Source organism: Phyllobates terribilis, unplaced genomic scaffold (genome assembly GCF_046119375.1).
Source record: "Phyllobates terribilis strain yellow unplaced genomic scaffold, ASM4611937v1 Scaffold_5__5_contigs__length_657084704, whole genome shotgun sequence".
Taxonomy (NCBI): domain Eukaryota; kingdom Metazoa; phylum Chordata; class Amphibia; order Anura; family Dendrobatidae; genus Phyllobates; species Phyllobates terribilis.
In genome coordinates this window covers 249,216,491-249,460,462 of record NW_027362765.1, presented here as the reverse complement: position 1 = coordinate 249,460,462, position 243,972 = coordinate 249,216,491, and the positions used below count along the sequence as shown (strand labels likewise).

Below are 243,972 nucleotides of genomic sequence, written 5' to 3'. Positions count from 1 at the left end.
GCGCTCTACTTAGCTGTTCTCTAGAAATGGATAAGGGTTGTAAGAAGGAACCATCATGGTGAACATGCAGTTCGATTTGTTGGCACCATGCTAAAGCAAGAGAAGTTGAGGAGATTCACGAACTTATAGTAGAAAAGATTCATTTTTTTTTTAATCCTTAAGATATAAGCCTAAAATGGGCAGGAATTAAGTGAATTACTTCTATGTTTGTAAATGTTTAAAGGGAATCTGTCACCACTTTGGAGTTATCAGACCTCTACTATGGGCATATAGGTGATAGAAAAGTGAATGTATACATACCTGTATGGCTCATAGTAGAGGTCTGATGGCAGAGAAAAGTGTTTTTATCCACTCTGTTTTCCACAGGCTTGGCATCTCCCAGATGCCATGAAATCCCCACCTAACTGTTTATTATTCCCCCAAATCCCTGCCTATATGCTTAGTTACCATATTTCCCCTCCTCCCCTGCACGTCACAGGGTCCTGTGATGTGCACTGTGCTCCCTGACATGCGCAAAGCACCGCTCACATAGAGCGTTCTTTGCTTCATCCCGGCCCTGTCTCTGTGTGCTTTGCTCCACAGGGTTCTATTGTGCAGGCGCCGGGAAGTGACAGTGACTCCCCAGCCCCTTCGCAATAGAAACCTGTGGCGCTGAGCACAGGTAGATGGGGCCGGGAGGAAGCAAAGAACACTCTGTGTGAGCTCTGTGTGAGCTCTGTGTGAGCTCTGTGTGAGCTCTGTGTGAGCTCTGTGTGAGCTCTGTGTGAGCTCTGTGTGAGCTCTGTGTGAGCTCTGTGTGAGCTCTGTGTGAGCTCTGTGTGAGCTCTGTGTGAGCTCTACGTGCGCATGTCAGGGAGCACAGTGCACATCACAGGACCCTGTGACGTGTAGGGGAGGGGGGAATATAATAATTAAGCATATAGGCGGGGGTTTGCGGGAATAATAAGCACGTATGCCAGGATTGCTTGGCGTCTCCCGGACGCCAAGCCTGTACAAAATAGAATTGATTAAAGCGCTTTTCTCTGCAATCAAACCTCTACTATGGGCCATACAGGTATGTATAGATTTACTTTTCTATAACCTGTGTGCCCATATTAGAGGTCTGATAAAGCAAAAGTGGTGACAGATTCCCTTTAAAAGAAAAGCTGGTACTTATAGCTAGAACCGCCTACTGGACTCCTAACTCCAGAATGAGCAGAAATTGAAACCATTGAACAAAGTTATACTGAATCTTTTCTGACAACACTATGTAACTGATAACATAACTGTAATTTTTGTTCCTGCTTATTCTGAAGTATGAGTTCCACTGGCTAGTGAAAAATTAGTCATTTTGAAGACCTGCCCACCTGACTCCTGAGCCTAAAATAGACCAAATCAATAAAGTTATCATGAATCTTTTAGTACAAACTTAAGTATACTTAGAACCTCTTGCTCTAAATGAAACTGCCCATATATTGGACTATATGTTTAACATGACAGGTTCCCTTTAAGTTAGAATGCTCTAAAAGGGTTTTTGGAGAAATGGATAAACATCTGTGTAAACTTGACAACCCCTTTAACCAGCCTAATAATAAAAGTCACATATGATTGTTTTTTTTTTACAAAAAAATAACTTCAACTCTAGTATTGTAGCCTCCTTAGTGAGGTTTATATATTAACAAAGGTTACTGGGATGTATATTTGTAGCTGTTTATACTGTGCGCTTTGTACATATAGGTATACAGATAATAACGATGTAGAACCTTGTAGTCCCAGCCGTCATAGGAAATATCTGTTCACACAAAACATTATGTAGAAATTTGGAAACCAAGACCCAAAATGTTTTAATTTTTATTTGTTTTACTTTACCTTTGTTACTAACCACACCGAGATTATAGTAGTATATGGGGGACCGTATGCATGACTGGAAGCAGTAAGAGAGTGCATGGAAGACATTTGCTTGTGTATTTATATATGTTTGAGGAAAAATAAATCCTTCACCCCTTTCATTTTAGTTCAGGGGATTGTCTTTCCCACCATATACCCAAGAGTGATGATCGTTTACTTTAAAGTGTGATGTTCATTACCGCATCCGCCATGTCGGGGATATAGACGGAGATGATTTTCATACAGGAGTGTTGAGCAGTGGACTTTCTTTGGAAATTCGTATATATCCTCTCTAAAAGTTTTGATTTGTCAGAAGTTATTGTAAGTTGCCAACACTGATAATGTTCAGAAGTCTTGTTTTTATTTGTATTCTTCTTTGATACTACAGAACATTCCACATCGGTCCCAACGACCTTTTCTAGCAATGTCCCCAGTTTTGGCCAACATTGATTAACTTAAGGCCTCCCTTTCCCCTAGGATTATTATTATTATTTTATTTTTTTTTGTACGCTGAGATTGCTTGTCTGGCATGATCAGAAAAGGTTTGTATCAAAATCTAAACATGTGAATTTTCCTTTTTTATATATAAATAAAACTATGTGAAAAATCAACTTTTTCTTGATTAGTAAACAATAAAATGAATTTCTTCTGAAATAAGGATTGTGCATTTTTATGGCTTTAGATGATGGTATCAATAAATCTCTTGCAGGGAAAAGGCTTTCCTGGCTCTTTTCTGAACTTTCATACAAGGAGAAAGGTGCACCTACTTCTATACTCAATAGAGATGAGCAGATCACTTTGTGCTGTTCAATCCATGGTCCAGGACAGGAGCTGCTCGAATTTCCTGAGCTTCCAGGTTTCCCAGCGCAACCCTGGCCTGTCGTCAACTGTGAGTGTCATATTTTCTCTCAGGTGACATGTCATCAGTCCGGCTAATCATAAGCCAAGCCTGGGATTCTAGAGGTTAAAGTAATTGACGCAGCTCCTGTCCAATCCAGAGAACGATGACCACGACCCTGGATCGGGGTTGTACGAAGCAATTTGCTCATCCCTACTGTTCACAACTGCTACAGGACAGGAGCAGGGATCCATTTTTGAGGTAATGGGAATTAATGGGAATAACTGTTCAATCATTTTTTTATGTGTGCTTAAAGGCATGATTTAGATTTTTTCCCAGGTTCTGCACCTTGGCAATATTAATATACAAAACTTGTCGTGCTGATCCTAGAATCTCAAGTTATGGAACACTGTATTAATAGTTTATGGACGGGTCTCTTCTTTCATCCTTAAGAGTTGAACCTATAACCAACCATGTAGTTCCAGAGAAAGTAAAAAAAAAAATGAGGCAGATGTTAATTTCCCCATATTGTGGGAAAAATTCCCTTCCGACTCCACATACGACAATCAGACTACGGTAGTTCCCTGAATCAATGTCTCATCACAAAATCTTGCACCCATAAACTGTAATGTTAGATTTTTCAAGAAAGGCATCTCAGCCCTGCTTGAATTTAATGAATCAACCATTACAACATTGTGTGGCAGAAAGTTCTATGGTCTCACTGCTCTTACAGTAAAGAATCTGCATTTACGTCTAGTATAGAAGGTTTAATCATAGAGGATGCAACCTTGTCACCTTTGCAGACTTCTGTCTAAATAGATCATTAGAAAGATCTCTTTACTGTCCATTCACAAATGCGCATGCTGTAATAAGATCGCCCCAAAGCCTTCGTTTACTGAATAACCCCAGGTTTGATAACCTGTCTTCCCTTAACCCCTTCACAACATATGATGTAAGTAATTCATGATTAGAAAGAGGTTTCCGCAAAATGACATATGATTACGTCATGGTGATCATGAGGACACACAAGCTTTTCCCACACGGGAGCTCTGGCTGTTTAGCACTTAAATACCGTGATCAATAGCGTTTAGAATGCTAGGAGAGCGAGGGGGGCTCCCTCTCCCACCTGATAGGCACACTGTGAAATAATTGCAGGCTTCCGATGAAAATCATGGCAACTGGAGGTGAAATGATGACCTCTGGGTCTGCTAGCTACGGTGGCCTGGAGCATGATCTAAAAGGCGTTTTCTCAGTGTAACACTAAAGGGTGTAATGCATTACATTGCTTGATCGGGCTAATAAAAGTTCCAAAGAGGGTTTAAAAAATTGTAAAAATATTTAAAATCACAAAATAAAGAACAATAAAAAATAAATGTGTATTTATGTACAAACAAAAATAAACAAACTACACCCATTTGGTATCGCTGCATCTAGAATTTATAAAACTGCCACACTACATAACCCCTTAAGTGAACACCGTAAAAAAAAAAGTAACAAAAACTGCTTTTTCATCAAAGCAAAAAGTGGAATAAAATGTGACCAAAAAGTCAAATGTAAAAAAAATGGTATCTCTGAAAATGTCATCTTGTCTAGCAAAAAAACAAACCACCATACAGATTTGTCAGCGGAGAAATAAAAAAGTTATAGCTCTCAGAATATAGCGATGAAAAAACAATTATTTATTTCTATAAAATTGTGTTTATTATGTAAAAGCGGCAAAAAAAAAAAAATTATATAAATGTGGTATCACTGTAATCGTACCGAAGAATAAAGCTGCCTTATCAATTTTACCACACGGTGAACAGCAGAAAATAAATAAAAACAATTCCTGAATTGTTGTTTTTTGTTCATTCTGCCTCCCAAAAATCAGAATAGAAAGCGATCAAAAAATGTGAGACTGAAAATGATGCCACTAAAAAAACGTCAACTCGTTCCGCAAGAGCCAAGCCCTCACATGACTCTATCGGCAAAAATTACAGCTCTCAAAATATGGCAATGCAAAAACTTTTTTTTTTTTTTAACAAAAAAAAGCATTTTTAGTGTGTAATAGCAGCCAAATCTAAAGAAAACAACTATATAAATGTGGTATTGCCATAATCACACTGATCCGAAGAATAAAGCAGTCTTATTTATAACGCACTGTGAAGGGCGTAAAAAATAAATAAAACCAATTCTTGACCTGTTGTTGATTTAGTCTGCCTCCCAAATATCGCAGTAAGGCTCGGCTTACATTTATTCTGCGCTGAGCGCTTACACCGGGGTTTCCATGTATTTCTCTGAAATACGTGATTCAGACTTAACCCCCGGCAGAAGATTCCCTATAATGAGGCAGATGGAGGCACTGTGGATGCCCTCTAGCCTATGATCCAGCGGTGTCGTTTTTTTTTAGGCGTGCACAAAAGCGCAGTCAGCCACAGTTTTGTGCACCTCTGAAAAGGACACCGTTGAACAGAGTTCAGACAGAGTCCAGAGTAACTCTGCTGCCTCATTATAGTGAATGGTTCCCTCGGGGTTTCATCTGAATCACGTCCATCGGAGAGTTAGATGGAAACCCCCAATGTAAGTGCTCAGCGTAGAGCACAGGATAAAAGAGATCCAAAATGTTATGTAAAATTTTCCCAATTAAAACTTCAACTCAATCCACAAAAATACAAGTCCCCACTCAGGTCTGTCAATGGAAATATAGGGGCTTTCACGTTACTGGTAGCACAAAGGCTCTGGAAAAGCATTATGGCTCCCCTCCATAAAGAAATCCAGCGAAATCTGCACTCCCAAATCCAAATGTCCCCCTCCCTTCTGAGCCTCATAGTGTGCCTAAATCACATTTAGCAGTTCTGTAACGATGAGAGTCCACTTAATTTACGGGATGCGTGTCTCCAGAAGCATGAGCTGGGCACAATGTATGGGCACTACAATGTACTGGGCATTACAGTATATGAGCACTTCAGTGGCAGATTTGCAATTTTCACTCAGCAATATCCACTGCTGCTTGTTTCTGGAAAGCACTCATGGAGTCAAAATCGTCACTACACCTTAAGGCTGTGTGCCCACGATGCGTTTTTAAGCGTTTCCGCAGTGGCAATTCCGCTGCAGTAACTCTTAAAAAACGCTTGGTAGAAGGTCTGCCATGTTCCCCAATGATAATTCGCATGTGCTGTGCACATGCTGCGGAAATTTCCGCTGCGGATTATCATTGCGGAAAAAAACGCAGCACTACCAATTATTTTGCGGAAGCGCTGCGTTTTCGCCGCCATTGACTTTAATTGGTACGCATGGAATCCTCATCACTGCATCTGTACATGCGGATTCCATGCGTTTCAATGTGTGGATGGTACCCGGGTCTGGAGAAGAGGAGACTCTCTTCCGGACTCGGGTACCATAGTACCTGTAAAAAAAAAAGGAATAAAATAAAAAATAAACAATATACTTACCTGCTGAATGCCCCTGGTGTCTTTGTCTTGGCTTGCCAGCAGCTCGCGGTGGACTCAAGAACCTGCCATGACGTCATTTAGTCATGTGACGGGTCACGCGACCGCTGACTTTGGCAGGTCCTTTAGTCTACCGCGAGCTGCCGGTAAGCCGAGACACATCGGATAAAGACACCGGGGGCCATCAGAAGGTAAGTATATTTATTTTTTATTTTTTACCATTCTTTTGGTCACACAATATAAATCCATGCTGGTTGCATGGATTTATATGGTGTGACCAAGTTGCCAAGCACTTTCCAAGTAATGCTAAAATCGCTTGGAAAGCGCTTGACAACCCACATGCGGAAATGCATGTGAAGAACGCTTCACATCTGCATGTCCCTGGCAGGAAAAACGCATGTACAATCCACATGTACAATCCGCATGCGTTTTTTCTGACGGGAGATGCAGAAACGCTCAGGAAAACATCCGGAGCATTTCCGCAATGTGGGCACATAGCCTTAGATAAATTCCTGGAGGGGTGTAATTTCCAAAATGGCATCACTTGTGAGGTTGGTTTCTGCTGTTTTGGCACTCAGGAGCTGTGTATGTGGAGTTCGCAAACTATTCTACAAAATATGCTCTCCAAGAGTCAAATAGTGGTCTTTCCTTCCCGAGTTTTGCAGTGTGGCTAAGCAGTAATTTACAGCCACATTTGGGGTATTGTCACGTTCAGCAGAAATTGTGTGACAAATTTTGGTGCCATTTTTACCCATTTCACGGTGTGAAAATGTAAAATCTGGGGCTAAAACCAATTTTTTTTTTGTAAAAATTAAATTTTTTTCACCGCCTAATGGTATAAAATTCTGTGACACACCTGTGGTATCAATATGATCACTGCACCCCTAGATGAATTCATTGAGCGGCAGGCAGGAGCATGAGAATTTCGGTGCCTGCCACTGGCCACAAATGAACTATGAAGTCTCGTACTGAGAACATTCTCAAAATGAGACTCCAAAGGATTCGTGGGACATTTCACTATTGGATTACCATCAGATTATTATCTGACCCAACAGGTTACCTTTAATTCCTCGTCACTTCCCTCTTGCTTTAGTTTTTTAAACTGTTTCTTTTTGTCATTTATTGCACAACTTACAGCTCTATTTAGCCATAGTCTATTTCTCACTTGTTTATCCCCATAAGATATATATTGTACGCAGGTCCTATTCAGGATGGTTATAAAAGTGTCCCATTTGCTTTGTGTACTTTTATTTTTAAGGGCATTTCCCAGTTTATGGTACGAAGATCATCTCTCGGCTGTTGGAAACTCTGTGCTACAGCCAAATTGGTTCAGAGACAAAAATAGTTGAATTTATCTAATTTTGTGATGCTAAAAACAAATATGATGCTTACATTTAATGTTTTGCTCTAATTTTCATGATCCAGAGGAGGTTGTAATTGTTTATGAAACCTTTTATGCAAACTTATAGAAAAATTGCTTCTTTATTATTTCATCATCATTCTTCCATTGTTAGTAGCTAGTGTATTATATCATCTAATTTTAATACTGAAGGCTCAATAGCCTATCATCTTAGGGTGACCAATCAAAACATGCCAACTCAACTCCAATGACTTAATCCTAATCACAGTTGCATCACCTACTTTTATAAATGCTCTCTGTGTAAGGTATACATGTTTAGGATTTCTTAGCATATTGACATTTTTCTATGTGTTTTCAGATATGGCTCGTTCTTGCATTAACAAAGCAGATAGTTTTTGCTACATATTCATGGAAAGTGAAACTTTCAGGACAAGAGTTGGGCTCCACACATATGCTGCAGTAGATGTTCATCACATCTTACTCATTGGTTGCATGGAAAAAGGCAATCTATGCCTTTTGCAGTCGTCCCCCCAATCACACTGCCATTGCTATTTCTGCATTGTGCTCCCCATTAGGAATGGAGTTTCAGGGAAGAAGAAGTGGACTTTACAGTATACAAACATTCCATCTGCTATATGCCCAGTACCACATACAGAAGAACTGCCAGTTCCAAAAGCACCAGAAACATTTTCATTCGGAAGTGAGGAAGAAGAGGGTGCTTGGTGTCATGAAGCATCTTCCTCTCATGACCCACTCTTTCTTTCAGAAACCTCAACTGAACCACAACTCATAACACAAAATTAACTGAACGATTTTGGTAGGGATTTAGATCTGCCCAAGAATAAGGCTGAGCTCTTAGGTTCCAGGCTACAGCAGTGGAATCTCTTAGCGGATGATGTTCGGATTTCTTTGTTCCGCAACTGTGATAAAGATTTTGTCCAATACTTCTTCATGGAAGGCGATCTTGTGGCATGCAACAACATCCACAGTTTAATGAAAGCTCTGAAGAGAAGTGATAATCCAGAGGAATGAAGGTTCTTCATCGATTCATCCAAAACAAGCTTAAAAGCCATCTTGCTGCATAATGGCTGTAACATCCCTGGCGGCGTGCTTGCATAGTGCACCACCTCCCACTATGCAAGACCGCAATCTTACCTGTCTGTCCAGTCTGCTATTCCTGCTCCAGTTCATGCTGTGTGCATGTCCCTTGACTGACTGCTTAGGGCGGCGGCCCGGGTAGTTCCTGATTCTTATAGCTGCTGTGGGCGCACCCCTAATGCGTCTCCAGCCTATTGCTGTGAGTAACTGGATATTTAAACCACCTCCACCCAGTAGGAGGTGCCTGAGCAACGCCTTCACTCAGTTTGTCTTTGCAACTGTATTGCCAGGTCCTGTCCTGTTATCTCTGACTTCTAGTCTGTTTCCGCCTCTCTGGGGGCTGCATTCCCAGACCTGTTACCTGTGACTTCTAGCCTGTTTCTGTTAGAACCTTGCTCTTAGGTTTTTTCCTTTGCTGGTCACATGACCTTGTTGGCCTATTTAATCCTGCTCCGCCCTTCTGGCTTTGCTGGACTTCATTGTATATCTACTTTCTAGCTAGCCTGTGCTCTGTATCTAACTCTGTTAGTTTGCTTGGTCTACGGACCTCTATGTTCTATATATTTTGTTTGTTCGTCTGTCTGCTACTATTTCTGTTAGGAGGTGTCCCATTTTCCTCCCAGTCCTTAGTACTTGTAGGGATTCCTTCCCCACATCTATAGGTCTCCGTACAGACTAGCTTAGGACTTTAGCAGGTCTGATCGCAGGATCAGGTTCCCTGTTACATCGTAGGGATTAAGCTGAGTTCTATCGTAGGGACAGATCTCCTCTCTTTCCTTAGCTCTGGTAGCAGAACATAACAGTAAGTCCAGCCTGCAAATTCTCTAAGGAAAGATTTTTCTGTTCCATCATGGTGTCGGTTCTGGATTTGGCTAAACGCCTGCAGGGACTCTCTCTGGAGGTGGCCGAGCTCCGTCAGCACGTGAGTAACTGTCCTGGAGCACATTTCTTGGAGCCTAAGGTATGTTTGCCGGATTTATTTTTTGGTGAACACAGAGAATTTTTTTCATTTAAAAATGCTTGCTTATTGTATTTTCGTTTGAGACCCAAGTCCTCTGGGGATGAATCCCAGCGCATAGGGTTCATAATGTCACTTTTGCGCAAAGAGCCTCAGGAGTGGGCCTTTTCTTTGCAACCTAGTGATACATGCTTCAGATCAGTGGATAGTTTTTTTTTCTGCTTTGGGACTATTATATGATGATCCTGACCGTGTCTCATCAGCTGAGACTGAGTTAAGACGTTTGAAACAGGAATCAGGTAATGTGGAAAAATATTGTACTCATTTCCGTCGTTGGTCTACTCAAACAGGGTGGAACGATTCTGCTCTGAAAAGTCTATTTCTTGCTGGGCTCAATGAAAGGGTTAAAGACCTGCTAATTGCTTATCCTACACCTGAAGATTTGCAACAGGCTATGCAATTAGCTATACGGGTGGATAGGAGACTGCGTGCAAGGGTTAATGAGAGCAAATCCTCTGCTATGTCAGTTTCTGGTTATGAGAATGTGTGTACTAACAGTGGTGAACCGATGGAGATTGGATCGGTGGCACCTCGCTCTCAAGAAAAAGACCGTAGATTTTCTGAAGGCTTGTGTTTCTATTGCGGAAAATCTGGTCATTTGATTAAAGGCTGTGAGCTTCGTATGAAGAAAGAAAAAAAAATGGTCAGTCATGCCCGTATTGCCTGTTTAAATTCCAAGGGTGTATTTTTAGCTGCTTCCACGATTGCTCAGGAAAAATTAATGGAATTTCGGGTGTTTGTTGATTGCGGGTCTACTCTGAATGTAATTGATGGGGGATTCTTGGAAAGACTCCATTTAAAACCCGAACCTTTATCATCCCCCATTGCTGTGGTTTCTGTGGATGGTTCCCCTTTGAAGAATATTACTCTCAAGGTCTGTGAATTTCCTCTCACTATTAATGGTGTTCACCATGAGAAATTGGATTTGGTAGTTTTGAATAACTTGCCTTCTCCAGTAATATTGGGATTGCCCTGGTTAAAATTTCACAATCCTGTACTGGATTGGTCTACCAGTGAAATTAAATCCTGGAGCCATAAATGTTATGACAAGTGTTGTAACGGGCGTATTGCAGCTTTGGATAGGGGAGAATTGCCTGTTCCTATTCAGGATTTTTGGAGAGTTTTTTCTGAGAAGGAATCGCAGGTTTTGCCTCCCCATAGAGACTATGATTGTTCTATTGAATTTGTCCCTGGAGCGACTCTTCCTAAAAGTCGTTTATTTAACCTTACTATTCCTGAGAGGAAGGCTTTGGAGGAATACATACAGACAAGTTTGGCCGCCGGTCACATTAGGCCCTCTAAGTCTCCTGTGGCGGTTGGATTTTTTTTTGTAAAAAAAAAAGGACGGCGGTTTACGTCCTTGTCTGGATTTTCGTGAGATTAACAAAATTACTGTACGCAATCCTTACCCACTGCCATTGATTCCTGATCTGTTTAACCAGTTAATGGGGGCCAAGTGGTTCTCTAAAATTGACCTTAAGGGGGCATACAATCTGTTGCGCATGAAGGAGGGTGACGAATGGAAGACTGCTTTTAACACTCCTGTGGGTCATTTTGAGAACCTGGTTATGCCTTTTGGTCTTACCAATGCTCCAGCATTTTTTCAGAATCTTATTAATGACATCCTTAGACCTTTGATCGGCAAAAATGTGGTTGTGTATTTGGATGACATTTTGATTTATTCGCCGGATCTGGAGTCTCATTGGCGGAGCGTACGTGAGGTATTACAGTTATTAATGGACAATTCGCTTTTTGCTAAGCTGGAGAAATGTGAGTTCGCTGTACAGAGAATTAGTTTTTTGGGCTACATTATCTCCAGCGAAGGTTTTGAGATGGACCCGGTTAAAGTTCAAGCTGTACAGGAATGGCCTAGGCCTATTGGTTTGAAATCGATACAGAGGTTTTTAGGTTTTGCCAATTATTACAGAAAATTCATAAAAAAAATTTCTAGTATTGTCAAACCTCTGACCGATCTCACCAGGAAAGGTGCTGATGCGGTTCAGTGGTCTTCTGAGGCCATTGAAGCTTTTGTGTATCTCAAGGAGAGGTTCACCTCTGCTCCCATCCTTATGCAGCCTGATGTGACTAAGCCGTTTTTGGTTGAGGTTGATGCTTCCTCTGTGGGGGTTGGCGCAGTATTGTCTCAGGATAACGGGGATGGATTACATCCCTGTGCCTTTTTTTCAAAAAAATTTTCGGAGACTGAACTGAATTACGATATTGGTAATCGGGAATTATTGGCTATTAAACTCGCATTTGAACACTGGCGCCACTTCTTGGAAGGTGCGGAATTTCCCGTTCAGGTTCTTACGGATCATAGAAATGTGATATATCTTGATGCTGCCAAGAGCCTGAATGCCCGTCAGGCTAGGTGGGCACTGTTTTTCTCGCGGTTTAATTTCTCCGTTACTTACATCCCTGGTACTAAGAATGTTAAGGCGGATGCCTTGTCTCGCAGTTTTTCTCCCATAGTCGGTGCTGAGAAAGAGGAGAACATTTTACAAGAAGGTGTTGTGATAGCTGCTTTGGACTCCGTTTTGGAAGATGAGATTCTTAAAGCACAGGAGAATGCCCCATCTAACACTCCCCATGGGAGGTTGTTTGTGCCTGGGACCTTTAGGAGAGATTTATTTGTTGAGTGTCACGAATCTCGGTTGGCAGGTCATCCCGGAATCTCTGAGACCAAGAGACTGGTGGGTCGCAGTTTTTGGTGGCCTGGATGGCAGAAGGAAGTCATTAAGTGGGTGCGTCAATGTACTATATGTGCTAGATCTAAGTCCTCACATACTCCTGCTGCGGGGTTGCTTTGTCCTTTGGAGGTTCCCAGTGCTCCTTGGACACATTTGGCTATGGACTTTATAACTGACCTTCCCCCCTCTGAGGGTTTTACTGTCATCTGGGTGGTCGTGGACCGTTTTAGCAAGATGTGTCACTTGGTTCCCTTCGTCAAACTGCCCTGCGCTAAAACTCTCGCTAAGGCCTTTGTCAAGGAAATTGTCAGACTTCATGGCGTTCCTACTGACATTGTTTCTGATAGGGGACCTCAGTTCGTGGCTCGTTTTTGGCGTGCCTTTTGTGACAGGTTGGGAGTTCATTTGTCGTTCTCGTCCGGATATCATCCTGAATCTAATGGCCCGACAGAAAGGAAAAAACAGGATGTTGAGCAGTTCTTGCGTTGTTTTGTGGCAGACAATCAAGAGGGGTGGTCTGAGTTTCTGCCACTTGCTGAATTTGCTCTGAACAATCATACATCTTCTTCTGCTGGTTGTTCGCCTTTTTTTTGTTGTTCTGGGAGACATCCGTCGTTTGGGTCGTTCTCCAAGTTGGGATCTGCCGTGCCTGAGGAGGAGAATTTTTCCGGTGATTTGGAGAGAGTTTGGACGGATGTGCGTGGTAATCTTCAGGAGGCCAACAGAAAATCTAAAGACTACTTTGATAGGAAACGACAGGAGGTTTTGTTCGCTGTTGGTGACATGGTTTGGTTGTCCTCTAGGAATCTGCGGTTGAGGATTCCTTCTAAGAAATTGGGTCCCAAGTTTGTAGGGCCCTTTAAGGTGCTTCAGGTTGTCAACCAATCTGCTGTTAGGTTGGAGGTTCCTACCTCCTGGAGAATTAATCCGGTATTTCATGTCTCTCTGTTGAAAAAAGCTGTTGTATCGGATTGTGACGCCTCTGCCTCTGTTCCCCCGGTGGTGGAGGACGGGGAATATGAAATTTCTCGCATCCTTAACTCTAGACGGTATAGAGGTAGTTTGCAGTATCTTGTGGCCTGGAAGGGTTTCGGACCCGAGGATAACTCTTGGGTGAGGTCGGATGATGTTTCCGCGTCCAGACTTATCAGAGCGTTTCACAGGAGATTTCCTGATAAGCCTGGTGCTAGGGAATCCGGAGGATCCTCTTAGAAGGGGGGGTACTGTTAGAACCTTGCTCTTAGGTTTTTTCCTTTGCTGGTCACATGACCTTGTTGGCCTATTTAATCCTGCTCCGCCCTTCTGGCTTTGCTGGACTTCATTGTATATCTACTTTCTAGCTAGCCTGTGCTCTGTATCTAACTCTGTTAGTTTGCTTGGTCTACGGACCTCTATGTTCTATATATTTTGTTTGTTCGTCTGTCTGCTACTATTTCTGTTAGGAGGTGTCCCATTTTCCTCCCAGTCCTTAGTACTTGTAGGGATTCCTTCCCCACATCTATAGGTCTCCGTACAGACTAGCTTAGGACTTTAGCAGGTCTGATCGCAGGATCAGGTTCCCTGTTACATCGTAGGGATTAAGCTGAGTTCTATCGTAGGGACAGATCTCCTCTCTTTCCTTAGCTCTGGTAGCAGAACATAACAGTTTCCACCTCTCTGGGGGCAGTATACCCAGACTTGCTCCTGTATCTCGTTGCAGTGTCAGTTCCTGTCTGAACACTCTCCTAGCCTGTTTGTCTGCCATTCTGGGGGCCGTATACCCAGACTCGCTCCTGTATCTTGTTGCAGTGTCAGTTCTTGTCTGAACACTCTCCTAGCCTGTTTGTCTCTGTGTCCGTACCTTCCCTTTTTCTGCAGTCTCTGAACCTGCACCTAACGCCTACTCGTTGTCTCTGTACTTCTGTTGTGAGTTTAGAGTCCACTCGCTACTTCATTGCAAGTACCTTGTGTGTATCTGGTTCTGCTTGTCCCTTCCAGTCTGTTTAGTGTGAACAGAGCCCTGTCCTCTCTGCTCTGCCTTGTTCACCACTCCGGCAGTTTTGCTCTGCTCTGCCTTGCTCACCGCTCCGGTATTTCCTTCCTGCTCTGCCTTGCTCACCGCTCCGGCGGTTCCTCTCTGCTCTGCCTTGTTCACTGCTCTGGCGGTTTCGCTCTGCTCTGCCTTGCTCACCGCTCCGGCGGTTCCTTCCTGCTCTGCCTTGTTCACCGCTCCGGCGGTTCCTTCTTGCTCTGCCTTGCTCACCGCTCCGGCGGTTCCTCTCTGCTCTGCCTTGCTCACCGCTCCAGCGGTTCCTCTCTGCTCTGCCTTGCTCACCGCTCCGGCGGTTCCTCTCTGCTCTGCCTTGCTCACCGCTCCGGCGGTTCCTCTCTGCTCTGCCTTGCTCACCGCTCCGGCGGTTCCTCTCTGCTCTGCCTTGTTCACCGCTCCGGCGGTTCCGCTCTGCTCTGCCTTACCCACCGCTCCGGCGGTTTCGCCTTGCTCTGCCTTGCTCACCGCTCCGGCGGTATCTCTCTGCTCTGCCTTGCCCACCGCTCCAGCGGTTCCTGTCTGCTCTGCTTGTCTACTGCATCTGCGGTTCTGTTCCTGAATCCCAGTCTGTACTGGACCTTATCCAGCCTGCGCTCCAACCTGCTAGTACCCCCCTGTCTGCATACCAGCCGTGCTAGCCAGTATCCTCCTGTCTGCACTCCAGCCGTGCCTGCCAATACCCACCTGTCTGTGTGCCAGCCTAACCTGCTTGTTCCTGCATTCCCCGTTGTGGGTCCTGAGCTGTAACCTGGGTCTGACCTGGAGTAGCACCTGGTCCCTCTGCTCCGTTCCTCCTTGGTTCACGGAGTCGTTAGCCGCCGTGCGACCTTGGTCGGATCGGGTAGATACTTAGTTACGCCCCTCCAGACACTCCTCGGTTCATGGTACAGTGGGATCACTAATCACGCTCACGCTAGTCAGTCCGGGCGCGAGCGTAATAGTTTGCTCAGGCCATGGTTCCCGTTGAGCCACGCGGCCTTTCGCTCTCAGAGACATTTTGAATCCTTTTCTGGCGAATACGTGCAACAAGAAAACATTTTTTCTCAAGCTATGGCCCAGGCGATTTATGCACCAGCCCAAATGGATCTATCAGCACTCGTTCCTGCGGATCCACCACGGTATTATGGGGATCCAAAACGAAGCCGTGCATTTGTGGAGCAATGCATGCTGCATTTCAAGTTCTATGCTCACTATTTTCCTACTGATCAGGTTAAAGTAGCATTCATGATGTCCTACCTAGCGGGTGATGCCCTGAAATGGATCACCCCCCTATGGGAAGCATGGGATCCTATCATCTTTGACCTGCAGGCCTTCCTGGTGGCCTTTCTAATGGTCTTCGATGACCCTAATCCTGAAGCCTCTGCTAAAGCTTCCCTTCCCAATATCCTGGAGCAGCCCCGATGGGTAATGTGTGTAGGTAGCCTACCAGTCCTCCAGCCCGAAGAGACTGCTGCCCACCCAGAATCCACACAGAATGACTATGCTCCACAGAATACTTCTCTTCCCAACCTCAAAAGGCAGTCCAGACGTGCAAGGCATAGAGGTAAACCGTCACGCCAGGTTCTGTCCTCCCAAAGACCTCCTGTTCCCCAGCCTGTTGAGGCAGCTTTCTACACAGAATCCATGAAGGATGACTATGTTCGTCAGGCAAAGCAGAAGCCAGAACTCAGTCACAAAATCGGATTGCGGTCCCGCTGCGGTGGTTTGGGACCCCCTGACTTTCTTTGTCCAGCGAAGGTTGGAGAATCCCAAGACATTAGGCCTGTAGGAGAGGCTGCCCTTGGCGTTAGTGTGTCCTCTCCACAGATGACCATGACTGTCTCCGTGGCAAGTGAAGGCCTCGGATTAACCGGAAGTTTCGGGCTTAAAGCCTTGAAGAGTCGGTGTCTGATTCCTGTCCGACAACTCCAGAAGCCGGTTTGGGCATTGTCAGCAGAAGGACGAGCCCTACTCAGAAACAGTCAAAATATGTCTGTACAAATTAAGCTCCAGATTGGAGCATTACATATGAAGAAGTTCACATTCCAGGTGCTGACTGGCTTACCCACAGGTCGTCCAGAGCCAAGAGATCTAGTGCCCGCTCAGGTCTGGAGATCCTGCATGGTGTATCCTGGGGGACTGCTAAGGTACAAGGGGTGTCCAGTCCCCACATCTTCAGGACAGTCAGCAGTTTCTTCTTCACCAGATCTGCTAGTCGCTGACTTGCTGTGCGCTGGGGTCTCCGAAGGAAGAGAAGCGGAGGCGTTGTCCCCACACAGTCTCGACGATTGTACCAATGATCTGGCTTCAGGTGCCGTCCCGCCTTACAGACAAGTCATCTCTGAAACCAGTCTGAAGATGGTCCTAAAGCAAGGACCCTCCGTCTCTAATAAATCTGGTCCTACGTCCATCAAGGCGGTGATTACCCCCGAGTCTCTGCACCCCTCCAACGAGGCGGAGGACCTCCAGTTGTCTCCTGAATTCCCCAGGGTGCTACCTGATAAACGGAGAGAGACTTTCCTATACCCAGTACCTGGTACGCTGCCCACTGCATCCTGTAAGCGTGGCAAAATGTACTCCGAAGCAGTAATTACCCCCGAGTCTCTGCATCCCTCCAACCAGGCGGAGGACCTCCAGTTGTCTCTTGAATTTCCCGGGGTACTACCTGATAACAAATGGAGAGAGACTGTTCTGTGTGCTGTTCCTGGTACTTCACCCACTTCATCTGTTGCTGAGGATGGCTCAATGGGAGGAAGCATCCTAGTCACCAAGATGATGAGACCAGTTTCGTTTCCTCTAAAGGACACAAGAGGTAATCCTCTTGAAGAGAAGGATTGGCCTCCAAATTCTCTACAGATGACCCTTGCAGGCTTGAAGAAGAGGGGGCGTAAAGGGGGGGGGGGTACTGTAACATCCCTGGCGGCATGCTTGCATAGTGCACCACCTCCCACTATGCAAGACCGCAATCTTACCTGTCTGTCCAGTCTGCTATTCCTGCTCCAGTTCATGCTGTGTGCATGTCCCTTGACTGACTGTTTAGGGCGGCGGCCCGGTTACTTCCTGATTCTTATAGCTGCTGTGGGCGCACCCCTAATGCGTCTCCAGCCTATTGCTGTGAGTCACTGGATATTTAAACCCCCTCCACCCAGTAGGAGGTGCCTGAGCAACGCCTTCACTCAGTTTGTCTTTGCAACTGTATTGCCAGGTCCTGTCCTGTTATCTCTGACTTCTACACTGTGTGCAGAATTATTAGGCAAGTTGTATTTTAGAGGATTATTTTTTATTATTGATCAACAACTATGTTCTCAATCAACCCAAAAGACTCATAAATATCCAAGCTTAATATTTTTGGAAGTTGGAGTGGTTTTTTTTTTAGATTTGGCTATCTTAGGAGGATATTTGTTTGTGCAGGTAACTATTACTGTGCCGAATTATTAGGCAACTTAATAAAAACCAAATATAATCCCATCTCACTTGCTTATTTTCACCAGGTAAACCAATATCGGTGCACAAATTTTAGAAATAAACATTTCTGACATGTTAAAAAAAAAAATAAAAAATTAGTGATCACTATAGCCACCTTTCTTTATGATGACACTCAACAGCCTTCCATCCATAGATTCTCTCAGTTGCTTGATCTGTTTTCGATCAACATTGCGTGCAGCAGCCACCACAGCCTCCCAGACACTGTTCCGAGAGGTGTACTGTTTTCCTTTCCTGTAGAACTCACATTTTATGATGGACCACAGGTTCTCTATGGGGTTCAGATCAGGTGAACAAGGGGGCCATGTCATTATTTTTTCTTCTTTTAGACCTTTACTGGCCAGCCACGCTGTGGAGTAGTTGGATGCATGTGATGGAGCATTGTCCTGCATGAAAATCATGTTTTTCTTGAACGATACCGACTTCTTCCTGTACCACTGCTTGAAGAAGTTGTCTTCCAGAAACTGGCAGTAGGTCTGGGAGTTAAGCTTCACTCCATCCTCAACCCGAAAAGGTCCCACAAGTTCATCTTTGATGATACCAGCCCATACCAGAACCCCACCTCCACCTTGCTGGCGTCTGAGTCGGAGTGGAGCTCTCTGCCCTTAACAGATCCAGCCTCTGGGCCATCCATCTGGCCCATCAAGAGTCACTCTCATTTTATCAGTCTATAAAATGTTATGCACACGCCCGGACTGACTGGCGTGTGCGGGAGAAGTGGTTCCACTGGACCATGAACCGGAGAGTGCCTGGAGGGGCGTGACTAAGTATCTGGCCGATCCGACCAAGGTGGCACGACGGCATACGACGCCAGTGCACCAGGGAGAAACCGGGCAGAGGGACCAGGTGCTACTCCAGGTCAAACTCCGGACACGGGGGTTGACCCACACAGAGATTACTGGAACAGGCAGGTTAGGCTGGCTCAGACTGGTGGATATAAGCGAACACGGCAGGTATGCAGACGGGTGGATACAGGCGAGTATGCAGGCAGGGAGGTACTGGCAGAAAGGACGGGCTGGAGCTCAGAGAGGACAAGGCCCAGTACAGACTGGGACACAGAAACAGAACCGCAGATGCGGTAGCCAAACACAGCAGAGAGGGAACGCCCGAAGCGGTGGGCAAGAGCAGAGCAGGACGGGACTGCCGGAGCAGCGAGCACAAGCAGAGCAGGACAGGACTGCCGGAGCAGCGAGCAGATGCAGAGCCGGACGGGGCTGCCGGAGCAGCGAGCAGAAGCAGAGCAGAAACCGCAGGAGCGGCAAGCAAGGCAAGAGCAGAGTGGAAACCGCAAGAGCGGTAAACAAGGCAGGAGCAGAGCGGAAACCGCAGAGCGGCTAAGAAGGCCGCAGCAGAGCGGAAACCGCAGAGCGGCAAACAAGGCAGGAGCAGAGCGGAAACCGCAGGAGCGGCAAGCAAGGCAAGAGCAGAGCAGAAACCGCAAGAGCGGCAAGCTAAGCAGGAGCAGAGAGGAAACCGCAGAGCGGTAAACAAGGCAGGAGCAGAGCGGAAACCGCAGAGCGGCAAACAAGGCAGGAGCAGAGCGGGAACCGCAGAGCGGCAAACAAGGCAGGAGCAGAGCGGGAACCGCAGAGCGGCAAACGAGACAAGGCAAGGAGATAGGACTCTGTTCACAAAGAACAGACAGAGAAGGAAAGGCAGAACCAGAAGCACACAAAGTACTTGCAAAGAAGTAGCGAGCGTACACTAAATTCACAACAGAGGTACAGAGACGACGAGAAGGAATTTAGGAGCAAGTTCAGACTCTGCAGAAAGGCGCAGAAAACAGACATAGAGGGAAAAGGGAGAAAAGGCTAAAGTAGAAACGAGGCACAGACAACTGGGAACAGAGGAACGGGAACAAATACAGCAAGGCTGGGACACAAACAGGACTCTGTTCAGACGGGAACAGATACCGCAAGGCACAGACAACTGGAAACAGAGGAACGGGAACAAATACAGCAAGGCTGGGACACAAACAGGACTCTGTTCAGACGGGAACAGATACCGCAAGGCACAGACAGGCAGATCTAGGAATACAGCCCCTAGAAGGCGAAAGAACAGGCTAGAAGCGTGTTCACAAGAACAGACCACAGTTCAGAAACAGAACTGGAGAACAGGCAGGAAAACAGGATAGGACCTGGCACGTCAGAGACAAAAAGCCAACTGACAGGACACAATGCTCAGGCCCCATCTTGAGGAAGAAGGTGGTATAAATACCCAAAGATGGACAGCAATAGGCTGAAGGTGCAACAGGGGCGTGTCCGCAGCAGGTACAAGAAACAGGAAGTTCAGCGGGCGTCGCCCTATGCAGCCAAAACAGACAAACAGACAGCAAGGAGGGAAGCCAGAGAGACATTCTGGACTGGAGATCAAGTGCGCGCTCTTGCACAGTGGGAGATGGACCACCATGCAAGGACGCCGCCAGGTATGTTACAGTACCCCCCCCCTTACGCCCCCTCTTCTTCAGGCCTGCCAGAATCTTCCGCAGGGAATTCGAGGACCAGTCGTTCACTTCAAGGAGATCACTTCCACTGTCCACAGGAAAAATTGATCTCATCTGGTTAGCTAGGATGCTACCTCCTATCCAGCCATCCTTAGCAACAGACGAAACGGGTGGAGTACCAGGAACAGCACACAAGGGAGTCTCTCTCCACATATTTTCAGGTGGCACCCCAGAGGGTACAGGAGACAACTGGAAGTCCTTCACCGGGTTGGAGGGGGACAGAGACTTGGGGGTAATCTCTGCTTCGAGGTACATCTTGTCAAGCTCACAGGAAGAAATAGACGAGTTATCAGGTACATAATGAGGAAAAGTCACTGTCTCTGTTATCTGGTGGTACCCCGGAGAATTCAGGAAACAACTGGAGGTCCTCCGCCGGGTCAGAAGAGTGCAGAGGCTCAGAGAAAACATCTGCTTCAGAGTACACTAGGTCGGACTCACTGGAGGAAGCAGGCGAGGTATCGGGTACCGAATATAGGAAAGTCTTAGTCCATTCACCACCAGGTGGCACCCCGAAGGGTTCTGGAGACAACTGGAGGTCCTCCGCCTGGTCAGAGGGGTGTAGAGACTCATGGGTAACCTCTGCTTCAGAGTACACAAGGTCGGACTCACTGGACGAAGCAAGCGAGGTATCAGATCCAGGATATAGGAAAGTCTCTGTCCATTCACCACCAGGTGGCACCCCGAAGGGTTCTGGAGACAACTGGAGGTCCTCCGCCTGGTCGGAGGGGTGTAGAGACTCAGGAGTAACCTCTGCTTCGGAGTACACTAGGTTGGACTCACTGGACGAAGCGAGCGAGGTATCAGGTACAGAGTATAGGAGAGTCTCTGTCCTTTCGCTACCAGGTAGCACCCCGTAGGGTTCTGGAAACATCTGGAGGTCCTCCGCCTGGTCGGAGGGGTGTAGAGACTCGGGGGTAACTACCACTTTGGGGTACCCATTGTCAGGCTCACAGGACGAAGCGGACAAAGTATCGAGTACCGAGTGTAGAGAAGTCTCTCTCCATTTGTCATCGAGTGGTATCCCGGAGGATTCAGGAGGCAACAGGGGGTCCTCCGCCAGGTAGTAGAGGTGCACAGACTCAGAGGTAACCACAGCTTTGGAGCATCCTTGGACATACACACCGGTTAAAGTGGGTGAAGCATCTGATGCCGGGTGCAGGAAGTTCTCCTGTGTGGAGTCTGGATGGGCAGAAGTCTCTTCGGGCAGGAGAACCGGAGCACTACCCACGCACATTACCCGTTGGGGCTTCTCCGGGATACAGGGAGATGAAGCTTCAGTAGGGACTTCAAGGTTGGGGTCAGGAGGTCTCAGGGAGGACAGACCCTGGCGTGACGGCTTGCCTCTACGTCTAGCACGTCTGGACTGCCTCTTGAGGTTGGGAGAAGTATTCCGGAAAGCGTAGTCACCCTGTGAGGATTCTGGGTGGGCAGTAGTCTCATTGGGCTGGAGGACTATTGCGCTACCCACACACATTACCCATCGGGGCTGCTCCGGGATATTGGGAGGTGAAGCTTCAGCAGGAGCCTCCGAGTTAGGATCATCGAAGACCATTAGAAAGGCCACCAGGAAGGCCATTAAGTCCAGGAGGATCGGATCCTGTGTTTCATATAGGGGGTTGATCCATTCCAAGGCATCACCCGCCAGGTAAGACATAATGAATGCCACCTTAACCCGATCGGTGGGAAAACATAGAGGGTAGAACTTGAAGTGTAGCATGCATTGCTCCACAAATGCATGACTTTGTCTTGGATCCCCATAGTAACGTGGCGGATCCGCAGGAACGAGAGCAGATAGATCCATCTGGACGGGTGCGTAATCCGCCTGGAACTCAGCTGAGGAAAAAAAAATAAATTTATTTATTTATTTTTAATGCATGTATTCGCTGGAAAACTTCTCAGAGAGCGAAGGCCGTGGGGCTCAACGGGAACCATGGCCTGAGCATGCTGTTATGCACACGCCCGGACTGACTGGCGTGTGCGGGAGAAGTGGTTCCACTGGACCATGAACCGGAGAGTGCCTGGAGGGGCGTGACTAAGTATCTGGCCGATCCGACCAAGGTGGCACGACGGCATACGACGCCAGTGCACCAGGGAGAAACCGGGCAGAGGGACCAGGTGCTACTCCAGGTCAAACTCCGGACACGGGGGTTGACCCACACAGAGATTACTGGAACAGGCAGGTTAGGCTGGCTCAGACTGGTGGATATAAGCGAACACGGCAGGTATGCAGACGGGTGGATACAGGCTAGTATGCAGGCAGGGAGGTACTGGCAGAAAGGACGGGCTGGAGCTCAGAGAGGACAAGGCCCAGTACAGACTGGGACACAGAAACAGAACCGCAGATGCGGTATCCAAACACAGCAGAGAGGGAACGCCCGAAGCGGTGGGCAAGAGCAGAGCAGGACGGGACTGCCGGAGCAGCGAGCACAAGCAGAGCAGGACAGGACTGCCGGAGCAGTGAGCAGATGCAGAGCCGGACGGGGCTGCCGGAGCAGCGAGCAGAAGCAGAGCAGAAACCGCAGGAGCGGCAAGCAAGGCAAGAGCAGAGTGGAAACCGCAAGAGCGGTAAACAAGGCAGGAGCAGAGCGGAAACCGCAGAGCGGCAAACAAGGCAGGAGCAGAGCGGAAACCGCAGAGCGGCAAACAAGGCAGGAGCAGAGCGGAAACCGCAGGAGCGGCAAGCAAGGCAAGAGCAGAGCAGAAACCGCAAGAGCGGCAAGCTAAGCAGGAGCAGAGAGGAAACCGCAGAGCGGTAAACAAGGCAGGAGCAGAGCGGAAACCGCAGAGCGGCAAACAAGGCAGGAGCAGAGCGGGAACCGCAGAGCGGCAAACAAGGCAGGAGCAGAGCGGGAACCGCAGAGCGGCAAACAAGGCAGGAGCAGAGCGGAAACCGCAGAGCGGCAAACGAGACAAGGCAAGGAGATAGGACTCTGTTCACAAAGAACAGACAGAGAAGGAAAGGCAGAACCAGAAGCACAGAAAGTACTTGCAAAGAAGTAGCGAGCGTACACTAAATTCACAACAGAGGTACAGAGACGACGAGAAGGAATTTAGGAGCAAGTTCAGACTCTGCAGAAAGGCGCAGAAAACAGACATAGAGGGAAAAGGGAGAAAAGGCTAAAGTAGAAACGAGGCACAGACAACTGGGAACAGAGGAACGGGAACAAATACAGCAAGGCTGGGACACAAACAGGACTCTGTTCAGACGGGAACAGATACCGCAAGGCACAGACAACTGGAAACAGAGGAACGGGAACAAATACAGCAAGGCTGGGACACAAACAGGACTCTGTTCAGACGGGAACAGATACCGCAAGGCACAGACAGGCAGATCTAGGAATACAGCCCCTAGAAGGCGAAAGAACAGGCTAGAAGCGTGTTCACAAGAACAGACCACAGTTCAGAAACAGAACTGGAGAACAGGCAGGAAAACAGGATAGGACCTGGCACGTCAGAGACAAAAAGCCAACTGACAGGACACAATGCTCAGGCCCCATCTTGAGGAAGAAGGTGGTATAAATACCCAAAGATGGACAGCAATAGGCTGAAGGTGCAACAGGGGCGTGTCCGCAGCAGGTACAAGAAACAGGAAGTTCAGCGGGCGTCGCCCTATGCAGCCAAAACAGACAAACAGACAGCAAGGAGGGAAGCCAGAGAGACATTCTGGACTGGAGATCAAGTGCGCGCTCTTGCACAGTGGGAGATGGACCACCATGCAAGGACGCCGCCAGGTATGTTACATAAAACCTTTGAAAAATCAGTCTTAAGATATTTCTTGGCCCATTCTTGACGTTTTATCTTATGTTTCTTGTTCAAAGGTGGTCCTTTTTCAGCCTTCCTTACTTTGGCCATGTCCCTGAGTATCACACACCTTGTGCTTTTTGATACTCCAGTAACGTTGCAGCTCTGACATATGGCAAAACTGGTGGCGAATGGCATCTTGGCAGCTTCACGCTTGATTTTCCTCAATTCATGGGCAGTTATTTTGCGCCTTTTTTGGCCAACACGCTTCTTGCGACCCTGTTGGCTATTTGCCATGAAATGCTTGATTGTTCGGTGATCACACTTGAAAAGTTTGGAAATTTCAAGACTGCTGCATCCCTCTGCAAGACATCTCACAATTTTGGACTTTTCAGAGCCCGTCAAATCTCTCTTCTGACCCATTTTGCCAAAGGAAAGTAAGCTGCCTAATAATTAAGCACACCTTATATAGGGTGTTGATGTCATTAGTCAACACCCCTCCTCATTACAGAGATGCACATCACCAGATTTACTTAATTGGTAGTTGGCTCTCAAGCCTATGCAGCTTGGAGTAGGACAACATGTATAAAAAGTATCATGTGATCAAAATACTCATTTGCCTAATAATTCGGCACACAGTGTAGTCTGTTTCCGCCTCTCTGGGGGCTGCATTCCCAGACCTGTTACCTGTGACTTCTAGTCTGTTTCCGCCACTCTGGGGGCTGTATTCCCAGACCTGTTATCTGTGTCTTCAAGCCTGTTTCCGCCTCTCTGGGGGCCGTATACCCAGACTTGCTCCTGTATCTCATTGCAGTGTCAGTTCTTGTCTGAACACTCTCCTAGCCTGTTTGTCTCTGTGTCCGTACCTTCCCTTTTCCTGCAGTCTCTGAACCTGCACCTAACTCCTACTCGTTGTCTCTGTACTTCTGTTGTGAGTTTAGAGTCCACTCGCTACTTCATTGCAAGTACCTTGTGTGTATCTGGTTCTGCTTGTCCCTTCCAGTCTGTTCAGTGTGAACAGAGCCTTGTCCTCTCTCCTCTGCCTTGTTCACTGCTCCGGCGGTTCCTTCCTGCTCTGCCTTTCTCACCGCTCCGGTGGTTCCTTCCTGCTCTGCCTTGTTCACCGCTCCGGCGGGTTCACTCTGCTCTGCCTTGCTCACTCTCCGTAAAAGCATTCAAGTATCTCATTGCTAAATTTCCAAGAATGAGTGAAGTGAAGTAAAGCTAAAGGAAAGAGTCTTTATTGGAACTCAGATTTGTAAGCTTCTTCAAGATGAGGGTTTTCTCCGTTTGTTGCAGGGCTAGGAAAAGGCTGCATGGGTAGCATTCACATTAGTTGGGAAACTCAAGAGAAGATAACTATGAAGAGTTGGTGGAAAATCTCCTCAAAACATATAAGGATCTTGGCTGTAACATGTCTTAAAGATTAATTTCTTACATTTGCATCTAGACTTTGTTCCACCAAACTGCGGAACAGTGAGTGATGAGCATGATGAGAGATTTCACCAAGATATTGTGGCTATGGAGAAAAGATATCAAGGAAAATTGAATCCATCAATCCTTGCAAATTACTGTTGGACAATTGTAAGAAATGATCCGATGCAGGAGCACAAGAGACAAGCAAAAAAGAGTTGTCACTGAATGAGAACCAAATTTTGTAGTGCAATTTCTGTGACTGTTTATAATTCGCAATCATGTTTAGACATGTTTTAATATGCAAATTGCCTCTTCAGAGAGAAAGAGGACTTGAACTCTATAGCGCCACCTATTGGAAGCAGCAATCCTACAAGTCACAATCGACTCTTTAACGAGTCTTGCAATATGACTTAGAATAATAGCCAAATCAGAATCTCAATTTGCAGACACGGTGTTTCGGGCTATGTTTTAGTTATTTGAACTGTTGCTAAGTCTCCTCTAAATTAATATCAGAAAATTGGCATAACAAAACAGTCTGCATCTTATATTCGAAACATTATTATTTTTCAGGCTGCGTGCTCACGATGCGTTTTTCATGCATTTCCGCTGCGGAATTTCCGCAGCGGAAACGCATCAAAAACGCTTGATAATCCGCACCCCATGGTCCCCAATGGCATTCCGCAATGTCAATGCACATGCTGCGGATTTTTCCGCAGCTTTTCTGCAGCACTCATAAATCCGCAGCATGTTCATTAATTTTGCGGAAGCGCAGCGGAATGGCCGCCATTGACTTACATTGAGACGCATAATATCCGTGTCTGTACATTTGTACAAGCGGATTATATGCGGTTCAATGTGCGGATGGTACCCAGTTCTGGAGGAGAGAAGACTCTCATCCAGACCTGGGTACCATTGTACCTGTAAAAAAAAGAATAAAATAATAAATAAAGTTTATATTCACCTGTCCGGCGGCCCCTGCAGCGCTTCTCCTTCCAGGACCTGAGATGACGTCGCGGTCATGTGACCGCAGGCTGTCTCGCGATGTGCCGGCAACCCGGAAGAAGCCAGGACGAGCGCGACAGCACACGCGGCAGCATCGGAGGTAAGTATAGCTCTATTTTTTTATTTTTACGGTCACACTATATAAATCCATGCTGTTTGCATGGATTTATACAGTGTGACCTAGTTGTCAAGCACTTTCCAAGTGATGCTATCGCCTGGAAAGTGCTTGTCAGTCCACATGCGGAAACGCATGCGTTAACGCATGTGAATCCGCATGTATTCTGCAGGAAAAACGCATGCACAATCTGCATGCGTTTTTTCTGCCAGGGAGATGCAGAAATTTTCTGCTTCATTTCTGCATCGTGGGCACATAGCCTCAAAGTACTGAAACGTTTATGCATTAATTATATATGGCAGTAAAAGGAAAACTCATTATTATAGGAGTGAGTCAACTAAAAATTTTAATTGTCAGATTTGAATTCAGGAGGTCAAAATCATTAAGAAATGGCTCATTTCATAACTGAACCTGACAACTTTTGAAAATATTTTGAACAGTGAATTTTGCCTTCCTGAAGTTTAGTGTCCTTGTGGCCCCTGTACTCTACATTTTATAAAAGTGATAAGTGAAAGCTTATGTGATAAGCAAAAACATTTCATTTTCACCTAAGTGACTCCTAACCCGAACATTAGATATTATGTCTGACCTATTGGTTAAAATTAGTGCTTCCCTTCTTGATGGACCATGTACCAGTTGTCTTTTATTATTGTCAAAAATCTGTTTCCTTTGCTGGACCTGCAGGTTTCTGCTCCCCAATTTTTATCAGGGTGGTTGAAGTCCCCCATAATAATGACTTCTCCCTTATTTGCTGCCTCATCTACAGTATTTGCTCCATGAGGATATTTTCTGCCGATTCCATTATATTTGGAGACTTACAACAAACACCTATCGATATTTTATTATTCATTCTCCCTCCCCTTATCTCCACCCGCAGGGACTCCACATTTTCATTAGCTTCACATATATTATCACGCAGGATGGGTTTTAGGGACGGTCATTCCTGAACAAACTATAGCCCTGTCATAACAGCCCACTCATAGCTCTTGTCCAGCCATGTCTCACTTATCCCCACCATGTCATTTTCTTCTAACATTATTAATTCTAATTCCCCTTTCTTGCTGGTGAGGCTTCTGGCATTAGTGTACATGATCGTTATGTATTTCTCTGTACCTCTATTCTTGCTTAGTGTATTGACTGTTTTAACACACGTGTATCATGGACCCACTGTGCCACGATCCGGGCTTACCTAGGAAGGGCATAGCTAAGTGTCTATCTGGTGTTCGCTAGCATGCCTGATGGTGGAGTTCGACTTGAGCTGTAGGTAGCCGCCAAGTACCACTCCTAGGTAGTTCTCGGTATTGCAGTAGCTGACCTCAGAGGTCAGAATCGCAGACATGGACATGGACTTGGAGTCACTGGCAGGACAGGATTCGAGCACTGTATAGATAGCACGGGTTCTGGGTCACTGGCAGGATCGGATTTGGACACTGTTCAGACAGCACAGGTTCTGGGTCACCGTGCAGGATGGGATTTGAATACTGGAACAGGCTCCGACTGTACGGATTCGGGAACGTTAACCAGGAAGACACTGCTCCTGGTTCAAGTACCTCCGGAATGGTTACAAGCTCAGATGCCGCTAGAGCTGCTTCGGGTTCAGGAACCGCAGGAGCGGTATTAGGCTCCAGTTCCCCTGGAGCAGTGTCAGAGTTCAGGTACCGCAGGGAGCAGTGTCAGGCTCAGGTACAGCTGGAAATGATGTCAGGATACAGCTACCCCGGGTGCGGTTTCAGGCTCAGGTACTGCAGGGAGTGGTGTCAGACTCAGGATTCAGGTACCGCGGGTGCGGCTTCAGGCTTGGGTGCCACAGAGAGTGGTGTCGGGGTTCAGGTTCTGCAGGGAGTGGTGTCGGGGTTCAAGTACCATGGATGCGGCTTCAGGCATGGGTACCGCCAAAGCGGCTTCAGGGTTCAAGGCTACATAACGCGTGACATAGGAAAATGTTCAGACTAACACAGTACGAGATACAGGGACCTTGCAATACACTAGTTGCACAACACTACTAAATGGAGAAAATTGCTCAGGCACCTCCCTACTGGGGAGCATGCCTTAAATACAATACGTCTCCCAGCTATTACCTGGGGGCATTTCCAAAGTGCACGTTCTGTCCCTTTCAGAACCGGGGAGCATGCGTGCGCACTAGGCACATTGCCAGAAGACCTGTGCGGCATGCACAGACCAAGAGCAGGAAGAATAATAAGGGAATGAGGACGCCGCAGTGGCTGGGGCGGTGAGTATGTCGGCATCCCTGCTGGGAAGAGAGAGGGGGATCACGCAGGGACACCGGCACAGCGTTACACTACCCCACTTACGCCCCCACTTCTTCAAGCCCACAAGGCATATCTGCCGAAGAAATGAGGCATCCATTTTCTCCTTGGCTCACACAAGCTATCTTCAGGGCCAAATACTCTCCAGATCATTAGAACTTCGGGCCTCAAAGGCACAGGAGGAGAAGAGAGAACCTGTTTAATAACAAGATTTGAAGATACCTTCACTGGGTCCATCTTCAATTCGATGTCCGAGATGATACCTCCTTGGGGGGAGGGGACCCTAGTTAAAAGCCAATAGACCCCAATTTGTCTTTGAGGCCAAATTATTTCCAGACTATCAGGAAAGAGCTTTTCCATCGGGCCTCAGGAACACAAGAGTAGGAGAGAAGACCTGTTCTAGGGAAAGAATTGAACATACCTTCTCCTGGTCCATCTTCGAATTTTAGTTCTGGAATGATACATTCTCGAGAGGGTGATGATCCCGGAGGCAGGTCAATGGAACCATCGTACGGTCTGTGCGGAGGCAACGTCTTCACTTTCTTCTCATTGAAGACAATTAACACACGACCAACGAGCATATGGCAGGCAAGGCGGAGTAGATGGCATCACCGGCGGCCGCACTGGATATACAGGGTCTAGACATCTCTCATGACAGGACTGTCCCCAACGAAGCACATCATCGCATCTCCAGTCTAGGATGGGCTCATGAGCACGCAGCAAGGGAAGACCCAGGAGTAGTGGGTGCAACAGACCAGGCTGCACATAAAAAGTGATCTTCTCCATATGCAGCATTCCTTCCTGAATCTTCACCTGCTCCGTTATGGCTTGAGCAACATTGGATAGGGCCTTCCACTTGGGGGGTGATCCCGTGGGTGATCACATGTCACCCACGGGACCAAAAGTTGGCAGAATAATAATAATTTTTATTTTTATAGCGCCAACATATTCCGCAGCACATTACAAATTTTAGGGGGGACTTATACAGACAATACAGAATAAGCATATCTCATATCGAAAGGAGTGAGGGCCCTGCTCGCAAGCTTACAGTCTATGAGGAAATGTGGGAGACACAAAAGGTAGAATGTACATATATTGTATAATGCAGCCTTGATATACTAAATAGGATAAATAATACATGGACTGGTCGCCTGCCAGTATGTGTGCAGTGCTGACTGAGGCTATTATGTGCATGGTTGGTATGAACCTGAAATTGAAGAAGATTTTAATATGGGGGAAAACTGGGACAGACAATTGGGATGGACAGATAGTGTGTGGAGTTGATACGCCAGTCTAAAGAAATGGGTTTTTAGGGTCCGCTTGAAACTGTGGGTATAGGGAATTAATCGAACTGTCCTGGGTAGTGCATTCCAGAGAATTGGCGCAGCACGCGAGAAATCTTGGAGACGGCAGAATGCCTAATAGTTGAGTATCCTAGAATATCGATACTATATGCATTGCCTAAGATACACAAGGACCTTGAAAATCCCCCTGGACGACCTATTGTTGGGCACTGGTTCTTTGTTTAACAAAACAGCAATTTTTTTGGACTGTGTTTTATGGAGGATTGCCACAGGTGCCCGTTCCTTTATTAAGGATACGGGTGATTTTTTGGATAAGATCAAGAATATTGAGGTCACAGAATCTAGCATCTTTTGATGCTGTCTCTCTTTATACCTCTATTGAACATGAGAAGGGTATTCAGGCTGTGGCCGATACGCTATTGTACTCCTACTCGGAGTGTGCCCGGCTTGTCTTGGCGCTGTTGGAGTTCATCCTCAGGAGGAATTATTTCCTTATTAAGGATGGATTTTTCCTGCAGCGTCGCAGCACCGCCATCGGGTCCAATGTGGCACCCACTTACGCTAACATCTACATGGCAGTGTTCGAAGACAGGTATGTGTACAAATCCATACTCTGGCGCCATGTCCTTGCCTGGTGTTGCTACATTGATTACGTCTTCTTGATATGGTAGGGTAATGTTGTTGAACTTCTCTCTTTTCAGAATCCTATCTTCCTGGAACTACAATTTACACTGAATCACTCTTCATTACATGTACAGTTCCTTGATACCTTAGTATACAAAGAAGATGGTAAACTTAGAACAGATTTGTGAAAAGTACAGATAGGAATAGTTTGCTGTATTTTAATATTAATCACCCTACAAAGATGGTGAGTTCTTTGCCATGGAGTCAGCTAATTAGGATGAGACGGGTGGTCTCTAGTGAAGAACGAATAGACGCAAGATTGGAGGATATGTGTGAAAAATTTATGTCCAGGAGTTATCCTGCTAGGGAGGTCCATGCATACATAGATAAGGCAGTATGCCTGAGACTGGATCAGTTGTTGGAAAGGGCTGATACTAGACAGAAAATTAAAAGAATCCCTTTTGTGTCAACTTCTTGTCCGGTGAGCGGACAGGTTTCTAGGATTCTAAATAAGCACTGGGCATTGCTACATAAGGGGCTTTACTTGATACCGGACTTTGTGTCCCGACTGCTCCTATCTTATAGGTGGAGTGGGAATCTAAAGGATCGGTTGGTGAGATCAGACTGTGGTTCATCTACAATATCTTCTCAGATGACATTGAGCACTCCAAGGATGGGGAATTTTCCTTGCCTTGGTTGCGCTTGTTGTGGAAATTTAATCAAGGGTGATACATTTTTCCATCCTCATACTTATAAGAAGTATACACTTAGAGAGAGGTTTACATGTACATCCAGTTTTGTCATCTATATGATTGTTTGCGCCTGTGGATTAGTCTATGTGGGTGAGACCACGATGGAGATTAGGGCCCATATCAGTAGACATAAAAGTACAATCCGTATTGGACTCACTGACTTGCCGGTTCCTAGACATTTTCTAGAGAAAAGGCATTCAGTGAACCAGTTGAGGTTTAGAGTGATTGATAGTGTCCCGGTGCAGAGGAGGGGTGGTGATAAGCACAAGATGTTAAAAAGAAGAGAATTATGTTGGATATTTGAATTAGGTACTTTATAGCCTAAGAGACTTAATATAGACTATAATCTACAAAATAGCCGGCCATAATCACATATCCTCTTCTCTTTTGGTGTCTCACTGGTTTTTAACGTTTTCCTTTTTTCTTTTATTATAGGCAGGGCTTACTTTGGGTGATGAGAGTTACCTCGGTTATATCATCGGGTGTGTGAACATGATGCACAATGATGGACCTATGGACACAATGGCATAGTGGCGACCCTTGGAAACGACTGATGATTGGACTATGTCTATTGGAGTTATTGATACTGTATATGTTGTCAAATTGATGTGTTCCCCATGCCCTTGTTTTCCATAGTCGGTCTGTCTTTTCCCTTTTGATGGTGTATATTAGATATATGGGTGATAAAAGTTGTTAGTTAATATAGAAACGTGGAGATGTGCATTTTTTTACACTATACTACTTTTATTCATCTATATGCCATTATAGCAGTCATGCGACATGGATTAGATGAGAGTGATACACCGATTATATTTCCCTCCTTATCCATATGTAGGCATAGGCTACGATCAGGTGAATATAGTGGTGGCGATGCGATGATGGTTGCCGGATTACAGGCGCCGCTTTTCTGCTCATTCCCGCTTCCGGGTTGCGGTGGTAGTAGTCAGGCTTGGTGACACGTGACTCCCCACGTGATCTGTGACACGGTGATGATGCTGTGGTGGTTGCTTGGAGACAGGCTCGTCCCTGCTTCTGGGTTGTGGCAGCGCGAGTCATGTGGGTGACGTGATCACCCACGGTCTCTCTGATGTATTGAGTTACCGGGATGGACCGGAAATGAAGCAATGATCCGTGGAATCATATGGATTAGGAATTTTACTATGTGGCGGGTAATCTTTGAATATGTATGGTGAGGGAGTGAAGTATTGCTGTTGGGATTACCTTATATGGTGTGTGGACAGGTACTGAGGCTTTAATAAGTGGAATGGACATAGACTCGGAGTCACTGACCGGACCAAATTCGGACGCTGTTCCGACAGTACGGGTTTTGGGTCACCGGGCAGGACGGGATTCGGGTACTGGAACAGACTCTGACTGTACGGATTCAGGAACGCTAATCGGGAAGACACTGGAGCTGGTTCAAATACCACCGAAATGGTCACAAGTACTTCAGATTCAGGAATCAGAGGAGCGGTATCATTCAGACTCAGGTACCACAGGAGCGGTGTCGGTGTCAGGGTTGAGGTACCATGGGTGTGGCTTCAGGCTCAGGTACCGCAAGGAGCAGTGTCAGGGATCAGGTACTTAAGGGAGCGGTGTCAGGCTCAGGTACCGCAGGAAGCGGTGTCAGGGTACAGGTACCACGCTGAGCGGTATCAGGGTTCAGGTACCACGGATCTGGCTTAAGGTATGGGTACCGCTGAAGCGGCTTCAGGATTCAAGCTACACAACACGGGATATAGGAAAAGGTTCAGACTAACACACTAGTTGTACAAAGCTACTAAATGGAGAATGTTGCTCAGGCACTTCCCTACTGAGGAGCGTGTCTTAAATATCTAATGCCTTCCAGCTATTGGCTGGGGGCATTTCCAAAGTTTGCACGCTGCCCCTTTAAGAAGCGGGGAGCATGAGCGTGCACTAGGTGTGCCACCAGGAGACTTGTGCAGCATGCACAGACCCAGAGCAGGAAGGAGCACAGCAAGAAGTAAAGACGCGGTCGGGGAGTTGTGTCTGCGTTCCTGCCGGGAGGAGGGAGAGGCACCACTCAGGGACTCTGGCATAATGTTACAAGTGTTCTAACCCCCCCATGCATCACCTACTTTCATTACTTTGGCTCAGGTCACTATCTACCCCTCTTGTACAGTAGATACCTTACTCCTCTAACCTTCTAGCCATTATGTCCATCTGCACAGCTGCACCCTCCCCATTGAAGTGCAGCCCATCAATAGCAAATGCCCTGTATGTAACAGAGAAGTATTATCCCATATTAACGCCAGGCTGAGTTGATAAGGAAGTTGTGTATGTCCCTTAGGTACTATGTTTTCTCAGCTGTATCTGACTTTCCGGAAGATAATGAAAACAATCTTGGCATAACGCAAAGGCCTGATGAACAATAGTACAATCATTTCCTACTATGCCTGAAGAATTTCTCAACGTTATAACTTGGTCCACTGCCATCAGTCATTGTGGCTTGCATGGCGCTGAGTAGAACGAAAGATCCAACATATTTACAGGCAGCTGTTTTTCACCATCCATATACAGCATTGACCACCGGTCTCCTGACCTGAACTAACTGTATACAGTACAGGCCTACATGAGGCAGTCAGTTCAGGTCAGGGAGACCTACTATTAGGGATTGTGCACGGCAATCGGAGCATGAGGTGAATATCATCGCAGTGTGAACCCGGCCTACCCTGTGACTCTCCGACTGTTGTAGCTATCAATAATCCCTTCATTACAACAGGCATGCAAAACGCCAGACTTAATAAATCTGAGCCTTAGATTTTGGATTGTGAATGGGTTTTCTATAAGTATGCGTTGCACCCCTGCGGGTTCAGTCGCCACAGAGGTACTGCATCTCACCCAGAGGTGTGGTATCCCACTCTCAGGTAAGGATGGAGTACTTCCCGGGACCCAAACACCTGCATCCAACACTACACCACTCCAGACCAGTAGGCAGGGCAAGACACACCTTGCTCACTGCTGAGCCCTGCCCCTGGCTGGAATGGGGGGAACCAAGAGAGGGGGAACCATGTAGTGGGTGTGGGTGAAGGAAGTAGTTTAGGGGAGCACTTCAGGAGTAGTATAAAAAGGGAAGCCATCTTGGGAGTTCAGTTCAGTTCAGTGCAGTGCAGTTCAGAACAGAGAGTGTGGACAGTGAAAAGAGCAGGAGCTCTGCTCAGGAGGAGCGGGCCTGAGTGAGAGAGGGCCAGGAGGTGAGACTGACTGAAGAGATGAGACGAGCAGGAAGGAAGGCTCCAGAAGGAAATAAGGGATCCTAGGGGTACGGGAACTGCTGGAGGCCACCCGTACGCCCAAATCTACCAGGACGTGGAGGGATCAAGCCGCAGAGGGGACTGGCCCCTAACTGGTGAGAATTGCAATATACAGCTAGAAACCGGAGGCTTCTACATTTCCAGGGTGTAGTTGCCACAGCCGCAATTAATCGCCAAAAAGGTAGCCACACAGGATCCAGGGAACTCCAGGTTGCCCACCAAGATCTGAGGTTACCGGCTTGGGACACTGTTTGCGAGGCGCAGGGCAGGAGGGTGAGAGCCAGTGTGACACCCCAGGGGTCTGGTTGCCACAGTGATAGAGATATTACGTCTGAGAGCAGGTGGGAGGTCTCTTGGTCAGGAATCCTATGCATGCCACACCTCCTGCCCAGTCCTGGGAGGGGAAGAACTTCCCCTATATAAACCTAGGGCTGAGGCAGGGTTAGTGAGTAGAGAAGAAGTAGAGACAGAGAAGCAGATATAGGAAAAGAACATCAGGAGCTCTGTGGGAGCAGTGCTACAAGGAGTCAGGGGCTGGCAGCTGCAGAGCTCGCCCTGACTGAGAAGTTATCACCGGACCCGGAGTCCGAGGCTGTGGGGACTAACTCCTATCCAGCAGCAGAAACCGACCGGCAGGGGATTGCAGGTCCTCTGGCCCAGAAACCCGAAGGCACGGTCACACGCGTGGGACCAGCACCGCCGTCGTGGAGCGGAAGCTACTAGAAGGCCCCGACTCACCGGCCATACGGGTGAGCACCACACGGTACACTCAGGGACGTGGGCTACTTATACCCGCCGCTAGCAAGGTAGCCGGAAGAGTATCGTTAGTTTGGGAGGCCTACAACTCCGCCTGGCCAGGGGAGATCCCATCTGCTCAAGGACTGACCAGGCCCCAATCGCTAGCCAGTACTCCGGGAGGGTCTATCTTTGTCACCAGTAAAGACCCTGAACTACACCGTACCGTCTCCGAGTGGTTCCTGCTACCCCCATCATCCACGTCGGCTGCCCTGAGGCCATACCCCTCCCGTTGGGGGTTATACTATCACGCTGCACAATCCTACCACCGGCCTCAGCGGTCTGCCCTGCAGCAGCAGCTCCTTAGCTGTACTCAACGGGTGGCGTAGTCGTCCAACATCTACCGCTAATACAGAGCCACTTAGTCTGACTCCCTGGGCACGGACCGGATCACCGCCACGAGACTACAACCCTCAAGAGATCCGGCTCCGGGTAAGCTCCCGCGTGCGCAACGCAGCGCGACACAGGCCCAGGGGCGCGTCAACTTTTGGCGTAGTCGGCAGGATTTCGTGCCCGCAACCACCGGGTACTGCGTGCCTGAAAAAGACTGTTCAAACTTACCTGTGGTGAAGATTCCCGCCATCTTCCGCTTCCTTCCCGCCATCGGTGGAGTTTTCCCGCCATCCGGCGCCATCTTCGGCCTTCTTCCCGCCATACGTGGAGTTTTCCCGCCATTGGACGCCATCTTGAGGACGCCGCGCGGGAAGAAGAGGGGCGTGGACTCCGAAAGCGCGCGAGAACTGAAGCCCCGCCTCACGTCCGGACGTTGCGTAAGGTCCTGGAAGGAGCCCAGCAGACGCCGACGTCACAGGAGCGCGACGGAAGGTCCTCAACCCTGACGATCCACTGCGGAGCCGCGGCCTACGGAAGAGGATCATCGCAAGGTAGGCCACGGTCCACTAGGGGGGAGAAGGATGTCGGATACGGAGGAGAGCTTCACCGCTTCAACCCCCGCCAGCGCCACCGCTGTTGCGGTCATGCCTTTCACCATGCCCTATATCCCGGGGGCAGCCTGGCTACCCCAGTACTCAGGGGAGTCACATACCCTGCATGACTTTAGAGAAAAGCTGGATAGCCTCTTCCAGGTGTACCCCCTCACAGAGGAGCAAAAAGTGAGCATCCTGGTGGCCCAATTAACCGGGGCAGCCCAAAGGGAGGTAAAGTCCTGGCCACCTGGGGGGAGGACTGTCGCAGGGATACTAACCCGGCTGAGGGACACCTTTGATACCCGCACCTCAGCCGAGATCAAGCTTAGATTCTACGGGTGCAAACAGCGGGCACATGAGAGTATAAGGGACTATGCCCTGAACCTACAAGAGGCCCTGAGAGCCATTAAGCAGACCGACCCTGACGGCGTGGGAGACGAGGACAGGCTGTTGACTGAACAATTTATAGAGGGTTTATATTGCAATGCCCACCGAACCCAGTTGCGGGCAATGGCCTTACAGGACCCTCATCTGGGATTTGCACAGTTCAAGGACAGAGCCATCCGGGTGCTTCGAGAACCGGCACCAGGTGGCGTTGTGACCCCCAGACGCCCCACTACCACTTACCACCAGGAGGCGGCGCCCTTGTCGGCAGGGCCTGTGGGAGCTGGTGCGCAGGCTTTGAACAATGACCCGGCTCCAGACCTGCACCATCAGGTCCAAGAGCTAGCTAAAAGCGTTGCTGCGCTAACCCGAACTGTGCATTCTTTACAGGTTTCCACTCCAGGGAAGATCCAGCTGGCATCCGGACCGGAGGACATCCCGTGGCGTCGACCAAGGAGGACCCCACCGGCCAGAGGAAGACCCAGCGACCGATACAACGAGGACGGACGACCCATCTGCCGCCGCTGCAATCAACCCGGACATATGGCAAGGTACTGTCCTTTAAACTGGCACAACCTGGGGTAGAGGGCCAACCCCCAGGAAAAAGATCACCAGGCCCATCGAACTGGCGCGACAAATATGTGGGAGGACGTCCAGTCTTACCCGTGGTACTGGATGGCATTCCTATGAGTGCCCTACTGGACACCGGGTCACAGGTCACCACCATCCCGTACGTGCTCTTCAAGCAGTACTGGAATGACTCGGATATCACCCGCTACCCTGACGACGACTTGAGTATCATCGCCAGCAATGGTCAGCCCGTGCCACAGATTGGATTTAAAGAGGTGACCATTAAAATCGGTAGAGTCGAACTGGCAGCACAGGGATTGATCATTGTAGACATTGACAAACACGAGAGTCACCCAAAGATAACTCTAGGAACTAATGTAATTGAAAATTGTCTTGCAGAGGTGATTTTCCTTTTACAGCAGGTTGCCAAGAACGCCAGCTCTGGCCAGCAGCGAGTGCTCCAGAAAGAGATCCGGGCACTGATGCGACGGCAACAGCTAGAACTCTCCGGTGGTGAGATTGGTAGCGTGCGAATGTGTGACCCTTTCCCTATTGCCATGCCCCCAAAAAGTGAAATGATGATTTGGTGCCGGGCAGCTATTGGTCTGAGAGGTAGAGATTACCAGGCAATGGTAGAACCAGTTTACTCAGACGGTAGGCCCACCATTTTGACAGCACGGGGGGTGGTCAATGTACGCCATTGGAGGGTGCCCGTTCGCATAATAAATATCGGGAAGAGGGAAGTGTACCTGCCCCGGTATGCCACGCTAGCCAAATTGTATACCATCAATCAAGATTCCATACAGTCCGTAGAACCCTTGCCTCCATCTTCCCCGGAGGAAGGTAACGGCTCTCAGAAAACAATGGAGGACTGGTGTCAGCAACTACATTTGGGTACTGACTCCACTCCCTCACACCAGAAACAGAGAGTCTATCGGGTGGTTCAAGAGTACGAGAGAGTGTTTAGTAAACACCCGTTAGACTTCGGGCGAGTCAAGGGGGTAGAACACCACATCCCCACGGGAGACCATCCTCCCATAAAAGAGAGGTATCGACCCGTACCCCCTGCACACTACCAACACGCCAAGGGGATGCTTAGAGACATGAAGGAGGCTGGGGTGATCAGGGATAGCTGTAGCCCCTGGGCAGCTCCACTAGTCTTAGTCAAAAAGAAAGACAACACCATGAGGATGTGTGTAGATTACCGGAAAATCAACCGTATCACACACAAGGATGCGTACCCCTTACCAAGGATAGAGGAGTCTTTGGCTGCTTTAAGATCTGCTAACTTCTTCTCTACCTTGGATCTCACTAGTGGGTACTGGCAGGTTCCTGTAGCAGAGGTGGACCGGGAGAAGACCGCATTCACCACCCCGATGGGACTTAGCGAGTTTACCTGCATGCCGTTCGGACTCTGCAACGCACCAGGAACCTTCCAACGATTAATGGAGTGCTGTCTGGGCCACAGAAACTTCGAGACGGTCCTGCTGTACCTGGACGATGTCATCGTATATTCCAAGACGTATGAGGACCACCTGAAACACCTGGCGGAAGTGTTCGAAGCTCTGGCAAGCTACGGCCTAAAGGTGAAACCCTCCAAGTGTCACCTCCTGAAACCAAAGGTGCAGTACCTGGGACACGTGGTGAGCGCTGATGGAGTGGCTCCCGACCCTGATAAGATCACCGCAATTAAGGAATGGCCAAGTCCCTCCAGTGTAAAGGAAGTGCGGCAGTTCCTCGGGTTGGTAGGCTATTACCGCAGATTCATCCCCGGTTTCACCAAAAAGGCAGCTCCTATGCAGGACCTCCTGATAGGCCAGTCCCGGAAGGCCAAGAACCAGAAGCCACCCTTCAGATGGGAGAAGTTAGAAGAAGAGTCCTTCCGCCAGCTGAAGATGGCCCTCACGGAGGATGAAATCCTGGCGTACCCTGATTACAGCCAGCCCTTTATCCTCTACACCGACGCAAGTAACATCGGGCTAGGAGCCGTGCTGTCCCAGATCCAGCAGGGGAAAGAACGAGTAATCGCTTACGCCAGCCGAAAACTGCGACCCACCGAGAGAAACCCTGAGAATTGCAGCTCATTTAAGCTAGAGTTCCTGGCAGTGGTGTGGGCAGTCACCGAACGCTTTAAGCACTACCTCGCTTCCTCCCGGTTCACCGTGTACACGGATAACAACCCGTTGACACACCTGGACACAGCAAGACTCGGTGCCCTAGAGCAGAGATGGATGGCCCGTCTGTCCAACTACGAGTTCACAATCAAATACCGGGCAGGACGCTCCAATACCAACGCGGACGCCCTGTCCAGGATGCCAAACCTACCGGACGTAGGAGAAGATCCAGAGGGACTGGAAGAAGTCGAACTCCCCGCGTTCCACCGTCATGGGACTATCCAGTATTCCCACCGGGTAAGGAGTAAGCAAGCTGCTACGTTTAATCCCTTGCCTCACTACAACTGGGCGGAAACGCAAGACAGTGACCCTGCCGTCCGACTGGTGAAGGAGATGCTGACTCGGCCAGAGGCTCGCCTTGACCCAGACGCTCCGGAGGAAGCCAAGCAACTGTGGGCTGAGAAGAGTCGACTGTTCCTTTATAAGGGGAAGTTGTGCCGCCGAATGGTTAATTCCCGGACGCATGAACTAATCTGGCAAGTAGTGGTGCCACGAAGAGACGCAGCCGTGGTGATGGAGGCATACCACGACGGGGCTGGACACTTCGGATGGAAGAAGCTGGAGTTCCTGCTGCGCGGGCGGTTCCACTGGGTAGGCATGAGGGGAACCATCGAGAGGTGGTGCAGAGACTGTGGCCCGTGCAACCTAAGAAGGAAGGACCGTGCCAGCCAGAAGACTCCCCTGCAGTCCATCGTCACCCAGCAGCCGTTGGAACTGGTAGCCTTGGATCATGTAAAACTGACCCCAAGCAGAAGTGGCTACGTCTACGCACTAACCATCGTGGATCACTACTCCCAGTTCTTGGTTGTCGTCCCCGTCAAGGACTTAACAGCTCGAACAGCAGCTAGAGCCTTCCAGCAGCATTTCTGCCGTCCACACGGGTACCCGGACCAAGTGTTGACAGACCAGGGACCTGCCTTTGAAGCGGAGGTCTTCCAAGAATTCTGCACTCTGTATGGCTGCCGGAAGATAAGGACGACACCCTATCATCCGCAAACTAATGGACTTTGTGAGAAAATGAACCAGGTGGTGATAGATCTTCTGAAAACATTGCCCCTGGAAGAACGCAGTCTGTGGCCTGAGAGGCTGCCCGACCTAGTGGACCTATACAACCACATCCCGGTAGGTTCCACCAACTGTACCCCGGCTTACCTGATGAGGGCAAGACCTGGTAAGCTACCTGTTGACCTGGAGATGGGAGTCCTGACACCCGAGGACACTTCACCAGAAGCAGACTGGGACACAGAGAGGCAGCAACAGTACCGGAAAGTACAGGAGAGCATGGAGCGAAGTCTCTGTCAAGCTAGGGAAAGACAAGAGAAAACTTACAACCAGTATGCTCCCGCTGTTCCCCTGGTACCCGGAGAGCAGGTCTTGAAGAGGAAAAGGCGGCTCCACAAGTTGGACGACCAGTGGGAGAAGGACCCGTACATCGTACTGCCCTCAAGCCACGACAACCCAAAGGTCTGTACCATCAGTAAAGACGGAGGGGAAACCACAACCATTGTATCCCGGGATCACCTGAAGAAGTGTCCCGAACAGCTACGGAACCCTGAAGAGGAACAAGAAGACCCTCGACCCGTAGAAGAAAGGGAAGATATGGTTAGTACTGTGCTCGGAGACTTCCCTCGGTCTTGGACTCAAGTCAATGGCGCAGTTGTGGTACCCGTACTCACCTTCCTCCAACCAGCATCCCAAGCACCTACGGAGCAACAGGTAGAGCTGGAAGAACAGCCGGTCCAGGAGGCAGAAGACCCCACACCAGCAGACCAGGAGGATCAACCCTCTGCTTATAGTGAACCTGCCATGCCTCTAGTGAGCCAAAGGGCCTGTGGACAGCTGCCCAGTTTACCCTTGACAGTTCCTACACCCTGTAGTTCAGGGCCAGACAGTCAGCTCCATAGGTCCACTAGGGCCACTAGAGGCCAGTTACCCGCACGTTGGAGGATTTGAAGTGTTTAAATTGTTTTATTTGTGGTCACCTGTCTGTTGCTTGTAAATAATTATGTGTTTCTAGTTATTTTTAGGAGTCCTTGGTGGATTTACCGGGAATCCTTGTACAATTGGTTGGAGCGTAACCTAGGAATGGACTAAAGACTGTTAAGGACTCGGGGCAGGACAGACCCCTACCTGGTTACGTCTCCCTGTTTTGGTGAAATGGCCACCTTGCTTTTCTTCAAAACTGCACCCGGTTGCGGACACGCCGTAACCATCTTTATGTGTTTTTCTTATTGTATTATTATTGTTTATACCTTGTTATGTTTTTCTAAAAATATGTTTAGTCCCGGAGTACTAAATTTCACTAGGGGGGAATGTGACACCCCAGGGGTCTGGTTGCCACAGTGATAGAGATATTACGTCTGAGAGCAGGTGGGAGGTCTCTTGGTCAGGAATCCTATGCATGCCACACCTCCTGCCCAGTCCTGGGAGGGGAAGAACTTCCCCTATATAAACCTAGGGCTGAGGCAGGGTTAGTGAGTAGAGAAGAAGTAGAGACAGAGAAGCAGATATAGGAAAAGAACATCAGGAGCTCTGTGGGAGCAGTGCTACAAGGAGTCAGGGGCTGGCAGCTGCAGAGCTCGCCCTGACTGAGAAGTTATCACCGGACCCGGAGTCCGAGGCTGTGGGGACTAACTCCTATCCAGCAGCAGAAACTGACCGGCAGGGGATTGCAGGTCCTCTGGCCCAGAAACCCGAAGGCACGGTCACACGCGTGGTACCAGCACCGCCGTCGTGGAGCGGAAGCTACTAGAAGGCCCCGAGTCACCGGCCATACGGGTGAGCACCACACGGTACACTCAGGGACGTGGGCTACTTATACCCGCCTCTAGCAAGGTAGCCGGAAGAGTATCGTTAGTTTGGGAGGCCTACAACTCCGCCTGGCCAGGGGAGATCCCATCTGCTCAAGGACTGACCAGGCCCCAATCGCTAGCCAGTACTCCGGGAGGGTCTATCTTTGTCACCAGTAAAGACCCTGAACTACACCGTACCGTCTCCAAGTGGTTCCTGCTACCCCCATCATCCACGTCGGCTGCCCTGAGGCCATACCCCTCCCGTTGGGGGTTATACTATCACGCTGCACAATCCTACCACCGGCCTCAGCGGTCTGCCCTGCAGCAGCAGCTCCTTAGCTGTACTCAACGGGTGGCGTAGTCGTCCAACATCTACCGCTAATACAGCGCCACTTAGTCTGACTCCCTGGGCACGGACCGGATCACCGCCACGAGACTACAACCCTCAAGAGATCCGGCTCCGGGTAAGCTCCCGCGTGCGCAACGCAGCGCGACACAGGCCCAGGGGCGCGTCACCAGCGCAGTAAGACGACCTGGAGAGGCACACGGACAGGGGTCCAGCTAAGTGCTCTTGAATTACTTGAGGGTTTGCTGAACACCTCCCTGAGTAAACACCGGACGACGTGGGTGGTTATGAACTGCAGTTGTAACCAGGAACAACGTGATAATCGTGAGTAAACCCTGAAGACTGCACCCCACTGTCTCTGTGAATTATTGCTGCGCCATCATCCCCTCCACCACACTGCACAACAACATCTATCTCATCTATAATCACCACAATGCCCTTAGCTTAGCTCTACCTGTGGAGAGCTGAACCAACTCTGCTGCATTACCAGCAGCTCCAGAGGACCTGCTCCGCAGCGGCGGCTCTATATAGCCGCATACCACAGGTGGCATCACGAACATTAAACATAAAAACTATAATCCTTTTCTTTAAAACCCCTTTTATTGACCGCCCTGGGTCACGGACTGGGTCACCGCCACTGTGACATCTCCCCTAGCAACGGCCGGCACGGCTACCGAGTACCCCACGGCCCAGGGGGCGCGTCATCTTTGGCGTCACGAACCGGATATGAACCCACCCGTTATCACCGGGTATTGTGCGCCTAGAGACTGTGTTCTAAACTGAATGTGGCGCCCGCCCCAGAAGAAAGGGCACCATTATGTGCGTTATCAAGGAGTGGCCGGGTCCCAGAATGGCGCCAAAAGCGCAACCCACCCCATGCGCCTGTGGCCATATACCTGGATCTGTCCATCAGTCTGGGGAAGCTGCCTCCGGGTGTGGCCGACAGCAAGCAGCCATGGGACCGCCCCAGAAAGGGGAGAGGAGAGAAGAAACCTTGGAGACAGGGTGGAGTCTCCAGCAGTCTAGACAGACCGCACCCAGCAGGCAAGATGAAGAGAGGTCAGCCTGAAGCTCCGTCTTGTGACCTGCAAGGGAGCGCATCAGCCCTCACCCTGGAGGGGATCCTGATGAAACTGCCCCTGGAGGATACTGGATTCCTCCGAGATGAGGTGCAGGAGCTGGGCAAGAGAATGGAGGAGAAAACAACAAGCTGCAATTGCTACCTGGAGAGCGGAGCTCGTGGAGAAGCTGATGACCTGGCTGGGCCAGCCTACAGCAAACAGGTGTCTCCCAGGAGGGAGCACCACTACTAAGTAATTTATGTGGAACTGTACTGTATATAGTTACCTGGAAGGGTAAAAAGCAGGAATGTTGTGTGTTAAAGGGAACTGCAAAAGTTTGGCGTGTGTTCATTTAGTTACCCGGTAAGGGTATAAGAACTGACAGGCTGAGGACTGTGAGCAGCCAAAAACTTTTAAACTGTATATAGTTTGCACTTATTAAAGTGCCTCTTATTGGTTTTATATTAAAAAAGACCACTGAACAAAAACCCGTTTGGCGTGGCCAAAGACGTGGTCCAACAGCTGGATCACCTATGCCCTGCAGCCACGCCCAGGGCCTACGTTGAAGGTTTTCGGACGGGTCCCTCATGTTCATCAGATTGCACCTTGTTCAGTGAAATGGACACCCGGCTATAGATTTCACTCTAGCCTATTGAAAATGTTTTATATGGAAAATGTTTTATTGGAAGAAGGTTTTATAATGTTTGTAAGCTAATAAGGAACCTGTAACATTCAAGAAAATGTGCCTCCCATGAAGGGAAGACACAGTTGTGTGAAAGTTCTTCTATGTGAATGCATTCTAAAAATGTGCTTGTCTTTAAAATACTTTGTATTTTACTTTGTTCCAGCCCGCGGGTTCAGTCGCCACAGAGGTACTGCATCTCACCCAGAGGTGTGGTATCCCACTCTCAGGTAAGGATGGAGTACTGCCCGGGAACCAAACACCTGCATCCAACACTACACCACTCCAGACCAGCAGGCAGGGCAAGACACACCTTGCTCACTGCTGAGCCCTGCCCCTGGCTGGAATGGGGGGAACCAAGAGAGGGGGAACCATGTAGTGGGTGTGGGTGGAGGAAGTAGTTTAGGGGAGCACTTCAGAAGTAGTATAAAAAGGGAAGCCATCTTGGGAGTTCAGTTCAGTTCAGTTCAGTGCAGTGCAGTTCAGAACAGAGAGTGTGGACAGTGAAAGGAGCAGGAGCTCTGCTCAGGAGGAGCGGGCCTGAGTGAGAGAGGCCCACGAGGTGAGACTGACTGAAGAGAGGAGAGGAGCAGGAAGGAAGGCTCCAGTAGGAAATAGGGGATCCTAGGGGTACGGAAAGTGCTGGAGGCCACCCGTACGCCCGAATCTACCAGGACGTGGAGGGATCAAACCGCAGAGGGGACTGGCCCCTAACTAGTGAGAATTGCAATATTCAGCTAGAAACCGGAGGCTTCTACATCTCCAGGGTGTAGTTGCCACAGCCACAATTAATCGCCAAAAAGGTAGCCACACAGGATCCAGGGAACTCCAGGTTGCCCACCAAGATCTGAGGTTACCGGCTTGTGACACTGTTTGCGAGGCTCAGGGCAGGAGGGTGAGAGCCAGTGCACTACGACGACCAGGAGAGGCACACGGAAAGGGGTCTCGCTAAGTGCTCTTGAATTACTTGAGGGTTTGCTGAACACCTCCCTGAGTAAACAACGGACGGCGTGGGTGGTTATGAACTGCAGTTGTAACCAGGAGCAACATGATAATCGTGAGTAAACCCTGAAGACTGCACCCCACTGTCTCTGTGAATTATTGCTACGCCATCATCCCCTCCACCACACTGCACAACAACATCTACCTCATCTATAATCACCACAGCAACGCACTGGAGCTTAACTCTACCTGTGGAGAGCTGAACCAACTCTGCTGCATTACCTACAGCTCCAGAGGACCTGCTCCGCTGCGGCGTCCCTATATAGCCGCATACCACAGGTGGCGTCACGAACATTAAACATAAAAAATATAATCCTTTTCTTTAAAACCCCTTTTATTGACCGCCCTGGGTCACGGACCGGGTCATCGCCACTGTAACATTTCCCCTAGCAACGACCGGCCCGGCTACTGAGTACCCAACGGCCCAGGGGGCGCGTCATATGCTCCACACATTAGCAGATAAGACTGGGGTCCAATGCAGCCATTAACATGTTATGGAATCACACAACAGCATAATAAAGCTTGAGTTTCGGAAACCTATCCCACCAGGCACCTAGCTTTGGGGAGAATTAATATAGATTTCCAGATATAAAAATGTAGCTTCATAAACTCCATTTTGGCTTATTTAAAAGGGTAGAGATGGGCCCTATGTTGTATGGTGCCCAATGCGATACATTCTCCCCATGTAGTGTTAGTTCATAAGTATAAAAATCACCATTCCATACAATATCTAATTATAAAGCGTGATAGAGGATAGGAGCCAACATACATTTATGCTCTGTCACCAAGACAATCGCCCGACTATTGTTGTTCATGGCTGATAAATTTCCTTTAAAGGGAACCTGTTATATTATAGGGGTTGGCTACTTTATCTTTATTTTAACAAGTGTGTTGGGGACATGATTTTGTGACACATATATGAATATTACAAGTTCTCCTGTTCTTGATAGGACAGCCTTCCTCATAGACTGCACAGCTATGCTTTTCTCAAAATGGCTGCCGGTAGAGACTAGATCTGTCCATCAGTCTCCTCCCAATTGAAAAGCCCTGCACATGGGAACGTTGTTTTTCAATTGGAGGAGGCTGATGGGCAAGTCTGGTCGTAAGCTCCTACACCAGCAGCCATTTTGTGGAACGGAGCTCTGTACAATCCGTGATTAAGGATGTGCTTACAAGAGCAGGAGCAGAACTTCTCATACTTATACACTGCTCAAAAAAATAAAGGAAACACTCAAATAAGACATCCTAGATCTGAATGAATGAAATATTCTCATTGAATACTTTGTTCTGTACAAAGTGGAATGTGCTGACAACAAAATCACACAAAAATCATCAATGGAAATCAAATTTATTAACCAATGGAGGCCTGGATTTGGAGTCACCCCCAAAATTAGAGTGGAAAAACACACTACAGGCTGATCCAACTTTGATGTAATGTCCTTAAAACAAGTCAAAATGAGACTCAGTATTGTGTGTGGCCTCCACGTGCCTGTATGACCTCCCTACAACACCTGGGTATGCTCCTGATGAGGTTGCGGATGGTCTCCTGTAGGATCTCCTCCCAGACCTGGACTAAAGCAGCAGCCAACTCCTGGACAGTCTGTGGTGCAACGTGACATTGGTGGATGGAGAGAGACATGATGTCCCAAATGTGATCAATCGGATTCAGGTCTGGGGAACGGGCAGGCCAGTCCATAGCTTCAATGCCTTCATCTTGCAGGAACTGCTGACACACTCCAGCCACATGAGGTCTGCCATTGTCCTGCATTAGGAGGAACCCAGGGCCAACCGCACTAGCCATAGGCGGATTATAATGAAGGCAATCCGGGCGACCGCCCGGGGCCCCGAGCCGGCAGGGGGCCCGCGGCTCCAAGCGGGGTGTCTAATGCCGGATTGCCCTCATTATATGTGCGGGCCGCCGCGGCACATAGCGGTAGCAGTGGCGGGAGGGGGGGGGCCCGGACCGCTCCCCCAGCAGCGGCAGCCGCTACTTCTTCATCGGCCGGGCCAGCACTGCAGCAGTTAACTTCCCTGTGCTGGCCCGGCCGCGTCACTGCTAGGAGACACAGCCCTGTGCGCGGCTGTGTCTCCTAGCTGTGACATCACGCAGTGCGCCCCGGCCTGCAGTGCTGCACCGGAAAAGAGACAGAGCAGGCAGGAGGAATGGAGCCGGGGGATGGTGAGTGTGTGTGTGTGTGGGCGGGCAGATGTGTGTGTGGGCAGGTGTGTGTGTTTGTGGGCAGGTGTCTGTGTGGGCAGGTGTGTGTGTGTGTGTGTGTGTGTGTGGGCAGGTGTGTGTGTGTATATGTGTGTGTGTGTGGGCAGGTGTGTGTGTGGGCAGGTGTGTGTGTGTTTGTGGGCAGGTGTCTGTGTGGGCAGGTGTGTGTGTGTGTATATGTGTGTGTGTGTGGGCAGGTGTGTGTGTGGGCAGGTGTGTGTGTTTTTGTGGGCAGGTGTGTGTGTGGGCAGGTGTGTGTGTGTATAGGTGTGTGTGTGTATATGTGTGTGTGTATATGTGTGTGTGTGTTTGTGGGCAGGTGTGTGTGTATATGTGTGTGTGTGGGCAGGTGTGTGTGTGTGTGTGTATATGTGTGTGTGTGGGCAGGTGTGTGTGTGTGTGTATATGTGTGTGTGGGCAGGTGTGTGTGTGTGTGGGCAGGTGTGTGTGTGTGTGGGCAGGTGTGTGTGTGTGTGTGTGGGCAGGTGTGTGTGTGTGGGCAGGTGTGTGTGTGTGTGGGCAGGTGTGTGTGTGTGTGGGCAGGTGTGTGTGTGTGAGCAGGTGTGTGTGTGTGTGGGCAGGTGTGTGTGTGTATGTGTGTGGGCAGGTGTGTGTGTGTGTGGGCAGGTGTGTGTGTGGGCAGGTGTGTGTGTGTGTGTGTGTGTGGGCAGGTGTGTGTGTGTGTGGGCAGGTGTGTGTGTGTGTGGGCAGGTGTGTGTGTGTCTGTGTGGGCAGGTGTGTGTATATGTGTGTGTGTTTGTGTGTGGGGGCAGGTTAGAAAGTCTTGCCCTGTTGAACACTACACCTGACTTGAGGCCACCACCTCTTGGTTGTCCAATGTTCTTGCTTCTCTAGGGCTCTTCTCAGATATTCATTATACCAGCTCCCCAGAATACCAAAGCTAGGGTGGGTGACCGCGAGCCCTGGTGGTGGTCATAACTGCGGCCACCCAGGGGCAATACTCCATAACAACAATCCCCTGAGGTGGTGTAGGATGTAAGGACCTATTCACACTACATTCAGCGCTGCATTCAGGTCTTTACACAAGACTTACAACTGAATCCCTGAAATTCAGGATTGTGCTGTCTGAAATGAGACATCTGAAAGCAGAGCAAATGGAGCCTAAAGATTCAGACTTTAGCCTCGGTTTGCCTTTGTTCAAATCAATGGCTATGTCAAGGCCCATCTGAATGCCATTTTTCAGGGATTTAGATAGAAGCCTGGAAAGAGGAGATGAATGCATTGCAAAATTCAGTGTGAATAGGCCCTTATATCTGGAGTCTTGATATTGATGCCACATGCATTTTACTTGTTTTTAACTTAAAAAAAAATACACACACACAAATTATACACACACACACACACACTATACATATACACACACTATGCATACACACACATTATACACACTATACATACACACACATTATACACACACACACTATACATACACACACACTATACATACACACACATTATACACACACACTATACATACACACACAGATGTGTGTGTGGGCAGGTGTGTGTATGGGCAGGTGTGTGTGTGATGTCTGTCTGTTTGTGTGTGTGTGTGTGTGGGCAGATGTCATTGTGTGATGTCTGTTTGTATGTATTTTTGTGTTTCAAATGTGTTTATGCGTGTCTGTATATGTTTGTGTGTGTGTATGACTGCATGCGGCCTCCTGCTGAGTATAGTTGGCGCAGTGCGGCCTCCTGATGTCTCTGGGGGGGGCGCCGTGCGGCCTCCCGCTGTGTATAGATGGCTACGTGCGGCCCCCCGCTGTGTATAGATGGCTACGTGCGGCCCCCCGCTGTGTATAGATGGCGCCATGCGGCCCCCCGCTGTGTATAGATGGCTACGTGCGCCCCCCGCTGTGTATAGATGACTACGTGCGGCCCCCCGCTGAGTATAGATGTCGCCGTGTGGCCTCCTGCTGTGTATAGATGGCTACGTGCGGTCTCCCGCTGAGTATAGATGGCGCTGTGCGGCCTCCTGCTGTCTCTGGGGGGAGCGCCGTGCGGCATCTATACTCAGCAGGAGGCCGCACGTAGCCATCTATACACGTATACTCAGCAGGAGACCGCACGTAGCCATCTATACGGTGCCATCTATACACAGCGGGAGGCCGCACGGCGCCATCTATACACAGCGGGAGGCCGCACGGCGCCATCTATACACAGCGGGAGGCCGCATGGCGCCATCTATACACTGCGGGAGTCTCAGTGCTTTGTAACAGCAGTCAATAAATTCTGCTTGACTAATTCTGAGCACCATAAAGTCTGGTTCGCTTCTAACCTGCCGTCTTCATTTTCAGCTTGCTGAATTCTAACTCATTTACTGTCATTCGAGACGATGCCTTTGCTGGTCTCTTTCACCTTGAATACCTGTAAGTGCTCCACTTAAAGTCATATTTTTGATTCTGTTCTTCTTCATCTTTTGGCATGTGCAATTGTATGAGCAAGTATTCATATGAATTTATGACCTACTTAAACCTTGGAGGACCTTTAAATTTTATTCAATCAAATTTTTTTCCAGTTTAAAACTATGGGACATATATGTGCCTTCGTCCTCAAAGGGTTTTTAAAGGGGCTGCAAACATAAATCCGAAAAAAATAATTCAATTAGTGCTTTTTGTGTTCATTTAATTTTTATTTGAAGTCCATTTTTTTATATACCTTGAAATTAAGCCCTACACCATGGAATGAAGCCCTACCTACATGACATCTGAGAGCTACATGGATCCCGCTTGTGAGGTGCCTGTCCGTCACTACTATTCAGTTTTAGGGTCCACTCACTAAGCCATATATTCTCTCATGCAAGAGAATAGGGGCAATTATGCTAATGACACTTGGCTCAAACTCTGTCAGAGCTTCAACTGAGTGTGATACGATTCTCTCGCAGCACAGATATGGAGAAGATGGAGAACTTAATTTCTCCATCTTCTCCATAGTCTCTGTGAGTGTTCATCGGACTGCACTTGGATGACATCCGAGTGCAGTCCAATGTTTTACGTGCACCCGTAGACTTGTATGGGTGCACATGGTCGGAATATCGAATGAGATTATTTTCTCATGCCAATAATCGCAGATCTGCACTGTCCCATAGTATAACATAGGGCCGAGTCCTATCCGATAAAACATCACATAGCGTTCGGCCGTGTTATACGACAGTGTGAGCGAGCCTTTAGAGTCAAGGAATATTTACATGCAGATGATGATATTACTCTCCAAGTGTATATTTTTTTAGGCGAGTTCATAGTAAATGCTTTGCCTTTTTGACATGTGATCAACTAAAGAACAAGAAAGATTTAGGACCTCCCCTATACAGAAACGGAAAATAGTTTGGAGGACTTGCATGTCCTTTTTTATTTATTATGAGAAAATCATAAAAGATCCCGTTTTTTAACCATGCTGTGACTTTCTGCTGAGGGAGAGGGAGAGAGCTGCCCTATTCAGAGTCTGTAATAAGACCTGCTGACAAAAGTGTTGAAGATACAGTCTAATGTGAATTAACAATGAAAAAAAGTTAATTTCACAAATGGCTTGTATTTTTTTTAATACAAACTTTTTTGTCTTTACAGCTCCTTTAAAGGGAATCTGACATCAGGTTTTTGCCACCTAATCTGAGAGCAGCATAATGTAGGGTTAGAGGCACTGATTCCAGTAATGTGTCACTTACTGGGCTGCTTAGTGTTGTTTTGATAAAATCATTGATTTGTCAGAAGGTAATTATCACTTGATGACTAGTAAGTTCTGTAGGACCCCACCCCCATCACTGATCAGTAGATTTCTATGTACACTGAGCATGGGCAGAAAGCTGCCAATCAGTGGTGTGGGCGGGGCTATACAGAGCGCAGCATTCAGAGAGCTGCTAGATCTACAGCAGATAAAACGGTGATTTTCTCAAAATGACAACAAGCAGCTGAAAAAGTGACACATCGCTGGAATCAGGGTATCTGCCCCTATATTGTGCTGCTCTCAGATGGGGCAGCACAATTAATATTGTGCCAAATTAATTTCCCGTGAAGTATCACATGATCTATCACAGGGGATCATGTGACATGTCACGTGATAAATCAGGTGGGGGGGGGGGCGCGCCTTCTAAACTGCCCAGGGCCCTTGCTACTCTTAATCCACCCCTGGCACCAGCATATGATCTCACAAGGGGTCTGAGGATCTCATCTCGGTACCTAATGGCAATCAGGCTACCTCTGGCCAGCATATGGAGGGTTGTGCGGCCCTCCAAAGAAATGCCACCCCACACCATTACTGACCCACTGCCAAACCGGTCATGCTGAAGGATGTTGCCGGCAGCGGATCGCTCTCCACGGCGTCTCCAGACTCTGTCACGTCTGTCACATGTGCTCAGTGTGAACCTGCTTTCATCTGTGAAGAGCACAGGGCGCCAGTGGTGACTTTGCCAATCCTGGTGTTCTGTGGCAAATGCCAAGGGTCCTGAACGGTGTTGGGCTGTGAGCATAACCCCCATCTGTGGATGTCGGGCCCTCATACCACCCTCATGGAGTCGGTTTCTAACCGTTTGTGCAGACACATGCACATTTGTGGCTTGCTGGAGGTCATTTTGCAGGGCTCTGGCAGTGCTCCTCCTGTTCCTCCTTGCACAAAGGCAGAGGTAGCGGTCCTGCTGCTGGGTTGTTGCCCTCCTATGGCCCCCTCCTTGTCTCCTGGTGTACTGGCCTGTCTCCTGGTAGCGCCTCCAGCCTCTGGACACTACGCTGACAGACACAGCAAACCTTCTTGCCACAGCTCGCATTGATGTGCCATCCTGGATGAGCTGCACTACCTGAGCAACTTCTGTGGGTTGTAGAGTCCATCTCATGTTACTACGAGTGTGAAAGCACAACCAACATTCAAAAGTGACCAAAACATCAGCCAGAAAGCATTGGTACTGAGATGTGGTCTGTGGTCCCCACCTGCAGAACCACTACTTTATTGAGGGTGTCTTGATAATTGCCAATAATTTCCATCTATTGTCTATTCCATTTGCACAACAGCATGTGAAATTGATTGTCAATCAGTGTTGCTTCCTAAGTGGACAGTTTGATTTCACAGAAGTTTGATTTACTTGGAGTTATATTCTGTTGTTTAAGTGTTCCCTTTATTTTTTTGAGCAGTGTATATTAGTAAGAGACACAAAATCATGTCCTCAACCCATTTGTTAAAATAAAAATAAAAGCACTATGAAAAATGGCGGTCTTCATGAGGAAACATACTGAAGTCAGACACTCATTATTCATGAGAAGGCTTGTGCCTCGCTACACACCTTACTCCAGTCTGGGAGTGGAGTAAGATACATCACGGCTCGTCATAAATTTAATGAGATGTGGTTGCCACGCTCCCGTCCTACCACAGCACCGCCTACTATATCAAAGCTGGGAAAAAATGGCATCAGATCACCAAAAGTCACAAAATTCTAATGCAGCCTCGTACTGCATTAAAATTTTGTGACATCTCAAAGGTTTTCATTCCATAATTTTGATAAAAAATGCTTTCATTACATTGGGGCCAAAGTTTCCACCTCTTTAAACATAATGCCTTATCTCTTATCTCCAGGAGGAAAACAGTTAAAGAGAAGGAGGTGCTTAATAAATCAATATATACTTGTCGTTTTGCAGAGGAGATTACAATATAACTCAGATAATAATTCCTTGATCTTTCAAGGTTTAGGCGGCAACAGGTTGGTTCTTTTCAGTAATTGACAGACTTCCTTGTGTGACAGCTTTCAATAATTAAGTAGGACCGCCCACTGGACTCCTAAGCATCAAAAAGTAGGGAATTAAACAAATTGAGGGTCGTTCAAAAATCATTCCTATTCTCGCTTTAGAATTTATTTTATTCAACTTTCTCAAAAAGACAACAATATAATTTTTCTACATAATCTCCCTGCTTTTCAATACTCTATGTTCATCTGCCATTAAGCTTTTGTATTCCCTTATTAAAAAATATTATAGGTGGAGTTGCGTGCCATGAATGCACGGCAGTCTTCACCTCCTCATTAGACATGAATCTTTGTCCTCTTAGGGTTTCTTTCATTGGACCAAATATTGTCGTCCAACAAAATGAGTCCATGTGCAAGCTCAAGGTTGTCATCAGACGTTGACGTGGCTTCTTCTTCATGGCTTTCTTGAAAGTCTCTATCCTTTCATGTAAGCTCCTTCGCAAAAAAACCCTTCTTCCATTCTGTGCACTAAGTCTTTGATAAATATGTGCACCAGACACACTGGTGGACAAAGACAGAATAGGATCCTTTGCAGCCCAAGAACTCCTAAAAATGCAAAATTGCACCTGCTTTGGAGTTAAAAATTTGCCCCCTTACTTCTTGGGCCCCTGTGCGGCCGCACAGGTTGCACCAATGATATATCTGCTCCTTACCAGACACACATTCAGATCACAGAAAATGCATCACTACTCTTCTTTTGTGTAAATCACAAGTTCGGTAGCCATTGTTTCTCACACTGTGATCACAAGTGAACTGATGTAACACAGTCAAACCTGCAGAGCAGTGACTGGGGAAACAGAGACCATGTATGGAAAGCGCTGATGAGACAGTTCGGCCAACAGAAGTTTTAATATAATCGGAGTGTGTAAAATTTTTGACTCATGCTTGTACAAAGTATTATGAAACTTTTCCATCAAACTACAGTAGATATTAATCTGTTTAGCGCCTTCTGCTCTAAAACATGCCAGGAAAAAATAGATCTGCATGTACAAGACAGATGCTCTCTATTAGGCTGTGTGCTCACTATGCGTTTTTCAAGTGTTTTTGATGCGGAATTTCCGCAGCGTAAACGCTTGCAAAACGCTTGCCCCATGATCCCCAATGAAAATCTGCATATTCTGTGCACATGCTGCGGAATTTTCCGCAGTGGATTTTCCTTGCGGAAAAATCCGCAGCATGTCCATTATTTGTGCATTTCTGCATGCGGATTTGAGGTCACAATGCATTTGAAAAACGCAAGTCAAATCCGCATGTGAAAATGCTGCAAAAATGCGTGTAAAATCCGCAAGCGTTTTTACTGCCAAGAGCATGCAGGAACGCTGCAGAAATTTTCTGCATCGTGGGCACATAGCCTTAGGTTATTCTGTCACGGAATTCCCCATAGGTTTGTGGATTTTTTCCGTTGCTATATATGTATATGCAGCACCATGCTTCTGTAGTTATATTTTACAGATGTATCCACATTAGTCTAACGACTACCATAACAGAATAGTGATTCATCCTGACTCTCAGCATATGGCTCCATATATAGAACAGGAGATGTTGTAGGTAGTGTAAACACCGAAAAATGGGAAGATGATAGTGGTGTGAAAAATATTTTATTTTATTGCCAGTGAATAAAACTTTACTCATATTCCAGCAAACTCAGGATAATCTAGAGAAACGACTAACTGAAGGGTTACTTGTATGGTCTATACATGGTAACACAGATGTCTCTGGCCATATCTCTATAACTGTTTGCTGTATAGGAGGAGGAGTAAAGAAAAAAAGCTATATCCTCCCATTGTCCCAGAACTTCCGACCCTCTCCAGTGTTGTGTCCTCACATAGTGTAACATGGCCACTGTTGCCTTTCTCTGCTCTGAATATTTATATTGCCCTGTCTGCCTGGACCTGTTTCGAGAACCAGTCACTATTCCTTGTGGGCACACCTTCTGCTTGACATGCATTACACAGTGTTGGTCACTGCAAGGAATGCCCAGCTCCTGTCCACAGTGTCGGTCCTCGTTTCGACCAGACTCCTCGCCAAGACTTTGCAAGAACAGTATTCTTGCCCAAATGGTGGATGATTTCTCCAGCCTTCAAGGGTCTAATGATTTCAATGCCTTCAGCAGTCATGCCAGGAGCATTGGCATACCACTGAGAAATCAGTGCCAAGAAGAAATGCCAGATGCTGTTCTTGAAACTGAAAGCAGCAACAACTTTGAATTACCCATTGTAAGTGAGGGTGATGAAGCCCCCAGCGCTCAGGTATGTACTTCCAATGGTCACCTCAGTAATGGGTATGATACAGTATTGTGATGGAGCTGCCATAAAGGTGAAGGTCCACCTTATGCTTCTGATTTCATACAAAGTCATGTAAGTTTTTATACTGTCAGATTCAGCACCAATCAAGCAAAAAAAAAAAAAAAGAAGTAGAATATTTTTCCCATTGCTTCTCGGAGGAAGATCTCCACAGAAGCTGCGTGGCTCCATACTAGGGAACCATAGTCCAGGGACCACCCTTGGCTATTTGCTAGTCATATCTGTAATAACAGGTGCTCATATTGGAGAAGATGTTAGTGCATACACTTGAGCCTTACAGATAAAAGTAATTTTATTTTATTTTTTTAAAGTTTCAAACAGTTTTATCAAGTTTTTAGGCATTAACACTTAATTGCCAAGAAGGAAACCCACTCTGGGGAAATGTTAAACAATACTGAGGCTGTTCACATATGAAGAGTGAAAGACATCGGCGATGTAGCCACCGCAAGGCAAAGCCACTTAGGAAAATGTCCCCGGTGTTTTCCTTAAGCGGCATTACCTGGGAAAACTTGGCGACAGTGCTGGTGTCTAAAACACGCTGTGTGCACACAACCTGAAATAGTGTCGTTTTCAACAGGAGGAAACCATTTAACACGCTAAGGGTATGTTCACACTTTGCATACATGTATTTTTGTTGAATTTTTACTTGCTTTTTTGTATCAGTTTTACTTGCATTTTTCACCCATTCATTTAAAGATGCTGCAGATACGCTGAAAGAATTAATATGCTTCACCTTGGCAAAAATGCAGCAAAGCTTAAAATTCGCACAGAAAAAAGATGCAGCTTGTGTATGAGATTCCAGAAGTCTGGTTATGTGGGTACTGTAAAATGCTATGTATTTTAAACACCAAATATGCTGCATAAAATACTCAGCAAAAATGGCACATGTAAACATACCGCTATACAGAGACGTATCGGGGGGGGGGGCGCAGTCGGGCCGCCTAATGCGGCGGTCCGAGGTATCTCCCCCAGTGGCTGCATTCTGCCGCCCTCTCCAGCCCAGGATTCGACCGTTCTCTGGGCATGCTGTCAATTTGACAGCCGACTCACAGAAGGTGCTCCGCCGGCTCCCAGCGTTCAATTGTACTTGCGTCTTTCAGATGGAAGTAGAATTGAAGCTCTGACAGTCGGCTTAGAGCGATCAGTAGCATGATCAGATCCTGTGATCGCGCAGCTGACGTCACTCGCCGGCGCCCAGAAGAGAGAAGACCATCAGTGGTAAGTGCTCCTGTGGCTATGGAGCTGAAGATACCAAAGATTCAGCATGGGGGGGCTATTTATTCAGGGTGCAGGGGGGCTTTTTATTCAGTGTGCAAGGGGGGCTATTTATTCAGGGTGCAGGGGGCTTTTTATTTAGTGTGCAAGGGGGGCTATTTAGTTAGTGTGCAAGGGAGGCTCTTTATTCAGTGTGGAGGGGGTTATTTAGTGTGCAGGCGGGATATTTATTTAGTGTGCAGGTGGTCTATTTATTCAGTGTGGAGGGGGGAATTATTCAGGGCGCAGGGGGGCTTTTTATTCAGTGTGGAGGGGGCTATTTATTCAGTATGGTGGAGGGATTTATTCAGTGTGGAGGGGAAGTTTATTCAGTATGGTGGGGGGGGTTATTCAGTGTGGAGGGGGAGATTTAATCTTTGGGGAGCAAGTGGGAGGGTGGGTGCAGACACATTACGGGAAGCGAGGGGAAAAATGTGTGCAGACACAGTATGAGGAGCGAGGGTGATGGGATGTGTGCGGACTCAGTATGGGGAGCAAGGGTGATGGGATGTGTGCGGACTCAGTATGGGGAGCAAGGGTGATGGGATGTGTGTGGACTCAGTATGGGGAGCGAGGGTGATGGGATGTGTGCGGACTCAGTATGGGGAGCAAGGGTGATGGGATGTGTGTGGACTCAGTATGGGGAGCGAGGGTGATGGGATGTGTGCGGACTCAGTATGGGGAGCAAGGGTGATGGGATGTGTGTGGACTCAGTATGGGGAGCGAGGGTGATGGGATGTGTGCAGACTCAGTATGGGGAGCAAGGGTGATGGGATGTGTGTGGACTCAGTATGGGGAGCGAGGGTGATGGAATGTGTGCGGACACAGTATGGGGAGTTGGGGAGATGTGTGAGGAGGAAATATGAGGAGGTAGGGGAAAATGTGTAAGGAGACTATTGAGGGGAATAGTGTGAGGAGACAGTATGAGGGAAGAAAAGTGTGAGTGGGCACAGAATAGAGACTGTGTCTGTGTGGGTTTCTGGTAGCATAGGGGACAGTGTAAGGTCACAGCCAGGAGGGGACAGTATGCTAAGGAGGGTGAGTGGGATGAGGGGGCACAGTATAGAGACTGGGCCCTATAGGGGGACACAGTGTGAGTGGATAATATGAAGAGGGGGCCCAGTATGGAAAGGAACGGGCAGTGTGGATGGCATGTATCATAAGAGGCACAGTGTGGGAGTCAAATTTTGTGCAGGTAATATAGTGAGGGGCAATTATATATTCAGGGGCTCAGCGTAGGTCAGATATTTTTATTCAGGAGCATTATAATGACACTGCTATCTTTAAGGGGATTGTGTGGGAATGTGCTGCAGAAGACCAGAGAAGATGGAAGTCTGCTGAAACAGGCTGTGGATGTGAAAACTCATCATGGAGTCTGGACAAGATGAAGAAGAAAAGAAAGAGAACGACTCCAGAGACGACGTCATCTATAAGGTACCTGGATATAAATGTTTTTTGTGATGCTGATATTTTTATATTTTTATTTATGTTAGGAGCATTAAAGATGTCCACGTTTGTGATGAGTCTGCAGTCATTCTATGTGACTGCAAACGGCTGAATTCTAACAGTGCACACTGCACGCTGTCAGCATTCTCTGGTGCCAGCAATTTACATACATGCGTTCACATGCCGACTAGACATGCGTGGCCTCACTCAATGAAAATGAATTGAGCGAGGTCGGACACGTCTAGTCGGAATGTGGCTAGAAGTATACAAATCTAATACTTGTGCTCACATAACCGTCCACTCTTGCCACGGCAAGGGAGATTCCTAAAAGTGTGCAGTGCATGTGCTGTGAGAATTCAGAAGCCTGCGGTCACCTAGTGCTTCTCGCTAAATTACAATATCATCAAAAAGCTAATTTATTTCAGTTCTTCATACAAAAAGTGAAACTCATATTATATAGAGTCATTACAAACATAGTGATCTATTTCAAGTGTTTATTTCTGTTAATGTTGATGATTATAACTTACAGCCGATGAGAACACAAAATTCATTATCTCAGTAAATTAGAATAATTAACAAAAAACACCTGCAAAGGCTTCCGATGCGTTTAAAAAGGTCCCTTAGTCTGTTTCAGTAGGCTCCACAATCATGGGGAAGACTGCTGACTTGACAGATGTCCAGAAGGCAGTCATTGACACACTCCACAAGCAGGGTGAGCCACAAAAGGTCATTGCTAAAGCAGCTCACAGTGTGCTGTATCCAAGCATATTAATGGAAAGTTGAGTGGAAGGAAAAAGTGTGGTAGGAAAAGGTGCACAAGTAACCGGGATAACCACAGCCTTGAAAGGATTGTTAAGAAAAGGCCATTCAAAAATTTGGGGGAGATTCACAAGGCGTGGACTGCTGCTGGAGTCATTGCTTCAAGAGCCACCACACACAGACGTATCCAGGACATGGGCTACAAGTGTCACATTCCTTGTGTCAAGCCACTCATGACCAATAGACAACCCCAGAAGCATCTTACCAGGGCCAAGGAGAAAAAGACCTGGACTGTTGCTCAGTGGTCCAAGGTGTTGTTTTCAGATGAAAGTAAATTTTGCATTTCATTTTAAAATCAAGGTCCCAGAGTCTGGAGGAAGAGTGGAGAGGCCACAATCCAAGCTGCTTGAGGTCTAGTGTGAGGTTTCCACAATCAGTGATGGTTTGGGGAGCCATGTCATCTGCTGGCGTAGGTCCACTGTGTTTTATCAAGACCAAAGTCAGCGCCGCCGTCTAGCAGGACATTTTAGAGCACTTCATGCTTCCCTCTGCAGATAAGCTTTTTGGAGATGGAAATTTCATTCTCCAGCAAGGACTTGGCACCTGTCTACACTGCCAAAAGTACCAATACCTGGTTTAAAAACAACAGTATCACTGTGCTTGATTGGCCAGCAAACTCGCCTGACCTTAACCCCATAGAGAATCTATCCGGTATAGTCAAGAGGAAGAGGAGAGACACCAGACCCAACAATGCAGACGATCTGAAGGCTGCTATCAAAGCAACCTGGGCTTCCATAACACCTCAGCAGTGCCACAGACTGATCGCCTCAATGCCACGCTGCATTGATGCAGTAATTGATGCAAAAGGAGCCCCGGCCAAGTATTGAGTGCATTTACTGAACATACATTTCAGTAGGCCAACATTTCGGACTGTAAAAACATTTTTCAAGCTGTTGGTATAAAGTATTCTAATTTACTGAGATAATGACTTTTGTGTTTTCATTGGCTGTAAGCCATAATCATCAACATTAACAGAAATAAACACTTGAAATAGATCACTCTGTTTGTAATGACTCTATATAATATATGAGTTTCACTTTTTGTATTGAAGAACTGAAATAAATTAACTTTTTGAGGATATTCTAATTTAGTGAAAAGCACTTGTAGATACACCTCTGAGGTTATATCCTTGATAATCTAAGACAGTGCTGGCGAACTTATGGCATGCGATCCAGAGGGGACACGCAGAGCCCTCCCGGTGGGCACGCGTGCTATCGCTGCAGCACTAGCGCTCGTGGACCTAGACAGGACCCGGTGGGTGAGTACTCGGAGTCCACCGACGCCAGCCCTTACTTCAGCTAGATGTGTGTTTTCGGACACACATCTAGCTGAAGTGTATTGCAGCGCACAAACTTGCCAGGCCTGTGCATTGCAATACACGCTGCTGGCCAATCAGAGGCCAGCAGCTGACGTCAGCGTACACACGACTGGGCGCATGGCATGTGCCCCCGGTCGCTAGGACGCTGGAGTCAGCTGCCAGTACAGGAGAGGACGCCACATGGGAGAGGAAGGAAGGTGAGTAGGAGTGTTGGATTGGGGGGGAGCATATATACATGGACTGGGGGAAGGCAGCATATATACATGGGTTGGGGGAAGTCAGCATATATACATGGATTGAGGGAAGGCAGCCATATATACATGGATTGGGGGAAGGCAGCATATATACATGGATTGGGGGAAGGCAGCATATATCCATGGATTGGGGGAAGGCAGCATATATACATGGACTGGTGGAAGGCAGCATATATACATGGATTGGGGGAAGGCAGCATATATACACGGATTGGGGGAAGGCAGCATATATACATGGATTGGGGGAAGGCAGCATATATACATGGATTGGGGGAAGGCAGCATATATACATGGATTGAGGGAAGGCAGCCATATATACATGGATTGGGGGAAGGCAGCATATATACATGGATTGGGGGAAGGCAGCATATATACATGGATTGGGGGAAGGCAGCATATATACATGGATTGGGGGAAGGCAGCATATATACATGGACTGGTGGAAGGCAGCATATATACATGGATTGGGGGAAGGCAGCATATATACACGGATTGGGGGAAGGCAGCCATATATACATGGATTGGGGGAAGGCAGCATATATACATGGATTGGGGGAAGGCAGCGTATATACAAGGATTGGGGGAAGGCAGCATATATACATGGACTGGGGGAAGGCAGCATATATACAAGGCTGGGAGCATATACCCAGATGGGGGTGAGCACATTCTTTATTTCTGCAGTCTCATACCCCTGCTCCTTCCTGTGGCTGCTCTATGCTCTCCTTGCCTGCTCTCTGTATCAGTTGTTTTTTCTAAACCAAAACCTCAGTATTTGGGTTAATTTGCCGTGTTGGCACTTGGCGATAAATAAGTGGGTTTTGGATTGCAGTTTGGGCACTTGGTCTCTAAAAGGTTCGCCATCACTGATCTAAGATATAAAGATAGGGGGGGAGGGATGTTGTCGGATCAATATGGTATAGCTCTGTATTCAATCTTTTTGTGCTTCCTGCTGATAAGCGGTCAAATCTTTCCCTTTATACTTTTACCAACTGACAAACTACTCAGATTCACTACTCAGTAACACAAACTAGCTTCATTTATTTGCCTGGCCGCCAGAAAAAATATTGCTGCAGAAAGGCTATCAAAAAGTCTCTCTTTGTAAGCAATATGAGTTTTTTAGAATGTTGCTATCCAACAACAGAATTGTACTTTAAAATTTGGATCCCATGCTCTGAACACCTTCAGTTTTCAGGTATTTGGCAACTACTTTCCACGCATAACTTGGAATACAGCGTGACTACAAACTTGTCATTCTGGAACGGACAACCTCTTTAATGTCGTTATGGGTGGTGTCCCTGCCTTTGATGCGGGCTCTGGTGCATCTTATCCGGCACATGACAGCTGATTTGATCAGCTGTCTTGTTCCTTCTAACAGCCGTGGGTGGAATCGCGATCCACCCACAGCTTTTGACATGTTAAATGCCGCTGTCAATCTTTGGCAGCAGCATTTAACTAGAACAAACCGGATGCACGTCACAAGACACGCTCAAAGGATCGACAATCTTAAATCGGACATGCTGGATCCTTAACACCCATTACAATTATCTGTTCAGAGCCTTTGGCCAGTTCTGCTGAATGTAGTCTAATGTCTATGGGGGGTGGCTTAAGATTTGAAGCAGTTACAGCCATAATTGTATAAGAAGGTCAATGCGCTCATTGGCGCCCATCACATGAACGCGGGGGCCGATGGGTTGTCCTGACAGCCGGGAGTCTGCAGAAGACCCCTGTGCTTGTCATTGCAGATCTCCTATGAATGCCAGCCCGTGGCCGGGGTTCATAGAAGATGATGATTTCTGCTACACACATGTGTAGCACAAGCGATCGGAAGATCGCAGCTCCAACTCTCCTTAGGGGACTATTGAAGCAAGTAAAAAATAGAACAAAAAATTTAAAAAAAATTAACAAAAAAATATAAAAAGTTCAAATCACCCCCCTTTTACCCGTTTCAAAATAAAACAATAAAAAAAAAATACGCATATTTGGTAATGCTGCCTTCAGAAATGTCCGATCTATCAAAATATAAAAACAATTAATCCGATCGGTAAATGGCGTAAAGAGAAAAAAAATCAAAACGCTAGAATTACGTTCTTTGGTTGCCGCAACATTGCAATAAAATGCAATAACAGGCGATAAAAACATTGTATCTACCCCAAAATGGTATCAATAAAAACATCAGCTCAGTGCACAAAAAATAAGCCATCACCCAGCCCTAGATCCCGAAAAATGGAGATGCTACGGGTCTCGGAAAATGGTGCCATTTTTTTATCTTACAAACTTTGAATTTTCCTAATGGCAGGTCAGTTTTAGCATTTTGTGAACATGGTAAATAAAAAACCCTAAAAATAATTGTGGAATTACACTTTTTTTGAAAACGCAAAAGTAGAAAAATCGCAAGGTTGTGAAGGGGTTAAGGGGATTCTCCAGTCTACAATGACAAGTCTGCTGTCACTCTGTGTGACTGCAGACTTGTGAATCCTGTAAGTGAGCTGTAAGTGCAATGTCCGCCCATTGCACATGGAAATTAGCAGACAATTTCTACTATGGATTTCTCTAAAACAGCAAAACTGATTTCTCGAAGAAATGTAAAGATTTACTCAGCATTAAAGCTCCTTTATATACTGTACATGCCATTAGTTTGGGGTATAAAATTCAGATGATAGGTTCTCGTTGATCCATTCCAGTGACATGATGAAGTTTACAAACCAGAGTCCTACGTTAGTACAGTATTTGCAGTTTGTACCATGTGAGTTTTCCCAGGGTTATATAAATAAGTCAAGGTCTTTGAACCACTTCCTCAGGATGAGCAGAAATAGAAGAGAAAAATATTTACCTGGAAGAAATGGCAATTCCACTCTAAGGTACAAGATCTTCTTCCAGTAATAGGTGTACACAATGAATTGAGTTTAGATCCAGGATATTGGGGGATGTAATTGTTTACTTGCACGTTAATATGTCATCACATCATTTTTATGATAGCCCCGATTCATTGTGTCTTTTTTAAGTCGTAGTTTTCTTTCGTCTGTCGTCTTGCGCTGGTGGATTTTGCACCAAATTAATCAAAATGTTGTACAATGTTTCATGCGCTGGGCGCAAATTAAAAGATTTGTTGCTTCTTTGCACCAATTTTGAGTAAAATGTCAAACAAACCTTTTCATTAAGCTTTCACATGTCTTTAACTACACTATATACATATATACATATATGTATGTATGTGTGTGTATGTGTATATATATTTATATATAATATATATTTATTATATATTTATAGATTTTGCGCTCTATTAGGGTATTGGAGAAAAATTGAGCAAACATTTGGTGACATTTTGAAAAGTCTTAAATAATTAATTGGCCAAAAACATCTGGTTAATGAGAACCACCACAGCCACATTGTCGAGCAAACAGAAAAGTAACGAGTACTGAAAAACCTAGAGTAAAAATAAAGAATAAAGAATTTGTTAGAAACATAAAAATGCCTTTAAATCAAGCTTTCAATTCAAAAATAATGGTGCCTAAGTATTGGCTTATGATTTTAGCTTCTTGTAAAAATTTAAAAACCTTCATATACTGACACAAAGTGACTATTGTAAGCGTAAGAACGATCAAATGTGAACTAAATATTAAGCCCTGCGCATGGAACTCAAAGGGTTATTCCCCCCAAAAACCCAACCAAACTATCCCATATCCTAACTTGCTCATCACTGGGAGTCTGATCATTAGGACCCCCAGCGATCACAAATTCATGGCTTTGGAGCCCTGCGAGCAGAGCGCTACAGCCAGAGCAGGTGCAGATGGTCACAGATTTTCTCATCCAAGAGAATCGGGTCGATTAGACAAATGACACTCTCATCAAACTCTGATCAGAGTGTGAACATAGCATGCTCCGATTCTCTTGGATGAGGAGAAATTGGAGAATAAAATTTCTCCATCTTCTCCATTCTATGAGGCCACAGAAATGGGACTGCACTTAGATGTCATCTGAGTGTAGTGTGATGTTTTTCATGCACTCATTGACTTGCATGGTCAAATGTGATCCGACTATTGGATCAAACTCAGGCAGACAGCGATTTTTTCCCTTGAACAGACACTGTCCAAGGAAAAAATCAAGCATGTGCACGGCCCAAAAGCACAACATTGGCTTGGGTGCGATCTGATGTTTTGTAGGATCGCACTCCGACCGAAAATACGCTCATCTACACCTGCCCTTAAATGGAGCTGAGATGTGCATGTTCAACCACCACTGTGCTACTTAAAGTTTGCTGTCCACTACTGGAAAACCGCACCTTAACGAGAACCAGTCAGGTCCAATAACACTATTAAACTGAAGATACGTGGTTAATCTGCAGGTTAATAGCATTCTGTGTGCCCACGATTCGGATTTAATATGTTTTTCGAGGTGGTATTTCCGCCACGGAAACGCATTAAAATCACTTGTTAAGATGTCTGCCATGTTCCCCAATGATAATCCGCATGTGCTGTGCACATGCTGCGGAAATTTCCGCTGTGGATTATCTTTGCGGAAAAATCCGCAGCACAACCATTTATTGTGCGATTTTGCTGCGAAATCACCGCCATTGACTTGCATTGAACCGCATAACATTGCATAACATCTGCATGTATACATGCGTGTAAGGGTGGTGAGGATGGCATCTCACTCCTCTGATATTTCTGTTGGTTGAATGTATTTTACATGCATGTTACTGCTATGTATTTAATGGTTATTTCCCTATGGGCTGCAGTGTTGACCGGAGGCCACAAGATGTCACTCTCTTTCTTTTCACTCTGGTATAGAGTGTAGGTGAAATCTGCCCAGATACAGACATCAGGCACAAAGACAGTTTGAGGGTTACTTAGAAGTACAGCCCATAGTGGGAGGGAGTTTTATGGATTCTGAGAGAAGGGATCCATTTTTAGTCAGTCTAGAAAAGTAAGAGAAAGAGGAAAGACAGATTGTTCCTGGTGTGGAACTACAAGGCTCATGAGGACAAGGATCTAGAGGCAGGAGGACGACACAGGCAAGTGGGGAAACCTGCAGGAGCAAAGCTTAGAAGTCCAGGAAACGTACTGTCCAGCGAGAAAGGGGACCTTGGGATGAGATAGCGTCCTGCTGTGGGTACTGAGCGTACTGTCCACAGAGAAAAGGGACCTTGGGATGAGTTAGCGTCCTGCTGTGGGTACTGAAGCGTACTGTCCAGCGAGAAAGGGACCTTGGGACAAGGCATCGCCCAGCTGTGGGTACTGAAACAGGGAGCACGTCTCTATGAGCGACCCCTGGGACTGACATAAGCAAGGACATGGGATCAGGGCATAGCGACACACGTGGACCCGTATGACTCTACCCCTAAGAAAATGCAGGCATTAAGACCTCTCCTCACTACTGTGCCGCACCTGTTGCAGACTAACTCTGAGAATGGAGCCTGAGGCAAGTGATGAAGAATGCATAACCTGTTACTCTAAGTTCACCTGTATGACTGTGCATAAAAAGAACACTGTTTATAACAGCTGGTTTGGCTTCTTGACTGAGAGGGTTAAACGGGACAGTTCTGCACCCAGCGCATTAACAGGGATTGTGGAGATCTCAGATCTCAAAGCATCGTTGCACATGCAGCCACACAGTACACTTATTTCCTGTAGCGGGCCGGGTTGTCAAAGAAGCGATACTCGCCCATGACTGCCACCCTGAGCTCCGTTACATTTGGCGTAGTCGGCGGGATGCGAGTTCCTCGTATGAAGAGAGTGGGGTAGAGAAGACCCGTGACGCAGATGAGAGGGCGCCTGAAGACATGCGGCCCAAGATGGCGGCCAGAAGCATGGACTTCAAGATGGCAACGGCAGCGGTGAAGAGAAGAAGAAAGATCGCCTATCATGGGCGTGGATGGCGCCTGACAGCGCGAAAATGTGTCCAGCCCCCAAGGGTGTCGGCCAGAAGAAGGATGTGCCCTGCAGCTAGGATCCAGCCCAGAGTAGGAGGTGAATACCTAAGGAGGGCACGGCGCAGTGCAAGGCGCTGCCCATCGGGTGGAAGATGGCAAATGCAGAAGGCGTGGCCGAAAGCAGAGTTGCAGGGAGTGAAGTGTGATGCAGCAGACGTGTCTGAAGTCCGGTCCAGGAAAAGGCATGCCAAGGTCCACCGGAAACGTACGGTGAGTGAGAGGCCGGCGCCATTTGCCCTGCAGCTTCTGGAGAGAGAGGAGCTGGGGAAAACAGTAGTCGTGATGGCACACAATGACCGCGAGGCAAGAGCACAGTCTGCATGGCGAATGAGCATTGGTGGTGATGATGAGGAGGTAGAGTCCATGAACAGTGAGAGCCAATATGAGGACCCGTATGCAGTGGACGAGTACTGGCGGGGGTTTGGAGTCTTTTGCCTGCCCTGGGGCCCTGATTACCATGATCAAGAAGTTCCGGAGATGCCACCATCACCAATTATTGTGGTTCAGCCTGAAGGAAGACAGTTAATGTACATCGCTCGGGGGACCAGAGAGTGTGTGATCCCTCCAGAGTACCAAGAAGAAACGGAGCCCGCTACAGAAGTTATGCAAGCCTCAGCTCCATCCCGTCCAGTAAGGCCGGACGCAAGCCAGCAACTATTGCATTGTGCTCAGTTGTCAACCCAAAGGAGCTGTGGTGAATTCCTCAGAAGAATTGAACAGTGGTATGCCGAGGGGATGAGGTTGATTGAGGAGCTCCGGGAAGGATTTTTGGCTTTGACTTCACTACGGGAACCTGCTGCAGATATGCAGGTCGTTCCAGTGATGACTTCGTCTGGAAGTGGTTTGACTTTGCCTGAGAGAAGCCTGGAAGAAGATAGAGAAATTCCACCAGACACCTGAGCAGTGACCAAGGTGACCTCTGGGGAGTTGCAGTTACTCGATTTGTCCAGCAGGCTATTTTGAGGGGTCGAGTTCCGAGGAACCCCTATTTAACCCCTTAAGCCCCGAGGGTGGTTTGCACGTTAATGACCAGGCCAATTTTTACAATTCTGACCACTGTCACTTTATGAGGTAATTACTCTGGAACGCTTCAACGGATCCCCCTGATTCTGATATTGTTTTTTCGTGACATATTGTACTTCATGATTGTGGAAAAATTTCTTCGATATCACTTGCGTTTATTTGTGAAAAAAACGGAAATTTGGCGAAAATTTTGAAAATTTTGCAATTTTCAAAATTTGAATTTTTAAGCCCTGAAATCAGAGAGATATGTCACACAAAAGAGTTAATAAATAACATTTCCCACATGTCTACTTTACATCAGCACAATTTTGGAACCAAAATTTTTTTTTGTTAGGGAGCTATAAGGGTTACAAGTTGACCAGCGATTTCTCATTTTTCCAACAAAATTTACAAAACCATTTTTTTAGGGACCACATCACATTTGAAGTCACTTTGAGAGGTCTTTTTGACAGAAAATACCCAAAAGTGACACCATTCTAAAAACTGCACCCCTCAAGGTGCTCAAAACCACATTCAAGAACTTTATAAACCCTTCAGGTGCTTCACAGGAATTTTTTGAATGTGGAAGAAAAAAATGAACATTTAACTTTTTTCACAAAAATGTTACTTTAGACCCAATTTTTTTTATTTTCACAGGGGTATCAAGAAAAAATGGACCCCAAAATTTGTTGTGCAATTTCCCCTGGGCACGCAGATACCCAATATTTGGGGAAAAAACACTGTTAGGGCGCACGGCAGGGCACGGAAGGGAAGGAGCGCCATTTGACTTTTTGATTGTAAAATTTGCTTGAATAATTAGCGGACGCCATGTTGTGTTTGGAGAGCCCCTGTGTGCCCAAACTTTGGAGCTCCCCCACAAGTGACCCCATTTTGGAAACTAGACCCCCCAAGGCACCTTTCTAGATGCATAGTGAGCACTTGGAACCCCCAGGTGCTTCACAAATTGATTCGTAAAAATTAAAAAGTGAAAAAAAAAACACTTTTTCATTTTTACGAATCAATTTGTGAAGCACCTGTGGGTTCCAAGTGCTCACTATGCATCTAGATAGGTGCCTTGGGGGGTCTAGTTTCCAAAATGGGGTCACTTGTGGGGGAGCTCCAATGTTTGGGCACACAGGGACTCTCCAAATGCAACATGGTATCCGCTAACAAATTGAATGGAAAATCGGCTCAAATTGTTAGCGGACACCACGTTGCGTTTGGAGAGCCCCTCTGTGCCCAAACTTTGAAGCTCCCCCACAAGTGACCCCATTTTGGAAACTAGACCCCCGAAGGCACCTTTCTAGATGCATAGTGAGCACTTGGAACCCCCAGGTGCTTCACAAATTGATTTGTAAAAATGAAAAAGTGAAAAAAAAAAACACTTTTTCATTTTTATGAATCAATTTGTGAAGCACCTGGGGTTCCAAGTGCTCACTATGAATCTGGATAGGTGCCTTGGGGGGTCTAGTTTCCAAAATGGGGTCACTTTGTGGGGGAGCTCCAATGTTTGGGCACACAGGGACTCTCCAAATGCAACATGATATCCGCTAGCAAAATGTCGGCTCAAATTGTTAGCGGACACCATGTTGCGTTTGGAGAGCCCCTGTGTGCCCAAACTTTAGAGCTCCCCCACAAGTGACCCCATTTTGGAAACTAGACCCCCCAAGGCACCTATCTAGATGCATAGTGAGCACTTGGAACCCCCAGGTGCTTCACAAATTGATTCGTAAAAATGAAAAAGTGAAAAAAAAACAACACTTTTTCATTTTTATGAATCAATTTGTGAAGCACCTGGGGTTCCAAGTGCTCACTATGAATCTAGATAGGTGCCTTGGGGGGTCTAGTTTCCAAAATGGGGTCACTTGTGGGGGAGCTCCAAAGTTTGGGCACACAGGGGCTCTCCAAACGCAACATGGTGTCCGCTAACAATTTGAGCCGACAATTTGTTAGCGGATATCATGTTGCATTTGGAGAGTCCCTGTGTGCCCAAACATTGGAGCTCCCCCACAAGTGACCCCATTTTGGAAACTAGACCCCCCAAGGCACCTATCTAGATTCATAGTGAGCACTTGGAACCCCAGATGCTTCACAAATTGATTCATAAAAATGAAAAAGTGTTTTTTTTTTCACTTTTTCATTTTTACGAATCAATTTGTGAAGCACCTGGGGGTTCCAAGTGCTCACTATGCATCTAGATAGGTGCCTTCGGGGGTCTAGTTTCCAAAATGGGGTCACTTGTGGGGGAGCTCCAATGTTTGGGCACACAGGGGCTCTCCAAACGCAACATGGCGTCCGCTAACAATTTGAGCCGATTTTCCATTCAATTCGTTAGCGGACACCATGTCGCGTTTGGAGAGCCCGTGATGTGCCTAAACAGTGGAGCTCCCCCACAAGTGTCCCCATTTTGGAAACTGTACCCCTCAAGGATTTTATTAAGGTGTATAGTGAACATTTTGAACCCAGAGGTACGGCACAGAATTTGTTTACATTAGGTCATCATATTGAATAAGTTGTCATTATTCTTGAGCGCAAGTGCTCGCTACTTGAGTTTGCATCGGGTACTCAGGTATGCACCATGTACAGCGTGTGCTCGAGTGACATGCTCGAGTCCCTGCTCCGCATGTTTCACGGTTATTAGACACCCAAAAAAAACCATGCGGGGATCGCTCGTGCATGGCAGGCAATCCCCGTAAAGTTTTTTTGGCCGCGAAGCATATGGGGCAGAGACTCGAGCATGTCACTCAAATACCCATGATACTCAATGCATACCAGAGCACCCGATGCAAACTCAAGTAGCGAGCACTTGCGCTCAACACTAGTCGCCATATCGTCATCTTTTTTTCTTACTTTTGAAAAAAATCCCAACCCCAGCCCTAACCATAGCACAACCCTAACCATAGCACAACCCTAGCCCCAGCACAACCCTAGCCCCAAACCCAGCCCTAACCCTAGCCCAATACTAACCCAAGAGTTTATTTTTGACGCCGTTCCTTGTGCGGTATAAGTGATTAGACAACTTTATTCTTCAGGTCGGTGTGATTACAGCAATGCCAGAATCATATGGGGTTTTTATGACTGACAGCTGTCACACACTAAAAGACGCATTTTTTGTAAAATCTAGTTTTTGCATCGCCATATTTTGAGAGCTATAATTTTTCCAGATTTTGGCAGACAGTCATGTGATGGCTCGTTTTTTGCGGGATGACTTGACGTTGTTATTGGTACCATTTTCAGGCACGTGACATTTTTTGATCGCTTTCTATTCCGATTTTTGGGAAGCAGAATAAACAAAAACCAACAATTCAGGAATTGTTTTTTTTTAATTCTGTTCCGCGTGTGGTAAAATTGATAAGGTAGCTTTATTCTTCGGGTCAGTACGTTTACAGCGGTACCACATTTGTATCATTTTTCTATGTTTTGGCGCTTATACACAATAAAAGCTATTTTATAGAAAAAAATATTTTTTAGCATCGCTTTATTCTGAGAGCTATAACTTTTTTATTTTTCGGCTGATGGAGTTGTATGGCGGCTTGTTTTTTGCGGGACGAGATGACGTTTTCAGCGGTACCATTTTTATTTATATGCGTCTTTTTGATCGCTTATTATTCCACTTTTTGTTTGGCGGTATGGTGATAAAGCATTGTTTTTTGCTTCGTTTTTTTTTTTTTTTTTTTTTTTACCATGTTCACTGAAGGGGTTAACTAGTGGGACAGTTTTATAGGTCAGGTTGTTCCGGACGCGGCGATACCAAATATGTGTACTTTTATTGTTTTTTTTTTGTTTTTTTTTATAATAATATTTATTGATGGGTACATTATATTTTTATTTTTGGTGGATTATTTTTTTTATTTTTTTTTTAATATTTTTGCAATTTTTTTTTTTTTTTTTTTTTTCCACTTTCAGACAGTTTATACACTTTATTACTTTGTCCCACTCTGGGACTTTCACTTTTTTTTCTCTGATCGCCTGCATGGCACAGGAATGCAGCACCATCCCTATGCCATGCAGGCTATCAGCGGTGCACAGTGTGAAGATTGTTTGGAGATGCACTGCGCATGTCCAAACAATCTTCCTGCTGTCTGGTGACCCGGATGTTGTCATGACGACATCGGGTCGTCATGGCAACACCCGGGAAGCCTTTGCAGACTGCGCTGGAAGCCGGAAGAGGAGGTGAGTATCGGCGATCACCTCCCCTTGCCCCCGCAATGCCGCGATCGACTTCGATTGCAGCATCGGAGGGGTTAATGTGCTGGGAGCGGTGCAGGACCGCTCCCTGCACATAGTACCGGGTGTCAGCTGTGACAATCAGCTGACACCCGGTGGCGATCGCGCCCGCACAGCCTGTGTGCGCGCGCGATCGCGATGACGTACTAATACGGGTCTGGCTCTTAAGTCCCAGGGCACAGACGCGTATTAGTACGTCAGATGTTATTAAGGGGTTAAAGGCTGAAGATCAGTCGAGTCTCAGGAAACTAAGTTTAAGGCTCCTCCCTTTGTTATCCTTGGAAGGACTGTTGATGCCTTCATGGCTAGAAGGCCTGTGTGTGTTTTTTTTCCTAAAAAAGAATAAGAGGGACTGTTCGAGATACCCTCGAGGCTGGTTGGGCCTGTAGTAGCCACGGATGGCTCAAGTTGTTTGTTTTGCCCCCTTACGGGATTGGAGGACATTGCAGCGGCAAGAGGGTTGTACACCCTTTGTTGAGGACTGTACCCAATCCCATAAAAGGACATTGTCCCCCCAAGGGACTGTGTGTTTGTCACATAGGAAGTTATGTATGGTGAAAGGACTGAGACCCTGGTCCTAAGAACTGTTGTTGGGGGGAGGTGTGACGGACACCTTGATGACAGGTCAGGAACTTTCAGGACTGTGCCCTTGGATAGGAAGGGCTGCTACTGGGTGGGCCCATGGGCCTCTGTATGGACATGGACACTTTGTTCCGGGGTCCTTACCAAGAAGGACCAGTGCTGATGAAGTAATGGTCTGTGTCGGTTGTTCCAGGGCCCTTAACCGAGAAGGGCCGGATGTCCAGTGAGGAGAAGACATCTGAGGAAGACTTCAGTCTGAATGTGTTAAAATGTTTGATTTTGTATTAACCCTTGCTTTTAGGTCCCGTATGGTCAAGGACGACCATAATTAAAGTATGGGGGGATGTAAGGGTGGTGAGGATGGCATCTCACTCCTCTGATATTTCTGTTGGTTGAATGTATTGTACATGCATGTTACTGCTATGTATTTAATGCTTATTTCCCTATGGGGTGCAGTGTTGACCGGAGGTCACAAGATGTCACTCTCTTTCATTTCACTTTGGTATAGAGTGTAGGTGAAATCTGCCCAGATACAGACATCAGTCACAAAGACAGATTGAGGGTTAATTAGAAGTACAGCCCATAGTGGGAGGGAGTTTTGTGGATTCTGAGAAAAGGGATCAATTTTTAGTCAGTCTAGAAAAAGTAAGAGAAAGAGGAAAGACAGATTGTTCCTGGTGTGGAACTACAAGGCTCATGAGGACAAGGATCTAGTTACAGAGGCAGCAGGACGACACAGGCAAGTGGGGAAACCTGCAGAAAAGCTTAGAAGTCCAGGAAACGTACTGTCCAACGAGAAAGGGGACCTTGGGATGAGATAGCGTCCTACTCTGGGTACTGAAGCGTACTGTCCAGTGAAAAAGGGACCTGGGACAAGGCATCGCCCTGCTGTGGGTACTGAAACAGGGAGCACGTCTCTATGAGTGGCCGCTGGGACTGATATAAGCAAGGACACGGGATCAGGGCATAGCGACACGTGGACCCGTATGACTCTACCCCTAAGAAAATGCAGGCATTTAAGACCTCTTCTCACTACTGTACCTTACCTGTTGCCAGAATCAAAGTGCAGACTGTAACTCTGAGGATGGAGCCTGAGTACTGTGTGGCAAGTGATGAAGAATGCATAACCTGTTACTCTAAGTTCACCTGTTTGACTGTTCATAAAAAGAACACTGTTTATAACAGCTGGTTTGGCTTCTTGACTGAGAGGGTTAAACGGGACAGTTCTGCACCCAGCGCATTAACAGGGATTGTGGAGATCTCAGATCTCAAAGCATCGTTGCACATGCAGCCACACAGTACACTTATTTCCTGTAGTGGCCCGGGGTGTCAAAGAAGCGATGCTCGCCCATGACTGGCACCCTGAGCTCCGTTACATGCACATGTTATGCGGTTCAATGCGCGGATGGTACCCGGGTCTGGAGAAAAGGAGACTCTCATCCTACCCAGGTACCATGGTACCTGCAAGTTAAAAAAGAATTTAAAGTAAAAAATAAAAAAAATATTCATACACACCTCTCCGGCAGCCCCCGGTCTGCTCCATGCGGCATCTGCGGTGTTCTGCCAGGACCTGAGGTGACGTCATTTAGTCAGATAATGGTCACGCGATCGCTGACGTCAGCGGTCAGGTGATGGTCACGTGACCATCAGCTAACTAAATGATATCACCGCAGGTCCGGGCAGAACACCGCGGGCTGCCGAGGAGAGAGGACGCCGCCTGGAACAGACCGGGGGCCGCTGGAGAGGTACGTATGAATATATTTTTTTATTTTTTACTTTATAATTTTTTTTTTTTTTACTATAGGTGCAGTATTTTAAGCAGAAATCTTGGTCACACAATATAAATCCATGCCAGTTGCATGGATTTATATTGTGTGACCAACTTGTCAAGCCCTTTTCCAAGTGATGCTCAAAATCGCTTGGAAAAGCGCTTGAAAAAACGCATGCATAAACGCTTGTAAAAACGCTTAAAAAAACACTTCTCCATGCATGCGTTTTTTCTGCCAGGGAGAGGAAAAAACGCTCCGGAAATTTCTGCTTAAAATCTGCATCGTGGGCACATAGCCTAAAGGTGGCCCGCTGCAGTACTAAAAGTGCAGCACTTGGGAAAAAATAAAGGAACTGCAAGGAACGAGGATGGGCGTGGATCTGGGTGGTTCATTACCATATGAAGGACTAAGAGGCACACACTACATAATGAATGGGCTTGCTGCATTCACAGAGTTACAGCTACCATAATTCTCCTCTTTTCCTTTTTATTCTGCATCACTCCATTACAAAAAATATTCACATTTGTTTCTTCAGGAGCGCAGTATGTGAAATCTCTGCTTGTAGTGCAACTAAGTGTTTCTCTGGGGCCATGTATTTTTACCCCTCACTCCCTGCAGAAGTCCTAATTGCCCCCATTCCAAAATGAAAAAAATAGTTGGCGGGGTCACAGAAGAGCATATCCCACAACTTTGCAGCCCTTAAAAAGTAATAAACAGTATAGTGGCCCTCACACAACTCTCCACATTGTAAATAGCCTACAAACATTATAATGGCCCCAACTAGCGCTCCAAACAGTATAATGGTCCCCACACAACACTCCACACAGTATAAAGGTACCTGCACAACCCTCCATACAATATAATGGACCTCACACATCCCTCCAAACAGTATAATTGGCCCCCACACAGCCCTCTAAACAGTATTGACCCCCTCAAATAGTATGATGCCCCCCACATGTCTATCCAAATAGTATGATGACCCCCCAAGTAGCATGATGGGAGACACAGAGCACCCCAAAGAGTATAATGGCCCCCACAAAGTACTCATTGGATAAAAAAAACCTCTTCCGGTTCTTCCACTGCTTCGGTCTCTGCAGCATGTGGTCTGCACTGCACGGCCCAGTGGTAGCGATGTAATGATGTCATCACACCCGCTGTGCTGAAACGTCAGACGCACAGGGAAAATGATGGAGGAGGGATCGTCAGCTGACGGGTCAATCTTCCATCATTGCTTTCAACTATATCTGCATCCAGGATAAAATTGAAAGTTTGGGGACGGGGGGGAGGGGTACTCGGCGCTGGCACAGGGCCCCCCAGACTCACGGGCCCCATAGTGGCCATGTGGTCTGCGGATATTAATGGTACAGCATTGACTGAAAAGCAGAGATTCAACATATCATGATCCAGAAGAAACAAAACCTAAAATATCTTCAGCATCAGCGGAACTCAGAGATTTTTACAAGGTTTTTAACTTATTTTTTATTTTTAGCAAGTGACAGTACCTCTTTAAAGGGAAAGTATCACAATGTTTTTTTTACGTTTGGACTTTATATTAAAAAGTTTATTCATTACTGTATAATATGAAATGGTGTAATATTTTTTTTCTTTATAACTTCTTAACTGAGCCGCTGGGGGCTGCCATTTTTATTTGCTGGTGTGTCAGAGCTGTGTTTCTAAGGCTGTGTGCCCACGTAGCATTTTTCAAGCGTATATGCTGCGGAATTTCCGCAGCGTAAACGCTTGAAAAACGCATGTATATCCGCACCCCATGGTCCCCAATGGGATTCCGCAAGTTCTATGCACATGTTGCGGATTTTTCCGCAGCGTTTATGCCGCGTTCAAAAATCCGCAGCATGTCATTTAATTTTGCGTTTCCGCAAGCGGAATTGCCTTAGTCCAATGCATAAAAAACGCAAGGCAATTCCGCATGTGGAAAACGCGTGATAAACGCGCGAAAAATGCGCGATAAACGCGTGCGGAATTCCGCATGCGTTTTTCCGGGAGAGGACTTGCATTTATGCAGCAGAAATTTTCTGCTTCATAAATGCAACGTGGGCACATAGCCTATTCCAGTCATGTGTGATACAGACTGCTGAGCCATTTATCTAATCCAGTCATGTGTGATACAGTGCACTGAGCTGTGTATCTAATCCGGTCATTTGTTATTCAGTCTGCTGAGTCCTGTATTTAATCCTTTTATGTGTGATACAGTTGGCTAATCCGTGTGTAACTAATCCTATCATGTTTCCCTCTTTTTTTCTGTTTTCTCTCTTTTTTTCTATAAATGTGTATGCCTTCCCACTATCAGTATTCGGTCAGTATTCGGTCAGTATTGTTTCTCAGGAGTGGGAGCCAAAACCAGGTGAGGAACAATCAGAGAAAAGGTGTAATAGAAACAAGTCACCAATTCTGCATTTGGTGCACTTTTTGTTTGGTTTTGGCTCCCACTCCTGAGAAAAAATACTGACCGAAAACCGATAGTGGGATCGTGGCCTTAAACAGTATATTTAATCTCATCATGTCTGAAACTGACTGCTTAACTGTGTATTTAATCCTACAATTTGTGATACTGGCTGCTGAGCTGTGTAATTACTGTGATCTAATCACTGTAAATGCAATGATATGACTGCTCGGTTCTGATCTCTGTAAAAACAGCAAATTGTGCAGCAACAACTAAAAGAATCGGCACTGCCTGCTGGCCTCAATGGTGACACTGTCCACAATGTCAGTATCATTTTGCAGTCACCGACAAAATGTCTCTGCATTGTTATCCTAAACTTCATCCTTTCTTATCCTTTTGAAAACGCCCAGAAAGAGAGAGGAGGAGTGGAGCGACATCACACACATGGTAGCAGATCCAGCCCACATTTACTGCAGTCATAATGCGAGCTAGCACTACACTAGGTTTTCCTATCAAATATCAGAAGCTGCTCCCCCTACTGTTTACAAGCTGAAAATATCAAAACTTTATAAATCCTTTTTTATATTTTATACCTTTAAAAATATATATTTTTTTAATTAAAACATTAAAAAAAATTTATGATACATTCCCTTTAAGGTACAAATCTAAGACAGAGCTATAGGGCAACATTTGTGGCAGGCAATTTTGTGGGGAATCAGTGGGAGGCAATGTGTGTGCTATTCCTGTTGTAGGTACTGTGGAGGGCAGCAGTGTAGTGGGCGCTCTGAAGACATTTGAGGACAGACTTTTTTGGACATCATAGGCACCTTGATAACGCAACCTCATTTGCTTAACTTTGAGACTATTTAGGCTAAAAATATGACTTAGGAGCCAATAGCATCTTTATTTTTACAGTTGGTACCTAAAACTAAGATTTGCCAAAATAAATGGCTGATCTACACTCACATATAGAAAAATGATGAGTTACTCAGTGTCTCCTTGTTCATAACCATGTTCAATTATCACAGGTTTCCATTACCAGACATCGCAGAGTAGTCAGTCAAGGCTTCTCTGACATGGTAAGGATATTACAGGCCTCAGGATTTCGGTTACTGCAGATGATGGAACAAGCAGAGAATCAGATGGTGAAGAATACAAACAGCCAAGACCTAGAAGAAGGGCTTACGATGCATTCTGCCCAGGTCGTTCCAGATCAGCAGCAGGATCAGCTTGTGAGTATGGTACATGTCCGCCATTCAATATGATTGCGGTAATACTATATTTATTATTGGTATAAAATGTATGAAAACTGTAACATTATATTATACATCCAATTATTCATTTATGCACCAGGAGGAACAATCCACATTTCAGGAACTACATTGGACAGGACTGTACGCTGCTGTCTCCAAGTTTAAACAGAGTTTACAAGAATTGTGCGCTGACCACATGGGGAGACTTGTGCAACAAGGTGAATGGAAGAAATGAGCATTTATGAAAATGGATTTTGCGGTGGGTTAGGATAATGAATCTATGTCATGTGTATCATGGTAGGTAATGTAAGACAGATGGTAGAACAGAATGTAGTATAGTAGGTGCTCAACAACAGATAAATTAAGGATTATTCTTAAAGGGAATCTGTCAGAAGGATTTCACACCCCAAACTATGTATACATGTATGTAGCTCTGTCAAAGCTAAGTCCAGCAATACCTTTATATGGCCAGTCTGCTCCTCAATTATGGAGAAATCAGCATTTGAATTGATATGCCAAAGAGGCTGTCGATCTGACGCCTCTGTCACTCCAGCTCTATTCCCCGCCCTGCTTCACCTTCTCTTGCTTGACTGACAGCCTCTATGTTGCGTGATTTCAAGCAAAAGAACTGTCATTCACACAGGAGGTGGTGCCGCAGGGCAGGGAATACATCTGGAGTGACAGAAGCTTCACATCTACCATAGACATTTGTATATCAATTCAAACACTGATTTTTCAATAACGGAGGAACAGATTGACTATGTAAAGGTATTGCTGGACTTGTCTTTAAAAAAGGACAGGCACATATAAATACTTTGGTGTGTAAAATCTAGCTGATAGATTACTTTTAAGCAAAAGGTTTATGCTGATGGCAAATCTGAGTGTATGTACAGCAGTATACAAGCTTTTTTTTCCCACCAAATTGATTTATCACCTATCCACAGGTGGTTGTGACTAGAGATGAGCATTGTTCGACTCGAACTGTTCGCCAATCTCAAATTCGAGCTGTTTTGGGCGGTGTTCGAGCCGTTCGGCGAACACGAACGATTTGAGAAAAATTCGGCTGTTCGAGGTTATGTTCGATAACTGTTCGTGCACCAAAATCATAACTGGATTTTTTCTCAGTAATGATGAAAATTAATGTTAATACGCAGTTTGAGTGTACAGCGGGGTGGGGGGAGGGGCAGGGGATGGATCTCTGCAGGAATAATGAAGATCTCCATTTTTTTTTCTCTTTCCCGCATTTACAGTGGGGAGGTGCAATCTGTCAGCCTATCAGCAGCGCACACACGGAGCGAAGTGCTTTTTTTCACACAAGCAAGGGCATGTGTCATTGGCAGTGTATGTCACATGTCCTTGCCCTATAAGACCAAGCCATTTTCCCCGTCGCCACCATTTTCTCACTGCTGCAGCTGCGTGTTAGACGGCACCGCTGTTGCTGTGTGCGCTATACCTTGTTAATTTCAAGCCAATTTTCGCACAAATGTACAGATAGCTTGGGAGTAGGGAATAGTTGTGATTGCAGTCCTTTTAAGGACTAGGTTACAGCATTTCCTGCGACTTTTATCAGGCAGGTCTGTGCTCTTAAATAGATAGGTTGTGGGAGTAAAGACTAATTGTAATTGGAGTCCTTTTCAGGACTAGGTTACATCAGTTCCTATCAGTTTTTGCCAGGCAGGTCTGTGCCAGTGCTGTGCAAGTTTTTTTCACAGCATTTGGCTGAATCTAGCAAAGCTAATCCTTTTTGGCCTATTGCAGAGTGTGTTAGTCAGTGGAGTAGCCTATCTGTGTTGCAAGATATACCACCTGTGTATAGAATACCAATTTTTTTACTGCACCTAGTGAAGTAAAATCTTTTGGGCATAGCATCATTCTATTAGTCCATCTATACTGACCTCCATCAGGTTGCAAATTGAATATCATTTTTTTCTGCATCTAGCTCTGAAAAAATATTTGGGCTTCTAGCAGTGTGTGGGACTTGGTCTATTAGTCCATCTATACTGACCTCCATCAGGTTGCAAACTGAATATAATTTTTTTCTGAACCAAGCTCTGAAAAAATATTTGGCCTTCTAGCAGTGTGTGGGACTTGGTCTATTAGTCCATCGATACTGACCTCCATCACGTTGCAAATTCAAAATAATTTTTTGTCTGCATCTACCTCTGAAAAAATATTTGGCCTTCTAGCTGTGTGTGGGACTTGTTCTATTAGTCCATCTATACTGACCTCCATCAGGTTGCAAACTGAATATAATTTTTTTCTGAACCAAGCTCTGAAAAAATATTTGGCCTTCTAGCAGTGTGTGGGACTTTCTCTATTAGTCCATCTATACTGACCTCCATCAGGTTGCAAATTAAAAATAATTTTTATCTGCATCTAGCTCTGAAAAAATATTTGGCCTTCTAGCAGTGTGTGGGACTTTCTCTATTAGTCCATCTATACTGACCTCCATCAGGTTGCAAATTAAAAATAATTTTTTGTCTGCATCTAGCTCTGAAAAAATATTTGGCCTTCTAGCAGTGTGTGGGACTTTCTCTATTAGTCCATCTATACTGACCTCCATCAGGTTGCAAACTGAATATATTTTTTTCTGCATCTAGCTCTGAAAAAATATTTTGGCTTCTAGCAGTGTGTGGGACTTGTTCTATTAGTCCATCTATACTGACCTCCATCAGGTTGCAAATTGAATATAATTTTTTTCTGCATCTAGCTCTGAAAAAATATTTGGGCTTCAAGCAGTGTGTGGGACTTGTTCTATTAGTCCATCTATACTGACCTCCATCAGGTTGCAAACTGAATATAATTTTTTTATGCATCTAGCTCTGAAAAAATATTTGGCCTTCTAGCAGTGTGTGGGACTTGTTCTATTAGTCCATCTATACTGACCTCCATCAGGTTGCAAATTAAAAATAATTTTTTGTCTGCATCTAGCTCTGAAAAAATATTTGGCCTTCTAGCAGTGTGTGGGACTTTCTCTATTAGTCCATCTATACTGACCTCCATCAGGTTGCAAATTAAAAATAATTTTATCTGCATCTACCTCTGAAAAAATATTTGGGCTTCTAGCTGTGTGTGGGACTTGTTCTATTAGTCCATCTATACTGACCTCCATCAGGTTGCAAACTGAATATCATTTTTTTCTGCATCTAGCTCTGAAAAAATATTTGGGCTTCTAGTAGTGTGTGGGACTTGTTCTATTAGTCCATCTATACTGACCTCCATCAGGTTGCAAACTGAATATAATTTTTTTCTGAACCAAGCTCTGAAAAAATATTTGGCCTTCTAGCAGTGTGTGGGACTTGGTCTATTAGTCCATCTAGATACTGACCTCCATCACGTTGCAAATTCAAAATAATTTTTTGTCTGCATCTACCTCTGAAAAAATATTTGGCCTTCTAGCTGTGTGTGGGACTTGTTCTATTAGTCCATCTATACTGACCTCCATCAGGTTGCAAACTGAATATAATTTTTTTCTGAACCAAGCTCTGAAAAAATATTTGGCCTTCTAGCAGTGTGTGGGACTTTCTCTATTAGTCCATCTATACTGACCTCCATCAGGTTGCAAATTAAAAATAATTTTTATCTGCATCTAGCTCTGAAAAAATATTTGGCCTTCTAGCAGTGTGTGGGACTTTCTCTATTAGTCCATCTATACTGACCTCCATCAGGTTGCAAATTAAAAATAATTTTTATCTGCATCTAGCTCTGAAAAAATATTTGGCCTTCTAGCAGTGTGTGGGACTTTCTCTATTAGTCCATCTATACTGACCTCCATCAGGTTGCAAATTAAAAATAATTTTTTGTCTGCATCTAGCTCTGAAAAAATATTTGGCCTTCTAGCAGTGTGTGGGACTTTCTCTATTAGTCCATCTATACTGACCTCCATCAGGTTGCAAACTGAATATATTTTTTTCTGCATCTAGCTCTGAAAAAATATATGGGCTTCTAGCAGTGTGTGGGACTTGTTCTATTAGTCCATCTATACTGACCTCCATCAGGTTGCAAATTGAATATAATTTTTTCCTGCATCTAGCTCTGAAAAAATATTTGGGCTTCAAGCAGTGTGTGGGACTTGTTCTATTAGTCCATCTATACTGACCTCCATCAGGTTGCAAACTGAATATAATTTTTTTATGCATCTAGCTCTGAAAAAATATTTGGCCTTCTAGCAGTGTGTGGGACTTGTTCTATTAGTCCATCTATACTGACCTCCATCACGTTGCAAATTCAAAATAATTTTTTGTCTGCATCTACCTCTGAAAAAATATTTGGGCTTCTAGCTGTGTGTGGGACTTGTTCTATTAGTCCATCTATACTGACCTCCATCAGGTTGCAAATTAAAAATAATTTTTATCTGCATCTACCTCTGAAAAAATATTTGGGCTTCTAGCTGTGTGTGGGACTTGTTCTATTAGTCCATCTATACTGACCTCCATCAGGTTGCAAACTGAATATAATTTCTTTCTGCATCTAGCTCTGAAAAAATATTTGGGCTTCTAGCAGTGTGTGGGACTTTCTCTATTAGTCCATCTATACTGACCTCCATCAGGTTGCAAATTAAAAATAATTTTTTGTCTGCATCTAGCTCTGAAAAAATATTTGGCTTTCTAGCAGTGTGTGGGACTTGTTCTATTAGTCCATCTATACTGACCTCCATCAGGTTGCAAATTGAATATAATTTTTTTCTGTATCTAGCTCTGAAAAAATATTTGGCCTTCTAGCAGTGTGTGGGACTTGTTCTATTAGTCCATCTATACTAACCTCCACCAGGTTGCAAACTGAATATAATTTTTATCTGCATCTACCTATGAAAAAATATTTGGGCTTCTAGCTGTGTGTGGGACTTGTTCTATTAGTCCATCTATACTGACCTCCATCAGGTTGCAAACTGAATATAATTTTTTTCTGAACCAAGCTCTGAAAAAATATTTGGCCTTCTAGCAGTGTGTGGGACTTTCTCTATTAGTCCATCTATACTGACCTCCATCAGGTTGCAAATTAAAAATAATTTTTATCTGCATCTAGCTCTGAAAAAATATTTGGCCTTCTAGCAGTGTGTGGGACTTTCTCTATTAGTCCATCTATACTGACCTCCATCAGGTTGCAAATTAAAAATAATTTTTATCTGCATCTAGCTCTGAAAAAATATTTGGCCTTCTAGCAGTGTGTGGGACTTTCTCTATTAGTCCATCTATACTGACCTCCATCAGGTTGCAAATTAAAAATAATTTTTTGTCTGCATCTAGCTCTGAAAAAATATTTGGCCTTCTAGCAGTGTGTGGGACTTTCTCTATTAGCCCATCTATACTGACCTCCATCAGGTTGCAAACTGAATATATTTTTTTCTGCATCTAGCTCTGAAAAAATATTTGAGCTTCTAGCAGTGTGTGGGACTTGTTCTATTAGTCCATCTATACTGACCTCCATCAGGTTGCAAATTGAATATAATTTTTTTCTGCATCTAGCTCTGAAAAAATATTTGGGCTTCAAGCAGTGTGTGGGACTTGTTCTATTAGTCCATCTATACTGACCTCCATCAGGTTGCAAACTGAATATCATTTTTTTCTGCATCTAGCTCTGAAAAAATATTTGGCCTTCTAGCAGTGTGTGGGACTTGTTCTATTAGTCCATCTATACTGACCTCCATCACGTTGCAAATTCAAAATAATTTTTTGTCTGCATCTAGCTCTGAAAAAATATTTGGCCTTCTAGCAGTGTGTGGGACTTTCTCTATTAGTCCATCTATACTGACCTCCATCAGGTTGCAAACTGAATATAATTTCTTTCTGCATCTAGCTCTGAAAAAATATTTGGGCTTCTAGCAGTGTGTGGGACTTTCTCTATTAGTCCATCTATACTGACCTCCATCAGGTTGCAAATTAAAAATATTTTTTTGTCTGCATCTAGCTCTGAAAAAATATTTGGCTTTCTAGCAGTGTGTGGGACTTGTTCTATTAGTCCATCTATACTGACCTCCATCAGGTTGCAAATTGAATATAATTTTTTTCTGCATCTAGCTCTGAAAAAATATTTGGGCTTCTAGCAGTGTGTGGGACTTGTTCTATTAGTCCATCTATACTGACCTCCATCAGGTTGCAAACTGAATATCATTTTTTTCTGCATCTAGCTCTGAAAAAATATTTGGCCTTCTAGCAGTGTGTGGGACTTGTTCTATTACTCCATCTATACTAACCTCCACCAGGTTGCAAACTGAATATAATTTTTATCTGCATCTACCTCTGAAAAAATATTTGGGCTTCTAGCTGTGTGTGGGACTTGTTCTATTAGTCCATCTATACTGACCTCCATCAGGTTGCAAACTGAATATAATTTTTTTCTGAACCAAGCTCTGAAAAAATATTTGGCCTTCTAGCAGTGTGTGGGACTTTCTCTATTAGTCCATCTATACTAACCTCCATCAGGTTGCAAATTAAAAATAATTTTTATCTGCATGTAGCTCTGAAAAAATATTTGGCCTTCTAGCAGTGTGTGGGACTTTCTCTATTAGTCCATCTATACTGACCTCCATCAGGTTGCAAATTAAAAATAATTTTTATCTGCATTTAGCTCTGAAAAAATATTTGGCCTTCTAGCAGTGTGTGGGACTTTCTCTATTAGTCCATCTATACTGACCTCCATCAGGTTGCAAATTAAAAATAATTTTTTGTCTGCATCTAGCTCTGAAAAAATATTTGGCCTTCTAGCAGTGTGTGGGACTTTCTCTATTAGTCCATCTATACTGACCTCCATCAGGTTGCAAACTGAATATATTTTTTTCTGCATCTAGCTCTGAAAAAATATTTGGGCTTCTAGCAGTGTGTGGGACTTGTTCTATTAGTCCATCTATACTGACCTCCATCAGGTTGCAAATTGAATATAATTTTTTTCTGCATCTAGCTCTGAAAAAATATTTGGGCTTCAAGCAGTGTGTGGGACTTGTTCTTTTAGTCCATCTATACTGACCTCCATCAGGTTGCAAACTGAATATAATTTTTTTCTGCATCTAGCTCTGAAAAAATATTTGGCCTTCTAGCAGTGTGTGGGACTTGTTCTATTAGTCCATCTATACTGACCTCCATCACGTTGCAAATTCAAAATAATTTTTTGTCTGCATCTAGCTCTGAAAAAATATTTGGCCTTCTAGCAGTGTGTGGGACTTGTTCTATTAGTCCATCTATACTGACTTCCATCAGGTTGCAAATTAAAAATAATTTTTATCTGCATCTACCTCTGAAAAAATATTTGGGCTTCTAGCTGTGTGTGGGACTTGTTCTATTAGTCCATCTATACTGACCTCCATCAGGTTGCAAACTGAATATAATTTTTTTCTGCATCTAGCTCTGAAAAAATATTTGGGCTTCTAGCAGTGTGTGGGACTTTCTCTATTAGTCCATCTATACTGACCTCCATCAGGTTGCAAATTAAAAATAATTTTTATCTGCATCTAGCTCTGAAAAAATATTTGGGCTTCTAGCAGTGTGTGGGACTTGTTCTATTAGTCCATCTATACTGACCTCCATCAGGTTGCAAACTGAATATATTTTTTTTCTGCATCTACCTCTGAAAAAATATTTGGGCTTCTAGCTGTGTGTGGGACTTGTTCTATTAGTCCATCTATACTGACCTCCATCAGGTTGCAAACTGAATACAATTTTTTTCTGCATCTACCTCTGAAAAAATATTTGGCCTTCTAGCAGTGTGTGGGACTTTCTCTATTAGTCCATCTATACTGACCTCCATCAGGTTGCAAGCTGAATATATTTTTTTTCTGCATCTACCTCTGAAAAAATATTTGGGCTTCTAGCTGTGTGTGGGACTTGTTCTATTAGTCCATCTATACTGACCTCCATCAGGTTGCAAACTGAATATAATTTTTTTCTGCATCTAGCTCTGAAAAAATATTTGGCCTTCTAGCAGTGTGTGGGACTTGTTCTATTAGTCCATTTATACTGACCTCCATCAGGTTGCAAACTGAATATAATTTTTTTCTGCATCTAGCTCTGAAAAAATATTTGGCCTTCTAGCAGTGTGTGGGACTTGTTCTATTAGTCCATCTATACTGACCTCCATCAGGTTGCTAACTGAATATAATTTTTTCTGCATCTACCTCTGAAAAAATATTTGGGCTTCTAGCTGTGTGTGGGACTTGTTCTATTAGTCCATCTATACTGACCTCCATCAGGTTGCAAACTGAATACAATTTTTTTCTGCATCTACCTCTGAAAAAATATTTGGGCTTCTAGCTGTGTGTGGGACTTGTTCTATTAGTCCATCTATACTGACCTCCATCAGGTTGCAAATTGAATATAATTTTTTTCTGCATCTAACCCAGCCAATAGTTTTGGCCTAATACCACAGTTTGGCCACTCAGCTCTGCTCGGTTCCCATCCATTGTTTTTTTGTGCAAACAACTCCAGAGTTGTGAATTAGTTAACCACCAAAATGAGTGGAAAAAGGCCTGCTGCTTGTGGAAAGGGGAATAGGCGTGTTGGGAAGGGGAAAAAAGGTTGTGTCCGTGGGGTAGGTGTTAAAGCAACAGTAACATCTGCAGAAGAAAGACCATCTTCCAGCCAAACTAAAATGTCTACTTCTTTTAGCGGACAATGTGATAAGATCCCTTTCTTACGGCCACGCCAATCGCTACAAATTCCAGATGAGGCACAAAAACAGCAGGTGCTTCAACGGATATCAAGTGTTCCTTTAAGTGGGCTCTCCTCCACATCAACTTCAACATCACAAATACTCCAGTCCTCAAAGGTGTCACCCCAATCGCACTTGCTTCCTCACAGCTCCCAAATCTCCAGCTGCCCGTCTGAGTATGAGGTAGAACAGATGGTTGAGTCTGCAGAGCTGTTTACTCATACTATAGCCTGGGAATCAGAGGTCGACTCCAGCGCTTCTGTGAATCCAGATGAGGAAATGATCTGCACTGATGCCCAGAATCTTTATGAGTCGGATCCAGGACCAGACGCAGAAGGTTCTGACCATAATTTAGACCCTCATTCCCAAACTGTAACTCCTGTTGGTGGAGACAATGAGGAAGACGATGATGAGACTCAAATACCTGATTGGAGCGACAACTTTAGTTTTTTGTCAGGGCAGGAACAGGTTGGCTCTGAGGACGACGGGTGTGATAACGCACAGGGTGATGATGATGAGGTTGGAGATCCCACTTACTGTCAACCCACAGTCAGCCAAGAGATGAGGTCAGCAGAGGAGGTGGAGGAGGATGCTAGTGACGACGAGGTCAGGTTGCGCCTTCCTGGACAGAGACGTAGTACTGGAAGCACGTCAACAACTGCATCCTCAAACACAACTCTGCCTCTCACCACAAGTCGTGGTGGCTCTTCAGGTCGCATGGGTGCTAAGCCTTGCATAGCCTGGGCATTTTTTCAGATCGATAAAGATGACCCAACTCGTGTTATCTGTAACATTTGTCAGCAAAAGCTAAGTAGAGGCCAAAAAATACATAGTTTGAGTACTTCATGCATGAACCGGCACATGGACATGAAGCATAAGTTGCAGTGGGAAGCTCACTGTGCTACAATGCGGCCTAGCCGGCCGGGCCAACCACCGTCTGCCATATCTTGTGCATCCGCGGCCTCTTCATCCTCTGTGACTGGGGGGACAGCAGTCACACCTGTTTTGGGGCGCAGACCTGCCACCTCTTTACCCGCAACAGCCAGCGTGATTGGCAGGTCATCATTTTCTTTGGAGGTGGTAACACCAGCTGGTGTTGAGCGCTGTCCGACATCAATAGCACCACCTTTGGATCAAGGCAACCTAACATGTCCGCCTGCATCTTCCTCACAGACCGGCAGTTTGCCGGGGACACCCTTATCAACCCCGTCTAAGCACAATAGCCAGCCCTCGGTCCCTCAGATGTGGACAAGTAAAAGACCATTTCCTCCTAGCCATGAGAAAGCTAAGAGGTTGAATTTCACCATCTGCAAGCTCTTGGCTACAGAAATGCTGCCTTTCCGCCTGGTGGACACAGAGGATTTTCGAGACCTTATGTCCGTCGCAGTGCCCCAGTACCAGATGCCCAGTCGGCACTACTTCTCAAAGAAAGGTGTGCCTTTTCTCCACCAGCATGTTGCACACAACATCACCGCTTCTTTGAGAAACTCTGTGTGTGACAGGGTGCATTTCACCACAGACACTTGGACGAGTAGGCATGGACAGGGGCGTTACATGTCGCTGACTGGGCACTGGGTAACTATGGTGACAGCAGGACAAGGGGCTGCTGTCCAAGTCTTGCCGTCCCCACGAGTTGTGCGTCAATCCTCTTTATCTCAAAGTTCCTCCACTGCTTCTGCCTCCTCAACCTCCTCTCGGTCCTCCACCTGCACCCAAAGCCTGTCTGGTCATGCCACAAGCTTTCTAACTGCGCAGAAGGGATCCTGCACACCTCCTTACTATGCTGGCAGTAGGGCTCAACGTCATCAGGCGGTTTTTACTTTGAAATGTCTGGGAAATGTGAGTCACACAGCTGAGGAGTTGTGGTCAGCTCTGGAGAACCAATGTTTAGTGCTGACGATGCCATTATCAGCATGACTATTCCGGTGATTTACATGCTGGAGCACATGTTAAACAGAATTCGGAGTTAGGTGGTGGCACAAGAGGAGGTGGAGGAAGTAGAGGAGGAGGAGTTGTATGCGGAAGGGCTAACATCTGCAAGGTCCAGATGGTCGGCAGCACCAAGGGGGCAGGCATGTGAGGGTGGGGGAGATGGTTTTACCAGGGCGCATGGTAGCAGCCAAACTAGTGAGGAAGGTGCAGGAGCCCAGGAAGAAGTGGAGGATGAACTGATGGAAGACTCATCAGATGAGGGAGACCTTGATCACATTTCTGTTGTGCGAGGTTGGGGGGAGAGGACAGAGGAAGGAAGCATGATTGTTACCTCGCCACCAACACAACAGGGACTTGGTGCTCCTGGATGCGCAACACACATGAGTGCCTTCTTGCTGCACTACCTGCAACATGACCCTCGAATTGTGAGAATTAGAAATAATCCTGACTACTGGGTTGCCACACTGTTAGATCCCCGGTACAAAAGTAAATTTGCAGAAATTATTCCTGCCATAGAAAGGGATGCACGCATGCAGGAGTATCAGCAGAGACTGTTGCAGAATCTTACATGTGCTTTTCCACAAAACACCAGCGGTGCACGTAGTGAATCTCACAGTTCCAACTTGCCAACCGTGGGACCGTCGAGTGTTCAGCACTCAAACCGTAACAGAACCACAGTATCTGCTGGTAACATCAATTTTGCGGAATCATTTCACCACTTTTTTAGCCCATCCTTTGCAAGGCCACAGGAGACAAGAAGTCTGACACATAGTCAACGCCTAGAGACGATGGTACAGGAGTATCTCCAAGTAAACATTGAAGCCATGACTGTGTCACTGGACCCTTGCTCTTTTTGGGCTTCCAATCTGGATAAATGTCTGGAGCTAGCCACTTACGCCTTGGAGATCTTGTCATGCCCCGCAGCCAGCGTTCTGTCTGAACGTGTGTTCAGCGCTGCTGGTGGTGTGCTGACAGATAAGCGCACGCGGCTCTCCATTGATAATGTAGACAGACTCACGTTCATAAAGATGAACAAATCATGGATCCGAAACGACTTTTCTACCCCTGTGTCATCCTGGGGAGAGTAAAAGCTTGATGATTGGTTAAAATCACCTCACCAACCGTTTTAAGCTTTCAAATTACTAATCATGTTTATCTGTATCTTGGCTGGAAAATAATTTGGGATTTGTAGCAGTGTGCAGCACTGATTCTATTAGGCCATCTATAATAAGCTCCACCAGAATTAAAATTACTAATAATGTTTATCTGTATCTTGGCTGGAAAATAATTTGGGCTTTGTAGCAGTGTGCAGTACTGATTCTATTAGGCCATCTATACTAAGCTCCACCAGATTTAAAATTACTAATCATGTTTATCTGTACCTTGGCTGGAAAATAATTTGGGATTTGTAGCAGTGTGCAGCACTGATTCTATTAGGCCATCTATACTAAGCTCCACCAGATTTAAAATTAATAATAATTTTTGGCTGCATCTAGCCCGGAAAATAATTTTGGGGCTCTGAGATGCGCAAGACACATAAGTGCCTTCTTGCTGCACTACCTGCAACATGACCCTCCGATTGTCAGAATTCGAAGTAATCCTGACTACTGGGTTGCCACACTCTTAGATCCCCCAAACTTTTCGATCAACCTTTTCATTTTAATAAAGACCAAAAAAATGGTCATTTTTGAAATTATAAGCATTAGCAGGTTATTAGAAACTGAAATCAAACAGTTTTCAACTCAAAACTTTATTCTAGGTGATGTTACATTTTCACATAGGACCCCTTGTTCGAAAGGAGCTTCTGAACTCTCTCGTCCATTGAATTTGTCAGGTTTTGGATGGTTTCTGCTTCAATTGTTTTGCATGAGGACAGAATACCCTCCCAGAGCTGTTGCTTAGATGTGAACTGCCTCCCGCCATCATAGACACTCCTTTTGATGATGCTCCAGAGGTTCTGAATGGGGTAGAGGTCAGGGGAGCATGGGGGTCACACCATAAGTTTGTCCCCTTTTATGCCCATATCAGCCAGAGATGCAGATGTTTTATGTGCAGCATGAGATGGTGCATTATCATGCATAAAAATGATCTTGCTGTGGAATACACGGTTCTTCTTCTTGAACCATGGCAGGAAGTGCTGTTTGAGAAACTCCACATACATTATGGAGTTCATCTTTACCCCTTCAAGGATCCTAAAGGGGCCGACAATCTCTCTCCCCATGATTCCAGCCCAAAACATTACTCCACCTCCTCTTTGTTGGCGCTGTAGCCATGTTTGCGTGGGGTGTCCATCAACCAGCCATCCTCCACTCCATCCATCTGGACCATCGAGCGTTGCACGGCACTCATCCGTGAACAAAACAGTTTTGAAATCAGTCTTCATGTAATGTTTGGCCCACTGGAGCCGTTTCTGCTTGTGTGAAGTGGATAGAGGAGGTCGACAGGATGGCGTATGCACAGCTGCAAACCTCTGAAGGACCCTGCATCTTGTTGTTCGGGGGACGTTGGAGGCACCAGCAGCTTCAAAAACTTGTCTGCTGCTATGACAAGGCTTTTTTGCCGCTGCTCTTTTAACCTGACGTAATAGCCTGTAGGAAAGAGTCCTCAATTTGCCCTTATCAGCACGCACACGTGTGTACTGTGAATCAGCTACATACTTCTTGATTGCCAAGACACTTCATCCTGATCATCGCACAATGTTGATTGTAGTCATGCCTTGACCTAAACACTCCACAATTTGTTGCTTCTCAGCAGCCGACACATCCTTTTTATTTCCCATTTTGGCAGAAAATGTAGGCTGCTTAATAATGTGGGACAGCCTTCTTAAGTAGTCTTGCCTTTCATTGGACACACCTGCCAAACTAATTAGCACAGGTGTCTGCAATTGCTTACAGTGATATAAAGAGCCCTGACACACATCACCATCAATGAGTTTAACTGACAAACAAACAAATTCTTCCCTTATCACTCGTAAACACTTTTTGCATAATAATTTTGAACACAGTGTACATGTGCTTTTCCACAAAACACCAGTGGTTCACGTAGTGAATCTTACAGTTCTAACTTGCCAACCGTGGTCTGTATGGAGTTGTTCAATAAAGGGCCCAAAATTAAGATAACATAGATGGGAGAGGTCTCTATGAATAGGAATTCCTAAGTATTTGATACCCTGTGAGGGCTAGGCAAAGGGAAAGTTGGACTGGATGGAATCCTGTATGGATTTGGGGAGGGAGACATCGAGGGCCTCAGTCTTCGCTGCATTGATTTTAAAATTTGACCATGTAACAAAGTGATCTATTTCAGCCATAACAGCATGGATGGATATATGTGATTGAGTGATATATACTAGGACATCATCAGCAAATAGAGAGCACTTGTACTCGGTGCCTCCCACCTCAATCCACCTAATATTGGGGTTATGGCGAATTGATGAGAGCAGGTGCTCCGTCACTAGGATGTATAAGAGAGGGGACAGAGGACATCCCTGCCTTGTCCCATTGGTGATTGTGAAAGGTAATGAAAATGTTCTGATGCACCCCCTGGGCCTTGGGACACCCGGAGCCGGACCCTTTTTGGTGGATGCTGGTGGTTGTAGTCTCCGTGGCGGCGACCCGGTTCCGTGGCTCAGGGCGGTCAAACCAGTGGCGGAACTATTTATGTGGTTTTAATGTTTAAATGTCCGACTACGCCACCCGTGGATTGCGGTCAGAGTGAACCGCCGCTGCAGGGCAGACCGCTGAGGCTGGTGTTGTGGGTGCAGCAGAGCGTAGCATAACTCCCCACGGGAGGAGTATAGCCTCAGGGCAGTGTATGCGGAGGATGGGGGTGATGGTGCAGGGCAGCAGCAGTAACGACACGGAGTCAGTGATGCAGTCCAGGGCCTTTACTCACAGTTCTTATTATCCAGACCACGTCTGCAGGTAACGGCTGCCCACGTCGTACTGTGCTCACCAGGTGAGGGGCTCAGACAACTCCCAGATAACTTTGGAGCGCTTCACAGGACCCCCTTTGTGTGTCCTTTGTCTGGCCTTTCTTACCAACCCTTCTGTCCGGCTGCCTCGGGCCTCCTCTTGGTAAACTTGGCGCCAGTTTCCCTGACCCTATGTGGTGCCTTCCTAGCGGGTGTAGCGAGGGGCTGCACCACATAAAATGTCACAGCCTCCGGTTTCTAGCTGAGGGTCGTTTCCTGCCTCCACTAGTTTCGGGGACCGGTCTCCCCCTTTGGCCTGACCCCTCCACGCAGGTGGATTCAGGCGTGCGGTGGCGACTCGCCCGTCCGCACCCCTGGGATCCCTTCGTTCCTCGTTCCTGGAGCCTTCTCCGCTCCTCTTCCTTCCTTCTCCCTCATCCAGGCCTGGGCCTCTGTTACTAGGCCCGCCTCCGGAGCAGAGCTCATGCAGAGCCCCTGCTCCCTGTCACTTCTGCTCAGACTTCTCTGCACTGAACTAAGATGGTGCCCACCTTTTATACTCCCTTCTCAATGCACCCAGGAACTGCTTCCTCCCTGCTCCTGCACTACAGGGTTCCCCTTCCTCAGTGTTCCCTCCCCCCACTCCAGCCAGGGACAGGGACTGTTGTGCCCATCTCAGGGGCATATTGGTCGCCCTGCCCCATGGCAATGTAGTGTAATGCATGCAGGTGTCGGGTCCTGATCCACACTCCATCCTTACCTGAGAGTGAGATATCACACCTCTGGGTGAGGTGCAATACCTCTGTATTAACCGAGCCCTCAGGGTGCTACAGTTCCATTTATCTTCAGCCTAGGTGACGTATTGCGATACAGGGCCGTGATTTTGGCTATAAAAGGGTCCCCTAGACCCCTACCCCAAGCTTTTTAAGAGAATCATATATGGCGTGCCAGGAGACTCTATGGAATGCTTTCTCAGCATCCAACGAGAGTATCTAATTACAAATTTTTAACTGCATCTAGCCCAGGAAATACTTTGTGCCTAGTAGCAGTGTCTGCTAGTCAGCGGATTATCCCGGCTGTTAAGCAAGCTACACCATCTGTAGTTTGGACACTTAATTTTTTCAAAGAAAATGCTTCGGGACCACTCGATACTCAGTGAAGAGCATCAGGAGGCACCCCAAGGCATAGGGGCTGGGACTGGCAGTAGGATGCCTTGCGGTGGACAGCCGAGCTCGATCCTTATAAAAGCTTTTTAACTGCAGCAGCTTTAGTGGACGCTACTGGAGCTGGAATTACGCGGCTGCTGGCATGAGACTTGCCCTCCAATAGATCCTTGTAAAAGGATTTAAAGTGTATTCATTCAAATTAGAGAGACAATTTAAATTAAAAAGCTTAGAGCTGCCTCCACCACAGGGGGGCTCGCTCGACCCACCAGCGGACAGGCACCAGTATTGGGAGAGGAGGGCTGGCCGTCAGGGTTCACCGCAGCTCTGGCACAAACCCGGCGACACGGAGGTGGCACGGGCAGGAGCGGACTGGCCGTGTCGGCTTCTCACTTTTTGGATTTTAGAAGGGCATGACATGCCTATATCTGTGTTTCCCCCTCCTTTTACTCCTCCACCTCTTTTCTTTTCGCATGACTATATGTACTTGTCACTTTTCCATGTGTTAGTTGTGTCTTCTGAGCAGTTTGTCAGCTTTTGGACACCTTTGAAGGTGTTTTCTATGTGTTTCTATGTGTTTTTGTTTGCCTGCCATTGGTTTTAACGGTGTTCGAAGGTGTTCGACGAACAGTTCGGCGAACACACGGGTGTTCGACGAACCGAACCGAACTCGAACACTACGGGGGTGGCTCAACACTAGTTGTGACCACTGGGACCACCACCAGTATTCATGAAGACAGGGGCCCCAATGTGCCTTGTCTAAATGGAATAGTATTGTGCATACAAAACCACTGCTCTTTTTACTTTTAGCAGACAGATGGATATAGCCATTCTGTTAGTCCAGTTCTGAAAGACAGGTCTCTCCATATATGTTTATATACTGTAGAGAGAGACCTGTTAATCAAGGGATGCGGGGCAGGAAGAAGCTGGCATTTTGGACTAGTTGCCTAAGTCAACTACTGTAGTAAGGGCAAATCTATAGCTAAACTAATTGAAGTCATGAGATTGTACAGCAAAATGAAGGAAACATAAATCTATAGAACATAAAATGGTTAGTTTTCCATTTTATATTTTGCGCCATGTTCTTTATGTATGGTCTTTTTTATGTAACAGTGTGGACCACACGCACCAGCTATCCAATATTGCCACCTAAGCTCTGGGGAAGTCCGTTACTCCCATTGATGCCACGGGTGCGGACAGAGTTTCTCCACTGTAAGACATTTACTATTTCTGTTTTATTTCTATCCATGAATACCTCAAACATGGAACTAACTAAATAAGTTTCACTTACTCTATCATTTACAGATTCGCGGGATATCAGCCTGGACCCTGATACTGCCCATAATAACTTGTGTCTTATGCAAGCCAACCGCCGAGTCTTGTGTAAACTGCAGCCTCAAGCTTATCCAGAAAATACAGAACGGTTTGATCATTATACACAAGTACTGGCCAGAGAGTCAATGGCTCAAGGCCGCCACTATTGGGAGGTTCATCTCTCTGGAAATCGTGTAAGCTTGGGTGTTACGTATCATGGCATCTCTCGTAAGGGTCACCAAAGTGTCTGTCTGGTGGGGAGGAACTCACACTCTTGGTGCCTGGAGTGGAGCAGTACACGTTGCTATGCTTGGCATGATGGTCAGAGAATTTTGGTAGCCACTGGTCAGCAGGAGAAACTGGGTGTCTTTTTGGACTGGGATGAAGGAACACTATCCTTCCATGAGGCATCAGATGACATGCCACTTCTTTACCGCTTTCATGCTTCATTTATCCAGCCTTTGTACCCCATCTTTTTCATCAGCTGGAATTCTATTGTGTCCATTGGAGCAGGAACAGCAGTACAGCGTAGTGTGCACAGCAAGCGCTTTCAAAGGCAGTTTTCAGCAGAATTCTAATGGAAACCTTTGATTAGTTTTCACTGACATAACTAAAGCGGCTGCAGTTTTTGTAACTTTACCTGGATCTGGTGATTATCCAAGTGTCCCTTGCCACTAGAAACGGCAGACTTTCCATAGGTGCACTGTGTCTTCCATGGCTCATTACCTCTTTAACCTCTTTCAGCACCATGTTTTAAGTCTTGACACTTGTATAATTTCTATAGCTTTATAACATTCCAGAACTGGTCATAGATCTCAGTTTTAAAGTGAAGTTTAAAACAAGTAAAGGCTCTCGGTGCACCCTTGGTGTAACCAAACATTTAACTGCATTTTCCCACCTACTTCTTTATCCTCTATCTCCACCCCCTCTCTTCTTTGACAGCTATGGCTTTATAGAGTCAGAGAAGGGTAGGGATAGAAAAAAAACAAGTAGGTGAGAAAGTGCACTTAAATGTTTGGCCACGCCAAGTGTGCACCGAGCTCCTGTACTTGGTTTCACTAGTTATTCTGTGATGACAGACTGCCCTTAAGGACCCCATGCACATTTAAGTCACCAAAACTCATCTACTACTGACCATAATTTATATGGGGGCCTGTCCACTCTCCCCCTGACAGATGATATCAAGGGAGAAAATAATGGGAAAAGTTGAATTTCATTGCACTCTTAGGATATAGGCAGTCAATAAAGATGTCTGGCTACTGCTAAATCCATTCTGCTTATTGAAAGCACATCCACACTTGACCTAGCCAAATAAGCTGGTTCATTGGGAGGATGACTGTCATCTTAGATGTATGGGAACTTTTACACTCCATGCTATCCAGTGTCCGCAACATTTATTTTAAAGTCAGATGTTAAACATTCTTGTATAGGATTATTGAACCTGCGTCCAGAAATGAGGTGTCTGCAATCTGTGCATTCAGTACAGTTCAGTGATAACCAGTGGCAAAGCACCGGTTGTAAAATGCATGACGTCCTGCACCAATGTCACCGCTCACTCTCCTTAGACTGGCGAGCTCTTTGCTTACGGAGCTTGATGAACATCGCAGCTTCTTTTTCAGAACGGCGACAGTCAAGAAGTTGCAAGATGCGATCCCCTGAGAAGGAGACGACACATTGTTTAGTACTTATCAACAATAGCTTGAAAACAGGAAGAAATCAGTGATGTCACAGTGATGTTGTCCGGCTTTCTGATGGGTTATCGGACCACATTCCTGAGCATTAGGGGAAGCTTTTAGTTTAGTTTGGCTCACTGTCTGCACTGTGTCTACAACTAATGTTCCCAGTCTATTTATAAGATGATGTTTGTTGCGGTGAGGGTGTCCTGCTGCTTACACCACCAAGGATCAGCTGTAATCCACAGGAGGTTCAAGCGCTTACTTTCCCTGCAGCGCCACCACAGTGAAAATGTAGCGTTACATGGTGTTCATTAAAATCATTGCGCTGTCATTGTGATGCACAGACATGCCTGATCCTAAAATACAGGAGATCTTTGTAGCTGCTCTGAGATTTGGCTGATTGATGAAGGTCCTAAATAAGGGACCCCGTCTATTAACTCTGAATGCCCCAATGGAGCATTTCAGAGTGCGTTTTCTAAACCAGACCACCCCTTTAAGGGTTTACTCTGATTGGTCTATTGTCATTTTACTATCTCCCAAAAAATATTCTTCTGTCATTGGAAATAAGGACTCTTAAAACAATATGTATAATCTATTATATAAGATTCACATTCATTTGTAAAAGTAAGAAATATAATAAACTAAGTTATATGATATTGAAACAATGGGGTTAATTTACAAAAGATTCCTTTACCAAAAATTTCCAAAAGGTCATGTCCCCATAATTCACTATGGTTCTGTACACTCTCCAATCATACTTTTATTATGTGGATGAAGGGTTGATATTGGCCAGCATGCTGACAGATCCATGTGTTTTGTGCATAGTAGATGATGAAATAGACTCTTTGCGTCCATAGAATCCTATTAGTTTACAAATGCATGCCATTTGGCTGTGCATCCCATATGGTCTGCCGAGCTGTATATGAGAGGATAAGGCCGTGTTCAGACAACGGTTCGGGAAAACGGGCTCCATAGATTGTGGACGTGACCTCTCCATCTGCTCGTACACATTGCGGATGGGTACAGGAGCTGCTTTTACATTGCCTGCATTTTTTAGGTCCACATAACAATCGAAAGCAGTGCATGCAAATTACTAGAAAACTGACCATGTGTACTGGCTTAATGGCTATAATCGGGGTGTGTGCTCTGTGTGCGGTCTGTGGCACTCACAGACAGAACTTAGATCGGTTACAAGCCCTAAGATATTGTGCACAGAAAACAGTGATAATATGCATCACATAGGAGGTGTTTCGGATGTTATATTGTCCAACAAATATAGGTGTAAACTTGCAGCAATGTAAGAAATCCACTGACCATTAATTTTTGGATGAGTTAGGGCTACTCGCATTTGAGGGATATTAGCTACAGGATCATTTATCTCCTCCTTTAATCCAGGAACATCTGCAAGAGGTAAAAACGCCTCTCCCTCTAACTCATTAGAAAGAAAAGCATCATAGTCAAATACAGTCAGCAAGAGACATGATCCTGGAACTTCACACTGCTCTGGGGTCACCAGGCTGGGGGAAGAGAAAAGAGAATATTACAATCAGAAGTTTCTAATGTCAGGGTAGCCTATGGCTATGTTCACGAATACTGAAAATGAGATAAAAAATGCCACTTTTGTTTCACATTTTGCATGAGAATTTGGCTGCGTATTTGCTGCAGATTGTAAGCTATGCATTGCAGTCAAAATTCCAAGAATTGACATTTAGCAGATTTGAGAACTGCACTGCATGTCAATTTTTGTGATATTTTTCGGCAGGATATGAATAGGATTTGTTAAAATCGAAGACACTTAACAGATAGACTGCAGTTTTCCACCCACAAATCTGGAGGAAAAATTTGCACCATATCCGTAATTTGTGAACATTTTGCAAGACCCTGCTCTAATAGCATTGTTGGTAATCTGTGGCTGTCACACCAGAGCTTTGAGACCCTTCTCCTGCCTCTCGGACTTCCCATGGCCCATCGCGCTGCAATGGTAATGTCATGCCAGTGTTACCAATCAGCAGAGGCTGCAGATAGAAGGAGGTTCACGGGGAGCCACAGACTATTGGCGTGGCCACTGGGCACGTGTCCTGCAAATTTTTTTGCTCAACTCTATTAGGCCTCATTCAGACACATCATTTTTCTCATACACAAAAACATGGACAGTTGTTCATCGTTGTTTTAGATCCAAGTTTCATCAGTGTTTGGTCCGTGTGTCAGGTTTTATCATCAGTGTTTCATCAGAGAGATTCAATGTTAATCACGGACAGCACATAGATTGCACATTGATGCCATCGGTGTGTTGTCCATGATTTTCATGGACCCATAGGCTTGAATTGGTAAATTTAATTAGTGATTCAGATAAAAAACCAACAGGTCTCTGTGATTTTTTTGGACCATGGGTAATGGGTTCGCATTCTATGCGTGAAAACCATGTATAGAACACGTACGTGACTCAAACAGACATTTATGAGTAAAGATTGGGCACACTTACAAGTCAAAGGTCTCATCATAAAGAGGATTTAATTCATTCTTCTTGACTTCTGTAGATCGTGGCTCCACTGCTGGAAATATGTGTTTAGGCTCCAATGTCAGCTGAATAAATGGATCGCTGCTGCCTGAGCACAGGAATAATGAAAAGGATATTTAATTGATTTTTCCTTAAGTGATCATTGGTTGTTAAGATTAAACTACATATGAATATTAATAAACATAACTAATACATGACACTTTGTTCACTTCACGCCCCAATGTATTTCCAGCCTCATTTGCACATACCTTCAAATGTGATATCTGAGTGCTGTGGGTCATAAAGATATCATATGTTTTATATTTTAGCTAAAATGTGAGGGAGATGAGCGTATTTGTGTGCTTTGCTTACCATTGGAGTCCAGAGGGAGGAGATTCACTGCATTAAGGATCTCAACGTGCAATTTCTGCTCTGATTGCTGGTAGCTCACTTTTACTGTAACAGCTCCATACTTCTCTGCAGTGGAACCCTGCTGTAAGTAGTTAAAATAGATGATATATATACATAAGTGTACACATATCTATCTATCTATCTACAGTGGATATAAAGAGTCTACACACACCTTTGTTAAAATGCCAGATTTTTGTAAAAAAAATCATATTAAGAATAATCTTTTCAGATCTTCCCCCCCCCCTTTATTGTCACTCATAATCTGTAAAAAACTATTGAAACAAACTGAAATCTTTTTGAGAGGGAAAATAAAAATAACAAAATAAAATATGATTGCATAAGTGTGCACACCCTCTTATAATTAGAATGTGGTTGTGAGCAGAATTAGAATCACATTAAAGCTCATGTTGAATAGTAGTTAGTACACATCTGACATCTTTCATTGTGATTCTGATTAACCCCATCAAAACCTCAGCTGTTCTAGTAGGATTTTCCTGACATTTCTTTAGTTGTACTATACCGCAAAAGTCATAGTCCATAAACAGCTTACAAAACAGCAAAGGGATCTCACTGTTGAAAATTATCAGTCAGGAGAAGGGTACAAAAAAATACCAAGGTATTAGATATACCATGTAACACTGTGAAGACAGTCATCAAGAATTGGCTTAAATTTGGCACAACCTAGAACTGGACATCCCTCAAAAATTGATGAAAAGACGAGAAGAAAATTGATCCTGGAGGCTGCCAAGTGGCCAATACAACATTAAAGAAGATGGAGGAATTTCTAGCAAGTACTAGTTGTATACTGCATGTGACAACAATCTCCTATGTTCTTCATATGTCTGACCTGTGGGGTAGGTTGGCAAGATGAAAGCCTTTTCTTACAAAGAAAACTGTCCAACCCCAGCTATGTTTTGTCAAAACCTACATCAAGTCTGCCAAAAGCCTGTGGGAAAACGTGTTATTGTCTGATGAGAACAAGGTTGTACTTTTTGGTCATAATTCCAAAAGGTATGTTTGGAGTAAAGTCAACACTATACATCACCAAAATAACACCATACTCATAGTGAATCATGGAAGAGACAGCATAATGCCTTGGAACTGTTTTTTTGGCAGCTGGAACTGAGACTTTAGACAAGGTGAGGGGAATTATGAAAAGTTCCAAGTATCAGTCAATTTTGCAACAAAACCTTCAGGCATCTGCTAAAAAATCTGAAGATGAATTTCAGCTTTTGGCACGACAACAACCCTAAGCATGCCTCCAAACCAACAAAAGAATGGCTTTGCAGTGCATCAGTGTAGAGCTGGCTGTCAGTCAAAGTGCTGGGGCTTGCTTAGAGCCACCGCTCACAGTATAGTGAAGTTGCGCCAGCATGCCTATATGACTGAAAGAAGGTCGCTCATGGGTGAAATAAAGTTAATTTTCTCCTGGGTGCTGAACTTTTATTACAGCAGCCAGGCACCTTTATAACGCTATTAACCTGCATTTTAATGGGTGTGTAAACTTTTTATATCGCTTTATATATTTAAATGTAACTATAACTACACACATATAGCGGGTGAAATAAGTATTCAACACGTCACCAATTTTCTAAGTAACTATATTTCTAAAAGTGCTATTGACATGAAATTCTCACCAGTTGTTGGTAACAATCCATCCAATCCACACAGGCAAAGAAATTAAACCATAGATGTCAATAAATCAAGTTATGTGTAATAATGAGAAATTGCAAAAAAAGCTGATGAGAAAAAATATCAGAAATTGTATCGAAATATGCTGACCTGATCCAGTGTTGAAAGGCTGTTGCGGATCCATGGGTGATTTCACCAGAAGAGCAAATAAGACATGAAAAGTCTGTGGTCCATATCCGCCCTGCCAGCTTGGGAAGAAGTGTTGGATGCCAGAAGTATTATAAAATAACTGTTTATTTTATTTTTCTACGTGTTTCAAAGTACAACCCACTTCTTCTTCATCAATGTTTTTTTATTTCCTGAAGAAGTGGGTTACATTTTGAAACGCGTAGAAAAATAAAATAAGCCATTACTTTATAATACTTCTGGCGTCCGACGATTCTTCACAAGCTGGCAATGCGAATATGGACCACAAACTTTCCATGTTTTATTTAATAATGAGAGATGACAGAGGAAAAAAGTATTGAATGCGCTTAGTGAAATTTAATTAAGACTTTGAACAAAAGCCTTTGTTGGTGATGACGACTTCAAGACTCCTCCTGTATGGAGAAACTAGTCGCATGCATTGCTCAGGTCTCATTTTGGATCATTCTTCCAAACAAACACTTTTCAAATCCTGAAGGTTCTGTGGGCTCCTCCTATGAACTCTGAGCTTCAGTTCCTTCCATACATTTTCTCTTGGATTTAGATCAGGTGATTGGCTGGGCCATTCTGGCAGCTTTACTTTCTTTCTCTGAAACCAAGTGAGAGTTTCCTTGGCTGTGTGTTTTGGATCATTGTCTTGCTGAAATTCCCACCCTTGTTTCATCTTCATCATCCTAGTGGATGGCAGCAGATTTTTATCAAGAATGTCTTGGTACATTTGTCTATTCATCCTTCCTTCAATTATATGAAGTCTGACAGTGCCATATGTTGAAAAACAGCCCCACACCAAGGTGTTCCCACCTCCGAACTTCATTGTTGGTATAGTGCTTTTGGAGTGATATGCTGTGCTTTTTGACCTCCAAAAACGGTGTGTATTATGGGATCCAAAGAGTTAAATTTTGGTCTCATCTGACCAGACTATATTCCCCCAGTATTTCACAGACTTGTCTAAATGATGTTGAGCAAACTTTAAACGCGATTGAACATGTTTTTTGTTAAGCAATGGAGTCTTGTGTGGTGACCGTACATACAGGCCATGGAGGTTGAATGCATTACTTATAGTTTTCTTTGAAACAATTGTACCTGCTGATTCAAGGTCTTTCTGTAGCTCTCCAAAGATGGTCCTTGGCTCTTGGACAACTCTTCTGATAATTAGTTTCACTCCTCTGTCTGAAATCTTGCAGGAAGTACCTGGTCGTGGCTGGTTTATGGTGATATTATATTCTTTCCACTTCAGGATTATGGCTCCAACAGTGCTCACTGGCACCTTCAGTAGTTTAGAAATTCTTCTGTAACCAATGCCAGCAGTATATTTTGCAACAATGAGATTGAGAAGCTCTTGAGACAGCTCACTGGTTTTACCTTTAATGAGATGTTTCTTGTGTGACACCTTGGTAATGAGACATCTTTTTATAGGCCATTAGTTGAACCAGCTGATATTTTTCACTAAATTGCAGGATTATTTTCCAATTACTGATCGATTACAGCTGGTGTCATGACTTTCCATGGCTTTTTGCACCTGTCTTTCTTCATGTGTTCAATACTTTTTCCCTTTGTCATTTCTCATTGTTACACATAACTTAAGTTTTGGACATCTATGGTTTGATTTTTCTGCCTGTGGAAGAACATATAATTTTATCGGCTGACATGTTGCTGTACTGATCAGCTACCTTAGATCCAGGATTATGTAGAGTCTACAAATTTAGCTGTGAAACTAAGTACTTCTGCATGTAACTTTGCAGCACAATGAGAATATGAGCATCTTGTGTTTGGTCCTTTTACCTGCTGCTGAATCTTCTGCTGATAGTAACGCTCTATTAGTTTCCGAGTACTGGAGGAACAAAGGTCAAGATCCTGTTCTAGGGTCTGTAGGAAGAGGAAACACGGGAATACGGTAAAACAAAGGATTTTGTACAAGTAGATTGAGGAGGTTCACCATTTGACACTAGCTACATTATATTATGTATAGTTAATTAAAAAAAAGGAGGTTTGGTATCCACAACAACTAGAGGCAGTGAGGGTGAAGGCACTTTTAAATGTCTGTACAAAGGATGTATAGCTTTATATAAGAAAAATTGAGCTCTGGCAACTATAGAACCATATATTAATAAATTAAAGGGTTATTCTCATCATCTTTCTTCAGGAGAGCACTGCTCCCCAGACTCCTAGCTTCCTGCTTGCACTCCTGAACATTGATGGTTTGAGCTTGACTTGAACTGTGCTTTCTTCTCTGATGCAAGTAGGCCAGCTTTGCCTCTACATCAACAATGGACCACATGGACACTGAAGCTGGCCGGATCTAGTAATTCGATCAATTTCATCACAGCTCTTGCAAGCTCTATTGCAAAGAGCTTGTAAGCGTGCTCTCCTTCCTTAGAAAACCAGCAACCTCTGATTACTACAGAAGTGGCTGATAAACTAGGTAACGAGCAGTACGCAATAAAATGAAAAAATGTTTTCTTGAAAAAAGGAGAGGACTTTTAATAAGAGGTACATTACAAAGTTGCTTGTTTTTACATTAGCACAGGATTCTGGACGTAAAGAGACATGATGGAAAGCCGCCCTTCTGTAAACCAGTCTTGTATCTTGCATTGCAGCTACATATCCTCTCTGTTTCATATTATTTTGTACACCATGTTTTTTATATATAACATTCATTAAAATAACATCTTTACTTACAATGAATGTCGCAGTGTGGAGGCTTTCTAATGACAGCCCACAGCCCCCTGCATGGAAACATGACTCCAAGTTCTAGAGGAACAGAAAATTCTGGCAATCAAATATATAAAGTCATAAAGAAGGTTTGAAATGCCCTATATTGATAAATTTATTGGCATGTACAGTATGTGAATGGGTCTACACAAAGGGGGAGAGTAAACTGGGATTCCAGTTTGGTTCACCAGTTTGCAAGTTGACATCCTGACGTACTCCCTCTCTGACCGCTATCATTATCACATTTGTGGCTAAGGGTCAGCATTGAATATTTGTTTGCTGCGCATCTAGAACCACATAAGAAGGAGTACTACCTACTCTTGCTAAGAGCTTGCAGTTTTATGAGGGTGTTCTGCTAATGGCACAGTGTGACTGGCACTGTTATGGAGGAGGGCACTATTGCAAGTCCTATGTGGGGGTACTTCTATGACATTTCCTAATGTGATGCAGATATACACATGTTGGTCTTTCACATTATATAGTGAATTATTGTGTTTACTACCCTGATCAGCTTAGTGAAACTGATCACAGTCAGTGTGTATACCGACATATATGTTCCAAAAGTGAAGAATTACCTTAAGCGCTGAAACGAGCCTCTGGTAGTATCGGACAGAAGGGGTGATGTGGCTGGACAGGTTGGAGATGACTGTAAGGATGTGGGACCAAAGCAGAGACAAGAGGCTGTAAAAGGAATAAAACAAAAATGGACAAAAGTTGACATCTGGAAACTATGGTGCATCACTATGAATTTGTGATTGTAGAGGTCTTAAAAGGAAAGTTAGTTTTAAGTCTTTTTATCCTATAAATTGTTTTGTGTAGGTGATCAGAGGACTCACATGTATGGCCGGTACATTAATGATTGTCATGTGCAGTTTTTTGGCCTTTCTGCCTTGTTCTCCTGCACAGATGATTGCCAACAGGAAAGACTCCAATTTCCCCTACAGGGTATATGAGGCAGTCTCCTAGTATTGTCTATGAAATTTGCGATCTCCCTGACAGATTCTCTTTAAAGGGTCCCTTAGAAGTAAGCTGATCACAAAGTGTCCTGCATCTGGGTCCTCCGCAATCAGCTGTATGAAGGGGAACATGGCAGCAAGGGTTTACTGTCCTGCAGCCACACTATGGGTGAAATACAGCTTGGGATGGTGCACAATTAAATCAATTTGCAATCTGTATCATGCATGCACAGGCCGGGTTATTCAAAGAGTCATTCTTTGTGGCCGCTTTCAACTATGATTAAATGATGAGGGTCTAAAATGAAGGACTCTCTTCTTAATACGATATTTGAAATGTTATTTCTAAACCAAGCATCTAAACCGGGCAAGTTCCCACATAGCGAAAATACAGAGGATCTATTCACTTGCATAAAATCCACTGTGTTTTACAAGTTCAGCATTGTAAATGACAGTTTAAGAAATCTCATGCATACATTGTAAAAAATATCCATTGTGAATTTCACTACAGGACCGGCACTGCAGCTGTTCTGCAGTACAACTAACTTAAAAACTTACCATCTATACAGTTCTTGTTTATGGACCATTCTTGGATCAGGAACCTCAACCACCAGGTCTCCTGATCTGTACTAACTGCCTCATATACGGTCATGAAGCACTTAGCTCAAGTCAGGAGGCCTAGCGATCTGGCCGTTATTTCCAATCTGAGCATATACCAGGTTTTATCTACGATTTATGGTATTTTAAGTAATATGGGTCACTTACCAATTAAAGTTTTCCTGCACTAGGTTCTGGTTCATATATTGTAACTCTGATTCCAAAAACTTCATCATTGGTACAATGCTCTGCATAATTCAAGGCACAAATTAACATTAAATAAAGGCTAAAATTATACATATTTAGCATTAGGACACATAGATACATCACAAAGAAGAGTTAGCTACGAATGAGACTCACATCATTGGGATCCCGGGAATCACTAGCATTGGCTATGGAGTGGAGATGTTTGGCAATGCCAGAGTCAAGCTGTGATAAAATAAAGAAGAAAAAAAACACAGATAAAATATAGAAGAAAAAAAGGGTCAATACATAAAATAACCAAACTTACTTTTTGAGCAAGAGCCTGCACCACACCTCGAATCTCTCGATCCAGGCACGCCACAGCGCTCTTCAGCTGGTCATAGAGAGTGTGCTGAAACTGCGCCTCACTTATGAGCGCCCGTGTTTGCTCCTCTAGTGATGCCCAATTTAGTTTCTCAGGCAGAGAGCGCACCACCAGCCGCAGCTGCTCAATATTGTTCACCACTAGACAAAGCTGAGAAAAGTGCGGTCATAGGTAAGAGAGTAGTAAGGTTCAGAGGGAATGTCACAGTGGAAGGAAATTAGGAGGTTTCATTCAGGGGGTTATATAATTACATTTCTTAATAAACTATCCATCCATTTAGGAATCTACATTGTAAAGCTGGAAAAATACATATCGGAGCCTTGGAATAAACCTTTTTTTTCTCTGGATAGGCAAAGTGCCTTCTTGTGTTTCAAAGGGACTTTACATGGATTTGGTTTTTACCATTTTATTTGCATGGATCATTTATATATTCAAACAAACTAATCGTGTCCTTTGTCTCTTGTATTTCTCCTTATTGATTGGCCCCATACACATTAGAAAAGGGATGTCAAACTCAAACACACAGAGAGCCAAAATGAAAAACTTGGACAAAGTCGCGGGCTAACCAGTATACAGTATAATGAGCCCCACAAAGTCCTCCATATAGAATAATGGGCCCCACATAATCCTCCATACAGTATAATGGCCCCGCATAGCTTTCCATACAGAATAATGGCCCCACATAGTCCTCCATACAGTATAATGTGCTCCACATAGTCCTCCATACAGTATAATGGGCCCCACATAGTCCTCCATACAGTATAATGGGCCCCACATAGTCCTCCATACAGTATAATGGCCCTGCATAGCTTTCCATACAGAATTATGGAGGACTATGTGGGGCCCATTTTTCTGTATGGAAAGCTATGCGGGGCCATTATACTGTATGGAGGACTTTGTGGGGCCCATTATTCTATATGGAGAATTATGTGGGGCCCATTATACTGAATGGGCCCCACATAATCCTCCATATAGAATAATGGGCCCCACAAAGTCCTCCATACAGTATAATGGCTCCACATAGCTTTCCATACAATATAATGGCCCCCACATAGTTCTCCATACAGTATAATGGGCCCCCACATAGTCCTCCATACAGAATAATGGGCCCCCACATAGTCCTCCATACAATATAATGGCCCCCACATAGTCTTCCATACAGAATAATGGCCCCACATAGTCCTCCATACAGTATAATGGCCTCACATAGGGGTGATGGTTCTGGTCTTGAGAGCCAAATATAATTACCCTGCGGGTCAGATTTGGCCCACGGGCCAGAGTTTGACACGTATGCCTTAGAATAAAGACACACAAATCCGATATCTCTGGGACCATCTAATGTGTAAGGGGGCACCCGACTCTCTTAAATCAGACAATGTCAGGGTAAAACACGGTTTGGGGAGTGTGAATTTAACCCCTTGAATTTAAAACACTGGGTGTGGGTACATAGAGCTGGTCAGGAGCTGTTCCGATCGCTAAAGTTCAACCACTAAGATGCTACTGTCAGTGTCAGACTGTGGCATTTGAGCGGTTTGATCCTGCGAGGGGTCCATTACAGTGCTCATTTCTCCCACTACAACCATAACACATTCAAAGGGTACTGATGAGTTACCATTGATATCGAGGGACTACTCAAGTTCCCCATTACTGTGATCTGGGTACTCCTATGAAGCCCAGCCTGAGGCCTCATAAGAGGTTGTTATTTAATCGTTTACCTCAATACTAAAGTAAACTGTGCAAGAAATCAAGCAATCGCAGGTTTAAAGAGTAATCGTCATTTCATTTTTATTTCATAAATCAATAGTACAGATGAAAATAAGCAACTTTGTAATATATCATATCAGAGAGATTTCCTTCTTTCTCTGCCAGAATTGATCAGTCATTATCAAAATTCTCAATTCTGAGGTAAAATCTGTATCCAGTGAAGACACTTTCCCATTACAGAGATAGAATCTTATCAGTAGTAGGTCTCTTCTCCTATCTAGATAGAAGGGGGAGGAGCTCTGCTTCTAGCTCCTCCCTCCTCCCGTTCATTTTAAAAATTGGCTTTGTCTAACTGTGTACGGAACATACCACATCTCCTGGGCAGGGGAGGAAGCAAAAGACAATACAGACATTACAGCAGGGGATCACAGAGGACTCATTTTGTGAGGAAAAATTTTGTTTAAAAACAGACAGTGAAATATTTTACCTCACAAAATGAATCCTCAGTGATCCCCTGCTGTAATATCTGTATACTCTCTTCCTTCCTCCCCTGTCCAGGAGCTGTGGTATGTTCCGTACACGGTCACACAGACAATTTTTAAAATGAACTTTTGTTTGTGGGAAAACCCCTTTAAATGAAAAAGAACCTATACAAGTTTGGTATCTGCATACTCATACTGACCTGGGGAATCATATTATCAGGTCAGTTTTACCATATAGTGAACATGGTAAATAAAAAAAACAAAAAACAATTGTGGAATTGCACTTTTTTTGCAATTTCACTGCACTTTGAATTTTTTTATGTTTTCCAGTACACTATATGGTAAAATTAATGGTGTCATTCAAAAGTACAACTCATCCTACAAAAAACAAGTCCTATATTGACAGACAAATAAAAAAATTATAGCTGTTGGAAGAAGGAGAGTAAAAAAACGAAACACGTAAAACTGCCCGGGAGTGAAGGGGTTTATTCAGCTAAATTTTCCATTCTGGAAAAATAAAATAAAATAGGAATATTTGGCACATTCATAAAAGTCCAATCTATCAAAATCGAAAATTATTAAACCCACCGGGTAAACAGAGTAAAGAAAAAAAAGAAAAATTTTACATTTTTTGGTCACAGCACCTCCGCCAAAAACGGCAATAAAAACTGCTGATGAAAAAAAAACACAAGTCCTCATACAGCTTCATTGGCAGAAAAATAAAAAAGATGGGTGTCTCAGAAAACAGTGACACAAACTAAATTTTTTATAAACTGTTGGCGGAGCTGTATTACTCTACTTCCCCCAAGCAAAACCCATGTACGCTGGACCGTAAGTTGTCAGAAGATACCACTGTGTGGAGCGTATGGCCAGCTTAGTGCTTTGTAACGGAGTAAAATACTGAAAGGAGTTGTCCACTACTTTCACAGGATAGGGCATCAATGTATGATCAGCCGGCGTCCCGCAGTCGGCACCCCCACCGATCAGCTGTTATCAGCGACGGCGGCCGCTGGCCGGAAATGCTTACCTACGGTGCTTGGCCGTCCATCTGTAGTGGCCACAGCAGGGTACTACACATCCGCCTCCCATTAAATTGAATAGGAGGCGGATGTTCAGTAACAAGTGCCGGCCACTACAGCTTGACGGTGAAGCACTGCAGGTAAGGACTTCCGACCGCCACCGCCGGCACCGATAACAGCTGATCGGCGGGGGTGCCGCACGCGGGACCTCGGCCGATCATACATTGATGCCCTATGCTGCGGATGTGAAAGTAGTTGACAACTCCTTAAATGTTCATGTGCATGACATTGTAAGCATGGTGGCCCTTTATATAGAAAATAATATATTCACAACTTGTGCCAAGTTTTCATCAAGAAAAAATTATGTTTTTGCTATGATCATACTCGGAATTGAATATAATAGAACATGTATAGTTGGAAAATTGTCCATGTAAAAATATAGCATATAGAGAACAAATGAACAAATGAACATTCCTCAGTATGGAAATAAAAACATATGATGGTACATTATTTTCCCATTGATTATAAAGAAATAATGTTATCCGCATTTACCTTGTTTGCCGCCTGCCCAGCATCTCTGATATCGGACACATCCTCGGCTCTGTGCTTAATCATTGTGCAGTACATAACAGCGATACGGCACATATCCTGTGGAAGAAATGAAGATGTTTGACTAAGTTGAAATGAACAATGGTAGTATTCAGGATGGCATAACTCTGTGGCATATAGCATGTATTGCCAATGCCTGGGGCAAGGCTAATATTTTGCACCACTTTCACCTGTGAACTGTTACTGTACATTCCACCCTTATCCCCAAAGTACATGTATTGTAATTTAAGGAAAATACTGATGTAATTTGTGTTTATGTAATGACATCTCACTTTTTTGTTTTTTGGTGAAATTTTGTAAGTAAGAAGTTAAACATACAAGTTTTTTTCATATGTAACAATTTTATTTCTCTAGCCCTATCCCTAATCCTAGCCCTAAATCTTACCCTAACCCTAACCAAATCTCTAGGCCAAAGACTAGACCAAGCCCTGGACCTCAGCCAAACCCTAACTCAAGAAGCACAGAGTGTTTGATGAAACAGGGAGTTGACTGCTCCCTGGTCCACCATTGTTTTCAACTGATACCATTGAAGGTGTGACGCCAGGGCAGGGTCCCCTATAGCGACTGTGTGGTTTGCTGCTATTAGGGGTATGAGACAGCACCAAAGCCTAGCCCTAGCATTAAGTCTAACACTTATCTTAAAGCAATCCCTAGCCCTAACCACAGTTAGCATTAGAAAAAGTGTAAAAGTGTTTTTCATTACGTGCTAACCTTCTGTCATCTCCATCACTGCCTATGCAGAGCGCATCAGTGTCATCGACTGCTGCACTCTGCATAGGCAGTGACTGAGATGACAAATCTCACTTCATTATACTGAGCTTTGTAAATTCAGTTGCTTTTTATGCAGAATTCATCAGACAAACTCATCGCGGATGTTGTGCTCTTCATAAGCAGCTCCAGGAGAGCACCAATTGTGCTTGCAGTTATCAGCACCCTGCATTGTGGCCGGAAAGATGATGGGGGGAAGGTGGGGAAAAATGTATGGCTTTGGGGGCGGTCACCCCCCACACTATACCACTGCCATTCCTTTAGTTTTCCATAAAGTATTGTCATTGAATATGAAAGTGTGTTTTGGAGAATACACTTTAGTTTTCAAAGTGAAATATAGACCCTGGTCCTCTTTACTCTTTTCCAGTGGTGATCCCATCCATATTGTGTGACAGTTCTAGCCAATCAATGTTGCCTTATGTACTATATAGGGTCTTTCAAATGTCTTTCAAAACACATTCAGATCTCTGCAGTATACCAATCATTGGGAAATCTGTAGAATAAACCACTATTCTTGGATCACAATAATTATGGGGATTGCACTTATTACAACATAATATAGTTTTTGATCTTTATCCCTGTACCCCAGGTCTCTTATTTTTTCAGTACAACCACAATTCTTACCTCCGTAAACTTCACCATGATCATAAATGCCTCCTCTGGGTCAGGCCATGCCAGCTGCTGCCATGTGCGTCCAATCTGAGTGTAGCATGTGGACAGATCCACTGTGGAAGCACTGTGTTTCTGTAATTCTGATAATGGAACCAGCTGAAGGAAGAACCAGAGTTACCATACTAATCACATACCGGGACCTCTATGGTAGGTGAATGGTGCACAGCAAATCTTTGGGTATGACCAACTTTTATCTGATTTGTATGTCAAAATGAATTACACCCATACAGATTTGATAGCTGTTGGCTGAATGATGCTTCATCTGACAACTATCTCTCTCAAAAGTCAGGAAACCCCCATACACATTAACCTGTCGAGTGATCCCGCTAATATCAGCGGGTTCAGACGATTTTAATCTGATGTGTATGACAGTATTAAGATCTCTTATAACCCGCTTCTTAAAGAGAATCTGTCAGCAGCTTTTTATATGTTATCTGAGAGCAGTATGACATAGAGGCAGATTCCAGTGATGTATCATTTTCAAGACTGCTTGATGTAGTTTTGATAGAATCCCAGTTTTATCTTCTGCAGATGTAGCAGTGCTATGAATGCTGAGCTATGTATAATCCTGCCACACCTCTTATTGGCAGCTTCTGGTGTACACTGTACAATGCCAAGAAATTGCCAATCAATGGTGGAGGCGGGGGTCACACAAATTAGCTGGTCTTCCTTTCCCATAAGACCTAGTCCTGCAATGATAAACTACTGCTGATAAAATACTGATTGTATTGAAAACTGCTCAAACAGTAGTACTTCTCTTGTTCCCATATCACGGTATTACTAGATTTCCTAAAAAAAACTGAGAGAAAGCAAAGGGAAAATCTATACAAGGGTTTTAATGATCGTCACAAAGGAATTCATCAATTTTTCCCCAAAACAGATATCTCAATAATGGCTGAATATAATTTTGACCAGATTTACATAAGAGTAAAAAAGGATAGGTTTAACAATATACACTGCTCAAAAAAATAAAGGGAACACTTAAACAACGGAATATAACTCCAAGTAATTCAAACTTGTGTGAAATCAAACTGTCCACTTAGGAAGCAACACTGATTGACAATCAATTTCACATGCTGTTGTGCAAATGGAATAGGCAATAGATGGAAATTATTGGCAATTATCAAGACACACTCAATAAAGGAGTGGTTCTGCAGGTGGGAACCACAGACCACATCTCAGTACCAATGCTTTCTGGCTGATGTTTTGATCACTTTTGAATGTTGGTTGTGCTTTCACACTCGTGGTAGCACGAGATGGACTCTACAACCCACAGAAGTTGCTCAGGTAGTGCAGTTCATCCAGGATGGCACATCAGTGCGAGCTGTGGCAAGAAGGTTTGCTGTGTCTGTCAGCGTAGTGTCCAGAGGCTGGAGGCGCTACCAGGAGACAGGCCAGTACACCAGGAGACGTGGAGGGGGCCGTAGGAGGGCAACAACCCAGCAGCAGGACCGCTACCTCTGCCTTTGTGCAAGGAGGAACAGGAGGAGCACTGCCAGAGCTCTGCAAAATGACCTCCAGCAGGCCACAAATGAGCATGTGTCTGCACAAACGGTTAGAAACCGACTCCATGAGGGTGGTATGAGGGCCCGACGTCCACAGATGGGGGTTGTGCTCACAGCCCAACACCATGCAGGACGCTTTGCATTTGCCACAGAACACCAGGGTTGGCAAAGTCGCCACTGGAGCCATGTGCTCTTCACAGATAAAAGCAGGTTAACACTGAGCACATGTGACAGAGTCTGGAGACGTTGTGGAGAGCGATCTGCTGCCTGCAACATCCTTCAGCATGACCGGTTTGGCAGTGGGTCAGTACTGGTGTGGGGTGGCTTTTCTTTGGAGGGCCACACAGCCCTCCATGTGCTCGCCAGAGGTAGCCTGACTGCCATTAGGTACTGAGATGAGATACTCAGACCCCTTGTGAGACCATATGCTGGTGCGGTTGGCCCTGGGTTCCTCCTAATTCAGGACAATGCCAGACCTCATGTGGCTGGAGTGTGTCAGCAGTTCCTGCAAAATGAAGGCATTGAAGCTATGGAGTGGCCCGCCCGTTCCCCAGACCTGAATCCAATTGCGCACATCTGGTACATCATGTCTCGCTCCATCCACCAACGTCACGTTGCACCACAGACTGTCCAGGAGTTGGCGGATGCTTTAATTGAGGTCTGGGAGGAGATCTCACAGGAGACCATCCGCAACCTCATCAGGAGCATGCCCAGGCATTGTAGGGAGATCATACAGGCACGTGGAGGCCACACATAATACTGAGCCTCATTTTGACTTGTTTTAAGGACATTACATCAAAGTTGGATCAATCTGTAGTGTGTTTTTCCACTTTAATTTTGGGGGTGACTCCAAATCCAGGCCTCCATTGGGTCATAAATTTGATTTCCATTGGTGATTTTTGTGTGATTTTGTTGTCAGCACATTCAACTTTGTACATAACAAAGTTTTCAATGAGAATATTTCATTCATTCAGATCTAGGATGTGTTATTTGAGTGTTCCCTTTATTTTTTTGAGCAGTGTATATATTACTAAACAGATCTTGTAGACCTGATGAGGTTGGTGTGCTTACTCTGAATATTCATGTCAATTTATATTTTTAATGAACTAAACGTAGTCTCTGTCCCTTATTCTGAATGACAAGCACCTCTGTATCCCTTTTCCCTCCTGCTGCTGAAATCTCACACTGGTTAGTACAAGCTGCAACTTATCAGTCAGGGTAGGTGGGACTACATTGAGTAGATTGAGTTTATCTTTTAGTATACTTACACTTGAGTTCCCTTGTTGGACTCAAACTTCTAAAAAAGAACCAAACAGCCTTTATGACATAGATTTTCAAAGTAAGTACACCATCAGGTCTAAGAAGTCTATTTATTAATGTATGCAGTTTGTATAAAATCTGGTGACCAATGTTCTTTAACATTGTTTAGACTGACATGTACAGATTTTAGGGCAAAGAATAAAAGTATATAATCATGTTTGCAGCTAGGGGATAAGGTTTGAAATATAATAGATTTAGTATTATCTACTCCTGCAGCACCTCACCAGATCTATTTGCACAGCTCTTTGGACCCTCTCGAGAGCGGTTGAATATGCCTTCTGCAGCCAACTAGGTAAACAGTCAGAAAACTTGCGATGAAAATCAAACAGCGGGGAAGAGCCATCCCTAAGAAAAGAAGAATCTAATTTAAGATATGGAAACTTGGTACATTGATTGGAAACATTACAAAATTGTGCAGTGAAATTCTATAGAGCTGTTGAGTCTAGCTGTTCTACTCTGACCCAATGATATTGACAAGAGGCAAAGCTATAGGGGCGCCAAGACTGCTGTTGAACCCATACCTTGGTTCCTCATTAGGCCCAAAAAAGCTTAGGTCATGTTAGAGAACGTGATGGATTGATGGCTCTGGTACACAATTTACATGAAGGCCCAGGAAACTCAATCTACACCAGAGCCCTGGAGCATGAGGGGTCCTAAAATAATCCTTTGGCCCATATGAAGAAACTAATGCTATAATTGATATATAATACCTGGAGAGCCATGTTGCAGATTTTACCATGAGATGAAGGAACTTTAAAGGGGTTGTCCAGGATTAGACCCCTAACCAAGAATTTTGTCTGCTGTTGCAAGTCAACTCTAAAAGTTAAATCTCTGGGTAATATGACTTTGCATGATAGCAGAGAGCCATATTGGGTGGTCACCTTGTTGGAAGTTGATCTTGGAGTTTGTGAAGCTCACGTAGAGTAAGGTAAAGTTGGTACAAGAGTTCAGAGAGCTGATGGCGAGAGTTGTGGTTAGCAGGTGGAAGCTGACAGATCAATTGCTCGGAGACCTGACAAAAAAATAATATATATTCTGGTTACACAAGAGAAACAAACATATTGGAAGAAGATCCAAGTTATAACAACGTGTGGAGTCTGAGAAGTGACTATCCGGAGATACATACCAGCTCCTCCAGCTCCTGGAAGGTCAGGCTGAAAACGTCCACCTTAATAGTGCTGCGACAGAGTCAGATGTAATGTTTAAGAAAAATGAAGAAATGTAGACGATACTAATATCAATGGAGGTTTCAGGCAATGTATTGTATACAATAATTTTATTACTATTATGTTTCTTTTCTAATCTTCTTAAAGTTGGCAAAAATAACAAACCAAAAATCCAAAACATGAGAAAATAGTGAATCTGAGCTTCTACAATGGATCAGCTTTCTGTAAGGATTAGGGTAATGATGACACCTCCCAAAATGTTAATCAACAGTAAGCCCTATGCAGGCATTAAAGCGAAGCTATCATAAGAAAATGACCTAGTGTTTAAAGGTAATCATCGCCTATCAGGTAAGCATCGCCCATTGGGCTGTGGCTAGACCTCAGACCTTATTTTGACATAGAATAAAGAATCCACCCAGCATGAAATGTAAAGTACAATCTGTACTTTCTTACTTTCCTTTCCTTACTTGAAAAAACACTTGTTCAATGTCTTGTGACAATTCTTCAGATCAGCTGTGACATCGGCCACCAGTACTATCAAAGACTTCATGTTTTCTTCGTAGCCCTAATGGAATTAATTATAAATACTATAAGATTTGTGAAAGAAGAGGGAAGAGCAGACTAGAAAAAATATAAAGTCATGTGCAAGGCAAGAAGAGACTATTAGAATATATTTAGGTAATTCCTAAAATAGCAATTCCCCCTAATTATATTATCACAACTGCTTCTATTTGCGTGTGATGTTCCTGATCATACTTCAGACAATTGCGTGAATCCATTGTAACGTGGCACGGGGCGGTAGTCGTGGGTGAGATACTCGTCTCTTATGCCCCAGCATGTTACATGAAGATGGGGGTCCTGGCTGGGTGTGTGAACTTGTGCTGTGGGGGCGCTTTGTCCTAGCAGGCAGCATGATGCCAGAGACTTCGGCTGGCCAGGACCACCAGGGAGACCACCAACCTACAATAAACAGTCTTTTTCTAAACCGCAACTTGGTGGGAACTATGTACAGTAGATAGCGGGTGCACTAGTTCACGAATGTTTCCTTTAACGCATAGAGCATGTTCAACATCTTCACATACATTTTTCCTGTCCTTCTCAGAATGACTCTGTTCTTCCTCGCTCAGTCCTATATCTTCACCACTACCCAGCACAGTACTACAGTCCAGTAAGTAAGAGTCCTTTTCTCAACCTACGGTTCCTTTCCTCTTCGATCTTAAGGGAACTAGTTTGCAAATATGGCCAGTACTTAGCTTCTCTGTTTCGGACGCCTTGGAACTCCCACCAGGGTGCCTTCTCGTCTTACTTTCTCTGTTCCATCCTGGGCCATTGTCTCTAAATTATATACTCAGACCCGTAATGCTAGGCATCCTGTCCCAGGACCCGTCTCCAGTGCATCCCTCTGTCCTTCGGTCACTTCTCTCTTTTCCTGTCTCTTTGTTCAGGATCATGCTATCCATTGCCTTGGTCTCCACGCACGTCAGGGACACCCACGTCACGCGGCTCAGCTCACTAGTAAGACCACAGATCCGATTTTACTGCACGCTGGGCCCTATCTGCCTCCCTGACAGGAAACTGTCACTATCCCTTCCCCTTAACCCCCTCCCACTCTGGGCTAGTCCCAAATATTAACCCTAACTCTCCCTACTGTCGGGCAGAACACAATACTAACACTATTAACGCATATCACAGTTCACGTTATACAATACAGTAATACGCGTGTTCTTCAAGGGGGAACATGAGCAGTATGTCCATCTCCTTACACCATTGCTGGGAAAACATCTGGATATAAAACATTTTAGTTGTCATAAACATGTGTAAAAAGTGTATTGGAGCCTTAGTTTTTAAAGGGTACAGACAACCAGATTCTACATTTTTACAGACGAAAGAGTTCTCTTTAAAAGCACATAAAATATAAATTGTCAACCAAAAGAGTACTTTTGCAAAAAGCCAAAATGTGGAAGATGGAGAAGTAAATGGAGAATACTGACATTATATACTGTACCTACATATACAGTATTTCCTTTTTGTGCTTATCTTTTCAGTACCTGTATCATTGGTTGTAGATGTTGTCTCTTCAGATCAAACCACTCTCGAGTTCCAGTCTGTATCAAAGAATTAAAAAAAAAAAAGATCAAGTGAAAGGTTTTCCCCACCATTATCCCAGGCAATCCGGCCAATTTGTTATTGGCTGCCCAATTCCCCTGCAGTGCCCTCTCTAGGTAAAATGATGTATTACATGTGTCTATTCAAATTAATGGCTGTCTGTGTAATGTAGGGGCGGACAGAGTAGCAATCCATAGGATATCCTATAATTGTCTGATCAAAGGGTGTATGTTATGTCTTAGCAAACATTGTGACACATGCTACATGGCCAGGAAAACAGATAAAAGCTGTCAAAAGCACAAAGGGTCCAATGAAACAAAATTAAAACAGTAGGTTATTTTTTGGTTCCTGTTACAAATAGGTTTTACCTTGATGGCCTCGATCACTCTGTCCTGTAAGTTGGGAGTAGAGGAGCACAGCTCTCTGAATGCCTTGGTCTTACACATTTGTATCAGAACTCTATATTTAGAAGAATTAATGTTCAGATGAGAATACAAATAATACAATACAGTATATACAAATTTTCAGTTGGAATAATTTAAAAAAAATTAGGCTCCTACTTCTTTTTTGCATATGTAATCGCTTAATTGACCCCATATCTTGTTCCACTTTCTTTCTCAATATAAATTTCCTTACCCTTCTTGTTTCCACACTGCATCTTATTGTCCATTCTTGTACCCAGTTGCCTTTTAATACATGCTTATAGGACGCCATTGGCGTTCCCCTAGTACCACACATACTTCACATACAGGATGCATTACAGTCTCGATGTTCTGTAGTATAGCAAGACATGTCACGGCAGCTCCACCTACCCCTTAGTTACATGTCGCGCGTAATGTTAACAGCAACGCACCACGGTGACGCGTTTTACGTCACTGTTTTCTGGCCAAGTCACACGCCGTGCATCACATGATATCCCTAATAACATCCCTTGCCTAGTACAGACAATTACATATTGACAATGATTGCTCCTTCTATTGCTACAGCCATATTAAAACTGGAAGTTTGAGTGTTTAATAAGATACTTTGTACCTTGCATATATAATTAACCCCTCCTCTTCCTATCCTTGTGAGCTGTTTAAAGCCCCTGGTCTCACCAAGCTGACACACCACATTGAGCTGACATACCTTGTGAGCAGATCCTGCCTGAATTCCTAATACTAGCAGCCTTTAGTGTTCTCTCCTGGGGATCTTTTTTCCACTTGTCACTGATGAGTAGTACCTTTTTACAAATTTTGACCAGGCTTTTGGTTATACTTACCTGAACTCTCAAATTTATTCTCTTCTCCGTATTTAGTAAACTCTGAACGTTATCATGTACTGTATGTGCCCTATACCTAGATTTACAAAATATGTTCTATCTATATATATATATACTGTACTTATGGAGAATAATCTCCTTATATTTCATATATGATAAATTCATGTGCTCTATAACTGTTATTTTCTGTTTATCAATTTATACTGATTTTAATCTATTTTCATTGTAGTGACTATATGTGAACAGGGCTTGGGATGAGCCGTTATATTGAAAGAGTCACAGTTATTCCTGTAAAATTCATGTTTTACTTGGATGAATTATTTTTCGATATTCACATTTGAAAATTGCAAAACACTTGGAAATAATAAAAAGCATCATACTGTATAGCATACATGTCAAACTCGGGCCTGTGGGCCAAATCTGGCCTACAGGGTAGTTTTGTTTGGCCCACAACATCAGAATCACCACCCCTATGTGGGGTCATTATTATGTATGGAGGACTATGTGGTGTCCATAATACTGTATGGAGGACTATGTGGGGCCATTATTATGTATGGAGGACTATGTGGTGCCCATAATACTGTATGGAGGACTATGTGGGGCCATTATTCTATATGGAGGACTATGTGGGGCAATTATACTGTATGAAGCACTATGTGGGGCCCATTATTCTGTAAGGAGGACTATGTGGTGCCCATAATACTGTATGGAGGACTATGTGGGGCCATTATACTGTATGAAGCACTATGTGGGGCCCATTATTCTGTATGGAGGAATATGTGGGGCCCATTATTCTGTATGGAGGACTATGTGGGGCCATAATACTGTATGGAGGACTATGTGGGGCCCTTATTCTATATGGAGGACTATGTGGTGCCCATTATTCTGTATGGAGGACTATGTGGGGCCATTATTCTATATGGAGGACTATGTGGGGCCCTTATTCTATATGGAGGACTATGTGGGGCCATTATACTGTATGGAGGACTATGTGGGGGCCATTATTCTGTATGGAGGACTATATAGGGCCATTATTCTGTATGGAGGACTATGTGGGTCCATTATTCTGTATGGAAGACTATGTGGGACCCATTATACTGTATGGAGGACTATGTGGGACCATTACTCTGTATGGAGGACTATGTGGGACCCATTATTCTGTATGGAGGACTATGTCGGGCCATTATTCTGTATGGAGGACTATGTGGGGCCATTGTTCTGTATGGAGGACTATGTGGTGCCCATTATTCTGTATTGAGGACTATGTGGGGCCCAATATTTTGTATGGAGGACTATGCGGGACCATTATTCCGTATGGAGGACTTTGTGGGGCCCATTATATTGTATATTTGTTGACCTGTGACTTTGTCCAAGTTTTAAATTTTGGCCCTCGGTGTGTTTGAGTTTGACATCCCTGCTGCATGGGAAAGTACAGTCTGTGGCACTTTCCTACACAGTGGAAAAAAAATTTGCTACCTCATACCTCCCGAATGGAGGCCAAATAGACCCTAGGGTGACCTATAATTTTATTCAGAGGTTGTGCTTAAAGGTTTCCTGGCACATACAGCAGATGTGTAGTAAACATCTAAATCTGAACAGACTCTTATTGTGACATAGGTCTTAAAGTCAATTTAGATGGGCCAATAAACTGGAAACAGTAATCACCCGATGAATGAGCGAAACGCTTGGTCATCGGGTGCAATGATTTTTAAGCATCCCTAAAAATCATTCTTATTAGCAGGCAGCTCATCATCTTGTATTAGCAGGTATTGTGCTGCCGAGAGGTCCTATGCACACAGAACTATCGTAATAACAATCTTTCTGTGTTCATAGAAGGTTCGTCGGTCATTAAATGACAGCTGATTGACTTGCATGTACCCAATTGGTGGTCACTTAATGGCCATCATTGTGCCATGTAAACCAGGCCTTATAGATGGCAAAAGCAAGCAATATTAATATATATTATACAGTGTATCCCTAATACATTTAATTTTACTGCTGGTATATTTATCGAATATTGTGTAAAATGGAAACCTAAACTTTAGATTTAATCACTAACCTGAGCAGACCCTGCAGACGTTCTGTAGACCGAGATTCTGACAGTGGAAAGACAATGCGATACCTTTGTAAAAGAGACACTCCATATTGCAATAAAGAGTCAAATGATTCTGCCAACTCATTTTTCTGCAAGTTAGGAACAAAGCAAAGAAAAGTTTGAATTATTCCGCATGAAAGCACGATAGCAGCTACAAGTAAGTATGGACCGCCTTGCCCGGACCTGAACTTAACAGTCACAAAGCATACTGTATATTAGGTCAGTAGACCCGCAACTGGTCCGGGCTTTGGGGTCCATACACAGGCCATGAAAGTTGGATGTGTGAAGCTGGCCTAGTTCCATATACTATGTACCGCTGTTTGATAAAATCACAGTTTTTCTGCTGCAGATCTACCAGTTCTCTGACTGCTGAGCTCTGTATAACCCCACCCACACCACTTAATGGCAGCTTTCTGTGAGCACTGTGCATAGGCAGAAAGCTGCTAATCAGTGGTAGGGGTGTGGGTCACACAAAGCAGGAGGACTACATGGCAGGAGACAAGTAGTCCTCTAGTGATAATCTCTTGTTGATAAAACAGTGATTTTATTGAAACTGCAGCAAGCAGCCCAGTAAGTGACACATTGCTGGAACAACCCTCCCAAGATTACCTGTTCATTCTGCAGCCGTCCTTGAACCCAGAGGTATTCAATACTTGTAATATGATGCAGCAAGCAGCTACTGCTGAACTCCAGACTCTGGTATAGTTTACTGTATGCCAGCCACTGCCTGAAATGACATAGATTTACTAAGGACAATTACTATATAATGAATACATGAGAGGAAAGGTAAAAAAATGATAAACAGGGGAGTACATGAAGCATATAGGATGTGAGATATAATCAATTTGAAAGAAGCAGAAACTCCTGAATGATGGGACCATAATGTTTCCTTAATGTGGACCTGTCATCGAATCAAAAGTGGCCAGTTTCTACTCTCATTTTATTCCTGCTGCTCCCCTAAATTTTCAGTTTTTATGTTTTTCTAAATCCATACATACAGTTACAGAGATACTCAGAGGAACAGCAGGACATAAATAATATTAAAAAATTGGTCACTTTTGATGTGATGACAGGTTCTATTTAAGCATTGGTTTCATGAGAGTTCCAAAGTAGCTTAGGGTTATACTATGGTTCCTAAAGGTTTCTGTGCAGCCCTATTGTACTTTTGAATGCCTCGTTATATCAGATAGTATATTAATGAGGTACCCTTCCCAAAAAACATTGCTTTTAGGGCAGAATATCTCCGACATATAGTCAGGGTTGCCAACCTGATTTTTCCTCTGGATAGTGCATTTAGAAATCATGGACAGTCTTCTTTTTTTTACAAACACACTGGAAAAACAAAAGTAATCATAAAGATAAGTAATATATTTCCACAGTCTGAAATACTGATATCGTCACATGGGCTGTAGTCATTGTGAACTGTAAAATAATGATAATTACTATCACAATGAACCCCAAAGACCCATGAAATCAGTAAAGATTTTTCATGGAAACTTGCCTCTTTTTATACTTCTAGAATTTACGGAAAGTTGACAACCTTACATATGATGCCTCTTGTGGCAGCATACAGCAGCTGTCCAGCAGGCCGTCCCTGCATATGGCATGAGACCTAAGGCTGTGTTCACACATAGTGGTCATTTTATGTCTTTTAACCTCAGCAGCCCTGTGCCGCTGCTATCTTTACATTCTTTCCCTTCACAATCAATTAGTCTTGCAGGGAAAAAGCGGTTTCACACCATGATTAGTGAAAAGACCACAGCGGCACAGGGCTGATGTGCTTTAAAGCTGCAGCATGACCGTTGCGTGTGAACATAGCCATAGAATGAATAACCTCCTGTTCACTACAAATCATTGACCTATTATATATAGAACAAATGTAAAGCTACAATAAGCAAGGAAAGGAAAAAGTGAAAAAGAGAAAGTACATAAAGAAACTTTCTAAAGAAAAGTAAAAGGAGCATTTTCATCACCTACCTGGTTTAGCTTTATGCAGGTTAAGATAGGAACAATCAGCTATGCTCATTATCTGTCCTCCTAGCATCATGGTCTATGTCAATGGTGGTCAAACTGTGGGGGCCTCATATGAATTTCTTGACTCCTTCAGTCCTTGATCCCTTCAAATGGCCTCATATACAGTAACTTATAGTCATGGCTGGGTTAAGACACTTTTACATGACTTTTTTTACATAGCTGTATGTGTGGCACCCTATGTCCTGTATGGTATTGATGTATGCTCCTCCCGCATTTGCCTAAGGGCCTCTAACTGATATTCTCTAGCTAAATATATATATATTTTCTCCATTACTAGCTGTTACTTTGGCAGCGGGTACTTAGTTAACAGCAATGAGGAGAAGGTGTAAACTTTCTATTTGGGCAGTATCATACATAAGGGGCCGAATTCATTATTGCATTTGTGCCTGTTTTATGTGAAGTTTTTGGTGGTTTTTTTGCCAATTTTTCATTACACTAACCTGCATGATGTTACTCTAACTATCTATACAGTATCGTGCAAACATTAATTTGTAACTTACGCCAGGCCTTGATGGAATTCAGACAAGTCTTTTTGGGAAGCATGTAGGTGTAGAATGGTCATTCCATGCGGGCTGATCTCCCCATCCCATGTAGTTCCAGTGGCCTGGAGTAAGAATGGTAATGTTATGCTGTATACAGACATTAGATTACAAACCCACGTATATATTTGAAGTAGTGAAATATGCTATCCTAAACTGTGTTGTCATCTATCTGTCATATGTTTACTATGCAACACAACATACTAGTACTAGTTTATCAGTCATTCCACATGTGTTAATTCAGTTTTGATGTCTTCATTGTGAATGTACAGTTTTCATAGACATGAAAATACAGAAAACTCTTTAAATGAGAAGGTGTGTCCAAACTTTTGGTCTGTACTGTATATCTTATTTTATATATAAATAAAATCTGGCACTTTCCAGCATACAAATCCAATTTAATGTGAAAGGTCACAGGACTAAATTAAAGGTATTCTGACACCAGAATTTTGTTACCCATCTGAGAACAACAAGACGGAGGAGCAGAGACGGTGATTCCAGAGATGTATCACATGCTGCAGTTTTTATAAAATCACAGTGTTCTCTGCTGCAGATCTAGCAGTTCTCTGAATGCTGAGCTCTGTATAACCCCGCCAAACCACTGATTGGCAACTTTCTGTACACTTTTCAAAGGCAGAAAGCTGCCAATCAGTGGTGTGGCAGGGTTATACAGAGCACATAAATTTGGAGGACTACATGGCAGCAGGTTTACTAGTCCTCTAGTGATTATCTCCTGCTGATAAAACTGTTTGAATATATCATTTTTAATGGATGTTGAATAAAAGTGTTTTTATATTTGCATATATTTCTATCCTGCACATTTGACTTATTGGTTTGTGGGTCACTTCCATAGGCATTTTTAATATTGTATATTGTCAATTTATTGTCTGGACTGCACAATTAAAAATAAATCTATAAAAATAAATATATATACATACAGATGGATAGATACAGTATCTCTCTAATATACAGTACAGACCAAAAGTTTGGACACACCTTCTCATTTAAAGATTTTTCTGTATTTTCATGACTATGAAAATTGTACATTCACACTGAAGGCATCAAAACTATGAATTAACACATGTGAAATTGTATACTTAACAAAAAAGTGTGAAACAACTGAAAATATGTCTTATATTCTAGGTTCTTCAAAGTAGCCACCTTTTGCTTCGATGACTGCTTAGCACACTCTTGGCATTCTCTTGATGAGCTTCAAGAGGTAGTCACCGGAAATGGTTTTCACTTCACAGGTGTGCCCTGTCAGGTTTAATAAGTGGGATTTCTTGCCTTATAAATGGGGTTGGGACCATCAGTTGTGTTGTGCAGAAGTCTGGTGGATACACAGCTAATAGTCCTACTGAATAGACTGTTAGAATTTGTATTATGGCAAGAAAAAAACAGCTAAGTAAAGAAAAACGAGTGGCCATCATTACTTTAAGAAATGAAGGTCAGTCAGTCCGAAAAATTGGGAAAACTTTGAAAATGTCCCCAAGTGCAGTTGCAAAAACCATCAAGCGCTACAAAGAAACTGGCTCACATGAGGACCGCCCCAGGAAAGGAAGACCAAGAGTCACCTCTGCTTCTGAGGATAGTTTATCCGAGTCACCAGCCTCAGAAATCGCAGGTTAACAGCAGCTCAGATTAGAGACCAGGTCAATGCCACACAGAGTTCTAGCAGCAGACACATCTCTACAACAACTGTTAAGAGGAGACTTTGTGCAGCAGGCCTTCATGGTAAAATAGCTGCTAAGAAACCACTGCTAAGGACAGGCAACAAGCAGAAGAGACTTGTTTGGGCTAAAGAACACAAGGAATGGACATTAGACCAGGGGAAATCTGTGCTTTGGTCTGATGAGTCCAAATTTGAGATCTTTGGTTCCAACTGCCGTGTCTTTGTGAGACGCAGAAAAGGTGAACGGATGGACTCTACATGCCTGGTTCCCACCATGAAGCATGGAGGAGGAGGTGTGATGGTGTGGGGGTGCTTTGCTGGTGACTCTGTTGGGGATTTATTCAAAATTGAAGGCATACTGAACCAGCATGGCTACCACAGCATCTTTCAGCGGCATGCTATTCCATCTGGTTTGCGTTTAGTTGGACAATCTTTTATTTTTCAACAGGACAATGACCTCAAACACACCTCCAGGCTGTGTAAGGAGGAGAAGGAGAGTGATGGGGTGCTACGCCAGATGACCTGGCCTCCACAGTCACCAGACCTGAACCATATCGAGATGGTTTGGGGTGAGCTGGGCCGCAGAGTGAAGGCAAAAGGGCCAACAAGTGCTAAGCATCTCTGGGAACTCCTTCAAGATTGTTGGAAGACCATTTCCGGTGACTACCTCTCGAAGCTCATCAAGAGAATGCCAAGAGTGTGCAAAGCAGTCACCAAAGCAAAAGGTGGCTACTTTGAAGAACCTAGAATATAAGACATATTTTCAGTTGTTTCACACTTTTTTGTTAAGTATATAATTCCCATGTGTTAATTCATAGTTTTGATGTCTTCAGTGTGAATGTACAATTTTCATAGTCATGAAAATACAGGAAACTCTTTAAATGAGAAGGTGTGTCCAAACTTTTGGTCTGTACTGTATATCTTATTTTATATATAAATAAAATCTGGCACTTTCCAGCATACAAATCCAATTTAATGTGAAAGGTCACAGGACTAAATTAAAGGTATTCTGACACCAGAATTTTGTTACCCATCTGAGAACAACAAGACGGAGGAGCAGAGACGGTGATTCCAGAGATGTATCACATGCTGCAGTTTTTATAAAATCACAGTGTTCTCTGCTGCAGATCTAGCAGTTCTCTGAATGCTGAGCTCTGTATAACCCCATCCACACCACTGATTGGCAACTTTCTGTACACTTTTCAAAGGCAGAAAGCTGCCAATCAGTGGTGTGGCAGGGTTATACAGAGCACATAAATTTGGAGGACTACATGGCAGCAGGTTTACTAGTCCTCTAGTGATTATCTCCTGCTGATAAAACTGTTTGAATATATCATTTTTAATGGATGTTGAATAAAAGTGTTTTTATATTTGCATATATTTCTATCCTGCACGTTTGACTTATTGGTTTGTGGGTCACTTCCATAGGCATCTTTAATATTGTATATTGTCAATTTACCAATCCCCTTTTAGGCTAGGGACTCACTGAGCGGTTCGCCATGACGTGGCAGTGGGCTTCATACAGTCTGATCAGAATGTTAAACTAAGAACCTCATGTTCAGTTTTGTAAATTTTTGCCGAGAGGCATTAGATCAGATGTATGATTTTGTGATGTGTGGTCCGTGTCTCTTTTTTTCTACGGTTCTGGCATTTAAATTACTGTCCCCTCTTTCTTTTGTTTTACTTGGACCAGCACTCCTCCCAGGTGTTTTTAAATTAGCAGGAGACTGCAAGAGGGTTTCTGCCTAGTTTTGCTCTCAGACTGAGGGCTTCTGGAAGGTGAGTTTTTTACATCTATTCATCTGGATTTGGTGCTGTGTGGCAGCCATTGTTGCTGTGGTGCCTGTGGGGCGGTGTGGCCTGAGTCATGGTGGCTCAGCCTCGCAGCATGGGTGCTGTGAGGCACAAGGTTGCCCGCCTCGCTGGTGAATGGTCGTTGTGATGGTGGTTTGTGCACGGCAATGCACCTTTCAGGCTAGGGACTCACTAAGAGGTTTGCCGTGACGTGGCAGTGGGCTTCATACAGTCTGATCAGAAAGTTAAACTATGAACCGCATGTTCGGTTTTGTAATTTTTTTCCTAGCTGCATTAGACAAACGTACAATTTTTTAATATGTGGTAAATATCTCTTCTTTTGTATAGTTCTGCCAATCTCATATACAACCCAGCCATAGGAGTGTTATACAGGGGCCTTCAGTAGGCCGCTGGTTGCCATGACAACAGTATGGGCACTCTGCGATTGAGTCTCATGGGGGAGGGGTTCGACCAGACCTAACCACTTAAATACCACTATCAGCAATTGACTGCAGCATCTAAGTAGTTAAACATTTCTGATATTAGAGGCAGGTGCTGGTGGGAACTCACTGAGTATGGCGAACATAGTTATTAAATATGCAGGACAACTGAAAAGACTGGAGTACAATATGTAAAAAGATATACTGTAAATAAAACATAATCATGGCAAAACTTTTTTGTTTCTTTGTGTTTTTTCATAAAAAAATATAGTAAGAATTTAATACAAATTAAGATGAAAAGAGTGGATATGGATTGGTTCTCCTAATATTATATGGACTATACCTGGTGACAGGTGATCTCATGTCGTACAAACTGCTGTAGTAGCTGCCGGTGGACAATGTAGCTGGGGTTTTTGCTAAGCATAGTTGCTCTCTGGAATTGCACATGTATGGGAAAAAAGTTAAAATGTCATTACACTGAAGGTTAAGGGCTCTTTCAAATGTCTGTGATAATCGGTCTATATGTCCGATCGCAATGCATGGACTGTCTGCACCCGAGCGTGACAGCATCATAGAAATATATGAAGCTATCACACCCGGGTCAGGAGATGTGCAGCCAGTCTGTCATTGCGATCTGACATATAGACCGATTATCACGAACATCTGAAAGAGCTCTAACATTTAAGAAGTCAAGGACTAGTAACAGGTAGATGTACAATATCGTAATGTTGAAGTAAAATTAAAATAAAAATTATTCTGCTGTTGCTAATAGACTATATTTTTGTACCAATCTGAAAGTACAGACCGCGCTGGGAAAAAAATGTAAAGTACAGTGCCTACAAGTAGTATTCAACCCCCTGCATATTTAGCTGGTTTGATAAGATGCAAATAAGTTAGAGCCTTCAAACTGCATTCGAGAGTAGGTTTTATGAACAGAAGCATAAATCTTACAAACCAAAAAGTTATGTTGCTCAGTTGAATTTTATTAAATTTTAAACATAAAAGTGTGGGTCAATTATTACTCAACCCCTATGTTTAATATTTTGTGGAATAACCCTTGTTTGCAATTACAGCTAATAATCGTCTTTTCTAAGACCTGATCAGGCCTGCACAGGTCTGTGGAGTTATCTTGGCCCACTCCTCCATGCAGATCTTCTCCAAGTTATCTAGGTTCTTTGGGTGTCTCATGTGGACTTTATTCTTGAGCTCCTTCCACAAGTTTTCAATTGGGTTAAGGTCAGGAGACTGACTAGGCCACTCCAACACCTTGACTTTTTCCCTCTTGAACCAGGCCTTGGTTTTCTTGGCTGTGTGCTTTGGGTCGTTGTCTTGTTGGAAGATGAAATTACGACCCATCTTAAGATCCTTGATGGAGGAGCGGAGGTTCTTGGCCAAAATCTCCAGGTAGGCCGTGCTATCCATCTTCCCATGGATGCGGACCAGATGGCCAGGCCCCTTGGCTGAGAAACAGCCCCACAGCATGATGCTGCCACCACCATGCTTGACTGTAGGGATGGTATTCTTGGGGTCGTATGCAGTGCTATCCAGTCTCCAAACGTCACGTGTGTGGTTGGCACCAAAGATCTCGATCTTGGTCTCATCAGACCATAGAACCTTGAACCAGTCTGTCTCAGAGTCCTCCAAGTGATCATGAGCAAACTGTAGACGAGCCTTGACATGACGCTTTGAAAGTAAAGGTACCATACAGGCTCGTCTGGAACGGAGACCATTGCGGTGGAGTACGTTACTTATGGTATTGACTGAAACCAATGTCCCCACTGCCATGAGATCTTCCCGGAGCTTCTTCCTTGTTGTCCTTGGGTTAGCCTTGACTCTTCGGACAAGCCTGGCCTCGGCATGGGAGGACACTTTCAAAGGCTGTCCAGGCCGTGGAAGGCTAACAGTAGTTCCATAAGCCTTCCACTTACGGATGATGCTCCCAACAGTGGAGACAGGTAGGCCCAACTCCTTGGAAAGGGTTTTGTACCCCTTGCCAGCCTTGTGACCCTCCACAATCTTGTCTCTGATGGACTTGGAATGCTCCTTCGTCTTTCCCATGTTGACCATGTCTGAGTGCTGTTCACAAGTTTGGGGAGGGTCTTAAATAGTCAGAAAAGGCTGGCAAAAGAGATCTTTAATCCACACATGTGAAGCTCATTATTCTTGGTGCCTGAACTACTTCTTAATACTTTAGGGGGACCAAACAGAATTCTTGTGGTTTGAGGGGTTGAATAATAAATGACACTCTGAATTAACTTTTAACGTTTTTTAAAAAAATAAATAAAAAAAAAACAAAAACAAAATTTGCTGCAGTGCATTTCCCACTTCCAGGCTGATCTACAGTACAAATGTCACAATGCCAAGTTAATTCCGCATGTGTCAACCAGCTAAATCTGCAGGGGGTTGAATACTACTTGTAGGCACTGTACATTTACACTCCAATTGTGTCACTGGACTCTATGGCTATGTCGGAGGTTCTGTCCGAATACCATTTTTTTCAGTGATTGAGACGGAAACTCGGACAGAATGGGACTTTACTACTCCTGTAAGGTCGGGTCATTAAAGGTAATGTCATTAATGTATTACCAATATGAGGAAAAATTGGCAACAATTGCTATGGCACTTTGCTTTTACTTTCATTAAATACTTGAATATGAGAGTCTGGGCTTGATGAGCAATTAGACGTTGAAAGCAAGGCAAATAAACAATACAGGCAAATTTATCATTTACCCAAGGCCAAAGGAGATAGAAGGTTTTTAAATTGGATGCCTAGGAGTCCAGTGAAAAAAATACACATACTTTCTTTTACCATGAGCCCTATGGTTAACAGATTGTTTTTGGAAGTTTTTTTCTGATGTATACAACAAACAGAGGCCATAGATGTAACATGAACATAGATTAAAGCAAATATAAAATAGATACTAGTAACATATAAGAAAAGCAATGAAAGAACAAGCAATAATGTTGAGGAGCAACAGCATCTTAAAAAAGTGCACTCCCTCTACCAACCACCCTATACCTAACCCAATGGCTATGCCTACAAATTTAGATTACTGCTAGATAAAAATAGTGCTTTTATGAGACTTCGGCCCCAATTCATCAAAGCAATTCGTCAAAGTGAGAAAATTGCCGGTCTTAAGAAATCAGGACTTTGGTAACGTGATACATTTTCCCCTGAATTGGAAGATTTCTGGATTAAGGAACAACACAGCTAGTCATTAATTAGATGATTTGCGGTATCAGGCCCTCACTGTGCCCACGTCCAGCCCCAGAAACACCGATTTTGGAGGAGCTGAGAGAAAATGGCATGAAAAAGCCAAAAGTTGCAAAATTTTTGCACAACTCCGAGTTGTACCAAAGTGTTGTGACTATTCCAAACAATTTATGCCAGAAATTGCTTTGATGAATCGGGCTATGGCTTGAAAATAAAGGTGCCAATTCATCAAACCCGTAAAAGCTTTTAAAAGTTTAAAATATTTTGCGCAACGGTGAGTTTGTTACTTTTGGTGTTTTCAAGCTAGTTAAAATTAGCTCGGCCAATGGGAGGAGATGGAGATAAGACAGGGTGGGATGTGGGCGTGGACATTCCCCCCCATCAAATTAATAAAAAATGGTGGCATTTTATATGTCAGAAATGGAACTGGAGTAGCATTTCTGGCGCGGAGCATGGAAGCGCACGCCATAGAGGAGATGCGTCTAAATTCATTAAGTGGTGTGCACCTGTTAATGAATTCAGTGCCATGTAATCCAGCAAGAGCGGTGCAGCATGATGAGCGTACACTACGCCAGTCTTGATGAATTGGTCCCAAAGTGTTCTTACCTTTTTGTGTGTCAGAAGGAACTGGAGGTGGCACTGTCCTCTGTCTGGGTACGTGTCTGTCCGAGGTTCCAAATGGTACCAGCGATCCTCCCTACACTTCAGATCCTAAACACAATCAAATCTTTTTTTAAAATACATTTTCATGTTTAATCCATTGACCACAGCAGTAAAAATATATTTAGTAATCTCCGGAGCCCACAAGGTCTTACCCGCAAACGAAGAACAACGTTGCCTAGAAAGTCATCTTGACCTTTGTCCTTACGAGCATCTTTAAATATCCTTAAAACAGGAAAGTATGCATGTATTAGATGAAGAACCACAAGAAAGCCAAGAATGTCTACTATTGGCCTTTTCTTTTTTGACAAAGAGGGAGGGAGTAAGTCTTATTAGAAATACTTAGAAAGGTTTTCCAGTCCTATGGAAATAAAGCTCGAACAATATGTAACATAAAATTTTCTGCAACTTTATAATATACTTTGTGATTCATAGCTACCATTTCAAGATCTCAGTTTTGAGGCTTAATACAAAACTCTCTGTTGAGCACTAAGTTGAGGTTTCTGTCAGGATCCGTAAAAAAATGTATTATGACAGGAACCCAGACAGAGCCAGACGGAACCACTGAATGATGCCAATAGAATCACTGTGGACACTATCTGGCCACTGTTCTTGCAGTATTGTTTTTTTTTCAGACATACAGGTGTCGAGGAGCTACATTTCATTGATGGTATCATGAATTCACAGATGTACTTCTCTATATTGAAAGAGATGCTAGCATCACTCTGTGCCCTTAGTAGACGCGCACCTTTCCAACATGATAATAAAGGAGTGGGCTGGAGTCGGGCGTAGCTAGAGGGAAGCCCCCCATGACTAGGATTGGCCGGGAGGATTTGAGTTTGGAAGATGCGGGGGTTTAGGATTGGGTATGGAAGTATGGGGGAGGGCACTATAAGGATTGAGGGGTGGCTATGGGGAATAGTGTGGGAAGGGCATTGTTCTGTAGACTCGGACAGAGAAGATCCCATATGCCCCAAATCCCTACCTCTATGGAGTCCGTGGAAGCATTGGTGGCCCAGCTGCGGGACTCGGCCCGTTATAGAGATCCAGGCTGGCTGGTGTCCCAGCTGTCATCCTTGCTGGGGGCAGCACGTACGGAGGAAGAGGCACCGGGATCCAGCCGGAGATCCAGAAGATCGCGGCCTCCGGAGCAGCTGTCGCCCGATATATTTGCGGGCAGCAGGCGGAGACCCTCACTCGACCCTGCGGGTGGCGAGCAGCACAGTGCGGTGCCACGCCGCCGTGCTCGCACCGGCAGGAATCCGCACAGCCGGCCTGCGGGCCCTGGACGGTGGGGAGCGGGGACCGGCGCTGAAGCACAGGCTGCACAGGAAGTGCGGGCTGCACAGGAAGTGCGGGCCGCACAGAAAGTGCGGCCGGCATCTGCAGCGCTGCCTGGACCGGAAGTCAGGGCAGCGCCTAGCAGGGACATCCCTGCATCAGGTGGATCTGTCTGCACACGGCGGAACATTGGCGATCTGAGGCGCGCCGGCGGGACTGACATCCGGAACGGCAGATATCCCTGGCGATGCTCCTGTCGGGGTACCTGCCAGACGGAGCGGGAGACTCAACATACGGCGGCGATCGGATGGCAGGCAGCAGCAGGGAGAAGCAGCACTGACAGACCCAGCTCTTCAGTCCGCGGCAGGCGGCAGAGTGGAGCTGCCTGGCAGGCACATCCCATCCAGCACCTGCCGTGCCGGTTGGTCCGGGTATGGGGGCGATCGGCGTCACAGGCCTACGAAGTGGAGCAGAGCGAGGCCAAGCGGGACGCGAACTCCAGGCGTGGGAGCACCAGCGGCTGGCGCTCGGGTCCCTCCCCGGTGACGAGGAGGCCGGGGGCGCGGGCCTGGAACATGGCCGCCAATCGGAAGGATCGAATTTCGAACAAGGACCGACAACTCACGGGATCAACAGGACTCAGGATTGTCGGCTGGCGGGGACACAGCACCTGCGCAGCTACGTGAGTATGATTATATGTCTGGTTTGCTGCCCGCAGGGGCTGTATCGCAAGGGGTAGCGAGTAGTCAATTAGTGAGGAACGATGCGAGGAATGTGGGTGGGTCGAGTGGGGCACAGGTACCGGGGCTTAGTGATATTTTACGCACTATGTCGCAAGTCTTGTTGAGGTTAGAAGGTGGGACAGCAAGCGAGGTGGGCGTCTCGCCCGTGAGAGCTTGGTTACCTGGGCAGGCGGTGGCGCAGCGGGCTGGGCCTGAAGGGGTCAGGTCAATGGTTGCTAGCGAGGAGGTGTCATCGGGGTTTCGGTATCGGTGCAGACCGAAAAAGAAAAAGGCGATACGGTAAAGCTTGATGATAGGGCAAGGGGTGAGGTGTACGTGTGTTTTGAGGGGCCTTTGGGGACACATTTAAAAAAAGAGGTAAGGTAAAAAATTTTGGCGGGATGAATATGTCGAAATCTTCTCCCTCCTCCCCTTGGAAAAGTTCAATTTAGATAAGGGAAAGAAAGACGATAGCAAGAAGGCGGAGGAAGAAAAGCGGAGGTGGTGATTGATTCCCGAGACGTTTGTAAATTAGTTGCAAGCGTTTGCAATATTGGCTAGCGTTATCGGGGAAAAGTTTCTGGAAAATTGCTCCGGTTTATTTTATGTGGATTCTATATGGGAGGCCCACCGTACGAGACCCACCGTACATATGGGGGGCAGACATGGTTACGTGTGGTGAGGCCAGAAATTAAGTGGGATCAGAAGGACATAGGGTTGTGGCTTAAGGTAATTGCTCCGGCCAGGTACGGGCAGTCCTTTCATGGGAGCAGAGGCAGCAGTAGTCAATCATCTGGACATGGGGGGGGGGTAATGCGGGGGCGCAGGTGGAAAGGAAAAAGCGGGAACGTGTTGGCAGTTTAATTATGGTCAATGCAAGTACGGGAACAGTTGTAAGTTCAAATACGTATGTTCCCATTGTAACGGGAGTTCCCACGGGGCCTCTAAATGTTTTAAGAATGGAAAAGGGAAGCCTTCAGTGGGTCCCGGTCAAGGGGGAGACTCCAGTGAAACTTCCCGGGATGGCCCCCTTTTTAAGTAGATATCCAGATCGGGAAAAAGCGGATGTTATTAGTTACGGTTTTTTAGAAGGTTTTAGGATTCCTCCACCAGCACATAAAGTTCCTTTTTCACTTAAAAATTTTAGGTCGGCCCAGTTGCATCCGGACGTGGTCAGTGCAAAGTTGTCTAAAGAGGTGGAGTTGGGCCGTATGACTGGTCCTTTTCGGTGTTTGCCAGGTGAGGGTGTGATTATTTCTCCTTTGGCTAAGACCGACATTGAGTAGGCGTTCAGATTGCTTCCGGTGCACCCGGATAGCATTCCTTTGTTAGGGTGTTTTTGGTGCGAGGAGTACTACCTAGATAGATGTTTGTCCATGGGTTGTGCAATTTCTTGTTCGCTGTTTGAAACTTTTAGCACTTTCTTGGAATGGGCGGTATGGGACGTTGCAGGTGTACAGTCGGTCATTCATTATTTGGATGATTTTTTGTTTATAGGTTCTCCATAATCGTTAGTTTGTGAGAACTTGTTAGCATCTACGTTTTGGGTGGCTAAGCGTTTTGGCGTTCCGCTGGCTGAACAGAAAACAGAAGGGCCTTGTACTGTGTTGAGTTTCTTAGGTATTCTGATTGATTCAGAAAAGATGGAATGTCGTTTACCGGAGGATAAATTGCTCATGCTGAGGCAGAAGGTGGATAGGGTGGGGAGCTTGCGTAATTTAATGTTAAAGGAGTTGCAATCTCTGTTGGGTAGGTTGAATTTCGCTTGCAGAATTATGCCTATGGGCAGGATTTTTTGTCGCAGGTTGTCCAGGGCGACTGCAGGTGTGAGGGCACCGCATCATTTCATTCGGTTGAATAGGGACCACAGAGATGACTTGGAAGTGTGGAAACGTTTTTTTGAGAATTACAATGGGAGGTCGTTAATTCAGCAGGATTTCGTTGACAGTTTTGATTGCGAAATTTATACGGATGCAGCCGGCGGTGCAGGTTTCGGAGCTTACTGTAAGGGGAGGTGGAGTGTTGGAGCGTGGCCAACATCGTTGAAACAGTTGGGTTACACAAAAAACTTGGCCTTGTTGGAGTTGTTCCCAATAGTGGTGGCAGTTTCTATTTCGGGGGAATTTTTCTTGAATAGGAGAATACGTTTTCTTTGTGAGAATATGGCAGTGGTTTGTCGGCCTCATTCCCTCCAGTCATTAAGCTGCTCAGGGAACTCGTGCTCAGATGTCTTGAATTGAATGCTTGGATTTCGGCTGTACATGTTCTGGGTGTTCAGAATTCTATAGCGGATGCATTGTCTCGTTTTCAGTGGGACCGTCTCCGGGCTCTGGCGCCAGAGGCGGAGGACGTGGGAGACGAAAAATTCTCACCAGATGTCGGTAACAAACCATCCAATGCACACAGGAAAATAAATCAATAAATTGATGTCCGTAAATTAAGTTATGTGTTATAATGAGAAATGACACAAGGAAAAAGTATTGAAAACGCTTACTGAAAATTTAATCAATGCTTCATACAAATGCCTTTGTTGGTGATGACAGCTCCAAGACGCCTCCTGTATGGAGAAACTAGTCGCATGCATTGCTCAGTTGTGATTTTGGCCCACTCTTCCAGACAAACATTCTTCAAATCTTGAAGGTTCTGTGAGCACCTTCTATGAACTCTGAGCTTTAATTCCTTCCATAAATTTTCTATTGGATTCAGGTCAGGTGATTGGTTGGGTCATTCTAGCAGCTTTATTTTCTTCCTCTGAAACCAATCGAGTTTCCTTGGCTGTATGTTTCATTGTCTTGCTGAAATGTCCACTCTCTTTTTATCTTCATCATCCTGGTAGATGGCAACAGATTATTTTCAAGAATGTCCCAGTATATTTGTCCATTCATCCTACCTTCAATTTATATGAAGTTTGCCAGTGATGTATGCTGAAAAACAGTCCCACACAATGATGTTCCCACCTCCAAACATCACTGTTGTTATGGTGTTTTCAGGATGGTGTGTATTGTGGCATCCAAACAAATTTTGGTCTCATCCCACCAGGCTATATTATCCCAGTGTTTCACAGGCTTGTCTAAATTTTGTTGAGCAAACTTTAAACAAGCTTGAACATGCTTTTTGATCATCAATGGAGTCTTGCATGGTCAGCGTGCATAAAAGCCATGGAGCTTGAGTGCATTACTTATTGTTTCCTTAGAAACAATTGTACCTGTTGATACTAGGTCTTTCTGTAGCTCTCCACTGGTGGTTCTTGGCTCTTGGACAACTCTTCTGATAATCATTTTCACTCTTCTGTTTGAAGCCTTGCGAGGAGCAACTGATCATGGCCGGTTTAATGTGAAATCATGTTCTTTTCACTTCTGGATTTTGGCCCCAACAGTGCTCAATGGAACCTTCAGTAGTTTAGAAATTCATCTCTAAGCAATGCCATCAGTATGTTTTGCAACAATAAGGTTGCGAAGGTCTTGAGACAGCTCACTGGTTTTACCCATCATGAGATGTTTCTTCTGTGACACCTTTTTATAGGCCATCAGTTGAACCAACTGATATTATTTTTCACTAAGTAGCAGGATTGCTTTCTAATTACTAATAGATTTCAGCTGGTGCCATGACTTTCCATGGCTTTTTGCATCTCTCTTTCTTAATGTGTTTGATACTTTTTCCCTGTGTCATTTATAATTATTACACATAACTTAATTTATGGACATCTACGGACAGTAAAACAAAAGTAGGTGCTTTCTTCTGTCATTCATAGTGTCCACGAGGAAAAAAGCAATATCCATGATTTGTTTTTTTCTTTTTATCCAAAGTACATGTGCTGAGCAGAGCAAACACTCTAAGAACAGGGCATTCTAGTATTTATCAAACAGGAGGATTCTCTAATTCACGACAAATGAGGGTGAGAAGAGCTGTTATTTTTACGGTATGGTGCTTAGATGCTTACAAATAAGCCTAATTAGGAAAACGAGATAGAGGGTTTCAAAATCTAAAGGCCACCATACACATGAGATGGTTGTCAGTCAAACCAGCCATTTCAGCCAACTCTTCCATACTCATGAGAACTTGTTCGGCCGAGCGCTGTTGTCTTCTCTATGAGAAAGCTGCCAGCTGACATGTTGACCATCGGCTTATGTCCAGGAGAAGAATGCAATTGGCAATCTGAAATCAGACATGCCAATTGACATCTTCACTGATAATCAGTGGGCAACCCCATACACATTACACTGCTGGTGGGTTCGACCAACATTAGTCTAATGTGTATTGGGCCTTCAAGATTCTTATGTTATAATTCTAAAACTGACTTTCTGATATGTGACTGCTTTATAGGAAGGAGGGGGGGATATGATATTGCATCGCTGAAATTAACAGCTGGTACACTAATATATGATAATATATAATAATAGGGACCTATAGGGAGGATAGAGAGGACTCAGACATTATATTGAAGGTGTGAGATGAAGGCGTGATTTTTAAAAGGGACGTGGTTTATGTCTATGAAATTTTCGGGCCATTAATGAATTTTGGGTCAGGTGTTCAGAAAAAAATTGAAGAGTAGGTTGGTAACCCTAGTTAGGCGCCCTACTAAGAGTTAGTCTCTTACCTCTTTAATCCATGCAGGTCTGTCAACTCCCCAAGCTTGCTCCTGACAGATTCCACATCATCAGAGTCCCTTTAAGAGATGTCAATTAATATATAAAAACTGATACTATGATTTACTTGTAGGTAGAGAAGATGCAGCCTTTAAGCTGCATATGAAAAAGTAAAATGTATTGCTACTGAGTGACCCCCAGCCATTGGTAACTAATAAAACATTAATGGCGAGTTAAGTACCAGTCTATGTGACAACACATTGCCCAATGAAAATCAAAAAAATAGCAGCCCTTTTCATTAGCAGGTAGCTCCTTTACCCATCCGTGATGGGTACGAGCACACAGAGCTGCAAACCAAACTCAATTTCACTTACAACAAAAGTCTGCAAAAGTTTTTAATATATAACAGTTTTTTCTAGAGCCCAAAACTATACAGTATTCCACACATCGCCTGACTATTCCCAATGCATTGTGATCACAGTTTTAAAGGGTTTTCCCAGAATCAACACTGACCACCTATTCACAGGTTAGGTCATAGGTGTCTGATTGCTGGGAGGTGTGTGGGGAATCCTTTACTAGTAAGAACAAATCACATATTCCCAATCCATACATGAGCTTTATGGTGGTTTAAGACATTTTACAACCAGTTTCTTGGCCCACATCCCCTTGACCGGCCACACCACACTTCTTCCACAGTTCTAATAAGCTGAACTAAGATCCCCATGAACTAACATATCAGACCTGACACCCATTCAATATTTCAGTATTTTCAGTTACTAACAATTCCAGTCTGAATAGATTTAAAACTTTTTTTTAACTTAAAAGTAAATATTTTCTTTCATCCACAAGGAGTGATCCTAATGTGGCAACTTCGCCTGAGAACATGAATCAGCACTCACCACATATCCATCTGAAAGCGTGCATATTGTATGTCTTCTACTTCCCTAAAATACAGATAGTAAATAGTGTTATGTCCATATAAAAGGTCTGAAACTGAGTTCTGCCTTTCATCCTTTTAAAGATTAATTAAAAGATCTAAAAGGTTTGTAATATGTTGTTTATTTGCCGTGGATTGTCCTGCAGGGATTTGCATATGGCGTTTTACTGTACCCGCTATGCAGCAGTGATTTTGGCAAATCTCATCTACACATTGCAGAAAATTTTATGAGCAGAAAATCCACAGCATGTCAGTCTCTTGGTTGACATGGATGGACAATATGTCTTTTTTTTATAACTAATAAATTATATGTGTGGAATTCCTTTTGGATTTCAACCATTCGATGGCAAATCTGATACAAAATCAGCAGCAAATCAACCCATAACACACAGAATTTGCTGCAGATGTGATGCAGAAAAAATTTGCAGCAATTTTTTGTTATGTAAACATACCCACATATAATCTTTGTGTGGGGCAACGGGACTGTGAGAGCATAATATTGTGAGGGAGGACTGGAGGCATGGGACTGTGTGTTTGTTGGGGAGGAACTGTGGGGCATCATCAGTGTCAGACTGGGGCGCCAAGGGCCCACCAGTAACCAACTCCAGGGCCCCACTTTTCAGCTACATGCAAATGTGACATTATCCTCAATCGCAAATTTATATAACAATGAACTGGGTGGATTGTTAAATGAATAAGATGCTGTCTTTGTCTGTACATAGTGATTCAAGTATATTGTGCCAAGTACTGTCATTGGCCCACCGGAGGATTCTCCTGTTCTCCTGTGGGTCAGTCCAAGCCTTGGTGTCATAGTGGGTGCATGAGGGAGGGGTATCCGAAGTTCATACTGTGTGACTGTCAAACAGTTTTATGCAAAACTTCTGATGAAAACTGTTGATTAATTGAGGCCTATGTGTGTAAAAGGACCTATCAGTACAGCCAGCAGTATATAGCAGGGAGAAGTCTTTGCAGCCAGCCTCAGTGACTGGCCATCTCAGGCGGCTGTTAGACACATTGGTAATAGCATAGCTAATGTGTTCCTCAGTTGAAAGCAGTGAGGACGGGCATTTAATGTACCCCACTGATAGCTAGCGCTTCCGTATTCTCCGAGGGGGAGATCAGATGATCCACTTCCTCCGCACCACACTCCCTCCTTCCTCTGTAGCCCAAAGAGTTCAACTGACACCTCTGCAGGACCAGGAGAGATGTCAGTCCAACTTCAATACCTAGCACTAGCAGAGCAGGAGTAGAAATGAGTGCGCACTGTGGATGCCAATCAGCTGATCAATGCATAGCTGTGCTGGGACAGGCAAGGACAGAGTCCTTCCATCACACACTGCTCTGTGCCATAGGAGGATTTAACGGCACTCTGATGGGACAATTCAGGCCTGGATCACAAACCTCTAAATGTTATATGGCTCTACAGTACTGATGTTCTTTCAATGGAAAATTATTGGACATCTCTAGACAACAGGGCCTAGAGCGTATATACATATGTGGGGCAATATCACATAAACATATGCTGCATGTGAGTTTAGCTCTAAAATATTCTATTATATGTGCTCAGTAAGACAATCTTGGTATTGCATCTCACTTATATTTAGATCATACATGATGAAGGGAGTCTGTCACCCCCCCCCCCCCCCAAAACTCAAATTAAACCATCTATTCATTTATATAGGGGACTTAGCTCTAATCAAACTAACTAAAAAACCCAAACTATTTTAAGTAAATGAGGATCCTCGGGGCACACTTGGAGTGTCAATGTATGCACGCTTTGATCCCTCTCTCTTATCTGCAGCCCCTGCTCTCTATAGTGTGATAGTGTGTGCAGCGAGCGGCCGCTGCAGACAGGAGAGAGGGATCAGAGTGTGCATACACTGACAATGTGTGTATGCTGGGCTGTATCATCGCATGCAGGGCTGTCAATCAAAGCGAGCACTGTCAATCAACATAAGGGAACATGTGGTGCATTGTAATTCATGGGGTGGAGCAGTGCACCAAGGACCCCTCATTTATAAATGTAACAAAATATTTTTTTTAATATAAAACAAGATTAGCAAAATCTATACTACAAGTATGACTTTTACAGGGGCTAAGTCCTCTATATGAATGCATAAGTGGTTTGATTTGAGTTTTGGGGCTGACAGACTCTCTTTAATAACGATAGAGGGCTCAAATATTTAGAAGACTCCAAAGTGGCAACTGGAAAGACAAAAAGGCAGTAAGACAATATAAATGTAATTATCAAACTGTAGCCGAGGCCAGACTCTTCAATTCTTAAAATGAAAAAAGGTACATACATAATGAAGGTTTCGTCCCATACAGGATTTAAGGTCTGGACCTTGACTTGTGTCTTGTGTGTCTGATCTTCAGGCAACGTATTCCTGACCACCGCTTTCTGCTTCTGTTTCTTGTCAGGATTGGGGCTACTGTCTCGGGAGTGAGAGTCAGCTCGGCTCTCAATTCCCAGCATGCAGTAAGGATCACTAAAACCTAGATATAGGCAAAAAAAACCCAAGATATTCAAATAAAGTTTGTCAGACTGACTGAGACTAATGGTATGGAAGCATCAAAATATAAGAGTCAGACTATGTCATCATATGTTCCCTTACCGCTAACATCCTTCCCAAGAATTCCTTTAGCTTGTTTCACCGTAACTTTCACACAGAAAATTGGGGGCTGCAACAAAAGGTAAATTGTTTATTTTCAAGTGTTGCTCATCTTCCTTCATATGAAGAAGGCCTGTTCTTTGTGAGGACTCAACCTTGTTTCTAAGTCTGGGTTGATGCAGCCTTCTTGCTTGCTCAAGTTGCAAAAAAAGTCCTCCAGAGATTCCCAAACCTCAAAAGAATTATCACGTGCACACATGGCGCCAGAAAAACAATCTTTAGATTTACCTCAAGACTTTTTATACTTTCAAGGATGGCATTGTGCTCTGCAGGATCCATGTTGAAGGCCTGAAAGAGATATAGAAGAAACGTTTGTCATCAGAAAATTACCTACTGTTTAAATCAAGTTTTTATATTAAAATGCAGTTTTAAAAAATTGTGTTCATTTTTTTCATGAGACGTATTAAAGGGAACCTGGCAGCTGATTCATGCTGCCCGACTTCAAGCCGCATGGGAGACTAGTTGGACAGGCGAGTACCCGGCCGCTTCTCCCCGCCCGCTACCCTGGAGTGACAGGTCTCTCTGTGTGAGCTTTTATTGGGAGAAACCTGTCACTCCAGGGCAGTAAATGGGCAGAAGCTGCTGGAGACGCGCATGTGCGACTAGTCTTTTGTGCAGCTCAGTCCCCTATTAAACTCTGTTTTTCTCTGACACGACGCAGCATTTCAGAGTTAAACATAAATGGCTGAAATCATGCAGCTAGCATCTGATACATACTGTCTGTGGATCGGGCAGCATTAATCAGCTGTCAAGTTCCCTTTAAAGCCCCACGTTAGCAGGGTTTTTCTAAAACTCTTTGTAAGGCTGTGTGCCCACGATGCATTTTTTAAGCGTTTCCGCAGTGGCAAATACGCTGCAGAAACGCTTAAAAAACGCTTGGTAGAAGGTCTGCAATGTCCCCCAATGATAATCCGCATGGCTGTACACATGCTGCGGAAATTTCCGCTGCGGATTTTCATTGCGGAAGTGCTGCGTTTTCACCGCCATTAACTTGCATTGGAACGCATGGATTACGCATCACTGTATATGTAGATGCGCATTCAATGCGTTCTAATTTGCGGATGGTACCCAGGTGTGGAGGAGAGGAGACTCTCCTCCGGACCCGGGTATCATAGAAAACTGTGAAAAAAAAAGAATAAAATAAAAAATAAATATTATACTTACCTTCTGATGGCCCGCGGTGCACTCGTCCTCCCTTGCCGGCAGATCGTGGTGGACTGGAGACCCTGCACTGATGTCATAGTCATGTGATGGGTCACACGACGCTGACGTCGGCAGGTCCTTCAGTGTACCGCGATCTTCCGGCAGCCAGGACGGAGTGAAGCAAGACTCCAGGGGCCATCGGAAGGTAAGTATAGATTTATTTTTTATTTTTTGACATTCTCTTGGTCACACTATATAAATCCATGCCGGTTGCATGGATTTATATAGTGTGACCAAGTTGACAAGCATGCTAAAATCACTTGGAAAGCGCTTGTCAACCCGCATGCGGAAATGCATGTGAAGAACGCTTCACATCCGCATGTCCCTGGAAGGAAAACGCATGTACAATCCGCATGCGTTTTTTTTCTGCCAGGGGAGATGCAGAAACGCTCAGGAAAAATCGGTAGCATTCCTGCATCGTGGGCCCATAGCCTTAGGGATCACATGTGTGCGTGTAATGCATGTAACACATAAGATAAGATAAGCAGGGCAGCAGGCTGGCTCAGTGGTTAGCACTGCTGCCTTGCCGTGCTGGGGTCCTGGGTTCAAATCCCACCAAGGACAACATCTGCAAGGAGTTTGTATGTTCTCCCCATGTTTGTGTGGGTTTCCCCAGGGTTCTCCGGTTTCCACCCACACTCCAAAGACATACTGATAGGAATATTCAATTGAGGGACAATGAGTGATAGTCCAAAATTCTAGATCAGAATCATAAAGTTTTATTAAAACAATAAATATAGACAAACAAAATAGGCAAAATATAAATTTAAAACAAAAAGAGAGAACACACAGGTATTTATGCACTGGGTCCACAGACCACATTCAGGTATGGGGAGAGCTACAGAAAAAAAATGCCACAGGAGTACAAACATATGCAGATGCCCAACTAGATAATCATCCTGCTGCCCTATTGTGCGTGGGTCCACACAGGTGACTCATGGGTAAGCTGCCTTTTCTCTTGATTTAATTTACTACTGGGCCTCTGCTACAAAGCATATTCTTTATATACTGTTGTCATCACGGGTTTGTGCACAGTGTTATCCATGTGGAATAATGTTCACAGTATGTGCAGGATTCATTAAACCATCTCAGACAGATGTCTGCCCAACCTCTGAAGACTTCTATTGAAGGAGAACTCACCACCTCTCGTGGCAGCCTGTTCCACTTGTTAATCACCCTCACTGTCAAAAAGTTTTTCTAATATCTAATCTGTATCTTCTCCCATTCAGTTTCATCCCATTGCTTCTAGTCTTTCTTTGTGGAAATGAGAATAAAGCGGATTCCTCTACAGTGTGACTGCCCTTGAGATATTTGTAGACAGCTGTCTGATGATCTGAGGTTGATGGTTTGGGTTTATGCACATTTTTTTCAGTAGCAATATAATAATTCCCTTTTTTAGCCCATGTAACCCCCAAACAACACATTTGCCTCTTACCATTTGAAGATATTCATATAGCTTGTCATTATCCGATATATGGTCTGGCTCTGAAATCCCAATTCTGTGTATGATTGTATACAGAGCTTCTCCATACAATAGATTTCGCTATGTGAACGTTCAATAATATGTTATAACAGGGAAAAAATTCTGGAGATTTAATTAATCAACATAAAATTTAGCAATTTTGCATTTACACATCATGTATCACACCTTAGAACTGCATTGACAATCCTACACGATTCAGAGCTGAAATCCTTCAACAATCTTAGATGCTTGAACACAGGGTGTTCTTGTGGTTTGAAATATTTAGACGTAACCAGACATTTGATTCATGCTGCCCAAATGCATTGGTGTTTAAGTGAAAATATACTTTAACGATCTTGGTCAGGGACCATGAATGGAGATGAGACTAGTCCGGTTCCGCCATAGTCGCTTTCTCCCAGCACTGCTGTAAGTGTTTGATTGGTCTCTCATTATGGGAGAGACCTGTCAATCACCTTCAGCAGCGCTGGGGAGAGTCTGCCGGGTACATCGCCAGACTAGTTTTGTCTACGGCTATGTTTTATGGCCGAATCTTTAAAAGTATATTTTCTCTGAATGCCAGAGTGTTACAGAATAAAATATACCTGGCTTAAATTGTACAGTTTGGGCAACATGTATCAGTTGACAGGTTCCCTTTAAAGTGTAGTTCTTATAGCAGACACATCTGCAGGAATTAAGTAACGTCAGGGTTTGTACCACAGGACTGGCGTATAGCAAATGTGGTGCCAATATTCAAAAAGGGGACAAACACCGAACTTGGAAATTATAGGCCAGTAAGCTTAACCTCTACTGTGGGTAAAATCTTGGAGGGTTTCCTAAGAGATGCTATACTAGAGTATCTGAAGAAGAATAACCTCATGACCCAATATCAACATGGGTTTACGAGGGACCGTTCCTGTCAAACTAATCTGATCAGCTTTTATGAGGAGGCAAGTTCTGGACTGGACCAAGGAAATGCAGTGGATGTTGTGTATATGGACTTTTCAAAAGCTTTTGATACGGTTCCACACAAAAGGTTGATACATAAAATGAGAACAATGGAGATAGCGGAAAATATATGTATGTGGGTTAAGAACTGGCTCAGTGATAGGAAACAAAGGGTGGTTATTAATGGAACACACTCAGACTGGGTCTTACTCTGCAGGGTAATCAGAGGAGGACAATTTTATATTACACGAGGATCTACAGTATGTAAACTAGAAGCTTGGGCTGATAAATGGCAAATGAGCTTTAATGGGGATAAATGTAAGGTAATGCACTTGGGCAGAGGAAATAAAATGTATAATTATGTGCTTAATTGTAAAACACTGGGCAAAACTGTTACTGAAAAAGACCTGGGTGTATTGGTGGACGACAAGCTCACGTTTAGTGGCCAGTGTCAGGCAGCTGCTGCAAAGGCAAATAAAATAATGGGATGTATTAAAAGAGGCATAGATGCTCATGAGGAGAACATAATTTTACCTCTATACAAGTCATTAGTGCGACCACACTTAGAATGCTGTGTACAGTTCTGGTCTCCGGTGTATAGGAAAGACATAGCTGAACTAGAGAGGGTGCAGAGAAGAGCGACCAAGGTTATTAGAGGACTGGGGGGACTGCAATACCAAGACAGGTTATTACACTTGGGGTTATTTACTGTGGAAAAAAGAAGGCTTGGGGTGATCTTATTACTATGTACAAGTATATGAGGGGACAGTACAAAAACCTGTCTACTGATCTTTTTACTCTGAGGCCTGAGACAGGGACAAGGGGTCATCTTCTACGTCTGGAGGAAAGAAGGTTTAATCATAATCACAGACGCGGATTCTTTACTGTAAGAGCAGTGAGACTATGGAACTCTCTGCCGCATGATGTTGTAATGAGTGATTCACTACTAAAATTTAAGAAGGGCATGGATGCCTTTCTTGAAAAGTATAATATTACAGGTTATAAATACTAGATTCCTTGATAGGGCGTTGATCCAGGGAACTAGTCTGATTGTCGTATGGAGTCGGGAAGGAATTTTTTCCCCCAATGTGGAGCTTAGTATTTGCCACATGTTTTTTTTTTGCCTTCCTCTGGATCAACATGTTAGGCTATGGGTTGAACTAGATGGACTTAGTCTTCCGTCAACCTTAAAAACTATGTTACATCTGATGTTGGGAAAACTATCAACTGCTTACAATGACAAAGAGCAGAACTTGGAATGCTGCTCTGGACTATAAGGGTACAGATACACACTATTCTCAGGCTGTAAATCAGGATTATTGGAGCTTGGGGAGGTATTATTCTCCTCAAAGTAATCAGCTGACTATGGAGTCTTACAGGTAATGCTCTATTGGAGAAAAGAATGTAAATTAGATCTCTTGAAATAAACTATTTCACAAGTATCACCTCGTTAGAATAGGCACCTTTTCCAAGGCTCTTTAAAGGGTCAGACATTGACTTTTAGGGCTCACTCACACCAGCGTATAAATTGGATGAGTGCTATACGATTTTGTATTGGATAGCATTTGGACCAATGTTATTCAATATGGCAGTGCTGATGCAAAAAAATTGCAGCATGCTGCAATTTCACTTTGAAATCGGATGCCACTCACCCATTGAAGTCTATGAGTGAGTAGAAAACATCTGACTGCACTCAGATGATATCTCAGTGCAGTCCGATCTCCCCGGACTCACAGAATGGAAAAGATGGAGAAATTAAAGGGATTGTCCACTACTTTTTATTATCCCCCTAATGTATTCCCCTGGGGCCCATAAGGGTTTTTGTTAATACCTTCTGTTGCAGTTACTGCCTGTGAGCGGCATTCACTGCACGCTTTCTCTCTCCTCATTCATTGGAAAAGCATGCGGTGGACGATGGGTGTGACGGGCGGGGAACCCCGCCCACAACCCAGCATCCACCACGGGGACCGCGTCACTGATGTCACGCCTCACTTGACGTGACATCAGTGGCGGGTCATGTGACGCCTGTGAGCGGTTAGCAATAGCGCCTCTCACAGGCAATAACTACAACAGAAGGTAATTACAAAGACACTTATGGGCCCCAGGAGGATCTTCTTTAAGTTATCCATCTTTTCCTCACCTGTGCTACAGTTCTCTAATCTGAGAGAATTACATCACACTATGCTGACACACTCAGATCAAACTGTTTGCTCAGAGTTTGATTAGAGTGTCATTTGCATAATCGTCCAGATTCTCTCAGATGAGAGAATCTAAGGCAGTCTGACCACAGCCTTAGGCTAAGTGCCCACGATGCAGAAATGCTGCAGATTTTTTCCGCATCTCCCTGGCAGGAAAAATGCATGCGGATTTTACATGCGTTTTTCCTGCCAGGTAGAACCGTTTGTCAAGCGTTTTTTCATGCATTTCTGCATGCGGGTTATCAAGCACTTTTCCAAGCGATTTTAGCATCACTTGGAAAAGTGCTTGACAACTTGGTCACACTATATAAATGTTAGAACCTTGCTCTTAGGTTTTTTCCTTTGCTGGTCACATGACCTTGTTGGCCTATTTAATCCTGCTCCGCCCTTCTGGCTTTGCTGGACTTTATTGTATAACTACTTTCTAGCTAGCCTGTGCTCTGTATCTAACTCTGTTAGTTTGCTTGGTCTACGGACCTCTGTGTTCTTTATATTTTGTTTGTTCGTCTGTCTGCTACTATTTCTGTTAGGAGGTGTCCCATTTTCCTCCCAGTCCTTAGTACTTGTAGGGATTCCTTCCCCACATCTATAGGTCTCCGTACAGACTAGCTTAGGACTTTAGCAGGTCTGATCGCAGGATCAGGTCCCCTGTTACATCGTAGGGATTAAGCTGAGTTCTATCGTAGGGACAGATCTCCTCTCTTTCCTTAGCTCTGGTAGCAGAACATAACAGTAAGCCCAGCCTGCAAATTCTCTAAGGAAAGATTTTTCTGTTCCATCATGGTGTCGGTTCAGTATTTGGCTCATCGCCTGCAGGGACTCTCTCTGGAGGTGGCCGAGCTCCGTCAGCACGTGAGTAACTGTCCTGGAGCACATTTCTTGGAGCCTAAGGTATGTTTGCCGGATTTATTTTTTGGTGAACACCGAGAATTTTTTTCATTTAAAAATGCTTGCTTATTGTATTTTCGTTTGAGACCCAAGTCCTCTGGGGATGAATCCCAGTGCGTAGGGTTCATAATGTCACTTTTGCGCAAAGAGCCTCAGGAGTGGGCCTTTTCTTTGCAACCTAGTGATACATGCTTCAGATCAGTGGATAGTTTTTTTTCTGCTTTGGGGCTATTATATGATGATCCTGACCGTGTCTCATCAGCTGAGACTGAGTTAAGACGTTTGAGACAGGGATCAGGTAATGTGGAAAAATATTGTACTCATTTCCGTCGTTGGTCTACTCAAACAGGGTGGAACGATTCTGCTCTGAAAAGTCTATTTCTTGCTGGGCTCAATGAAAGGGTTAAAGACCTGCTAATTGCTTATCCTACACCTGAAGATTTGCAACAGGCTATGCAATTAGCTATACGGGTGGATAGGAGACTGCGTGCAAGGGTTAATGAGAGCAAATCCTCTGCTATGTCAGTTTCTGGTTATGAGAATGTGTGTACTAACAGTGGTGAACCGATGGAGATTGGATCGGTGGCACCTCGCTCTCAAGAAAAAGACCGTAGATTTTCTGAAGGCTTGTGTTTCTATTGCGGAAAATCTGGTCATTTGATTAAAGGCTGTGAGCTTCGTATGAAGAAAGAAAAAAAAATGGTCAGTCATGCCCGTATTGCCTGTTTAAATTCCAAGGGTGTATTTTTAGCTGCTTCCACGATTGCTCAGGAAAAATTAATGGAATTTCGGGTGTTTGTTGATTGTGGGTCTACTCTGAATGTAATTGATGGGGGATTCTTGGAAAGACTCAATTTAAAACCCGAACCTTTATCATCCCCCATTGCTGTGGTTTCTGTGGATGGTTCCCCTTTGAAGAATATTACTCTCAAGGTCTGTGAATTTCCTCTCACTATTAATGGTGTTCACCATGAGAAATTGGATTTGGTAGTTTTGAATAACTTGCCTTCTCCAGTAATATTGGGATTGCCCTGGTTAAAATTTCACAATCCTGTACTGGATTGGTCTACCAGTGAAATTAAATCCTGGAGCCATAAATGTTATGACAAGTGTTGTAACGGGCGTATTGCAGCTTTGGATAGGGGAGAATTGCCTGTTCCTATTCAGGATTTTTGGAGAGTTTTTTCTGAGAAGGAATCGCAGGTTTTGCCTCCTCATAGAGACTATGATTGTTCTATTGAATTTGTCCCTGGAGCGACTCTTCCTAAAAGTCGTTTATTTAACCTTACTATTCCTGAGAGGAAGGCTTTGGAGGAATACATACAGACAAGTTTGGCCGCCGGTCACATTAGGCCCTCTAAGTCTCCTGTGGCGGTTGGATTTTTTTTTGTAAAAAAAAAGGACGGCGGTTTACGTCCTTGTCTGGATTTTCGTGAGATTAACAAAATTACTGTACGCAATCCTTACCCACTGCCATTGATTCCTGATCTGTTTAACCAGTTAATGGGGGCCAAGTGGTTCTCTAAAATTGACCTTAAGGGGGCATACAATCTGTTGCGCATGAAGGAGGGTGACGAATGGAAGACTGCTTTTAACACTCCTGTGGGTCATTTTGAGAATCTGGTTATGCCTTTTGGTCTTACTAATGCTCCTGCATTTTTTCAGAATCTTATTAATGACATCCTTAGACCTTTGATCGGCAAAAATGTGGTTGTGTATTTGGATGACATTTTGATTTATTCGCCGGATCTGGAGTCTCATTGGCGGAGCGTACGTGAGGTATTACAGTTATTAATGGACAATTCGCTTTTTGCTAAGCTGGAGAAATGTGAGTTCGCTGTACAGAGAATTAGTTTTTTGGGTTACATTATCTCCAGCGAAGGTTTTGAGATGGACCCGGTTAAAGTTCAAGCTGTACAGGAATGGCCTAGGCCTATTGGTTTGAAATCGATACAGAGGTTTTTAGGTTTCGCCAATTATTACAGAAAATTCATAAAAAAATTTTCTAGTATTGTCAAACCTCTGACCGATCTCACCAGGAAAGGTGCTGATGCGGTTCAGTGGTCTTCTGAGGCCATTGAAGCTTTTGTGTATCTCAAGGAGAGGTTCACCTCTGCTCCCATCCTTATGCAGCCTGATGTGACTAAGCCGTTTTTGGTTGAGGTTGATGCTTCCTCTGTGGGGGTTGGTGCAGTATTGTCTCAGGATAACGGGGATGGATTACATCCCTGTGCCTTTTTTTCAAAAAAATTTTTGGAGACTGAACTGAATTACGATATTGGTAATCGGGAATTATTAGCTATTAAACTCGCATTTGAACACTGGCGCCACTTCTTGGAAGGTGCGGAATTTCCCGTTCAGGTTCTTACGGATCATAAAAATCTGATATATCTTGATGCTGCCAAGCGCCTGAATGCCCGTCAGGCTAGGTGGGCACTGTTTTTCTCGCGGTTTAATTTCTCCGTTACTTACATCCCTGGTACTAAGAATGTTAAGGCGGATGCCTTGTCTCGCAGTTTTTCTCCCATAGTCGGTGCTGAGAAAGAGGAGAACATTTTACAAGAAGGTGTTGTGATAGCTGCTTTGGACTCCGTTTTGGAAGATGAGATTCTTAAAGCACAGGAGAATGCCCCATCTAACACTCCTCATGGGAGGTTGTTTGTGCCTGGGACCTTTAGGAGAGATTTATTTGTTGAGTGTCACGAATCTCGGTTGGCAGGTCATCCCGGAATCTCTGAGACCAAGAGACTGGTGGGTCGCAGTTTTTGGTGGCCTGGATGGCAGAAGGAAGTCATTAAGTGGGTGCGTCAATGTACTATATGTGCTAGATCTAAGTCCTCACATACTCCTGCTGCGGGGTTGCTTTGTCCTTTGGAGGTTCCCAGTGCTCCTTGGACACATTTGGCTATGGACTTTATAACTGACCTTCCCCCCTCTGAGGGTTTTACTGTCATCTGGGTGGTCGTGGACCGTTTTAGCAAGATGTGTCACTTGGTTCCCTTCATCAAACTGCCCTGCGCTAAAACTCTCGCTAAGGCCTTTGTCAAGGAAATTGTCAGACTTCATGGCGTTCCTACTGACATTGTTTCTGATAGGGGTCCTCAGTTCGTGGCTCGTTTTTGGCGTGCCTTTTGTGACAGGTTGGGAGTTCATTTGTCGTTCTCGTCCGGATATCATCCTGAATCTAATGGCCAGACAGAAAGGAAAAACCAGGATGTTGAGCAGTTCTTGCGTTGTTTTGTGGCAGACAATCAAGAGGGGTGGTCTGAGTTTCTGCCACTTGCTGAATTTGCTCTGAACAATCATACATCTTCTTCTGCTGGTTGTTCGCCTTTTTTTTGTTGTTCTGGGAGACATCCGTCGTTTGGGTCGTTCTCCAAGTTGGGATCTGCCGTGCCTGAGGAGGAGAATTTTTCCGGTGATTTGGAGAGAGTTTGGACGGATGTGCGTGGTAATCTTCAGGAGGCCAACAGAAAATCTAAAGACTACTTTGATAGGAAACGACAGGAGGTTTTGTTCGCTGTTGGTGACATGGTTTGGTTGTCCTCTAGGAATCTGCGGTTGAGGATTCCTTCTAAGAAATTGGGTCCCAAGTTTGTAGGGCCCTTTAAGGTGCTTCAGGTTGTCAACCAATCTGCTGTTAGGTTGGAGGTTCCTACCTCCTGGAGAATTAATCCGGTATTTCATGTCTCTCTGTTGAAAAAAGCTGTTGTATCGGATTGTGACGCCTCTGCCTCTGTTCCTCCGGTGGTGGAGGACGGGGAATATGAAATTTCTCGCATCCTTAACTCTAGACGGTATAGAGGTAGTTTGCAGTATCTTGTGGCCTGGAAAGGTTTCGGACCCGAGGATAACTCTTGGGTGAAGTCGGATGATGTTTCCGCGTCCAGACTTATCAGAGCGTTTCACAGGAGATTTCCTGATAAGCCTGGTGCTAGGGGATCCGGAGGATCCTCTTAGAAGGGGGGGTACTGTTAGAACCTTGCTCTTAGGTTTTTTCCTTTGCTGGTCACATGACCTTGTTGGCCTATTTAATCCTGCTCCGCCCTTCTGGCTTTGCTGGACTTCATTGTATAACTACTTTCTAGCTAGCCTGTGCTCTGTATCTAACTCTGTTAGTTTGCTTGGTCTACGGACCTCTGTGTTCTTTATATTTTGTTTGTTCGTCTGTCTGCTACTATTTCTGTTAGGAGGTGTCCCATTTTCCTCCCAGTCCTTAGTACTTGTAGGGATTCCTTCCCCACATCTATAGGTCTCCGTACAGACTAGCTTAGGACTTTAGCAGGTCTGATCGCAGGATCAGGTCCCCTGTTACATCGTAGGGATTAAGCTGAGTTCTATCGTAGGGACAGATCTCCTCTCTTTCCTTAGCTCTGGTAGCAGAACATAACAATAAATCCATGCAACCGGCATGGATTTATATAGTGTGACCAAGTAAATAGTTAAAAAAAAAAGAATAAGAATGATAAAAAATAAAAAATAAAGATTATATTTACCTTCCGATGGCCCCCGGTCTTTTCTGCCCTGCGTCTGGTCTGTTGTATGGGTCGCGGTGGTGTGAAAGGACCTTTCATGACATCATTTAGTCATGTGACAGGTCACGTGACCGCCGACGTCAGCGGTCGCATGACCTGTCACATGACTCAATGACGTCATGAAAGGTCCTTTCACACCACCGCGACCCATACAACAGACCGGAAGCAGCGGAGAAAACACCGGGGGCCATTGGAAGGTGAGTATAATCTTTATTTTTTATTTTAAATTCTTTTTTTAACAGGTTCTATGGTACCCGGGTCTGGATGAGAGTCTCCTCTTCTCCAAACCTGGGTACCATCCGCACATAGAATCGCATAATATCCGCTTGTGCACATGTGCTCATACGGATATTATGCGATTCAATGCAAGTCAATGGCGGCAATTACACTGTGTGTCCCCAAAATTAATGGATATGCTGCGTATTTTTCCGCAATGATAATCCGCAGTGGATTATCATTGGGGACCATGGGGCACGTATTACCAAGCATTTTTGCTGCGGAAATTCCACGACAAAAACGCTTGAAAAACGCATAGTGGGCACGTAGCCTAAAGGTACCTTTCTCTCCTCGTTGTTACTTGTGACATATTTTCTTTCGTTCTTCAAAACCCAATCAGAATTAGTGTTAGATACAAACATAGTATAAGAGGTCAGAGAACTATGGATAGTTCCCACAGAATGTAGACTCTCAAAAAGATTCACAATATCTAACCATGCATTGTTAAAAACAATTCTAACCTCTACAGATGGAGAAACTGGTTTGCTTTCGCCATTGGTCTCCGGTGTTGATTTTTTTTGTGGCGGATGTATTGAGGCCTTTTTTCCATACCTGGCCTATGCCAAGAAATTCAACAGTTAGAAGTTAGTGGCTAAAAAGAAATTCTGAAATGGTAAAAATCATTGCAAGTAGCCTATGTCCTCCATAGCGAAGCATCGAGTTTGCACAGTTGTCGAAGTAAAGATTGTGTATCTGCTGCTGTAAATTCAATCAAAAGTTGCTATGCAGTCTTAGCCGTAGAAGATAAAGCATTGTTTTTTCTTACCCCACTTCGTGTAAATCGGTGAGGACCAAGAGAAGACTCCATCTGTAACAGAAAAAGTGGACATAAGAAAACATATCCACTGATAATAATAAAAATATAAAAACAGTCAAATTCCAATCACAGTCCACAATTCTTCATTGGTATAATATGTGTTCTTAGTCTGCACTACACTGTTTATACTGATCATTATTGATGTGTGTATATACAGTATATATCTTTATTAGTATATGTATGGGTAGATATGGGTAGATACATATATATATATATATATATATATATATATATATATATATATATATATATATATATATATATATATATATATAAAATTAACTGTGGTTTATCACATCTTTTGGAAACTGAGTTCAATTTCCCTAGTCACACATAGGTCTGATTACTGCCACATCTGTTCTCAAACAAGAAATCAAGCAATCACTTAAATAGGACCTGCCTGACAAAGTGAAGTAGACCAAAAGATCCTCAAAAGCTAGACATCATGCTGCGATCCAAAGAAATTCAGGAACAATTGAGAAACAAAGTAATTGAGATCTATCAGTCTGGAAAAGGTTATAAAGCCATTTATAAAGCTTTGGGACTCCAGCGAATCACAGTCAGAGTCATTATCCACAAATGGCGAAAACATGGCACAGTGGTAAACCTTCCTAGAAGTGGCCAGCCGACCAAAATTACTCCAAGAGCACAGTGATGACTCATCTGAGAGGTCACAAAATACCAAACAACAACATCCAAAGAACTGCAGGCCTCACTTGCCTCAGTTAAGGTCAGTATTCATGACCCCACCATAAGAAAGATACTGGGCAAAAATGGCATGCATGGTAGAGTTCCAAGACGAAAACCACTGCTGAGCAAAGTAACACAGCATTTCAGAAAAGGCACATCATATCAACAGCAAAATATGGTGGTGGTAGTGTGATGGTCTGGGGTTGTTTTGATGCTTCAAAACCTGTAAGACTTGCTGTAGTAAATGGAACCATGAATTCTGCTGTCTGCCAAAAAATTCAGAATGAGAATGTCCGGCCATCTGTTTGCGACTTCAACCTGAAGTGCAATTGGGTTATGCAGCAGGACAATGATCTAAATCACACCAGCAAGTCCACCTCTGAATGGCTTAAGAAAAGCAAAATAAAGACTTTGGAGTGGCTTATTCAAAGTCCTGACCTTAATCCGATTGAGATGCTGTGGCATGACCTTATAAAAGCGGTTCATGCTTGGAAACCCTCCAATGTGGCTGAATTACAACAATTTTTTGCAAAGATGAGTGGGTCAAAATTCCTCCAGAGCGTTGTAAAAGACTCATTGCCAGTTATCGCAAAAGCTAGATTGCAATGTTGCTGCTAAGGGTGGCCCAACCAGTTATTAGGTTTAGAGGCAATTACTTTTTCACACAGGGCCCTGTAGGTTTGGATTTCTTTTTCCCTTAATAATAAAGACCTTCATTTAAAAACTGCATTTTGTGTTTACTTGTGTTATCTTTGTCTAATATTTAAATTTGTTTTGTGATCTGAAAGATTTAAGTGTGACAAACATACAAAAGAATAAGAAATCAGGAAGGGGTCAAACACTTTTTCACACCACTATATATATACATTATTATTATTATTTATTATTATAGCGCCATTTATTCCATGGCGCTTTACATGTGAAAAAGGGGTATACATAGCAAAAACAATTACAATAATCTTGAACAAAACGTGACGGCGACTGGTACAGGAGGAGAGAAGACCCTGCCTGCGAGGGCTCACAGTCTACAAAGGATGGGTGAGGATACAGTATATATATATATATATATATATATATTATATATATGTATATATATATATATAGTAGAGTTTTACTCACTCAGCTGCTTTTGAGATAGGCACAGGGAGCGGTTTCTTTAAAAATGTCCAAGGCAGTTTTATTGGTACTTCATAAACTGAACTTTATTTGTAAACAAAACACAGTCTTGTCTGGCACAAAGTAACAAAATGGTAAAATAAACAGTCCATATAGTACTGCGGGTTCGCCCGCTCACGGTCAGTGTCCTTCAGCACAAACACGCTGGAGGTCTCCACACCTCCAGCCCCAGACACTGAATGATACACTTGGTCCCCATTTTATGTACAAAACCACGCCCCCGGGGGGGTAGGGATATGTGAGCAGCCATTCCCTCCCATCTCTTATGACTGCTTGTAAAACCTGGCCCTGGTATGCCCTATTAACCCTCTCAGCACTACGTGTGCTGGAGCATTCTTTCCCGGGTTTACATCACCGAAGCTACCAACCTCGGTGATACATATTTCCCCTTAAGGATCTGTCCGGCGGCCATCTTACATAGCCCCCCTCTGCCCAACACGGGGGGGCTTGGCACCTTCCGCTATCAAACATTTGACCCTTGACATCATCAAATTGAAAAACCTAAAGCTTGCTGTGACACTGGTATTGGGACCCTTTACATTAATTTAGTATGGAAACAAATTTTGACTTGCCTGTGGTAAATCACAAAAGAGATTCTCCTGTGATTAATTGTTGGTTCCCATGTGACATGAATTAGCTAATGAATGATGACTTCACTGTTTTAAAAAGCCACATGGTAGATCCTGTTCCTTTGTCACAATGATGAAGACAATGGAGCTGTCTGAGGACATCAAAACTGCTATTATTAGCAAACATAAAACTTCCAAAGGGCACAAGACCATCTCCAAAGACCTTGGTATCTCAGTTTCAACAATGTGCAATGTTATTAAGAAGTTTGCCAAGCATGGAACCATCAAGAACCTCTCTGGACGTGGGGGAAAGAGGAAAATTTACAAGAGATGCCTTCGAAGGTTGGTGTGAATGGTGGAAAAAAACACCACATCACACATCCAAAGACCTGAAGGCCAACCTGGAACAGTCTGGGATCATGGTTTCAACAAGTACCATATGTCACACACTAAACCAAGCAGAGCTTTATGGGCAAAGACCAAGGAAGAAGCCATTGCTGAAGAAAAGACATAATAAGGAACGACTGATCTTTGCCAAAGATTACCTTGACAAATTACAATCCTTTCGAAAAAATGTTCTGTGGACAGATGAAACTAAAATGGAGCTTTTTGGCAATGCAAAGCATCAGTTTGTCAGTGCAATGAAGCTTATAAGGAAAAAAACACCTTACCAACAGTTAAGCATGGTGGAGGATCCATAACACTCTGGAGTTGCTTTGCTGCGTCTGGTACTGGAGGCCTTGACCGTATCACAGGAATCAGGTAATCAGGAAATCAAAGAATTATCAAGAGATTGTAGAGCAAAATGTCCTACCCAGTGTAAGAACACTTGTTTTGAGTAGAAGATCATGGGTCCACCAGCAACACAATGACCCAAAGCACACATCCAAAAGTAAACAGTAATGGTTGAAAAGGAAAAAAATGGACTGTTTTAAAATGGCCAGTAATAAGTCCTGACCTCAATCCCATTGAAAATCATTGGCGTGAGCTGAAATATGCCATTGGGAAAAAGAACCCTACAAAACATTCAAGAGCTTGAACAAACTGCAAAGGAAGAGTGGGAGAAAATTCCAGCTGAGAAGTGCAAGAAGCTTATAGATGGTGTGACAAAGTCACTGGAAAAGTGCTGGACGGGAGATATGTAGCACTGAGATTGTTTGCACCAGTAATATAAACATAGGAAAAATGTTCCAGTGATTTGGGGACACACTCTACGGGTGTGTGGCCCTCTTAAGTGTCTGCTGCCAAATTAGATATGGATGTAAATGTACACGCAGAGAAATAGTACGAGTGACTACCAATCTGGAGTCAAAGTAAAAAATCTGTTTATTAAGCTGGTTACACAAGGTTATATAACCTTGACGTGATAAGAGGCGTTAATCAGCCACCATTTTTAATGCTAGGGTGATTAAACACCTGTAGAGAGGGAGGAGTTCAGGGGATAAATTCCCAATCTCCTAGAGCATTCGGAGTGGGGTGGGTCTGGAGGCACAAGTTCTGGAGCTGTATTGTCATGTGAAGGCCAGGAAGGCCGTGTTTGTTTTGCTAACATTGCCGTGGTTTATGCAGTACTCTTAATAAACCATCAGAAGATTTAAAGAGACAGTGCTCCTGTGTCTAACTTTATGTGCAGCCGAGTGAACCAATCTACCACAGTTGGTGTTAGAAGTGCGGGCAAGATCCTCAGGAAGCAAGTGTGATGGCTGTGGGCGGACTGCATGTCCTAGGTGAAGGCGGCTGTAAGGATGAAACAGCGATCAGTGAAAATGGAGGAGCTGATCAAGCACCTGGTCCAAAGCCAGCACCAGCAGCACCTGCAACAGCTGCAGCAGCACCCTGAGCGGCAATAGATGCAGCAGCACTACGAGCAGCAGCAGCTCCAGCATTAACAGCTGGCACAACAGGAGACAAGTAAGCTGCTGATGCAACAGCTACCGCAATAGAGCCGACAATAGCAGCAGCAGATTGAGTTACTTACAGAGGTGATTCGTGGCATAGCGGCAGCTCCGACCCCAGTGTCAGCTGATGATTTTTCTGTCTGGAAGGCGGTGAGGAGAGCCTTGCAGAAGATGACCCTGGGTGACGACATGGAGGCCTTTTTAACCGTTTTTGAAAGGGTCGCCGATAGGGAGAGACTCCCGCCAAAACAGTGGATGGAAGTCCTGGTGCCAAACTTAAAGGGGGAGCCACAAAAGGCCTACTATGATTTAGCCTTATATTACGCCAAACAATATGAAAAATTGAAAACAGAAATTTTGGTGCGCTTCGGGGTGACAAAGTCTATGAGGGCACAACGGTTTTACCGCTGGGCATATCACCGTGACAAACCCCCTCACTCCCAAATGTTTCATCTGCTGCACCATGTCTGAAAGTGGTTTCAGCCGGAGTCCTCTACACCAGCGCAGATGGTGGAGTGAATTGTAATGGACTATTTTGTGCACGCCCTTCCGATCCTGATGCAAACTTGGGTTGCCCAGTGAGATCCCCAGAATGCCGATGACTTGGTCTAACTGGTCGAAAGGTATCAGGGGGTCGACAGGTCCGGGGGAGGCAACCCATTCCATACTGGAGGGCGGATGTTATCAAGGGGGTGGGGCATCCAAAGTCCAAGGGGGCGGCAGAGATTATGCCAAGGCCCTCATTGGGGAATGTAATTTGCTGGAGATATCTCAGCCCTGGTCATATTGCTGTCCATTGTCCCCTGACCACCAAGCAAATGGACTGTAGCATGGGACGCCGGTGTTCATTCTACACATATCCAGCTTGCAGTGAGGGCTATCCACCCGGCAAGGGGCCCCAAGCTTGTCCTGTAAAAGTGAATGGCTTGCAAATGACTGGACTACTAGACCCAAGGAGTTTGGTGACCCTTGTGAGGGCCTCACTCCTTCTCCAATTGATTCCTGGGAAGAAGGTTGGCATCCGCTCCATTCACAATGATGCTAAAGACTATCTGGTGGCCAGAGTGGTCATTGAGATGGCCCGAGGTACTGAGTCCCATGAGGTCGGCATGGTCCAGGATTATTTACACCCAATTATCATAGGTCGAGACTTCATGTTGTTTTGGGACTTGTGGGGGAGGGGCGGAGACCTCGATTGCTTGGGTATAAAACTGGTTAGTCCTAAAAAAGTCTCACCAACCCCAGAATCTGACGAGTTTCTCTTCTGTGTACTGGCTGAAGAGGAGAAGATAGTATCCTCACATGATGCAGATGTAGCGCCCCGAGGGTTCGGCCGCTACAGAGGCATTGCATCTCATCCACTTCCATGTAAGGATGGAGTGTGAATCAGGACCCCGACACCAGCATGCATTACACCACATTTCTGGAGGGCAGGGCGACCGATATGCTCCAAGTAGAGCACAACAGTCCTTGTCCCTGGCTGGAGTAGGGGGAGGGAACACCGAGGAAGGGGGGACCCTGTAGTGCATAAGAGGGAGAGGGCAGTTCCTGGGTGCAGCTAGAGGGAGGTATAAAAGGGGGGCACCATCTTAGAGACAGAGTAGAGAAGTTGAGTACAGACAGAGAGAAGAGGGAGCAGGAGGTGGGAGCAGAGGCTCTGCATGGGCTCTGCTCCGAAGGCAGGCCTAAGAGAGAGGCCTGGAGGAAGCAGAAGGAAGGAGAAGGAAGGAAAAGGAGCGGAGGAGGCTCCAGGAAAAAGGAACGAAGGGACCCCAGGGGTGTGGACCGACGAGTTGCCACCGCACACCCGAATCTACCTGCGTAGAAGGGTCAGGCCAAAGGGGGAGACCGGTCCCCGAAACTAGTGGAGGCGGGGAACTACCCTCAGCTAGAAACCGGAGGCTGTGACATTTCACGTGGCGCAGCCCCTCACTACACCCGCTAGGAAGGCACCATATAGAGTCAGGGAAACTGGCGCCAAGGTTTACCAAGAGAAGGCCCGAGGCAGCCAGACAGAAGCGAGGTCCAGAGAAAGGACACACAAAGGGGGTCCTGTGAAACGCTCCAAAGTTATCTGGGAGTAGGCCGAGCCCCTCACCTGGTGAACACAGTGCGACGTGGGACGTTATGACCAGCTGTAGTAAAGTGGATAAAGAACTGTGAGTAAACACCCTGGACGGCATTACAGGACTCTGTGTCGTTACTGCTGCTCCCGCGCACCATCACCCCCAACATCCACACTTGTTGCCCTGAGGCTATACTCTTCCCGTTGGGAGTTATACTATCCTCTGCTGCACCCACAACACCAGCCTCAGTGGTCTGCCCTGCAGCGGCGGTTCACTCTGACCGCAATCCATGGGTGGCGTAGTCGGACATTCAGCTTATAGACTGCCATTTGGTTTGACCGCCCTGGGCACAGACCGGGTCGCCACCACGGAGACTACAACCCCCAGCGTCCACAACAGGCCCGGTTCCGGGTATCCCCACACACACATGGTCCAGGGGGCGCGTCACAGACATTCCTGAGATAGGGGTGACCAGAGCAAATATTGGGTTCACCCAACATAGAGACCTATCTCTAAAAGAAGTGTTAAATAAGGTAACCATCATAAACGGCATAGCACAGGAGGGAGGGGCTGACACCAGGTTTCCCTATTTCATGTTGAGTGGGGACTTGTTGTACCGGGTTACTAAGGTGAGGGAGGAGATAGTGGAGCAATTGTTGGTACCTGGACCCTATAGACAAAGGGTGTTGGATAGGGCCCATTCACATGTTTTGGGTGGCCATCTGGGGGTGGACAAAACTCAAGAATGTGTCATGTGGAGTTACTATTGGCCCAGATGTCACTGTGAAATCCTAAGATATTGCAAGTCCTGTCCCACCTGCCAGTTAACCGCTACCACCTCTCCCTTCCAAAATCCTCTTGTGCCGCTATCCATCAAGGCAGGGCCACAGAGAAACCACATTGAAACTCCATGTTGGCTGGGAAGACCAGAGGGAGACACTAAGGGTGTCACCGTGGCAGAGACACAGTCACTGGCCAGGAAACAAAAGTGCCGATAAGTGCTTCAGCGGAACCGGGACCTGTTTTCAGAGTTATCACGACGTACACAGGTTGGTGAAAATGGAATCTTGACGGAACCACATATGTAGGTGAACCAAATGCCGTATAGAATCCCTGAAGCCCACCACAAGGTGATTTGAAGGAAAGAGCTAAATTTGACTAGTATCCGATACCCCGTGACGATGAACTCATATCGAAACTAGGGTCAGCCAGATACATCACCTCCCTGGACCTAACGAAAGGTTACTGTCAAATCCTCCTCTCTCAAAGTACCAAGAAGAAGACAGTCTCTTTTACATCTGATGGTTGCTTCCAGTATACCAGAAGCCCATTCGGGCTGCAGAGACCCATCTATCTTCCAGAGGGACATAGACCGGCTTTTAGTCCCTCACAAAAAGTTTGCCGCAGCTTACCTCGACGATATTGTGACATTCAGCCTGGATTGGGAAAGGCATCTGCAGAAGGTCCAGGCCGTGCTGAATGTGCTAAGGAAAGGTGGGTTTATCATAAACCCAAAGAAGTGTGCCATCGGGAAAAAGAAGGGAAAATACCTGGGCTACATTGTCGGAAGAAGTAAAGCCGCAAGTGAATAAGGTGGAGGCAGTCCAAAATGGTCTAAAACCGGTCTCCAAGGAACAGGTTCGTGCATTTCTGAAAATGGTGGGATGCTATCAGCAGTGTATCCTGAATTTCGCCATGATAGCAGCTCCCCTGACCAACCTTCTGAAGGGCACGAAAACGTCAATGGCCAAATGGCCTCTTGAAGCAGAGATGGCTTTCTAAGAGTTGAAACTCAGGGCTACAGGTCTTCAACTTTCATGTGGAACACATGCCTGGAAAGCTGCATGGTAAGGAAGATGCCCTCTTTAGACTTCCCTGTTTGGTGACTGAAGGTGTCAAAACCTACAGCTATATTCCCTGACACTCTAAACATACACATATCAGGGTTGCCAACTTTTTTTTTTACTTTTTTTCTGGATATTTATGAGCAGGCAAAATTTTTAAGGAAAAATTGGAAAACTATAATAAATCATGAGGATTTTAATATATAAATAATTAATGTCGGACTGGGGCCCACAAGTGGAATTGATTCCATGGGGCTCACCCTAATTCTACTTTACATGGGAATTTTACTTGTTCATACACATGCCTCATAAACATGTATACAGTACAGAGTGTAAAACAGTGTGTGTAAAACTGTGTAAACCAGAGGTGACACCACTCTTGCAGAGCTGACACTCCCTCCTACAGAGGTGCAAGTATTAGTGACACCTCTCCTGCAGAGTTGTCAATCGCCTCACCTCTTTCACAGAGGTGTCAGTCTGACCCCAATACCTAGCATCAGTACAGCAGGCGAAGAAGGGAGTGTGCTGCTGTGAATGTGGTTTAGCTGGCCAGTGCATGGCAGTGTTAGGGCAGGAGGAGGAAAGGACTTACATTGTTCATCTGTGGGGGCTGTGCGGCGGGCCTACCAGGGGATTCACTCACTCTCCAGTGGACCAGTCCAATCATAATAATCTGTACAAATTCCTCCAGAATTAAAAAAAATCACGGACACATTAAATATTTTTTTACCGGCAGGGGAATAAGGTATGCTGTCTAAGAATTTTTGGATGGTTGGCAACCCTGACTCATATCAGCTTATCATGCATAAATGCATATTGATGTCAATAGGGGAAGGAAATGATCCCTTGGCCTAGTATGAACAATACAATTCTCATATTACTGATTTCACTTCCCTCCACCCAAGCTCTGTTGCCAGAAGAGACCCTTTGTGAATTTGGCCAACTTTCATCTACAAGTAATATGCATTGTCAGCTTTAGAAAGATAAGAAAAACTTGATCTGGAGGCAATCCTCTCCAGGAAGCAATGAAATCAACATCAACAGAGCTGATTCTGTCACATACACTCTATTAATGCAAAGTGCAAAAAAAATATGTTAAAATTGTAAGGGCAGACGTGAAAATAAGCAATAATGTACAAAATCATATAAGTGTTTAGAACTTACCTCCGAGTTATTTTCAGGTGGTGAATCATCACTAGAGATGTCTGGGGAATCCATATGTAATAAAAAAAATATCGTACAGAGTCTACTACTTCATTGGGCACCTTCCTGTCCAGAAAATCAGGAGCTTATAACTGTGTAGCTGTTACTGAAAAGTACCGTCACTACTCTAATATGTCCCTAACTGCATTCAAAGTAAAAAGACTTCAGCTACTGGACTTCTCAGAACAAATGCACACCACCACCCTTCATGATGGCCTCATACTTGGCCCTCAAAACTCTCTTATTTCTGGCAGTTCTGGTCCTCATCTAGTGTTTCTCATAATTCTACAGTTTCAAAGAGGAAACCACAAGTTTATCTGTTGTGAGGAAGTGAAGCAGTAAGTGTATGATATATCGGACTGACATAGACTTGATGGGGAGGAGGAAAGCCCCTAAATCTATTGCCTTAACCCCTCATTGGTCAAACTATTTGAATTAATTATTTTTTTCCTTAATATCTAGTTAGGGTTACGTGCAACTAAGTTAAATGTACATGAAAACACTAGATGCAGTTTCATGGGGTACTTTTGCAACATATATTCAAACGTTCATATAAACAGCTCCCTTTTTTTTGTTGCAAAAAAATGCACAACAAAAACACAAAAGATAAGAAAAAATAAATGAGTAGCTAAAATGACACACAAGAAACATTATAATGCTTAGATCACATGACCTTCCTACATGGGACCTAGTCTTAGGCACATGTCCTAGGATATCAGGAATAAAGCAAACACAACAGTTGATAATAATCTGGTAAAAATAAATATAACTGAAGGTGATGAATGTTTCTCAAGGTTTTCACGCTTTATATCCACTTGTCCATGTGGATAATATGAAAAATAGGTAATGCTAAAGTGACAAAAGACGATCTCCAGCCAAAAACTGAAAATTCAATTTTACTTTAGTAGCAGAGTATCACCCCCCCCCGTGACCTACCTCAAAGGCTATTTACCTAGCGAATTAGTACCAAGCTCTTTACTAATCACGACAAGCAAGAACAATAGACGTCTGAAATTATTACCAAAAGATATTGGTATGACACAGCATTTAATCGTAATTATCCAGACGTCTATTTTCAGTAAGCCAAGAGACATAGGCTATTGTCTGAATTTTAACTATTGAATTTATGTGTTTGTTTCTTTGATGGACCAAGAGACATAGGCCATTGTTATATGAGCCTAAACGTTAACTCTGGAGTTGATGTTTGTTGTAACTTATTGTCGGTTATCTTTCGAGGACAGGGATGCAGGGTTTTTGAACAATCGATGTTTGATAATATGTTGATTATCCATTGTATAAGTCCATGTAGCTTGTTGACCTGTAAAAAAGTGGAGGACAAACTAGGCAGATTGATTAAATACTCAAACAATGCAAGTTAATCTCATCCCACCTTCCCTCTGACCTATCGATGATGACCTGAACTCAGATGTGGGTATAAAAAGGGATTTTCTATCCCTCTGCTACAAGCAAGTGACTTGACAGAACACAACCAGGACACCATGGCTCCATCAAGAGGTCAACAGATTTGACATTCTACAAGATTGCAGCCTTAAGGACCACGGATATAGCTGGAAGAATACAGATCTGCTCAATTGACCATCACTGAACCCATGGAGATGTTTAGGGATGCCAGGTTGGGACCCTCAGGTCACCTGAGCCCATGGATACATTTGGAGAAGCCAGGATGGGATCCTCCGGTCACCTGATCGATCACGTACCTCAATGGACTGTCAGCTTCCTAAGCTTGTCGTTACCTCTCTGTGGGTGCCTGCCAAAACTGGGGTGCCACTGGTGGGGGTAGTCAGCCCTGGAAGCCCCGAAGTTACAGCAGCTCTAATCCCGATGAGTCAGTGGAAGGGTGAGACTCCGTAATTTGCACCATCTTGGGTATTTCCAGGGACTGTTCTATATGTTTCATTGTCTGTAGGTGGTTCAATAAAGTATTTCCACACTGTTTTAACCCTCACCCTGTGTCTGAATAGTATTATGTCCATGTGAAAGGAGAGCTGGGATGGGCCCTGGTCCGTGTGGTCTTGGGCCAGTGGATGAGAGCACCCACAGTCCCCCCTGTGTTTCCACATTTAGTGGCAGCAGTGGGATACTACTCAGCCCGGCGGATCTGGGGGAGTTGCAGGGGGACTGGGGTTCGCAGACACCATCCAATGGCTCCACAACCAGGGAGGCATAGAGATAGACCAAGCAGACCATAGGTGAGGCATGCACAGCAGGTTTCGGACGTCACTATGTCCAAACCCACCAGCTCGGCATTTGGAAGGGAACCAGAGTGGATGTATAACCGCAACATTGTTATATGAGCCTAAACGTTAACTCTGAAGTTGATGTTTGTTGTAACTTATTGTCTGTTATCTTTGGAGGACAGGAATGCAGGGTCTTGAACAATTGATTAAATACTCAAACAATGTAAGCTAATTTCATCCCACCACCCCCCTGACCTGTGGATGATGACCTGAATCACAGATGTGGGTGTAAAAAGGGATTTTCTATCCTTCTGCTACAAGAGAGTGACTTGACAGAACACAGCCAGGACATCATGGCTCCATCAAGAGGGACAAAGATTTGACATTCTACAGGATGCTAGCCTTAAGCACAACGGCCCTAGCTGGAAGAATACAGATCTGCTCCATTGACCATCACTGAACCCATGGAGATGTTTGGGGAAGCCAGGTTGGGACCCTCCGGTCACCTGGCCCCATGGATACATTTTGAGAAGCCAGGTTGGGACTCTCCTGTCACCTGGTCACGTACCTCAATGGACTGTCAGCTTGCTAAGCTTGTTGTTCCCGCCTCTCTGTAGATGCTCGCCAAAAGTGGGGTGCCACTGGTGGGGGTAGTCGGACCTGGAAGCTCGAAGTCACAGCTGCTCTAATCCCTGCGAGTCAGCGGAAGGGTGAGACTCTGTAATTTGCACCATCTTGGGTATTTGCTGGGATTGTCCAATATGTTTTATTGTCTGTTGGTGGTTCAATAAAGTATTGCCACACTGTTTTTACCCTCACCTTGTGTTGTCTGAGTAGTATTATGCCCAAGGGGGAGGAGAGCGGGAGTTCAGTGGGATAAGCCCTGGTCCATGCGGTCTCTGGCCAGCGGAAGAGAGCACCCAGTGACCCCCGTATCTCCACAGATATGTACATAGATAGAAAGCGAACATCTGAGGGGCAAGACCAGGAAAGCATACCAAAAGATCAAAGAGATACGACGAAAGTTTCAACCAAGAGTGTGCATGATGAAAGATGCCAAAGGGACCAAACTAACTGAGCCAGAACAGATCAAGGAAAGATGGAAACAGTACATGGAGCATCTCTACAAGAATGATTCAGTAATACGGGAAGAAATTGAGACCAGAAATGATATAGAACCAAACATCATGAAAGACGAAACCGTTGCTGCGATACAGCTTCTATCAAACATCAAAGCGCCTCGATGTGACAATATTTCAACAGAGATAATAAAGACCTCTGAAGCAGAAGCTCATGTCATCACACACCTGTGTCATTAGATATTTACAACTGGTAAATGGCCCAATGACTGAACAAGATTGGCGTTTATTCCTATTCTCAAGAAGAGAGATAGTTTCCACAGTCTGTAGTATCGGACTATTAAGCTCATACCTCATGCCAACAAAATACTATTGAAGATCCTACAAAGATGGTTACAGCCTTCCTTTGACCAAGAGCTGCCAGAGGAACAAACAGGATTCAGAAAAGACAGAGGAACAATAGATGTAATTTCTAACATTAGATAGATAATGGAAAAGGCTGAAGAATACGACAAGGAGATCTATTTTTGCTTCATCAACTACAGCAAAACCTTCAACTATGTTGACCACCAAAAACTTTGAAATACCATAAAGGATGTAGGTGTGCCGGACCATCTGACCAGTCTCATTAGGAACCTTTACATTGACCAAGAAGCAACAGTCTGAACGAAACATGGTGACACGGCATGGTTCAAAGTAGAGCAAGGTGTCAGACAAGGCAGCATTCTGTCACCATTTCTCTTCAATTTATATGCAGAAGCTATTTTCAGGAAGGCTGAACTCGCCGAAAAAGAAGAAGAAATTAAAATTGCTGGACAAATAATCAACAATTCTAAATACGCAGACGATACAACCTTGATAGCAACAAGTATAGATAGAATGAAGGACTAATTACAGGATGTAAAGATGGAAAGCTCAAACACGGGACTGCTACAAACATGGGACTGCTACTCAATATAAAGAAGACAAAGATATATCCTACTGCCACGTATGACCAGGACACATTTGATATGGACAGCAATGAACTGGAAGCTATAAAGGACTTCAACCTACTCAGATCAATGATCACTCATGATGTAGTGACGACACTGGAAGTCAACAGGAAAATAGTTATGGGCAAATCAACAGTCACTGGACAAGGTCTTCAAATCAAGGAGAATTTCACTGGCAACGAAGACACAGATTGTACATAGTCTAGTTTTTCTGTAGTAATATATTGATGTGAAAACTGAACGATAAAAAAAGAAGACAGAAGAAGAATCAAAGCCTTTGAAATGTAGTGCTGGAGAATGATGTTATCAATACCATGGATGGCAAGAAACAAATTAATTTTGGAACAAATCAAGCCAGACATGTCGAAGCAAGGATCACCAAGCTACGACTTGCCTACTTTGGACACATCATACGAAGAGAGCAATCACTGGAGAAGGACATCATAGAAAAATAGAAGAAACAAGGTGAAAAGGAAGATCAGCAACTCAATGGCTTGATACAATCAAAATAACGGTGATGAAGACCCTGGTGGACCTATCTAGTATTGCACAAAATCGATCTTACTACAGATTGTTCATCCATCAAGTCAGCATGGTGCGAGATCAACACGAAAACCATTAAATAAAATAATTAATATTAATTTAATTCTAAAGGTGCGAGGGCTTTTTTTTTATTTCTGTAGTTTGCATTGGGGAGTGTGACTCTCCTCCCTCCCCTCAGGGCTGTGCTCCTTTATCCACCCATCTTTCCAAAAAAGGTTTCATTATGAGCTAAATCTGGTTCCTATCCCTTCTCCATTTCAGTTAAGGCCTGTCTGGACCATGTAACACCTTGGCATGGTTGGGTGACTTTTACACTTTTTCATGAAAAAATGTTAACTAAATTCCTCACGTTTTTACGAGTATAGCTATGTTGGAATTCATTTACATCGCGTTCCAAATTATTATGCAAATTAGGTTTAAGTGTAATAAAGGTATAATTTTTTATTTTTCAAGCTAACTCATGGTTGATATTGTGTCTCAGGGCTCTTTGGATCACTGTAATCAATCTCAAACACCTATGATAATTAGTTTGCCAGCTGAGCCCATTTAAAGGAAAACTTCTTAAGAAAGTCGTTCCACATTATTAATCAGGTCACAGGTTTCAAGCAATATTGGAAAGAAAAAAGGATCTCTCTGCTGGCGAAAAGCATCTAATTGTGCAATTCCTTCGACAAGGTATAAAAATATTAGCTATTTCACAAAAACTTAAGCGTGATCATCGTACCGTGAAGAGATTTGTGGCTGATACAGAGCACAGACCAATTTGTGCAGATAAAGCATAATGAGGAAGGTTTCCACCAGACAAATTCATCCGATTAAGACAGCAGTTGCTAAAATACCATTACAAAGCAGCAAACAGGTATTTGAAGGTCTGGTGCCTCTAGAATCCAGTGCATGTCAAGGTGAAGGAGTCTCTGGAAGCTTGCAGTTGTACATAAACCTACTATTCATCCACCCCTATACAGTGCTCTTAAGCACAAACAGTTGCAGTGGGTCTTGTTTGCTGATGAGTGCCATGCAATTCTTTATGGTCCAGATGGAAGGAGTAGTGGATGGTTGATGGATAGCCGCCATGTCCCAACAAGGCTGCAATGTCAGCAAAGAGGTGGCGCAGTCATGTTTTGGGCTGAAATCATGAGATGAGAGCTGGTAGGCTCCTTTAGGGTCCTCTAAGATGTGAAAATGACCTCAGCAAAGTACATAGAGTTCCTGTCCGACCACTTTCTTCTTTGGTACAAAGTAGCAAAATAATCTTCATGCATGACATTGCACCATCTCATGCTGCAAGGAATATCCAGTCATTGAGTGCTATGGGCATAAAAGGAGAGAAACTCATGGTGTGGCCACCATTCTCCCCTGACTTCAATCCTATTGAGAACCTTTGGAGAATCCTCAAGCAAAAGATTTATGAAGGAGGGAGGCAGTTCACATCAAAACAGCCGCTCTGGGAGGCTATTCTGACATCCTGCAAAGAAATTTAAGCAAAAATTATCCAAAAACTCATAAATTCAGTGGATGTAAAAATTGTGAAGAAGGGGTCGTATGGTAACATGTAACTTGGCCTGTTAATATGTTTTTGAATGAAAAAGGTTTTGATTTCAGTAAATGTAACTTCTTAATGCAGCAAATTCAACAAATGAGCATTTATAGTTCTTTACAGCCTATAGGATGTTTAGAAACTCTGTTATGCAGAATATTTTGGAACAAGGCATTCTGAGTTTTTTTTAGTTTTGAAAGAGTACTATTATCATTGGGAGATTTGTCCAATAAAATTTGATTTATACTCTAACGGTTGATGATCTGAACATTATACTGACTCATTTGCATTGACCATTTAGGAAAATCAGAGAAAAATAGCGTTTGCATAATAATTTGGAATGCGGTGTATTTATTAATCGCAGTGTGCTGACATACAGTGTATGTATATGCAATTAGAAAACATGCAAGATACGAAGAACCCTAAAGATCTCTACAAAGAAGATTTTTGGGGCTTGGAGTTCAGATTTTGCTGTTGCAGAGTTGCAGTTTTTGCTTAGTGTTTCAATTGAATCTGTTTCTTAAGATTTCAGAGGGCCACAAAATATTCGTTTGCAGAGGGATTTCATTATTTTTATAACAATAAATAATGTACTTCAGTCATCTGCACTCCATGTGCTGCTAGATTATTCCTCCATACAAGCAATGAATGAGGAGACTACCTTCATATTAGAACATTTAACTACACAGTTTTATTCTGAGTCACATGGAATCAAAGAGAAACCTTTGTGTGCCTTAGGTAAAAATGGGCATTCAACATGGTGGTCATTGAGCAGCATATTACAGCTCAGTAAACCTCGGGGGTTGTATGGACCAATAATATTGCAGAGCACTTGAGCCCTTATGTTGTATATTTCTTGTACGCATGCACACTTTGTATTCTGATCACAAACCTAATATACGATTATAATTTGATCAAATATGTATTGATAGAAGTGACAAATATCAATAGGGAAGTTTCAGAAGATAGAGAGTAAGAAATAATTGTGATCTTGAAGCTTGATGTTTCCCTACATAGCTATAACCTTCTGATAGCACAAGAGGACGTGGCATTGTCTTCAAGAAGTTTCTCCAGACATGTTGCAATTAGTGGTTTAAATGGTGATAACATAATATATGCAAGTAAAAACAGTATGAGCCAAAACCTCTCCACCCAAGACTAAATTCATACAGGACACAAGAACATTGATCCTTAAAAACGGGCTATGAGGTAGCAACACGGTGTTTTAACTGGCTCACTCCTACTCTGTTCACACCTGTGATAGGTAATGCTGTTTCTCTGTTATGTTCTAGGAACAGAGAAATTAAATTGATGCAGAGGTCAGATCATGATATGACAGATGCCATGGCCAGCCGAAGGACTCTATTGACTATAATATGGTGTATATGTCATTTCTTGGGTCTCCTGACACATGCCTATAATTAAAGCAGCTAGCTCTGGTCAGCAGAATCGACAGTCTAGCTGAGTATTCAATTCCAAGCACAGACCGGGTTTTACAGAAATGAACATCAATCAATTAGACAGTATCATCAATTAGACATCACAATCACGCACTCTTCAGATCTATTGCATACTCTCATACCTTCAATCCCAGATTGACCATCCTTCAAGGGGTCTGTATATTAAAGGGGATGTCCGGTCAAAAGTTATAAGTCTGCAGTCACTCTGCGTGTGCAGACTTATGAATCCCCCCCGTGCAGATTCACATACACATACATAACCTCTGTTACCGGGTCTCATACTGGTGAATCCCTGCAGCGCACAGTGCCTGCATTGGGGGGATTCATAAGTCTGTAGTCACACAGAGTGACTTCAGACTTATTACTTTTGACCGGACAACCCCTTTAACCAGAGTAAGAAAATACTACTTGGTCAATCTGTGTAACAAAATATGCAATAGTCTGATCCAAATCCAGCCATGTAGACTATATTTTCTTAAATGTTTGCTGACATTTCCTTTTCATATACACAATAATGGAACGTAGGTACTAATTAAGCATAACCAGTGGGATAATTCCAGGGATCCTGAGGATCTCCTGGCTGTTATGTTTACTTTATGGATGCAAGAGAACAGAAATCCAAAAAATCATCTGTCATAAGTTCCTTACATTATACTATTAAGAAGTCTAGACCACTTTTCAATTTTGGTCACCACAAAGATGTATCTGTTGGTTGCTAATTACTGTCCATATATAGCATCTAGTAGGAATAAGCTCTTCTAGTTTATGTGGTCCATTTCTTTGTTTTTGCTTTAATTCCTTGTACTTTGAACATACAGGGGCATGGTCCACCTTTTTGGGTTGTGCATTCTGTCGACACAGCTTTCCGCAGGCAGGTGTTGAAACAGTTAGGTCTGGGCTCTGCTCTGTCCCAATCTATTGAGGCTGCTGGCACATAGAGAGGTGGAATACTAGAGATAGGACTATCCTGTTTGGGGTACACCTTGTCGTGGTGGGATGGCTCTTATGCTTTTTTGATCAAAATAGTGTTAACTAAGTATCTTATGTTTTTTACATGTACTATTACTATTTATTTGCTAATGCAGGGTATTTGCTCCTTAGGTTTGATACTAGGTTATGTCTGTTAAATGGCCACAGTGTGAATGTGCATCTACACATTGCACTTATACCAACGTGTTTGCCGGTCCATTTCTTCGGTTTTAGTTTAAGTGGATGACTAGCTTAGTCTAGAACACATTATATCTGAATCCTGGCTATAGAACATTCATTATTGAGTATTAAAGTCCTTTTAGGCTAACGGTTATCTTTATATTAATGTGCTATACTATACAAGACATATGCTGTATACTGTGCAAACATGCAAGTATTCAATCAAGTGCAAAATTTCAGTTCCAGTATGACAATTTCATGTTCCATAGCTCATAGTCAAATTAATTCATCAAAACGTATCCCACGCATTGCGAGCAATGAAGAAACAAGCATGTCAACAGGAAACCCAAGAAAAAAACAGAGCTATTGAAAGCAATAAGCTGGCAACTAGCCTGTACCGATATGGCACCAAGTAGAGAAACCATTTATCTGTCGCTTACGGTTTCCCAACTACTGGCTTAGGAGACATACAGTCCCTAGTAATTTCTGTCTGCTGGACCCATTTTTGGTCTGTGTCATTTTTTGCAATTTTTGTTGCATCCATTTCTATCCTGTACTTCTGAAAAAAAATTGTAGCCTCTCGTACCCATTAAAAAGTAAAATATGGATAACATTTGTGTTCAAGCTGTATTTTTCATTATCATTGGGCTTTCGACTTGCATTGATGAGTTTTACCATAAGATGGATCAAAGTAATATATACAGTATATATACAGTAATTTGTTAGGATGGCCACTTCCGGCGATGGTGATCATGTTAATCTCGTGAGTCTGCTGTTGAATAGACTATTTAACATAATGATAACTAGGGATCCTAAGACCTGTATGTTTGGACATGCAGAGGATTTAACAGTAGATGCTTTTGGTAAAATTGCTGTTAGTTGCATATTATAATTAGCTTGTAAAATAATTACATTACACTGGATTCAATTTTTTCCTCCTGTGAAAAGGGAATTTATTAATAAGGTCAATTCGACCTCGATTTGTGAATGTATTATACTGTATATAAAAAAGGAGACTATAGTAAATATGAATGCTATGGTCGTTTTGGTTGGATTCTCCGGGTTTAGCAGTCGGATAATAGGATAGTATGATATTTATAATTGTAGCATATTAAAAGTATACACCATAAGTATCAAATCGGTAGAAATGTTACTTATAGGACTCTTACCTCCAAAAATCAGCACTCTAATGGCACATTCTCAGAGTTTTTTGACGAGGATTTAGAAATAGATTCTGCTCCTAAATCTACATTAAAAAAAAACTCGTAAAATACTCTTTGAATAAGTTTCCTACTGATTTTAAAGGAAAAAGCCCCTATAGTGCACAAAGTGCTATTTTTTTCATGTTATTTTGAACATTTTGCAGCAAAACTAATAGGAGCTTATTCAAAGAGTATTTGAAACATTTATAACGTGGATTTGTTGTACAAACCGCTTCTATATTTTTGTAATAACTGTGAATATTCCCTAAAGAGGAAGAGGTGATACATGCACATGGCGCTCTACTATAGATCATGGGTTTTGTACTTACTGCCTAATGATTCAGGATGCCCGTAAACTACAATGGAGCGAGCCCTAGACATAGAAGGCCAACTGCATAATTCACATACTACTTTTGGGAGTGCCTGACGGATTAAGAGACTACATTTTCCTGATGTATGAGGCATCCAGAGATGTCTACATCGTGCACTATTAGTACTTGCCAGTCCCTGCTCCTCAGCTGCTGCCACTACTCGTCTGTGTGTGACTGCCCACATATAGCTAACCTGTCAGTCATGCATTTTACTGTTCATATGGTTGAGAGAATGGCATGTTGGGCCACATGTGGCCCATAAGCTGCAAGAGAAATGCATCTGGGTTCGAACCCTTGAGCCTGTACTTTGTGGTCAGCTTTTCTGTCCATCGAGCCATAGCAGAAACACCTTTTGTCTGGGTGTTTAGTTTCTGTTATCCTTGCTTCAGTCTTTTTAGGGTAATAGGTGCTTTCATTTACTCATTTGTCTGCCCTATCACATTTTGGATGCGGATTTCTATACTTTCCCCCTGCTGGTATTTCCTGCTAGTGATAGTCTCATTTTGTTGTCTAGTCATACTGCTGTAGTTTAAGCCAGTTAGTGAAAGACCAGCTAGGGTTTATCTCTTTGCTGTTCATGTTCTTTACCCTGCATCTATCTTCTGTTTCTATTTAGGAAGTAGGCAACATATTTTCTAACAGCACGTACTTAACCCTTTATTTTGTATTTTGTGGCTTGTTTTACTCACTCTGGGATCTTTTTCTATTTCAACACACTTTCCCTTCTGTAGGTAATTTATACTGTGCTCTGCCCTCCTGTTCTTTAGGAGGAATGAGTTGAGCTTGATGGTCTTTCAGGCAGCATAACTCCGAGTTGTCATAGTCTAGTCTGTGGTTAGGGCTTTCTCAGCTCATGAAGAAACCACTAGGGACTGTGGGGTCAGGATCTCTAGTATGTAAAGGATCCGGCAGGGTCATTTACAGTTTTTATTGTGTTACCTATTTTCTCAAGTGAGTTACTACACTATCATAACAGCAGATTGTGCACCTTGGTGTAGGTTTTGGGAAATTTTATGTACGAGTAGTTGTTACACGCATGCCGCTAGGTTCAGATAGGGGCGAGACAGGTTACATGAATTCTTTGGAATCCTGGGGGAACCGTTACTCAGGGCGACCATAGACCAGGTGCTGCAGCTTCTCTCAGGCACACAGGGGTATTGACCCTCAAGTACAGACATGTAGGTTGTTTCACTTGCTGACCAGACATACTTGACAAGAGTCCTCATAAACAGAAGAACAGTAGCATTTAATAAGAAGCCGCACAGCCAGTGCAAGTTAAGTCTTATGAGCAACAGGCTCCAGTGACAAACAGTACAGCAGTTCACAGTCTTTACAGTAGTACAGGACAGCACAGTTCTAATGCAAAGGCACATTAATGAACAGAGCATTCTTTACAGCACAGTGAGATGGAGGAGGGGGGGTTTGCTGAGGGAGATGATCCCGGTGACACAGTTTCTTCCAGTCCTTATCTTTCTGCCTGACAATACTCTGCACTGCTAGTTCAGGAACTCTACCTGACCCGTGTTTAGCTTCACTCCTGACTTCAATCCTTTTCACTTGCAGGGGTGCTTCTGTGAGATACAGAACACACACACCACCTTTCTCTTCGGCTCCAGACAACAGTAAACAACATCCCCACAATCCCCCTGGGGCTCTGCTAAAACACTCCCCTTCTCCTCTGACTGTGTTAACCCCTCTAGTTGCTGGATGCTCCTGGAGCACAACACTTCCTGTCTCCTGTGCTTGTGTTACTTATAGTAGTTGCTGATTGTTTTTAAAGCAACAGCACTACTTCTGCATGTCACACTCTGCAACAGCACTACTTTTGCATGTCATATAGTCTCATTTTTGTATCTGTTTATATGCAAAAATCAATAAAAAAATAGTGCAACAAAAAAATGAACTGATCTCAGCAAAAGAAAATGGTTTTCTTTCAGAACATATTTAGTCTTGTTTCTGTTATTTTTCTGAAACATATGGAAAGAATGACAGAATTTAGTTTAAGTATGGTTTTCCTATTTAATCCTAGGACTAAGATTGCCTTGTGTCACCTTTCATGTGATTTAATTCAAAAAAGCATATTAAAGGGGTTGTTTGATCCTATTATATTGATGGCCTATCCTAAGAATATCCAGCATTTCTGTCACTAGACCAGATTTCTGTCACTTTGATCGCATGCTTCCCAGCTACTTATGACTTGAATGGTGGGGGATGAGATTGATACACTGGCATGTGGCACAGGTAATGGCTCTATATATTGTTGTTTTATATACAGAATTTATACTGTATTCCGTGTTTTGTCATCTTTATCACAATAAAGCATTACAAAAGACAGACTAAAGGTGCATTTAAATTGAAAGATTATCAAAAATGGGCATTCCTAAAATGTCTTATTTCACTATAATCTTTAAATGTGAACAATCTGTGGATCACCTGATGAACGAGAAAAAATGTTTATTTATTTGGTGAAATGATCTTTTGTGCTACACAAAAGATCATCTTTCTCGGCAGCACATCGCTTGTGTAAACAGGATTCAAGCTGGCGAGAACAATAGCAGCCCATGCGCACTAAACAGATTATTACTATTACAGATCGCTCAGTGCACATCGTTAAGCGCAGTCTGCTTGTGTAAACAGCCTATTAAATGACTACAGAACGGTAAATATCCCCCATTCCATCCCATATGGATTGCTTATCACACCCCCTGGATTGGTAGTTATAATAATACTGTCTTTGTCCTCTCTATATTTGAATACTTTTGGCTTTTCTCTCCCCTTTGTACACAGTCTCTATCTTTTTACATTCACTAGACATTGCATTATTTACTTTGCTTTATTTTTTTTGTTATAGAATGATTATATTTGTACACATTTGAATGCGTTTGCACTTTATGCTTCATTTAAGCTTATTCATTACACCTTCTTCATTTTCCACTCTTGGAAGAGTTGTACTTTCTATATTATGTGGGTCCATGTGGGGGTGTTTCCGATTCCATTGGGGTCAGTCACATGTATTTTGTTCACACTTGCATCTATATTTTAAAGTGAATCTGTCATCAGGTTCTTGCCACCTAATCTGAGAGTGGGCTCGCAATTTATGATTCGAGTAAGGAACAAAATTACCCTTAAAAAATACCTTTTGTTATCCTTAATTAAAAACACCCTTTCCACAGGTGCAGAACCTATACACACATAACATGTAAAAAGAGATAGATATCCACTATCACATAACTAGACTGTTAATCCATCCACATTAAACATGCATTACGTCTGCTAGCCCCTATATATCCCTTGGTAAATCCCTGCCTTACCATGGAGGTTGGCACCCTAGGATTAACTAGCGCCCCCGATAACCGAGGACTATCCCTCTGTGTTCCTGATTGACCCTCACTCCAAATAATATTGTTTAGTCATGGGGAGTCATATATCCATATATTAGATAGCTGGATGCCAATATGGGGCAATATATACAGCTATCATAGGGCAAAAAACACAGTTCAACAAGTAGGTTCTCCACAGATACTAAGGTAAAGAATGTCATCAGTGCAACAATGTACTCATCTGAATCTCATGCGATGCTTCTACACGTTTCTCCTCCATCATTTGGTTCATTAGCAGGCTCTTAGACTGGTTGGCATCAATTCATGACGTCCTCAATGGAGATAGCTACATCATTGTGGATGTGCTGTTTGCTTTAATCCTTGCTGCTTTAAGCAGCAGAATGCAGACAGAGACCCTGATTCCAGCAATGTGTTTATTACTGGGCTTCTTGGGATAGTTTTGACAAAAATCACTGCTTTATTAGCAGAAGATTAGTACTAGAGAACTAGTAAACTTGCTGCCACCACTCATTGGCATCTTTCTGCCTATGCACAGTGTACACAGAAAGATGCCAATCAGTGGTGTGGGCGGGGTTATACACAGCTCAGCATTCAGAGAACTGCTAGATCTGCAGCAGATAAAACAGCGATTTTATCAAAACTGCAGCAACCAGTAAGTCATACATCATTGGAATCAATGTCTCTGCCCCTACATTATGCTGCTGTCAGATGGGATAGCAAAAACCTGGTGACAGATTCCATTTGGTTTTATATATGTCTAGTTTATTTATATTGGAGTAGAAATATGGTTCTCACTAAGTGCTACATATATAGAGAAGTTAACCAAGGCACTCAATATGTGATTTCAGAAATTATATTTATTAGAAGATAAGTTTATGTAGCCATACATACAGTAGTGGCCAACATTTCAGTCCATCCAGGACCTTGATCACGGCCTCAGAAATAATATTGATAACACGTTGTTTGTCCTTATATACAATGTATATGTGGCGCCCCTGAGGGTTCGGCCGCCACAGGAATGCTGCACTTCTTTAATGGAGTGTGGTGTTCCTCCTCTGAGGTAAGGCCAGTGTGATGGTAGTGTTCCAGCCTTTTGCATCCAACACCACATTTCCACCAGAGGGAGCTAGTATGCACTAGGTGCTGCTCCCCTGGTTACAGGGAGACTGGGGAACACAAAGTAGTAGGAACCAGTTAGTGGGTGTGGGTGGAGGAACAGTTAGTTAGTGACACTTCTAATTTCATATTTAATAGTATGCCATCTTTGATCTTGGTCTTTCGGTCTCTTGCTGGTCCTTTTGGTTCTGTGTGGACCTGTCCTGTCAAGTGGTCGAACTGTGCTGTCAAAATACTGTGTGTAAAGTGACTTCCCTCCGGGAGCGCAGATCCTGTGTGGGCCGGCACCGGCATGGGACACAGCCCTCGTACCCCGATCTATGGGACGAGAGGTAGGTTGCAGACGAGGAATGTCTCAACCCGGCCAAGGACCAGGATCAAGAAGGCCCGGGAGCTTTAGAGTGTGGCTCCCTAGCAAATGGGTCCCGGGGAGGATGCAGACGGAGCGGAGTGCGCCACCTGTCCTCGCCTACCTGATCTATTCAGAGGGATTCCGGCTGCAAAAGGGGTACCGGCCCCCGACACCCGACCTCGTACTCTATGTCCAGGACGGGAAAGCCCGGTTAGGCCCTGAGGATCCCGGCGGGCTTCGGATGGAGAGGAATTGCCACCCGAGCCCTACACCTGAGAGGAGCTCAGAGGGAGACCCGGCCTATCTACACACGCACAGACGGGAAAGGGTAAAGTCTGTAGTGCAGGAACACTCTGGTGTAGGGATGCTACCTCACACTGGACTTCCTCGGAGGTAGTCGGACCCCCGTCCCTGTGGCCGCAGGACTCCGTGAGGAGCAGGGAGAAGCCTTGCGCTGCTTATGAGAACTGTGAGTAAAGCCTTGGAAATTCATCCCTATGGCCTCCGGACTGTTCATTACGTGCCATACCACGCGACGCGGTGCCCGCACTCCCCGCGCTACTACTACTACCCCCTTCATCCTGCCTTGCCTGCCCTGAGGCCGCGCTCCACCTGTGGGGAGCAGCGAGAACTTTAGCCGCCATGACATCGGGCCTCAGCGGACTGTAGCGGCGCTGGTGGCGCATCACCAGACACCACAGGTGGCGTAGTCGACAATTACCACTCAACCTGGAAAGCCCTAACATCATTTTTAATGTGACGGCCCTGGGCACGGAACGGGTCCAGGCCACGGCTGCATTCCTCGTTCTCAACATCTGACCCGGCTCCGAGTACCCCATCTTTTCCCAGGGCAGGGCTTGCGAGCGTCACATCACTGGCGTAGTCGGCAGGATATCGTGCCCGCAGCAATGGAGAAAAGTGCCCATTGCTATCGGGTACTGTGTGCCTTACACCTTGGACTGTTGTTTTGCACTTAAAAATGGCGCCCACCCAAGAAGAACAGGCGCCATAATGCTGTGAAAAGACTGTCTTTGTACACCTCCCATCGTGGGCTGGGCTCCCGCTTGGCGCCAAAAATGTGGACTGCCCCTTCCATCAGAGACTGTCCGCGGGGTAATGCCCGTCAAACAGGATGGGCTGAACGAAGGCGGGCCTGTCAGCATGCCGCCCAGGAACCGCCCGAAAGAGGAGGAAGAAGAAGGAAAGCAACAAGGTGCGGCCATGTCAGTCGGAGCTTAGCAGTCAACGGAGGCAGTCATGGATGCCTCTGGGGAGCGAGACCATGTGACCACTGAACACGGTCCAGGCCCTTCACCCGGCAGAGAGCGAAATGGTGGCGTATTAACACCGGGAGATATTGAGTTTCTCCACTCGGAAGCTCCGGGACTTGCAAGGAGGCAGAAGGAGGCCCAGGAGGCGGCGACGGCTGCGTGGAAAGCGGAGATGCTGCAGCGGATCCGAGACCGCCGTCGAGGAGAGGAGGTTCCAGGACCAGTCGGCCCGGAGGTCGAAGTTGAGAGTGACCTAGAGGCAGGTGAGAGTGCAACCCCTGCCCTGGCTGCGGAGCCATCAGAGACGATCCTGGACCTCATGGCGGAGTACATAGTCCCCTACACAGGCACCTGGGAGCAAGCACTAGCTCCTGAGCTGCAACCGGCAGCTATTGGTGGGGACTTACGCTGTCACGAGAGCTCGGTAACGGAGGTGCCTGGAGCTGCGGAGGAGGCTACCGGCTCCAACCCGGACTGGTCCGCATTATTAGAGGACTCGCAGCAACCCGTCCTGACCCCGCTACCTGCACCGGCGGTAACCTGGCCCGAGGCCGAGGAGTGGGCCTGGAAAAACCAGGGGGTGACCTTATGGGCTTCCCGCGGGAGACCAGATCTGAAGCGCAGAGGAGGAGCCAATGGTGTAGCGATCAGGTCCTCCAGCTGGCACGGGAGCAACGTCGGCGGGAGCAACGCTGCGAGCGCCTCGAGGTCAGGACCAAGGCTACAAAGACTCGGGCGCGACTGGAGGAGGCCACCCGTCCCAGTCCCCGATATGAAGGCAAGATTGTGCGTTTCCACCATGAGGCGGGGTGGGGATTTATCCGGAGTTCCGTATTTAAAGATGATGTGTTTGTTAGCCGGCGGGACGTCGAGCCGCGCCTTAAGAAGGGACACCCCGGTGGGAACCTCTCCCCGGGCGACACTGTGACATTCGCTCGCCACCAGGGGGAGCGTGGGTGGTACGCCCTGGACGTTCACAAAGTGTCTGGGAGTGACGCCACCACGCCCTCAACCTCAGGTGACCGGCTAGCCTCTGTCGGGAGGAATGAGCCCTTCCCTCCTCTCAAGCCCCAAGTCTGAAGCAGCCCCGGCCGCTGTAGTTATTGTTTGAAGTTTGACTATTGCTGCTATTTTTGTGTGTTCCTTCATTTATAGAGACTTTGGTCCCTGCGGACTATGGCAGGAGGCGGACTGCATTGTAAATAGTTATGCACCTATTTAGGTGCTCCCTATTGGTTTTATACAAAACCGTGCCTACTTTCTACCTCAGACCTCAGAAGCAAAACCTGTCTGGAGTGGCTTGTGTGGGGGTCCAGCTCCGGATCTTCATGCCCTGCAGCCACCCCAGGGCCCACGTAGAGGGTTTAGGGCAGGTCCCTCTTGCTACTGACCTGACCGTCGTCACCTTTAAGCAGTCCGCTGTCTTGATCAAAAAGTCTCCTGTCTTAATTTATAATTTTGCACTTTTGTATCTCTGTGTTTTTATAATTTTATACTTTGCACTTTTGTACTTTTATAACTGTTATGCAACGTTACAAGAAATGTGCCTCCCATAAAGGGATGATAGTTTTTGCTTGTTGTATAAAAATAAATTTTCCTGGGTGCTATTCCTTTGCAGCCCGCGGACGTGCTGTGTTTTACCAGGGGGGAATGTGGCGCCCCTGAGGGTTCGGCCGCCACAGGTATCCTGCACTTCTTTAATGGAGTGTGGTGTTCCTCCTCTGAGGTAAGCCTGGTGTGATGGTAGTGTTCCAGCCTTTTGCATCCAACACCACATTTCCACCAGAGGGAGCTAGTATGCACTAGGTGCTGCTCCCTTGGTTACAGGGAGACTGGGGAACACAAAGTAGTAGGAACCAGTTAGTGGGTGTGGGTGGAGGAACAGTTAGTTAGTGACACTTCTAATTTCATATTTAATAGTATGGCATCTTTGATCTTGGTCTTTCGGTCTCTTGCTGGTCCTTTTGGTTCTGTGTGGACCTGTCCTGTCAAGTGGTCATACTGTGCTGTCAAAATACTGTGTGTAAAGTGACTTCCCTCCGGGAGCGCAGATCCTGTGTGGGTCTGCACCGGCATGGGACACAGCCCTCGTACCCCGATCTATGGGACGAGAGGTAGGTTGCAGACGAGGAATGTCTCAACCCGGCCAAGGACCAGGATCAAGAAGGCCCGGGAGCTTTAGAGTGTGGCTCCCTAGCAAATGGGTCCCGGGGAGGATGCAGACGGAGCGGAGTACGCCACCTGTCCTTGCCTACCTGATCTATTCAGAGGGATTCCGGCTGCAAAAGGGGTACCGGCCCCCGACACCATACTATATGTCCAGGACGGGAAAGCCCGGTTAGGCCCTGAGGATCCCGGCGGGCTTCGGATGGAGAGGAATTGCCACCCGAGCCCTACACCTGAGAGGAGCTCAGAGGGAGACCCGGCCTATCTACACACGCACAGACGGGAAGGGGTAAAGTCTGTAGTGCAGGAACACTCTGGTGTAGGGATGCTACCTCACACTGGACTTCCTCGGAGGTAGTCGGATCCCCGTCCCTGGTGGCCGCAGGACTCCGCGAGGAGCAGGGAGAAGCCTTGCGCTGCTTATGAGAACTGTGAGTAAAGCCTTGGAAATTCATCCCTATGGCCTCCGGACTGTTCATTACGCGCCATACCATGCAACGCGGTGCCCGCACTCCCCGCGCTACTACTACTACCCCCTTCATCCTGCCTTGCCTGCCCTGAGGCCGCGCTCCGCCTGTGGGGAGCAGCGAGAACTTTAGCCGCCATGACATCGGGCATCAGCGGACTGTAGCGGCGCTGGTGGCGCATCACCAGACACCACAGGTGGCGTAGTCGACAATTACCACTCAACCCGGAAAGCCCTAACATCATTTTTAATGTGACGGCCCCGTTCTCAACATCTGACCCGGCTCCGAGTACCCCATCTTTTCCCAGGACAGGGCTTGCGAGCGTCACATATAGTATACATCATATATTTGCAATAGGATGTACTGTATAATCTCATATAGACATGGAACTTTACATCAATTATTCATCTCATTAGTAGTGATATAAATACAAGGCTAAACCTCCTGGTTTTAAATATAAAATCTCTTGGTTGTTTATATATTTAAACAATGCTCAGCATAAATGAGTACACCCCCCTTGAAAAGTACGATTTTAATCAATATCTCACTGAATACAATAACAATTTCAAATATGCTCCTTTGTGGTCAGCCTATTTTTGAGGTCTCTACCAAAGATTGTCACATTTTTCTTCTTCACCAAAACCTTTCCATCTTTGGCACACCGTTGTAAGGTAACTTATAAACTAAAATTCACCAATGTGCCAAAAATGTTAAAGATTGGGTGAAGATTACTCCCACTTATTTTTACTTGTGACTTACCAAATACTTATTTGTGTCATGTACTGTTATTGTGCTGTTGTTTCATGTTACTTTCTCCATTCACATACATAGATGCAACTGACATTGCAGTGAGTCAGGGTCCATCATTTTGATATCAAGCATTTAACAGAATTTTGCACTATTCTTTCCATAAAATCAAACAGAATTTCTTAATGTCGACAAATAGCGTCAAATTTGCCTAAAGCTAAACTCACATCTGTGTTGTGGACCAATGGCGCCTGATGGACTTCATTGAGTAATGGAGTTTATCATGCTGATGACAAGAACAGTTCTGCTACTGTGCTAACATGTCTTTGGCTTCTCCCCCACAGTACATTGAATCAGTATTTGTAAGGTAAAACCAAGACTGAGTGCAAAATATGGAAGAGAAGCAAATCTTTTGTATGGGCTAGGCATTAGTGATGAGTGAGCATGCTCGTTACTCGAGATTTACGAGCATGCTCGTGTGTTTTCCGAGTATCTCCAGTGTGCTCGGGTGCTATTTCGTAGGCATTCCTCACATGTATTAAAGCTATCAAACAGTCGCAAATCATGAGCACGGCATGACTAAAACATGACACCCGAGCACGCTGAAGATACTCGGTGAAAACTCGAGCATGCTCGCCGAAAGGGTTAACAGAACATACTCGCTCATCACTATTAGGCATACAAATAGTAATGCGAAAAATCTGACCAAAATATGTAAATGTGAAAGCCTACCTATTGTCACCTTGAAATTGTAAATTTATCGGAGCATAATAAAAAAGCAAGCTATTTATTTGGAGAGGAACATCAAGGGCATTGAGAACTAATGCCAAATGTAAAGTCACATCCAACGTCTATTCTAACAGAGGGTACCTAACTAGAAGAACCGCCTGGGACATTAAAGCTGGTGGTCCGTGAGGGTTTAGTTTTTTTAATGACACCATTCAGACTTGGATGGTGTTGAACGGCCCTAACTTAGTTTTTTTTAAAGTTTTGACTATTATCACAATCCATTGCTCTATATATACTGCATCAAAATTATGCATTTAGCTTTAGATACAAACATTGAGGAAAATATAAAATGACATAAGTACAATGTAGGTAAAACCAAAACAAATATGGTTATATTACAAAAAATATAAATAAGGTATTATGAATTGTTTTTATTTTAAGATGTGGTATTTGTCTTTCAATTGGTCTTGCCTATATCTCAAAAAATAACTCCTAGTACCACCCAAATAAAAGATCTTATCTTACCTCAACACACCACTATGGGTGGCGCATCCAATTATCCTCCAAGAACAATGTTAGAGTTCAATATGTACAGATGTTCTCATCTTGACAGACTGATGGTCGGATGCCTTCAACATTTTTTTACATTTAACCAAAAACACAAAAATGTCTTCATCTTCTGAGGTTTTTGCAAATACAAATGTCCAAAAAAACAGTGGCTAAAATAAAGAAGGATACATCATGGAACAAATGTAAAAGTGTCATTCAAGTGTCAAGATAATTGATGCCTAAAGGATAAGAGATGTTCCACACCATGGGCTAATGGAGAAGTGAAAGTGGCTCTAAATCTCAAAGGATATTGCATGTTGTTGAAGTAAATTACACAAGAGACCTAACATTTCTGTAGGTGGTTGTGACATGTGGAGACTGATTGGTGGGATGGTGGTGACATTACATCCCAAAGCTTCACTGTTTTAACTCTATCCATCCCATATCTATCTATTTATCTATCTAGATATCTATTAGTGTTGGTGCAAATTGATTTGCAGGACCCGTTCCATCAGCCAGTTCAGTCGTTTCTGGTCGTCAGACATGAGCTGTGAGAGTCGATTTTCACCTGACGGCATTTGTGGCTTTTCATTTCTTTATCCGGACTGACGAGACATCATTGTTTTGGCGTAAAGCTTATGTTATGGCTAATCAAAAGTTGCAAATTCTTACACGTTAAAGGCAGCATTCACTGCTCTCATTCAACGGCCACAGATTGCTGTACTGGCCGTTGGGCCGGGTCCTGCAAATCAATTCACACCATCCATCCATTCTATACAAAACTTGCATTGCAAAAGGGAGCATCAGGACACCAACCCAGTATCCTTCATATACATACGGCAAAAATGGCAGCATCCCAGACAAGAGATAGTGAAAAAAAAAATGGTCTTTATTCACCGATGTAAATGCTGAAACTTGGGTGAATGAAGAACACATTTTTTTTTCACTATCTCACGTCTGGAGTGCTGCCATTTTTACTATCATCTATCTATCTATCTATCTATCTATCTATCTATCTATCTATCTATCTATCTATTAGATATACAGTACATTATAAAAAGCACATAATTGTAATAGTAAGTTACAGAACTTACTAATATTTTTCAGTTATCCAGTGTGCCCCGATCCTCAAATATTTCCTGCAATTCTGTCAGCTCCTCTTCGGGCTTGTGCTCAACAGGTCATCAGTGCTGTGTAAAGGGCTGTTAGCTGGCTGATTTCAATAAATAGACAAGCTGGTCCTTTCTCACCCAATGCATCAACCGTGACAGGGAATAGTCTTAGCTAGGGTGCTTTCACATTGCATTTAGCTACCCGCTCGGTGGCCCCATCGGGACATATGTCCAAATCCCACCGCAAAACGGGATGCTGATGTATGCGTCAATGGGGCCAGAAACTATAATGGTGCTGTCAGATCGAACGTGCGCTACCATGCATAATTTTTGGGCGTATATGCCTACTGGAGGCGGACACCCAAACATTCGCTCTGCCGGCACCATTATATTATACTAGCTATTGAACCCGTTCTACGCCAGGGTGGCGAGCATTTTTATTGATATATGGTCTCCCATGCTGGTATGTGCTGCCCCCATCCTGTCCCCACCATCCAATCCCGGTATGCGTGGCTCCCCTCATCCCCGATCCCGGTATGCGTGGCTCCCCTCATCCCCGATCCCGGTATGCGTGGCTCCCCTCATCCCCGATCCCGGTATGCGTGGCTCCCCTCATCCCCGATCCCGGTATGAGTGGCTCCCCTCATCCCCGATCCCGGTATGCGTGGCTCCCCTCATCCCCGATCGCGGTATGCGTGGCTCCCCTCATCCCCATTTCCGGTATGCGTGGCTCCCCTCATCCCCATTTCCGGTATGCGTGGCTCCCCTCATCCCCATTTCCGGTATGCGTGGCTCCCCTCATCCCCATTTCCGGTATGCGTGGCTCCCCTCATCCCCATTTCCGGTATGCGTGGCTCCCCTCATCCCCATTTCCGGTATGCGTGGCTCCCCTCATCCCCATTTCCGGTATGCGTGGCTCCCCTCATCCCCATTTCCGGTATGCGTGGCTCCCCTCATCCCCATTTCCGGTATGCGTGGCTCCCCTCATCCCCATTTCCGGTATGCTTGGCTCCCCTCATCCCCAATCCTGGTATACGTGGCACCCCTCATCTCTATCCTGGTGTGTATGGTATCCCTCATCCTGGTATGCATGGCACCCTATCCCTCACTCCCAATTCCGGTATGCGTGGCACCCCTCACCCCCAATCCCGGTATGCGTGGCACCCCTCACCCCCCAAATCCTGGTATGCGTGGTACCCCTCACCCCCCAATCCTGGTATGTGTGGCCTCCTCAACCCCCCAATCCTGGTATGTGTGGCCTCCTCAATCCCCCTTTCCTGGTATGTGTGGCCTCCTCAATCCAAGTATCCTGGTATGTGTTGCCTCCTCAATCCCCTAATCCCTGGTATGTGTGGCCTCCACAATCCCCCATCCCTGGTATGTGTGGCCTCCTCAATCCCCAATCCCTGGTATGTGTGGCTTCCTCATCCCCCATTCCTGGTATGTGTGGCCTCTTCAATCCCCCATTCCTGGTATATGTTGCCTCCTCAATCCCCCATTCCTGGTATGTGTGGCCTCCTCAATCCCCCATTCCTGGTATGTGTGGCCGCCTCAATCCCCCATCCCTGGTATGTGTGGCCTCCTCAATCCCCCATTCCTGGTATGTGTTGCCTCCTCAATCCCACAATCCCTGGTATGTGTGGCCTCCACAATCCCCCATTCCTGGCATGTGTGGCCTCCTCAATCCAAGTATCTTGGTATGTGTGGCCTCCTCAATCCCCTAATCCCTGGTATGTGTGGCCTCCTCAATCCCCCATCCCTGGAATGTGTGGCCTCCTCAATCCCTCATCCCTGGTATGTGTGGCCTCCTCAATCCCCTAATCCCTGGTATGTGTTGCCTCCTCAATCCCCCATCCCTGGTATGTGTGGCCCCCTAAATCTCCTAATCCCTGGTATGTGTGGCTTCCTCATCCCCCATTCCTGGTATGTGTGGCCTCCTCAATCCCCCATTCCTGGTATGTGTGGCCTCCTCAATCCCCCATCCCTGGTATGTGTGGCCTCCTCAATCCCCCATTTCTGGTATGTGTGGCCGCCTCAATCCCCCATTCCTGGTATGTGTGGCCGCCTCAATCCCCCATCCCTGATATGTGTTGCCTCCTCAATCCCCCATTCCTGGTATGTGTGGCCTCCTCAATCCCCCATTCCTGGTATGTGTGGCCGCCTCAATCCCCCATCCCTGGTATGTGTGGCCTCCTCAATCCCCCATTCCTGGTATGTGTGACCCCCTCAATCCCACAATCCCTGGTATGTGTGGCCCCCTCAATCCCCTAATCCCTGGTATGTGTGGCCTCCTCAATTCCCCATCCCTGGTATGTGTGGCCTCCTCCATCCCCCATTCCTGGTATGTGTGGCCCCCTCAATCCCCCATTCCTGGTATGTGTGGCTTCCTCATCCCCCCAATCACTGCACACATAAAACAATAAACACTAATACTCACCTTCCTTCCTCACCTCTGCTCCAGCGCTGTGTCCTGTCTGCAGCAGCTCATGTCGGCATCTGAGCTGCGCGCTCTCAGAAGCCGAGGTGAGCTGCTGCCGGCACATTCATGCTTCTCCATGCGGGGAATATGGGCGTGGAGAAGCGGAATATGCTTTCTCTTTAGCGGCGGCCACTGACAGCAGGAGCCGGGGCTCAGCGCTCCTCCGTGGCCGCTACTAAAGAGAATGAATATTCCGTCTTCTCCATGCCCATGGGAGTGGCCTCAGAGGGAATATTCATGTCTCCTTAGCAGCGGGCATACGTGGTAGTGTGCTCCGCTCCTCCACTGCCGCAACCCGCTCCTCTGCTGCCGTCACCTCCTACTCACCTATCCTCCTCGTTTCCACGCTGCTTGGGGCCCTCACGGGCCCCCTCCGGCCACGGGCTCGGGCTCCATAGCAGTGGCTGTCTTACCTGTAACGGCTGGATGCGGGTCTTCTGTCTGGAGCCAGACTGCGCGTCACGCATACGCAGTCTATCGAGGCTTTGGACAGAGACACGCATCTGCCGTTATATTATAGATGGCTCCGTTGGCGCATATATCCGCGTACAGTTTTCTTGGGGGGCTTTAGATGTATGCCCTAACAGGGACACTGAGAGTGTAACTAAAAGCAATGTGAAAGCGCACTTATTGAAATTAGTCAGACAGCCCCCTTCACATACAGCACTGATAACGTACTGACACAGGGAACACTCTCCACAGCCTGCTGTTACAGTTAAAATCTGTGGTGGAGCAGGGAAACATGATCTCCCTGCACTACCGCTCTCCGTTCTGTAGACCTTAGGTTGATTTAGGCCTGCAGCCTACAGAAAGGCAGGAAGACATTTGGAAGAGTCGGGAGGGTGCTGCGCTGTGTGATGACATCATCACGCCGGGACTCTGTGTGACCCGGAGCGATGACATCATCGCGTTGGTCTGCCTACGCCTTGATCCTGTCTGTCGGCAGACTCCTCATGATCCTTGGTTACGTGAATATAAGATTTTTTTTGAATTTTATTCTATTTTAATAGTGTACATGGGGTTAATACTGGGGCCACCATACAGTGTGTTTGTGTGGGGAGATACTGGAAGGTACTGTATGAATATAGGCATACAATTATATTATATACTGGGTATACAAATGTAATGGGATAAAATAGAAAACAGAAACTTTTAGTGCACACCATAAAAACATACAGGAAACCGACGCATTGGGAAAACAGAGTGACACAATAGATATATTTGACAGAAGAAGAGGGTGACTTCCTCTGAACAATATGAAGAAGTCATGTATGGGACTTTTCTATAGCACTTCTAACAAAAAATCTCCAAAATTTGCCTGTGACGAGCTTCTGTTTTTGGCTTTTATATCATCTTTTCTGGATTCTATGTGTAACCTGTTTACATAGACCATTCTTTGGAACCACTTTTCTAGGGGCTGTTATATATATCTTGTCTGTAGGTACAGACCTGAGTCACCGAGCGGTGGTGTAACTATTTCCTCCTCTGTCTCTTTAGTGCTGTGCAGTAAAGGGAACCTGACAGGAGATTCTTGCTGCCTGAACTAAATGTAGTCCAGCTCCATTATTGCAGCTGTTTAAGTTTTACTTTGCGTTAAGGCATTTCAGAGAAAACATACTTTGAAAACTTAGCTAGTATGAGGCAGGTCCAAGGCAGCTTCTCCCTGCTTCACTCTCCTAGATTGATAGGTCTCTCTCTATGTATGTGTTTATAGGGAGAAACCAGTTAGTTTAGGGAAGTATTGAATCTAAAGGAAAAAGACAAAAAAAGTGGAGCTCCATAGTATAGAGGCTTTGGGTAAATAAATTGACTCAGAGATTTAGCCGAGCTGCTCACCTTGGTGAAATATGATTATAACAGGCACAACTCTGTTCGAAAACTTGTAAAGAGTGAACCAGCTGCTCCTCTTTGTGCCAGTCTCTACAATGGCAACAGCAATAAGTGTAGTAGAGAGGGGAGGAAAAACAAGGAACCACTAAGCGCTGCTGTAAAAGAAAATGGCTCACCATAGACATACGGTCACGTTATTGAGCTTCAACACAGCGACCGTACTTCTACCTATGAGCTGTCATCTTTTCCAGCAGCGTTCAGTGGTTCCTTGTTTTTCTTCTAGACGCCCATGCAGTATTGGTCAGGCCTGCACAACATATGGCCATTATGCGGCCCTCAAAAGGGTTTGTTGCAGCTCGCAAAGAACTGGGAAACACATCTTCCTATACTCAAATTAATCCACATCTTATTATTGTTAAGGATATACTAGGAGTTGTAGATTCATGCAATACAATTGTATATGAGGCATTGCAATCGATCACTTTACTAAGTTTGGTACTGTATTCATGTACTTATGGTGGTTTTCGTGATGTATTCATGTATTGATGGTGGTTCTGATGCTGCATTGATGTACTGACGATGGTTTTGGCACTGCATTCATGTACTGATGGTAGTTTTGGCGCTACATTCATGCACTGACAGTGTTTCTGATGCTGTATTCATGTACTGATGGTAGTTCTGGTGTTGCATTCATTTACTGATAGTGGTTCTGGTGCAGCTTTCATGTTCTCATGGTGGTTCTGGCGCTGCATTCATGTAGTGAGGGTAGTTCTGGTGCTACTTTCATGTATGGACAGTGTTTCTGGCATTGAATTCATGTACTGACGGTGGTTCTGGAACTGCATTTATGTACTGATGATGTTTCTGATGCAGCATTCATGTACTGATTATAGTTCTGTCTCTGCATTCATGTATTGGTTCTGGTGATTACGATCTTGTACACATGTAGCAATATATAGCATGCTTCATGGCCATGTTAAAACTTAAAAATACTCAAAAATTTGAATCATGAGATTATGAGAAGGATTTGATGAGTTTCTGCTCAGTTTCTGCTCCAAAAACTCAGTGTAAATTTGTGTGTTCACATTGATTTTTTCGAATCAGAAACTGAGTAGAAACTCTCCAAATCCTCCTCAAATACTCAAAACTTGGTTCTGGTGATGTATTAATGTACTGATAGTGGTTCTGGTAGTGTATTAATTTAAGTACCCCTTTAATTTTTTTGCTTCCCTTGGAATTGGTTCAGTATGGCAATGTGGCCCTTGGACCAAATACTGTTGTGCATTCCTGGGCTAGGAGATCGGGACAGGGAAAAGCTGCAGGGACTTCACATAGTTGCCACCTAGTATCTGAAACTGAAATGCCACAGCGTTTCATACTAAGGCTAAGTTCATACACATACATTGCTGTCCCATTGAGCACAGCTTCATGGTGTCTATAATAATCCCGCCATAACAAGGACAGAAACCGGAGTCACTTTGGATACTGTTTGGGGTCTGTCCTGGTAGTGTTCACCTTTTTCAGACATGCACAAAAATGTGGTCTGCCTCATTTTGTACATGTCTGAAGAAGACAAATACTGTCAGGGAAGAGGCCAGTGTCAAAAGTGACCCTGATGCAATAATAATAATGAGTGGCTCTATCTGGGCTCTATTGGATTTCCAGGGGAATCCTGATTTCATGGATTACGATGGAAATCACGACACAGTGCTCAGTGGATAGCATGCTGTGTGTGAAGCTAGCCTAAAACATACACAGCTGTAATAATGCAGCAGGACTTTGATTCATGCTGCCATTGGTTACGGTTGCATGAATCTCCTGTCAGGTTCCATGGAAAAAGTTGGTTCAATTTAAAAAAGTTATCCCTACCCAGCGATCCTGAGAACAGGGCTCTAAAGAGTCCCATCTGAATGGATCGGATGTGGAGCATGCACAGTGACACCACCAGAGCTCCTGATGATTGACAGTTCAGACTAGTGGATGTGCCGCTGACCCGAACTGTGTGCTATCTGTTGGTGGGAGCACTTTAATTGACCTCGGACTTCCTGACCACATATCTGTGTATTCCCTTTGTGCTTCCTGTCTTGGTCTCTGACCCTTCAGTCAGGTGCTGCAGGTCCGGACACTGCTCTGGAATTGTACCTAGTGGCTACCCTAACAGCCAATCTTATCCTTACCATCAGAGGCTCTAGTGAAGACCAAGTAGCTACTTGATTACGGCCCTCCAGGGTAAGTCCAACGAGAGGCGCAGTGTGTCCATGCCCACTGTGGTCACAGTAAGCTCAGGCGACAGTGGGCTTGGGAAGGGCTCTGCCAAAGTCCCCCTTCCATGTACTGGGAGCTGGGTGAAGAGTATTTCCGGCCCTCAAGGCCTCGCCTGGCTGGGGAGCATGTGCCAAGAGCGTCTGTGGCTGTGCCTTTGCTGGTTTGGTGCCAGTCTTGCTGGGTCCCTCTGTGAAGCGCATAACAGTATCACCCTGCCCGTCACATTGGAGATTGGAGTCCTGCCACCCCATAGATCTTACGATCCCATCGATCTTAAGTCTGGCACCTCTCCACCCCAGGATCAGGTGTATCCCCTATCTGCACCAGAGACTAGAACTAAGTCACAGTACATCCAAGATAACTTATCCAAGGGATTCATCTGTATCTCCTCTTCTCCTACCGGTCCCGGCTTCTTCATCATGACAAAGAAGGATTGTTCCCTACCTCCCTGTATTGACTATCGGGGTCTAAACAAAATCATCATAAAGAACAAGTATCCCCTGCCTTTGATTTCTGAACTATTTGACAGAATCCATGGGGGCAAAGATTTTAACCAAATTGGATATACGTGGGGCTTATAACTTGATTCGGATCTGCAAGGGCGACTTTGGACTTTGGAACGTAGCTTTTAACTGTGATGGTCACTAGGAATATCTGGTCATGCCCTTTCATCTGTGTAATGCGCTGTGTTTCAGGAATTCGTTAATGATATTTTCCAGGACCTCCTCTATGCTTCTGTGGTTGTGTATTTAGACATCATCCTGATTTTCTCTCCTGATCTGCAGGATCTATGAGAGAACAATTTGTTTGCCTAGTTATCCAAATGTGTGTTCGAAAAACCCTTCTTGCCTTTCCTCGGCTACATTTTTTCCAGCCAGGGTCTCGAAATGGATCCTGTTGGTTTGCTTTTCTCTCCTGGCCTCTTCCCCAAGGCTTGCGTGCCATCCAGCAGTTCATGGGTTTTGCCAACTTCTACAGACAATTTATTCCGCACTTCTCATTCCTCATGGCACCCATGTCCGCCTTAACCAGGAAGGGAGCTAATACCAGAATCTGGCCTTAATTGGCCTTGTCGGCCTTCCAGCACTTGAAAGAGACCTTCTCAGTTCTGCAAATAACTTCTTTGGGGAAGTTTGTCTCTTGTGTTTTTTTTTATCTAAACTGTTTTCTCCGGCCGAGCAAAACTATACTATTGGTGATCATGAACTACTGCCCATTAAGATGGTGCATGAAGAATAGCAAAATCTACTGGAAGGAGCCAGCTCTCCGGTAATAATATACATGGACCATAAGAATTTGACTTTTCTGCACGCCACCTAATGGTTAAATCCTCGTTAAGTCAGGTGGGCACTCTCTTTGCCTCTTTTGACTTTCAGTTGCACTTCCATTGTGCGGAAAAGAATGTTAAAGTGCATGCCTTGTCTCTATCCTTTGACGTGTCTGATTCTGAAGAGGAAGCACAGCACATCATTAACCGGGGTAGGATTCTTGAAGCAGTTCCTGTTCAGTTAAAAGACATCTTTCCAGGAAAGACTTTTGTTCCTACATATTGAAGGAGGAGAATTCTGTCCTGGGGACATGAATCCAAGCTGGACAACCATATGGGCATACATAAGCCCACAAGGATGTTCGGGACTTTGTAATTGGCTGCCCACTGTGCGCCAGAAACAAGTCTCCCAGGAACAAGCCTGCTGTTCTCCTTCAGCCTTTGCCAGTTCCTTCCGCCCACTGGCAACACATAGCCATGGATTTCATCATGGACCTGCCCTTCTCTGATGGTAGCCACACTATCTAGGTTGTGATGGACCAGTTCTTAAAGATGGCTTATTTCAGTCCTCTGGTCGACCTTCCCTCTTCACCCAAGTTGACCACGCAGTTCTTTCAGCATGTGTTTCGTCTCCATTGTCTTCCTCTCCACATTGTCTCTGATTGATGAGTCCAATTCACATCAAAATTTTGGAGAGCTCTTTGCAAGCTGCTGAATGTCCAGTTGGATTTCTCGTCCACTTACCATCCTCAGACCAATAGACAAGTGGAATGGGTCCATCAGGTTCTCGAAAACTACCTATGCCACTTTATATCTGCCCATCAGGATGATAGGGTGCAGTTACTTCCCTGGGAAAAGTTTTCCTACAACAACCACATTGGGAGTCTTCTGGAATATCTCCACTTTTTATTGTTTACTCTATTTGGTCAACTGGAAGGGTTTTGGTCCTGTGGAGAGATCTTGGGAGTCTTCTGTGAACATCTGCGCTCCTATCATTCTTGAGAAGTTTCTCCGTTGGTCTGACGTAAAGGGGGGGCATAAAGGGGGTTACTCTCATGCCGGTGAATAACATGGCTCGTAAGCGCTTCCTTACTGATGACGTGCACCGCTCTGCTCCTCCCAGGGTCTGACCTTCTTACTGGGCTGCCTCTTGCAGACACTTCCAGCACTACTACTGCTCCCTCCTGTTGCTGAGAGTTTCCAATCGGCTATAGGGAGATGCGGCTAGACTCTGCAGGAATTTAGAGTTCTGTTTACCTGGCCTATCCACTGCCAGAAGGTGGTATATTAGGCAACTCCTCCCTCCACACCTTGCCTGACCTTAGCATCTAGTTGCCGTTTGCTATAGTGCTCTGTCAAGGTGTTGTATTGTTCTGACCTTCATGTTACCGACCCGGCTTGTTCTTTCATTTTGTCTGACTTCTCCGCTCTTGACTCCAGCTATGTCTTCAGAACCTGTGCTGTCTGCCCCGACCTCAGACCTCCTGACCACGTCTTTGAGCTTCGCATCTGTGTCTCTGACACTTTGGTCAGCTGCTGCAGGTTAAGGCACTGCCCTGGAGTTGCACCTGGTGGTTAGTCTAATGGTCGCCTATCCTCACCATCAGAGGCTCTAGTAAACACCAGGTAGACACTTAGTTACACCCCTCCAGGGTAAGCCCGGCCAGTGGTGCAGTGGGTTGACACCCATCGTCGTGACACAAGCTTGCTTAGTCTTTGTCTTTTCCATTGATCTGCTTAATTAACAGTAGTGTACTAAAAAAGTTTTCAACCAAACTGTTTCTTTATAATTCTTGATGTGCTCTGAAGTCAAGGAGGAGTATTCTGTTGTTCACTGCACATTCGCTGTGAGGCACAGAAGGCCATTGTTTTTTTTTTTATTTCAGCACTGGAGTGGTGCCATTAATTTATGTTCCCTGACATAATACTGTATTATACTCACCAGTCACTGACTTCTGCTCTTCCCAGCACCTCTCTGATGCTGATCCGCCATCTTGTGACCACAACTTCTGACTGACCGGAAGTCAGAGGTAAGGGTCACTCACAAACTCTCAAAGCAAGTGTATGGGAGCCTTTTTCTGGCCTCGTTCCGGCTCTCATACACTTATATTGAGTTGTGACTTTCGGCTCAAACACTGGAGTGATCTGGCAGGTCACAACCTGCAGAAGACGACTGGATGAAAGATGAAGACGGTGGCTGGTAAGTATAATACTAGGGGCCGTGAACTTAGGTTAGAGCACCATTCCAGCGCTGCAATAAAAAAAATGATGGAATGGTGCTTTAAATCTCAAGTCATTGTGCTTCTCTCTCGATGTGAGAGTGTAAGTATCTCTGTATCTGAGTTCAGATGCGAGATAAGACACGACTCAGCCGATAAAGATTTCCCGTCATTTGATGCCTGTGTACCATGCCCATATCGTAATATCTTATACATTTCAACTGTAATCCCAATAATACTATACATATTCCATATACCGATGTAGCAGAGCTGACTTTGTTATTAGGCAACACTTAATTAATCTAAACACACAAAATAATCAAGATGCAACCATGCTTCAGCTCTGCTACATCTGTTCTAAAGGCCACAGTTCTAAGTGACTAGTCACTTCTTACGTAATATTAGTAATATTGAGAAGGAAATCTAAGTACACTTCACTTCCTGGAAAAGAAACATTACTCGATACTGTAAAAAAAAAGAGAAGAAAATGAACTTACAGTACCTGCTATTTGGCTTTCCTGCAGTTTATGGACTGACGTGGACTTTGGCCTTTAGTACAGACATCTCACGCACACATTTACTAGGCTGTAGTGAGCATACAGCTATTAGACACCTGCGTCATGAGATATATCGCCTGCACAGGCTGTGTCATACAGAACCACAATAGGTAATACTCTATATTACTGATCCCTGCGATCAGAACTGCTGGAGAACACCTTAGTGTGACTGCGACATTGATCTGAATGGAGAAAAGAAGGGGTTTTGGCAGGGAATGGTAATATTGCGTAAACCACAGTAATGTGGGAAATACCATACATACAAGCTTCCCAACCGAAATAACTGCACGGCATCCAACAATCACACAAGGTGCTATAAAACCGTTCTGCTAAGCAATTAAATAAGATTATAAAATTAATATAAAAACATTCCCGGCCAAAGAGTTTCCTAGAACTTTTTTCCATTGTCTTGATTGTCAGTGGCTTCTTTCTTCAAGTAGGTCAATCAATACCACAAAACTAGTCATCAAGCAATGCATAAGAAATGTTATAAAGTGGACAGTATTTGCTCTTATTTTATTCCCGCTGGTCCCGAGTAATCCATTTTTTGCTTTATTTTGCTAAATCTCCCATATGGTTCCAGAGATATGGTCCTTTTTATTTGATGCAATTTTTTAAGTTCTTTACAGTTATAATGCAGCCTAAAGACATGCCCATACAGAATCCTGAGAGCCATGCCCGCCTGGTAAAGTCCACAGAACTAGCTCTAAATTAAATACACATATCTCTGGAACTGGATTGAGGATTTATTTTTTTTAGAAAAAAGCTGATTACTCAGGGGAGCAGCGAGAATAAAATAAGATAAAAAGCTGGCCATTTCTGTCCTGGTAACAAGTCCTCCTTAACAGAGGTTTATTAAGGGGGATCATTATGACCCCCATGCACTTCCAGGTTATTGTGCACATGCCTTCAAAGCTTGATTTCTTAATGCTGGCACATTGGATTACTTCAAGGTAGGTATAATTTTTATTGTTGTTCTACGACCTATACAGCCATGTCACTAGTTGAATTAATAAAATCGCCATAACAGTTTCCCTTTAAGCCATATTTGCCAGGTTTCTGTCAATAAAAAAGCAGCAAATTCTCCTAGATGCCTGTTTAGCACAAAAAGATGCAACTTTTTTTTTTTTAAACTGCATTTTTGCAAAGTGGCCAGAACTTAATGGGAAGGAATGAGGCCAAACATGGCGGAACAGATTTACTATAACTGATGGCAGAAATTGGTCTATCTTATGTGAGGTGATGGGGAATATGTTGCTGACTGTCACCCACCATTAGCCATGTGCATGACACTAACATTCGATTTACAGCTGCTGTTCTGTTTCAATAACAATGTATATGCATGGACATTGAGAACACTAGTTGCCCGCAATACTAGCCACCGACCACAGGGGGGGCGCTATTTCCCCTGTTACTCCTCTATAGACTCTTGTTGGAACTTGCGTACAGGATACTTTATATATATATACACAGTATCAGGGTCGGACTGGCCAGAAGGGCCATTTCCTGTAATGGGCCGCTCGATCTATTGTACCCTCCACTCTCTTTTCAACAGCATGCACGCCAGGCAGCATTAGCTCGCCTTGCGCACACGATCCCGCTGCACAGCTGAAACCAATGGGACCAGGGGGCGAAGCGCTGTGCTGTCCTGTGCCACCCCTTGGTCCTGCTGATTTTAGTTGTGCAGCGCAATCGTGTGCGCAAGGCGAGCTAATGCTGCCTGGCGTGCATGCTGCTGAAGAAATAGTGGAGAGGACGAGCCTCTATATTAGGCCCGCGTAGACGTCACTCTATGCTATAATCAAATGTTTTTGCGTCTTTCAGACGCGAATACATTTGATCCGTGTGGTGCAGGGATTGAGGCAGAGGAGAGCTAGTCAGCCCCAGCCACAATGTGCAGCAGCGTAATGAGGTCAGCACGCTGCTGGCACCACAGTGACACGTTGGGCACCAGTAAGCGCTCCATCAAGGAGCCGAAGATTTAATGTTTTATCAATGTGGCTGAGTAGGGGAGGGGGTTAGGCACATGGGGGAACAATTGCGTTCATGTATTGACGGTGGTTCTGGCACTGCATTCATGTATTGACGGTGATTCCGGCGCTGCATTCATGTGCTGATGGTGGGTCTGGTGTTGCATTTAAGATCTGACTGTGGTTCTGGTGCTGCCTTCATGTACTGATGGTGGTTTTGATTTTGTACATAATTAGCAATCCAAAAGGTACTTCATGGCTATGTTAAAACTTAAAAATCCTCAAAAACTTTGAGATTATGAGGATAATTTGATGAGATTCTGCTCAGTTTCTGCTCAAAAAATTCAGTGTAAATTAGCGTATATTCTCACTTATTTTTGGGGCTGAAACTGAACAGAATCTTTTCAAATCCTCCTCAAATCCTAAAAACTTTGTTCTAGTGATATATTAATGTACTGATGGTGGTTGTGATGATGTATTAATGTAAGTACCCCTTACATCCTCACGTCCTCTTGATGTCTGCTCACATCCTCTTGATGTCTGATATGTCCTTTTTGTTATAAAAAAAAAATACAAACAGCTGTTGCGCCTGGTGTCTATAATTGTCTATATCTCTGACATCACGTCAACAGTGCTGTAGCCAATCATTTAGCTACTGAGATCCTAGATTGGTTTCAGCGCTGCCATTGTCACGTGACATCAGCACTGCAGACAATAGCAGACCTGGGGAGAGTGAGTAAGGCACAAACAATCTAGGGAATGGGTTTCCGAAACCGTAAAAACCCTTTATGGGTATGTTCACACAAGGCATTTTAAACTTAAGGAAAACTGCCATGCTTTTCAAGCAGAAGATGATTAAAACCATGGTGTTTTTTTCCTGAACCATCTTATGTGTAGTTTTACAGTTGTTTCCTGGGCATTTTTCCTATGGTTTTAGTGTTTTCCCATTGTTTTTGTCACGTCTTTTTTACTGTCATTTTCCACATATTTTTGTTTTCTTGATTGAATAATGAGGAAACCTTACCTTTCTTGCAAGCTGCATTAAAGCACCACTCTGGTGTTTCTTTTACTTCAGCACTGGAGTGGTGCTACTAATCTAAGTTCCCTGCTCCTAGTATTACACTTACCAGCCGCCATCTTCAGCTCCCGTGGCGTCATCTTGTGATCATAAACTACTGACTGACCGGAAGTCAGAGGTAACAGTCACAAGCTCTCAGTGTAAGTCTATGAGAGACTTGTTCTGGCCTTGTTCTGGCTCTCATAGACTTACATTGAGTAGTGACCTCCGGATCACTCAGCAAACACTGCAGCGATCCGGCAGGCCACAAACTGCTGCAGACCGACCGGAGCGGCGCTAAGAACAGATGGAGATGGCGGCTGGTGAGTATAAGACTGGGGTCCGGAATCATAGATTACTGCGACCGCCCTAATGGTAAACTAAATAAGATAAAAAACACTGGAGTGGTGCTTTAATTTTCATTGCACTAAACATTTTTTTTATAACTGTTCTTTGAACAGTTCTGCTTTTTATGTTAACGTATTACTTTGTAAAGCAATAACAAGATTTTATTGTTTTCTGGTGGTTAGATGCATTCAATTATTTTTTTATTAAATTACTCTGGCCTTTAAAGTGATGATCAAGGACTTGAAACTGATTGTCTGTCTGTAGACTAGGTCATCGATATTAGTTCAGTGGGTATCTGACTCTTTGCATCCCTGTCCATTAGCTATATGAGGAGGCCGCAGCACTATGGAGAGCGCAGCATCCTCTTCATCATCTACCAGACTAAGCTCTGTGGCTCTGTGGTGCCCCCTAGCCCCCATCAGGTAACTTGCTACTTACTGTCTATGTTTGGGTTATGTATCAGGATGATATCTGTATAATATGTTCCATAGCAGTAGGTGGCTTGATAGGTTATAAGATAGTAACATCTATGAGAACATACAAAGTTCTCCTCTTTAGTATAATAGATACTCCAAATTGGAAACTAGTGCGCACTTTTTTGTAGACTTTGATAAGCTGATGGAGTGGGTTGTGGTGCCACCTGGTGGTTCCCATTTTTAATGTATTGTGTTTTTAACTGTGTAAATTCATTATAACGATTAGTTTTTATATATATATATATATATATATATATATATATATATATATATATATATACATACAGTACAGACCAAAAGTTTGGACACACCTTCTCATTTTAAGATTTTTCTGTATTTTCATGACTATGAAAATTGTACATTCACCATTCACACTGAAGGTATCAAAACTATGAATTAACACATGTGGAATTATATACTTAACAAAAAAGTGTGAAACAACTGAAAATATGTCTTATATTCTAGGTTCTTCAAAGTAGCCACCTTTTGCTTTGATGACTGCTTTGCACACTCTTGGCATTCTCTTGATGACCTTCAAGAGGTAGTCACCGGAAATGGTCTTCCAACAATCTTGAAGGAGTTCCCAGAGATGCTTAGCACTTGTTGGCCCTTTTGCCTTCACTCTGCGGACCAGCTCACCCCAAACCATCTCGATTGGGTTTAGGTCTGGTGACTGTGGAGGCCATGTCATCTGGTGTAACACCCAATCACTCTCCTCCTTGGTCAAATAGCCCTTACACAGCCTGGAGGTGTGTTTGGGGTCATTGTCCTGTTGAAAAATAAATGATGGTCCAACTAAACGCAAACTGGATGGAATAGCATGCCGCTGGAAGATGCTGTGGTAGCCATGCTGGTTCAGTATGCCTTCAATTTTAAATAAATCCCCAACAGTGTCACCAGCAAAGCACCCCCACACCATCACAACTCCTCCATGCTTCACGGTGGGAATCAGGCATGTAGAGTTTTTTCGGACTGACTGACCTTCATTTCTTAAAGTAATGATGGCCACTCGTTTTTCTTTACTTAGAATTTGTATTATGCAGGAAAAAAGCTGCTAACAGTCTATTCAGTAGGACTATCAGCTGTGTATCCACCTGACTTCTGCACAACACAACTCCATTTATAAGGCAAGAAATCCCACTTATTAAACCTGACAGGGCACACCTGTGAAGTGAAAACAATTTCCGGTGACTACCACTTGAAGCTCATCAAGAGAATGCCAAGAGTGTGCTAAGCAGTCATCAAAGCAAAAGGTGGCTACTTTGAAGACTACTAGAATATAAGACATATTTTCAGTTGTTTCACACTTTTTTGTTAAGTATATAATTCCACATGTTTTAATTCATAGTTGTTGCCCTCCTACGGTCCCCTCCACATCTCCTGGTGTACTGGCTTGTCTCCTGGTAGTGCCTCCAGCCTCTGGGCAGTACGCTGACAGACACAGCAAACCTTCTTGCCACAGCTCGCATTGATGTGCCATCCTGGATGAGCTGCACTACCTGAGCAACTTCTGTGGGTTGTAGAGTCCATATCATGCTACCACGAGTGTGAAAGCACAACCAACATTCAAAAGTGACCAAAATATCAGCCAGAAAGCATTGGTACTGAGATGTGGTCTGTGGTCCCCACCTGCAGAACCACTCCTTTATTGAGTGTGTCTTGATAATTGCCAATAATTTCCATCTATTGTCTATTCCATTTGCACAACAGCATGTGAAATTGATTTAAAAAATATAAAAAATATACCACAGAAACGCCCGCATAATAATGTCAGTCACAAAATGCTAAAATGCAGACATAGGGATATAATTATATGAGTACAAGGGGCATCGCAAAGAAACATGAAAAATGAGGAAAAAAAGAAAAGCGACAACAGAGCCCCAAATAAGCATAGAAAAAGTATAAATTTATTGAATACACATGTCAAAAAATGATACATTTAAAGAGCTTAAAGGCACAGAGTGCCACATATGTAGTTAAAAAACCAAGGACACCAAAAAGCCCCCACAACAATAGCCCAATGTAAACAACAATATGGGGTGTATATTAATACCACCATAAGTATATGTATCTGTAACAGCTCCAGAAAGGGACATTTCCCAAATATCTGAAAATATGCAAAAGGAGGGTAAGTAAAGCCTATAAGGAATGAAAGGCAAAAGGATATATAAACAGCCAATAGTTACCCAAATTGCAAGTACCAATAGTGAGTTCAAATAGAGGGAAAAGAGGGGGGGCCTTATAGTGTCACCTCTACGCGCGTTTCGGCAGGCCTTCGTCAGGGAGCATGGAGGTAAAGACCACTAAGGCCTCTTAAATAGCCAAACCAATGATTAATAGATGGTGCACAGCTGCTGGGAACGTGTGTATGTGTGCCCAAGGACCTTAATGACGCTTCTCGCGTCATAGTGGGCGGGGCGAGCCGCGGCGTCCGCATCACGTGACGCCCACGTGACAGTCAGCTGACTGGCACACAGGTCCTCACATGGAGATGCAGAGAGCCGCGGCGCGCGCCGCCAGCATGACACGGAAGCGTTCACGGTCGCTAGGCAACCCAGTAAGGAATAAATATGTGTGTGCGATGGCAAGGCCTGCACATGATAAGCAGCATGTGAAACCAAGCCAGCAGACACGCACATGGTGTAAGGAACAAAGCAGTAAGCCAAGAGAAAAGGGAACAAAAATGTGCATAATAGCAGGTTCATACCCACCAAATGAGCATGGCAAAAAAAACTTTCTTAATATTTTACAATCAGATATATAGATATAGTAGCAGTAGAATATAATTATTGTATCAAAGACCAATGTAAATAGCATTATCCGGACAGAATTGTCATAATTAGGGCAAAGTGGCCCACAAAATTATCAAAAATAAATTTGTATAACAGCCATACATTGAATAGAATGATAAAATCAACATATCCGTAATGTACAAAATCACAAAGAAAGGTTATGTAGCAGCTGACATAGTTGACAAGAAAATGAATCCGCCTAGGAAGCATGAATTGAGAAGCAGCGGGTGTGGAGTTTTGCACCAAATAAGGAGGCTGGAATGGAGACCACAGTGTGTTGACCACGTAAATAGATGGGATAAAAGTATCTAAAAAATGGATAAAAATGTGGAACAAATTAGTAACACATAGCACATAGATTGCGACACAGGTGAGGTTATGAGAGGATGGCCACAACCAGGAGACAATCACAAAAAGGGAACAAAGCTAAGGGACTCGTTCAAGCCCTTGGGATGTACAGTATCTAATTGCCATATCCAGCGGGCCTCCAATTGGGCCAGCCGTTGGCTCATTTTGCCACTACGAATGGTAGAAGGAAGAAGGTCTATACCCCGAACTCTCAACCCAGAACTATCACAATTGTGATGAAGTTTGAAGTGACGAGGAATGGTCCGGTGCGTGGAAGCATCCGCGTGCCCTGCCGCAGACTGGATGCCCAGAACATGCTCGCGAACTCGAATTTTAAGTTGGCGGGAGGTGAGTCCCACATAAATAAGGCCACAAGGACAGGTGGCAAAGTAGATCACGTATCTTGACATACAATTGATCGACTTACGTATGTCATATGTCCTTGTATGGGATGAATTAAAGAATTGGGTAGCATGTTCAATATTAGGGCAAGCAATGCAGCGACCACACGGCTAGTAGGCCATATAACAACATTACCGCCTTTATCGGCTGGCTTGAGTACCACATCGGGGAGCCCACGAAGCAACCTCAACCTCTCCCTTTCAAGATAAGACAAATTATCATGTTCAACAAAGTGGGGAATCTTAGTAAATTCTTTAGACACCACCTGGACGAACATATCAACACTGGCACAGGTGGAAAGTGGAGGGAATTTCTCAGATTACGTCGAATTTGTTCCGACGATCGGGAATTTATTAAGCAAGCTCATGATCTCAAAATACGGTTTCTCGAGAGAGGCTACAGTAGGCGCTCTGTTAAAAAGGCGTTCAACCGGGCACTATGGTCTAAACGACATGATTTACTTTACAAAAATACAGCTAAGGTTAATCAGAAGAATCATGTGAGATTTATCACACAATATCACTCCCAATTTGCCCGTATGCGTTCCTGCCTTACCAAGGCTTGGCCCATCTTACAAACTGATCCTATTATTTCTAAATTTATACCCCCTTCTCCCAACATTACCATTAAGAGGTCTAGAAATTTTCGAGACCTTTTGATCCGTAGCCACTATCAACCCACTCGGGAAAGGGCTTTTATTGACGGGTCTGGTCCTGCGCCTGGATGCAGGCCGTGTGGCCGCTGCATTGCTTGCCCTAATATTGAACATGCTACCCAATTCTTTAATTCATCCCATACAAGGACATATGACATACGTAAGTCGATCAATTGTATGTCAAGATACGTGATCTACTTTGCCACCTGTCCTTGTGGCCTTATTTATGTGGGACTCACCTCCCGCCAACTTAAAATTCGAGTTCGCGAGCATGTTCTGGGCATCCAGTCTGCGGCAGGGCACGCGGATGCTTCCACGCTCAGGACCATTCCTCGTCACTTCAAACTTCATCACAATTGTGATAGTTCTGGGTTGAGAGTTCGGGGTATAGACCTTCTTCCTTCCACCATTCGTAGTGGCAAAATGAGCCAACGGCTGGCCCAATTGGAGGCCCGCTGGATATGGCAATTAGATACTGTACATCCCAAGGGCTTGAACGAGTCCCTTAGCTTTGTTCCCTTTTTGTGATTGTCTCCTGGTTGTGGCCATCCTCTCATAACCTCACCTGTGTCGCAATCTATGTGCTATGTGTTACTAATTTGTTCCACATTTTTATCCATTTTTTAGATACTTTTATCCCATCTATTTACGTGGTCAACACACTGTGGTCTCCATTGCAGCCTCCTTATTTGGTGCAAAACTCCACACCCGCTGCTTCTCAATTCATGCTTCCTAGGCGGATTCATTTTCTTGTCAACTATGTCAGCTGCTACATAACCTTTCTTTGTGTTTTTGTACATTACGGATATGTTGATTTTATCATTCTATTCAATGTATGGCTGTTATACAAATTTATTTTTGATAATTTTGTGGGCCACTTTGCCCTAATTATGACAATTCTGTCCGGATAATGCTATTTACATTGGTCTTTCATACAATAATTATATGCTACTGCTACTATATCTATATATCTGATTGTAAAATATTAAGAAAGGTTTTTTTGCCATGCTCATTTGGTGGGTATGAACCTGCTATTATGCACATTTTTGTTCCCTTTTCTCTTGGCTTACTGCCTTGTTCCTTACACCATGTGCGTGTCTGCTGGCTTAGTTTCACATGCTGCTTATCATGTGCAGGCCTTGCCATCGCACACACATATTTATTCCTTACTGGGTTGCCTAGCGACCGTGAACGCTTCCGTGTCATGCTGGCGGCGCGCGCCGCGGCTCTCTGCATCTCCATGTGAGGACCTGTGTGCCAGTCAGCTGACTGTCACGTGGGCGTCACGTGATGCGGACGCCGCGGCTCGCCCCGCCCACTATGACGCGAGAAGCGTCATTAAGGTCCTTGGGCACACATACACACGTTCCCAGCAGCTGTGCACCATCTATTAATCATTGGTTTGGCTATTTAAGAGGCCTTAGTGGTCTTTACCTCCATGCCCCCTGACGAAGGCCTGCCGAAACGCGCGTAGGGGTGACACCATAAGGCCCCCCCTCTTTTCCCTCTATTTGAACTCACTATTGGTACTTGCAATTTGGGTAACTATTGGCTGTTTATATATCCTTTTGCCTTTTATTCCTTATAGGCTTTACTTACCCTCCTTTTGCATATTTTCAGATATTTGGGAAATGTCCCTTTCTGGAGCTGTTACAGATACATATACTTATGGTGGTATTAATATACACCCCATATTGTTGTTTACATTGGGTTATTGTTGTGGGGGCTTTTTGGTGTCCTTGGTTTTTTAACTACATATGTGGCACTCTGTGCCTTTAAGCTCTTTAAATGTATCATTTTTTGACATGTGTATTCAATAAATTTATACTTTTTCTATGCTTATTTGGGGCTCTGTTGTCGCTTTTCTTTTTTTCTCATTTTTCATGTGAAATTGATTGTCAATCAGTGTTGCTTCCTAAGTGGACAGTTTGATTTCACAGAAGTTTGATTATATTCTGTTGTTTAAGTGTTCCCTTTATTTTTTTGAGCAGTGTATATATATATATATATATAATATCTATCTATATAAGATATATCTATCTTTGCTTTCCTTTTATAATTTTCTGTTTTGCTTTGTTCTATTGTACACCATCCTCCTGTATGATATGAGTAATTTTGTGTACAGAACTATATAGGATATCCATGTAGAAATCTAGGCATAATATGTGACTATATGCGTAGATATAATAATGCCATGTATGTGGAAATTTTTAACTCTGTAAAATAGTGGCTTTGCCAGGTCCTGTGACTAAGGCTGGGGTCACACCAGCATATGGCATCCGATGCGAGAGCATTGATGCAAGATGCTAATGACATTCGGCTCCTGCTCTGCTTTGAGCGTGAGCCGAGTGTCAGTGCTTTGTGCTCCAGTCCTCTCACATGAGAGAATCACAGCACAGCTGGGGAGGGGATGGAGAAATTAATTTCTCCACCTCCTCTGTTGCTGGTGTCAACGGGAATGACACTGCAGTCGGGTGATATCCGAGTGCAGCCGATGTTTCACACACACCCATAGACTTGTATCGGTGCATGCAATCCGAATCCAGCATGCAATCAAAGCATGCTGCGTTTTTTTTTTCAGTCTGATCAGAGCTGAGAAAAAAAAACGCATATGAGCATGCACTTATATATTACCATTGGACCAAATGCAATCTGTTTTTTTTATTAAAAAAATAGAGCGAGCCCTAAGCAATAAATAGTACTGAGCTGTAACACTGGATGCAGCTGTAACTATATGTTATATAGTCGTGTTACACTCACCTCACTTCTTGTAACCTACAGGTGCACAAAGATATTCCACATTCACCCCACGACAAGTGGCCTGTATACCTTCAAATGCCAGGGCTGATTTTTAGTCCCAGTCCGGCCCTGTCTCTGAGAGTCAGAATTCTTGCTGGTTGGTAGGTGATCAAATACTTATTTCATGCACTAAAATGCAAATTAATTACGGAAAAATCATACAATGTGATTTTCTGGATTTATTTTAGATTCTGTCTCTCACAGGAGAAGTGTACCTCTGATAAAAATTACAGACCTCTCCATTCTTTGTAGGTGGGAAACTTGCAAAATCGTCAGTGTATCAAATACTTATTTTCCCCACTGTACGTGATAGCTGTCAAACTTGGGAACTTGTTTTGATAATCATTAGAAAGGCAGAAATCTATTTAATAAGATGCAAGCAAGTATTGTGGAGAAATTGACTAAAAAAAAGACAGAATAAATACGTCTTTGTGCCGGAGCCATGTATTTAAGGCTGGAGATGGGATGTCAGTGTAACCAAAGGCAGATTTACTTCAATTCCTCTGACAATATATGTAACAATGTTGTCGCCTTCTTTCCATAAGGGATACCTGACAATGTGGTGGTAGAATATTCAGAAAGTTTTTCTTTCCCCTTTAGATTAGCAGAAGGAACTCTCTTGTTATCTTTTGGCTTAGTTGTTTGCAAATGGTTGTCCTTCCTACCACGATAGAAGCGCCCATCTTGGCCTAAAATGAATACTTCATTCTGGGATAAAAAGGTGGAATAGAAAAAAAATATAAGGATATGAACACAATGCGTGAATTTCCTGCTACCTGAGCGATATTGCAATTTTCACAATACCCCTCTTTAAGTCTTCAATATATCCAAAAATGTAATATATCAATTAAATTATGTGTATATATATATATAACATTAATAATATAGTGGAAAAAAATACCTAAGCTGCATCTGAGCTGAAAAAAATCAGACAAAAGTCACACCATGTACAGTAATAAACAGGTCGCACCATATAATATTCAGATCACACCATGTAATATACAGATCGCACCATGTAATATACCAGGGGTCCTCAAACTACGGCCCGCGGGCTATGGGCGGAGGAGAGGGGAGCGGTGTCAGCGCCCGCCCTTCTCCCCCCGCTTGCTCAGAGCCCCGGCAGGCGGATACTTACCTCTCCCCGTGCCTCCGCAGATCCGCTGTCTTCCTGCTGTGCGTTCCCTGTGACGTCTCAGGTCAGAGGGTGCGGTGACGTCTTTACACCGCGCCCTCCCGAGTGCTGTCACAGGCAGCGCAGAGCGGGACGCCGCCGCCGCGACGCTGGAGTCCAGACCAGAGTAGAGCAGCGACAGCAAGTGAGGAGGAGTGAGGTGAGTATTGGATTTTTTTTTTTTTTAATGTATGGAGGCATAGGTCATTATATGGGGGGGTGACATCCTGCAAGGGGTATAATATGGGGGGGGGTGACATCCTGCATGGGGCATGATATGGGGGGTGACATGCTGCATGGGGCATTATATGGGGGGGTGACATGCTGCATGTGGCATTATATGGGGGGGGTGACATGCTGCATGGGGCATTATATGGGGGGTGACATGCTGCATGGGGCATTATATGGGGGGTGACATGCTGCATGGGGCATTATATGGGGGGGTGACATGCTGCATGGGGCATTATAAAGACAGGGGAGTGATATCCTGCATGGGGCATTATATGGGGGGTGACATGCTGCATGGGGCATTATATGGGGGGTGACATGTTGCATGGGGCATTATATGGGGGGGTGACATGCTGCATGGGGCATTATAAAGACAGGGGAGTGATATCCTGCATGGGGCATTATATGGGGGGTGACATCCTGCATGGGGCATTATATAGGGGGTGACATCCTGCATGGGGCATTATATGGGAGGTGACATCCTGCATGGGGCATTATATGGGGGGTGACATCCTGCATGGGGCATTATATGGGGGGGAGGGACATCCTGCATGGGGCATTATATGGGGGGAAAGGGACATCCTGCATGGGGCATAATATGGGGGGGTGACATGCTGCATGGGGCATAATATGGGGGGGTGACATGCTGCATGGGGCATAATATGGGGGGGGTGACATGCTGCATGGGGCATAATATGGGGGGGTGACATGCTGCATGGGGCATAATATGGGGGGGTGACATGCTGCATGGGGCATTATATGGGGGGGTGACATGCTGCATGGGGCATTATATGGGGGGTGACATGCTGCATGGGGCATTATATGGGGGTGGCATCCAGCATGGGGCATTATAAGGGGGGAACAGCCTGCATGGGACATTATAAGGGGTGGATCAGCCTGCATATGGCATTATAAGGGGGAAACAGCCTGCCTATTGGGAACATTTACCTGCCCATTGAGGACCTATGCTGCCTATTGGGGATATTTACCTGCCTATTGGGGACATTTACCTGCCTATTGGGGACCTATGCTGCCTATTGGGTACATTTACCTGCCTATTGGGGACCTATGCTGCCTATTGGGAACATTTACCTGCCCATTGAGGACCTATGCTGCCTATTGGGGATATTTACCTGCCTATTGGGGACATTTACCTGCCTATTGGGGACCTATGCTGCCTATTGGGTACATTTACCTGCCTATTGGGGACCTATGCTGCCTATTGGGGACATTTACCTGCCTATTGGGGACATTTACCTGCCTATTGGGGATATTTACCTGCCTATTGAGGACCTATGCTGCCTATTGGGTACATTTACCTGCCTATTGGGGACCTATGCTGCCTATTGGGGACATTTACCTGCCTATTGGGGACATTTACCTGCCTATTGGGGACATTTACCTGCCTATTGGGGATATTTACCTGCCTATTGAGGACCTATGCTGCCTATTGGGTACATTTACCTGCCTATTGGGGACCTATGCTGCCTATTGGGGACATTTACCTGCCTATTGGGGACATTTACCTGCCTATTGGGGACATTTACCTGCCTATTGGGTACATTTACCTGCCTATTGGGGACCTATGCTGCCTATTGGGGACATTTACCTGCCTATTGGGGACCTATGCTGCCTATTGAGGACCTATGCTGCCTATTGGGGATATTTACCTGCCTATTGAGGACATATGCTGCCTATTGGGTACATTTACCTGCCTATTGGGGACCTATGCTGCCTATTGGGTACAGTTACCTACCTATTGAAATACCGGTTGATTTAGCTTTACTTGTTCTTCATTTTAAATATTGTATTTGTTCCTGTATTGTTTTTTTTTACTACAAAATAAGATATGTGCAGTGTGCATAGTAATTTGTTCATAGTTTTTTTTAAAAACTATATTCCGGCCCTCCAATGATCTGAGGGACCGTGAACTGGCCCCCTGTTTAAAGAGTTTGAGGACCCCTGTAATATACAGATCGCACAATGTAATATACAGAGCGCACAATGTAATATGATCGCACCATGTAATATACAGATCACTCCATGTAATATACAGATCACACTATGTAATGTACAGATCACACCAAGCAATATACAGATCCCACCATGTAATATACAGATCACATCATGTAATATACAGATCACACCATGTAATATACAGATCACATCATGTAATATACAGATCACACCAAGCAAATTACCGATCGCACCATATAATATACAGATCACACCATGTAATATACAGATCGCACCATGTAATATACAGACCGTGCCATGTAATATACAGATTGCACCATGCAATATACAGATCACACCAAGCAATATACAGATTGTACCATGTAATATACAGATTGTACCATGTAATATACAGATTGCACCATGTAATACACAGACCGCGCCATGTAATATACAGATCACACCATGTAATATATAGACCGCGCAATGTAATACACAGACCGCGCCATGTAATATACAGATCACACCATGTAATATGCAGATAACACCATGTAATATACAGATCGCACCATGTAATATACAGATCGCACCATGTAATTTACATATCACACCAAGCAATATACAGATCACACCAAGCAATATACAGATCACACCAAGCAATATACAGATTGCACCATGTAATATACAGATTGCACCATGCAATATACAGATCACATCATGTAATATACAGATCGCACCATGTAATATACAGACCGCACCATGTAATATACACCATGTGATAAACAGATCACACCAAGCAATATACAGATCACACCAAGCAATATACAGATTGTACCATGTAATATACAGATTGCACCATGCAATATACAGATCACACCAAGCAATATACAGATTGTACCATGTAATATACAGATTGTACCATGTAATATACAGATTGCACCATGTAATATACAGATTGCACCATGCAATATACAGATTGCACCATGCAATACACAGATCGCACCATGTAATATACACCATGTGATAAACAGATCACACGTCATTGACTTTTATTGGAAAGACTGATCCGTGGCTCAGATCAAAATTGGTCAGATAGATTACATGAACATGTGAACTACCCCATAGACTATAATATGTATGAGTTCTATTCATGAAAAAAACTGACAGAAGTCGGACATGAAAAACAGACGTCTGTATAAGCCCTCAAAAGTTTTCTGATATTCCAGTTATTCTTTAAATGAATGTCAAGAATGAAAGTTACAGGTATCACCATTATTTCCATTGTCACTTCTGCCTCTCCCAGTGCCTCATCTGCCACACGTATCACTCCTCCTCTTACCTTTAAGCGAACCCCAGTGGTATCTTCCTTCTGCACTGAACTCGGGGAGTTTGATGATAACCTTGTATGGCGTTTGCGAGAAAATGTTAGAGTGTGACTTCCTCCACAGCTGCGAGAGCTGGGCATATATCCCAAACTACCAAGCTCAGGTAAGTGATCACTAGTGAGAAGGAAAAGGAACATAGGATTAGCCGGGTGACAATCACTTCATACAACTGTGGCACCCCAGGGGTCTGGTTTCCACAGTAACAGCAATGTTATGTTTGAGAGCAGGTGGGAGATCTCTTGGTCAGGGATCCTATGCATGCCACACCTCCTGCCCAGTCCTGGGAGGGGAAGAACTTCCCCTATATAAACCTAGGGCTGAGGCAGGGTTAGTGAGTAGAGAAGAAGTAGAGACAGAGAAGAGAAGCAGATCTAGGAAAAGAACATCAGGAGCTCTGTGGGAGCAGTGCTATAAGGAGTCAGGGGCTGGCAGCTGCAGAGCTCGCCCTGACTGAGAAGCTATCACCGGACCCGGAGTCCGAGGCTGTGGGGACTAATCTTTACCCAGCAGCAGAAACCGCCCGGCAGGGGATTTCAGGTCCTCTGGCCAAGAAACCCGAAGGCACGGTCACACGCGTGGGACCAGCACCGCCGTCGTGGAGCGGACGCCACTAGAAGGCCCCGAGTCACCGGCCATACGGGTGAGCACCACACGGTACACTCAGGGACGTGGGCTACTTATACCCACCTCTAGCAAGGTAGCCAGAAGAGTACAGTCAGTTTGGGAGGCCTACAACTCCGCCTGGCCAGGGGAGATCCCATCTGCTCAAGGACTGACCAGGCTCCGATCGCTAGCCAGTACTCCGGGAGGGTCTATCTTTATCACCAGTAAAGACCCTGAATTACACCGCATCGTCTCTGAGTGATTCCTGCTACCCCCATCATCCACGTCGGCTGCCCTGAGGCCATACCCCTCCCGTTGGGGGTGATACTATCACGCTGCACAATCCTACCACCGGCCTCAGCGGTCTGCCCTGCAGCGGCAGCTCCTTCGCTGCATTCAACGGGTGGCGTAGTCGTCCAACATCTACCGCTAAAGCATCGCCGCTCAGTTTGACTCCCTGGGCACGGACCGGGTCACCGCCACGAGACTACAACCCTCAACAGATCCGGCTCCGGGTAAGCTCCCGTGCGCGCGATGCCGCGCGACGAAGGCCCAGGGGTGCGTCAACTTTTGGCGTAGTCGGCAGGATTTCGTGCCCGCAACCACCGGGTACTGCGTGCCTGAAAAAGACTGTTCAAACTTACCAGTGGTGAAGATTTCCGCCATCCGGCGCCATCTTCTGCCTTCTTCCCGCCATCCGCGAAGTTTTCCCGCCATCCAGCGCCATCTTCTGCCTTCTTCCCGCCATCCGTGGAGTTTTCCTGCTGTTGGACGCCATCTTGAAGACGCCGCGCGGGAAGAAGAGGGGCGTGGACTCCGAAAGCGCGCGAGAACTGAAGCCCCGCCTCACGTCCGGACGTTGCGTAAGGTCCTGGAAGGAGCCCAGCAGACGCCGACGTCACAGGAGCGCGACGGAAGGTCCTCAACCCTGACGATCCACTGCGGAGCCGCGGCCTACGGAAGAGGATCATCGCAAGGTAGGCCACGGTCCACTAGGGGGGAGGAAGATGTCGGATACGGAGGAGAGCTTCACTGCCTCAACCCCCGCCAGCGCCACCGCTGCTGCAGTCATGCCTTTCACCATGCCCTATATCCCGGGAGCGGCCTGGCTACCCCAGTACTCAGGGGAGTCACATACCCTGCATGACTTTAGAGAAAAGCTGGATAGCCTCTTCCAGGTGTATCCCCTCACAGAAGAGCAAAAAGTGAGCATCCTGGTGGCCCAATTAACCGGGGCAGCCCGAAGGGAGGTAAAGTCCTGGCCACCTGGGGGAAGGACTGTTGCAGGGATACTAACCCGGCTGAGGGACACCTTTGATACCCGCACCTCAGCCGAGATCAAGCTTAGATTCTACGGGTGCAAGCAGCGAGCACACGAGAGTATAAGGGACTATGCCCTGAACCTACAAGAGGCCCTGAGAGCCATTAAGCAGACCGACCCTGACGGCGTGGGAGACGAGGACAGGCTGTTGACTGAACAATTTATAGAGGGTTTATATTGCAATGCCCACCGAACCCAGTTGCGGGCAATGGCCTTACAGGACCCTCATCTGGGATTTGCACAGTTCAAGGACAGAGCCATCCGGGTGCTCCGAGAACCGGCACCAGGTGGCGTTGTGACCCACAGACGCCCCACTACCACTTACCACCAGGAGGCGGCACCCTTGTCGGCAGGGCCTGTGGGAGCTGATGCGCAGGCTTTGAACGATGACACGGCTCCAGACCTGCACCATCAGGTCCAAGAGCTAGCTAAAAGCGTTGCCGCGCTAACCCGAACTGTGCAGTCTTTACAGGTTTCCACTCCAGGGAAGATCCAGCTGGCATCCGGACCGGAGGACATCCCGTGGCGTCGACCAAGGAGGACCCCACCAGCCAGAGGAAGACCCAGCGACCGATACAACGAGGACGGACAACCCATCTGCCGCCGCTGCAATCAACCCGGACATATGGCAAGGTACTGTCCTTTAAACTGGCACAACCTGGGGTAGAGGGCCAAACCCCAGGAAAAAGATCATCAGGCCCATCGAACTGGCGCGACAAATATGTGGGAGGACGTCCAGTCTTGCCTGTGGTACTGGATGGCATCCCCATGAGTGCCCTACTGGACACCGGGTCACAGGTTACCACTATCCCGTACGTGCTCTTCAAGCAGTACTGGAATGACTCGGATATCACCCGCTACCCTGACGACGACTTGAGTATCATCGCCAGCAATGGTCAGCCCGTGCCACAGATTGGATTTAAAGAGGTGACCATTAAAATCGGTAGAGTCGAATTGGCGGCACAGGGACTGATCATTGTAGACATTGACAAGCACGAGAGTCACCCAAAGATAACTCTAGGAACTAATGTAATTGAAAATTGTCTTGCAGAGGTGATTTTCCTTCTACAGCAGGTTGCCAAGAACGCCAGCTCCGGCCAGCAGCGAGTGCTCCAGAAAGAGATCCGGGCACTGATGCGACGGCAACAGATGGAACTCTCCGGTGGTGAGATTGGTAGCGTAAGAATGTGTGACCCTTTTCCTATTGCCATGCCCCCAAAAAGTGAAATGATGATTTGGTGCCGGGCAGCTACTGGTCTGAGAGGTAGAGATTACCAGGCAATGGTAGAACCAGTTTACTCAGACAGTAGGCCCACCATTTTGACAGCACGGGGGGTGGTCAATGTACGCCATGGGAGGGTGCCCGTTCGCATAATAAATATCGGGAAGAGGGAAGTGTACCTGCCCCGGTATGCCACGCTAGCCAAATTGTATACCATCAATCAAAATTCCATACAGTCCGTAGAACCCTTGCCTCCATCTTCCCCGGACGAAAGTAACGGCTCTAAGGAAACAATGGAGGACTGGTGTCAGCAACTACATTTGGGTACTGACTCCACTCCCTCACACCAGAGACAGGGAGTCTATCGGGTGGTTCAAGAGTACGAGAGAGTGTTTAGTAAACACCCGTTAGACTTCGGGCGAGTCAAGGGGGTAGAACACCACATCCCCACGGGAGACCATCTTCCCATAAAAGAGAGGTATCGACCCGTACCCCCTGCACACTACCAACACGCCAAGGGGATGCTTAGGGACATGAAGGAGGCTGGGGTGATCAGGGATAGCTGTAGCCCCTGGGCAGCTCCACTAGTCTTAGTCAAAAAGAAAGACAACACCATGAGGATGTGTGTAGATTACCGGAAAATCAACCGTATCACACACAAGGATGCGTACCCCTTACCAAGGATAGAGGAGTCTTTGGCTGCTTTAAGATCTGCTAACTTCTTCTCTACCTTGGATCTCACTAGCGGGTACTGGCAGGTTCCTGTAGCAGAGGCGGACCGGGAGAAGACCGCATTCACCACCCCGATGGGACTTAGCGAGTTTACCTGCATGCCGTTCGGACTGTGTAACGCACCGGGAACCTTTCAACGATTAATGGAGTGCTGTCTGGGCCACAGAAACTTCGAGACGGTCCTGTTGTACCTGGACGATGTCATCGTATATTCCAAGACTTATGAGGACCACCTGAAACACCTGGCGGAAGTGTTCGAAGCTCTGGCAAACTACGGCCTAGAGGTAAAACCCTCCAAGTGTCACCTCCTAAAACCAAAGGTGCAGTACCTGGGACACGTGGTGAGCGCTGACGGAGTGGCTCCCGACCCTGATAAGATCACCGCAATTAAGGAATGGCCAAGTCCCTCCAGTGTAAAGGAAGTGCGGCAGTTCCTCGGGTTGGTAGGCTATTACCGCAGATTCATCCCCGGTTTCACCAAAAAGGCAGCTCCTATGCAGGACCTCCTGATAGGCCAGTCCCGGAAGGCCAAGAACCAGAAGCCGCCCTTCAAATGGGAGAAGTTAGAAGAAGAGTCCTTCCGCCAGCTGAAGATGGCCCTCACGGGGGATGAAATCCTGGCGTACCCTGATTACAGCCAGCCCTTTATCCTCTACACCGACGCAAGTAACATCGGGCTAGGAGCCGTACTGTCCCAGATCCAGCAGGGGAAAGAACGAGTAATCGCTTACGCCAGTCGAAAACTGCGACCCACCGAAAGAAACCCTGAGAATTACAGCTCATTTAAGCTAGAGTTCCTGGCAGTGGTGTGGGCAGTCACCGAACGCTTTAAGCACTACCTCGCTTCTTCCCGGTTCACCGTGTACACGGATAACAACCCGTTGACACACCTGGACACGGCAAGACTCGGTGCCCTAGAGCAGAGATGGATGGCCCGTCTGTCCAACTACGAGTTCACAATCAAATACCGGGCAGGACGCTCCAATACCAACGCGGACGCCCTGTCCAGGATGCCAAACTTACCGGACGTAGGAGAAGATCCAGAGGGATTGGAAGAAGTCGAACTCCCCGCGTTCCACCGTCATGGGACTATCCAGTATTCCCATCGGGTAAGGAGTAAGCAAGCCGCTACGTTTAACCCCTTGCCTCACTACAACTGGGAGGAAACGCAAGACAGTGACCCTGCCGTCCGACTGGTGAAGGAGATGCTGACTCAGCCAGAGGCTCGCCTTGACCCAGACGCTCCGGAGGAAGCCAAACAACTGTGGGCTGAGAAGAGTCGACTGTTCCTTTACAAGGGGAAGTTGTGCCGCAGAATGGTTAACTCCCGGACGCATGAACTAATCTGGCAAGTAGTGGTGCCACGAAGAGACGCAGCCATGGTGATGGAGGCATACCACGACGGGGCTGGACACTTCGGATGGAAGAAGCTGGAGTTCCTGCTGCGCGGGCGGTTCCACTGGGTAGGCATGAGGGGAACCATCGAGAGGTGGTGCAGAGACTGTGGCCCGTGCAACCTAAGAAGGAAGGACCGTGCCAGCCAGAAGACCCCACTTCAGTCCATCGTCACCAAGCAGCCGTTGGAACTGGTAGCCTTGGATCATGTAAAACTGACCCCAAGCAGAAGTGGCTACGTCTACGCGTTAACCATTGTGGATCATTACTCCCGGTTCTTGGTTGTCGTCCCCGTTAAGGACTTAACAGCTCAAACAGCAGCTAGAGCCTTCCAGCAGCACTTCTGCCGTCCACACGGGTACCCGGACCAAGTGCTGACGGACCAGGGACCTGCCTTTGAAGCGGAGGTCTTCCAGGAATTCTGCAATCTGTATGGCTGCCGGAAGATAAGGACGACACCCTATCATCCGCAAACTAATGGACTTTGTGAGAAAATGAACCAGGTGGTAATGGATCTTCTGAAAACGTTGCCCCTGGAAGAACGCAGTCTGTGGCCTGAGAAGCTGCCGACCTGGTGGACCTATATAACTACATCCCTGTAGGTTCCACCAACTGTACCCCGGCTTACCTAATGAGGGCAAGGCCTGGTAAGCTACCTGTTGACCTGGAGATGGGAGTCCTGACACCCGAGGACACTTCACTGGAAGCAGACTGGGACACAGAGAGGCAGCAGCAGTACCGGAAAGTACAGGAGAGCGTGGAGCGAAGTCTCTGTCTCGCTAGGGAAAGACAAGAGAAAAATTACAACCAGTATGCTCCCGCTGTTCCCCTGGTACCCGGAGAGCAGGTCTTGAAGAGGAAGAGACGGCTCCACAAGTTGGACGACCAGTGGGAGAAGGACCCGTACACCGTACTGCCCTCAAGCCACGACAACCCAAAGGTTTGTACCATCAGTAAAGACGGAGGGGAAACCACAGCCATTGTATCCCGGGATCACCTGAAGAAGTGTCCCGAACAGCTACGGAACCCAGAAGGAGAGCAAGAAGACCCTCGACCCGTAGAGGAAAGGGAAGATATGGTTAGTACTGTGCTCGGAGACTTCCCTCGATCCTGGACTCAAGTCAATGGTGCAGTTGTGGTACCCGTCCTCACGTTCCTCCAACCAGCATCCCAAGTGCCTACGGAGCAACAGGTAGAGCTGGAAGAGCAGCCGGTCCAGGAGGCAGCAGACTCCACACAAGCAGAACAGGAGGATCAACCCTCTGCTCATAGTGAGCCTGCCGTACCCCTAGTGAGTAAAAAGAGCCCGTAGACAGCTGCCCAGTTTACCCTTGACAGCTCCTACACCCTGTAGTTCAGGGCCAGACAGTCAACTCCGTAGGTCCACTAGAGGCCAGTTACCCGCACGTTGGAGGATTTGAAGTGTTTAAATTGTTTTATTTGTGGTCACCTGTCTGTTACTTGTAAATAATTATGTGTTTCTAGTTATTTTTAGGAGTCCTTGGTGGATTTACCGGGAATCCTTGTACAATTGGTTGGAGCGTAACCCAGGAATGGACTAAAGACTGTTAAGGACTCGGGGCAGGACAGAAATGGACACCTTTGTTTTCTTCAAAACTGCACCCGGTTGCGGACACGCCGTAACCATCTTATTGTGTTTTTCTTATTGTATTATTATTGTTTATACCTTGTTATGTTTAGTCCCGGAGTACTAAATTTCACTAGGGGGGAATGTGGCACCCCAGGGGTCTGGTTTCCACAGTAACAGCAATGTTATGTTTGAGAGCAGGTGGGAGGTCTTTTGGTCAGGGATCCTATGCATGCCACACCTCCTGCCCAGTCCTGGGAGGGGAAGAACTTCCCCTATATAAACCTAGGGCTGAGGCAGGGTTAGTGAGTAGAGAAGAAGTAGAGACAGAGAAGAGAAGCAGATCTAGGAAAAGAACATCAGGAGCTCTGTGGGAGCAGTGCTATAAGGAGTCAGGGGCTGGCAGCTGCAGAGCTCGCCCTGACTGAGAAGCTATCACCGGACCCGGAGTCCGAGGCTGTGGGGACTAATCTTTACCCAGCAGCAGAAACCGCCCGGCAGGGGATTTCAGGTCCTCTGGCCAAGAAACCCGAAGGCACGGTCACACGCGTGGGACCAGCACCGCCGTCGTGGAGCGGACGCCACTAGAAGGCCCCGAGTCACCGGCCATACGGGTGAGCACCACACGGTACACTCAGGGACGTGGGCTACTTATACCCGCCTCTAGGAAGGTAGCCAGAAGAGTACAGTCAGTTTGGGAGGCCTACAACTCCGCCTGGCCAGGGGAGATCCCATCTGCTCAAGGACTGACCAGGCTCCGATCGCTAGCCAGTACTCCGGGAGGGTCTATCTTTATCACCAGTAAAGACCCTGAATTACACCGCATCGTCTCTGAGTGATTCCTGCTACCCCCATCATCCACGTCGGCTGCCCTGAGGCCATACCCCTCCCGTTGGGGGTGATACTATCACGCTGCACAATCCTACCACCGGCCTCAGCGGTCTGCCCTGCAGCGGCAGCTCCTTCGCTGCATTCAACGGGTGGCGTAGTCGTCCAACATCTACCGCTAAAGCATCGCCGCTCAGTTTGACTCCCTGGGCACGGACCGGGTCACCGCCACGAGACTACAACCCTCAACAGATCCGGCTCCGGGTAAGCTCCCGTGCGCGCGATGCCGCGCGACGAAGGCCCAGGGGTGCGTCACAACCTCATAATACAAGCATTTATGGGTGACAGTCTCTTAATCTTTTATAACACAGGTGGTCACTTCACCATATTCATGCAGGAGACCTGGCAGCTTTTGGCCTCATTCACCTTCAATGTTGGAAGCTGAAGCTTTGCTCCATGACCAATAAAATTGCTGCACATTATTTTCCACGCTATCCCCCCCCCCGTCCCTCTGACTCTGACCCCCAAATACTTATACTTACGGGTTGTAATTGGGCGAGGATTTTTTGAAGAACTTTCCCATGGTAGCACAATGTGTCTGTAACCGATGGCTGATTGTCTTATTAGGAGTTTTATCTGAGCCTTCGAAATGCAGTTGGACTCTTGCAATCTCTTTACACATATGAGCATGGATCCCGCGCAACTGGTTGATGCTCATTTCCAGCTTCGAGGCCTCGTTTCTCACCTGGTAAATTCTTGACTGTAATCTATCAACGTAATAATAGTAGGGTGGGATAACATCTTAATACACCTGTTCTGTATGCAGAAGACATGGTGATGTGGAAGACATGAACGATGATGATGTGACAGTTCTTTTGTTTTCTGCAGGTCAGTTTCAGTGCCAACTGGAAAACTTTTTGGGTAAAATGAGTACAAGCATTCTATCAAAATGGGCACTATATTTTAAAAACAATTAAAACGGCAAAAAAACCCTAGAAAAATACAACTTTTTTAAATATATCCTGACTAATTAATTATTAAGGGGATGACTGGTTTAGAAGATTTATTTTCAAGTATTCTATTGCAGTGTTCTCAAACCTATGGCTTTGGAAGGATTGCCAAATTACAATTCCCAGCATGTCCTGATAACCACCATGCTGGGAGTTGTAGTCTCACAATAGTTAGAAGCCACTGCCCTCTTCAGTCATTCTTGGTCAAAAATCCCCCTTGCTCGGGGACCCAACACATTGGTTTACAAAGGGCATCATGATATAGTTAATTTTCCCTTTGGTGGTACAGCTTCTCTGCAGATTACAGCTGATTGCTGGGGGTCATAAATACTAATTAGACTTTCAGGGTAAAAGGAATACCGAAAAGTAGACAATCCCTTGAATTACAGGCAAAGTTTGAGATTAAAACCACAAACTATTGTACAGCTTACATCACCCACCTGTTGCTCTGCTGATGGACTTGGTTGAGTTCAAACACAGTATGTGGCCTGCTGGAATAATGTGCTGGTAGCCCTGGTATCCTTGGGATGGTTACCATTAAGCTAACAAAATGAGATTAAATAAAATATAACATCATCTTCTGATATTATCTTTGCGAATCATGAAAATAAAATCTATAAAACGATGAAAACTTACGGGCCGGGCACCATCATATCCACAGTGCGGTCACAAGAGATGCAGTGAAATCTTTGGATCAGCTGCCTGAATGTAAAGGATAATTATGGAGAATTATTGTTCTTTCACATAATCCTTCGACATCAGAGCGTTCGGTCAGCGTGTCAGTCTTTATTATCAGGATTTCGTCCGTTTTTCTCGTATGAAAAAAAAAACTGATGGAGATTTTTTTAAGCTTCTCATATCAAAGAGTCCACGAAAAACAGACATCAAACGGGTGACATCCAAACACTGTCCAATCTTTTTCTTTAACGGACCGATAGACTTGCATTGGCGTTTTTTTCTTACTCAATTATCCCCCTTTTCTTCAGCTTTCTATCTACAGCAGTCACTTACTTGCGGATACCAGCAGCCTCATCAGCCTCATACTGTGGTGGATGTTCCTTCAGTTGTCTGGAAAGCTCTTTCCAACGCTCTTCCAAGATGTTCTTCAATGGTTCAATTTCTATGCGGTCCAGCTGTAAAGTAAAATCATGAAGTCCTGTTAGAAGCTTTAGCACTTCTCATCTCAGTCCTTGTGTTTTTATGTTGTCACAAAAGCCATTGAGTATAAGGAACATATTTCAGAATACTGGACTAATCCAAGAAACAAATATGTCATAGCTAAAAGCAAAAAATAAAATTTACAAAGGAGATATAACTGTAATAAAGAAACCAGTGAAAAAAATTGAGTGTTTTCGGCACTGTCTCATAAATAATGAGGTCTTCTTATTTCTTATAGTTTTTAAAAGCTTATTTATTTGTCAGAAATAAAACCAGTGGAAAATGTATACGAGTCTATATGAACTGTACCAAGATGTTCTTCAGGTCCCAGGGCATCTAGAACCTGATGAATATCCTGGCAAAGAATAATTGACAAATAAATGAGTTTTTAAAAACTATTGGAAATAAGACGGTCTCATTATATACGCGACCAAAAATACTAAAAAATGTTCTAATGATTTCCATATGCACTATAGACTGGTTTCTATATGCACCATAGACTTCTATGGTGATCCGGCAAGGACATTGGGATAGTGTTGGACATAAACCTACTCACTTTATTCTGCATTTCCACATTGATTTTCTCCAATAGTCGCTGCCAGTCTTGCTCCTGGGCGCTCACTTTACCAAGCAGCTCCTGCATCATTCTGCTCAGATGTTCTGTGCTGGCATCAAAATGTGTGCGGCTCACTTTACTTTCTAATGTATGCTTGTCTGCTTTCTAGACACAAGTAGAAAAATAACATTCTATAATGTGGAGTGCCTTTAGGATTCCAGGCACGGGAGAAGCAGGAACAGATTTATTGATGTCACTGTGACACCAGTCACTACTCACGGACAGACAGAGAAGTCAGACATTCCGGTGTCAGTACCAAGAGAGCACTTAGAAAACCAAGGGGAAAGATATGCGTAAGTCAGGTCACGATCCGGTGTCAAAATACTAGGAGATAGTGTGGCGCCCCTGCGAGTTTAGTCGCCACAGAGGTACTGCATCTCACCCAGAGGTGTGGTGCCCCACTCTCAGGTAAGGATGGGGTAGTGCCCGGGACAAACCCACCTGCATCCAACACTACACCATTCCAGACCAGCAGGCGGGGCAAGATGCATGCGTACAGTGCTGAGCCCTGTCCCTAGTTGGAAGGGGGGGAACCGAAAGAGGGGGAACCATGTAGTGGGTGTGGGTGGAGGAAGTAAATCAGGGGAGCACCTTCAGTAGGAGTATAGGAAGGGAACCATCTTGAAGGAGTCAGGTCAGTCTGAGGAGAGAGTCAGAAGAGAGAGAGAGAGAGAGTTGGGAGCAGGAGCTCCTATCTGCTCAGGAGGAGAGGAGAAAGGAGCAGGGCCTAGCCTGAGAGGTCCAGGAGGAAAGACTGAGAGAAGAGGACGGGAGCAGAGGGAAGGCTCCAGGAGGAACAGAGGGGATCCTAGGGGCACGGCGAGTGCGGAAGCCACCTGTGCGCAAAAATCTACACGGACGTGGAGGGATTAGGCCGCAGAGGGGACCGGCCTCTAACTAGTGGAGAACAACAAGGCTCAGCTAGATAACCGGAGGCTACTGTACTTTCAAGGTGCAGCTTCCCACTACCACAATTATATCGCCGAAAAGGTGGCCGCATAGGGTCCAGGGGACTGAACGTCGCCCAACAAGATCCGAGGCTATCGGCTTGGGACACTGATTGTGAGGCGCAGGGCAGGAGGGTGAGAGCCAGCGCAAGAAGACGACCGAGGAAGGCACATAGAACGGGGTCCCGTTTAAGTACTCCTGAAATACCTGAGAGCTGCTGAACCCCTTCAGGGCGACGTGTGTGGTTATAAGCTGGCAGTTGTAACCAGGAGCAAGTGATAACTGTGAGTAAAATCTGAAGACTGCACCCCACTGTGTCCTTGAATAATTGCTGCACCATCAGCAGCCCTGCACTACACAGCACCAGCAACATCTACATCATAACATCACTATTTCCTGCCCTGGGGCTTAGCTCTGCCTGTGGAGAGCTGTACCAACTCTGCTGCGTCACCATCAGCTCCAGAGGATCTGCACCGCAGCGGCGGCCCCATATAGCCGCATACCACAGGTGGCGTCACGAACATTATCTATAAAAACTTCATTCCCCTATTACTTTATTCCCCATTTATTGACCGCCCTGGGTCACGGACTGGGTCACTGCCACCGTGACATCCCCAGCACCGACCGGCCCGGCTACCGAGTACCCCATGGCCCAGGGGGCGCTTCAATAGCGGATCAAAGCAAAAGGACAAGACGAAAGGATAGTCAGAACATGGTCCAAATGGTCAGACAGCAGAAGATCAGAATTCATCACAACAGAATTAGGCACTCACCAGGAAGCACAAACTACATCTGGCAGGGATCAGAGGCAGACAGCTCAGTTCTCAGTTAAGTAGCTGGGCAATCTCCAGAACAGAGAACACTTGGAGAAAATTCCAGCACCTCCCAGTCACAAATTGGATGGCAGAGCTGTCAATCAAAGTACCGACAGCTCAGCACGCCTATCACAAGATTGGATAGCCGAGCTGTCAATCAAAACACCGACAACTCAGCATGACCCAGATTCCATAGGGCAGCAAAACAGTCACTCACAGAGCAGAGGAATTGTGGCAGTCATGTTGTGTAGGCTTTGGTCGTTTTTCAAATCTTTTCTTCCATCTACCATAAACTTAAAATTCTGAATTCAACAGACAACTAATTACATCCTAATACTCATGTTTACTAGCACCCTAAAATCACCCATTGCCTTTTCCAGTTGACTCTACTCTCAGCTATTGTATTGGAAAGGATTATCATCACTGAAAACTCAAAGACTATGTCGGGAGATTATTGGATTACACATTGGAGGAAATAACCGGGGTAACTACAAGTTCGGACTCACCACATCTATCTCCAGTCCAATCAATTCTTTGTCTGCTTTCTTGTTCTCCAGTTTGCCAACTTCTTGGTAAAGGATCTGTAAGAAGAACCATAATAGCATGGCAAGAAAAAAAATGACAGATGGCTTTACACATTAAGAAAGAAAGGAAAGTGAGGAAAAGAGAGAATAAATCAGATTGTGAGAGGAGGAGATGGTTACAAGTTACACACGTGGTCAAAATTGTTGGTACCCCTCGTTTAATGAAAGAAAAACCCACAATGGTCACAGAAATAACTTGAATCTGACAAATGTAATAATAAATTAAAAATCTATGAAAATGAACAAGTGAAAGTCAGACATTGCTTTTCAACCCTGCTTCCACAGAATAAAAAAAAAATAAACTCATGAAATAGGCCTGGACAGAAATGATGGTACCCCTGAAAATAATGTGACAAAAGGGACATGTTAAATCAAGTTGTGTCCACTAATTAGCATCACGGGTGTCTACAATCTTGTAATCAGTCAGTGGGCCTCTATATAGGGCTACAGATACTCACTGTGCTGTTTGGTGACATGGTGCGTACCACACTCAACATGGACCAGAAGAAGCAAAGGAAAGAGTTGTCTCCGGAGATTAGAAAGAAAATTATAGACAAGCATGTTAAAGGTAAAGGTTATAAGACCATCTCCAAGCAGCTTGATGTTTCTGTGACTACAGTTGCACATATTATTCAGAAATGTAAAATCCATGGGACTGTAGCCAACCTCCCTGGACGTGGCCGCAGGAGGAAAATTGATGACAAATCAAAGAGACGGATAATACGAATGGTAACAAAAGAGCCCAGGACAACTTCTAAAGAGATTAAAGGTGAACTTCAAGCTCAAGGAACATCAGTGTCAGATCGCACCATCCGTCGTTGTTTGATCCAAAGTGGACTTCATGGGAGACGACCAAGGAGAACATCATTGTTGAAAAAAAAATCATAAAAAAGCCAGGCTGGAATTTTCCAAACTACATGCTGACAAGCCAAAAAGATTCTGGGAAAATGTCCTATGGACAGATGAAACAAAAAATGGGCGTTTTTGGCAAGGCACATCAGCTCTATGTCCACAGATGGAAAAATGAAGCATATCAAGAAAAGAACACTGTCCCTACTGTGAAACATGGAGGAGGCTCTGTTATGTTCTCGGGCTGCTTTGCTGCATCTGGCACAGGGTGTCTTGAATCTGTGCAGGGTACAATGAAATCTCAAGACTATTAAGGGATTCTAGAGAGAAATGTGCTGCCCAGTGTCAGAAAGCTTGGTCTCAGTCGCAGGTCATGGGTCTTGCAACAGGATAATGACCCAAAACACACAGCTAAAAACACCCAAGAATGGCTAAGAGGAAAACATTGGACTATTCTAAAGTGGCCTTCTATGAGCCCTGACCTAAATCCTATGGAGCATCTTTGGAAAGAGCTGAAACATGCCGTCTGGAAAAGGCAACCTTCAAACACAAGACAACTGGAGCAGTTTGATCATGAGGAGTGGGCCAAAATACTTGTCGAGAGGTGTAGAAGTCTCATTGACAGTTACAGGAATGGTTTGATTGCAGTGATTGCCTCAAAAGGTTGTTCAACAAAATATTAAGTTAAGAGAACCATCATTTCTGTCCAGGCCTATTTCATGAGTTTAATTTTTTTTTAAATTCTGTGGAAGCAGGGTTGAAAAGCAATGTCTGACTTTCATTTGTTCATTTTCATAGATTTTTAATTTATTATTACTTTTGTCAGATTCAAGTTATTTCTGTGACAATTGTGGGTTTTTCTTTCATTAAACGAGGGGTACCAACAATTTTGACCACGTGTGTATAAGTGTAAGAATATCTAAAGAATAGTTTGGACTTTCAGTCTCATACATCAATGTGTTGCTGCTTTTGTTTGTGGTCGTGAATTAGAGATTTGGTGGTTCGGTTCAGGTGCTCACATTCCTCTTGAAGCTTTGCAATGGTGTTCTTGATGAAACCAATTACTTCTGTGTCCTATAATTGGAAAAAAAAACTGTTATAGGGATGGTAGAAAAGCAACAGTATAAAGTATTAAGTGTGATGTCCTGATTTGAAATCCAGGGCAGCACGTTGGAGAATGTATATTCATGATGGATTTATAGGGAATCTAACGCCAGAAGCCCTAATTCCAGCAATGTATCACTTTATGGGCTGCTTGCTGCAGTTTTGATAAAAATCACTATTTTCTCTGTTGCCAATCTACCAGTTCTCTAAATGCTGAGCTCTGTATAACCCCACCCACACCACTGATTGGCAGCTTTCCTTGTCCACTGTGCATAGGCAGAAAACTGCCAATCAGTGGTGGAAGTGGGGTTATACAGAGCTCAAGAATATGAAGACTACATAACAGCAGGTTTACTCCTGCTGATAAAACAATGATTTTATCAAAACTACAGTAAGCAGCTCAATAAGTGATACATTGCTGGAGTCAGCATCTCTGTCTCTACATTATGCTGTTCTCAGATTAGGAGGCAAAAACCTGGTGACAGATTTCAATTAAAGATATTCTCACATTTAAAGACCCACTTTTCATATGTCCTTTAAGGGATTATTGGATAATAGAGGAGGGTCCTCTATTTTGAATCCTCAGCCAGTGCGGAGAGTAGTTAGGAAAAGCGACTCTAGCTCTAGAAGATAGATACATCTCATTGACTTGAATAAGCGCTGTGTAACACTTTCTTTCCCCTGTGTTGATGTTGCAGGGATATTGGACAGGGATTGTCTTCTGGGGACTCCCTTTACCACTTATTTACCTGATCAGATGCCTTCCCGCCTTGCTGTAGATCTTTACTGGCTACCTCTCCAGATATATAATCGGTCACCAGTTTCTGTAGATGTTCATACTGGTTGACAAGATTGCTGACTTTATTCCCTATATCAATGGTGCAGGCTGGACATGTAAGATGCTCCTTAGATGTTGAGGTGGTAACAGGAGGCTGTGTGTGCATAGTACCCTGTGCTGCCATTTCACTCTCCGCAGTGACAGTCGATGCTTGTGTGCAGCTGTCAGTTTTTTGAGGAATACTCATGGCTAGCAGGGTGGATGAGGAAGATGCCATACTTGTTAATACCCCACAAAGCGTGTCTAACTGTAAGAGAAAGAAACGGAAAAATAGACAGTTTACAACTATGACAAAATGTTACCTTTTTAGTAATAACTGGACTCTTTTTTCAACAGTTGACATTAAGATCCCCATTTTAATCATCTTTTCATAAGTTTGCTGAAATGTTTTGTGACGAGTCTAAAAAAAATATGCTCCTGAGCATTCCCACAAAACCATTATATACATGATAATTCTTCACCTCTTTCTACTGGTTTATTCTGCCGGACTTTCTGGACTTTGATCCAACTAGCCCTGATTGTGATTTGGACCCGATTTTGCCCTTGTTTCTTAGTCTTTGCCCCCACTTGTTTGGCGTTTGCCCTCAGCTTGCACCACTGATCAGAAGCCACTCTGCATATGCGACATTATTGACCCCTTCTGCAAAGACCAGTTCCCTATTTAGGGGTGAAAGATGAAAACCAAGGGTCATTTACACCCCGTTAAACTGACTGGCTAGCCACCAGTCTGACTGTGAACGCCTAATTTGAGCTAATGAATTGTTACAATGTGTCATACAGAAGTTTCCCTTGTTACAGAACTTCAGCTTTCAGAAGAATCCTCAGCTCTCAGACATTGCAGAACAATGAGCCATTTTACTCGGGTCAAACAGTACCCATTATATTCATCATTAACAACAACATGAAGGATTACAGAAGAAACTAACACAAACAAAACTAGAGAGGTCACACAATACAGGGGTGGACATACCATCGGTGCAACCTACGCAACTAAAGAGGGGTCCAAGAGATAAAGGGGCCACTTACACCTCCAAAGCAAGCAGAAAAGTGCATTATCATTATCTATTGGACTGCAAAGGGCCCATATACTGTTCTCCTCCCCTGCACCCAATACAGTATTAACAATACAGTGCCATCTGCTACCTGTGCATCACAGCCCCTCCTAAGCATAAGCCTGAAGCTGGTGTATAGGTTAACACCCCTTTCCACAGTGCTATGATCATTTCACCACAACCTTGTTTGGTAACAATGCTGTTCCTCTGGATAAGGGAGCCCAACACAGGCTCATAAAAGGGAATGAATTAACCAGTGCCAGGCTACTCTCAATGGCCACCTGACCATCCGAATGTTCAGCCTATATCGCAGGTACACTGCAAAGTGGGCAGTTTCATGCCCCACAGGTAACAACATTATCAGAATGCAATATTTTGTTATCTGTTTTTATTCTCAGTTTCGAAAATATAGAGAAGCTTTATCATCTTAAAGGAGTTTTCTGCTGTTAGACAACCCCTTCTTGAATGCTAGATTGCCCTTGTTTGGGAGGTAAAAATGTTTTTTTTTATCTGCTTAAAGTGTCCAGTGAAAACAAATTATCATCTATCCGCAGGATTGGTCGTGTCCCGACCACTCGGACTCTCACTGATCGGCACCACGGAACACTTTTATCCCCGTCAGAATGGATAGACAGTGCACATGCTTGACTACCGCTCCATTCGTTCCCTATGCAGCTGCTGAGCACTCCGGTCTGCTTTTTCCAGCAGCCCAATGGAGAATTAATGGAGCAGCGCTCCAGCATCTGACCTGCCAGTCCATTTTGTAAGAGGGATAAAAATTCCCAGTTCTGCCGATCGATTCGGGTCCCAGTGGTCGGGCCAATTAGTAAGTTATTACCTATTCTGTGCACGGCGGAAAACTTGCTTTCATTGGACAACCCATGTAAGAATAGGCTGTCCAGTAGTTTAATGTCTCATTGTGGCATTTTATTTTTTTGATTATGAATCTTGCTGCATGTTTGCTATAATTCTCTAACCTGATCTTGTATTTGTAGTGATTTATCAGTCACTGACTGCTCCATGATGGCTTTTTCCTGCTCTTGTCTATCACGCAGTTCTTTCAGCTCTTTTTCAATATCTAGGACAGTAGTACTTAGAGGGAAGAAAGGGATATTCATAGGAAACAATCATTATTCTCATGTAGAATTATTCTGCAGTTGTCTTATATTTCTTTTCTGTCTTTTACAGTCTCTTTCCTTACCTCAGGTTACCTAACTGCTGGTTGATCTGGTTGGTTTCCTCCACCTTTTGGTCAATATGTTGTGCTACTATCGGGTCCATTGCTCTGTGTAGTTGTTCCAGCTGAAAGCAATAAAAGATGAGCCAACCATCAAATTCATTGAATGTGTAAGAGGGTCCGTACCATGAGGTTTTACCTCCAATTTTGGCAGTTTTGCTATATGTTTTTAGGGGACACAGAGTAAATCAGATGCTCTTAAGGCGTTGACTGTTGATGACAATGAAGGGGTTGTCCGGTGAAAATATGTTATCCCCTATTAAATGGTTAGGGGATAATCTATAGATCGGTGGGGGACTGACTACTGTGGTCTGCACTGATTGTCTGAACAGGGAACTTTTACCCCTGTTAGAATGAAGCGGCAGTGCGCATGCACAATGGAGCAGCCTAGTTCAGGGCTCAGCTTGTTCTGTCAGTCACCATCGAGCATGCGCACTGCCGCTCCACTCTAATGGGAATAAAAGTTCCCTGTTCCTCCGACTGGTGTGGGTCTCAGTGGTAGGACCTTCCTGATCTAGAAGTTATCACCTATACTGTGAATAGTTGATAACTTCTCTTTAAATAGTTTTGGCAATGTAAATAAATATATAAACTGGGTAAGACTATTATATTGTAGTCTAACAACTTATATAAGTGTGCATGATAAACTCTCCGAGCCATTCTCTTTAACCACAGGCACTCGATAAGTGTGCCTGCTTTCTCTCCTCCTGGTCACCATCTTATTGGAGCCTTTAGCAGAAAGAATCAGGAGCGATAGGGAGATTAAAGTTTTTGTTCATGGAGATAAAAAAGAAAAAAAATTGTTATATGAAGAAGGATGTTTTATTAGTCCCAAATGAATGTCAATAATCAATTGGGATGTTTATAGAGATCATAGAGCGATTTGGGGTTTCTTCAGGATCTGAGATTAATTGGCAAAAAATCCAGGATACTCTCTTTGAATGCAGAAGGTAACTATCAAGTGCGGAAATTAAGGGTCTTAAAATTAGGTTCAGAGACTTAAAGGAATTGTCCAGTCTAAAATGAAAAGTCTGCAGTCCCTCTGTGTGATGGAAGAGTTGTAAATCCTCCTAGCGCACGCACTATGCGCTGCGAGGATTCATTATTGTCTGCGCCGGGAGCCACAGTCAAGTAAGCAACATGCATACTCCCAAGTAGAACCCGTTTAGTGGGTGCTGCCTCACTCAATACATTTGTATTAAGTGAGGCTGCACCTACTAGATGGGTACACCCACTAGACGGCTGCACCCACTAGACAGGGCACGGCCTTGTTCCATACACTTGTATTGAGTGAGGCTGCACACACTAGACAGTTGCACCCAGTAGACAGCTGCACCCACTAGACAGTTTGCAGCTTTGTTCCATACACTTATATTGAGTGAGGCCACGCCTACTATATGGGTTCTGCCCAGGAGTATGCCCAGCAGTATGCATATCCCATACATCACCGCCGTTCCCAGAGCAGACATCAGCAAATCCTCACAGCGCATAGTGCACGTGCTAGGAGGATTTACAAGTCTGCAGTCACACAGAGTGACTGCATACTTTTCATTTTAGATTGGAAAACACCTATAAATACCTTGGGATTATTATTATAACATAGCTGAATAAATTCACTGCAATTAATTTTTACCCCTACTGGAAAAAAACAGTAAAAAAAAAAAAGCAGGAGATAGGGTAGGCTTTCACTTTCTATGGCTGCTAGAATAAGCTTCATCAAACTGCTTGCATTGCTTTGTTTTATATGTTCTAAATAATTTCCCAGTATGGCGTGAGAGGATGGTCTTTAAAAAACTAAAATAAGCGATGTGATCATCTGGAATAGAAAAATTGCTTGTGTAGCACCCTGAGGATTCGGCTGCTACAGGAGTATTGCACCTCAACCCAGAGGTGTGATATTCCACTCCCGGGCAAGGATGGAGAGTGGAACTGAGCTCAGTCAGCTGCATGCACTACACACATCCCATTTCCGAGGAACAGGCCGACGGTACTCCCACTTAGAAATGTGCAGGTACGACCGAGTCTGTTCCTGGCTGGAGTGGGAGGGGGGTGGTACATCCCATGTAGTGTAGGGGCAGATAGGGGGAGCAGTCTGGGTAGTGATAGGAGCTCATTGGGTGCTGGTCACCTGAGCTCACACATAGAGGGATATATAAGGTGGGCACCAACTAGAATCAGGGTCAGTGGCAGAGAACAAGTCAGTTGGAGAGGAGCCTGTCTGATGCAGAGAACAAGTCAGCAGAGAGAAGGAAACAGCAGCCCTGGAGAGAGAGAGAGTGGAGCAGAGAAAGACCCAGAGGGGGAAAGACAAAAGGGACCCAAGAACCCAAATTAGAGCACCGGGTGAGGAGTCAGCAAAAGGGTACCGGAACCCAAACTGGTGGGGGCAGAAAGCACACCCCAGCCAGAGACCGGAGACCGTGGGCAGCGTCTGCCACGGTCACCCATCACATCCACCCCGAAGGCACACCACATGAAGGGTCAGGGAACCCGAGGCCAAGGGTGTCCCAACAGAAGGCCCGAGGGAGCTGGACCTAGGTGGATCACTGGTGGGGACGGCTGAAGAAAGGACAGAGGGAGAGCTCAGGGCCACGCTCCGGACTTGTTTGGGGGTTGGCTGGATCCAGGACCTGGTGGACGCAGCACGGCTCGGGTGGTCACTAGCAGCTGGAGTGACCAGTACAACATCTGCAGTAAGTAAACACCCTTAACTGCACTACCCGACTCTGTCTTCATTGCCGTCTGCACTGCACCACCACAACCCCCATCCTCTGCACCTGTCCCCCCTGAGGCTATACCCCTCCCGTTGGGGGTTATCCCACCAAGCTGCGCACCCACCATCAGCCTCAGCGGACCTTGCTGCAGCGGCGGCCACAGTGACCGCATCACAACGGGTGGCGTAGTCGACACAAAAGAACTTTAGTAACATCTGTAGAACTGCCACATCACACTGAGCTTGACGCCCTGGGCACGGGACCGGGTCACAGCCGCTCGGAGACTACAACCCCCCATCTGATCCGGTGCCGGGTATTCCCCTCAAAAAGGAATATGTCCCAGGGGGCGCGTCACTTGCACACAGCAAAGATACTTAACTCGACTGTTTAGCACAACAACTCCTATTCTTTTGATAGCAGTTCTTCAGTACCCAGAAAAGACCGCTACACATTGAATGGAGCTGCACTGCACAGCTGCATTCAAAGTGCTTACATCCAGCGGTCGCTGGGGCAAATGTCAGCTGATCAGTGTGGCGGCCTGGTGTCGGATCCCAACAATCTGATATAGATGATTTATCCTATCCTATCCTATGCTATGACCTATCATCAATATTTTGCGCCTGCACAACCCCTTTAAAGTTCAGCTGAAAGTAGAACCAAAACTGTGGCACTTGTGGATACTTCAGGTATACAGGAAACTAGGTGTGTAAAGATGGCAATCAATAAAGCTTGGAATGCAGCTAGGAATTTAATCTTGAAAAAATGGATCACAGATATAGGACCAACAGATGAGGAGTAGGAATCAAACCATTCATTCATAGGTTATAGATAGTCAGAGCAGGGGCGGAACTACCGCCCGTGCAGCCCGTTCATTGAACGGGGGCCCCGAGGGAGAGGGGGCCCCTCCAGCAGGGCCGCCATCAGGGCATGACTGCCCTGACTCCAGTATGGGGCCCAGCTGGTAGGGGCCCCCTCGGAGCCCCGTTGGGGGGCCCCCCTCTTGTGCATCTCTCTCATGGGGCCCCCGGCCCCATGCTAAGCGCCGGGTCCAGGACATATGAGCGCTGCGCTGCTGCGCCTTCATGATTCCCCTGACTTCCGGTCATGTGACGGCGCCGTCACATGGCCGGAAGTCAGGAGAACCTGGTGTCAGCGATTTGGACGAGCGCCAGGATTCTGCAGGGATCCCATGGGGGTAAGTATAACAAGTTTTATTTTTTTTTTAAATACAATTAACTAGGAGTGGGGGGAGATGAGAGCTGCACACGTGGGGGGGGGGGATTGAGAGCTGCACATGTGGGGGGGGGGGATTGAGAGCTGCACACGTGGGGGGGGGATTGAGAGCTGCACACGTGGGGGGGGGATTGAGAGCTGCACACGTGGGGGGGGGGATTGAGAGCTGCACACGTGGGGGGGGGGATTGAGAGCTGCACACGTGGGGGGGGGGTTGAGAGCTGCACACGTGGGGGGGTTGAGAGCTGCACACGTGGGGGGGTTGAGAGCTGCACACGTGGGGGGGTGAGAGCTGCACACGTGGGGGGGTGAGAGCTGCACACGTGGGGGGGGTGAGAGCTGCACACGTGGGGGGGGTGAGAGCTGCACACGTGGGGGGGGTGAGAGCTGCACACGTGGGGGGGGTGAGAGCTGCACACGTGGGGGGGGTGAGAGCTGCACACGTGGGGGGGGGTGAGAGCTGCACATGGGGGGGTGAGAGCTGCACATGGGGGGGTGAGAGCTGCACATGGGGGGGTTATGTTTACATAACTTTGTTACCTTATGAAGGGCAGGGGGGCCCCCAAAAATTTCTTGCACAGGGGCCCACTACAGTCTGTGTCCGCCCCTGAGTCAGAGTAAGGGGAAATTAAATAGATTCAACAGACTTCTGGGACATTAGTCAAGGTGAAATGGATGGGATGGGGCATGGGGGTAGGGGAGACTGTGAATAAGGGGGAACAGAGAAATAAAATTCTGTTCCTTTTTTTGTCTCTTTTTCCTTCCTTGTAAGGAAGTATCTGGTAAAGTTGTGGTTGGGGTGAATTGTATAAGCAATTTGTCATGGGTTTATTGCGACAGAGAGGAACCAGAAGACTGCAGCATCTGATTCCTCCCACTCCTGCACTCATTAAAAGCCTTTCACCTTCATATTAAACGGTGCAGGTTTCTTTTAGCAGAGCAGGGATTAATCTGCTGCTGAGAGCTTTTGGAAGCTTCACAGGGTGATGCTCTTGGCTGTTCACTGTTAGCAACTCCAGCTCCTATATATACTGGGCTCGGGCTAGGAGTCATTACCAGAGCTAGCTAATGCTGCATGGTTAGGGGTTGGTGGTGTGTTGCTGTTTGAGAAGCGTTTGATGGATTTATCTGAGACTGTTGCATGGTTTTGGGTTGTGTTTTAATCCCCTTCTTCTCCTACTTAGTTTTTTTCCCCATCCTCCACTCCCTGGTGTTATCCTCTGTTGTTTGTGGGCATATATTTGTATAATTGGTATTTTCCTTTATCTCTGTTTGTATTACCAGGTTAGTCAGGTTGGTGTATTGTGGTACACTACTACTCCCCTCTTCCCTGGGTGGGGGGAGGGAACAGACTGAGGGCGGATTAAGGAGCTCAGCAATATTCGTGGCCCCGGCGTCTTCATAATTGGAAGTAATCCAGGGAACAGGGCCAGCTAGGGCGCCCCTAACTTTAGGGACAGGGTAAGAACCTCTAGTCCTGGTATACCCAACAACACAGTAGTGACACAATTGTTGCCTTGAATAATGTCTTTTTGTATTGATGTATGTTTTTATTTAGGAAATTGAATAAGGGTATGTGCACACGATGCAGAAATGCTCAGGATTTTTTCCTGAGCGTTTCTGAATCTCTCTGGCAGGAAAAAACGCATGCGGATTGTACATGCTTTTTCCTGCCAGGGACATGCGGAAATGAAGCGGTCTTCACTTTCATTTCCGCATGCGGGTTGACAAGCGCTTCCCAAGCGATTTTAGCATCACTTGGAAAGTGCTTGTCAACTTCACACTATATAAATCCATGCAACCGGCATGGATTTATATAGTGTGTGATGTCAAAAAATAAAAAATATATCTATACTTTACCCTCTGATGGCCCCCGGTGTCCTGCTTCATCGGTCCCGGCTGCCGGCAGTGAAGACTGTAGGACCTTCCGACGTCAGCGTCACGTGACCCGTCACATGACTCTGACGTCAGCGAAGGTCCTTCATTCAACCGCGAAGTGCGCGGGAAGCCGGCAGGATGCAGCGCGGGCCGTCAGAAGGTGAGAATATATATATTTTTTATTTTATTCTTTTTTTTTTAATGGTACCTGGGTCTGGATGAGAGTCCTCTCATCCACACCCGGGTACCATCCGCACATTAGACCGCATGAAAAGCGCATCAACATATACAGTGATGCGGATTCCATGCGGTCTAATGCAAGTCAATGGCGGCAAAAGAGCAGCGTTTCCGCAAAATTAATTGACATGCTGCGGATTTTTGACCGCAGCGTTTACGCTGCGGAAAAATCCGCATCATGGGCACAGCACATGTGGATTTCCATTGGGGAACATTGCTGCCCTTCTACCATGCGTTTTTCATGCGTTTCCGCGGCGTTTACGCAACTGCAAAAACGCCGCGGAAACGCATGAAAAACGCATCGTGTGAACTCAGCCTAAAGAGGATTATAAAAAAAGAATCCCCAACTTAGTCCTTTTATTTTCAATTTCAAAAATATAGTTTTATAATCTTAAAGGGAATCTGTCACTTAGTTTATTCTACTCCATTTAAGAGCAACATGATGTAGAGGCAGAGACCCTGATTACTGCAATGTATGACCTTTAATGGGCTGCTAGCTGCAGTTTTGATTGAAAACTGTTTTATCTGTTGCAGATTTACCAGTTTTATGAATACTGAGCTCTATATAACCCTGCAACCACCATTGATTGGCAGCTTTTGTGTACACTGTTGATAGGCAAAAAGCTTCCAATCAGTGGTGGGGTTGTGGTTGGCCTACTTATCAGCAGGCCAAGTAGTCCTCTAATGAAAAATGTCCTGCTGATAAAACAGTGAATTTATACAAATTACACCAAGCAGCCCAGTATTGATACATCGCTGGATTCAGGGTCTTTGCCCATACAGTATGCTGCTCTCAAACTAGGTAGCAAAGCCCTGGTGACATATGCCCTTTAGATGGAATATTTGATCAGAAAATATCCTATTGTTAATATATATATATTTTTTATGTATTTTTTTGTCAATGTTATTTTTCCACATCACAATCTGCACTTAAAAATCTACACTCATACGTCCTGTTGTTTCAAAAAACCTAAATATAGATTAGTGGTAGTAAACTGACTCAGACCCTATCTTTTCTATTGAAGCCTTTAATAGAAAGATCATTGTGAAGGAGAGGGAGAGCAGGGATAGCTATGACATTGCTTATGGTGAATAATGGAGCCTGTGTTATTAACTGAATATAGAAGTATCATTGGAATCAAGCCTCTGATGATAATGAGCATGCTGAAAACTCTACTCTTCCTGAGAGGATAGGAAGCATGAGTCTAAATTAACTCAAGTGAGCAGTGCAAAAGATTTCAAATTTTGTTTTTAATTGTCAAATTTATTTTAAAACTAAAAAAATACATGTAAAACAAAAACCTGGTTTAAATAATGGGTAATATTCTGATCACACTTTCCCTTTGATGTCTTATTGTGGCATTTTATTTTTTGCTGAATATTGATGCAGTTCTCTAACCTGATCTTGTAGTTGTAGTGATTTATCAGTCACTGACTGCTCTATGATGGCTTTTTCTTGCTCTTGTCTGTCACGCAGTTCCTTAAGCTCTTTTTCAAAGACTAGGACGGTAGTACTTAGAGGAAAAAAAAAGGACATTCACAGGAGACAATGATTCTTCTCACATAAACTATTGTTTTTCTTCTTCTTCTTTCCTGTCTTTTACAGTCTCTTTACTTACCTTAGGTTTCCTAACTGCTGGTTGATCTGGTTGGTTTCTTCAACCTTCTGGTCAATATGTTCTACTACTACCGGGTCCATTGCTCTGTCTAGTTGTTTCATCTGAAAGCAACACAAAATATGTCTGTTGTAAAACCACTCCGCTGTTCGTAAGTTCAATCATTTGAGCATTTTTTTGTACTTCGGGTATTGAAAAATGGCTGGTGGGAAAAAATAAGGTGCATGTTACATCTTTGATGTAGCTCCTTAATGGAATCTGCTCCAAACTAGAAACTATCCAAACTGCAAAAAAATGCTTCAGGGGAAGAAAAAACACTTCAAAACCACTTCAGAAACTGAAAAACTATTCCAAAAATTCCTTAAAGTAGGAAAGTTTCCTGAAGCAGTTTCTACTGGAAAAGTAATAGTTTTTTACTGCATTGCAAAAATCTCCATGTGCACATAATTACCAAAATGGTCAGACTTATTAGTAGCAGTTAAAAAAAACAAATAAGACAAGTTGATACAAAATAAGTTCTCTGAAGATTATGAATAATAAAATACATTTTTATTAAGTGTATATACAGAATAAAATCAATTAAAAAGGGGTTACTGCAGAGAAAAACATTCCAGTTACATCCAATTATGATAATACATCAATGTGCCAACTAATGGTTTAATTTGTAAGGCTGGAAATGAGTGTGTAAAAATCCACTCTGCCAGTACAGAGATGAGCGGGAGACTGGAATAGTGGAAATGCGGTTTATTAGTCAATGTGTTTCGAAGTGACACACCACAATGATGATTTGTCCTGATGAAGAATTTTGTCACTTCGAAACGCGTTGACTAATAAACCGCATTTCAACTATTCCCATCTCCTGCTCATCTCTGGACTACTGTCAGCATGGATTTTTACCCACTTATTTCCAGCCTCACAAGTTTCTCCACATCGTAGATCTGCAGCTGCCTTTTTCTAAGCATGCATAGGGGTTGTGACCCCCAAATGAGCATAAATTGTTTTTTATCTCCCCGTTTTCTACTCAGATAAGACCCTATTGCGCTTATTGTTTTTCCAATTTTTTCCTTTTGCTCCCAATGGTTTAAACACTCTCACTGGGGCTAAAATACCTAAAAAACTGTTCTAAATATGTACAGTTTTATAAAATATTTAGTAAAGGAATGGTAATGTATCTCACACAGAGAAATGTACAGGATTGACTTGTTGGCAAAAAATCGGCTTACAGAGTAGTTAATACGACACAAAATATCAGGATAATGTCTCCCCCTAGTGGGTGAATAGAAATAATACCAGTGTTCAAGATAATAGTGCATTTGAGCATATAAATTCAGAATGCTACAAAGATATATAGTCCAAGTGAGGTTAGCTTAAAAATGTATAAGACAGAAGGTTCTACATTTAAATAAAGGCTCAAGAACCAACTAAAAAATTTCATTGTCAGATTTCTATTCAGGAGGTCAAAATCATTAAGAAATGGCTCATTTCAAAACTGAACCTGAAAACATTTGAAACTATGTAGGACACTGTTATAAATATATAGGTGCCGAACACTAAATAAACATTATAATCACTTAAAAATGTTAAACATGAAAGGAAAATAAGCACAGAATAGTTACCATTGGACCCCCTGACGCGCGTTTCACACAATGGCTTCATCAGAATCAAGCTTTTTTAATTGATTAAGGCACATTGATTTATTATTGTAATTGGATATCGCTGGAATGTTTTGCTCTGCAGTAATCCCTTTTTAATTGATGTTATTCTGTATATGTAGTTAATAAAGATTGTTTTTTTTATTCATAAGCTTCAGAGGAGTTATTTTGTATCAGCTTGTCTCCATGTGCACATAGCCTAAAAGTGCCTTGACCATAGGTTACTTCAAAATCGTGGCAGTTTTGAAATGCATTTTTGATAAGCGGCTTAGCAGAGCACATTGAAAGTCCAACGACTAAAGGATTTAATATGCATAAAACATCGCTTTTATTGATACATTGAACGTAGATACAATGAAACTATAACTAGTGGACATTCAGCAAATTATATCCTGTCCTTATCCATTTTTTTATTTGCAGAATGTGACTATTTAGATAAATAAATGTGAGGATTCTCCGGTCCCGGAAGCGGGCGGTCATGTTCATACTACCAGCCACATTCCAACTAGACTGTTTCTGGCCTCGCTCAATACATTTACATTGAGAGAGGCTGCGCCCATCTACATAGTTGGCACGTGACCACATGTATGCAAAACACATACCTGCGGTCCCGGCACCGGAGAATCCTCGCAGCGTGCATGATGTGAGGATTCACAAGTCTCCAGTCACATGGAGTGATTGCAGACTTGTAGCTTAAGACAGGACAACCCCTTTTATGTATAGGGATGATGATGTGTATTGATCTTCAATAACATGTTCTATGTGAATGGCAGCTAAGCCACTTATAATAACTATTTTTAGTGCAAATTTATCATTAGAATTATCAACTCAATCAGTATGCAGTGTGCTGATAGGAAAGACGATTAAAAGATTGGTGCATAGTCATCTGGCACCAAAGGCACAAAATACCACATGGCTGGAGAGGAATGGGGGGTCTTGTAAAGTTGGCTTATTTTGAATTACAATGAATCAGTTTTAGGAGTGTGAACACTTGTATTCCCGAAAAGGAACAGAAAGTTTGTTACCTGCACATAACAGGGAATAGAGTATCTGATCACCTTGTAGTGTGTATGCTTGGGCATATCTGTTTGCGTGGATGCTTTTGAATATCCCTGAGTACCTTTATAAGTGTTTGGTCTGGAATTAACACACTTGTGGTAACTGCAAATCCTCCTTTAAGGCCTCATACACCTTAGATTGTCATCTGAACCCGCCGATATTAATGGGTTGGGCTGATTGTCTAATGTGTATGGGTGAGCTTTACGATCATGTCACAGGCGCGCCAATGGGAGTGTGAAATGATGTGCTCTCTGCCAGTGCGTGTTAAATCCTGCTGTCAGAAACAGGTTAACAGAGCGTGGACCACGGCGCCACCTGCGACTGTTAAAGACACATGATGGCTGATTAAATCAGCCAACATGCACTGAGAAAGATGCGGTCTCACCGTGCGAGCCCGCATCAAAGGCAGGGACACGACATGACGTAAATATAAATGTTGTGAAGGGGTTAAAATGGTTGTCTACGACTCGGACAACCCCTTCTCAATTTCTCAATTGAGTCGAGTACTCACGGGTTATGGTATAACTTTCTGGTTATTGAGGGTCTGACCGCTGTGGCCCCCACCATACTCTAGATCTGTAAAGCCCTGACTGAATGAGCGATTGGAAAGTTATTCCCTATCCTTTGGATAGAAGATCATTTTTAAAGTAGAGAACACCCCGTTATGGACAAATAGGGTACTATTACTTTCTAGAATACACACAAAAGGTATTATTACCTCTTGGGAGCACATGGGGGGTAAAATTACTTTCTGTAGTGTACACATGGGGTTATATTACTACATAGCAGGCAGACAAAGAGCATTATTACTGTGTTGGAGCACAGTAATCTTTGGGAGAACTGAGATGATAGCTGTTACTGCGTGGGGCACTATAAATATCTGTCCGGACCTATTTATTCTTAGTCGCACTGTCTATTTGGCACATTTTTTTATGGGGTGCTGTTTGTGTAGCACTTTTTTGGGAGGTGATTATATTGTTAATCATTTTTTTAAGTAATGTAGTCATTGGTAGTAGCTTCAGGATTGAGAAATTATCTAGGTTGGGAACTGTTGGGAGAGTGATGCAAATGACGCGCCCCCTGGGCCGTGGGGTACTCGGTAGCCGGGCCGGACGAGGTTGGGGTATGTCACAGTGGCAGTGACCCGGTCCGTGACCCAGGGCGGTTAATAAAAGGGGAAAAGAGAAAAAGGGGTATATAGTTTTTAAAGAGAATAATGTTCGTGACGCCACCTGTGGTATGCGGCTATATGGGGCTGCCGCTGCGGTGCAGATCCTCTGGAGCTGATGGTGACGCAGCAGAGATGGTTCAGCTCTCCACAGGTAGAGCTTAGCTCCAGGGCAGTGTATGATGATTTTGTGAGGTAGATATTGCTGATGCTGTGTAGTGCAGGGCTGGTGATGGCGCAGCAATAATTCTAGGACACAGTGGGGTGCAGTCTTCAAAGTTTTACTCACAGTTATCACGTTGCTCCAGGTTACTGTTAGAACCTTGCTGTTAGTTTTTTTTTCCTTTGCTGGTCACATGACCTTGTTGGCCTATTTAATCCTGCTCCGCCCTTCTGGCTTTGCTGGACTTCATTGTATATCTACTTTCTAGCTAGCCTGTGCTCTGTATCTAACTCTGTTAGTTTGCTTGGTCTACGGACCTCTATGTTCTATCTATTTTGTTTGTTCGTCTGTCTGCTACTATTTCTGTTAGGAGGTGTCCCATATTCCTCCCAGTCCTTAGTACTTGTAGGGATTCCCTCCCCACATCTATAGGTCTCCGTACAGACTAGATTAGGACTTTAGCAGGTCTGATCGCAGGATTAGGTTCCCTGTTACATCGTAGGGATTCAGCTGAGTCCTATAGTAGGGACAGATCTCCTCTCTTTCCTTAGCTTTGGTAGCAGAACATAACAGTAAGTCCAGCCTGCAAATTCTCTAAGGAAAGATTTTTTTTTGTTCCATCATGGTGTCGGTTCAGGATTTGGCTAAACACCTGCAGGGACTCTCTCTGGAAGTGGCCGAGCTCCGTCAGCACGTGAGTAACTGTCCTGGAGCATATTTCTTGGAGCCTAAGGTATGTTTGCCGGATTTATTTTTTGGTGAACATCGAGAATTTTTTTCATTTAAAAATGCTTGCTTATTGTATTTTCGTTTGAGACCCAAGTCCTCTGGGGATGAATCCCAGCGCGTAGGGTTCATAATGTCACTTTTGCGCAAAGAGCCTCAGGAGTGGGCCTTTTCTTTGCAACCTAGTGATACATGCTTCAGATCAGTGGATAGTTTTTTTTCTGCTTTAGGACTATTATATGATGATCCTGACCGTGTGGCATCAGCTGAGACTGAGTTGAGACGTTTAAAACAAGGATCAGGTAATGTGGAAAAATATTGTACTCATTTTCGTCGTTGGTCCACTCAAACAGGGTGGAACGATTCTGCTCTGAAAAGTCTATTTCTTGCTGGGCTCAGTGAAAGGGTTAAAGACCTGCTAATTGCTTATCCTACACCTGAGGATTTGCAACAGGCTATGCAATTAGCTATACGGGTGGATAGAAGACTGCGTGCTAGGGTTAATGAGAGCAAATCCTCTGCTATGTCAGTTTCTGGTTATGATAATGTGTGTACTAACAGTGGTGAACCGATGGAGATTGGATCGGTGGCACCTCGCTCTCAAGAAAAAGACCGTCGTTTTTCGGAAGGCTTGTGTTTCTATTGCGGAAAATCTGGTCATTTGATTAAAGGATGTGAGCTTCGTATGAAGAAAGAAAAAAAAATGGTCAGTCACGCCCGTATTGCCTGTTTAAATTCCAAGGGTATATTTTTAGCTGCTTCCACGATTGCTCAGGAAAAATTAATGGAATTTCGGGTGTTTGTTGATTGCGGGTCTACACTGAATGTAATTGATGGGGGATTCGTGGAAAAACTCAATTTAAAACCTGAACCTTTATCATCCCACATTGCTGTGGTTTCTGTGGATGGCTCCACTTTGAAGAATATTACTCTCAAGGTCAGTGAATTTCCTCTCACTATTAATGGTGTTCACCATGAGAAATTGGATTTGGTAGTGTTGAATAACTTGCCTTCTCCAGTAATATTGGGTTTGCCCTGGTTAAAATTTCACAATCCTGTACTGGATTGGTCTACCAGTGAAATTAAATCCTGGAGCCATAAATGTTATGACAAGTGTTGTAACGGGCGTATTGCAGCTTTGGATAGGGGAGAATTGCCTGTTCCTATTCAGGATTTTTGGAGAGTTTTTTCTGAGAAAGAATCGCAGGTTTTGCCTCCCCATAGAGACTATGATTGTTCTATTGAATTTGTCCCTGGAGCGACTCTTCCTAAAAGTCGTTTATTTAACCTTACTATTCCTGAGAGGAAGGCTTTGGAGGAATACATACAGACAAGTTTGGCCGCCGGTCACATTAGGCCCTCTAAGTCTCCTGTGGCGGCTGGATTTTTTTTTGTAAAAAAAAAGGACGGCGGTTTACGTCCTTGTCTGGATTTTCGTGAGATTAACAAAATTACGGTACGCAATCCTTACCCACTGCCATTGATTCCTGATCTGTTTAACCAGTTATTGGGGGCCAAGTGGTTCTCTAAAATTGACCTTAAGGGGGCATACAATCTGTTGCGCATGAAGGAGGGTGATGAATGGAAGACTGCTTTTAACACTCCTGTGGGTCATTTTGAGAATCTGGTTATGCCTTTTGGTCTTACTAATGCTCCTGCATTTTTTCAGAATCTGATTAATGACATCCTTAGACCTTTAATCGGTAAAAATGTGGTTGTGTATTTGGATGACATTTTGATTTATTCGCCAGATCTGGAGTCTCATT

The 243,972-nt window shown here is 44.7% G+C and overlaps 2 protein-coding genes across 6 annotated transcripts; one reads left to right on the top strand and one right to left on the bottom strand.

Moving 5' to 3' along the window:
• The first annotated feature begins 55,286 nt into the window (after positions 1-55,286).
• Positions 55,287-99,774, top strand: TRIM47 (tripartite motif containing 47). The gene is made up of 5 exons (XM_073683991.1): positions 55,287-55,730; positions 77,814-78,017; positions 78,139-78,256; positions 94,797-94,895; positions 94,989-99,774. Exons 1-5 carry the CDS (start codon positions 55,317-55,319, stop codon positions 95,573-95,575), a joined length of 1,422 nt encoding a protein of 473 aa, XP_073540092.1. The 5' UTR covers positions 55,287-55,316; the 3' UTR covers positions 95,576-99,774.
• On the bottom strand, positions 94,124-196,469 carry UNC13D (unc-13 homolog D). Of its 5 annotated transcripts, XM_073683988.1 has the most exons (35): positions 196,219-196,469; positions 184,521-184,714; positions 163,237-163,277; positions 153,779-153,820; positions 153,474-153,569; positions 144,144-144,251; positions 141,734-141,793; positions 141,449-141,515; positions 141,137-141,329; positions 138,796-138,840; positions 137,908-137,976; positions 131,463-131,532; positions 131,254-131,358; positions 127,777-127,866; positions 123,489-123,592; positions 121,564-121,681; positions 120,919-121,043; positions 117,967-118,057; positions 117,541-117,597; positions 115,960-116,057; positions 115,453-115,504; positions 115,208-115,338; positions 114,551-114,671; positions 111,454-111,597; positions 110,005-110,100; positions 106,191-106,397; positions 106,040-106,108; positions 105,848-105,927; positions 104,705-104,810; positions 104,097-104,168; positions 103,200-103,283; positions 99,543-99,663; positions 99,156-99,279; positions 97,988-98,190; positions 94,124-96,652 (listed from the first exon to the last, which is right to left on the bottom strand). In XM_073683988.1, exons 4-35 carry the CDS (start codon positions 153,818-153,820, stop codon positions 96,543-96,545), a joined length of 3,258 nt encoding a protein of 1,085 aa, XP_073540089.1. In that variant the 5' UTR covers positions 163,237-163,277; positions 184,521-184,714; positions 196,219-196,469; the 3' UTR covers positions 94,124-96,542. The 5 variants fall into 5 exon arrangements, with proteins under 5 accessions (XP_073540089.1, XP_073540088.1, XP_073540090.1 ...); XM_073683987.1 differs by lacking the exon at positions 163,237-163,277; XM_073683989.1 differs by lacking the exons at positions 163,237-163,277; positions 184,521-184,714.
• Between the last annotated feature and the right edge of the window lie 47,503 nt (positions 196,470-243,972).

What these genes read in the sequence shown, in the direction of transcription:
- UNC13D (XM_073683986.1), bottom strand. Translation starts at nt 163,290, where the DNA reads ATGGATTCCCCAGACATCTCTAGTGATGATTCACCACCTGAAAATAAC. An exon ending in TTGAACAAGTGTTTTTTCAA is followed by an intron (nt 115,505 to 115,959) that starts GTAAGGAAAGGA and finishes ACTCTGTCGCAG; the next exon opens with CACTATTAAGGTGGACGTTT. An exon ending in ATTCCCGGGATCCCAATGAT is followed by an intron (nt 105,928 to 106,039) that starts GTGAGTCTCATT and finishes TGAATTATGCAG; the next exon opens with AGCATTGTACCAATGATGAA.
- TRIM47 (XM_073683991.1), top strand. Translation starts at nt 55,317, where the DNA reads ATGGCCACTGTTGCCTTTCTCTGCTCTGAATATTTATATTGCCCTGTC. An exon ending in GGGGAGACTTGTGCAACAAG is followed by an intron (nt 78,257 to 94,796) that starts GTGAATGGAAGA and finishes TTTATGTAACAG; the next exon opens with TGTGGACCACACGCACCAGC. An exon ending in GCGGACAGAGTTTCTCCACT is followed by an intron (nt 94,896 to 94,988) that starts GTAAGACATTTA and finishes TATCATTTACAG; the next exon opens with ATTCGCGGGATATCAGCCTG.